The sequence below is a fragment of the Oncorhynchus keta genome, chromosome 22 (assembly GCF_023373465.1).
Source record: "Oncorhynchus keta strain PuntledgeMale-10-30-2019 chromosome 22, Oket_V2, whole genome shotgun sequence".
Lineage (NCBI taxonomy): Eukaryota > Metazoa > Chordata > Actinopteri > Salmoniformes > Salmonidae > Oncorhynchus > Oncorhynchus keta.
In genome coordinates this window covers 37,785,851-38,074,208 of record NC_068442.1, presented here as the reverse complement: position 1 = coordinate 38,074,208, position 288,358 = coordinate 37,785,851, and the positions used below count along the sequence as shown (strand labels likewise).

Genomic DNA, 288,358 nt, shown 5'->3' with positions numbered 1-288,358 from the left:
TGTATTTTCGGTAGATGTTATAACAATGTATTGCTAGATATTGTCAGAATATGAATGTCATCTGTTACAAGCAAGTTATTGACGTTATGGACCTTGTTTCTTAGGCTACATATGTTAATATGGGCTATTTTGAGCTCTTTTCTGGGTTGCTTGATTGTTTTTAATGCTTTACTGGGAAGCTTTTCAAAGGTAGACTTACTCATGCTATTTACATTGGAGCTGATAGTGTAGGTTGAGCTGCATAAAGTGGTCTTCCTACTATTGCACACCACCTCAGTGCTAACAATGTAACGCTGGTTTATAGTCCCATGATTACTGCTTACAATAGCTGTGGGATAATCAGATGTATTCGGTGCAATTAGGGGTACATACATTGAATTACTTACATTGTGTTTGCCAATTCCCCTAAGATAATGTACATTTGATGCAGCATTATGATGACTCATTGTCACAATGGTAGGGATTAACTGAGCTGGTCTTGGATAATTTATCAGTCATTGTTTCAATGCAGCCTTGAAATGTGTGGACAGAGTCCAGGAGCTAAGATGATTTGGATGGACTCCGTCATTCCTGTAGAGTATCTTCTGTTTCCAAATGGTGTCAAAGTTATCAATAAAAATGACTCCAGCAGAGCTACAGTAGTCTTTTAGCCAGATGTGTAATGCCAGCAGTCTGCTGAATCTTTCACACCCGTGGTGTGCAAGTATGGGCCGTTTTTTGGAGTCTTTTAATGCTAAAATCAGTTCTTTAAAATACATTTTCAAATGTTCCGAGCTAGCCCTCCTGATGTCGTTTGACCCCACATGGACTACGACAGTGTCAGCTCCCGACATCTGTGGTAGAACAGTCAGAAGCAGCCATGTTATGTCCTGCACTCGTGCTCCTGGGTAGCACAGAGTTTTTGCCTTGGGGACTGAGATGTTTCTCACCATAGAGCTGCCTATGATGACAGCTGGTGATGTTGAATGGGTCGGTCTCTCAGGCAGCCTCACGGTTTGGTGAGGCTGGGAGCACCGAGGATCTGAACCCGAGGTAGAAGCCACCAGAGATGGTGAACCGAGGACGAAGACGCAGATACCTCTGGATCCGATCTTGATTGGGAAACCACCAAGGGCGAAGGCGGCGGAACCTCTGGATCCAGGGCGGCAAAGCTGTTTCTAGTCTGTGTTAGTTCCATGCTAAACATCTCCATGGAGACCCCCGTTGCCAGAGGATGCCTTCTTCGACTTCCACGGCTAGTGACATACCTCCATGGCTGGTTGATTGGGTCGAGAACAGCTCCAGGGAAGGGGGAGACCCCTTTGGGGATGGAACCCTGCATAGCACCGGCCAGTCGGCTGTGGAGAGCCGTAGGTGGGTAGGTGGGTTTGGGTTCCCCAACAGCTTATGTAGGATTGCTACTTGTTTGCTAAGAGTAGCTACTTCACTCCTGTAGTCCTCCGCAAGCAAGCAGTTGCTACATTGAAAGTCAGCGCGGTCCACATTGTCCCGGAACAAAGCAAAGTAAACACAGCTCCTGCAACGCTGGAAACGTTCAATTAGCGGCCTCCATTTAAGACCGCCGAGCCAGCTAGGCTAGCTGGGCTTTCGGGTCTCTCCCCCATATGGAATCTGGCAGGATCCAGGGACAGATTGCCATGCTCACAGCAATTTAGCCCAACATAGTCGCAGGATTCAAAATGAAATAAAAGTATATAAAAGCACTGTCATATAAAAACACTGTCAGCTTTTAAACTGATGTCTTTTGTTCAGGTTTCGGCGTTTGACAGCGTTCAACAACAACAAACATACGTCACGCTCTGATGACGTAGTGATTGTGGGTTGGTCAACGAGGAATATCTAGGAATATGAAGAGAGTCTCAGTCTTAAATAATTTTCCACACACAGTGTATATAGTTTTCATGCTAGTGAGGGCTGAGAATCCACCCTCACATAGGTACGTGGTTGCAAAGGGCATCAGTGTCTTAACTGTGCGATTTGCCAAGGCAGGATACTGGCAGTGGCTTCTGATTAAATTCAAATAGAAATTTCGATGATGCTCTCTTGTTCAGATATCAGTAAGTGGACTGGAGGCAGGGCATGAAAGGGATAACGAATCCAGCTGTTTGTGTCATCCGTTTCGGGAAAGTACCTGCGTAATTGCACATCCAACTCACTCAGGTGCTTCTCTATATCACATTTGACATTGTCCGTAAGCTTGAGTTCATTTGCACACAAAAAATCATACAATGATGGAAAGACCTGTGTGTTGTTCTTGCTAATGCAGACAGAGAAGAGCTCCAACTTCTTAATAATAGCCTCAATTTTGAATATATAACATTGAATATAGTTACAGAGAGTCCCTGTAATCCTAGAATAAAGATAATTCAGGCAGAGAAAAAACATCACCCAAGTAGGCCAATCTGACCACATTATGGTCAGTAAAGAAAACTTTAAGCTCATATCTCAATTAAAAAAACGTGTCAATACTTTGCTCCTTGATAACCAGCGCACTTCTTTATGAAAATACACAGGTGTTCAGGGGCCTTGCTTTAACAAAGTTAACCATTTTCACTGTAGTGTCCAAAACGTCTTTCAAGCTGTCAGGCATTCCCTTGGCAGTTAAGAGTCTCTCGGTGGATGCTGCAGTGCACCCAAGTGGTGTCAGGAGCAACTGCTTGCACGCGTGTTACCACTCCACTATGTCTCCTTGTCATGGCTTTAGCGCCATCAGTACAGATACAAACAAATCTTGACCACCAAAGTCCATTTGATGTCACAAAGCAGTGCAGCAATTTAAAAAATATTTGGTTTCCAATGGTTTGCAGAAGAGGATGTCTTAGTTAATTGACCCCCCATAAACGTAACGGACATATACCAGAATCTGTGCCAGGTCTGCCTCGTCTGTTGACTCATCCAGCTGCAACGCATATAATTCACTGGCTTGTATGCGATGCAGTAATTGTTTCAAAACATCTCCTGCCATGTCACTGATGCATCGTGAAACAGTGTTGTTTGATGAAGTCATTGTCTGTATAGTTTTTTTGGCCTTTTCCCCCAGCATTCCCCCAGCCATATCTGCGTAAGCAGGAAGAATGAAGTCCTCTACAATAGTATGGGGCTTGCCTGTCCTAGCCACTCGGTAGCTCACCATATAAGACACTTCTAGACCCTTCTTATTAATGGTATCTGTTGCTTTTATACATGTCCTACTCCTTGAACGTAGTCTTAATTCTCCCTCAAAAAACTCCTGTGGCTTGTTTTTCAAAATAGTATGTTTTGTTTCTAAATGTCTGCTCAAGAGTGGTTTCATCGAGTTGTGAGATAGTACTTTTGCACATACAGTGAGGGAAAAAAAGTATTTGATCCCCTGCTGATTTTGTACGTTTGCCCGCTGACAAAGCAATTATCAGTCAATAATTTAATGGGAGGTTTATTTGAACAGTGAGAGACAGAATAACAACAACAAAAATCCAGAAAAACGCATGTCAAAAATGTTATAAATTGATTTGTATTTTAATGAGGGAAATAAGTATTTGACCCCTCTGCAAAACATGACTTAGTACTTGGTGGCAAAACCCTTGTTGGCAATCACAGAGGTCAGACATTTCATGTAGTTTGCCACCAGGTTTACACACATCTCAGGAGGAATTTTGTCCCACTCCTCTTTGCAGAACTTCTCTAAGTCATTAAGGTTTCGAGGCTGACGTTTGGCAACTCGAACCTTCAACTCCCTCCACAGATTTTCTATCGGATTAAGGTCTGGAGACTGGCTAGGCCACTCCAGAACCTTAATGGGCTTCTTATTGAGCCACTACTTTGTTGCCTTGGATGTGTGTTTTGGGTCATTGTCATGCTGGAATACCCATCCATGACCCATTTTCAATGCCCTGGCTGAGGGAAGGAGGTTCTCACCCAAGTTTTGACGGTACATGGCCCCGTCCATTGTCCCTTTGATGCGGTGAAGTTGTCCTGTCCCCTTAGCAGAAAAACACCCCCAAAGCATAATGTTTCCACCTCCATGTTTGACTGTGGGGATGGTGTTCTTGGGGTCATAGGCAGCATTCCTCCTTCTCCAAACACGGCGAGTTGAGTTGATTTTGGTCTCATCTGACTACAACACTTTCACCCAGTTGTCCTCTGAATCATTCAGATGTTCATTGGCGAACTTCAGATGGACATGTATATGTGCTTTCTTGAGCAGGGGGACCTTGCGGGCGCTGCAGGATTTTATTCCTTCACAGCGTAGTGTGTTACCAATTGTTTTCTTGGTGACTGTGGTCCCAGCTTCCTTGAGATTATTGACAAGATCCTCCCATGTAGTTCTGGGCTGATTCCTCACCGTTCTAATGATCATTGTAACTCCACGAGGTGAGATCTTGCATGGAGCCCCAGGCCAAGGGAGATTGACAGTTCTTTTGTGTTTCTTCCATTTGCAAATAATCACACCAACTGTTGTCACCTTCTCACCAAGCTGCTTGGCGATGGTCTTGTAGCCCATTCCAGCCTTGTGTAGGTCTACAATCTTGTCCCTGACATCCTTGGAGAGCTCTTTGGTCTTGGCCATGGTGGAGAGTTTGGAATCTGATTGATTGATTGCTTCTGTGGACAGGTGTCTTTTATACAGGTAACAAACTGAGATTAGGAGCACTCCCTTTAAGAGTGTGCTCCTAATCTCAGCTCGTTACCTGTATAAAATACACCCGGGAGCCAGAGATCTTTCTGATTGAGAGGGGGTCAAATACTTATTTCCCTCATTAAAATGCAAATCAATTTATAATATTTTTGACATGCAATTTTCTGGATTTTTCTGTTGTTATTCTGTCTCTCACTGTTCAAATAAACCTACCATTAAAATTATAGACGGATCATTTCTTTGTCAGTGTGCAAACATACAAAATCAGCAGGGGATCAAATACTTTTTTCCCTCACTGTATAACACACTGTGGCTGAGAAAAGGCACTACTCCCAATATAAGTGAACCCCAAATCAATGTAGTTCTCATCATATTTGCACCTCTTCGATGGTCCAACTACACTGTTGTTGTTCAGTGCTTTCCCGGGTAAGGTGGCAATAGCTCTTCGGCTGCATCAGATTCACAACTGTAAGTGTCCATGCTAGCTGGGCGAACAACAAATGTAGAATTACTGATGCTAGCATTGGATGTGTTCGAGGAAGCAGAACAAATTGATGTCGTCGACATCATCAGTGTAATACTGATGGTAGTAGCAGTACTACCAGTAGAGCTGGTATGTGTCTCTATGGACGTGGGCCTTATCTTTTTTTAACCATTTATCAATTTTCGACCAAACGGAATGAGCAGCAGCTACATTTGGCTACATACGGACCGTTAGTGGAATTCCCACGAGAGAGTAAGGTTAATGTGATTGGACATTCATTATTTGACTAGGCTACCTGTATTTGACATTGTGTTGATATTTTGCTGAACCCTAGATGGTTTCATTTTATTCATGGCAGTGAAACAAGGCTACTCAGGTGAGGAAAAAAAACTCACCCAAATGGATAGCCCAGTTGGAAAATATAAATATTTTTTTTACAAATGTGAATCACATTTTTATTTGGCGTACCACTGACGGCATTGTGCGTACCCCCAGCATACCCCAGTTTGGGAATACCTGTTCTAGAGGGACTGATCTGAGCTTCCTCTAAGTTCATCTCTCATCCTCAGTTTAACACCGTGTATCTTGACGGCCAGACTTTGGCACCACCACATCCACAGGATTCTTCTGATGCACACTGCTCTGACCCAGACGTCTCTGCCATGATGATGAATGTTGTCTTCATAATGCCACTAATTTCCTCAAAGCCATTACAGTGGCTTCATCTCCACCCCTTTGAGCATAGCTATTGATTCATGAACCATTTGAGTCACATTAATAGCAGGATTAAGGACTCTGGATCAGATATAGACTGCCCACCAATATAAAGCCAGAGTGACCTTTCAAATGATGAATTTTAAAAGGGATGTATGATCAAATCAAATCAAATCAAATGTATTTATATAGCCCTTCGTACATCAGCTGATATCTCAAAGTGCTGTACAGAAACCCAGCCTAAAACCCCAAACAGCAAACAATGCAGGTGTAAAAGCACGGTGGCTAGGAAAAACTCCCTAGAAAGGCCAAAACCTAGGAAGAAACCTAGAGAGGAACCGGGCTATGTGGGGTGGCCAGTCCTCTTCTGGCTGTGCCGGGTAGAGATTATAACAGAACATGACCAAGATGTTCAAATGTTCATAAATGACCAGCATGGTCGAATAATAATAAGGCAGAACAGTTGAAACTGGAGCAGCAGCACAGTCAGGTGGACTGGGGACAGCAAGGAGCCATCATGTCAGGTAGTCCTGGGGAATGGTCCTAGGGCTCAGGTCCTCCGAGAGAGAGAAAGAAAGAGAGAATTAGAGAGAGCATATGTGGGGTGGCCAGTCCTCTTCTGGCTGTGCCGGGTGGAGATTATAACAGAACGTGGTTGAATAATAGTAAGGCAGAACAGTTGAAACTGGAGCAGCAGCATGGCCAGGTGGACTGGGGACAGCAAGGAGTCATCATGTCAGGTAGTCCTGGGACATGGTCCTAGGGCCCAGGCCAGTTGAAACTGGAGCAGCAGCATGGCCAGGTGGACTGGGGACAGCAAGGAGTCATCATGTCAGGTAGTCCTGGGGCATGGTCCTAGGGCTCAGGTCCTCCGAGAGAGAGAAAGAAAGAGAGAAGGAGAGAATTAGAGAACGCACACTTAGATTCACACAGGACACCGAATAGGACAGGAGAAGTACTCCAGATATAACAAACTGACCCTAGCCCCCCGACACTTAAACTACTGCAGCATAAATACTGGAGGCTGAGACAGGAGGGGTCAGGAGACACTGTGGCCCCATCCGAGGACACCCCCGGACAGGGCCAAACAGGAAGGATATAACCCCATGATGATGTCAGATTGAAAACGTGAAATGATGCTCCAATTGAATTGACAATATTACTGATGTTTTTGAGGAGATTTCTGACCCAGACCTTGAGAAAAGATGTGTATAACTCAAAAATAACCAAAACACTAGTGCTTGACCAATGACTACATATAGCCATATTCCAGTCACATCAGTGGCATCTTGTTCAAGTTCAAGTGTATTAGAAAAACACCAAACAGGACATAAATCAAAACTGGGTCACAGAGTTTGCATTGCTCGATATGTTTTAATATTGATTGACATAATCTCAAGGTGAATATTTTAGAAAGAACGATTCAAGTAACCCATATTGGTATTTTTTGTTCAGTCTATCTACAGTATGTTGAATTTGACCAAGATGTCACAGGTTGTTTATTGCAATAGTAGACAGTAGCAAGTTAACATGGCCATGAAGCTTCAAGATAGCGTTCATGAAAATAGTGCAACTACACAACACACAAAAGAAGACTGGAGGAAGACACCAAACAAATGGAGGATACAAACAGAAGGACTCAGAAAGAGTGGGCGAGAAAGATTATTGGATAGAATACACAGAATGAATACAGTCTTTCAAGGTCTTTTGGTGGGAAAACCTTCAGCTACTTCTCTCCTCTTCTTCTGTGTGTAATGAGGACAAGTGGTGATATCTGGTGATCATGATTAGTTGTGACTCGGAAACCAAGAACGAACTTAGGTCATACGAGGATAACCTCTCACAGCAGGTATTAAGCCCCTATTTAAAATCAAATGTGACTTTTGTGTGAAGTAAAATGGAGCCTAGGGGCAAAAATACCATCAGAGAACATTGACTGGTGCTGTACAATTTCCTACTCAGCTATCCTGGCAGGACAGGTGAGGACAAAAGTCCAGAAGGCTGCACTCGTTTGCATTAGCTGTCACGACAATTTGCTGGAACAATGTGGTATACGGGGACACCACACAGTTGCTTGCTAACATGCACGGCTCCAGGCCCAATGGATTGTTTATTGAACAGCATCGCTGTGCCAAGAAAATTAAGGAACGTACTGTAAATTGTTATGGATTATCCATTATGTAGATGCCAATATGGCTGGCTGTTGGGTTACACTGAGTTAGAGCACAATGAGAGAGAGACAAAGAGAGAGAGGCAGACAGAGAGAGAGAGACAGAGAGACTGTAAAGAGGCAGAGGAAAGTAGAGGAGGCTTAAGTAATGCATCAGTAATGCATCAGTATGTCACGTGTGCTCCCTCTCCAGCCTCTAGGTCACCAGGCTGCTGATTAATGCGCACACCTGCCACCATCTTCACGTGCACTAGCACCTCATGATGTTTGTCACTCCCCTTGGTTCTTTCCTCAGGTGTTATTGACTCTGTTTCATGTCAGTGCGTTATTTGTGTTTGTTGTTTTATGTACTGTTTATTTATTAAACACTCACTCCCTGTACTTGCTTCCCAACTCTCAGCGTACATCGTTACACAGTAGCTCATGAAATGAACTGTGGGTTATGCTGTCTTCTTCTCTGATGCATCTTAAATAATTCTGCTTGTTGTGTGTGAATTCTCAAAAATAGTAACCCCTCCTAGCAGTCCAATGACCTAGTGGCCTCATGGGTGGAAAGTTATTCATATTTTTCATAATTTAATAATTACATTTATTTTTTGCGATGAAAGTTTGGTGTTTCTATGTGAAACAGCAGGTAGCCTAGTGGTTAGAGTGTTGGACTAATAACCGAAAGGTCGCATATACACAATACCTTGTTATGACAAAGAGAAAACAGTTTTTTATAATTTTTTCTTCTGTGATACATATAACGTGTAATAGTGGTATGCAAACTCAAAATGTAATACATTTCAACTCTATATCTGGCATGGTACAGGTGCCCATAACCATGTGTGTGAGGTGTATACTTGTGTTTAGTAGATTTGTAGATTTGTTTAAGACTTTCAAGAATCTCTGTGTGACCCTGATTTAGCCCACTGCAGTAAAAGGTTAATTAAGGACTCCTTTCAATCCACATTGCTGAAGTTCAGCATTACAGTGCGATTGAAATGAAAGGAAATGTTCCCTCTTTAGCGGAGCCCGCATTCACGGTAAACGCTGCATGTGTCGCCTGAATCTAAAATTACCTTTATTTGTAACGCTTCAGCTTTATAGAATGAATAGAGCACTTAAACCAAATATGCATATGTATTGTACAGAGAAAAGGTTAAAGATGAGACACAGCTACACAGAAGTCTTTTTTTTATTGTAATCTATTTTTTTTAATTGGGGGGTAGATCAGCTTGAATATTGCAGATAGTGTGTGGCTTCCATACACGTAATTGTCTGCATCATTTCCAATCCCCCATATATTTTTTGGAAATGTTTCAGACACCTTGACTAGTGGTTAGAGCAGGTAGCCTAGTGGTTAGAGTGTTGGACTAATAACCGAAAGGTCGCAAGAACAAATCCCCGAGCCGACAAGGTAAAAATCTGTTGTTCTGCCCCTGAACAAGGCAGTTAACCCACTGTTCATAGGCCTTTGTTGAAAATAAGAATTTGTTCTTAAATGACCTGCCTACTAAAATAAAAACAAATGTGTCCCCTCATCTATTTATACACAATACCTGTTATGACAAAGAGAAAACAGTTTTTTATAATTTTTGCAAATGTATAAAAAAATTCAAACAGAAATGCCTTATTTACATGAGTATTCAGACCCTTTGTAATGAGACTCGAAATTCAGCTCAAGTGCATCATGTTTCCATTGATCATCCTTTAGATGTTTCTACAACTTCATTGGAGTTCACCTGTGGTAAATTAAATTGATTGGACATGATTTGGAAAGGCACACACCTGTTTATATAAGGTCCCACAGTTGACAGTGCATGAGCGCAAAAACAATGCCATGAGGTCGAAGGAATTGTCCGTAGAGCTCAGAGACAGGATTGTGTTGAGGCACAGTTCTGGGGAAGGGTACCAAACATTTTTGCAGCATTGAAGGTCCAGAAGAACATAGTGGCCTCCATCATTCTTAAATGGAAGAAGTTTGGAACCACCAAGACTATATCTAGAGCTTGCCGCCCGGCGAAACTGAGCAATCGGGGGAGAAGGGCCTTGGTCTGGGAGGTGACCAAGAACCCGATGGTCACTCTGACAGAGGTCCAGAGTTTGTGTATGGAGATGGGAAAATCTTCCAGAAGCACAACCATCTCTGCAGCACTCACCAATCAGGCCTTTATGTTAGAGTGGCCAGACAAAAGCCACATGACAGCCCACTTGGAGTTTGCAAAAAGGCACCTAAAGGACTCTAAGAACATGAGAAACAAGATTCTCGGGTCTGATGAAACCAAGATTGAACTCGTTGGTCTGAATGCCAATTGTGACTTCTGGAATCCAAGCACCATCCCTACGATGAACGGAGCAAAGTACAGAGATATCCTTGATGAAAACCTGCTCCAGTGTGCTCAGGACCTCATACAGGGGCGAAGGTTCACCTTCCAACAGGACAACGACCATACGCAACAGCCAAGACAACGCAGGAGTGGCTTCAGGATAAGTCTCTGAATGTCCTTGAGTGGCCCAGTCAGAGCCTGGACTTGAACCAGATTGAGCGTCTCTGGAGAGAACTGAAAATAGAGCTTGAGAGGACCTGCAGAGAAGAATGGGAGAAACTCCCCAAATACAGGGGTGCTAAGCTTGTAGCGCCATACCCAAGAAGATGTAAGGCTGTAATCGGTGCCAAAGGTGTTTCAACAAACAAAGTACAGTGTAAACGGTCTGAGTACTTATGTAAATGGTTAGTTCAGTTTTTTTTATGTGTAGAAATTTGCTAAAAAAAAAAGAAAAAATATTTTGCTTTTTCATTATGGGGTATTTTGTGTAGATTGATGAGGGGAAAATACAATTTAATACATTTTAGAATAAAGCTGTAATGTAACAAAATGTCAAACTCAAGGGTTCTGAATACTTTCTGAATGCACTGTACATATACAGTTGAAGTCGGAAGATTACATACTCCTTAGCCAACTACATTTAATCTCAGTTTTTCACAATTCCTGACATTTAATCCAAGTAAAAATGCCATGTCTTAGGTCAGTTAGGATCACCACTTTATTTTAAGAATGTGAAATGTCAGAATAATAGCAGGGAGAATTATTTATTTCTGATTTGATTTCTTTCATCACATTCCTAGTGGGTCAGAAGTTTACATACAGAAGTTTACGTAGCCTTCCACAAGCTTCCCACAATAAGTTGGGTGAATTTTGGCCCATTCCTCCTGACAGAACTGGTGTAACTGAGTCAGGTTTGTAGGCCTCCTTGCTCGCACGCACTTTTTTAGTTCTGCCCACAAATTTTCTATAGGATTGAGGTCAGGGCTCCAATACCTCGACTTTGTTGTCCTTAAGCCATTTTGCCACAACTTTGGATGTATGCTTGGGGTCATTGTCCATTTGGAGGACCCATTTGCAACCAAGCTTTAACTTCCTGACTGATGTCTCAAATCAAATAAAATAAAATTGTATTTGTCACATACAGATGGTTGGCAGATGTTAATGCGAGTGTAGCGAAATGCTTGTGCTTCTAGTTCCGACAATGCAGTAATAACCAACAAGTAATCTAACTAACAATTCCAAAACTACTGTCTTATACACAGTGTAAGGGGATAAAGAATATGTACATAAGGATACATGAATGAGTGATGGTACAGAGCAGCATAGGCAAGATACAGTAGATGGTATCGAGTACAGTATATACATATGAGATGAGTATGTAAACAAAGTGGCATAGTTAAAGTGGCTAGTGATACATGTATTACATAAGGATGCAGTCGATGATATAGAGTACAGTATATACGTATGCATATGAGATTAATAATGTAGGGTAAGTAACATTATATAAGGTAGCATTGTTTAAAGTGGCTAGTGATATATTTACATCATTTCCCATCAATTCCCATTATTAAAGTGGCTGGAGTTGAGTCAGTGTCAGTGTCAGTGTGTTGGCAGCAGCCACTCAATGTTAGTGGTGGCTGTTTAACAGTCTGATGGCCTTGAGATACAAGCTGTTTTTCAGTCTCTCGGTCCCAGCTTTGATGCACCTGTACTGACCTCGCCTTCTGGATGATAGCGGGGTGAACAGGCAGTGGCTCGGGTGGTTGATGTCCTTGATGATCTTTATGACCTTTCTGTGACATCGGGTGGTGTAGGTGTCCTGGAGGGCAGGTAGTTTGCCCCCGGTGATGCGTTGTGCAGACCTCACTACCCTCTGGAGAGCCTTACGGTTGAGGGCGGAGCAGTTGCCGTACCAGGCGGTGATACAGCCCGCCAGGATGCTCTCGATTGTGCATCTGTAGAAGTTTGTGAGTGCTTTTGGTGACAAGCCGAATTTCTTCAGCCTCCTGAGGTTGAAGAGGCGCTGCTGCGCCTTCTTCACGATGCTGTCTGTGTGAGTGGACCAATTCAGTTTCAGTTTGTCTGTGATGTGTATGCTGAGGAACTTAAAATTTGCTACCCTCTCCACTACTGTTCCATCGATGTGGATATGGGGGTGTTCACTCTGCTGTTTCCTGAAGTCCACAATCTTCTCCTTAGTTTTGTTGACGTTGAGTGTGAGGTTATTTTCCTGACACCACACTCCGAGGGCCCTTACCTCCTCCCTGTAGGCCGTCTTGTCGTTGTTGGTAATCAAACCTACCACTGTTGTGTCGTCCGCAAACTTGATGATTGAGTTGGAGGCGTGCGTGGCTACGCAGTCGTGGGTGAACAGGGAGTACAGGAGAGGGCTCAGAACGCACCCTTGTGGGGCCCCAGTGTTGAGGATCAGCGGGGTGGAGATGTTGTTGCCTACCCTCACCACCTGCGGGCGGCCCGTCAGGAAGTCCAGTACCCAGTTGCACAGGGCGGGGTCGAGACCCAGGGTCTCGAGCTTAATGATGAGTTTGGAGGGTACTATGGTGTTGAATGCCGAGGCTGTAGTCGATGAACAGCATTCTCACATAGGTATTCCTCTTGTCCAGATGGGTTAGGGCAGTGTGCAGTGTGGTTGAGATTGCATCGTCTGTGGACCTATTTTGGCGGTAAGCAAATTGGAGTGGGTCTAGGGTGTCAGGTAGGGTGGAGGTGATATGGTCCTTGACTAGTCTCTCAAAGCACTTCATGATGACGGAAGTGAGTGCTACGGGGCGGTAGTCGTTTAGCTCAGTTACCTGTCTTGTGATGTTGCTTCAATATATCCACACAATTGTCCTTCCTCATGATGCCATCTATTTTGTGAAGTGCACCAGTCCCGCCTGCAGCAAAGCACCCCCACAACATGATGCTGCCACCCCCGTGCTTCACGATTGGGAGGTTGTTCTTCGCCTTGCAAGCTTCCCCCTTTTTCCTCCAAACATAACGATGGTCATTATGGCCAAACAGTTCCATTTTTGTTTCATCAGACCAGAGGACATTTCTCCTAAAAGTACAATCTTTTGTCCCCATGTTTAATTGCAAACCGTTGTCTGGCTTTTTTATGTCGGTTTTGGAGCAGTGGCTTCTTCCTTGCTGAGCTTCCTTTCAGGTTTTGTCAATATAGGACTCGTTTTACTGTGGATATAGATACTTTTGTACCGGTTTCCTCCAGCATCTTTAAAAGGCCCTTTGCTGTTGTTCTGGGATTGATTTGCACTTTTCGCACCAAAGTACGTTCAGCTCTAGGAGACAGAACGCGTCTCCTTCCTGAGTGGTATGACGGCTGCGTGGTCCCATGGTGTTTATACTTGCGTACTATTGTTTGTACAGATGAACGTGGTACCTTCAGGCGTTTGGAAATTGCTCCCAAGGATGAACCAGACTTGTGGAGGTCTACAATTTATTTTCCCATGATGTCAAGTGAAGAGGCACTGAGTTTGAAGGTCGGCCTTGAAATATATACACAGGTACGCCTCCAATTGACTCAAAGGATATCAATTAGCTTATCAGAAGATTCTAAAGCCATGCCATAATTTTATGGAATTTTCCAAGCTGTTTAAAGGCACAGTCAATTTAGTGTTCTGACCCACTGGAATTGTGATACAGTGAATTATGAGTGAAATAATCTGTCTGTAAACAATTGTTGGAAAAATTACTTGTGTCATGCACAAAGTAGATGTCCTAACCGACTTGTAAAAACTATAATTTGTTAACAAGATATTTGTGGAGTGGTTGAAAAACAAGTTTTAATGACTCCAACCTAAGTGTATGTAAACTTTCGACTTCAACTGTATATATATTTACACATCTTTTAAAAATATATTTTCCTTCATTTTAATCCACTAACCCTACCACCCCTCCCCTAATTGGAGTAAACTAATGAACAACAACACTTTCTACTTCCAGCTTCTACATACTATATACATTTTAGAATTTTTCCACAGAAAAACACATCGTCTGGGTTTGGAAACGGCTAATTCCCAAATTCACATTGATTACTTTGACTCATACAGTACTGTAACTATGTTTCAGCAATGATACATATAGAACGTATGACAGTGTGTTGGCAGGCAGCAAAAATGAGCCAGCCTGGGAGCATGACGGGATACTGAGGAGAGAGAGAGAAACAAATAACAAGAGGAAGTAATTTTGCCAGAGCTGGTTTGATAGACCCGAGACGAGGTCCGCTTTCTGTGTCTGTCTCTAACCCACTTGTGACTGGATGACAGGGTGAGCTATGAACACACTGAGACATGAGCCAATATATATGTTATGCCTGTTGCAGCACAGTTGCATCAACTTCTTGGATTAAGGGAACCTTTCAAAAAGCACCTCACTATGATTATAGTTCTTTAACAGTCTGTCAGCTCAGCCAGATCAGCTATTTTTGTCTCAGTACTGCTAGATGATGCTATCACTTCAATAAGTCAACACATGAATGGAATACAATTAATACGATTCCATTGCAATTCAATCCTACAGCGTTAGCGGGATAAAGTGGTTTAGCATTTGCATTTTGTTGACTGTTACATGTCAATGTGTTGATGATTACAGTATGTTCAATGAGCGCTGCTGCTTCCTACTAAAAGCTCCCAGCAGTTAAATCCTGAGGATTACTTAAGACTCTGCTCCAGAGACATCATTAACGAAGACGTGACACATTGGCTCAAATTTGTCATTTTATTCATCATCCTCTTATGTGTTTGTAGTGTATATGAGACTACTAGGAGGAAAACAAGCATGAAGCAATCGTCGAAATGTATTTTTACGTAGTCAATTAATTCTGAGCCCAAGCAGTCCTCAACACTCTCTCTCCTTCTCTCACTCTCTCAACCTTAATGTCTCTCCGTCAGGCCAGAACCCCACAGGGAGGAGAGTGAGTGTGTACTTAGAGAGAAAGAACAGAGGAAGGAAGTTTAATTTAATGCGTAGGCTTGGACACTGCAGGTGAGCTCTATTTTGGTCCTACCTCTCTGCAGTGAGTTAGACCTATTCTTCAACTTCAACTTTAACCACTCTTCTTCAGATACAATGTGTGCCTGGCTAGAATAGTGTATGATAAGTAGTAAGGCACTTGTACCAGGAAGCTTGTGACTGCACAGCCACAAAACACCCAGTGGTTGCCATAAAACCAATCCTGATTCCTTTTTAAGAGCTTTGTTTTGGTTGAGTGTGGGCTTGGGATCTTTGGGTGTTTTTTTGAGTGGTGTACGTCGTACATGAAGGCTGACTCACTGCCACACGGCATTCTGGCTGTGGACAGTCAGCTTTTACCGCAAGAGAGGGACGTCTAATTTTAGCCCAGCGCCTTACGATATAGTTAGCTCCTCCAAACTCCTAAGCTGTTTCCTCGCATTGGACGGCTGCGAGGCTAAGAAGAAGATGTTACTGGCTCAGGAGGCAGACTGCGGGCAAACAAAGTGGGATCATCCCCTTTGATGTCACCATAGAGGTCTTCTAACATGAACAGGACCAATCCAGGATCAATCCTTTAGGTCCCTGAGCTGACACTACTTTATAGCTTTCAATAAAAACATAAGCCAACTAAAGAGGCGCAGTGGTAAGACGAACACTCAAACACTACAACATAGTGGTTCAGTAATAACATTGTGATGGTAATCAGATATGTGACTCGTTTCAGGAAACTCGGTGTATGTCGCGCGTATGCTACTTCACAGGAGATGCATTTGAACATAAGCTTTGTTTTAAAAAATCTAAATCCGTTTTTGGGTAGAAATGCCTTCTGGAACATGTGAACTTTCATGTTCCTTAATAACAAACTTGTATGCCTGTCACGACTTCCACTGAAGTCGGTCGCCTACCTTGTTCGGGGGCGGCGTTCGGCGGTCGACGTCACCGGCCTTCTAGCCATCGCCGATCCACTTTTCATTTTCCATTTGTTTTGTCTTTGTCTTATACACCTGGTTTCAATTCCCCAATTACTTGTTCATTATTTAACCCTCTGTTCCCCCATGTTTGTTTGTGAGTAATTGTTTCTATGTAATACGGTCCGTTATGTGGGCTCGCTTTGTTGTATTATATTTGTCTATTTTGAGTAAATTACGCTTATTTACTCATTTCTGCTGTCCTGCGCCTGACTCCTCTGCACAAGCTACACACAGACCACATTACAATGCCATCTGTAAATACAAATAAAATTCTTAAATTACGAGCCTATTTGGTTTAGCCACAGAAAAAGACAGGAACCTCCCGCTCGCCATGATTGGCTGAGACAATGCCTGGGCTGGACATGCTGAGAGATGAGTTCAGATTGGTCTGCCATGGAACACGCTTCCGTCTATAGCATGGGCTGGTCAGTATGTGTAGGTAATTTCTAAAACAAACTTTCTGAAAGATCTCATGTAGTAGAACTTCAAAAGTGTTGCTCTCCATTTTCTGGAGGACAGAGTTTTGAAACCAGTGGAATGCCCGGTGGAATTAGATTGTGATAGTTAAGGAGATGGAGAAAAGGGGAGTCAAAAAGAGAACACACAGAAGGCTGTTGTATAATACACCGGATAACATCTTCAAACAAAGGGAAACAATGGCATCCGTGACAGAGAGGGACAGTCATCCATTCATGAAGTCATTTTCATTTCAAGTTAAAGCTTACTGTTAGCTAGCTAGTAATATAATTTGTATCTCAGAGCCATTTGCATTGATAGTTATAGCCTAATGTTAGCTAGCTAGCTAACATTGAACCTGGTTGGTTAACTACCTACAGATTAATGCACGGTAGTAACGTTATAAATTGGGATTATTTTTAATTGTTTAGCTAGCTAGCTACATGTCTAAACAAAAGACTGCACTATGCAAGTAACCATTTCACTAAACCTTCTGTATCAGTGTATGTAACAGATAAACATGGATTTTATTTGATATAGTATGTGTTTCCCAGAGTAATGTGAAGAACATGACCTGCACCAAAGTCAAATTAGGATATAACGTGTCCAAGTTCTAAAATTCTCCTGTAGAATGCCCTGATTTTATTTAATCACACTCACAACCGTAAGCTATTTTCTGTAATTAGCTCGCCGTTAGCTTGTAAATAATGATCTTGTTACGAGTTTATTTTCCTGTAATAACGACAAAAAATTAGCTAAAGTGAAGACGTTAGCTACATGATATGGTTAGATACTACTGCACTGTTGGAGCTAGGAACACAAGTATTTCGCTACACCCGCAATAACATCTGCTAAATATGTGTATGTGATGATTATCAAAAAAAAACTATAATATTTGAACTGGCTAGCCAGCTAACTTAACATTGGCTAGCTAGCGAACAAGTTAGAAACAAACCAAAACATTGTTTAAAAAGTTGATTTTAGTTACCTGGTTTGCTAGATTGACATAAACTAAATACATTGTTTAATGGTTGGGTTTATTGGTATTAAAATACACTAGTTATGCTATTTTGGACAACCAGGCTACATATGTAATGCAGCCTGTAGTTTTTATGTTGATACTTTTTTTTAAACTCTCGCCATGTGAAGATGCTGAATTCTAAAAGAGAGGAGTGGTTGTTACCATGTCTTTCTCATGTCCAAAAATGGAAAGTGTCTTTATCAGGCTTCAATTGATATTATATTACACCATCTGTCAACAGAACCATACAAAGAAGCTTCAACCTGACCTGGATGGACAGACAAATCGATAGATACTGTAAGTGGAGAGATACTGACATTACAAAATTGCTGAAAGATACATGGCTTTACAGAACTCCATAAATAATAGGCTAGAGGATTTAACCTCTAATGACTCCCCATCCCGCATGAGGGAGCGTAATCATCGACTGACACTAATTAGCATAACGCAACGGACATAAATATTCCTCTAAAATATTCCTATTCATGCAAATCACAAGTGAAATATATTGAGACACAGCTTAGCCTTTTGTTAATCACCCTGTCATCTCAGATTTCCAAAATATGCTTTACAGCCAAAGCTAGACAAGCATTTGTGTAAGTTTATCGATAGCCTAGCATAGCATTTTGTCCAGCAAGCAGCAGGTAACTTGGTCACGGAAATCAGAAAAGCAAGCGAAATAGCTACATTTGTTCTTCAGGTTTGGCTGAGAAATCGCCCGGAATTTGCAGTCACGAAAAAACACCTAAAAATATTTATTATTATATTTATTACATTAGCTTCATAATATCAACAGAAACATGGCAAATGTTGTTTATAATCAATCCTCAAGGTGTTTTTCAAATATCTATTCGATAATATATCCACCGGGACAATTGGTTTTTCAGTAGGGCCGATTGAAATAATGGCTACCTCTGTATTTTACGCGAGAATCACTCTGGGAGTCATCAGGTGACCAGTTGCGCAATGTAGCCGCTTACGGGTATTCTTCAACATAAATGAGTAAAACTACGTCACAATGCTGTAGACACCTTGGGGAATACGGAGAAAAAGTAATCTGGTTGATAGCCCATTCACTGCTCAATAGGGATGCATTGGAACGCAGCGCTTTCAAAACATGAGGCACTCCCGGATTGGATTTTTCTCAGGCTTTCGCCTGCAATATCAGTTCTGTTATACTCACAGACAATATTTTTACAGTTTTGGAAACTTTAGAGTGTTTTCTATCCTAAGCTGTCAATTATATGCATATTCTAGCATCTTGTCCTGACAAAATATCCTGTTTACTACGGGAACGTTATTTTTCCAAAAATGAAAATACTGCCCCCTAGTCACAAAAGCAAGACTACCTTGTTGGTCAGAAGGAGTGTACTTTTTACAACCCAGATGTTTTGAGTGCGACTGGAGTACAATGGGAGACCAGTCTGCCAGAAGGGAAAATCCTTGAAACGTCTCCATTAGGGAACTATTGTTTATTATAAGACAAGGGAGTGGTGACAGTGCAGGCTGAAGACACAAAGATGTGTTTTAAAAAACAATGTCAAACTACACTTTTTTATTTTACTTTTTGATTTAACCTTTATTTAACTAGGCAAGTCAAACTACACTTACGCTAACCAAATTTGCATCTTTAGCTTTCTCTCTATACAACAAACATATTAGAGAGTGCTGTGCTCAACAACATCCTAGCTCAACATGTTCAGTATGGGCTCTCTATGATCACCTGTTCAGGGTTGAGGCCAGTTTGTAACACGCTTTGCCATCTGTTATGGCTAACCTGACATCAGAGGTTCAGGTAGGGGTCAAGGCTGGGGTTAAGGTTAGGGTCCGAGAATAATGAGCTAGATGTGTGTGGGCTACGCACCAGGGCTGTTTCCTAACATGACATCTTGAATGAATGCCATGCTGTGAGGCCAATCTTGTTATTCTTGGAAAAATATGGGCAGACTTTGTTCTGACTGTTATATCAGCTTTCTCATTACCCTATTGGAAGTGTTGTTTTTGTGCTATTGTTGCTGTTGATGATGTTGATGTTGCTGATTTGGACAGCCCTGCATTCTTCCATTATGGAGAACTGGATTATGTCCATCCATTTCCCATCATACCTCTGATCTCAAACGGTATTTGCGTCCTTTATTTTGGTGCATGTAATTAATCGGCATGTTTATACAAATTCATCAGGGTGGAAAAATTTGGGATGAAGAGGAGACAATAATTAGACAAAACATTTATCATTCTCCAAATGAGCTGGCCACTGGAAGCCAGGCAGTGTGGCAGCCAAATTAAGCCCAGCAGAGATCCTCCCCTCCAAGGCCGATGGAAGGAAGAGAAAAAAACATACCCTTGAAACAATGGAGGGTGACATCATATCCGGTAATGGAGTAGCTTCTTGGTACCCTCTCCACCTGACTTTCAAAGGACTTTGCCCGAAGCCTCACTGGAGGCTCTGCAATCTGGGGCCACTCTGCTCCCTCTATTCCTCATGTTTGTGTTCCTCTCCCTCCTCCACTACCACACAGAGAGCAGGACGACCCTGGCTCCCATCCTCCAGCAGGGGCCCTTAGAGAAGACGGGTGTCAGTGCCATGTTCGTTAGTGTTTACATTAATCAAGAGCGATACTACCCACGTCTCATGTCAGCCTGGTCTCATAGACTAGATGTAACATAGTAAACCGGGACAATCAAACGAGTGTGATAGGTTACGTTTGGTATGGTTACTCAAAACAGAAGGTTACTTAACCTCTTGAACCTATAGGGGCACTGTGTCATTATTGGATAAAAAGACGTGCCCGTAATTTTCGATTTTCATGAATAGTTAACGTTGTGTTATGCTAATGAGCTTGCTGATAGATTTACACAATCCTGGATACAGTTTTTTTTTCGTAGCTAAACGTGGCGCAGAAAACGGAGCGATTTGTCCTAAACAAATAATCTTTCAGGAAAAACTGAACATTTGCTATCTGAGAGTCTCCCCATTGAAAACATCTGAAGTTCTTCAAAGGTAAATTATTTTATTTGAATGCTTTTATGGTTTTGGTGGAAAATGTTGCATGCTGAATGCTAAAGCTAAATGCTACGCTAAATGCTACATTAGCCATCAATACTGTTACACAAATGCTTGTTTTGCAATGGTTGAGAAGCATATTTTGAAAATCTGAGATGACAGTGTTGTTAACAAAAGGCTAAGCTTGAGAGCAAATAGATTAATTTAATTTAATTTTCGATTTTCATGAATAGTTAACGTTGCGTTATGGTAATGAGCTTGAGGCTGTAGTCACGACACCGGATCCGGGATGGCTCGACGCAAGAAGTTAAAGCCAAAACGAACGGAAGATGGTTGGTCGGTCGGGATGGATGGATGGGTGGGCGTATAATGAAAGTCTAGCAACCAAAAAGGTTGTGTGTACGAATCTAATCACAGACAACTTTTGAATATTAGCTAATTAGCAACTTTGTGACTACTTATTGCTTTTAGCTGTTTGCAGCTACTTATCATGTTAGCCAACCCTTCCCCTAAACCGAACCTTAACCCTTTAACCAAACTCCTAACCTTAACCTTAACCTTTTTATAACCCTAACCCCTAACCTAGCTAACATTAGTGTTAGCCACCTAGCTAATGTTGGCCACAACAAATTGGAATATGTAACATCATACGTTTTGCAAATTCATAACAAATTGTACGAGTTGCAATTTGTAACATATCATACTAATTATAATTCATAGCATATCATATGAAATGGATGATGGTCATCCACAAATTAATACATACCATACAAAACGTAACATATAATATTAACGGGAGTTTCTTGGAATACCTTTACTATGTTACGTCTACCCCTGAGTGCAGGTTGCTCATGTGGCCAGATGAAGCAAGGCCATCTGCATGGAGAGGAATCCAGAATCAACAGTAGCATAACAGGGATTGACTGTTAAGCCCCTGAGGTAAAGCAACAAGACAACCATCACTGCAACGAGTACCAACAGGATATTTATAGGCACTTTTATTTGAAGAACCTATGTTTACCCAAGGAATTGGTTTAGCTGTTCTTTGGGGATTTGGACATGCTGCCCCATAAATCAGTTAAGAATGGAAACGTGGTTTGACATGGACGCCTCAAGTGTATTCAAGCATGAAAACGATAAACAATATCTAATACACTCAATGAATTTCAACACATAACTGAACAAAAAGGATCCATTGTTTGATTGAATGTTGTTACTAATGATGAAAATCATTGACCCACCATCCAAGATCGGGAAGTTGCTTTGTGAGAAAGATAGTGGCAAACAGGTTTCAGTGTGTTGAATTGGAAAATACAGTTATTTGTTTTCAGATCGTATCGTGGATTTTTATCCCAGAATACAGTATTTTTATATTTTCTTCCAGCCCCCACTTATATAGTAATTCCATTCATCAAAGAATATAGGCCATGTAATATAAACAGGTGTACATTCACTCCAGCCAAAAATAAAAAAGACGGTGACCTAAAGGGAAGGAAAGCAAGAGCACTATTAGTGCAAAACACCCTTGCAGCTTTTGTGGAGCGATGGATAACGATGCTTCGAGGGTGGCTGTTGTCAATGTGTGCAGAGGGTCCCTGGTTAGAGCCCAGGTAAGGGCGAGGAGAGGGACGGAAGCTATACTGTTACATTGATGCTGTTGACCCGGATCACTGGTTGCTGCGGAAAAGGAGGAGGTCAGATTAGGTTGTTCATTCATTATAAGGTCATTGGTTAGGGTGCTAATGGAGAATATCCCTGGTAGAGAGGAGGCTTTGCAGATTACTGAGCAGATGTTGTGGTGATACACACATATAAAAGTATATAAAACAAACATTAGGAACACTTTCTCTCTCCATGACAGTGACCAGGTGAATCCAGGTGAATGCTTTGATCCCTTATCGATATCACTTGTTAAATCCACTTCAATCAGTGTAGATGAAGGGGAGGCGATAATTTAAAGAACAATGTTTAAGCCTCGAGACAATTGAGACATGGATTATGTATGTGTACCATTCAGAGAGTTTATGGGCAACACAAAATATTTAAGTGCCTTTGAACGGGGTATGGTAGTAGGTGCCAGGCGCACCGGTTTGTGTCAAAAACTGTAAAGCTACTGGATTGTTCATGCTAAGCAGTGTCCTGTGGGTGTCAAGAACGTCCACCATCCAAAGGACATCCAGCCAACTTGACACAACTGTGGGAAGCATTGGAGTCAACATGGGCCAGCATCCCTGTGGAATGCTTTCCACTGGGGGGGGTGCAACTAAGACAGGTGTTCCTAATGTTTGGTATACTCAGTATACTCAGTGTATACGCTGTGCTATGTGATGCATCGGTTTCCCATAATGACCATACCGGGCCAAATGTGAAACTTCTCACAAAGACAGGCCCCCCTTGTTACATGTAACAATCACTGCATCTAAACATTCTGGAAACAGGGAGACTGCGAAACACAGACAGATAATAAACCAGACGAATTGTGTCTGCAAAATAATTCAGCGAAGGACTTCGATATCATCCAAAATCTGAGAGGAGGCAGCCTTGTACTTGACTCAGGAATGAGGATGTGTTGCGAAGCTTCCATTTTGAACTCTGAGATAAAGGGGTGAAGCATGGGAAACAAACAAAGATTCCCTCTTTGGAGGGTTACCAAGGCTCCGTACTCCATCCAAAACCAAATAAGACTATTCTGATGTGGGAAGCCCCACCTTCCACAGGTGATACAACTAGGGGCTTAGCATGGCCAAAGCACTCTATTTTCATGTCATCTGACCATAGCATCGACTGGAGTCTGCTAAATGGCATCGCCTTCTGTTACCACTACTCTTAAGAAGCCCCATCTGTTAAGCAAAATGTTTTATTTTTTTATTCTCTTCTCTAGTTGCGCCGTGATTGGTTCAGTGTTCTGTCAGTTATGGGGACACTTTGTCACCACAAAATCTACAGGGAGTGACAGAAAGGTCAACACACCTTGGGTGCTGCCATAGATTTACATTAGAAGTGCCCATCCAAGAAGGCTAGAGGTCATTGGCCACAGATAAAATTATGTCAAATCATGTTATATCTAACATAGCTTCGATTGGACTGATCATGTCAACATCATACTTTCATAATCTTAGCTAACAAGCTAGACAAGCAGTCATTATCATGAATCATGTCAACAATCTACTGGCAAATCCTTTTCAATCGTTGTCATATGAAGAGAAATTATAGATAAAATGTATCGGTGCTCATTGGCCATTGGACATAAACATTACACAACAGGTTGGAAATCACAAATTCAACAATATGTGGTTTGGAAGGAATCAGTGGTGAACTGCTAGTGTTAAGTAGCAATCACTATTTTGCTTCCCCTGCCTGCTATTCAGTGGAGAGGGTGTATGGTCCAAGTCTGGGTTTAAGGGTCTCTTTTCCAAGCTTAAAGGGATAAACATTCACAAGCAACACCATGTTCCAGAAAATATTGAATACATTGGCCATGCTGTCAATCCAGCATGACTTCTGCCGCATTCATAACAACTGGAAACTCGGAACTGGGAAATCTCAGACTTTAGTTGAAGACATAGAGCTCCAACTGGGAAAAATACATTTTTACTTTACACCACTGATATTGACTACATTTACATTTAAGTCATTTAGCAGACGCTCTTATCCAGAGCGACTTACAAATTGGTGCATTCACCTTATGACATCCAGTAGAACAGTCACTTTACGATAGTGCATCTAAATCTTAAAGGGGGGGGTGAGAAGGATTACTTATCCTATCCTAGGTATTCCTTAAAGAGGTGGGGTTTCAGGTGTCTCCGGAAGGTGGTGATTGACTCCGCTGTCCTGGCGTCGTGAGGGAGTTTGTTCCACCATTGGGGGGCCAGAGCAGCGAACAGTTTTGACTGGGCTGAGCGGGAACTGTACTTCCTCAGTGGTAGGGAGGCGAGCAGGCCAGAGGTGGATGAACGCAGTGCCCTTGTTTGGGTGTAGGGCCTGATCAGAGCCTGGAGGTACTGAGGTGCCGTTCCCCTCACAGCTCCGTAGGCAAGCACCATGGTCTTGTAGCGGATGCGAGCTTCAACTGGAAGCCAGTGGAGAGAGCGGAGGAGCGGGGTGACGTGAGAGAACTTGGGAAGGTTGAACACCAGACGGGCTGCGGCGTTCTGGATGAGTTGTAGGGGTTTAATGGCACAGGCAGGGAGCCCAGCCAACAGCGAGTTGCAGTAATCCAGACGGGAGATGACAAGTGCCTGGATTAGGACCTGCGCCGCTTCCTGTGTGAGGCAGGGTCGTACTCTGCGGATGTTGTAGAGCATGAACCTACAGGAACGGGCCACCGCCTTGATGTTAGTTGAGAACGACAGGGTGTTGTCCAGGATCACGACAAGGTTCTTAGCGCTCTGGGAGGAGGACACAATGGAGTTGTCAACCGTGATGGCGAGATCATGGAACGGGCAGTCCTTCCCGGGAGGAAGAGCAGCTCCGTCTTGCCGAGGTTCAGCTTGAGGTGGTGATCCGTCATCCACACTGATATGTCTGCCAGACATGCAGAGATGCGATTCGCCACCTGGTCATCAGAAGGGGGAAAGGAGAAGATTAATTGTGTGTCGTCTGCATAGCAATGATAGGAGAGACCATGTGAGGTTATGACAGAGCCAAGTGACTTGGTGTATAGCGAGAATAGGAGAGGGCCTAGAACAGAGCCCTGGGGGACACCAGTGGTGAGAGCGCGTGGTGAGGAGACAGATTCTCGCCACGCCACCTGGTAGGAGCGACCTGTCAGGTAGGACGCAATCCAAGCGTGGGCCGCGCCGGAGATGCCCAACTCGGAGAGGGTGGAGAGGAGGATCTGATGGTTCACAGTATCGAAGGCAGCCGATAGGTCTAGAAGGATGAGAGCAGAGGAGAGAGAGTTAGCTTTAGCGGTGCGGAGCGCCTCCGTGATACAGAGAAGAGCAGTCTCAGTTGAATTACTAGTCTTGAAACCTGACTGATTTGGATCAAGAAGGTCATTCAGAGAGAGATAGCGGGAGAGCTGGCCAAGGACGGCACGTTCAAGAGTTTTGGAGAGAAAAGAAATAAGGGATACTGGTCTGTAGTTGTTGACATCGGAGGTATTGAGTGTAGGTTTTTTCAGAAGGGGTGCAACTCTCGCTCTCTTGAAGACGGAAGGGACGTAGCCAGCGGTCAGGGATGAGTTGATGAGCGAGGTGAGGTAAGGGAGAAGGTCTCCGGAAATGGTCTGGAGAAGAGAGGAGGGGATAGGGTCAAGCGGGCAGGTTGTTGGGCGGCCGGCGGCAGATGCTTGGAATTTAGAGTGGTAGAAAATGGCTTTAGCAGCAGAGACAGAGGAGGAAAATGTAGAGAGGAGGGAGTGAAAGGATGCCAAGTCCGCAGGGAGGCGAGTTTTCCTCCATTTCCGCTCGGCTGCCCGGAGCCCTGTCCGTCTTAGCTTGCTCATTAATGTCTTAATCGAAATTACGTATCGCCTCTTATCCGGTCATCGTTCCCTTATGCCATAGATTATACATCTCAATTGTCAGTAGAAACCACATTTGTTTAAGCAAGTCAACCATATCAGCTACGTTTTTTTAAGGCAGAAAATGAGGCTGACTGAACTGTTTCACTGCCAGACAAGGATCCGCTGATAGTCAGGTGTAGTTGTGGTAAGGACTTTCTCCATGCTGCTGAAAATAAGCTATGCTATTGGGACAGATTTATGTAGGCCCTGTTGTGTTGTGGATTTGCTGGCATGCATCTAAAAAAAAAAGAAGGAGTTTGCCCCACCAAGAATTACATGCTAAAATCGCCACTGCTAGTGATGATTGCTTTCTCTAGGTGCCACTGCAGTAAACATAGCCTATTATCCTCCTCTCTCTCCTCTGGCTACCTCCTACCTGACACAGCACAACACGCCTTGTGAGGAATGACTCCAGTGCCTTTAGCTTACCGCACATAAGGAGGGGGAGAAAAGAATCAGTGACAGCTAGTAGACCCAGCGACGACGACCGCCGAACCGGAAGGGGAGCCACCTTCGGTTGGAGTTGTGACAACATAGCTGTGTGTGCCTGCATGCGCACACACACTCGCGCACTCACTCACACACATACACGCACATGCACACGCACACACAAACATATATGTATATCAAAGACAATTTGTATATCATGAGCGCGTAAGACACCTATACTCATAAATTAATTCAGAAACATCGAGACCAACTGATATGGTTTTCCTCGCTGCAGTGAGGGGGTGTTATACTGTATACCCTAGTTCTAGATTACAACCTGCATTAGCTCTAACGTTACAGTTTTTTACAATCACTTTGGGACTAATTTCGGAACCTTGATGTCATGTTTCAAAACTCTAGACACAAAACTCACAACCAATGATCAAAATGCAAATTTTTCAAAACTCTAACACTTTTTCCAATTGCTTGGATACAATACACATAAAGCTAAGATCATTTGTTCATTGAACTAAAATCACCTGTTCAAAATGACACAACGTAACATCAAAATATTACCATTTCAAAATGCAATTCACACATTACATCTGAGATGACTGTCTATTCATTTCATTACAATGATCTAACTATCAATTGATACAACTGCTCAAAATGATAAGTAACTGCTGCATTACTCTTAATGCATAGTTTTATGGAAACTGACAAACAATATTCCATGTTTAGATCATGAAAGTTTCAGGATAACGAGATCCATTGACATCAGTTATCGTGGAACATGAACCAATTGGACTACATTATCTATAGATGTAATATTTCATCATCAATCTTTATCAGACACTGTTTCCATGGTCCCATGTACCACTTTTCAAGAACATGTTTTCAGATTTGACATTACTGTACACTCACCGGCCACTTTATTAGGTACACCTATCTAGTACTGGGTAGAACCCCCTTTTGCCTCCACAACAACCTGAATTATTCATGGTGTTGTATGTTAATGCCATTCTGCACACCACTGTTTAAAACAGCTGTTATTTGAGCATTTGTGGCCTTTCTGTTAGCTTGAATGAGTCTGGACATTCTCCTCTGACCTCTCTCATTAACAAGGTGTTTTTGCCCACAGAAATGCAGCTCACTGAATGTGTTTTGTTTATTGCACCATTCTCTGTAAACTCTGGAGACATAAGTGAGTAAAAATCCCAGGAGGGCAGCTGTTTCTGAGATGCTGGAAACACCATGTGTAGCATCAACAATCATACCACGGTCAAAGTTCCTTAGATTACTCATCTTGCCTGTTCTAATGTTTGGTCGAACAACATCTAAAGCTCTCTACTCTATATACTCTATATATTGAGTTGCAGGCAGCCACAAGGTATATTGTAGGCGCCCTCACGAACAAGCCGCCCTCTCCAGGCCATGGATGACGCATGCAATGACATCACGGCAGACTAGTGTCAGGCCTGGATTCGCCATGCCCGAAGATTCTTCCCAAGATGTTTGGCTAATGAAAACATCCATTGTGATGTGGATGAGAACCTGGGGCCAAATCCACAAGACAGGGTTGATGGAAATATAGAAGTACAGTAATCAATCCGTTGTTTAGCTTTTTACATTAAGCCAGGTGAGGAACACTGCATTTGAGGTTTTACTGTAGTTTTTTTTCTTTTTTTGGAGCTAATTATTTTTGCTTTGATTCAAAGAAACCGATGTTGTGATTTCATTGCATGTCAGCGATTGGGTTATAGCGGAGTCAGGCGCAGGACACAGGTATTGAGTAACATAACTGAGTTTACTCAAAATATCAAGCAAAATTCTAAATAGGAACATACAAAAAACACTAGCACAAAACACAACCACTAATGACATAAACAATCACGGACAGAACAGGAATGTATGCCAGAGGGTTAAATAAGGAACGTGATATGTAATAGAAACCAGGTGTGTGTGTAATACAGACAAAACAAAACTGAAACATGGATCGGTGGTGACTAGAAAGCCGGTGACGTCGACCACCGAACACCACCCGAACAAGGAGAAGGGCCGACTTCGGTGAAGTCGTGACATTGTATTTCATCAATAAATTTAATATTTTGTTCAATGATTCCACTGTGGCTGTAGTATTCTCTCTACTAGTCCTTTTACAGTGATGTATTTACGTGTAGAAGCATAACAAAACATGTATCACATATTTGGTACTACAATATTTAATGATGAACAACTACACTGTGAAACTATCGGTATCTTGTGTGTGGGTGATCTAAATGAATGTTCCTATGGTATTTCATGATAAATGAGTTATTTGAACCAATGATTCTGCAAGTGCAAGGTTTCTTTAAAGATATGAATGCACAACACAATGTTTTGAACAGTGGACAGACAGCCTGTGTTACAAGTGATGACCGTTTTGAGTTTTGTGTCTAGAGTTTTGAAAAATGACCACAAGGTTCTGAAATTAGTGCCAAAGTGATTGTAAAAAACTGTAAGGAGAGATGGTATGCCAGCCCGCCACCCCTCCATTACCTGCAATGGCAATAAAACCCAAGTACCATCTGATGCACCAATGCATTTATTATTCAGTCTAGCGAGAGACATAGTCAAAACACTTATGAAATAAACCTAGAAACGATAGAAGACTTTTCACGAGATGACTCAGAGGCTGGCTACGTCAGAGGACATCCGATGCAGACACAGAAGAAGAGCTCCTTCATCTTGTGTCTAACCCCTCCCACTTGTTCTCCTCTGGACTGTGGCGATGGCCTTTTTCTCACCACTTCAAAAAGACTCATTTGGGCTTTTCTCAATTAAGCTTTTATCAGAGAAAAAGCATATTGCACTCCAAAGATGAAAAGGGATCTGGGATCTATAAGAGGTGATTGAAGAGGGAGAGGAGGGGGAGAGTGGGAGAGAGAGAGAGAGATGGGGCAAGAGAGAGAAGGGGAGAAAGGGAGGGAGAGAGACAGAGGGAGAAAGAGAGAGAGAGAGAGAGAGAGGAGGGGGGGAGAAAGCGGGTTGAAGAGGTGACCCTGGATTGCAAGTGGCTGGCCTGGTGTGATATGAGCACTTTGAGGAGTTGAGGCCTGAGGTTGAGCACTGAGTGGTGCCCCCAGTCACGTTGCCCTTGAACCCAGACGAAAGCCAGCCAGCCTTGCAATTTCCACAATCGATTAAGGCAGAAAAATCTGTTACATCATAAAGTCTCCAAACATTTTTGGGCTGATACCCTGCTGAACTTAAAGTTACATAAGCCGGGATCAAATTCACCCAGCAGTGGTTGTCAATAATACTCACCTTATCTGGAGAGTGAGAACCAGGCACGCAGGCCCTTTGCCTCCATTAGGATTGGTGTTACCCAAGATGTATCTAACCTCTGTGGGGCTGGTTTCACTTCAGGTTTATGATGGAGTGTGTGTGTGTGTGTGTGTGTGTGTGTGTGTGTGTGTGTGTGTGTGTGTGTGTGTGTGTGTGTGTGTGTGTGTGTGTGTGTGTGTGTGTGTGTGTGTGTGTGTGTGTGTGTGTGTGTGTGTGTGTGTGTGTGTGTGTGTGTGTGTGTGCTTGTTCATGCGTGCGTGTGTGTTCATGTGTGCGTGTGTTTGAGTGTGTGTGTGTGAGTGCAGATGAGAGTGTGAGTGTGTTTGCATGCACATGAGTGTGTTTCCAGTCCAAGAGAAAGAGAAAGAGAGCACAGAGGAGAGAGGAACTACAGAAAGGAATGAAAGAGGGAAATACAACAGGACTGTGGGGGAAGTATCAGATCTCTCTCACAATACAACATAACTGTAGGGGAAGTATCAGATCTCTGTCACAATACATTTCCCTTTACCTTCACAAAGACACTCAACAGAGAAAGTGAACGTTTTTCCACAAACATTCAGAGAACGCAAACACACACACACACACACACACACACACACACACACACACACACAGCCAGTGTGTACGTTGCCTTGATTCTCAGGATGTTTCCCACTATTTGACTGTCAGTGAAGCAGTGTATCACCCAGACAAGTGTATGCTGGTGAGTGAGTGCTGCAGAGAGTGTGGAGAAAACCCCACTACTTCCTCCCAGTGGTCAAAACACACACCAACCGGAATGGACACAGTGAGGAGTTAAAGCTACAACAACGTAGTCATCACTAGTTGATTAGAAAGCACTAACATTGATTAGAGTTCAGACCTAGACCTACTGTCAAGATATAGATCAAAGTCCCCTTTGACCCCTCCCTGGAGTATGCCATTCTGGAAAATAAGTTACCCTGACTGCAATAAGTGGATACAGGAAGTCGAAAGAGGACATTTACATTCCAAACTTACTGTATTCAAAGAAAAGGAGAAGCTATTAATCAATGACAGTAAATATTGTACATAACGGTAGAGTGGTTTTGAGGGAAAACAGAGAGAAGTAACTGTCAGGTGTGTTTACGTGAGTACGGGGCTAGTGATGCCGTCTGGGCCGGTAGCCTTGCGAGGGTTAACATGCTAGGTGAAGCTGAAACTGCTGTCAGTAATTCACTTTCTGTTAGCACATCCTCTAATCAATAGATGGGTGATATACATGCATGATGTATGTAATTTATGTGTATAGGGTATGTCAGAGTTCAAATAGGGACACACTTCCACAAGACAAACTTCCACTCAGTCATGCAGTGATGTGAATGGGGGACAAAAATGAAAGGGGAAATCCAGGATTGGTACATCCATTTTTGTACTTCTAATTCAATGATAGCCATCGATTATTGAAGCATATAACTTATAAATGACTCATGTGCTTAGTCTTACCCCATCAAAACCCAAAATAAGCTTTTTTTAATCTTGTTTTACTTTTATGTAATGGTAAACAAATACAGTAGAGCTTTAAAACCTGGTTAGAACTTGAATTAAAACACGAGCAGCTGTTTTGTTCATGGCAGGAGATACAGTGTATACAACATAGCCACTGAGCTCCTTAGATGATTTAGGAGGCCTGGACTAAAGAGGAGGAGGAACGGGGCAGGAGGAAGAGGAGAAGGTGGAGGTGAGGAGAACAAAGAAGAACAGAGGAGGGAAGTTGACGTTGAAATGCTGAAGTTGAAATGTGAAAATGTGTGTCTCTATGGTCAGAATATGCATACATCAATGGGTAATCCAGTTAACTTCTTCGAGATAGGGGGCGCTCTTTTAATTTTTGGATAAAAAACGTTCCCGTTTTAAACAAGATATTTTGTCACGAAAAGATGCTCGACTATGCATGTAATTGACAGCTTTGGAAAGAAAAACACTGACGTTTCCAAAACTGCAAAGATATTATCTGTGAGTGCCCCAGAACTAATGCTACAGGCGAAACCAAGATGAAATTTCATACAGGAAATTCCCCAGATTCTGAAGGTGCTTTGTTCCAATGTCTCCTTATATGGCTGTGAATGCGCCAGGAATGAGCCTGCACTTTTTGTCGTTTCCCCAAGGTGTCTGCAGCATTGTGACGTATTTGTAGGCATATCATTGGAAGATTGACCATAAGAGACTACATTTACCAGGTGTCCGCCCGGTGTCCTGCGTCAAAATTATTGCGTAATCTCCAGGTCCATGCGCGTTCCATTTCTTCAGAGGAGAAACCAAACTGCCACGAATGATTTATCATCGGTAGATATGTGAAAAACACCTTGAGGATTGATTCTAAACGTTTGCCATGTTTCTGTCGACATTATGGAGTTAATTTGGAAAAAAGTTTGCGTTGTAATGACTTAATTTTCAGGTTTTTTCTTACCCAAATGTGATGAACAAAACTGAGCGATTTGTCCTACACAAATAATATTTTTGGAAAAACTGAACATTTGCTATCTAACTGAGAGTCTCCTCATTGAAAACATCTGAAGTTCTTCAAAGGTAAATTATTTTATTTGAATGCTTTTTTTGTTTGTGTGAAAATGTTGCATGCTGAATGCCAGGCTTAATGCTATACTAGGCTATCAATACTCTTACACAAATGCTTGTTTAGCTATGGTTCAAAAGCATATTTTGAAAATCTGAGATGACAGTGTTGTTAACAAAAGGCTAAGCTTGAGAGCTAATATATTTATTTCATTTCATTTGCGATTTTCATGAATAGTTAACGTTGCGTTATGCTAATGAGCTTACGGAGATAATTACACTCCTGGATACAGGTTTTTTTCATAGCCAAACGTGATGAACAAAATGGAGCTATTTTTCCAACACAAATAATATTTTTGGAAAAACTGAACATTTGCTATCTAACTGAGAGTCTCCTCATTGAAAACATCTGAAGTTCTTCAAAGGTAAATTATTTTATTTGAATGCTTTTCTTGTTTTTGTGAAAATGTTGCATGCTGAATGCTAGGCTTAATGCTATGCTAGGCTATCAATACTCTTACACAAATGCTTGTTTTGCTATGGTTCAAAAGCATATTTTGAAAATCTGAGATGACAGTGTTGTTAACAAAAGGCTAAGCTTGAGAGCTAACATATTTATTTAATTTAATTTGCTATTTTCATGAATAGTTAACGTTGCGTTATGGTAATGAGCTAGAGGCTATAAATAGGATCCCGGATACGGGATTGCTCGTCGCAACAGGTTAATAAGTACATGAAAGGTACTATGTGAAATATCTCACCTGAATACAGTATCATCCTCATGATTTTAAGATTAAGACCACCCCTAAATTGCCATATGCAATTTGCTTCAGAGACGGTGGAGTTAGAGCATGATCTAATACTTCAGGACACGAAGATGTTCTCTCTCTTTCTCGGTATATGCCAGGAACCCCATGCGATGTGTCAGTGTGTGCCCTTCCTCTCGCCACCATTTAGTTAAAAAATATATATTTGTGTTTGTCTGTTCTTTTTTGAACAGGCTAAATTTAGACGGGCCCTGCTATAATCTCATTGCTCTAAGCCTGCTGGATGGGTAATGCGACCACCACTCACATGGGGTCCTTTAAGGAACCCCCCTAGGATCTAATCCTCCTGCATTCTAGGAAGTGGCGATAAAGGGAATGTGTCCCAGGTTGCCCCCATGTACTCCCAGCACAGACAGCCACAGCAGAAGTTGTGAGTGAAGAAGAACATTAATAAAGAAGAATTAATTAAGTCATCTCCCAGGCTTCTCCACAGACGGAGTGTTCGTGAGGAATCAATGAAATGAGGATTACGGCGGCATTTGTACACATCCTGTGTTCTTGGTACAGTGATAATGCGTCAGGGAGCAGATTGTGCTAAAGCTCATTAGGGACTGTCTGTCTGTCTGTCTATCTGCGTGCTATCCCCCTCTGCATTACTACCTTATCCCCATTAGACACACGCATACATGCATACAGTTGAAGTCAGAAGTTTACATACACCTTAGCCAAGTACATGTAAACTCAGTCTTTCACATTTATTTTACATTAATTTTAAGAATGTGAAATGTCAGAATAATAGTAGAGAGAATGATTTATTTCAGATTTGATTTCTTTCATCACATTCCCAGTGGGTCAGAAGTTTACATACACTCAATTAGTATTTGGTAGCATTGCCTTTAAATTGTTTAACTTGGGTCAAACGTTTCAGGTAGCCTTCCACAAGCTTCCCACAATAAGTTGGGTGAATTTTGGCCCATTCCTCCTGACAGAGCTGGTGTAACTGGGTCAGGTTTGTAGGCTTCCTTGCTCGCATGCACTTTTTCAGTTCTGCCCACAAATGTTCTATAGGGTTGAGGTCAGGGCTTTGTGATGGCCACTCCAATACCTTGACTTTGTTGTCCGTAAATCATTTTGCCACAACTTTGGAAGTATGCTTGGGGTTATTGTCAATTTGGAAGACCCAAAGCTTTAACTTCCTGACTGATGTCTTGAGATGTTGCTTCAATATTGCCAAATAATTTTCCTGCCTCATGATGCCGTCTATTTTGTGAAGTGCACCAGTCCCTCCTGCAGCAAAGCACACCCACAACATGATGCTGTCACCCCCGTGCTTCATGGTTGGGATGGTATTCTTCAGCTTGCATGCATCTCCCTTTTTCCTCCAAACATAACGATGGTCATTACGGCCAAACAGTTCCATTTGTTTCATCAGGCCAGAGGACATTTCTCCAAAAAGTACGATCTTTGTCCCCATGTGCAGTTGCAAACTGTTGTCTGTTTTTTTATTGCGGTTTTGGAGCAGTGGCTTCTTCCTTGCTGAGCAGCCTTTCAGGTTATGTCGATATAGGATTCGTTTTACTGTGGACATAGATGCTTTTGAACCGGTTTCCTCCAGCATCTTCACAAGGTCCTTTGCTGTATATCCAAAATTGACATTTTGGATATATATGGACGGAATTAATCAAACAAAAGGACCATTTGTGACGTTTATGGGACATATTGGAGTGCCAACAGAAGAAGCTCATCAAAGGTAAGGCATGATTTATATTTTTATTTCTGCGTTTTGTGTCGCGCCTGCAGGGTTGAAATGTTCTCTCTTTTGTTTACTATGGTGCTATGCTCAGATAATAGCAACGTTTGCTTTCACCGATAAAAACTTTTTGAAATCTGACATGTTGGCTGGATTCACAACACGTGTAGCTTTAATTTGTTATCTTACATGTGTGATTTCATGACATTTTTATTTTTATAGGAATTTATTTGCATTTTCTCTGGCTTTTGGCCAATTTCCCAGAGAGGTTTTAACAAGAAATTTGTGGAGTGGTTGAAAAATCAGTTTTAATGACTACAACCTAAGTGTATGTAAACTTCCGACTTCAACTGTATACACACACAGAGAGCTCAGTAGGGACTAATCTTTAGTGTAGTGCAAGGATAGGCAACTTTGATGGTGGTGAGGGCTCCAAAAAAACAGAACTCATATATAGCCCCGCTATTGTTATTTAATGCTGCTATTTAATTATTTGTTATTCTTATCTCCTACTTTTTAAAACGTATTTTCTTTCAACTGCATTGTTGGTTAAGGGCTTGTAAGTAAGCATTTCACTGTAAGGTGAAATACCTGTTGTATTCGGCGCATGTGATAAATACAATTTGATTTGATTTGATCATGAGGGGCCACATTGGCTCATTGGTCTGCGTACCCTTAAGCAAGGCAAGGCACTAACATCCTTACTAACACATCCAGCTGTTCAAATGGATCATTAGCTAAAGCCAAGCCAAGCCAGGTAGATCAGAGTGGATAAAGACAGAAGGTACCATAGAAATGACAACATCATTAACAGACCCAAACAGAAGGGCTGATTCAAGCTGGTCATGAGTGCTGCCAGGGATGATTCCATCTACAGAGGCCCAGGTGGAGAGAGAGAGGCAGCAACAAACAGCCCATTGTGCCGTTAATCACAAGCTCAACACATCTGTGGCTGGTCTATTCAGAGCCCCAGTGAAGATGAGGAGTGATGATGATGGAAATGCTGCTTTTAGGGAACACGACCATGTAACTTATAAATCAACCTTATCCTGTTAGTATTCTTTCCTTACTCACACACATAGACTTCATAGGCATAAAACAACAAGTTATAATGACAAATGCTGTTTGGTTAATACTTTATGTACTATGTCGGTTTACACCTCTGGCCCTACAACTAAAGACCACTAGGAAACATGGGACCATACTGTCAGTGTGGGACTGAGAGAAGGGCCACAGTAGGTCTCCAGCAATTTCCCCATTGACTCTACTACCTGTGCTGTGCTGGACAAGTTAAGATGGCCGTCACGTCCGTCCAGGGGAGATGGTGTTTTCATACTCTGTTTAACTCTGTGACTATCATCAACTCATCAGCAGTGAACGCACAGCGTATCGTACACAGCCCACCATATCCTCCCAGCGGTCGAGCAGCTCTCCCACAGAATACCAATGATAGGAGGACTGGAGATGAGGACTGGGAACAAGAGAAAGAGAGAAATATATGGGAAATCATATTCAATCTCAGTTAGCTATTGTAGTATATTTTACATTTTGACAATACTGATAGGCTTTATTTGTATATAGTGCTTTTCATGCATAATTACACCACAAAGATCATGAACTACATACACGCAAGCCATTTTATGACACTATTTAACTGTCTGGTGTTCATTGAGAAGATATTGTTACAGGAAGCACTCCTGAGGGATGGCTGCTGTCATTGCAAAAAAAATAAAGGATGTTGATTCAACGTACAATTGTAAGGCAACCAGCTGCAATAGGATTGTGAGTTTGTTCAACAAAATGTTCATACAAAAACTTTTTGTTGTGAGTTTGCTCAACAATTGTACATTGAATCAACATCCCCAAAAATTATATCAATAACAATATCAACTTCCTTAATAGCCTATGCTGTGTATCTTAAACCGTTATGACAAAGCACATAAAACATGCTTTTCAGAGCCCTGCATATCTTGAATGGGCTTGGAATGGAAAGAAGGCTAATTGATAATAAAATGGATCTGTATGCAATACCTCAGTCTTCCCATTCAGGAAGCCATAGTAATGTCAAAGCAAATTGTATTGAATGGGTCAACACTACAACTGATAAAGAACACCTTACGGCACACCAGGGACTGTGAAGAGACACAGCTATTTTGATATATTCTGTATTGTAATTTACATTGTGTTATGTATTGTATCATCTAGGTGGGTGGCCTTGCATGAGCCTTGACTTGTGCGAGCGGAATTGGCGCATAGGGCAGGAGCCATCTCCTGTTTCTGAAGCGTGAGGCAGAGGCAGGATATTATGTAGTGTTATGTATATTATTATATTATATATTTTATGTCTTCTATTTAGTGTGTTTAATTTCCTTTTTGGACCCCAGGAAGAATAATTGGGGATCCCAATAAATACTACCTATACTACTAGAAAAGTTTTTCCTTGACCCAGTTTAAAGGATTTACAGGAACTGTACATTTAAGACCTACAATGTACTGTATAAGTATTTATAACAGCTAATGGTCACTAGAAGAGCTTAATATGGATGTATACATGCATTTATCATACATTACACACAGGTGATTCACAGATTTAAGTTACCATAAATCTCTGATCAAACTTCTAAGTATTTGATCAAGGCTTCATCCCACGGGGGCAGCTGTAGGGCGGTCATAAAAGTATTATGATGGGCACTGGGTCAGCAAGCTAACTTCTCTGAGTTCTGATGGATTCATATTTTCCACACGTAGTGATTTAAGCTCTCCCTCAGTTGCTTGCAACCTCTGAGTGGATGTAAGAACGGGAGATATGTGCATGCCTAAAGAAAGCTAAATAATTTTCTCACCTCCACAGAGAGACTTTATAAAGAGACGTTTGGTCTGGATGAAGTCAGCGAGGATGCTAAGATGATACAGAAAACTTGGTCAGTTGTCGGATGTCTCCTCGTTTCACACCTTACATATAGCTTTGCTTTCTCTATTAAAACTATACATCTTCTTATTATCTTATCATAGTCAAAAATGGAAGCAAAACAAATGTTAGATTTTTGATTATGAATACTGAAAATGTTAGTCTGTACCTGTCAACTGAAACTAGATAGCCATTGGGTGTCAAAAGAGGCCCAGTTCCTCAGCATATCAGCTGATTCTAATGAGGCACAGTGCTATGATGTATTGTACCATGATGCATTGTACGGTACTGCATCTGTCAGCTAGTCAGAAGGAAGTTCACAGTTTTTTGTTAACTTTTTACTTCCTCAGTTGGCACATATCACAGACCAGCAGGACACCGGATGCGGGCAGAAACGCAGAAACAGACATGACACTGTGAAGAGCCATTTCCTGCTTTCTTTTTGTTGTTTGTGTTTTACAGTTCCAGCAATCAGTCTTACTTACACACTTTAAACTGAAACATTATGGATTATTTGTGATTATGGACCGTTTCAAGGTTATTCACTGGTTCAAAATCATTTTGGCTGTCAGAGTAATCTCGTATGAAATATAATTCAAGGGAAAAGACACATGATGTGATGTAATATTATCTTAATTACATAGCCTCCCATTAGTCACTCACAAATGTGACATGCTGTAATATGTCAAGCTGCTCTTATAAGCTTGGACGGTACATGCATAGTGTTAATCTAATCAAATCAAAAGTTTTTGGGTCGCTTACACATATTTGCAGGTGTTATAGCAGGTGAAGTACTAGCGCCAAAAGGGCAGTAGAATGTATCGCAAATACAATACAAATACAAAAATAATTTTAAAAAATCTAAACAAGAAAAGAAAAATGACAGAACAGGTCTAATGAACAACCCAGAGTATACAGTATATCATAAAAGTGAGTACACACCTCACATTTTTGTAAATATTTGAGTGTATCTTTTCATGTGACAACACTGAAGAAATGATACTTTGCTACAATGTAAAGTAGTGAGTGTACAGCTTGCATAACAGTGTAAATTTGCTGTCCCCTCAAAATGACTCAACACACAGCCATTAATGTCTAAACCGCTGGCAACAAAAGTGAGTACACCCCTAAGTGAAAATGTCCAAATTGGGCCCAAAGTGTCAATATTTTTTGTGGCCTCCATCATTTTCCAGCACTACCTTAACCCTCTTGGGCATGGAGTTCACCAGAGCTTCACAGGTTGCCACTGGAGTCCTCCTCCATGACGACATCACAGAGCTGGTGGATATTAGAGACCTTGCACTCCTCCACCTTCCGTTTGAGGATGCCCCACAGATGCTCAATAGGGTTTAGGTCTGGAGACATGCTTGGCCAGTCCATCACCTTTACCCTCAGCTTCTTTAGCAAGGCAGTGGTCGTCTTGGAGGTGTGTTTGGGGTCGTTATCATGTTGGAATACTGACCTGAGGCCCAGTCTCTGAAGGGAGGGGATCATGCTCTGCTTCAGTATGTCACAGTACATGTTGGCATTCGTGGTTCCCTCAATGAACTGTAGCTCCCCAGTGCCGGCAGCAAAAAAATATGCCATTTAGCAGACGCTTTTATCCAAAGCGACTTACAGTCATGTGTGCATACATTCTACGTATGGGTGGTCCCGGGAATCGAACCCACTACCCTGGCGTTACAAGCGCCATGCTCTACCAACTGAGCTACAGAAGGACCACATGCAGCCCCAGACCATGACACTCCCACCACCATGCTTGACTGTAGGCAAGACACACTTGTCTTTGTACTCCTCACCTGGTTTCCGCCACACACGCTTGACACCATCTGAACCAAATAAGTATCTTGGTCTCATCAGACCACAGGACATGGTTCCAGTAATCCATGTCCTTAGTCTGCTTGTCTTCCAGCAAACTGTTTGCGGGCTTTCTTGTGCACCATTTTTAGAAGAGGCTTCCTTCTGGGAAGACAGCCATGCAGACCAATTTGATGCAGTGTACGGCGTATGGTCTGAGCACTAACAGGCTGACCCCCCACCCCTTCAACCTCTGCAGCAATGCTGGCAGCACTCATACATCTATTTTCCAAAGACAACCTCTGGATATGACGCTGAGCACGTGCACTCAACTTCTTTGGTCGACCATGGCGAGGCCTGTTCTGAGTGGAACCTGTCCAGTTAAACCACTGTATGGTCTTGGCCACCGTGCTGCAGCTCAGTTTCAGGGTCTTGGCAATCTTCTTATAGCCCAGGCCATCTTTATGTAGAGCAACAATTCATTTTTCAGATCCTCAGAGAGTTCTTTGCCATGAGGTGCCATGTTGAACTTCCAGTGACCAGTCAGTATGAGGGAGTGTGAGAGCGAAGACACCAAATTTAACACACCTGCTCCCCATTCACACCTGAGACCTTGTAACACTAACGAGTCACATGACACCGGGGAAAATGGCTAATTGGGCCCAATTTGGACATTTTCACTTAGGGGTGTACTCACTTTTGTTGCCAGCGGTTTAGACATTAATGGCTGAGTGTTGAGTTATTTTGAGGGGACAGCAAATGTTCACTGTTATACAAGCTGTACACTCACTACTTTACATTGTAGCAAAGTGTCATTTCTTCAGTGTTGTCACATGAAAAGATATACTCAAATATTTATAAAAATGTGAGGGGTGTACTCACTTTGTGATTTACTGTATATATTAGAGTGAGCATGTGCCAGAATAATTGCATGAATGAAATTGAAATACATTCACCTAGTATTATTGTGCTACATGAAATGTTACAAAACGTTTTGTACAGTCCAAAAACCAACACAAGCCCACAAGCTTGGATGGATATGAGGTACAGCAGACAAAAAGGCTGTCGTAAGCAGGTACTGTACAGTCTGGTATGTGCTTGGTCCTGGTTATGAACTCTAGCAATGAGAGGCTGCAGAGAGACAGCTGACAAAGAAAACCAAGTCATACTGAGAGAAACACACGCACACACACAGCACAGTGCAGCTCCAGCATGGCTCACTGTAATCCTAACGCACCATGTCTCAGCCAAACGAAGGGCTCGGATAACACACACAATGCCATGCTGTGTGTGAGGCTTACTAAAGTCCTTACAGGGTTGTAAATGTAATTTCCCAGATCAAAGTTCATGATATGCCCCTGTAACGTGATGATGTTGAGAGGTACTATTGACCTGAATACAATGGGGTCCTTTAGAAGCTAGGTCCTCCTGAGGCTCTATGGGCCATCCTCTGGTTGTGTGAGGCTGATTGACAGTACCACTGGGTCTGAGTCATACTACATTGATGTTGATATTATACATGGATGGTATTAGGCTGGTATTAGCGCTAACATCATCACAAAATCTCACAAATCCTTTGTTGTTCTTAACCAGATTACACTGTTCTATTGAAGCCACATGGAGACTGTAAAAGACATGACAGGTCTCTCATAACAGCAAAGAGGGAGAAAACTCACTATTATCAAACAATACACATGCACAATCACACGTGTGCACACACATACCTTTAAAAAATGAGTGTTAGAGGCTGGAACAAAAGACCGGATGAATTCAGGAAAAACCGTCTCCACAAAGACTAGGCCAGTGGGTCCTTCAGCCCTTGTCACGGTTTTCATATGGTGAAGGAGAGTCGGACCAAACTGCAGCGTGTCGATTGCGATCCATGTTTATTTAAACAAACGTAAACACGACTAAACACGAACACTACAAAACAATAAACGAAACGAAAACCGAAAACAGCCTATACTTGTGTCAACTAACATCGAACAAGGACATCAAGACACTCAGGACAATAAGGACAATCACCCACAATACAACCAAAGAATATGGCTACCTAAATATGGTTCCCAATCAGAGACAACGATAAACACCTGCCACCTGATTGAGAACCACTTCAGACAGCCATAGACTCTCCTAGAACACCCCACTAAGCTACAATCCCACTAAGATACACACGGGATCGGGACTGAGGTGAAGCCCGGGACTGAGGGGAAGCTCAGAAGTGAAAGGAAGCTCAGGAGTGAAAGGAGTGAAAGGAAGCTCAGGAGTGAAAGGAAGGTCAGGCAGGTTGATAGATCCACCAGATCCTGGCTGACTGGCAGATCCTGGCTGACTGGCGGATCCTGGCCGACTGGCAGATCCTGGCCGACTGGCAGATCCTGGCTGACTGGCAGATCCTGGCTGACTGGCAGTTCTGGCAGATCCCTGCTGACTGGCAGATCTGGAAGAGTCTGGCTGACTGGCAGATCTGGAAGAGCCTGGTTGACTGGCAGATCTGGAAGATTCTGGCTGACTGGCAGATCTGGAAGAATCTGTCTAACCCATGCTGACTGGCGGCTCTGACTGCTCCATGCTGACTGGCGGCTCTGGCTGCTCCATGTAGGCTGACAGCTCTGGCGGCTTCTTACAGACTAGCAGCTCTGGCGGCTCCGTGCAGACTGGCAACTCCTTGCAGACTGGCAGCTCCTTGCAGACTGGCAGCTCCTTGCAGACTGGCAGCTCCTTGCAGACTGGCAGCTTCTTGCAGACTGGCAGCTCCTTACAGACTGACAGCTCCTTACAGACTGACAGCTCTGGCTGCTTCATGCAGACTGACAGCTCTGGCTGCTCCATGCAGACTGACAGCTCTGACTGCTCCATGCAGACTGACAGCTCTGACTGCTCCATGCAGACTGACAGCTCTGACTGCTCCATGCAGGCTGACAGCTCTAACTGCTCCATGCAGGCTGATAGCTCTGACTGCTCCATGCAGGCTGACAGCTCTGGCTGCACTGAACAGACAGGAGACTCCGACAGCGCTGGAGAGGCGGGAGACTCCGACAGCGCAGGAGAGGCCGGAGACTCCGACAGCGCAGGAGAGGCGGGAGACTCCGACAGCGCAGGAGAGGCGGGAGACTCCGACAGCGCAGGAGAGGCGGGAGACTCCGACAGCGCAGGAGAGGCGAGGCGCACTGTAGGCCTGATGCGTGGTGCTGGCACTGGTGGTACTGGGCCGAGGACACGCACAGGAAGCCTGGTGCGGGGAGCTGCTACCGGAGGGCTGGGGTGTGGAGGTGGTACTGGATAGACCGGACCGTGCAGGCGCACTGGAGCTCTTGAGCACCGAGCCTGCCCAACCTTACCTGGTTGAATACTCTCGGTCGCCCTGCCAGTGCGGCGAGGTGGAATAGCTCGCACTGGACTATGTAGGCGAACCGGAGACACTGAGCGCAAGGCTGGTGCCATGTAAGCCGGCCCAAGGAGACGCACTGGGGATCAGATGCGTAGAGCCGGCTTCATGGCATTTGGTTCGATGCTCAATCTAGCCCGGCCGATACGCGGAGCTGGACTATACCGCACCAGGCTATGCACCCGCACTGGGGACACGGTGCGCACCACTGCATAACACGGTGCCTGCCCGGTCTCTCTAGCCCCCCGGTAAGCACAGGGAGATTGCGCAGGTCTCCTACCTGGCATAGCCATACTCCCTGTAAGCCCCCCCCCAATACATTTTTGGGGCTGATTCCCGGGCTTCCATCCACGTCGCCGTGCTGCCTCCTCATACCAGCGCCTCTCCGCTTTAGCCGCCTCTAGTTCCTCCTTGGGGCGGCGATATTGCCCTGGTTTAGCCCAGGGTCCTCTCCCGTCGAGGATTTCCTCCCATGTCCAGAAATCCTTGTTGCGCTTCTCCTCTTTGGGCTGCTCCTGCCTGTTGACATGCTGCTTGGTCCTGTGGTGGGTGATTCTGTCCATGGTGAAGGAGAGTCGGACCAAACTGCAGCGTGTCGATTGCGATCCATGTTTATTTAAACAAACGTAAACACGACTAAACACGAACACTACAAAACAATAAACGAAAACCGAAAACAACCTATACTTGTGTCAACTAACATCGAACAAGGACATCAAGACACTCAGGACAATAAGGACAATCACCCACAATACAACCAAAGAATATGGCTGCCTAAATATGGTTCCCAATCAGAGACAACGATAAACACCTGCCTCTGATTGAGAACCACTTCAGACAGCCATAGACTCTCCTAGAACACCCCACTAAGCTACAATCCCACTAAGCTACACACCACATACACAAACCCATGTCACACCCTGGCCTGACCAAATACATGAAGAAAAACACAAAATACTACGACCAGGGCGTGACAGCCCTCACTCACTCAGTGTCTCCGTCACAAGCTCAGACAGCCCCACTGCACAAAGCACAGTTTATTTTTATTTATTTATTTTTCTCCTTTATTTAACCAGGTAGGCTAGTTGAGAACAAGTTCTCATTTAAAACTGCGACCTGGCCAAGATAAAGCAAAGCAGTTTGACACATGCAACAACACAGTGTTACACATGGAATAAACAAACATACAGTCAATAATACAGTAGAAAAAAGAAAAATCTATATACAGTGAGTGCAAATGAGGTAAGATAAGGGAGGTAAGGCATTAAATAGGCCATGATGGAGAAGTAATTACAATATAGCAATTAGACACTGGAATGGTAGATGTGCAGAAGATGAATGTGCAAGTAGAGATACTGGGGTGCAAAGGAGCAAGATAAATAAATACAGTATGGGGATGAGGTAGTTGGATGGGCTGTTAACAGATGGTCTATGTACAGGTGCAGTGATCTGTGAGCTGCTCTGACAGCTGGTGCTTGAAGTTAGTGAGGGAGATAAGTGGCTCCAGCTTCAGCAATTTTTGCAGTTCGTTTCAGTCATCGGCAGCAGAGAACTGGAAGGAGAGACGGCCAAAGGAGGAATTGGCTTTGGGGTGACCAGAAATATACCTGCTGGAGCGCGTTATGTGGGTGGGTGCTGCTATGGTGACCAGTGAACTGAGATAAGGCGGGGATTTACCTAGCAAAGACTTGTAGATGATCTGGAGCCAGTGGGTTTGGCGATAAGTATGAAGCGAGGGCCAGCCAACGAGAGCGTACAGGTCGCAGTGGTGGGTAGTATATAGGGCTTTGGTGACAAAACGGATGGCACTGTGATAGACTGCAACCAAATGGTTGAGTGGAGTGTTGAGGGCTATTTTGTAAATGACATCGCCAAAGTCGAGGATCAGTAGGATGGTCAGTTTTACGAGGGTATGTTTGGCAGCATGAGTGAAGGATGCTTTGTTGTGAAATAGGAAGCCGATTCTAGATTTAATTTTGGATTGGAGAGGCTTAATGTGAGTCTGGAAGGAGAGTTTACAGTCTAACCAGACACCTAGGTATTTGTAGTTGTCCACATATTCTAGGTCAGAAGCGTCCAGAGTAGTGATGCTGGACGGGCGGGCGGGTGCGGGCAGCGATCGGTTGAAGAGCCTGCATTTAGTTTTACTTGCATTTAAGAGCAGTTGGAGGCCATGGAAGGAGATTTGTATGGCATTGAAGCTCGTCTGGAGGTTAGTTAGCACAGTGTCCAAAGAAGGGCCAGAAGTGTACAGAATGGTGTCGTCTGCGTGGAGGTGGATCAGAGAATCACCAGCAGCAAGAGCGACATCATTGATGTATACAAAGAAGAGAGTCGGCCCGAGAATTGAACCCTGTGGCACCCCCATAGAGACTGCCAGAGGTCCGGACAACAGGCCCTCCAATTTGACACACTGAACTCTATCAGAGAAGTAGTTGGTAAACCAGGCGAGGCAGTCATTTGCGCAACCACTGCTGTTGAGTCTGCCAATGAGAATGTGGTGGTTGACAGAGTCGAAAGCCTTGGCCAGGTTGATGAATACGGCTGCACAGTATCGTCTCTTATCGATGGCAGTTATGATATTGTTTAGGACCTTGAGCATGGCTGAGGTGCACCCATGACCAGATCGGAAGCCAGATTGCATAGCGGAGAAGGTACGGTGGGATTCTAAATGGTCGGTAATCTGTTTGTTAACTTGACTTTCAAAGACCTTAGAAAGGTAGGGTAGGATACATATAGGTCTGTAGCAGTTCACCACCAAACTAGGCTACTGCACTCAGAACACGCTCACACTGCACCAATTCTCTAACCCATCGATGAGTCCAACAGAGACAATCCACAGAGAGTTGTCAGCTACCAAACAGCACCTAAGCACTCTCTATGCCCATGTTTTCAACATTACCATGTCAGACCTCAGACCACTACAAATGGAGATTGATTTTTGGAAACAAAATCCTGGTGTGCTGAGTACACCACTTGGGCCCTGTATGCCCTTTCACAAATCCATGATGTCCTGGAACACATTAATAATAGTAATATCCACCTTTTATTCAACATTTTGTATTTTTATGGATCCTAGGGTCCAGCTAAATTAAGGCAGTCATACATTTTAAAAAACATTACAATACATTCATAACAGATTTCACAACATATTAAGTGTGTGCCTTCAGGACTCTACTCTACTTCCACATACACATCTACAACACAGAATCCATGTGTACATGTGTGTATGTTATTGTGAGTTTGTATGCATGTGTCTATGTTTGTGTTGCTTCACAGTCCCCGCTGTTTCATAAGATGTATTTTATCTGTTTTTTAAATCTAATTTACTGCTGGTATGAGTTACTTGATGTGGAATAGAGTTCCATGTATTCATGGCTCTATGTAGTACTATGCTCCTCCCATAGTCTGTTCTGCACTTGGGGACTGTGAAGAGACCTCTGGTGGCATGTCTTGTGGGGTATGCATGGGTGTCCAAGCTGTGTGCCAGTAGTTCAAACAGACAGCTCGGTGCATTCAACATGTCATTGCAGTGCGCCAAATTCAAAACAACAGAAATCGCATAATTAAAATTCCTCAAACATACAAGTATTTTACCCCATTTTAAAGATAAACTTGTTGTAAATCAGGCCACAGTGTCCGATTTCAAAAAGGCTTTACGACGAAAGCACACCAAATTATTATGTTAGGTCAGCACCTAGTCACAGAAAAACACAGCCATTTTTCCAGCCAAAGAGAGGAGTCACAAAAAGCAGAAATAGAGATAAAATGAATCACTAACATTTGATGATCTTCATCAGATGACACTCATAGGACTTCATGTTACACAATTCATGTATGTTCTGTTCGATAAAGTTCATATTTATATCCAAAAATCTGAGTTTACTTTGGCGCGTTATGTTCAGTAGTTCCAGAACATCCGGTGATTTTGCAGAGAGCCACATCATTTACAGAAATACTCATAATAAACATTGATAAACGATTATTATGCATGGAATTTTAGATCCACTTCTCCGTAATGCAACCGCTGTGTCAGATTTCAAAAAACCTTTACGGAAAAATCACACACCATGCAATAATCTGAGTACAGCGCTCAGACAACAAAACAAGCCATACAGATATCCATCATGTTGTGGAGTCAACAGAAGTCAGAAATAGCATTATAAATATTCACTTACCTTTGATGATCTTCATCAGAATGCACTCCCAGGAATCCCAGTTCAAAAATAAATGTTTGATTTGTTCAATAAAGTCCATCATTTATGTCCAAATACCTCCTTTTGTTTGCGTGTTTAGTACACAATCCAAACTCACGACGCGTGGGCAAGTCCAGGCGAAAAGTCATGTTACTGTTCATAGAAACATGTCAAACGAAGTATAGAATCAATCTTTAGGATGTTAAAATAAAGAAAAAAAATTGTTAGGATGTTTTTATCATAAATCTTCAATAATGTTCCACCTGGAGAATTCCTTTGTCTGTAGAAATGCAATGGAACGCAAGCTAACTCTCACGTGAGTGCGCGTGATCAGCTCATGCCACTCTGGCAGACCTCTGACTCATTCAGCTCCCATTCACCCCTCCTTCACAGTAGAAGCATCTAACAAGGTTCTAAAGACTGTTGACATTTAGTGGAAACCTTGGGAAGTGCAATATGACCCCAAAGACACTGTATATTCGATAGACAAGGATTAGAAAAACTACAAACCTCAGATTTCCCACTTCCTGGTTGGATTTTTTTCTCCGTTTTTTTCCTGCCATATGAGTTCTGTTATACTCACAGACATCATTCAAACAGTTTTAGAAACTTCAGAGTGTTTTCTATCCACATCTACTAATAATATGCATATATTAGCAACTGGGCCTGAGTAGCAGGCAGTTTACTATGGGCACCTTATTCATCCAAGCTACTCAATACTGCCCCACAGTCCCAAAGAAGTTAAAGAACACCCTCTGTGTTCTGTTAGACAGGTAACTCTTTATCCACAATATAGCATGAGGGGTAAAGCCATAACACATATGTTTTTCCAGCAACAGACTATGATCGATAATGTCAAAAGCCCCACAATCCTTTTAACATCAATTTCTCTCAGCCAATCACCTATTTGCCATCTCTTTTGCCTCATGCCTCTCAACCAAACCATTTTTCAATTCCTCATCAATTCACAGGAATTTAACTGTTTTTACAATCATTTTCTTAATGGGCATGCTTATTAGTAACTGGAATAAGCAATTTCATAAATGTGTCAATTGCCACGTCTGGTTGCTCATCATTACACACCACCAACAAATATTTTTCACATCAACAACATAGGAATCATTACAAAACGTATTGTATGACCACTTATACACAATATTAGGTCTAGCCTTTGGAACTTTGGTTTTCCTAGATATAGCTACTATATTGTGATCACTACATCCGATGGATTAGGATACTGCTTTCAAACTAATTTCTGCAGCATTAGTAAAGATATGATCAATACATGTTGATGATTTCATTCCTGTACTGTTTGTAACTACCCTGGTAGGTTAATTGATAACCTGAACCAGGTTGCAGGCACTGGTTACTGTTTGACGCTTTCTCTTTTGTTGGCAGCCTGATGAAAGCCAGTCAATATTTAAATCACCCAGAAACGATACCTCTCTATTGATATCACATACATTATCACACAGGTTATCCAGAGACTTTTAGCACTTGGTGTTCTGTAGCAGCTTCCCACCAGAATGGGCTTTAGGTGAGGCAGGTGAACCTGTAGCCATATTACTTCAACAGTATTTAACGTGAGATCCTCTCTACGCTTTACAGGAATGTGGTTCTGAATATAGACTGCAACACCATCCCCCTTGGTATTTCTGTCTTTTCTGTAAATGTTAGAACCTTGTATTGCTACCACTGTATCATCAAATGTATTGTCTAAGTGAGTTTCAGAGATTCTGTTACTAGCAAATTATGGATTTCATGAACCTTGTTTCCTAAGCTACATATGTCAATGTGGCTATTTCTAACACTTTTCTGTGTTGCTTGATACTTTTTCTTGCTTAATTGGGAAGCTTAGCAGGGGAAGACATACTCAGGTAATTTTTATTAGTGCAGGATGAGCTGCACACAGTGGACTTCCTACAAGGGCACGCCACCTCAGTGCTAAAAGTATTACTCTGGTTCATATGCATATGATTATTGCATATAATAGCTGTAGGATCCGCAGAGGCATTCCAGGCAGTAAGAGGGATACATAAATTAGGTTATTTACATTGTGTCTCCAAACACCCCTAGGATAATGTACATTTGCTGAAGCATTATGACAACTCGGCAACACAATGGTAGGGATTAGATGAGCTAGACTTGGGTCATTGATAAGTCATTATCTCAAAACAGCCTTATAATGCTGTGAAAGGATCCAGGAACCCAAATTATTTGGGTGGTTCCCATCCTCCTTATAATACAAGCTTTGTTTCCAGAAGGTATCAAAATTGTCAATAAATGTTTCTCCCACAGAGCTGCAATAGTCGCATAGCCAGTTATGGAGGGCTAAAAGTCTATTGAACATTTTCTCCAGTCACAGCACTAACATCAGTTTGTCACGCCCTGGCCATAGAGAGGTTTTGATTCTCTATTTTGGTTAGGCCAGGGTGTGACTAGGGTGGGAATTCTATGTTCATGTTTCTATGTTTTCTATTTCTTTGTGTATGGCCAGGTATGGTTCTCAATCAGGGACAGCTGTCTATCGTTGTCTCTGATTGGGAATCATACTTAGGTAGCCCCCCCCCCCCCACTTCAGTGTGGGATCTTGTTCTTTCGGTTGTGTGCAGGTAGGTGGCACAAAAAAAGCTGGTCTGTCGTTGTATTCTTAATTGTGCCAAGATTTAGAGAGGGCCCGATATTATGGGGCATTTGTTGGTGTCAAGTAGAGACCCAATCAGTTCTTTAAAATCCATCTTCAGCTGTTCTGAGCTGCCTTTCGTAATTTAATTTGCCCCACATGAACCATGACCCCCAGGCACTGTCATAAACACATGACACAGATGTAACATATTCCAACGCTGCAAGGACATTGCTAATTGATGGATCAATATTTGAGAGGAAGTGACTCAAGGAAGAAAACAATGTGTTTTCACTCAAATTAATCACCCAATTAGAGAGCATTACTTTCATGAATTATCTGGAGCATGGATAATGTGTTAACACGCACATATCCAACTTACTATGTTAAAAACCTGGACCCGTACAAATCAGCTGCGCTTGACAATCTGGACCCTCTATTTCTGAAACTATCCGCCGCCATTGTCCCAACCCCTATTACCAGCCTGTTCAACCTCTCTTTCATATCGTCTGAGATCCCCAAGGATTGGAAAGCTGCCGCAGTCATCCCCATCTTCAAAGGGGGTGACACCCTGGACCCAAACTGTTATAGACCTATATCCATCCTGCCCTGCCTATATCCATCCTGCCCTGCCTATCTAAGGTCGTCGAAAGCCAAGTCAACAAACAGGTCACTGACCATCTCGAATCCCACCGTACCTTCTCCGCTGTGCAATCTGGTTTCCGAGCCGGTCACGGGTGCACCTCAGCCACGCTCAAGGTACTAAACGATATCATAACAGCCATCGATAAAAGACAGTACTGTGCAGCCGTCTTCATCGACTTTGCCAAGGCTTTTGACTCTGTCAATCACCATATTCTTATCGGCAGACTCAGTAGCCTCGGTTTTTCGGATGACTGCCTTGCCTGGTTCACCAATTACTTTGCAGACAGAGTTCAGTGTGTCAAATCGGAGGGCATGCTGTCTGGTCCTCTGGCAGTCTCTATGAGGGTGCCACAGGGTTAAATTCTCGGGCCGACTCTTTTCTCTGTATATATCAATGATGTTGCTCTTGCTGCGGGCGATTCCCTGATCCACCTCTATGCAGACGACACCATTCTATATACTTCTGGCCCGTCCTTGGACACTGTGCTATCTAACCTCCAAACAAGCTTCAATGCCATACAACACTCCTTCCGTGGCCTCCAACTGCTCTTAAACGGTAGTAAAACCAAATGCATGCTTTTCAACCGTTCGCTACCTGCACCCGCACGCCTGACCAGCATCACCACCCTGGATGGTTCCGACCTTGAATATGTGGACATCTATAAGTACCTTGGTGTCTGGCTGGACTGTAAACTCTCCTTCCAGACTCATATCAAACATCTCCAATCGAAAATCAAATCAAGAGTCGGCTTTCTATTCCGCAACAAAGCCTCCTTCACTCACTCCGCCAAACTTACCCTAGTAAAACTGACTATCCTACTGATCCTCGACTACGGCGATGTCATCTACAAAATTGCTTCCAACACTCTACTCAGCAAACTGGATGCAGTTTATCACAGTGCCATCCGTTTTGTCACTAAAGCACCTTATACCACCCACCACTGCGACCTGTATGCTCTAGTCAGCTGGCCCTCGCTACATATTCGTCGCCAGACCCACTGGCTCCAGGTCATCTACAAGTCCATGCTAGGTAAAGCTCCGCCGTATCTCAGTTCACTGGTCACGATGGCAACACCCACCCGTAACCTGCGCTCCAGCAGGTGTATCTCACTGATCATCCCTAAAGCCAACACCTCATTTGGCCGCCTTTCGTTCCAGTTCTCTGCTGCCTGTGACTGGAACGAATTGCAAAAATCGCTGAAGTTGGAGACTTTTATCTCCATCACCAACTTCAAACATCTGCTATCTGAGCAGCTAACCGATCGCTGCCGCTGTACATAGTCTATCGGTAAATATCCCACCCATTTTTACCTACCTCATCCCCATACTGTTTTTATTTATTCTATTTTCTGCTCTTTTGCACACCAATATCTCTACCTGTACATGACCATCTGATCATTTATCACTCCAGTGTTAATCTGCAAAATTGTAATTATTCGCCTACCGCCTCATGCCTTTTGCACACAATGTATATAGACTCTCCTTTTTTCTACTGTATTATTGACTTGTTAATTGTTTACTCCATGTGTAACTCTGTGTTGCTGTCTGTTCACACTGCTATGCTTTATCTTGGCCAGGTCGCAGTTGCAAATGAGAACTTGTTCTCAACTAGCCTACCTGGTTAAATAAAGGTGAAATAAAAAAATAAAAAATAAAAATTACATAATGTCCAACTCTGTTCGGATGTAACGCATATATACTGTAGCAGCAATACTTAGGACAGGGTCTGTTATTCAGAACTGTACTGGTCTTTGTTTAAAAAAAAAAATATATATATATATATATATATATATATAATATTTTTCTCCAGTCACAGCACTAACATCAGTGTGTCACGCCCTGGCCATAGAGAGGTTTTTATTCTCTATTTTGGTTAGACCAGGGTGTGACTAGGGTGGGCATTCTATGTTCATGTTTCTATGTTTTCTATTTCTTTGTGTCTGGCCAGGTATGGATCTCAATCAGGGACAGCTCCCCCCCACTACTTCAATGTGGGATCTTGTTCTTTCAGTTGTGTGCAGGTAGGTGGCATAAAGAAGCTGGTCGGTCGTTGTATTGTTTATTGTTTTTTTTCTAAAAAGTTTAACTTCATTATTAAATTATGTGGAACTCAAAGAACGCTGCGCCTTGGTCTCATCCTTCCGACGACACCCGTTACACAGTGTTAACCTTATAGAAAACAAACAGTTTGATACTGTGGGCTACACAATGTACTGTATAGAACTGCATGGTTCATTTGAAGAAAAAAAAAGTGCACTCCTTTGTCGTACTCATAACCATGGCAAAGTACTGAGTGGGGGGGTTGAGTAGGGAAGTGCAGCTCCACACTCATAGAACCAAAGCATTCTAAACCACAGAGATAGATCTATATCAGGGCTCTTCAGCCCTGCTACTGGAGAGCTACCGTCCTGTAAATTTTCACTCCAACCCTAATCTTGCTCACTCGATTGCAATAATTAGCTGGTTTATAAGCTGAATCAGGTTAGTTACAACTGGGTTTGGAGCAAAAACCTACAGGGAGGTAGCTCTCCGGGAATAGGATTGGAGAGCCCTGGTCTATACTGTTCTGAAATCACAAAACCAATCATAATTCTTTCTCATTATTCACAGTGAGAGGACAGATCTCCACTGGGGTTTTCTGAGTATTTCAGGGACTATGGATTGGCCCGGCTCCGCTTCAATCAGGCTCTCTCTGTCTGCTTATTGATGCAGGGTTTTAGACTAATGCCTCTTGAATTAACACTGATGCTATCGGCCGCAATAAAGGATAGCAAATGGAGCACTACCAAAAGCATGATGGGAAAGACCTGAGCCAAGTAAGCAGTGTGCAAATACACCAAAAGAGGTGTAACATGGTTTAAAGTGGAGTTCTATGTTGCTACCCCATATAATGCGATTTGTATTGTAGTTCATGCCATTGACATTCCATATAGCGATAACCTTTAAGCGTATTACTGTAACTAACATCCATAATTTTTCTGAGAGCATAGAAGGAACTGTGCAAAGAGGAATTGGTTGGACTACAGATGTTGGGTTGTAATTTGATCACTCTGTTGAAGCAGTTTTCCACTTTTCCTTACAAAAAATGTATCAACCCCCACAAAAATGTCCATGAATTATAATCCACATAATAATTCAAATGTCCTGCTGCTTCAGGAAAAATGTTCTGCTGTAGCAAACTTGTTCAAATTATGATCTTACATCTGTACACAGAATTTGTGGACTAAGTTACTGACATAAAGCAATGATTCGAAAACTTTCTCTGAATAACTTTCCCTCTGCAATTCAAACATCTATCCCTCCTTCTGAAATTGGCATTAAAAGACATGGGCATTTCAGATGTGGCCTAAATCTATTGGCTGGTCTAATCTTAAGTAGGTCAAGAGGCTAATGCTTTTAATCCTTCCACTAGAAGCGCCCTGGTCTCACATGTTTTGGTTCTGCCGATACTCCACATCCCATCTGCAGCACTAAATGGGTGCCTAGGGACACTGTACGTGCCGAGGCTGGCAGAGTGACTTCAATGTTAATGGGGTCTGCTGTCCTAACTATCCTGATACAGTTCGCTCAGGTCCAAAAAACAGTTGAAACTGGTTTGCCATTCACTTAACAAATGTAAACAGACAGCTTGAGATTATAGTTTAATGTTGTATGTTTAAAGACCATTCCACACATTCAGATATGCAGTGACCCTCATCTGGGTGATATAAAGAACACCCACATGTTTCAGGTATGTACAATAGTCAGCTGGGGAGAGGTTCAAATCCGCAGAGTTGGTTGTGAAGAGAAGTGGCAAAGGGTTTATCTTCTTGAGTCCTTTCCCACCATAAGACACACAAACAACTTTCTCTGTCCACAGTGTCCAGATTACTGAAGGGTGAAAGTTCACAGTGTCCCAGTCTTGGCTGTGACACTTGGGAACTGGATGACCTGGCTACAGGTGAGAGTCACTGTAACAGTCACCGGCGGCAACTAAGCCACTTATCGCCAATGTTGTGCATGTTAGGACTGCATCTCTCACAACCTCTGACTCTGAGGCATCAGCCAGTGACAGTCATCAGAAAAGGAATAGTCACTCAGTAGTTGATAATATTTTAAATTAAATCATAAGGGTGATAACTAGATGGTGATACATATTTCCCTAACGTGTTACACTACAGTACTTATTCAATCCAGGGAGGGCTGCTGCTAATCAGGTTGCATCATTTACTCTGAACACTGATCCTATTAGGCCGAGCAGCATTAGCTGTTCTGAGCCTGTAACCAGCCTGAGAGCTTCTTATCGTGTTGCTTTTGGGTTGGTTTTATGTCCTCTTAAACAAAGCATGAATTTCCATGATTTCATAATCCAATCATGTTGCATCCCAGGCTTATGGAACCTCTCACTCTCCCCCTCTCTCCTCTGGCTCTGTTTGAGGCAATAATAAATCTGCCATGTTGGCAAAGGAGGGCAATAAAAGTATGACAGACAGAGGAAAACATGTTACGTAAGTGTACCACCGCTGCCGTACTCACAAGTAGGGGAGAAGATCTCAGAACAACACTAATTGGTGGGATGAGTGGCTGCTCTCCTCAGTCTGAGAGTATAATTTAATTTAATACCAGCATGCAGGACAGAACATTACCCACAACCCTCAGCCAGGGCTCCCGAATGACAAGGACGGCCAATCGAAACGTGTCTATCTCTTCCTGTTTTTCTGCATTCTTGACACGTTTCTAGTCATGGTTGTGACAGGTTGTAAAGCAGCTGGTTAGAGTCATATGGTTGTCTACACATATGGTCCTGTATACGTACTGTAGGCGTATGTTGTCTCTCGGCAAAGCCAACATATGACAATATGTTGTGAGTTGAAGGAGCAGAGTCCAAGGGTTCAAAGGGCTTTGCAATGTGTGTGACATTTCTTTTTTTCTTGCACCCGCTAAACCTAAATGTGTTGGATGTGTTGGATTGGACCACCATTTTATTAAATTTGCAATTGCAACAAATAATCTGCTCAGACCCCAAACAAGGAGCATCAAAAGTCGTGCTATAAATTCACAGACAACACAAAGATTCCTTGATGCCCTTCCAGACTCCCTCTGCCTACCCAAGGACGTCAGAGGACAAAAATCAGTTAACCACCTAACTGAGGAACTCAATTGAACCTTGCGCAATAGCCTAGATGCAGTTGCACCCCTAAAAACTAAAAACATTTCTCATAAGAAACTAGCTCCCTGGTATACAGATAATACCCGAGCTCTGAAGCAAGCTTCCAGAAAATTGGAACGGAAATGGCGCCACACCAAACTGGAAGTCTTCCGACTAGCTTGGAAAGACGGTACCGCGCAGTATCGAAGAGCCCTCACTGCTGCTCGATCATCCTATTTTTCCAACTTAATTGAGGAAAATAAGAACAATCCAAAATGTATTTTTGATACTGTCGCAAAGTTAACTAAAAAGCAGCATTCCCCAAGTGAGGATGGCTTTCACTTCAGCAGTAATACATTCATGAACTTCTTTGAGGAAAAGATCATGATCATTAGAAAGCAAATTACGGACTCCTCTTTAAATCTGCGTATTCCTTCAAAGCTCAGTTGTCCTGAGTCTACACAACTCTGCCAGGACCTAGGATCAAGAGAGACACTGAAGTGTTTTAGTACTATATCTCTTGACACAATGATGAAAATAATCATGGCCTCTAAACCTTCAAGCTGCATACTGGACCCTATTCCAACTAAACTACTGAAAGAGCTGCTTCCTGTGCTTGGCACTCTATTTCGAACATAATAAACGGCTCTCTATCCACCGAAACTATCGGCCTATATCGAATCTTCCATTCCTCACAGAAATTTTAGAAAAAGCTGTTGCACAGCAACTCACTGCCTTCCTGAATACAAACAATGTGTACAGAATGCTTCAGTCTGGTTTTAGACCCCATCATAGCACTGAGACTGCACTTGTGAAGGTGGTAAATGACCTTATAATGGCATCAGGCCGAGGCTCTGTATCTGTCCTCGTGCTCCTAGACCTTAGTGCTGCTTTTGATACCTTCGATCACCACATTCTTTTGGAGAGATTGGAAACCCAAATTGGTCTACATGGACAAGTTCTGGCCTGGTTTAGATCTTATCTGTCGGTAAGATATCAGTTTGTCTCTGTGAATGGTTTGTCCTCTGACAAATCAACTGTAAATTTTGGTGTTCCTCAAGGTTCCGTTTTAGGACCACTATTGTTTTCACTATATATTTTACCTCTTGGGGATGTCATTCGAAAACATAATGTTAACTTTCACTGCTATGCGGATGACACACAGCTGTACATTTCAATGAAACATGGTGAAGCCCCAAAATTGCCCTCGCTAGAAGCCTGTGTTTCAGACATAAGGAAGTGGAGGGCTGCAAACGTTCTACTTTCAAACTCAGACAAAACAGAGACGCTTGTTCTAGGTCCCAAGAAACAAAGAGATATTCTGTTGAATCTGACAATTAATCTTAATGGTTGTACAGCCATCTCAAATAAAACTGTGAAGGACCTCGGCATTACTCTGGACCCTGATCTCTCTTTTGACGAGCATATCAAGACTGTTTTAAGGACAGCTTTTTTCCATCTTTGTAACATTGCAAAAATCAGAAACTTTCTGTCCAAAAATGATGCATAAAAATTAATCCATGCTTTTGTTACTTCTAGGTTAGACTAATGCAATGCTCTACTTTCCGGCTACCCAGATAAAGCACTAAATACACTTCAGTTAGTGCTAAATACAGTTGCTAGAATCCTGACTAGAACCCAAAAATGTTATGATATGACTCCAGTGCTAGCCTCCCTACACTGGCTTCCTGTTAAGGCAAGGGCTGATTTCAAGATTTTACTGCTAATCTACAAAGCATTACATGGGCTTGCTCCTACCTATCTTTCTGATTTGGTCCTGCCATACATACCTACACATACGCTACGGTCACAAGACGCAGGCCTCCTAATTGTCCCTAGAATTTCTAAGCAAACAGCTGGAGACAGGGCTTTCTCCTATAGAGCTCAATTTTTATGGAATGGTCTGCCTACCCATGTGAGAGACGCAGACTCTGTCTCAACCTTTAAGTCTTTACTGAAGACTCATCTCTTCAGTGGGTCATATGATTGAGTGTAGTCTGGCCCAGGAGTATGAAGGTGAACGGAAAGGCTCTGGAGCAACGCACAACCCTTGCTGTCTCTGCCTGGCCGGTTCTCCTCTTGACATTGTGATTCTCTGCCTCTAACCCTATTACAGGGGCTGAGTCACTGGCTTACTGGTGCTCTTTCATGCTGTCCCTGGGAGGGGTGCGTCACTTGAGTGGGTTGAGTCACTGATGTGATCTTCCTGTCTGGGTTGTGCCGTGGCGGAGATCATTGTGGGTTATACTCGGCCTTGTCTCAGGATGGTAGGTTGGTGATTGAAGATATCCCTCTAGTGGTGTGGGGGCTGTGCTTTGGCAAAGTGGGTGGGGTTATATCCTTCCTGTTTGGCCCTGTCCGGGGGTGTCATCGGATGGGGCCACAGTGTCTCCTGAACTCTCCTGTCTCAGCCTCCAGTATTTATGCTGCAGTAGTTTATGTGTCGGGGGGCTAGGGTCAGTTTGTTATATCTGGAGTACTTCTCCTGTCCTATCCCGTGTCCTGTGTGAATTTAAGTATTCTCTTTCTTTCTCTCTCTCTCTCGGAGGACCTGAGCTCTAGGACCATGCCTCAGGACTACCTGACATGATGACTCCTTGCTGTCCCCAGTCCACCTCCAGTTTCAAATGTTCTGTCTGTGATTATAATTATTTGACCATGCTGGTCATTTATGAACATTTGAACATCTTGGCCATGTTCTGTTATAATCTCCACCGGGCACATTCAGAAGAGGACTGGCCACCCCACAAAGCCTCGTTCCTCTCTATGTTTCTTCCTAGATTTTTGGCCTTTCTAGGGAGTTTTTCCTAACCACCGTGCTTCTAAATCAAAACAAATCAAATGTATTTATATAGCCCTTCGTACATCAGCTGATATCTCGAAGTGCTGTACAGAAACCCAGCCTAAAACCCCATACAGCAAGTAATGCAGGTGTAGAAGCACGGTGGCTTGCATGGTGACCAGCATGGTCGAATAATAATATGGCAGAACAGTTGAAACTGGAGCAGCAGCACAGTCAGGTGGACTGGGGACAGCAAGGAGTCATCATGTCAGGTAGTCCTGGGGCATGGTCCTAGGGCTCAGGTCCTCCGAGAGAGAGAAAGAAAGAGAGAAGGAGAGAATTAGAGAACGCACACTTAGATTCACACAGGACACCGAATAGGACAGGAGAAGTACTCACATAAACTACTTCAGCATAAATACTGGAGGCTGAGACAGGAGGGGTCAGGAGACACTGTGGCCCCATCCGAGGACACCCCCGGACAGGGCCAAACAGGAAGGATATAACCCCACCCACTTTGCCAAAGCACAGCCCCCACACCACTAGAGGGATATCTACACCTGCATTGCTTGCTGTTTGGGGTTTTAGGCTGGGTTTCTGTACAGCACTTTGAGATATCAGCTGATGTACGAAGGGCTATATAAATAAATTTGATTTTGATTTGATTTGATTGAAGCAACATATCAAGACATCAGCATGGTCACAAATGGGTCTTCCAAATTGACCCCAGCAATTTGACATTGACCCCAAGCATACTTCCAAAGTTGTTGCAAAATGGCTTAAGGACAAAAAGTCAAGGTATTGGAGTGGCCATCACCATGCCCTGGCATAAGTTAATAGACCAGTTTCAACCTCTCTGCCAATAATAGCTATTTTTCAGGTTAGGATACATTTCCCTCCCATTAGGCCTTCTGCTCTGGTGAATTGATCCACACTGTGGTTAATGCACCACGTTGGTGCCCTTCTCCTCCCCACTCAGAAAACTCCCACACTGTCCTAGCAGCATTCTTACATTAGAAAAAAAATTGCAACAAAAAATTATGTATTTTTGTTTTACCACTTTAATGGAAAACTATCACAGTAAGGTACTTAATTTTTACCCAGAAATGATTTCATATTGGGGGAAAAAAACAGCTGCATTGGACCTTTAAAATGCAGGAAATCTGTTTTGAATTTGAACAAATATTCCACCAAAATTGGGAGCGGCAGGGTAGCCTAGTGGTTAGAGCGTTGGACTAGTAACTGGAAGGTTGCAAGTTCAGATCCCTATGCTGACAAGGTACAAATCTGTTGTTCTGCCCCTGAACAGGATGTTAACCCACTGGTCATAGGCTGTCATTGAAAATAATAATTTGTTCTTAACTGACTTGCCTAGTTAAACAAAGGTTAAACTTTTTTTTGCCCCCAATGTTCAAAAACCAAATACACTCCTGCTAGAGTCACTTTAAAACCCAGGTGTTACGAAGTGTGTCTTTTGACTTGCCTACTCTCTAATTCAACCCCAGCACTCACATCATTAAAGAGAGACTGTTCAGATAAGAGTTCTCAGTGTGCTCGCGGAATGGTTTTTATTTATTATTTTTTCATCACAAAGATAAGAATTTTAGGGTAAAGGGGTTTTTTACTTTCATAAAACACTTTCTCGTGGCAAAGTCTCAAGTTAAACTTTTACCTGGAAAATATGTAATTTTTAAACACATGTACAAAGCTGCTAAATATGCAGTGATATACAATACAACAATACAACTTTATTAATCTCAGAGGGGCAATTCGTTCAGGGCTGACAGGGTGCTTCAAATAGGATGAACACACACAGACAGACAGTATAAAAATATATGTCTAAACACTTAAGGCATCAATTAAAAGTGCATTGTGCAATTTAAGAAACTAAAAGTTAATGTAGCCACTCCTCTGTAGTTAGTTGGTAGAGAATGGCACTTGCAATGTCAGGATAGTGGGCTTGATTCCTGGGACCACCCACACATAAAATGTATTCATGCATGACTATAAGTAGCTTCGGAGAAAAGCGTCCCCTAAATGTATCATGTATCATATTATTATATTACGATAACATCTGGCTGACTGTACTTGGTTGATCTCAGTTAGGGTCCTGGAAAGTTGAACTGTCTGTTGAAGTCATCTCTTGGAAGGCGACTTATTGCATACTGGTCGTACTGAGACTTTTCTGAGCTGCAGAGGGAAATTCATGATGAAGCTACTAACACAGGTGACTATTAATAATGATTTGAATTCTTAACATTCTACACCAACTAATTTGCTAGAACTTAAAAGCCCATTCAGGGTCAGAAATTGTGGCACATTGTACACAAACCACATCACACATGTATTTTCAAATTAGGTCTCCTTTCCATGCTGAACACGCAGGCAAACTAGAACTATCATTTTGTACCCCGCTTCAAAAAGGCTAACACCGCGCACTCTTTTGAATATGTCTACTGCTGAGAAGGGACGACGTCACTTCCACTCTGTCAGCGTCTTCTCCTTTGTTATGGTTTGACTACTTGACACACTCACTCATCTTTATTTTCCTGCACTCAATAAACCAACGCTTGAAACTGAAATAATAGAAGTAAAAGTGAAGGGGAGAAAACAAATTTAGTTACCTGTCTATTGTCCTCTCATGGCCACGTAAGGCGTGAGTAGGAACAAGTCACCTGACCAGAAATGTGCATGTGATGACTGGAGCTGGCGTTTCTGAAAAGAGCCACCGGGATCGATATTACCAGCCCTAGGTTAGGCTTGAATAGAGAAGGATACATACTGTTCAGTACAGAGTGACAGGAGGCCATGGAGACAGGCTCTGTTCTTTGATATTTCTTCACCTTGAATTCTGGGGATGTTTGTTTCCAATTTCAAACCTGAATCCCCTAGACTTATAAGCAATGTGAATAGCCCAGAAACGCTCCAAAACAGATGTGTTTTTGGTCTGTTTGCACTCCATCATGAAGTACCAGCCTGGTATTCTCCCTGCTCAATCATTTCAGAAAACCAATCAAAGTGGCATTTACTGCTTCTCCGCCTATCGTCCTCTCCACTCGCAATATAACAGCATTTCCATCTTAAGGGCCCAAACTTTTGCCCTTGCTCAATGGAGCATTGGCGACAAGGTGAATGAGTGAGACGCAATAACTCGGATGACATTATGGCACGTGGCAGAGGGAGATGGAGAGAACTAATTTCCTGGTCCACCTCAGACCGATGTCGAGGCCACATGTTGTAATCTGCAGAAATGAGTACCTACTATAATGTGTCTCTCTCTCTCATCAATGGACTGACAGTGTGTATGTGGCCTTTGTTCCTGACGACTGCCTGAGACATTATGCAACCATTAGTCAAATACAGAAGTAATCAGAACATTCCAACAAGAGGTGTCTATTCCTGTGATGAACAACATTTACCTACCTGGATGTCATGTGTCCTCTTAGCCCTAATAATAGGCAGTGTAAAAATGCACAAATGTCCTCGCTACACACGGTGTGTTCTACTGGTCCAACATTTGTTGGCTGTTTATTTACCACCACAGACAGATGCTGGCACTAAGACCGCTCTCAGTCAGCTGTATAAGGAAATAAGCAAACAGGAAACCACTCACCCAGAGTCGGTGCTCCTAGTGGCCGGAGACTTTAATGCAGGGAAACTTAAATCAGTTCTACCAAATCTCTATCAACATGCTAAATGTGCAACCAGAGGGAAAAAAATTATAGATCACCTGTACTCGACACACAAAGACGCATACGAAGCTCTCCTTCACCCTCCATTTGGTAAATCCGACCACAACTCTATACTGATTCCTTCTTACAAGCAAAAATTAAAGCAGGAAGCACCAGTGACTCGGTCTATAAAAAAATGGTCAGATGAAGCAGATGCTAAACTACAGGACTGCTTTGCTATCACAGACTGGACATGTTCCGGGATTCTTCCGATGGCATTGAGGAGTACACCACATCAGTAACTGGCTTTATCTATAAGTGCATTGAGGACGTCATCCCCACAGTGACTGTACGTACATACCCCAACCAGAAGCCATGGATTACAGGCAACATTCGCACTGAGCTAAAGGGTAGAGCTGCCGCTTTCAAGGTGCGGGACTCTAACCCGGAAGCTTACAAGAAATCCTGCTATGCCCTGCAAAGAACCATCAAACAGGCAAAGCGTCAATACAGGGCTAAGATTGAATCATACTACACCGGCTCCGACGCTTGTCGGATGTGGCAGGGCTTGCAAACTATTACAGACTACAAAGGGAAGCACAGCCGCAAGCTGCCCAGTGACACGAGCCTAACAGATGAGCTAAATCACTTCTACGCTCGCTTCGAGGCAAGCAACACTGAGGCATGCATGAGAGCATCAGCTGTTCTGGACGACTGTGTGATCACGCTCTCCGTAGCCGACGTGAGCAAGACCCTTAAACAGGTCAACATTAACAAGGCTGCGGGGCCAGACGGATTACCAGGACGTGTGCTCCGGGCATGTGTTGACCAACTGGCAGGTGTCTTCACTGACATTTTTAACATGTCCCTGATTGAGTGTAAAACCAACTGCTTCAAGCAGACCACCATAGTCCCTGTGCCCAAGAACACAAAGGCAACCTGCCTAAATGACTACAGACCCGTAGCACTCACATCAGTAGCCATGAAGTGCTTTGAAAGGCTGGTAAATGGCTCTCATCAACACCATTATCCGAGAAACCCTAGACCCACTCCAATTTGCATACCGCCCAAACAGATCCACAGATGATGCGATCTCTATTGCACTCCACACTGCCCTTTCCCACCTGAACAAAAGGAACACCTATGTGAGAATGCTGTTCATTGACTTCAGCTCAGCGTTCAACACCATAGTACCCTCAAAGCTCATCACAAAGCTAAGAATCCTGGGACTAAACACCTCCCTTGCAACTGGATCCTGGACTTCCTGACAGGCCACCCCCAGGTGGTGAGGGTAGGTAGCAACACATCTGCCACGCTGATCCTTGGTTTCATCTGACCATATGACATTCTCCCAATCTTCTTCTGGATCATCCAAATGCTCTCTAGTAAACTTCAGACGGGCCTGGACATGTACTGGCTTAAGCAGGGGGACACGTCTGGCACTGCAGGATTTGAGTCCCTGGTGGCGTAGTGTGTTACTGATGGTAGGCTTTGTTACTTTGGTCCAGGCTCTCTGCAGGTCATTCACTAGGTCCCCCCGTGTGGTTCTGGGATTTTTGCTCACCGTTCTTGTGATCATTTTGACCCCATGGGGTGAGATCTTGCGTGGGGCCCCAGATCGAGGGAGATTATCAGTGGTCTTGTATGTCTTCCATTTCCTAATAATTACTCTCACAGTTGATTTCTTCAAACCAAGCTGCTTACCTATTTCAGATAAAGGCTTCCCTGCCTGGTGCAGGTCTACCATTTTGTTTCTGGTGTCCTTTGACAGCTCTTTGGTCTTGGCCATAGTGGAGTTTGGAGTGTGACTGTTTGAGGTTGTGGTCAGGTGTCTTTTATACTGATAACAAGCTAAAACAGGTGCCATTAATACAGGTAACGAGTGGAGGACACAGGAGCCTCTTAAAGTAGAAGTTACAGGTCTGTGAGAGCCAGAAATCTTGCTTGTTTGTAGGTGACCAAATACTTATTTTCCACCATAATTTGAAAATAAATTCATAAAAAATCCTACAATGTGATTTTCTGGATTTTTTTTCTTCTCATTTTGTCTGTCATAGTTGAAGTGTACCTATGATGAAAATTATATAATAATAATAATATATGCCATTTAGCAGACGCTTTTATCCAAAGCGACTTACAGTCATGTGTGCATACATTCTACGTATGGGTGGTCCCGGGAATCGAACCCACTACCCTGGCGTTACAAGCGCCATGCTCTACCAACTGAGCTACAGAAGGACCACTACACAGGCCTCTTGTCACGACTTCCGCCGAAGTTGGCTCCCCTGCCTGTTCGGGCGGTGCTCAGCGGTCGTCGTCACCGTCCTACTAGCCGCTACCGATCCCTTTTTCGTTTATCTGTTGGTTTTGTCTTATTAGTTTCACCTGTGTGTATTTTACTTTAATTAGCTTCCCTATATGTAGTAGGTTGTCCCGCCCTTGTTTTGTGCGGGATTGTTTTTTGTTACTCTGTTGGATTGTGTGTATTCTCCGGACTGTTTGGTCCTGTGTTTTGGGCTGGTCTGTTCTATGCGCCCTGTATGTTGGCGTGACCGTTTTTTGGCCGGAGAATAAAATCAAGATATACTGAACCCTGCTCTCTGCGCCTGATTCCAACCCACCACTCCTAGTATCCCGTGACACCTCTCATCTTTTTAAGTGGGAGAACTTGCACAATTGGTGGCTGACTAAATACTTTTTTCCCCACTGTATGCAGAGTCACATTAACAATACCTACATGTACATACTACCTCAATAAGCCTGACTAACAGGTGTCTGTATAAAGCCTTGCTACTCTTTTTTCAAATGTCTTTCTACTGTTGTTTAATTTATTTACTTACATACACACACACACACACACATACCTGTTTTTTGGCACCATTAGTTAGAGCCTATAAGTAAGCATTTCACTGTAAGGTTTACACCTGTTGTATTCGGCGCACGTGACAAATAAACTTTGATTTGATTTGATATAAAGCTGTTAGAATTCAGTTGTTCATGGTATTTTCACATTGCAGTGTAAAAAACATTCAGTACAGTACAATCACACTCTAAGTCAATGAGAGAAGAGCAGTGGGAAGGGGTTGTTTGCTCTCCATCTGTGCTCCCTAAAGTATTCCAAGAGCTGGAGGCTATCATGTGTGAAGTGGCCACACTGTTATGCCCAGACCAAATCAGAGGGCATCATGACCTGACTCAAGGACACACAGTATTTAGGGGCTGTTGGTGCAGCCAGCCTGCAGAAGTGGCTTCAGAGGAGCAGAGGTTACAGGGATAACGGCCATTATAGGAGGGAGTTGGTTAATTGGAAATAAGGATTGGTTCTCAATGGACCAATTTGGTAACAATATATCTCTGCCATGTCTGTCCTACCCCTAAACTGTGTATTATGATAAAGACCTTGACAATGTGTACAAAGGATACAGCTCTATCCAGAAGGGCAGAGGGGCACTGAGTTCAATCTGCCGATTAGCATTTAAAGTGCTTTAGTTCATGTGACTATACACTGACGGCTTTTGGTTTAACTGGCGAGGTCATATTCTTGAATAACTCGGTATCGTGTCCATGGCAATATTGAGTCAAATTTTGGTTCTGCATAGAGGGGCTCATGGCGACCTTGTCAAAACAGACAGAATTCATCCACCACATTATCACATTAATGCATTATCACATTATCTCCTTGCTCTTTGTATTTGCTTTTCTTTGCTCTCAAGGTTGCTTGTCCTGAGATGAACGAAGCCTTTCTGTCTCTCATAATGTCATATGTAGAGCATCAGATCCATCAAATCCCATGTGGGTTGAGAGTCCAGTCTACCTCACCCCACCACATCTAGTCCTCCAACCCAGAGAGACAGTCCTAATTCCCTAAAGGTTATCTGCTGATTTGATTATGAAAACCTTTCGTGGAACAACAACAGCAGTTCAGGCAGGAGGCATGCAAGGAAAGAGGTCAAAAAAGCAATTCAATGTGAGATGGGGCATTAGAGGAAAGAGAGCAAGATAGAGAGACACACTCACCCAAATACAGACACACTCACCCAAATACAGACACGCTCAACCACATACAGACACGCTCAACCACATACAGACACACTCACCCAAATACAGACACACTCACCCAAATACAGACACACTCAACCACATACAGACACGCTCAACCACATACAGACACACTCACCCAAATACAGACACACTCACCCAAATACAGACACACTCACCCAAATACAGACACGCTCACCCAAATACAGACACACTCACCCACATACAGACACACTCACCCAAATACAGACACACTCACCCAAATACAGACACGCTCACCCAAATACAGACACGCTCAACCACATACAGACACACTCACCCAAATACAGACACACTCACCCAAATACAGACACGCTCACCCAAATACAGACACGCTCAACCACATACAGACACACTCACCCAAATACAGACACACTCACCCAAATACAGACACACTCAACCACATACAGACACACTCACCCAAATACAGACACACTCAACCACATACAGACACACTCACCCAAATACAGACACACTCAACCACATACAGACACACTCACTCAAATACAGACACACTCAACCACATACAGACACACTCACCCACATACAGACACACTCACCCACATACAGACACACTCAACCACATACAGACACACTCAACCACATACAGACACACTCACTCACACACAGACACACTCACCCAAATACAGACACACTCAACCACATACAGACACACTCAACCACATACAGACACACTCAACCACATACAGACATGCTCACTCACATACAGATACGCTCACTCACACACACACTCACCCAAATACAGACACGCTCACTCACATACAGACACACTCACTCACATACAGACACGCTCACCCAAATACAGACACACTCACCCAAATACAGACACACTCACCCAAATACAGACACACTCGCCCAAATACAGACACGCTCACTCACATACGGACACACTCACTCAGATACAGACACACTCAACCACATACAGACACACTCAACCACATACAGACATGCTCACTCACATACAGACACGCTCACCCAAATACAGACACACTCACCCAAATACAGACACACTCACCCAAATACAGACACACTCGCCCAAATACAGACACGCTCACTCACATACGGACACACTCACACACATACAGACACAATCACACACACATACAGACACACTCACACACACATACAGACACAATCACACACACATACAGAAACACTAACCCACATGCAGACACGCTCACTTACACAGAGTGGGTAAACGAAAGTAGTATTCATTCTGTATCAAACAAACATTGTCAGATGGGGAAAATGATGTCAACAAACAGCATGCATCTTTTATGCTGTGACCATGAAATTGAAATTTCCCCCATGTTGACAGATTATACTTTTTGTTTTGTTTTACTTTCAGTCATTGAAAGGTTTGATGGATCTTCATTACAGTTTTTTTACAATCACTTTGGCACTAATTTCGGGAACCTTGATGTCATTTTTCAAAACTCTAGACACAAAACTCACAACCAATGATCAAAATGCAAATGTTTCAAAGCTCTAACACTTTTTCCAATTGCTTGGATACAATACACATAAAACTAAGATCATTTGTTCATTGAACTAAAATCACCTGTTCAAAATGACACGACTTAACATCAAAATATTACCATTTCAAAATGCAATTCACACATTACATCTGAGATGACTGTCTATTCATTTAATTACAATGATCTAACTATCAATTGATACAACTGCTCAAAATGATAAGTAACTGTTGCATTACTCTTAATGCATAGTTTTATGGAAACTGACAAACAATATTCCATGTTTAGATTGTGAAAGTTTCAGGATAAGGAGATCCATTGACACCAATTACCGTTGAACATTGCAACTCCCCTCCAAGTCTCCGACCACTACCTTGTATCCTTTTCCCTCTCGCTCTCATCCAACACTTCCCACACTGCCCCTACTCGGATGGTATCGCGCCGTCCCAACCTTCGCTCTCTCTCCCCCGCTACTCTCTCCTCTTCCATCCTATCATCTCTTCCCTCTGCTCAAACTTTCTCCAACCTATCTCCTGATTCTGCCTCCTCAACCCTCCTCTCCTCCCTTACTGCATCCTTTGACTCTCTATGTCCCCTATCCTCCAGGCCGGCTCGGTCCTCCCTCCCGCTCCGTGGCTCGACGACTCATTGCGAGCTCACAGAACAGGGCTCCGCGCAGCCGAGCGGAAATGGAGGAAAACTCGCCTCCCTGCGGACCTGGCATCCTTTCACTCCCTCCTCTCTACATTTTCCTCCTCTGTCTCTGCTGCTAAAGCCACTTTCTACCATTCTAAATTCCAAGCATCTGCCTCTAACCCTAGGAAGCTCTTTGCCACCTTCTCCTCCCTCCTGAATCCCCCCTCCTCCCTCTCTGCAGATGACTTCGTCAACCATTTTGAAAAGAAGGTCGACGACATCCGATCCTCGTTTCAAACGACACCGCTGGTTCTGCTCACACTGCCCTACCCTATGCTCTGACCTCTTTCTCCCCTCTCTCTCCAGATGAAATCTCGCGTCTTGTGACGGCCGGCCGCCCAACAACCTGCCCGCTTGACCCTATCCCCTCCTCTCTTCTCCAGACCATTTCCGGAGACCTTCTCCCTTACCTCACCTCGCTCATCAACTCATCCCTGACCGCTGGCTACGTCCCTCCCGTCTTCAAGAGAGCGAGAGTTGCACCCCTTCTGAAAAAACCTACACTCGATCCCTCCGATGTCAACAACTACAGACCAGTATCCCTTCTCTCTTTTCTCTCCAAAACTCTTGAGCGTGCCGTCCTTGGCCAGCTCTACCGCTATCTCTCTCAGAATGACCTTCTTGATCCAAATCAGTCAGGTTTCAAGACTAGTCATTCAACTGAGACTGCTCTTCTCTGTATCACGGAGGCGCTCCGCACTGCTAAAGCTAACTCTCTCTCCTCTGCTCTCATCCTTCTAGACCTATCGGCTGCCTTCGATACTGTGAACCATCAGATCCTCCTCTCCACCCTCTCCGAGTTGGGCATCTCCGGCGCGGCCCACGCTTGGATTGCGTCCTACCTGACAGGTCGCTCCTACCAGGTGGCGTGGCGAGAATCTGTCTCCTCACCACGCGCTCTCACCACTGGTGTCCCCCAGGGCTCTGTTCTAGGCCCTCTCTTATTCTCGCTATACACCAAGTCACTTGGCTCTGTCATAACCTCACATGGTCTCTCCTATCATTGCTATGCAGACGACACACAATTAATCTTCTCCTTTCCCCCTTCTGATGACCAGGTGGCGAATCGCATCTCTGCATGTCTGGCAGACATATCAGTGTGGATGACGGATCACCACCTCAAGCTGAACCTCGGCAAGACAGAGCTCCTCTTCCTCCCGGGGAAGGACTGCCCGTTCCATGATCTCGCCATCACGGTTGACAACTCCATTGTGTCCTCCTCCCAGAGCGCTAAGAACCTTGGCGTGATCCTGGACAACACCCTGACGTTCTCAACTAACATCAAGGCGGTGTCCCGTTCCTGTAGGTTCATGCTCTACAACATCCGCAGAGTACGACCCTGCCTCACACAGGAAGCGGCGCAGGTCCTATTCCAGGCACTTGTCATCTCCCGTCTTGATTACTGCAACTCGCTGTTGGCTGGGCTCCCTGCCTGTGCCATTAAACCCCTACAACTCATCCAGAACGCCGCAGCCCGTCTGGTGTTCAACCTTCCCAAGTTCTCTCACGTCACCCCGCTCCTCCGCTCTCTCCACTGGCTTCCAGTTGAAGCTCGCATCCGCTACAAGACCATGGTGCTTGCCTACGGAGCTGTGAGGGGAACGGCACCTCAGTACCTCCAGGCTCTGATCAGGCCCTACACCCAAACAAGGGCACTGCGTTCATCCACCTCTGGCCTGCTCGCCTCCCTACCACTGAGGAAGTACAGTTCCCGCTCAGCCCAGTCAAAACTGTTCGCTGCTCTGGCCCCCCATTGGTGGAACAAACTCCCTCACGACGCCAGGACAGCGGAGTCAATCACCACCTTCCGGAGACACCTGAAACCCCACCTCTTCAAGGAATACCTAGGATAGGGTAAGTAAGGGTAAGTAATCCTTCTCACCCCCCTTCCCCCCCCAAAAAAAAGATTTAGATGCAAGTGGCTGTTCCACTGGATGTCATAAGGTGTATGCACCAATTTGTAAGTCGCTCTGGATAAGAGCGTCTGCTAAATGACTTAAATGTAAAATGTAAAATGAACATGAACCAATTTGACTACATTATCTATAGATGTAATATTTCATCATTAATCTTTTTTTATCAGACACTGTTTCTATGGTCCCATGTACCACTTTTCAAGAACATGTTTTCAGATTTGACATTACTGTACACTCACCGGCCACTTTATTAGGTACACCTATCTCGTACTGGGTAGGACCCCCTTTTGCCTCCACAACAGCCTGAATTATTCACAGTGTTGTACGTAAAGAGATGCCATTCTGCACACCACTGTTTAAAACAGCTGTTATTTGAGCATTTGTGGCCTTTCTGTTAGCATGAATGAGTCTGGACATTGTCCTCTGACCTCTCTCATTAACACTGTGTTTTTGACCACAGAACTGTCGCTCACTGAATGTGTTTTGTTTATCGCACTGTTCTCTGCAAACTCTAGAGACTGTAGTGTGTAAAAATCCCAGGAATACAGCTGTTTCTGAGATGCTGGAATCACCATGTGTGGCATCAACAATCATACCACAGTCAAAGTATCTTAGATTATGCATCTTGCCTGTTCTAATGTTAAGTAGAACAACAACTAAAGCTCTCTACTCTATACACTCTATATATTGAGTTCCAGGCAGTCACATGTTTCGCTGTTCTAATGTAACCTTCTTTGATGGGCTAAATCAGGTCTGTAGAGCTGATGGCATGACCTATGTCATTGTGTGGGATAATGTCAGGTTCCACCATGCTCAAATGGTGCAAGCATGGTTTCAGGCACATCCACAATTTACCACCCTGTACTTACCACCATACTCTCCTTTCCTAAAACCCGATTGAGGAATTTGTCTCCACATGGAGGTGGAAGGTATATTGTAGGCTCTCTCACGAACATGCCACCCTTCTCCAGGCCATGGATGACGCATGCAATGACATCACGGCAGACTAGTGTCAGGCCTGGATTCGCCATGCCCGAAGATTCTTCCCAAGATGTTTGGCTAATGAAAACATCCATTGTGATGTGGATGAGAACCTGGGGCCAAATCCACAAGACAGGGTTAATGGAAATATAGAACTACAGTAATCAATCCGTTGTTTAGCTTTTTACAGTAAGCCAGGTGAGGAACACTGCATTTGAGGTTTTACTGTAGTTTTTTCTTTTTTTGTAGCTAATTATTTTTGCTTTGATTCAAAGAAACCTATGAGTGTCTCAGGCTCCCTCCTGTCTCAGCCTCCAGTATTTATGCTGCAGTAGTTTATGTGTCGGGGGGCTAGGGTCAGTTTGTTATATCTGGAGTACTTCTCCTGTCCTATTCGGTGTCCTGTGTGAATCTAAGTGTGCGTTCTCTAATTCTCTCCTTCTCTCTTTCTTTCTCTCTCTCGGAGGACCTGAGCCCTAGGACCATGCCCCAGGACTACCTGACATGATGACTCCTTGCTGTCCCCAGTCCACCTGGCCATGCTGCTGCTCCAGTTTCAACTGTTCTGCCTTACTATTATTCAACCATGCTGGTCATTTATGAACATTTGAACATCTTGGCCACGTTCTGTTATAATCTCCACCCGGCACAGCCAGAAGAGGACTGGCCACCCCACATAGCCCGGTTCCTCTCTAGGTTTCTTCCTAGGTTTTGGCCTTTCTAGGGAGTTTTTCCTAGCCACCGTGCTTTTACACCTGCATTGTTTGCTGTTTGGGGTTTTAGGCTGGGTTTCTGTACAGCACTTTGAGATATCAGCTGATGTACGAAGGGCTATATAAATACATTTGATTTGATTTGATTTTGATTTGATTTGATTTGATGAGTGATTTTATTGTATTTCATCAATAAATGTCATATTTTGTTCAATGATTCCACTGTATTCTCTTTACTAGTCCTTTTACAGTGATGTACTTACGTGAAGTACCATAATGAAACATGCATCACATATTTTGAACTACGATATTTAATGAATGAACGAACAACTACACAGTGAAACTATCGGTATCTTGTGTTTGGGTGATCTAAATGAATGTTCCTTTGATATTTCATGATTTCATGATTAGTTATTTGAACCAATGATTCTGCAAGTGCAAGGTTTCTTTAAAGATATGAATGCACAATACAATGTATTGAACATTGGACAGCCTGTGTTACAAGTGATGACCGTTTTGAGTTTTGTGTGTAGAGCTTTGAAAAATGACCACAAGGTTCTGAAATTAACGCCAAAGGGATTGTAAAAAACTGTAAATTGTCCCATTATTCTGTGATGTTTTGAGGGGAGTGTGTAGAGCAGACCCAACAGGGGAAAATACAAGGACAGGTATTCATTGCTTCCATGTGAATGGAATGGCCTTTGTTCTCAATGAAGATTGTTTCAGAAACATACGTTTCATATTCACATTGTTTATTGAGCCCCCTTCACCACATTAATACAGAATGCCTTTTCTGTAACATCAGTAAAAGCCTTTCAAATGGAATTGCCTCTGAACCAGATGAGGATGGTGGGAGGAGCTATAGGAGGATTGCAAAGGCTGAAATTGAATAAATGGAACGTTATCAAACACATCAAATATATGGAAACCACATGTTCGACTCTGTTCCATTACTTCCATTCCAGTCATTACAATGAGTCTGTCCTCCTAATGCTCCTCCCACCAGCCTCCTCTGCTCTGAAACAAATTGTTGCGAGGCAGGCTAATGAAATTAATTCTACATTGAATTAGTTTTGGCATCAGTTAGAATTCAGTGTGTCAGTGGTACATTTAATTGATTGGACATGATTTGGAAAGGCACATATCTGTCTATATAAGGTCCCACAGTTGACAGTGCATGTCAGAGAAAAAAAACAAGCCATGAGGTCGAAGGAATTGTCTGTAGAGCTCCGAGACAGGATTGTGTCATTGCACAAATCTGGGGAAGGGTACCAAAACATTTCTGCAGCATTGAAGATCCCCAAAAACGCAGTGGCCACCAAGGCTCTTCCTAGAGCTGGCCGCCCGGTTAAACTGAGCAATCGGGTGAGAACGGCCTTGGACAAGTAGGTGACCAAGAACCCAATGGTCACTCTGACAGAGCTCTAAAGGTCCTCTGTGGGGATAGGAGAACCTTCCAGAAGGACAACCATCTTTGCAGCACTCCACCAATCAGGCCTTTATGGTACAGTGGCCAGACAGAAGCCACTCATCAGAAAAAGGCACAGGACAGCCCGCTTTGAGTTTGCCAAAAGGCACCTAAAGACTCTCAGACCATGAGAAATAAGATTCTTTGGTCTGATGAAACCAATATTGAACACTTTGTCCTGAATGCCAAGCGTCAAGTCTGGAGGAAACCTGGCACCATCCCTACGGTGAAGCATGGTGGTGGCAGAATCATGCTGTGGGGATGTTTTTGGGAGACTATTCAGGATCGAAGGGAAAGATTAACAGAGCAAAGTACAGAGAAATCATTGATGAAAACCTGCTCCCGAGCACTCAGGACCTCAGACTGGGGCGAAGGTTCACCTTCCAACAGGACAACAACCCTAAGCACACAGACAACTCCCCTCCAAGTCTCCGACCACTACCTTGTATCCTTTTCCCTCTCGCTCTCATCCAACACTTCCCACACTGCCCCTACTCGGATGGTATCGCGCCGTCCCAACCTTCGCTCTCTCTCCCCCGCTACTCTCTCCTCTTCCATCCTATCATCTCTTCCCTCTGCTCAAACCTTCTCCAACCTATCTCCTGATTCTGCCTCCTCAACCCTCCTCTCCTCACTTTCTGCATCCTTTGACTCTCTATGTCCCCTATCCTCCAGGCCGGCTTGGTCCTCCCCTCCCGCTCCGTGGCTCGACGACTCATTACGAGCTCACAGAACAGGGCTCCGGGCAGCCGAGCGGAAATGGAGGAAAACTCGCCTCCCTGCGGACCTGGCATCCTTTCACTCCCTCCTCTCTACATTTTCCTCCTCTGTCTCTGCTGCTAAAGCCACTTTCTACCACTCTAAATTCCAAGCATCTGCCTCTAACCCTAGGAAGCTCTTTGCCACCTTCTCCTCCCTCCTGAATCCCCCTCCTCCCTCTCTGCAGATGACTTCGTCAACCATTTTGAAAAGAAGGTCGACGACATCCGATCCTCGTTTGCTAAGTCAAACGACACCGCTGGTTCTGCTCACACTGCCCTACCCTGTGCTCTGACCTCTTTCTCCCCTCTCTCTCCAGATGAAATCTTGCGTCTTGTGACGGCCGGCCGCCCAACAACCTGCCCGCTTGACCCTATCCCCTCCTCTCTTCTCCAGACCATTTCCGGAGACCTTCTCCCTTACCTCACCTCGCTCATCAACTCATCCCTGACCGCTGGCTACGTCCCTTCCGTCCTCAAGAGAGCGAGAGTTGCACCCCTTCTGAAAAAACCTACACTCGATCCCTCCGATGTCAACAACTACAGACCAGTATCCCTTCTTTCTTTTCTCTCCAAAACTCTTGAACGTGCCGTCCTTGGCCAGCTCTACCGCTATCTCTCTCAGAATGACCTTCTTGATCCAAATCAGTCAGGTTTCAAGACTAGTCATTCAACTGAGACTGCTCTTCTCTGCATCACGGAGGCGCTCCGCACTGCTAAAGCTAACTCTCTCTCCTCTGCTCTCATCCTTCTAGACCTATCGGCTGCCTTCGATACTGTGAATCATCAGATCCTCCTCTCCACCCTCTCCGAGTTGGGCATCTCCGGCGCGGCCCACGCTTGGATTGCGTCCTACCTGACAGGTCGCTCCTACCAGGTGGCGTGGCGAGAATCTGTCTCCTCACCACGCGCTCTCACCACTGGTGTCCCCAGGGCTCTGTTCTAGGCCCTCTCCTATTCTCGCTATACACCAAGTCACTTGGCTCTGTCATAACCTCACATGGTCTCTCCTATCATTGCTATGCAGACGACACACAATTAATCTTCTCCTTTCCCCCTTCTGATGACCAGGTGGCGAATCGCATCTCTGCATGTCTGGCAGACATATCAGTGTGGATGACGGATCACCACCTCAAGCTGAACCTCGGCAAGACGGAGCTGCTCTTCCTCCCGGGGAAGGACTGCCCGTTCCATGATCTCGCCATCACGGTTGACAACTCCATTGTGTCCTCCTCCCAGAGCGCTAAGAACCTTGGCGTGATCCTGGACAACACCCTGTCGTTCTCAACTAACATCAAGGCGGTGGCCCGTTCCTGTAGGTTCATGCTCTACAACATCCGCAGAGTACGACCCTGCCTCACACAGGAAGCGGCGCAGGTCCTAATCCAGGCACTTGTCATCTCCCGTCTGGATTACTGCAACTCGCTGTTGGCTGGGCTCCCTGCCTGTGCCATTAAACCCCTACAACTCATCCAGAACGCCGCAGCCCGTCTGGTGTTCAACCTTCCCAAGTTCTCTCACGTCACCCCGCTCCTCCGCTCTCTCCACTGGCTTCCAGTTGAAGCTCGCATCCGCTACAAGACCATGGTGCTTGCCTGCGGAGCTGTGAGGGGAACGGCACCTCAGTACCTCCAGGCTCTGATCAGGCCCTACACCCAAACAAGGGCACTGCGTTCATCCACCTCTGGCCTGCTCGCCTCCCTACCACTGAGGAAGTACAGTTCCCGCTCAGCCCAGTCAAAACTGTTCGCTGCTCTGGCCCCCCAATGGTGGAACAAACTCCCTCACGACGCCAGGACAGCGGAGTCAATCACCACCTTCCGGAGACACCTGAAACCCCACCTCTTTAAGGAATACCTAGGATAGGATAAGTAATCCTTCTCACCCACCCCCCCTAAAAGATTTAGATGCACTATTGTAAAGTGGCTGTTCCACTGGATGTCATAAGGTGAATGCACCAATTTGTAAGTCGCTCTGGATAAGAGCGTCTGCTAAATGACTTAAATGTAAATGTTAAATGTCAGGAGTGGCTTCGGGACAAGTCTCTGAGTATCTTTTTTGTGGCCCAGCCAGAGCCCAGACTTGAACACAGTCATGCATCTCTGGAGAGACCTGAAAATAGCTGTGTAGCAACGCTCCCCATCCAACCTGACAGAGCTTGAGAGAATCTGCAGAGAAGAATACAGGTTTGCCAAGCTTGTAGCGCCATACCCAAGTAGACTTGAGGCTGTAATCACTGCCAAAGGTGCTTCAACAAAGTACTGAGTAAAGGGTTTGAATACTTATGTAAATGTAAATATTTCAGTTTTGTGTTTTTTTAAATAAATTAGCAAACAATTTGCTTTGTCATTATGGGTTATTGTGTGTATTTAATCAATTTAAGAATAAGGCTGTAACCTAACAAAATAAGTAAAAAGTCAAGGAGTCTAAATACTTCTCAAAGGCACTGTATATACACAGTACCAGTCAAAAGTTTGGACACACCTACTCATTCAATGGTTTTTCTTTATTTGTACTATTTTCTACATTGTAGAATAATAGTGAAGACATCAAAACTATTAAATAACACATATGGCATCATATAGTATGCAAAAAAGTGTTAAACAACTCAAAATATATTTGAGATTCTTCAAAGTAGCCACCCTTTGCCTTGATGACAGCTTTGCACAATCTTGGAATTCTCTCAGCCAGATTCATGAGGTAGTCACCTGGAATGCATTTCAATTAACAGGTATGCCTTGTTAAAAGTTTATTTGTGGAATTTCTTTCCTTCTTAATGCGTTTGAGCCAATCAGTTGTAAAGTTAGCCCTATTTGGTAAAATACCAAGTCCATATTATTGCAAGAATAGCTCAAATCATCAAATAGAAGCGACAGTCCATCATTACTTTAAGACATGAAGGTCAGGCAATACAGAACATTTCAAGAACTTTCAACTGCAGTCGCAAAAACCATCAAACGCCATGAAACTGGCTCTCATGAGGACCGCCATAGGACAGGAAGACCCAGAGTTACCTCTGCTGCAGAGGATAAGTTCATTAGTTACCAGCCTCAGAAATTGCAGCCCAAATAAATGCTTCACAGTTCAAGTTACAGACACATCTCAACATTAACTGTTAAGAGGAGAATCAGGCCTTCTTAATGGTTTTATTTGTGCAAAGAAACCACTACTACAGGACACCAATAAGAATTAGAGACTTGCTAGGGCCAAGAAATATGAGCAATGGACATTAGACTGGTGGAAATCTGTTCTTGGTCTGACGAGTCCAAATTTCAGATTTTTAGTTCCAACCGCCGTGTCTTTGTGAGACGCAGAGTAGGTGAACGGATTATCCCCGCGTGTGTGGTTCCCGCCGTGAAGCATGGAGGTAGGAGATGTGATGGTATGGGGGTGCTTTTCAAGTGACACTGTCAGTGATTTATTTTGAATTCAAGGCACCAGCATAACTACCACAGCATTCTGCAGTGATACGCTATCCCATCTTTTTTGCGCTTAGTGGGACCCTCATTTGTTTTCAACTGGACAATGACCCAATACACCTCCAGGCTGTATAAGGGCTATTTGACCAAGAAGGAGAGTGATGGAGTGCTGCATCAGAGACCTGGCCTCCACAATCATCTGACCTCAACCCAATTGACTTGCCTAGTTAAATAAAGGTTAAATAAATAAAAATAAAAATAAAATATATATATATATATATATATATATATATATATATATATATATATATTTTTTTTTTTTTTTACATAATAGCAGCCAACATGTGCTCAGTATATGTGCGAACTCCTTCAAGACTGTTGGTAAACCATTCCAGGTGAAGCTGGTTGAGAGAATGCCAAGAGAGTGCAAAGCTGTCATCAAGGCAATCGGTGGCTACTTTGAAGAATCTAAAATATATTTTGATTTGTTTCACACGTTTTTGGTTAATACATGATTCCATATGTATTATTTTATAGTTTGATGTCTTCACTATTATTCTACAATGTAGAAAATAGTACAAAATAAAGAAAAACCCTCAAATGAGTAGGTGTGTCCAAACCTTTGACTGGTACTGCATATTATACAGAATCATACAGTAACTGCCACTTCATCATTGCCCTGGCAACTACAGGAGTGCAGCAGTGACTCTCTCTCTCTCACACACACACACACACACACACACACACACACACACACACACACACACACACACACACACACACACACACACACACACACACACACACACACACACACACACATACACACACACACACACACAAATTGAGTTTGGCTGTGTGAAGCTCTGGCCGAGCACAAGTTAATTACTGGGTTAGCGGAGTAAAGGCGGGCCAGTCCTCTAACCCTCCCAATTATCTGCAATTCCAAAGAGCAGAGAGAGAGCAGCCGATGGCTGCACAGCCAATTAACAGGAGTGCTGTGATGGCAGGCTAGAGCCATGCTGGAGCCATTCCATAGTGTAGGCTACTTCAAAGACTCTCTCATAGCCCGTCATTTATATATTGCACATGATCAGACACAAAGTCATGTAACATGGAGTCGTGGGTGAAAGGTGTAGCGTCTCACCAAATGCATCGGAAATATAAAGAATTAATTGATTTTGGGGTGGCATGTAGCCTAGTGGTTAGATCATTGGGCCAGTAACCGAAAGGTTGCTAGATTAAATCCCAGAGCTGACAAGGTAAAAATGTGTCGTTTTGCCCCTGAACAAGAGAGCCACTGTTCCCCGGTTAGTCATCAATGTAAATAAGAATTTGTTCTTAACTGACTTGTGCCTAGAGGTTCAATTGAAAACATATATGTATTCTAATAACAGTCATATCATGATGACACATCAGCATATTGTTCTTCCTTATGGTGAAGTAGGATGAGGTGAGGAGTGGAGTGGTTGAGGTCATGTAAGCCTCTGTACCCTGCCTGTGGCATCTTGACGTAGGAGGAACGCAAGATCTGTATTGATCTTGGCTTGAGTGCCCACTATGAAACATCCCAGCTCTCTCCCTCCAGGGATGGGAGTAGTGGACTGTGGAGTGCACTTCTCCCTAAATTACCCACAGGAGAAAGAGGAATGGCTAGTCGTTCCCCGAGGAGGATGCCTATACCTGCTGATATCCATGTAAGACACACAGGCAGGTTGGTGTGACGCGTTGCCACTGAGCATTGCACACACCAGGATTATAAAATACCTTCCAAAACTCTTTATGCTGCCAATGGTCTCCTATCCTCCAAGTCCCTCCTCCGCTCATTACTGCCATGACATTGTGGGCGCCCTAAAGAAAAACGGAGAACACCATTGTGTTTGTGAGAGTCTCATCTTTCAATAATAGTTTGTAGGTCAAACCGATTTTTGAGATGTCTCATGGTCTGACAAACATGGCTCTAGCTCTGCCACGTTTCAGCAGATGTGGAAGGGCAATATCTCTAGCTTAAACAGACAGATTTTGATGAAGATCTTTGTATTTTGTTAATTAGATTTCCGCGGGGGCGCGGACATTGTTGGCCAAGAGTTAATACAGAATTAATTTTCTGTAACCTCAGTAAAAGCGTTTAAAACTGAATTGCCTCTGAACCAGAGGAGGCTGGTGGGGAGAGCTATAGGAGGATTGTAATGGATGAAATGGAATAAATGGAACGTTATCAAACACATCAAACATATGGAAACCAAGTCCCTCCTCAGCTCATTTCTGCCATTAGGTGACATTTGATCTTGCTACCACAGCATGTCTCAGTCACCACCATCCCTACAAAAAGGTCTGCTCTTAATCTCCACAAAGAATGGGTGCTGTAGGTATGAAGGCTAGGCAAACAGTGAAAAGGTCTAATCACAGGATACAAAATGTACTACACATTTTTGAAAGGGGGCTGTGCTGTGAATGATTCAGTAGAAGTGAGGGAGAGAGAGAGAGTCTGTGTAGGTGAAGCAGCAGCAGCATAGCGAGGTGGTGTTGACTGAGACATGCTGTGGCAGCAGGATCTAATGTCAACTAATGGCAGTAATGAGCTGAGGAGGGACTTGGAGGATAGGAGACCATTGGCAGCTCACACTGGTCATGGGCACACAAGCAAGCGGTCCGTACACACACACACACACAAACACATGCATGTACACACACTCATGTATGCACACATACACTGGGGAATACAAGTAGCCTTTGTAAATCTTTACAGCATAGTCACAGTGTATGGACTATGTGGTCATTTTATTGCCGATTCCACACTAAAGAGCTGTATATAAATGTTATTCACACTATGACATTATGGGAGGAGACTGCTGTTCCCAGACTTGTTCCCAGACCAGTGTGAAAGATGCCTCTTACAAAGTCAAAGTGCTGTACTGTACTGTTACCTTCCTCTTCCTCATACGCATGATCACAGTGTGAATAAAAGTGTTTTCATTATTATTAAAAGGTTTGTTGATTAATACAAAGTTAATGACTCAGTGAATGTGGCCTGTGGACAATTTATCTGCATTTCAAGGTTTTTATACTGAGCAAACTGAAGCCATTGCCAAAGAGCCTCCTGTAAATTAGCAGCTCATTACAACTAGCTCTGTCAGAGGGCCCACAATTAATGTAGCCTTAACAATTAATGTAGCCTCAACAGTTAATGTAGCCTTCCAGACTGTGCTCCTGTAGCATCTATACCCCAAGGCCAATAGAGGTCCTTTCTGATAAACTAATGTTATTTCTGTGGTAAAAAACAACAACTATTGAGGGAAATGTGTTGGGGGTTGAGGCTCTAAAAATATGTTTCAGCACAGTCTTTCTTCTCTCTAACAGTTTTTACAGCCAACGCCTTATCAATCTTACACAGAGACAGCCTTGTCCAACCCTCATTCAAGTGTTCTTCTGTGAGGAAGATATTATTTCTGATATTGAAGTCAAAGTCACAAAAAGCTAGATATGCAAGTCCATTCACAAAATACACTCCACAGCGGTGCCAGTCATTTGCAGGGAACCAAGCTTTAAACAGTGTAATACCGTTTTTAATCAGAATGAGTCCGGTGAAAAGGTGTCTTTATGTTACTGTGCCGAGGCCACCCCGTGTCAATCTAACACACTATTCATCTCTGGGCTTCACATCCTACTGTCTCTGGCACTGTCTATAATCCATCCGTACGGCTGAGGATTTCCAATGAGGTCAATGCAGGCTGCAGTGGGTCATGGCTGGAGGTCGCTGATCCTAGACTATTGAAACTGGAGAGCTATTGTCACCCATCCTGACCTGACCTGATCTGGGCAGGGAAGTGACTTTGCAAGCTCAGACATCTGGCTATGGGGCTATCAATGTGCAATCATAAAGACAAGCCAATACACTGGCTGAACGGTCTTCAACCATAGAAAATGATGAGGTGTTCTAAAGATTTAAAATGCATTGTACAAACACACCACTTTAACAGTGAACTGGAGGGCAATGCAATACTTGAGTATTGTTCAAATCTGCATTGGATGAAGTGATCAATGGCTGCATTCTGGGAGAGACAAAGAGAGAATCCCGCTCTCTCTCCCTCTCTCTGTCTCTCGGTCTCCGTCTCTCCCTCTGCACTTTTATCAGCATTAGGTGATTGAAGTGTAATCTTAGTCAAAGACCCTGTCTAATCCCAGATTCCAGGGCTCCACTCTTCAATTAAGATCAGCCTAACTTCCCTGGCCGTTCTGCCCGGGCCCTTTCGTCTCCCCCTGTTCCTGCTCCCTTCCCTTTCTTCTGACAGGATGCAGGTTCCAAAGGCAATTACTGTACTTCTGGACACTAGCACTTATTTTCCCTTCCTGAGTGTTACAGAAATGCAGGTGAAAAAACAAAAGCGGCGACGACTGATAACATGCTGAGGTGCACGTTGTTGATGGGTGGGGGCCATGTTGGCAGAGAATTTTGTTGGCACTGCAGAGCACTTTGTTATACAACTTCAATCAAAGTGTTAGCTAAGAGAGTTCATCCGAAATGGGTTGTGGCATACATAGACTTTAGAATTGTATCCCTCTCCTACTGAATGTTGTATGCCAAGTTATCTAAATGTATTTTGATGCGGTCTGTAGAACTTTCCATTGAAACGTATGAACACCAGTGGTGGTCGGTGCCGGTTAAAATGAGTGAGGGCAATTTTTGTTTTTTTGGGCATGACCTTATTTCTATTACAGCATATTGGATGACTGTCATTCATATTCCATATTCCATTCAAGTTTAACAGCGATAGGTTTAGGCTACATAATACTCAAATTTTCCCTATACCCATAATGAGGTTGCTACAACCTAGCCTATGAATTCAACGTAGGTTCACACAGGTTGAGAGAAAGATTTGAGAGGACAGAAAGTGACACATGGACAGACAGTGACAATAGCGCTTTGCACAGTCTTGCCTGCATCTAGCTGACCTAGGGAGTAATCATTAGTCCAACAGTTTCAAAAGAGAGATTCTATTGTACAAATTCAGGTATGTTTATCCTACATTTCGTATAGTTTGCTTCCATTTAAAAAACGTTTTTCAACAGAATTGGTGGAATGAATACACCCTTGATCACACACAAACAATTATCATTCATAGCCACATACAAACAGCTCGTTATATTCCTTCTCGCATCTACGCGCTCTCCTCTTATCACTTTTTCTCTTCACTTGTGGACTTTCAACAGAATCGGTGGAATGAATACACCCTTGATCACACACAAACAATTATCATTCATAGCCACATACAAACAGCTCGTTATATTCCTTCTCGCATCTATGCGCTCTCCTCTTATCACTTTTTCTCTTCACTTGTGGACTTCAATACAAAACACATCAGCTTTCTGTGATCAGGTGAAAAAACCTTTCCAAGCCAAACCTTCATATCATAATCGCAGCTAGCTCACCATATTAGCTAAAGTAACCTCATAGTCAACATAGCTCATAGAACTAGCGTGTTAGAACCTGATTAATTCTCTGATACTTTGATTGGGTGGGCAACATTCCAGTTCATGCTGCAAGAGCTCTGAAAAGTTGGAGGATATCCTCCAGAAGTTGTCATAATTACTGTCTAAGTCTATGGAAGGGGGTGAGAACCATGAGCCTCCTAGGTTTTGTATTGAAGTTAATGTACCCAGAGGAGAACGGAAGCTCTCTGTCCTCTGGTTACACCAAGGTGCTACCCTACGGAGTGCTGTTGAGGCTACAGTAGACCTTCATTGCAAAACTGTGTTTTAATCAATTATTTGGTGACGTGAATATTTTATATAATTTTATCAAAAAGGATAACTTTTTAAATGTTTCAGTGTTTTTATGAAAATGTATTAAGGAGGATGGTACTCCCCTTCCTCCTCTGAGGAGCCTCCACTGATGCACACAATGTCTTGGAACTGTTTCAGAATAGTCAGGCAGGCCAACTCCAAGGGCTTTAAGGCAGTGAATGAACAAAATAAATAAATGGTACACACCCTGATCTGTTTCACCTGTCCTTGTGATTGTCTCCACCCCCCTCCAGGTGTCGCCCATCTTCCTCATTATCCCCTGTGTATTTATACCTGTGTTCTCTGTTTGTCTGTTGCCAGTTTGTCTTGTTTGACAAGTTTTTGTTCTCAGCTCCTGCTTTTCACAGTCTCTCCTTTTTCTCGCCCTCCTGGTTTTCACCCTTTCCTGTCCTGACTCTGAGCTTGCCTGCCTGACAACTCTGCCTGCCCCTGACCCTAAGCTTGCCTGCCAACCTGTACCTTTGCGCCACCTCTGGATTGTTGACCTCTGCCTACCCTGACGCTTAGCCTGCCTGCAATCCGGTACCGTTGCCCCACCTATCTATTGCCCCCTACCTATCTACCCCATCTATTGCTTACCGCTGTTGGATTATTAAACCATTGTCAATTTGGCGTGTCTGCATCTGGGTCTTCCTGATAGTACGAACTGGCCATGGCTGACCCAGCAGACCCAGCAACGCCATCTCCACCCAGGGAATCACCATCGGTAGGCACGAGGAATTTCTTTGTGGCCTTGTGGAAAGGGTCCAAACGTTAGCTGAACACCTTGACCGGGCGTTGGACAGATTGCTGGAGCAATTCCACGGGTTGTCTGGGAGGCCACCTACCATTGGTGGTAACCCCACAGCTGCTAGCAGCGCCGTCTCATTGGTCACTCCACCTTCTCGGGAGCCCCGCTTACCACCTCTGGAACGCTTCAATGGCGAGCCGAGCACCTGCCGAGCATTCCTAGCACAGTGTGTCCTTGTCTTCTGGCTTCAGCCCTTCTCCTTCCCCTCGGATCACTCAAAGATAGCCTACCTCATCACGCTGATGTCCTCGAGGGCTCTCACTTGGGTTACTGCCATGTGGGAACAACAGCCAGCCACATGTGCTAGTCTGGAGAGGTTCGTGGGAGAAGTGAGAAAGGTTTGTGATGCCCCGTTCTCCGGGCGAGAGGCCTCCCAGAAGCTAATCCAGCTTCGGCAGGACTCCCTCAGTGAAGCTTATTATGTGGTGGATTTCCACACGTTGGAAGCGGAGAGTGTTTGGAATCAAGAGGCACTGCTCGATATGTTCCTGCACGGCATCTCTGAGGAGGTCACGAACAAGCTTGCAGCCTGGGAGTTACCTACGGAGCTCAATTCCCTCATCGCTTTGACCATACGTATCGATGGGCAATTACGGGAACGATGGAGGGAGAGGAAATTGGATTTCGATCGCATGCCCAGGGATCCCACCTTGCCTCTAAGTCAACCCGGAAGCTCCCGCCGGTCTCATTGCCACGAGAACCCGAGGCTTCCCGACCTGCCCCGAGGGCTGCTGAAGACGGCCGAGTCACTGATTCCTGAGCCTATGCCACTAGGTAGAGCTGGGCTGTCGCCAGCCGAACGGTGGCCTTTAAAAAAAAACAGGGGTAGGAGTGAGTACTCTGCTAGGCCACATAGAGAACGTTCCTGCTTCCCCTACTCGCACCCCTTTTCATGCCATTCTGCTGTGGGTAGACCAGTCCAAATCTCTCCGGGTCCTCATTGACTCTGGGGCCGACGAGAGCTTTTTGGACGCTACCCTGGTGTCTGAACATCCCCACTCAGCCTCTCTCCATTCCCATGGACGTTAGGGCGCTGGATGGGCGCTTTATAGGCCGAGTCACCCACAACACGACTTCCATTAACCTACATGTGTCAGGGAACCACAGCGAGGCTATCCAGTTCCTGCTCATTAAGTTCACTTCAGATTTCCGTGATATTGGGATTCTCCTGGCTCCAGCGACACAATCCCCTAACAATCCCCTCATCAATCCCCTCACCTCACCCAAGGTTCCGTTCACATGGTCTCCAGCTGCTGAATGGGCATTCCGGGACCTCGACCACTCCCAGCTCCCATCTTGGTTCATCTGGACCCTTCCCACCAGTTCGTGGTGGAGCCCGATGCTTCTGATGTCGGAGTGGGAGTGGTCCTGTCCCAGCGTTCTGCCCGGGACCTCAAGCTACATACCTGTGCCTTCTTTTCCCGCCGACTCAACGCCACGGAAAATAACTATGATGAGGCTAATTGTGAGCTTCTAGTGGTTAAGATGGAGTTGGAAGAATGGAGGCACTGTCTGGAGGGGACGGAACACCCATTCATCGTGTGGACCGACCACAAGAACCTGTAGTATCTCCGCACCGCCAAGCGCCTCAACTCCAGGCAAGCCAGATAGGCCCTGCTGTTCACATGATTCAACTTTTCCCCCTCGTATGGGCCGGGATCCAAGAATGTCAAGCCGGATGCACTGTCCCTGGGGGTCCACCCCAGTCTAATGGCCAGTCGGAGCGAGACTACTCTGCACTGCCTGGTCTCCGCCAACCCCAACTCCTGAAGCTAGCAGCTGGTGTGGGTTGAGTACGCCCGCAACACCCTTCCCTGCTCTGCCAAGGACCTATCTCCGTTTGAGTGTTCCCTGGGATATCAGCCCCCGCTCTTCCCTGAGCAGGAGGAAGAGGTCGGCGTACCTTCTGCCCAGATGTTTGTCCGCTGATGTTGTCGTACCTGGAGGAGAGCCCGGTCGGCCCTCCTCAAGACAACCTCCAGGTATCGACGACAGGCGGATCGCCATCGGATCCCGGCTACCTGGTATCGTCTCGGGCAGAAGGTATGGACATCCACCCGGGTTCTGCCCCCCCAGGTGGAATCCCGCAAACTCTCCCTCCAGTTTATCGGCCCATCTCCAAGATGATTAAATCCTCTGCTGTTCATCTTCTGTTGCCCCGTACCCTTCGTATACATCCCACCTTTCATGTGTCCAGAGTCAAACCTATGTCTCACAGCCCTTTGTCTTCTGTTTCCAGGTCCACCCCCTCTCCCCCGTCTCATCGACGGCCAACTGGCTTACACGGTGAGGCATCTCCTGAAGGTTCGACCTCGGGGCAGTGGGTTCCAGTACCTGGTTGACTGGGAGGGTAATGGCCCGGGGGAGGGGTGCTGGGTCCCTGCCAGGGACATCCTGGACCCAGGCCTCATTGTGGATTTTCAACGCACCTGTCAACCAGGTATGAGCCCAGGTAGGACGCCAGGTGGCACCCCTGTCACACCTTGATCTGTTTCACCTGTCCTTCTGATTGTCTCCAACCCCTCCAGGTGTCGCCCATCTTCCCTATTATCCTCTGTGTAATTATACCTGTGTTCTCTGTTTGTCCATTGCCAGTTCGTCTTGTTTGTCAATTCAACCAGCGTTTCTGTTCTCAGCTCAGCCTGTCTGACCACTCTGCCAGCCCCTGCCCCTGACAAAATTGCCATTGTCCACTGTGTATTGGGTTTCGGAGGCTTAAGAATTCCAGTGTTAAATTATTCAGTTACAGGATTCCTTGCGCCCCAACGCTGAGGTATCAGCCTTGCAACTGCATGTATTAGTTTAACCATCAACTAACAGTTTGTGTTCTTACACACAGGATAAACAAATTTGATCAAAAATATCTCCAACACTATCCCAGATACAGCAGGTTTATGAGTCTGTAAATACAGATTATGATATAAACATCTAAGTAACTAGATTAACCTTCTTCAATCAGTACACCTGTCACCTTTTTTTCATTGAAGAGTTTATCAAGAGCATGCATCCAAAGGCACAAGTACAGCAACTGTGTGCAGGATGCTGAATATGTAATGCTGTAATTTTAGCTTCCTACACAGATCATGAGAATGCAAAATGTCTCAGAAGTTAGGCTCTCCTTCAGTACAGAGAGAGGTGGCGAAGCTGTGTGAAATTCAACTGTACACTGCCCAGAAAACATCAAGTGATAAGTATGGGAGAGGCAGAACAATTCTCTGAAGTTAATTAAAAGAACAGAAGCAATCCTAGCAGCGATTTTTTTTTGGGGGGTTCCAGCCAGACCTCCAAAAGAGCTGTTAGGTCTCTGTGTCTACTGAAGCAGGAGGTGTTGGGTTCCATGGGGAAGACACATGTCCCCTGTGTAGGGGCCTGGAGAAACATTAGCCACTCAGAGAGAGAAGAGGGGTGAGTCTAGGGTCAGTCCCCAATGGTACAGTACGTATTCAATTAAAACAGTAACCAGGTATCTGTCCATCTGACAATCTGCACATCTTTTCATCTATACGTCTGGTTATCTGCCCATCTGTCCTCCATCTGCCCCTCCCTCTTTCTGTCTGCCTCTTTGTCTGTCTGTCTTCCTGTCTGTGTAATACAGTGGCAAGAAAAAGTGTCAACCCTTTTTTAATTACAAAATTACAAAAGACTTAGATGAAGGTCAGATCAAATTTTCTGACCAATTTATGCAGAAATCCAGGTAATCCCAAAGGGTTCACATACTTTTTCTTGCCACTGTACATCCAGAGGTACCATGTAATTATGCTGACTTTATCCAAGGTAATTATGCAAAGTCTTCCCAATGCACACACCTGATTAGGAGAGGGCTCTTACAAAGGGAGTTTTCCAATGCAACCACTCTACATGAGATTCCACACAGAAGCAGTCAGTACCCACATGAAGTACCAGATAAGTATGGGGTGGCGTTGGTGCTGGGGACTGTCATCCCACGGGAACGTGCTTGTCTGTCAGTCACTGCTGCGGCACCCTGTTCCTGTCTGGGTGGGGAAAAAAAGGATTCATTTATTTACAGCGGTGCAGAAACAACAGTACCAAAATGTGCTCAAGCGACCGTGGACGTGCTTCATGAGCCCCACAAAGCATTATGTACACTGAGTTATTAAAGAAACTGCCATTTAGGGTTGATAGTCATGACAGGGACATGAGGGATAGATAGCAAGCAGAGAAGGAGGTTATAAAAAGCCTCTCAATGAGAGCAACGTCTTCTCTCTCTCGCTTTTCTTTCCTTGAACCCTCTCAGGTACAGGGTGACAAAAGAGCGCTGACAGTGAGGCACGTGCTACTGGAGCCATTCTGTATTGATTATGTCTCCCATTCAACACTAAATGGTTCGGATCTGCTACAGAACAATGGAGAGGAAATAGTCTGTTATTGTGGAGGGTTGGTGAAAAGGACTAGGAGAGACAGCCAATGAAAGACACACACAGAGACTAGAGAGAGAGAGCGAGAGAGAGAGAGAGAGAGAGAGAGAGAGAGAGAGAGAGAGAGAGAGAGAGAGAGCACGAAAGGTAGAGAAAGGGGTTCTGAAGAATGAGAGAGAGGAGAGGAAGACAGTGATTGCCTGTGAAGATGGAGGCCCAGAGAACATAACACATGAGTTTCCTGAATGTAGGTCATCAATTCAGAAATGTATGTCAGTGTGTGAACTGTGAAGAACAGGGAGCCCGACTTCAAAGATCAGAGGAGAGAGAGGGGCAGAGGGAGAAAGAGAACAACAGGGAGGGAGGAGGGGAGAGCAGCAACAGAGAAATAAAGGGAAGTGAAGCATGGTTTGACAGATTGATTGACCTGTTAATTATTTATAGACCTATAGGCGTTCTCGATAGTGTACCGTATGCTTGAGTGATTCAATGCTGGACAGCAGCATTCTGTAGTTACATTACAGTACCACCATTGTCACTATAGCCTAGTAAAACATAGAAATGCTATCAGCTCATGTGGGGGAAAGTGATAGTATTGGTGTGATGTAAGTGAAGGGTATGTGCATGTTACAGTGACTGCTCTCTGCTCTAGAAGTTGATATGAATGGTTGTCTGCTTATCTGGCAATGCAGTTCAGCAGATTTGATAATGCTGTCCTCTATACTTGTGAGGTCCTCTATACCATCCGGGATCCTTGGAACATCCCTTCCCCATTGAAGGTGACATTTATAATGCTTCAGGTTGGGGTTAAGTAAGGGTTATTGTTAAGATTAAGGTCAGGGATAGAGCAGGGGTTAAGGTTAGGGATAGGGGCAGGGGTTAGGGTAAGGTTAGGGACGTCCCAAGGATGACAGATAGCACTAACCATACTTGTGGTATTAAACGGCGAAATGTACCTTTCTTTGTTTCCCACATGAGAAAAGCTGAGACCAAATCTGAGGATTAAAACTCCTTCCCATGAATTCCCAAGACTAAAGCCATATACTGTGAGAAAGATCAGTTCAGTTAAACTAAGTCTCTCAGTCTAATACTCCCTTCACTGCAGCACAGCTTGGTCAAAGCGTCTGAACGCCCTCCATCCACCCTATATTCTCCCCTCCCTCCCCAATTCCTCTTTCACTACATCTCATTCTGACCTTCCTGTTCTCTCCCTCCCACTTCCTCATTCCCTCCTCTTCTCTGTACCCTTGATGTCTCCCTGAATCTCCCCTCTTTCCCTCCCCTGCATCCTCTCTTCCCAATCTCTCTCAATGCCCCTATTCCCCAGCATGCCCTCCTTTCTCTCCCTCTCTTCTCACTCTTCTCTTTTTAACTTTCTATCCCTCTTTCTGGGGTTGGCAGCACCTGGTCCAGACTAATCCCCAGTGGGTTTATCTGAGGGGAAAACGTACAACGAGGGAGAGAGACAGAGACGCAGAGGGAAGGCTATGCTTTTCAAGCTGATCAGACTCACCAGCAATCTGCTGGAAATATAAACACACGCATAAACAAATGAATCAAAATGACAGATTAGACTAGACTCGAGTGTGTATTCATAGTGAGCATGTATGACAGTGGGGAGGACAGCTCATAATAATGGCTAGAAAGGAATGAATGGAATGGCATCAAACCATGTGTTAGATGTATTTGACACCATTCCACTGATTCCGCTCCAGCCATTACCATGAGCCCATCCTCCCCACTGAATGTGCAACCAACCTCCTTTGATGTATGAGAGTGGTTTGGCCCATTCCATTAACTGCAAAACCGCTTTCCATAGAGAACGTGGCTGCGCCCTACAGGCAGTGAAGAGAACTCACTGCTAACGACACTATATCAAATGAAATCAAATGTTACATGTGCGAATAGTGTAGACCTTATAGTGAAATGCTTACTTACAAGCCCTTAACCAACAATGCAATTAAGAAAAATAAGTGTTCAGAAAGTATTTGCTAAACTGAACTAAAAAACACTAAATTATTTTAAAAAATAGCAACAATAAAATAACAGTAACGAGGCTATATACAGAGGGTACCGGTACAGTCAATGTGCAGGGCACAGGTTAGTTGAGGTAATTGAGTTAATACAGTTGAAGAAGGAAGTTTACATACACGTTAGCCAAATACATTTCAACACAGTTTTTCACAATTCGTGACATTTAATCCTAGTAAAAAATTCCCTGTCTTAGGTCAGATAGGATCACCACTTTATTTTAAGAATGTGACATGTCAGAATAATAGTAGAGAGAATGATTTATTTCAGATTTTATTTCTTTAATCACATTCCCAGTGGGTCAGAAGTTTACATACACGCAATTAGTATTTGGTAGCATTGCCTTTAAATTATTTAACTTGGGTCAAACGTTTAGGGTATCCTTCCACAAGCTTCCCACAATAAGTTGGGTGAATTTTGGCCCATTCCTCCTGACAGAGCTGGTGTAACTGAGTCAGGTTTGTAGGACTCCTTGCTCGCATGCACTTTTTCAGTTCTACCCACAAATTTTCTATAGGATGAGGTCAGAGATTTGTCATGGCCATTCCAATACCTTGACATTGTTGTCCTTGAGCCATTTTCCACAACTTTGGAAGTGTGCTTAAGGTCATTGTTCATTTGGAAGACCCATTTGCGACCAAGCTTTAACTTCCTGACTGATGTCTTGAGATGTTGCTTCAATATATCCACATATTTTCCCCTCCTCATGATGCCATCTATTTTGTGAAGTGCACCAGTCCCTCTTGCAGCAAAGCACCCCCACAACATGATGCTGCCACCCCCGTGCTTCACGGTTGGGAGGGTGTTCTTCGGCTTGCAAGCGTCTCCTTTTTCCTCTAAACATAATGATGGTCATTATAGCCAAACAGTTCTATTTTTGTTTCATCAGACCAGAGGACGTTTCTCCAAAAAGTATTATCTTTGTCCCCATGTTTAGTTGCAAACCGTAGTCTGGCTTTTTTTATGGAGGTTTTGGACAAGTGGCTTCTTCCTTGCTGAGTGGCCTTTCAGGTTATGTCAATATAGGACTCGTTTTACTCTGGATATACATACTTTTGTACCTGTTTCCTCCAGCATCTTCACATGGTCCTTTGCTGTTGTTCTGGAATTGATTTGCTCTTTTCGCACCAAAGTACGTTCATCTCTAGGAAACAAAGCTGGAGTGGTATGACGGCTGCGTGGTCCTATGGTGTTTATACTTGCGTACTATTGTTTGTACGATGAACCAGACTTGTGGAGGTCTACAGTTTTTTTTCTGAGGTCTTGGCTGATTTCTTTTGTTATTCCCATGATGTCAAGCAAAAAAGCACTGAGTCTGAAGGTAGGCCTTGACATTTATCCACAGGTACACCTCCAATTGACTCAAATGATGTCAATTAGCTGACCAGAAGCTTCTAAAGCCATGACATAATTTCCTGAAATTTTACAAGCTGTTTAATAATAATAAGCCATTTAGCAGACGCTTTTATCCAAAGCGACTTACAGTCATGTGTGCATACATTCTACGTATGGGTGGTCCTGGGAATCGAACACACTACCCTGGCGTTACAAGCGTTACAAGCGCCATGCTCTACCAACTGAGCTACAGAAGGCACAAAAGGCACAGTCAACTTAGTGTATGTAACTTCTGACCCACTAGAATTGTGATACAGTGAATTATAAGTGAAATAATCTGTCTGTAAACAATCTGTCTGTAAACAACATGCCAAAACTATAGTTTGTTAACAAGAAATTTGTGGAGTGGTTGAAAAACTAGTTTTAATGACATACAACCTAAGTGTATGTAAACTTCCGACTTCAACTGTATATACATGTTTGTAAAGTGACTATGGATATATAATTAACAGAATAGCAGCAGCATAAAAATGGGAGTAAGTGGGGGGAGGGGGGGGGGTCAATGCAAATAGTATGGATAGCCATTTGATTAGCTGTTCAGGAGTATTATGGCTTGGGGGTAGAAACTGTTAAGAAGCTTTTTGGACCCAGACTTGGTGCTCCGGTACTGCTTGCCGTGCGGTAGCAGAGAGAACAGTCTACGACTAGGCAGGCTGGAGTCATTGGCAATTTTTAGGGCCTTCCTCTGCCTGCTATACAGGTCCTGGATGGCAGGAAGTTTGGCCCTAGAGATGTAATAGGCGTTGTCGTGCCCTCTTCACGACTGTCTTGGTGTGTTTGGAGCATGATAGTTCCTTGGTGATGTGGACACCAAGGAACTTGAAGCTCTCAACCTGCTCCACTACAGCCCCATCGATGAGAATGGCGGCGTGCTCGGCCCTCCTTTTCCTGTAGTCCACAATCATCTCCTTTGTCTTGATCATGTTGAGGGAGAGATTGTTATCCTAGCACCACACTGCCAGGTCTCTGACCTCCTCCCTATAAGCGGTCTCATCATTGTCGGTGATCAGGCCTACCACTGTTGTGTCTTCAGCAAACTTAATGATGGTGTTGGAGTGGTGCTTGGCCATGCAGTGATGGGTGAACAGGGAGTACAGGAGTGCACTGAGCACGCAACCCTGAGGGGCCCCAGTGTTGAGGATCAGCATGGCAGATGTGTTGTTACCTACCCTTACCACCTGGGGGCAGCCTGTCAGGAAGTCCAGGTTCCAGTTGCAGAGGGAGGTGCTTAGTCCCAGGGTTCTTAGTTTAGTGATGAGCTTTGTGGGCACTGTGGTGTTGAAAGCTGAGCTGTAGTCAATGAATAGCATTCTCATATAGGTGTTCCTTTTGTCCACGGCCTAGGAACCCACTGTTCCTAGGCCGTCATTGAAAATAATAATTTGTTCTTAACTGACTTGCCTAGGTAAAAAAAAAGGTAATACATCCATTTAAGTCACACTAACACTGTGAGAGAACATCAAATCCCAACCAGAGACGTAGAAAATGGGTATTAAATGTAAACACATGACTGTAAGTCGGTTTGGATAGAAGTGTCTGCTAAATGGCACATATATATATGATATATTAGAGACGGGATTGAGATGCAGATGTAATGTGTCTAAAAGCAGTATAGTCACACAGACTGAATAAAAATGAACCGTGGCCATAAGGAGATTAGACGGAGGCATGGCAGCCGTTTCAGTTCAAGGAAGGAAGATCTGCCTGGTATCAGCCGGCCTGGCAGCACATCTGAGTGGGGGGGCTCTATCTCATTGTCCTATTGCAGCGACACTGCATGAGCCAGCAGTGGTGCCGTGTCTCAAATGGCTCCATAACCAAAGGCTGCCATGGGTGAGTGGGCGGGTGGCAGAGGCTGGGTAGCAAGCTGGTGCCAAGGTTGGCCTGGCAGCGGCCACTGGGCTGGAGTGGTGAAGTGGAAGTGGCACTGCCAAGGAGGAATATCACAGCACATATGGGCAGTGAGTGGCCCTCTGTCCACTGTCAACAGGGGCCAAACCTTTTAAATTAATCTAGAATCCATTTGTCCTCTTCATCGACACGTAACTTACAACAATTCATACAACTTCACATAACTCATCCATCTTGTACGAACCTCATATTTTCCAAGTTGCAACCATCAACAAAAATATAGCCTACTTGGCTATATAGCTGAATTACATCATTAGGTCACATTCTCCTATAATTCTCCACATTCTCCATTACTCCCTGAGGAGTTGTACACTCTGGGGGGAAAAAAGGGTTCCAAAAGGTTATTTGGCTGTCCCCATAGGAGAACCCTTTTTGGTTCCATGTAGAAACTTTTTAGGTTCCAGGAATAACCATTTTTAGATCCAGGTATAACCCTTTAGGGTTCCATGTAGAACCCTCTGTGGAAAGGGCTCTATATGGAACCCCAAAGGGTTCTACCCTGAAACAAAATGGGTTCTACTTGGAACCAAAAAGGGTTCAGCCGAAAAACCCTTTAAGATTCTAGATAGCACCTTTATTTCTAAGAGTGTACGGTACCGTATGTACTGTATCATTAGAAACAAGTCTGTCAAGGAGAAAAGCACGGAACCACCTACGTATAATCAGAATAATTACTGGGATCTTTGTCTGATGATACGTGAGAAGAGAACATAATACACAGTATGAAAAACAGACCTGACTTCTACACTGTGTTCCGTGATGTACATGTCACGGCTTCCACTGAAGTTGGTGCCTCTCCTTGTTCGGGCAGCGTTCGGCGTTCGGCGGTCAACTTCACGTCAACGGTTTTCTAGCCACCACCGATCTACATTTCTTTTTCCATTTGTTTTGTCTGTACACACCTGGTTCCCATTACGTTTGAATTATTTCCCTATTTATCCCTCTGGGGCCATCATGGTTTTGTGCGTGTTTATTGTTGTCAGTTGTCTCGTTTATGTGATTCTGGATTTTTGTTCTCCTTGTTGGAAGATAATTTTTGAGTAAAGTTACTATTATTACTACCCACATCACCTAGACTCTGACAGTACATTACATCTTACTTACATACTAAAATACTAGGCTATATAAAAGGCAGAACAAAATAGTGAAAATCAATCTTTAAAAGCATCACAATATTGTATTGCATTGTATTGTCAACGCAACCAAAACGATCACGTTCAAATACAACATTTTTGCAAAAGGTCAAAAGCGTTCATTCACATCACTCTTGGCAAAAGCTTCCAGTACAAATGAAGACGTAGATATATTTTTTCAACCATATTCAATCTTAAACATTAAGTATATGGAATGGCTTTGATTTCTGGTCAAATAGATGGAAAATGGGTCTGAGAAAACATCTACCAGAAAAAGCCTTAAAAGGTATTAGAAATACATTTAACACACAAAAATGTTAAAGACCCATTCCAACCAATATCAACACTTATATTTAGTTTTGAAGAAATTATCTGCCTGAAACATTGCCTTGTAATTGATATCAACTTCTGTTATTAATTATTAAATTATTAAAACTCGTAATCTGTTACCAAATCAGTAACCGAATTGCTGCAATTGAACATGCTACAATGGGAAATCATAGTAGTCACAAACACAGTTGGGTTACCTGCTACTGTCCTCTTTTCCACTGCCATACTGTTATGTTCCCTCTTTATGCCTTCTGGTTGTCAAAGCGAGGTTCTCTCTCTCTCTCGCTCTTTCATCTGGTGGTCCAAGCGAGTCTCTCTCTCACTCTAGTAAATGTGTTTTTGTGCAAATTGTTCAAAGTAGTCATTGTGCTAAGAGTTGTATGGTCTGTTTTTGGCATGCATTTTAAAGTGAAAAATGTAGTATTGCGTTGTGTAATATAATAGTCTATGAATTGACTTGATATTCATGCTAATGACAGCTGTAATGACATTTGAAACACAAACTGTTTCTGTGAAGCACTTTCTGCTTGCTGACTCCATTCACACTCTTTTGTCATCCGTTTTATGCAGGTCTCTATTACCATGAGGGCAATAGGTCTTTACAATGCACATGTGCACATTAGCTACCATAATAGCCATGCTATAGCAGTCATGGCGAGCACAGGGGGGGCAAATTTTTGCTTGGAAACGTGACTACTGTCGCTCTGGAAATGCAAAGTGACTCGAATATCTTGAGAAAATGTGACTCTACAACACAGCGTCAAGTGTAGTCTCCATGGTAAACTAGCCTCCACACATACACAGACGCACACTCTCACACACGCACGTGAGCATGCACACATATTAGGATGAGCCTGGGTGACTGCCAGTCGAAGAAGAGGACAGTAACACACACTTCCAAAAGTACATGCGAACACTCACTAACAATTCCTAAAGAGAAAATGGAAATTTGCTTCAAACCATAATAATAATAATAATAAACTCAGCAAAAAAATAAATGTCCTCTCACTGTCAACTGCGTTCATTTTCAGCAAACTTAACATGTGTAAATATTTGTATGAACATAAGATTCAGCAACTGAGACATAAACTGAACAAGTTCCACAGACATGTGACTAACAGAAATGGAATAATGTGTGAACAAATGGGGGGGTGTCAAAGTAACAGTCAGTATCTGTTGTGGCCACCAGCTGCATTAAATACTGCAGTGGATCTCCTCCTCATGGACTGCACCAGTTTTGCCAGTTCATGCTGTGAGATGTTACCCTACTCTTCCACCAAGGCACCTGCAAGTTCCCAGACGTTTGTGGGGAGAATGTCCCTAGCCCTCACCTTCCGACCCAACAGGTCCCAGATGTGCTCAATGGGATTTAGATCCGGGCACTTCGCTGGCCATGGCAGAACACTGACATTCTTGTCTTGCAGGAAATCACGTACAGAATGAGCAGTACGACTGGTGGCACTGTCAGGCTGGAGGGTCATGTTAGGATGAGCCTGCAGGATGGGTACCACATGAGGGAGGAGGATGTCTTCCCTGTAATGCACAGCGTTGATTGCCTGCAATGACAACAAGCTCAGTCCGATGGTGTTATGACACACCTCCCAAGACCATGACGGACCCTCCACCTCCAAATCGATCCCGCTCCAGAGTACAGGCCTCGGTGCAACGCTCATTCCTTCGACAATAAACATGAATCTGACCATCACCCCTGGTGAGACAAAACTGCAACTCTTCAGTGAAGAGCACTTTTTGCCAGTCGTCTGGTCCAGCGACGGAGGGTTTGTGCCCATAGGCAACGTTTTTGCCGGTGATGTCTGGTGAGGACCTGCCTTACAACAGGCCTACAAGCCCTCTGTCCACCCTCTCTCAGCCTATTGCGGACAGTCTGAGCACTGATGGAGGGATTGTGCGTTCCTGGTGTAACTCGTGCAGTTGTTGTTTCCATCCTGGACCTGTCCCGCAGGTGTGATATTCGGATGTACCGATCCTGTGCAGGTGTTGCTACACGTGGTCTGCAACTGCGATGACGATCAGCTGTCCATCCTGTCTACCTGTAGCGATGTCTTAGGCGTCTCACAGTACAGATATTGCAATTTATTGCCCTGGCCACATCTGCAGTCCTCATGCCTCTTTGCAGCATGCCGAAGGCATGTTCACGCAGATGAGCAGGGACCCTGGGCATCTTTCTTTTGGTGTTTTTCGTATTTGTGACCTTAATTGCCTACCGTCTTTAACCAGAAGGAGATTAGGGTTCCAATTTGGGAACACCCCCCCCCACGTTCAGCTGGAAGGTGGAGCATGGGACGCAAAAATATTCCTAAAAGTATTTAACCTCCACACATTAACAAGTCCAATGGCTCAAATGAAAGATAAACACCTTGTTTATCTACTCAGCAAGTCAGATTTCTAAAATGTTTTACGGTGAAAACATAGCACATATTTATGTCAAACCACCACCGAAGACACAGCTAATTTGCATAGCCAAGTTGAAAAAAATATGCAATCAACAAACGCAGGATTAAAAGAAAAATAATTTCACTAACCTTTTGAAATCTTCATCAGATGACAGTAATATAACATGTTACACAGTACATTTATGTTTTTTCAATAATATGCTATATATATCCATAAATCTCTGTTTACAATGATGCATCGTTCAAAAATGCTACTCAAATGTCCTGAGAAATGACGATAGCTCCGGCAGATAACGTCAGCTAACAAGGAATATACATCATAAACTTTGACTAAATATGCATGTTCTACATATATATAGGAAGATATACTTCTTCTGAATGCAATCGCTGTGTTACATTTATTTTTAACGTTACAGGTTTCATTCACTAGGCTATACTATGAGTCGGCGCTCAAAAAGTAGCATTATGGCTCCTCTATCTTGGAGTCCACAGAAACCCAAATTTACCACATAAATATTCGCTTACCTTTGCTGTTCTTCCATCAGAAGACCTGGAAGGAATTATACTTACCAAAAACAGCGTTTAGTTTTACAGTCTGTGTCTTTCGGTTCTCAAACACGACACATTTCGGTTGAAATGCAGCCAAAAGTCAAGTGGATGCGCACCAAAACGTTGAAATTACATATTATATGTCGACTAAACTTGTCAAACTAAGTTCATAATCAAGCTTTAACATGTTATAAAGGTGTACAGCAATTGTGAGGACGAACAGAAACACAGGCACCGTTTAATCGATCTTGGAAAAAAGACAGGACCGGAGCAGAGCGCGCATGAGAGTAACCTGTTTTTTCGCGTGACCGAAAGGTTTCGGCCCGCCAAAACTCTCGTGAGCGGGCGATTCTCACAATGAGAAGCCCCATTGGAAGCAGACATCGCGCTGAAGACAAAGAGACTGTTCCCAGACCTGTACGTGCTTGGGCAGGGTGGGGGCGATGACGTCAAAGTTGGGCCAACTTTTCTGATGACAAGAGAGAGTTTGGGAGAATGACTGCCCTGAGAGTTCTGCTTTACATACAGACATAATTTAAACGGTTTTAGAAGCTTTATAGTGTTTTCTATTCAATAATATTTTTTATTTGCACATATTAGCAACTTTTGACAAAAAAAATTCTGTTTACTATGGGCACGCAATTACTCAAGAGGGGGCAGTAAACAGCCCTATCCCCAACAGGTTTTAAGCTGTTAGTGTCTTAACGACCGTTCCACAGGTGCATGTTCATTAATTGTTTATGGTTCATTGAACAAGGATCTTTACGAATTATCTTTGAAAGACAGGGTCCTGAAAAAGGGACGTTGCTTTTTTTGCTGGTTTTAATCATAATTTGGGGATTGCTTATATTTGTCCTGTTTCAGATATGTAATGGAAATGTGATTTTTGCATAACCCAACTCCCCTTGAGACACCTGCAGGGAGTGGGATCACGGCCAGGGTCACCATTGTCCAGCACCCTTGGAACAATTAGAGTTATGTGCCCTTCACAAGGGTACAGCTGGAGGTTTTGGCCTTATCGGTCCGGGATTTAAACCAGCAATCCTCCGGTTATACTCTAACCCCGAGGCTATACCTGATGTCCAACTCCATCACCCCGTTTATCCACTCCTGGAGAAGCATGATAAATCATCTCATGGATTTGACTGATCCATTTCTGATCCAACTCTGTTCCATTTCTTTTTCAGATTGAAATGTAATTTTTTGGCTTCACTATTGTCTGGATCAGTGGATTTTCAAAAAGACCATCACACTGTTTATTCACCACAGTACAGTACATCATGATGGAACAGATAGAATCCTCACAATACTTCCCTCTTCGGCCAAGTTTCATTCATACACACACCTACATGTTTTATAAGAACCTAGCTGGAACACAGCCTCCTAGTCTTCATGTTCCCCAGCCAAACAACACAGAGCACTAGATCCTGCTCTTGGTGAGTTAAGAAGAATGCTATGTCTCTCCAACTCCCCCATCAAGGTTGCGAATCGACAAACTTGTTGAATGTATTTGAGGATTGTTCTGGTTGTGTTTCGGATTATGCTGTGCTCAAAAGAAATTTAAAAAGCACAAATATCATAGATTCACTGTCCAAATAAAAAAAGATGGAGTGTACGCCTGAACATGAGCGCATATAATGCACATGTGAATCTTTCAAGGAAATCAGCCACATCATTTCAGCCAGCTCTGATGACTGTAATCTGCAGCACTGAGCACCTCCATAACAAGCACTGTACCCACCATATTATCCACTTATAAAACTTTTTGACAAGCAGCCATGATGAAGACTCATTGATTGTTTTTTCTCTATGGATCCTCCATTGACATTAATAAAACTGCCAATCTTGCGAGGAACAGAAACGATACTACACAGATGAGCCATTACTGTTTCACACTGGACCTGTGCGCAAGCTCAATTTCAAATGTTCAAAAATCTTTCATGTAGCATGTATACATTTTGTAGGCATGTGCAAAATAATTTGCTTGTCCTATCCATCGCCCAGTTTCGGCCACGTCACAATTGCAATGTCATAAAAACAACAAGGAGGACAAAGACACCCTTCACATAATTAAAATGCCCCTATTGTCATGGCACGTTCAATGGAACGCAGATTTTAAAACTCTGATGTGTTTCGGCAGCATGGCCTTTGTCAGAGCAATTTCCCTTATGAAGGCCATGCTACCAAAATGTGTCAGTTGTAAAATATTTTTTTCCGTTGAACATGCCATAACAATAAAGGCATTTTAATTATATGACCAATGGCTTGGTCCTCCTTGTTTTTTTTGATGACCAATCAACCCATTTACCAAAGAACATCTATTATCTATCAAATACCTACTATTGTGTACCCTAGCAGTGCTTCCACTTCTAATTTTTCTCCAAAATTGTGATTCTTTCTCCCCCTTCGACGCCAGCACAGACATAAACATACACACACGTACACGCACACGTACACACACACACACACACACACACACACACACACACACACACACACACACACACACACACACACACACACACACACACACACACACACACACACACACACACACACACACACACACACACACACACACACACACACACACACACACACACACACCAAACCCTAGAGTGAGTCAGCTTTGCAATTGCTTGACCTGTCAGAACAATGTATTTTCAGACTGGTGGCTGAAGCTGCTGAAGAAACATGAAGAGACATGACTGTGTGTGTGTGTTTTTTTGTTTTACTATTCTTGTGGGTACCAGAAGTCCTCACAAGGAAAAATGTTATTTTAGGCTCAGGGGTTAGGGTTAAAATGAAGGTTAGGGTTACAATTAAGGTTGGGGTTAAGCTTAGGTGTTATGGTTAGGTTAAAGAGTTAGATATACAGTGGGGCAAAAAAGTATTTAGTCAGCCACCAATTGTGCAAGTTCTCCCACTTAAAAAGATGAGAGAGGCCTGTAAGTTTCATCATAGGTATACTTCAACTATGACAGACAAAATTAAAAATTTAAAATCCTACAATGTGATTTTCTTTCTTCTCATTTTGTCTGTCATAGTTCTGTGTGTGTGTGTGTGTGCCTGCTTGTGTGTGTATGTGCGCGCACGCTGGGTCTGGCACAGTGCCCCACTGTGGGGAATGTAGGCCAGACGCTTCCTGTGCGTTCCCCGAGTCTGTCCCCAGCCAGCCAGGCCAGGAAGGAGCCTCTGTGCTGCCCAACTTCATGCCTGACAATGAACCGCTTTCATCCCCCAGTCTGCGCCTATTTGTGTGTGTGTGTGTGTGTGCGGATTTTGTTATATAAACATTTTTGGTGTTAGCAACAAGTACCTCAGCGTGCAGCATAAATACTGTAAATCCCTACCCCACGTTGATTGCCAGATTAAAGACTATACAGTATTTTCACGTTTTCATACTGTACCAGTCAAAAATATGGACACACCTACACACCTACACATTTAAGCTGGTTGAGAGATTGCCAAGAGTGTGCAAAGCTGTCATCAAGGCAAAGGGTGGCTACATTGAAGCATCTCAAATACAAAATATATTTTGATTTGTTTAACACTTTTTTGGTTACTACATGATTCCATATATGTTATTTCATAGTTTTGATGTATTCACTGTTATTCTACAATGTAGAAAATAAAGAAAAACCCTTGAATGAGTTGGTGTCCAAACTTTTGACTGGTACTGTATATCAATGTAAATTTTGCCATTTTCCATATTGATCATTTCTGTCTTGAAATCCATTTGTTGTCTTTATTCTGTTAGCTGAAAGTGAAGCCATCCCTATTTCCAACCTGTGATAGTGCTTTTACTCTTGACACAACCACGCTCACCTGAGCTTAGCGTAGCAATTCCCTTAAAGATGGTAAAGAAAGCCTTCTATTCACTGCTGTGCTCAGAGGTGAAATCCATATTTCTCAGATCTTTCTGCCTCTTCTGTTGAGAGGAACAAAAGCAAGCCCATTTCACCCATCTTTTCTTGACATCTTTATGAATGCTTCTGCAGCAATGCTGCCCAATCTCAAGGAATTACCCTTGGTGGGGTATTCACAGCAGGGTGGTGTTTCCGTTGACATTTCAGTCCCTTTCTACTGTGCCAAAAAAAGTTGTATTTACATGCTAATAATCGTCATCACATGGTTCTTACACGTTACAACTGTTATACCAGTTTACTCAGTGTTACACCAGTTTAATAACAGCTTAAACTTTACAAACCATAGGTCAGTCGGTCAGTCCATCTTATATCCTGCATCACCACAAACAGTGCGTTGACAGTGTAGCGTGTTCGCCGTATGAACAAATGGACAGACGGAGATCACAGACAGACAGCACATATCTGTTCGTCCCCTGATGCTTGTGCTGACGTTATTATCTGCTATCAGGAGGAGCTACCAGGGTTACCTATCAGTAGGCCTCTGGTAGGGAGGAATGCCAACCAATCTACTGAATTGAGGATGAGGTCGGGAAGGAAGCCAGCACCTCCCGCAGGCTCACTGTCGGGAGAGCGTTCCTCTCTCTCTCTCTCTCTCTCTCTCTCTCTCTCTCTCTTTCGCTCTCTCTCTTTCAATTGTTGTCATCATTATGGGTGCTTAAGGCCAAATCCTCCAGAGACATGCACAAAACTCAAAGTTATACAGGAGTAGGTGATGTAAATCATGCATTGATGTCAATGGGAGAAGTTATGAGTCTGCCCTTTCTGAATAAAGTTAACTCAGGTAACAAACAGTACAATACATACTGTAATGCTGATCCATATATAGTTTATCCCGAGATGAGGTCTCAAAATAGACAAACTTCAAAGGGTTCCTAGTCATTTACTTTTGTAACATACCCTATTATTCAATGGTTTAGAAACGAATGATTCAAATATTTTCAGATAACCATTTGGATAGCAGAATGTTTCTTGACAGAGGTATTGCCTAAAAATATTATCAAAGTTATTATCAAACAAAAGGCTGAAATATTTGTCCTTGTGGTGAACTGGTTCTAAACAACATTTGATGATAAATAAAAAGACATAATCGACTTGGATTTTGAACTTTGGGAACAACCGCCACTGAAAAATGTATGCGTATCGGCAAGGGGATTCAAAAATCCTTAAAAGTTCATTGTTTCTTTTATAACAGATGACAGAGCAATTGATCTCAGTGGCACTTGTCCCACAATAATTAACGTTGTTACGAATCGATAGAGGAATTCACTGGAGAGCCTGAAGTCAAATCAGGCCATTTGTCATCAGTCAAGTCAACAGCAGTGACCTTACCTCCTCCAAGACTGTGTGTGGTGACTAATAACGTTAATGGCTGACAATGGGTTCAGGTATTATGTGTCACATACTGTAGAATGAAAAACATTGGTCTACATTAAATACTTTGTGCATACCTGTTGGAGGAAATTATAGTTGAAATGATTAATTATGTATACATTTATTTAAGAACCATTTATTTTAATACTATTATGTTATGGTATGAAATGTATGGGTTCTTGGTTAAGCTGTTACTGAAAATGTAAGTAAAACAAGTTAAGTGTCTGTACCTTGCGGGAAAGGGAGAAAGAAGGTGGGCATATCTTTTCAGACAGATAAGAAGGTTTGTTTTATGTTCCATTAGTGGAGAAAAGTTTATCTTTTAGACAGATTGGAATGTTTTTTTTATGAGGGGAGTAGAAGACATCTCCAGACCTGAAGACACTGCGCTATTGTGTGGATCGGAGAGAGTGTGAGAAACTGATGATGTCATTTTATGTTCTCTCTTTAAAATGTAAGGTTCTTTGTATTTTTGGTCAGTACTCATCAAGAATAAATGCTGAACTTGTTTTTATGACTGGTCTCTTGCTATTTCCTGCAAAATGATAAACTTACAACTTATTATGAAATAGATAAGAGTGTGAATTTGGTTTTGGCTACAAAACATATAGGAATTTAGAATTCCTCTAACAATACCTTAACCCAGTTAACCTTAACCTATTGTAATACACTTCATGTGAGCTTGTCTAGGACACTGGAATGGTATGTAACTTACATTATTTTGGTCTGTTCCAGGACAGTGTCTGATAATGTAAGTGTGCTATGGTGGAGTGGGTGGGGTAGTAGGGAGTCATCTGGTTCCCTATGGGTCTTATCCACTGTGTTAAAGACTTAGCCTGGTAAAAGAGGCTCAGAGACAGAGCACCGAAAACACCTACCTTCCAGCTGCATCAATTAGGTAAGTGTTGGCTGCACAGCAGGAGCGGAGACTCACATGCTGTTGTGATGAGTCATTAGGGCCATGTTGATGCATTTAGCATTGACCACTTGCAGGTTCTGACTAGAGTGAGTAACATAGAGCTGTTTTCTAAAAAAATGTTTTTGTTTTTTTGTGGAAACCCTGTGGCAGCAGCCCTGTATCTGCAGGACTACACTACACTATGACCAGAAGTTACTTTTTTTGTAGCAGGTTAGAAGAATTTCTGCAGCAAGCTAGGATAATTAACATGGCAGGTTAGGAGACTTAGGTTAAGGTTAGGAAAAGGGTTAGCTAAAATGCTCTCCTAATCTGCTCCGAAAAGTCACTTCGGGTTGTAGCTGTACTCCCTCTAGTCACAACCCAACTTACAGATGCCACTTGTTGGTGTGTGAGTTTGCTTGGTATCTAGGAACTAGGTAATTAGTTGATTATCATTATAATTATTTATATTTCAGATTATCCCTGAAAGCATTAAAGGTGTACCCTACACAACCAGATGCCCAAGGTCGTATACTTTTGAAAGCCTTTATCATAAAAGAGCATGTGATTTATTGTATGAATCATTGACTACCACTCCCATATGGATGAGGGCACTTATGTGAACTATCAAATCAATCAGAGGTCCCCAGAGTAATCCTCTCAGAAAAACTCATACCTGGTATGATTGAAACTGATGAATGACCCCCTAATAACTGATATAGCCTAACTGTCCGCTTTGACAGAGAGCGCTGATAAAACCGAGGAATAATCTACTCAGCATTTACCCATCCCTGTGATCCTGGCTGCGACCTCCTTCCCTGGCCCAGGTGGCAAGTGGCCAACAGCGTCAGTCAGGGCTGTGTCGAGTCAGTGAGATAAATTCATATAAGCATGTTGATGGAAGCTGTCAGAGAGAGTCCATTCATTCACTGCTCAGCAACTATGTGTGTACACACGCACACATCCCTACACAAATAAACAGACACGCAATCAAAGACACGAGTCGCATGACAGCACATTCTCAATCACAGCTACTACGTGCTATCTGGTGATAGTGTACACGTGAGGTAACGCTGTAATACCACACACCTGATCCCCTGAAACCAATTCAGTGGGCAGTAGGGCGTTTCAGCAGGTGGAAATGTATTTTTTCCAAAACTACTTCAACGTCACCACACTCTGTAGAAGCACCAATCTGTGTGGTCAGTGTGTTAAACAGAGGGATTATAATCACTACCTGCAGAGAGGACTAATTCTGACCTCCGTCATAATCACCATCCGTCATGCCAGACTTGATATGAGGTGGGAGGGAACAGAGAAGGATGCCATGAACGTTTAGACTTATGAGCTCGTACTAATCAGTAAGAAAATGCAAATCCCTGGCTAGGGTCTCTCAATAGTGTATATTAGTTTCCTTGAACCCTTGCCTTGAAATGACCCTGGTAGGTGTTAGTAATATGATGAAAACTATCCAGTCCTTTCATAGACCAGTAATCATTAATGACACGTTATTGTCTTCCGTCATCTCCTTTCCTTCAGGACTAGAGCCTGGGTCTAGTTTTTTTTTTAAAGTTATCTATCAGTGATTTTATAGGATCAGTGATCGGATAGGAATGAATGCATAGAAATATAATGAATAGAACAGGAGCCCCCATTCAAGTCAACAATTTGTCCCTTCTATTTGGTATTTGGTATTTTATTAGGATCCCCATTAGCTGTTGCAAAAGCAGCAGCTACTCTTCCTGGGGTCCACAAAAACATGAAACATAATACAGAATGACATAATACAGAACATCATTAGACGAGAACAGCTCAAGGACAAAACTACATAATTTTTAAAAAAGGCACACGTAGCCTACATATCAATGCATAGACACAAACTATCTACGTCAAATAGAGGCGTTGTGCCGCAAGGTGTTGCTTTATCTGTTTTTTTAAAACCAGGTTTGCTGTTTATTTGAGCAATATGAGATGGAAGGATAGGGCTCTATATAATACTGTACGTTTTCTTAATTTTTTTCTGGATTTGGGGACTATGAAAATACCCCTGGTGGCATGTCTGGTGTGCTAGAGCTGTGTGTAAGTGTCAAAAGTCTAGGTGACGCTGGTAAGGCGGAGTCAGGCGCAGGACACAGAGATGAGTAACAATAGTAACTTTACTCAAAAACAATATTCCATGAAGGAGACAAAATAATCCAGTCCACAAAACGAGACAACTTGACAATAACAAACACACACAAAATCAAGGGGCAAACCAGAGGGTTAAATAGGAAACAATGATTATGGAATGGAAACCAGGTGTGTACAATGAAGACAAAACAAATGGAAAATGAAACGTGGATCGGTGGCGACTAGAAAACCGGTGACGTCGACCGCCGAACGTCGCCCGAACAAGGAGAGGGACCAACTTTGGCAGAAGTCGTGACAATAAGCTGACTATGCAAACAATTTTGAAGTTTCAAAACATTTTTAATTTTATTTTTATGCGTTTAATCCTATCCGATAGCCGAAATCCGGATAGATAACTTTTGAAAAACTGCGCCCAGTCTCTAGTCCTGAAGGAAAGGAGATGTTGGAAGCAAAGAAGAAAATAATTATAAGGGGCCATATTACTGGATTTACTCAGCCTTTCCTCATTCACAGAGAAAGTACTGGGACCTCCCACAAAATTAGTGCCTTTTGAATGCGTCCCTTTGATATTTTAAGTAGAAATTGTGACCAATATTGAATTGTAAAATCCTGTTATTGTAATGAACACGATGGGAGTCAGAGAGCTGGTTTCAAGTGCAGGGTGCAGCAGGTGTTTATTATAATGGACAGGTAGCTGGGTCCAGGGGCAGGCAGAAGGTCATACACAGTGGTCCAAAAAGGCAACAGTACAGGCAGGAAAAAGGCTAGTAACTTAGTCCGGGAGATCAGACAATAGGTTGATAACAGGAAATCTGGTAGGCTAAAGTACAGGCAGGGAATAGACAAAAGGCATCATTAGTGAGGTAGGCAAAAACTATCATACTTGGGAGGCGTAAATTACATTACAAAACAAACAGTAGCTCACAATGATGGGGTGCAAAGAACTGAACTAAATAGTGTGTGATAATGACATACAGGTGTGTGAACAGGTGATCAGAATTCAGGTGATTGGGATCTGGAGAGTGAGCTGCGTTTTTATTGAAAAAAATGTTTATTTCACCTTTATTTAACCAGGTAGGCTAGTTGAGAACAAGTTCTCATTTACAACTGCGACCTGGCCAAGATAAAGCGTAGCAGTGTAAACAGACAACAACACAGAGTTACACATGGAGTAAACAATAAACAAGTCAATAACACAGTAGAAAAAAAGAAAAAAAAGAGTCTATATACATTGTGTGCAAAAGGCATGAGGAGGTAGGCGAATAAATACAATTTAGCAGATTAACACTGGAGTGATAAATGATCAGATGGTCATGTGCAGGTAGAGATACTGGTGTGCAAAAGAGCAGAAAAGTAAATAAATAAAAACAGTATGGGGATGAGGTAGGTAAATTGGGTAGGCTATTTACCGATGGACTATGTACAGCTGCAGCGATCGGTTAGCTGCTCAGATAGCAGATGTTTAAAGTTGGTGAGGGAGATAAAGGTCTCCAACTTCAGCAATTTTTGCAATTCGTTCCAGTCACAGGCAGCAGAGAACTGGAAGGAAAGGTCGGCGAAATGAGGTGTTGGCTTTAGGGATGATCAGTGAGATACACCTGCTGGAGCGCGTGCTACGGGTGGGTGTGCCATCGTGACCAGTGAACTGAGATAAGGCGGAGATTTACCTAGCATGGACTTGTAGATGACCTGGAGCCAGTGCGTCTGGCGACGAATAAGTAGCGAGGACCAGCCGACTAGAGTATACAGGTCGCAGTGGTGGGTGGTATAAGGTGCTTTAGTAACAAAACGGATGGCACTGTGATAAACTGCATCCAGTTTGTATGGCATTGAAGCTCGTTTGGAGGTTAGATAGCACAGTGTCCAAGGAAGGGCCAGAAGTATACAGAATGGTGTCGGCTGCATAGAGGTGGATCAGGGAATCGCCCGCAGCAAGAGCAACATCATTGATATATACAGAGAAAAGAGTCAGTCCGAGAATTGAACCCTGTGGCACCCCCATAGAGACTGCCAGAGGACCGGACAACATGCCCTCCGATTTGACACACTGAACTCTGTCTGCAAAGTAGTTGGAGAACCAGGCAAGGCAGTCATTAGACAAACCGACGATACTGAGTCTGCCGATAAGAATATGGTGATTGACAGAGTTGAAAGCATTGGCCAGGTCGATGAAGACGGCTGCACAGTACTGTCTTTTATCGATGGCGGTTATGATATCGTTTAGTACCTTGAGCGTGGCGGAGGTGCACCCGTGACCGGCTCGGAAACCAGATTGCACATCGGAGAAGGTACAGTGAGATTCGAGGTGGTCAGTGATCTGTTTGTTGACTTGGATTTCGAAGACCTTAGATAGACAGGGCAGGATGGATATAGGTCTGTAACAGTTTGGGTCCAGGGTGTCTCCCCCTTTGAAGAGGGGATGACTGCGGCAGCTTTCCAATCCTTGGGGATCTCAGACGATATGAAAGAGAGGTTGAACAGGCTGGTAATAGGGGTTGTGACAATGGCGGCAGATAGTTTCAGAAATAGAGGGTCCAGATCGTCAAGACCAGCTGATTTGTACGGGTCCAGATTTTGCAGCTCTTTCAGAGCATCTGTTATCTGGATTTGGGTAAAGGAGAAGCTGGGGAGGCTTGGGTGAGTAGCTGCGGTGGGGGCGGAGCTGTTGGCCGAGGTTGGAGTAGCCAGGAGGAAGGCATGGCCAGCCGTTGAGAAATGCTTGTTGAAGTTTTCGATTATCATGGATTTATCAGTGATGACCGTGTTACCTAGCCTCAGTACAGTGGGCAGCTGGGAGGAGGTGCTCTTGTTCTCCATGGACTTTACAGTGTCCCAGAACTTTTGGGAGTTAGAGATACAGGATGCAATTTGCTGACTGCGTGTATTGGTTCCTGACTTCCCTGAACAGTTGCATATCATGGGGACTATTCGATGCTATTGCAGTCTGCCACAGAATGTTTTTGTGCTGGTCGAGGGCAGTGAACCAAGGGCTATATCTGTTCTTAGTTCTGCATTTTTTGAATGGAGCATGCTTATCTAAAATGGTGAGGAAGTTACTTTTAAAGAATGACCAGGCATCCTCAACTGACGGGATGAGGTCAATATTCTTCCAGGATACCCAGGCCAGGTCGATTAGAAAGGCCTGCTCGCAGAAGTGTTTTAGGGAGCGTTTGACAGTGATGAGGCAGTAGTCGTTTGACTGCGGACCCGTAGCGGATACAGGCAATGAGGCAGTGATCGCTGAGATCCTGATTGAAGACAGCGGAGGTGTATTTGGAGGGCCAGTTGGTCAGGATAATGTCTATGAGGGTGCCCTTGTTTACAGATTTAGGGTTGTACCTGGTGGGTTCCTTGATTATCTGTGTGAGATTGAGGGCATCTACCTTAGATTGTAGGACTGCCGGGGTATTAGCATATCCCAGTTTAGGTCACCTAACAGAACAAACTCTGAAGCTAGATGGGGGCGATCAATTCACAAATGGTGTCCAGGGCACAGCTGGGAGCTGGGGGGGAGGTCGGTAGCAGGCGGCAACAGTGAGAGACTTATTTCTGGAGAGAGTCATTTTAAAATTAGTAGTTTGAACTGTTTGGGTATGAACCTGGAAAGTATGACATTATTTGCAGGCTATCTCTGCAGTAGACTGCAACTCCTCCCCCTTTGGCAGTTCTATCTTGAAGGAAAATGTTATAGTTGGGTATGGAAATCTCAGAATTTTTGGTGGCCTTCCTAAGCCAGGATTCAGACACAGCAAGGACATCAGGGTTGGCAGAGTGTGCTAAAGCAGTGAGTAAAACAAACTTACGGAGGATGCTTCTGATGTTGACATGCATGAAACCAAGGCTTTTTCGATCACAGAAGTCAAATGAGGGTGCCTGGGGACATGCAGGGCCTGGGTTTACATCACCCGAAGAACAAAGGAGGAGTAGTATGAGGGTGCGGATAAAGGCTATCAAAACTGGTCGCCTAGAGCGTTGGGGACAAAGAATAAAAAGAGCAGATTTCTGGGCATGGTAGAATATATTTAGGGCATAAATTGCAGACAGGGGTATGGTGGGGTGCGGGTACAGCGGATGTAAGCTCAGGCACTGGGTGATGATAAGAGAGGTTGTATCTCTGGACATGCTGGTTGTAATGGGTGAGGTCACCGCATGTGTGGGAGGTGGGACAAAGGAGGTATCAGAGTTATGAAGAGTGGAACTAGGGGCTCCATTGTAAACTAAAACAATGATAACTAACCTGAACAACAGTATACAAGGCATATTGACATTTGAGAGAGACATACAGCGAGGCATAAAGTAATCGCAGGTGTTGATTGGGAGAGCTAGCTGAAACAACAGGTGAGACAACAACAGCTAATCAGCTAACACAACAACAGCAGGTAAGATGGCAAAGACTATGCAGAGAGGGTCGGATTAACTACATACAGAGCCTGAGTTCCAGGCTGGGGCCGACAGATAAAAAATAAATAAACAGATTGGAGTACCGTGATTAATGGACAGTCCAGCAGGCATCAGCTATGTAGCCAAGTGATGATAGTGTCCAGAGGGCAGCAGTAAATGGAACAGGGGTGCCGCCACTACGCTAGCACTCGGGCGACACGGTGTTTAAAGATAGTAGCCCTCCGACAGAGCCGGTTGAAGGCACAGCGGATGGAGTATTCATCGGCAGACCAGTCGTGGTGGTGCGGCGGGGGGCCGTGTCGACAGAGAATCCAAGCCAGATGGCGAAAGAGGTATTGTAGAATTTAGTTTGCTAGCTGGGAGATGCGCCTGGCTCACGGCTAACTGGTGCTAGCTTCGTGGCAGTGGCGTTAGCCACTATAGCCAATCGGTAGCAGCGGTGAACCGGTACCAAGGTCCAGAGTTTACAGCAAGGATCCGGTGGAGTATTCGGCTCTAGCCATGTATGAGTGGGGTTCGGGTGAACAGCTGAGTAGGCCGGGAGGTGGGCCACAGGGATAGCTTCGGTACTGGATGCCACGGTGAGTGCTAGCTAGCTGCAAGCTGTGAGTTAGCTAGCTGCAAGCTAGCTGTGAAGATCAGAAGTAGTGGTCCAGGGATTACGGCAGGAATCCGGCGTTGTTGTGGAGAGACAGTCCGATACTGGTAGACTGGCGAGTATTATCCAGGCTAAGAACAGGGCTGGTATCTGTGCAGAAGGTAAAAGCCGCTAGCAGTGGCTAACAATGACTAAATAGCTTGTAGCTAATTAGCTGGTTAGCTTCTGGAGGTTCTTGAATGTGTTCTAAAATGTAAAAATAAAAAATAATAGCGATACCATAACACATTGGGTGAGGCAGGTTACCGGAAGGTATAATCGAATTAAAAATCGAAAAGAGATTGAAAATAAAATTTAAATATAGTTACCAAAAAATATGAAAAATACAAAAGTACACGAGACACGAACAAAACACGTCTTCACTGCTACGCCATCTTGGATTCAGGGGATATACGTGTTTGAGAGTGTGAGTTGGAAGCGGATGTTACAGTTATATTCAATTAAGTGCCATTTAATATAGAACACATGGAGAACGTTACGGTCAGACATGTATCTCTTTTGGCACTTACTACAGTCACTTTTTATTTTTTTTACCTCGAGATGAAAACACGTTCAACTTTATGAAGTTGAACGTGTGCTCTTTATCACAGAATGTTAAAATTAGGTGAAATCAAAGTTTTTTCCCAACAAGTTACACATCTCAAAATGCATCGAATTGGTGGAACGACCCAACTGTGACGACTCAGTGAATCTATTACTGCTGCTGCTCACCCTGTAGCTCCTCTTATATAAAGCCTCTGATGAGGACCGGAAGGCTGCTTGGCAAATGAAAATGAAAACTTGCTGCAGCCAGCAGTGTCATCACTGTTGGGAACTATTGATTGGTGAGTTTAGCCTCACCATTTAAGGACCCCCGGAATAGAAAACCACTAATGAAAAAACTATTTCCCCCCCAGAACTACACATTTATAGAGGTAAATATCAGCCAAACAATTTTGCATCAGTACCGGGAAGCAATTGTCCCTTAAATGGTGAGGTATAGTAGATATTTACAATCATAAGGTTACAATCATAGGGATATGGCTCAGTATGTTGCGCAATATTGCAGGCCCTATCTGTTCCATGTTCACCTCCGTCTCTACAAGACAAACCAATTCCACTGCCCTTCTCAGAGAAATGTCAGGTGAGTAACAGAGACAGGACGCAGGGACCTGTGTGTGTGTGCGTGCGTGCGTGTGTGTGTATATATATATATATATATATATGAATGAGAGAGAGAGACCACGAGAGACCAGAGAGAGACCACGTCTGGTCCCAAACAGGTCATGAGTCTGACGTAGAGAAAGGCAATGGGTGAAGGGGTTTGTGTGACTGAATTGGTCTTTCATGGTCGCCGGATGCAATGTTCCTTGTCTGGTCTTGACTGACAAATAAGGACATAAATGAAGCCTCTATGTAGACAGGTGGAAGGGTTACTAGAGCAGCTGTGGCCTCCTTTTGTTTGAGTTACATGCTTAGTATTTTCATTTATTTAGAGCCAGCACATAAACACCCAACGTTTCGACTAGGTCTTTTTCAAGGGTGTGCTGCAGCAGAGGTGTCATATGCCCATAGAGAGCACTGGGGCTGTACCCCCTAAGATTTGTCCTGTTTTATTAAATGTTTTAAATGTTAGTAATTTGTTGTTGTTTCTCTGTTATACTACTAGCCACCTAGCTAGCCCAGATAGGTTCCCAAGCTCCCAACCTCATAACTAGCTACCAAGAAGCCATTTCATGCTATCAATCAAGTTAGAGTAGCTAGCTTGTCTATCTTAGCTGGCATGCCTTCTGGCAAGTTTGGTAGACTTTAGAAAAGCAAGCAATTACTAAATGTACTGAATATGTCTCACATTAGCATCTCCCACCTGTAGCACACGCTCCAGCAGGTATATCTCTCTAGTCACCCCCAAAACCAATTCTTTCTTTGGCCGCCTCTCCTTCCAGTTCTCTGCTGCCAATGACTGGAACGAACTACAAAAATCTCTGAAACTGGAAACACTTATCTCCCTCACTAGCTTTAAGCACCAACTGTCAGAGCATCTTACAGATTACTGCACCTGTACATAGCCCACCTATAATTTAGCCCAAACAACTACCTCTTTCCCAACTGTATTTTATTTATTTATTTATTTTGCTCCTTTGCACCCCATTATTTTTATTTCTACTTTGCACATTCTTCCATTGCAAAACTACCATTCCAGTGTTTTACTTGCTATATTGTATTTACTTTGCCACCATGGCCTTTTTTGCCTTTACCTCCCTTCTCACCTAATTTGCTCACATTGTATATAGACTTGTTTATACTGTATTATTGACTGTATGTTTGTTTTACTACATGTGTCGTTGTATCTGTCAAACTGCTTTGCTTTATCTTGGCCAGGTCGCAATTGTAAATGAGAACTTGTTCTCAACTTGCCTACCTGGTTAAATAAAGGTGAAATATATATATATATTTTTTTAAACATTCCTTTCAATCTTTTACCCAGATTTTTGCATAGAGAAGCATATTTAGTTTGTTTAAAACCTGTTGGGGATAGGGCTGTTTACTGCCCCCTCTGGAGTAATTGCGTGCCCATAGTAAACAGATTTTTTTTTGTCAAAAGTTGCTAATATATGCAAATAAAAAATATTATTAAATAGAAAACACTCTAAAGCTTCTAAAACCGTTTAAATTATGTCTGTATGTAAAACAGAACTCTCAGGGCAGTCATTCTCCCAAACGCTCTCTTGTCATCAGAAAAGTTGGCCCAACTTTGACGTCATCGCCCCCACCCTCCCAAGCACTTACAGGTCTGGGAACAGTCTCTTTGTCTTCAGCGCGATGTCTGCTTCCAATGGGGCTTCTCATTGTGAGAATCGCGCACTCACGAGAGTTTTGGCGGGCTGAAACCTTTCGGTCACGCGAAAAAACAGGTTACTCTCATGCGCGCTCTGCTCCGGTCCTGTCTTTTTTCCAAGATCGATTAAACAATGCGTGTGTTTCTGTTCGTCCTCACGATTGCTGTACACCTTTATAACATGTTAAAGCTTGATTATGAACATAGTTTGACAAGTTTAGTCGACATATAATATGTAATTTCGACGTTTTGGTGCGCATCCACTTGACTTTTGGCTGCATTTCAACCGAAATGTGTCGTGTTTGAGAACCGAAAGACACAGACTGCAAAACTAAACGCTGTTTTTGGTAAGTATAATTCCTTCCAGGTCTTCTGATGGAAGAACAGCAAAGGTAAGGGAATATTTATGTGGTAAATTTGGGTTTCTGTGGACTCCAAGATAGAGGAGCCATAATGCTACTTTTTGAGCGCCGACTAGTATAGCCGAGTGAACGAAACCTGTAACGTTAAAAATAAATGTAACACAGCGATTGCATTCAGAAGAAGTGTATCTTCCTATATATATGTAGAACATGCATATTTAGTCAAAGTGTATGATGTGTATTCCTATTCCTATGTGTATTCCGTTATCTGCCGGAGCTATCGTCATTTCTCAGGACATTTGAGTAGCATTTTTTGAATGATGCATCATTGTAAACAGAGATTTATGGATATATATAGCATATTATTGAAAAAAACATAAATGTACTGTGTAACATGTTATATTACTGTCATCTGATGAAGATTTCAAAAGGTTAGTGAAATTATTTTTCTTTTAATCCTGCGTTTGTTGATTGCATATTTTTTTACGTAGAATGTATGCACACATGACTGTAAGTCGCTTTGGATAAAAGCGTCAGCTAAATGGCATATATTATTATTATTATTATTATATTATTTCAACTTGGCTATGCAAATTAGCTGTGTCTTCGGTGGTGGTTTGACATAAATATGTGCTATGTTTTCACCGTAAAACATTTTAGAAATCTGACTTGCTGGGTAGATAAACAAGGTGTTTATCTTTCATTTGAGCCATTGGACTTGTTAATGTGTGGAGGTTAAATATTTTTAGGAATATTTTTGCGTTCCATGCGCCACCTTCCAGCTGAACGTGGGGGGGGGAGTTCCCAAATGGGAACCATAACACCCTTCTGGTTAAAAAAAATAATCACCAGACAGATCAAGAGGTATGCTTAGATCTGCAGAAAAATAAACATATATTTTTTAAACCATAGAATTAAGCTCTAGATTGCAGGAAAAAACTGTTTCAGGTGTTTGAAAAGGGAAAAAAATTCTGGGAGGACTCCAGCCATTCTCACATTCATTGTGTCCCCTCAGATTTTGGGGGTGCATGACACCACTGTGCTGCAGCTCACCCTTGAAAAAGGCAGTTGAAACATTGGGTGTTTATGTGCTCAATTAAGAAAATTTGTAGATATTCTGACACTGTCAAAAGCATCTTAGGCTAAGTTCATTGTTATACAACCTGAACTTAGCCTTAAGATACTTTTGGAAAACCGGGCAATGGTCTTGACCTGGCCCAGGGCCAATAAACGAAGAGAGACACACAGATTGTACAATATTAGGAGGAAATATATAAATATTATAGGCTACAGTAGGCTAATAAATCAGCTTTCCAGTGGCACTGACTCACCCAATGATGAAGATAGCTTGAATATGCGTAGCCTAGGCTGCTTACTGTACCAGTTGCAATTTCAAGATAGGCTTGAGCTACTTTGAAAAATAGTGCTGTCCAAGTTGTTGAGAAAAAAATGGTGTCTTTGTGAAAGGCCTTTAGCAATTCACTGACAGCTCGAAGAAAAATAGAATCCATAGAAATAGAATCCATAAGTCAGGACTGACAGCCATTCTGAGCATACCCACGAGTTTACCAGTCAAATTACCCGGGTGTGATTCCAAAACACTTCCCAGCTAGCACATTTGGTTCAGTGTAAGTTGTGGGAACCTACGTTTTTGGTGTCCCATTGGTTCTGGGAACGAAGCCATAAGTTTCTTGACTGTTAAAACAACATTTTATTTTACTTTCTGAAAATGGAAGTGAATGTTTTGCCTGTTTAACATTTACATTACATTTAAGTCATTTAGCAGACACTCTTATCCAGAGCGACTTACAAATTGGTGCATTCACCTTATGACATCCAGTGGAACAGTCACTTTACAATAGTGCATCTAAATCTTAAAGGGGGGTGAGAAGGATTACTTATCCTATCCTAGGTATTCCTTAAAGAGGTGGGGTTTCAGGTGTCTCCGGAAGGTGGTGATTGACTCCGCTGTCCTGGCGTCGTGAGGGAGTTTGTTCCACCATTGGGGGGCCAGAGCAGCGAACAGTTTTGACTGGGCTGAGCGGGAACTGTACTTCCTCAGTGGTAGGGAGGCGAGCAGGCCAGAGGTGGATGAACGCAGTGCCCTTGTTTGGGTGTAGGGCCTGATCAGAGCCTGGAGGTACTGAGGTGCCGTTCCCCTCACAGCTCCGTAGGCAGGCACCATGGTCTTGTAGCGGATGCGAGCTTCAACTGGAAGCCAGTGGAGAGAGCGGAGGAGCGGGGTGACGTGAGAGAACTTGGGAAGGTTGAACACCAGACGGGCTGCGGCGTTCTGGATGAGTTGTAGGGGTTTAATGGCACAGGCAGGGAGCCCAGCCAACAGCGAGTTGCAGTAATCCAGACGGGAGATGACAAGTGCCTGGATTAGGACCTGCGCCGTTTCCTGTGTGAGGCAGGGTCGTACTCTGCGGATGTTGTAGAGCATGAACCTACAGGAACGGGCCACCGCCTTGATGTTAGTTGAGAACGACAGGGTGTTGTCCAGGATCACGCCAAGGTTCTTAGCACTCTGGGAGGAGGACACAATGGAGTTGTCAACCGTGATGGCGAGATCATGGAACGGGCAGTCCTTCCCGGGAGGAAGAGCAGCTCCGTCTTGCCGAGGTTCAGCTTGAGGTGGTGATCCGTCATCCACACTGATATGTCTGCCAGACATGCAGAGATGCGATTCGCCACCTGGTCATCAGAAGGGGGAAAGGAGAAGATTAATTGTGTGTCGTCTGCATAGCAATGATAGGAGAGACCATGTGAGGTTATGACAGAGCCAAGTGACTTGGTGTATAGCGAGAATAGGAGAAGGCCTAGAACAGAGCCCTGGGGGACACCAGTGGTGAGAGTGCGTGGTGAGGAGACAGATTCTCGCCACGCCACCTGATAGGAGCGACCTGTCAGGTAGGACGCAATCCAAGCGTGGGCCGCGCCGGAGATGCCCAACTCGGAGAGGGTGGAGAGGAGGATCTGATGGTTCACAGTATCGAAGGCAGCCGATAGGTCTAGAAGGATGAGAGCAGAGGAGAGAGAGTTAGCTTTAGCGGTGCGAAGCGCCTCCGTGATACAGAGAAGAGCAGTCTCAGTTGAATGACTAGTCTTGAAACCTGACTGATTTGGATCAAGAAGGTCATTCTGAGAGAGATAGCGGGAGAGCTGGCCAAGGACGGCACGTTCAAGAGTTTTGGAGAGAAAAGAAAGAAGGGATACTGGTCTGTAGTTGTTGACATCGGAGGGATCGAGTGTAGGTTTTTTCAGAAGAGGTGCAACTCTCGCTCTCTTGAAGACGGAAGGGACGTAGCCAGCGGTCAGGGATGAGTTGATGAGCAAGGTGAGGTAAGGGAGAAGGTCTCCGGAAATGGTCTGGAGAAGAGAGGAGGGGATAGGGTCAAGCGGGCAGGTTGTTGGGCGGCCGGCCGTCACAAGACGCGAGATTTCATCTGGAGAGAGAGGGGAGAAAGAGGTCAGAGCACAGGGTAGGGCAGTGTGAGCAGAACCAGCGGTGTCGTTTGACTTAGCAAACAAGGATCGGATGTCGTCGACCTTCTTTTCAAAATGGTTGACGAAGTCATCTGCAGAGAGGGAGGAGGGGGGGGGAGGAGGATTCAGGAGGGAGGAGAAGGTGGCAAAGAGCTTCCTAGGGTTAGAGGCAGAAGCTTGGAATTTAGAGTGGTAGAAAGTTTAAGAGTACAATCATCTCTGCAGCACTCCACCAATCAGGCCTTTATGGTAGAGTGACCAGATGGAGGCCACTCCTCAGTAAAAGGTACATGATAGCCCGCTTGGAGTTTGCCAAAGGCACCTAAAGACTCTCAGACCATGAGAAACAAGATTCTCTGGTCTGATGAAACCAAGATTGAACTCTTTGGCCTATATACCAAAGGTCACGTTTGGAGGAAAAATGGCACTATCCCTATGGTGAAGCATGGAGGTGGCAGTATCATGCTGTGTGCATGTTTTTCAGCAGCGGGGACTGGAAGACTAGTCAGGACCGAGGGAAAGATGAACGGAGCAAAGTACAGAGAGATCCTTGATGAAAACCTGCTCCAAAGCGCTCAGGACCTCAGACTGGGGCGAAGGTTCACCTTCCAACACAACGACCGTAAGCACACAGCCAAGACAACGCAGGAGTGGCTTCGGGACAAGTCTCTGAATGTCCTTAAGTGGCCCAGCCAGAGCCCGGACTTGAACCCAATCTAACATCTCTGGAGAGACCTGAAAATGGCTGTGCAGCAACTTTCCCCATCCAACCTGACAGAGCTTGAGAGGATCTGCAAAGAAGAATGAGAGAAATTCCCAAAATACATGTGTGTCAAGGATGTAATGTCATATCCAAGAAGACTCAAGTCTGTAATCGCTGCCAAAGGGGCTTCAACAAAGTACTGAGTAAAGGGAATGAATACTTATGTAAATGGGACATTTGTTTATTTTCTAGACCTGTTTTTGCTTTGTCGTTATGGGGTATTGTGTGTAGACTGATGAGGGAAAAACATATTTTATCAATTTTAGAATAAGGCTGTAACCTACCAAAGTGTGGAAAAGGTCAAGGATTCTGAATACTTTCCGAAGGCACGGTATGTGATGACTCTAAATAAATGAAAATACTAAGCATATAACTTTGATATCCTGTGAGTGCTTTTCCCTGTGGATATACTTTTACATTGACTCTTTCTGGAATTAGCACCACAAACAGCTACAAGGACTTTTGTTAGAACTCCTCTAATTTGACTCGCATTCTGACAAAGATGAAAGTCAAGACCTTGCTCTCCAATTCTCTTTCACTCTCCATTTCTCTTTCACTCTCTCTCTTCAGAGGAATAGAAGCAGGGGCTGGCAGGCAGAGTGAAAACATCAAGTGTAATTGGAATTCCAGTTCCCACTCAGTCGGAGGTGTGCATTTCCACAGCTTTTTCAATTGAAGTCAAGGGTGACTGACTATCAAACATTGACATCAAATTGCAGGAGTAAATTCCACTCAATGGCACTGAGTGTGCCAATTTATGGAACTGACTATGTGGCAATTTATTCAACAAACCTTAAAGTAATTCCACTGTCTACTTGGGTGATTTGTGTGTCATATAAGAATAATGTACATGACAAGTCACTACTACTACCTTGTGAAGAATAATTGGCAGAAATACATGACCTCAGAGTGGCCAGAGATGATGAGAGGTGCCCTAAAGACACAAGGGTGAATTATCTCTAATGACTGTCCTTGCACAGTGCTGACTTCAGCTTGCCCCAGTATCTGTGTGTTAGAGATATCTCTAATACCCAGGAAGCTCCCATTTAAATTCCCACTCGACAGCTCTGCAAGCTTTGCTTGTACATTTCTATTTAGCTTTTTGGAAGTACATACCAGCCTTAAATTAAGACAGCAGCTCAGCGAAACTCCATATTTGGTGAGTAACGAAAGTATTTTAACATAATGCTTGCAGAGCTGTCTAATAGGAGTGTGAATTGGTTCTTTCTGGGCGTTAGAGAGGAGACCCATCATACTCAATTCTCAACATCTCTAACAAGCAGATACTGGGGTAACTTCAGCTTTATATTACTATGGTTAACAATTATGAGTAATAGGAAGAAATTAATTGAAACATTACCCCAAAGTCAGAAAATAACATGCATTTTTTAAATCCAAATATCAGCATTAATTACTACATGGATGCTTCTGGCTTAGGGGAGAGTGGGGTAAGTTGAGAAATGTTTTACATTCAGCATCAGTATGTCAAGAGAAATATAGTATTATTTCTAACAAATATATCAACATATACACTACATGACCAAAAGTTTCTGGACACATTTAATTCCAAAATAATGGGCATTAATATGGAGTTGTCCTCAATTTGCTGCTATAACAGCCTCTACTCTTCTAAGAAGGCTTTAGATGTTGGAACATTGCTGCGGGGACTTGTTTCACTGATGTTGGGCGATTAGGTCTGGCTCGCAGTCGGTGTTCCAATTCATCCAAAAGGTGTTGGATGGGGTTGATGTCAAGGCTCTGTGCAGGCCAGTCAAGTTCTTCCACACCGATCTCGACAAACCATTTCTTTATAGTTGGCACTATGCATTGGGGCAGGTAGCATTCTCCTGGCATCTGCCAAACCCAGATTTGTCCGTCGAACTACCAGATGGTGAGGCGTGATTCACTACTCAATAGAACGCGTTTCCACTGCTCCAAAGTACAATGGCGACGAGCTTTACAATACTCCAGCCGACACATGGCATTGAGCATGGTGATCTTAGGCTTGTGTGTGGCTGCTCGGTCATGGAAACCCATTTCATGAAGCTCTCGACGAACAGTTCTTGTGCTGACGTTGTTTCGAGAGGCAATTTGGAACTTGGTGAACTTGTTGCAACCGAGGACTCAGTCTTCCCGTTCTGTGAGCTAGTGTGGCCTACCACTTCGCGGCTGAGTCGTTGTTCCTCAGACATTCCACTGCACAACAACAGCACTTACAGTTAACTGGGGCAGCTCTAGCAGGGCAGAAATTTGACAGACTGACTTGTTGGCATCCTATGACGGTGCCACGTTGAAAGTCACTGAGCTCTTCATAATATAATAATATAATATAATATATGCCATTTAGCAGACGCTTTTATCCAAAGCGACTTACAGTCATGTGTGCATACATTCTACGTATGGGTGGTCCCGGGGATCGAACCCACTACCCTGGCGTTACAAGCGCCATGCTCTACCAACTGAGCTACAGAAGGACCACCATCTTCAGTAAGGCCATTCTACTTCCAATGTTTGTCTATGGAGATTGCATAGCTGTGGCTCAATTTTATACCCGTCAGCAACGGTTGTAGCTGAAATATCTGAATCTACTAATTTGAAGGGGTGTCCACTATATACAGTTGAAGTTAGACATTTACATACACTTAGGTTGGAGTCATTAAAACTCGTTATTCAACCACTCCACAAATGTCTTGTTAACAAACTATAGTTTTGGCAAGTTGGTTAGGTGTTAGAGGAAATCGTAGTTAAGATGATTAATCATGTATACATTATTGATTAGAACCATTTATACTAATACTATTATGTTATGATATGAAAAGTAAAAGTTATTGGTTAAGCTGTTACTGAAAATGTAAGCAGAACTAATTTGATTGTCTGTGCCTCTTGGGAAGGTCAAGGGGGAGAAAAAGCTTTTCAGACAAGATAAGAATGTTTGGGTTTTGTTCCATTGGTGAGAGAAAAGTATATCTTTTAGACAGGTTGTAATGTCTGGTTTATGAGGGGAGTAGAAAGCATCTCCGGACCTAAACAAAAAAACAATGGGGCTATCGTGGGAAACTGATGATGTCATTTTGAGTTTATAACCTGTGGAAATCTGTGTATGTAGTTAGTACTCTCTGGAATTAAACGCTCTTTAACCTGGCTTTTAAGACTGGTCTCGATCTACTTCATGCATAATTAATGAACTTACACCTCATTAATGAATTAGAAACGAGTGCGAAATTGGTTTTGGCAATTAAAACATAAAGGAATTTAGAATTCCTCTATCATTAGGACATCTACTTTGTGCAAAAATTGTTTACAGACAGATTATTTCACTTATAATTCACTGTATCACAATTCCAGTGGGTCAGAAGTTACATACACTAAGTTGACTGTGCCTTTAAACAGCTTGGACAATTCCAGGAAATTATGTCATGGCTTTAGAAGCTTCTGATCGGCTAATTGACATCATTTGAGTCAATCGGAGGTGTACCTGTGGATATATTTCAAGGCCTACCTTCAAACTCAGTGCCTCTTTGCTTGACATCATGGAAAAATCAAAAGAAATCAGCCAAGACCTCAGAAAAAAAATTGTAGACCTCCACAAGTCTGGTTCATCCTTTTCCAAACACCCCGTTCATCTGTACAAAAAATAGTACGCAAGTATAAACACCATGGGACCACGCAGCCATCATAACCCTCAGGAAGGAGACACAATCTGTCTCCTAGAGATGAACGTACTCTGGTGCGAAAAGTGCAAATCAATCCCAGAACAACAGCAAAAGACCTTGTGAAGATGCTGGAGGAAACAGGTACAACAGTAGCTATATCCACAGTAAAACGAGTCCTATATTGACATAACCTGAATGGCCGCTAATCAAGGAAGAAGCCACTGCTCCAAACCGCCGTAAAAAAGACAGGCTATGGTTTGCAACTGTACATGGGGACAAAGATCGTACTTTTTGGAGAAATGTCCTCTGGTCTGATGAAACAAAAATAGAACAGTTTGGACATAATGACCATCGTTATGTTCGGAGGATAAAGGGGATGCTTGCAAGTCGAAGAACACCAACCCAACCATGAAGCACAGGGGTGGCAGCATCATGTTGTGGTGGTGCTTTGCTGCAGGAGGGACTGGTGCACTTCACAAAATAGATGGCATCATGAGGCAGGAAAATGATGTGGATATATTGAAGCAACATCTCAAGACATCAATCAGGAAGTTAAAGCTTGGTCGCAAATGGGTCTTCCAAATGGACAATGACCCCAAGCATACATCCAAAGTTGTGGCAAAATGGCTTAAGGACATTAAAGTCAAGGTGTTGGAGTGGCCATCACAAAGCTCTGTCCTCATCCTAATTTGTGGGCGGAACTGAAAAAGCGTGTGCAAGCAAGGAGGCCTGCAATCCTGTCTCAGTTACACCAGTTCTGTCAGGAGGAATGGGACAAAATTCACCCTACTTATTGCTGGAAGCTTGTGGAAGGCTACCATAAATGTTTGACCCAAGTTAAACAATTTATAGGCAATGCTACCAAATACTAATTGAGTGTATATAAACTTCTAACCTACTGGAATAGTGATGAAAGAAATCAAATCTGAAATAAGTCATTCTCTCTACTATTATTCTGACTTTTCACATTCTTAAAATAAAGTGGTGATCCTAACTGACCTAAGACAGGGAATTCTTACTCTGATTAAAAGCCAGGAATTGTGAAAAACTGAGTTTGAATGTATTTGGCTAAGGTGTATGTAAACTTCCAAATTCAACTGTATATACAGTGGGGCAAAAAAGTATTTGCAAATAAATTCATAAAAAATCCTACAATGTGATTTTCTGGATTTTTCCCCCTAATTTTGTCTGTCGTAGTAGAAGTGTACCTATGATGAAAATTACAGGCCTTTCTCATCTTTTTAAGTGGGAGAACTTGCACAATTGGTGGCTGACTAAATACTTTTCCCCCCACTGTATGTATAAGAGATACATTTGGTGCATAGGAAGTAACGACAAGGGACAATCGTTGAAGATGCACATGGGTAATAAGGGAGATTACAGTGTGAGTTTGGGAATAGTACTGAGTGAATATGAAAGTTGTGTGTGGTTGTGTGAGTGTGGAAGGATGTGTTAAACTGATTGAAATTTGGATAATAAGCTAACTGATTGAAATGTGGATAATAAGCTGATTGAAATATGGATACTAAGCTGATTGATATATGGATAATAAGCTGATTGAAATATGGATACAAATAACTGTCAGGGGACTAGCTCCAGTGTGAATGTGGAGTGAATGTGAGCTGAGTTTTCCAAATCTGTGTGAGCTGAGCCCTCCATTCACTTTTTTTTACCTATACATATAAACTCAGCATAAAAAGAAACTTCCCTTTTTTCAGGACCCTGTCTTTCAAATATAATTAGTAAAAATCTAAATAACTTCACAGATCTTCATTATAAAGGGTTTAAACACTGTTTCCCATGCTTGTTCAATGAACCATAAACAATTCATGAACATGTACCTGTGGAATGGTCGTTAACTTCTTGGTGACAGTGGGGCAGTATTGAGTAGCTTGGATGAATAAGGTGCCCAGAGTAAACTGCCTGCTACTCTGTCCCAGATGCAAATATATGCATATTATTATTAGTATTGGATAGAAAACCCTTTGAAGTTTCTAAAACTGTTTGGATGATGTCTGTGGGTATAACAGAACTCATATGGCAGGCGAAAACCTGACAAAAATCCAATCCAACCAGGAAGTGGGAAATCTAAGGTTTGTAGTTTTTCATATTGGGGTCATATTGCACTTCCTAAGGCTTCCACTAGAAGTCAACAGTCTTTAGAACATTGTTTCAGGAATATTTATAATGCTATTTCTGACTAATGTTCACGACACAATATGGCGGATATCTTTTTGGCTGCTTTGTTGTCTGAACGCTGTACTCAGATTATTGCATGGTTTGCTTTTTCCGTAAAGCTTTTTTGAAATCTGACACAGCGGTTGCATTAACTTCTCTGTGATATGTGGGACGGTAGCGCCCCACCTCGCCCTTGGCTGAGAAGCAACCCCACACATGAATGATCTCAGGATGCTTTACTGTTGGCATGACACAGGACTGATGGTAATGCTCACCTTGTCTTCTCTGGACAAGCTTTTTTCCGGATGCCCCAAACAATTGTAAAGGGGATTCATCAGTGAAAATGACTTTACCCCAGTCCTCAGCAGTCCAATCCCTGTACCTTTTGCAGAATATCAGTCTGTCCCTGATGTTTTTCCTGGAGAGAAGTAGCTTCTTTGCTGCCCTTCTTGATACCAGGCCATCCTCCAAAAGTCTTCGCCTCACTGTGCATGCAGATGCACTCACACCTGCCTGCTGCCATTCCTGAGCAAGCTCTGTACAGGTGGGGCCCAAAGCAAAGACGACGGCACGTGTTTCCTTGAAGATAACCATGGTTGACAGAGGAAGAACAATGATTCCAAGCACCACCCTCATTTTGAAACTGCCAGTCTGTTACTCGAACTCAGTCAGCATGACATAGTGATCTCCAGCCTTGTCCTCGTCAACACTCACACCTGTGAAAGAGTCACTGACATAATGTCAGCTGGTCCTTTTGTGGCAGGGCTGAAATGCAATGTAAATGTATTTGGGGGATTCAGTTCATTTGCATGGCAAAGAGGGACTTTGCAATTAATTGCAATTCATCTGATCACTCTTCATAACATTCTGGAGTATATGCAAATTGCCATAATACACAACTGCAGACTGTGAAAATTCATATTTGTGTCATTCTCAAAACTTTTGGCCACGACTGTACAGCAACACCTCCCCCATAAGCATTTCTGTCTCTTCTATAGATGTTACATCCCTGTATTGCTACTGCTGTATCATCAAATGAATTATCTAAGTGAGTCTCAGAAATTGATAATATATTAATGTTATCTGATGTCAGCAAGTTATTGATTTCATTAACCTTATTTCTAAGGCCACACCAATTAATATGGTCTATTTTCAGCCCTTTCTTTGGCTTTCAGAGATAGACATAATACTGAAAAGAGCAAACAAAGCAAGAGAAAAAAATATACATTCAGCAGACCACGATCAGCCTGGGTCTGTCACCTGGGACGGTGTTGGGTTTCCAGTCCTATGGGCGCGCTCCACCTTAATCTTCCTGTGGTCCATCTTATCTGTCGGCCCCAGCCGCGAACTCAGGCTCTGTGTGTAGTTAATCTGACCCTCTCTGCCTAGTCATCGTAATTTTAGCTGCTGTTGTTGTGTTAGCTGATTAGCTGTTGCTGTCTCAACTGTTGTTTTAGCTAGCTCTCCCAATCAACACCTGTGATTACTTTATGCCTCGCTGTATGTCTCTCTCAAATGTCAATATGCCTTGTATACTGTTGTTCAGGTTAGTTATCATTGTTTTAGTTTACAATGGACCCCCTAGTTCCACTCTTCATACCTCTGATACCTCCTTTGTCCCACCTCCCACACATGCGGTGACCTCACCCATTACAACCAGCATGTCCAGAGATACAACCTCTCTTATCATCACCCAGTGCCTGGGCTTACCTCCGCTGTACCCGCACCCCACCATACCCTGTCTGCGCATTATGCCCTGAATATATTCTACCAAGCCCAGAAATCTGCTCCTTTTATTCTTTGTCCCCAACGCTCTAGGCGACCAGTTTTGATAGCCTTTAGCTGCACCCTCATTCTACTCCTCCTCTGTTCCGCAGGTGATGTGGAGGTAAACCCAGGCCCTGCATGTCCCCAGGCACCCTCATTTGTTGACTTCTGTGATCGAAAAAGCCTTGGTTTCATGCATGTCAACATCAGAAGCATCCTCCGTAAGTTTGTTTTACTCACTGCTTTAGCACACTCTGCCAACCCTGATGTCCTTGCTGTGTCTGAATCCTGGCTTAGGAAGGCCACCAAAAATTCTGAGATTTCCATACCCAACTATAACATTTTCCATCAAGATAGAACTGCCAAAGGGGGAGGAGTTGCAGTCTACTGCAGAGATAGCCTGCAAAGTAATGTCATACTTTCCAGGTCCATACCCAAACAGTTCGAACTTCTAATTTTAAAAATGTATCTCACCAGAAATAAGTCTCTCACTCTTGCCGCCTGCTTACCGACCCCCCTCAGCTCCCAGATGTGCCCTGGACACCATTTGTGAATTGATCGCCCCCCATCTAGCTTCAGAGTTTGTTCTGTTAGGTGACCTAAACTGGGATATGCTTAACACCCCGGCAGTCCTACAATCTAAGCTAGATGCCCTCGATCTCACACAAATCATCAAGGAACCCACCAGGTACAACCCTAAATCTGTAAACAAGGGCACCCTCATAGACGTTATCCTGACCAACTGACCCTCCAAATACACCTCCGCTGTTTTCGATCAGGATCTCAGCGATCACTGCCTCATTGCCTGTATCCGCTACGGGTCCGCAGTCAAACAACCACCCCTAATCACTGTCAAACACTCCCTAAAACACTTAATCGACCTGGCCCAGGTATCCTGGAAGGATATTGACCTCATCCCGTCAGTTGAGGATGCCTGGTCATTCTTTAAAAGTAACTTCCTCACCATCTTAGATAAGCATGCTCTGTTAAAAAAAATCAGAACTAAGAACAGATATAGCCCCTGGTTCACTCCAGACCTGACTGCCCTCAACCAGCACAAAAACATTCTGTGGCGGACTGCAATAGCATCGAATAGTCCCCACGATATGCAACTGTTCGGGGAAGTCAGGAACCAATACACGCAGTCGGTCAGGAAAGCAAAGGCCAGCTTTTTCAAGCAGAAAATTGCTTCCTGTAGCTCTAACTCCAAAAAGTTCTGGGACACTGTAAAGTCCATGGAGAACAAGAGCACCTCCTCCCAGCTGCCCACTGCACTGAGGCTAGGTAACACGGTGACCACTGATAAATCCATGATAATCAAAAACTTCAACAAGCATTTCTCAATGGCTGGCCATGCCTTCCTCCTGGCTACTCCAACCTCGGCCATACAACACTCCTTCCGTGGCCTCCAACTGCTCTTAAACGCTAGTAAAACCAAATGCATGCTTTTCAACCGTTCGCTGCCTGCACCCGCACGCCCAACTAGCACTCACCACCCTGAAATGTTCCGACCTAGAATATGTGGACATCTATAAGTACCTAGGTGTCTGGCTAGACTGTAAACTCTCCTTCCAGACTCATATCAAACATCTCCAATCCAAAATCAAATCTAGAATCAGCTTTCTATTTCGCAACACAGCCTCCTTCACTCACGCCTCCAAACTTACTCTTGTAAAACTGACTATCCTACCGATCCTCCACTTCGGCGATGTCATCTACAAAATGGCTTCCAATACTCTACTCAGCAAATTTGATGCAATTTATCACAGTGCCATCCGCTTTGTTACTAAAGCACCTTATACCACCCACCACTGCAACCTGTATGCTCTAGTCAGCTGGCCCTCGCTACATATTCGTCGCCAGACCCACTGGCTCCAGGTCATCTACAAGTCCATGCTAGGTAAAGCTCTGCCTTATCTCAGTTCACTGGTCACGATGGCAACACCCACCCGTAGCACGCACTTCAGCAAGTGTATCTCACTGATCATCCCTAAAGCCAACACGTCATTTGGCCACCTTTCCTTCCAGTTCTCTGCTGCCTGTGACTGGAACAAATTGCAAAAATTGTTGAGGTTGGAGACTTTGATCTCCCTCACCAACTTTAAACATCTGCTATCTGAGCAGCTAACCGATCGCTGCAGCTGTACATAGTCCCTCGTTAAATAGCCCACCCAATTTACCTACCTAATCCTCATACTGTTTTTACTTATTTACTTTTCTGCTCTTTTGCACAACAGTATCTCTACCTACACATGACCATCTGATCATTTATCACTCCAGTGTTAATCTGCCAAATTGTAATTATTGCCCTACCTCCTCATGCCTTTTGCACACAATGTATATAGACTTTTAAAAAAAATATATAGATATTTATATATAATATATAAATAAATAAATATATATATATATATTTTTTCTCCCTACTGTGTTATTGACTTGTTTATTTTTTACTCCATGTGTAACTCTGTGTTGCTGTCTGTTCACACTGCTATGCTTTATCTTGGCCAGGTTGCAGTTGTAAATGAGAACTTGTTCTCAACTAGCCTACCTGGTTAAATAAAGGTGAAATAAAAAAAATAAAAAAATAAAAAACATTTTTTTCTCAGAGATCATTTCACTCACTTTGTCCTCAGACTCCGGCCAGGTGTCATGTGGAGATTCTGCAATTCCGTCCACAACCATGTTGTTCCGCCTTGATTGTCCCTCGAGGTTATCATGGATTCACACACAGAACTTGCCGCTCTCCTGTTTCAGCACATCGAGCTGACCGTGGGAGAACTGCAAACTGTTCTTCAGGTCCTGGACCATTTTTTTATTAGCTGAATCCATCAGTATTTGGACAAAACACTTGAAGGTATTTTCTTGTTGTTGTAACAACTACTTGTAGAACTCTTTTTTTTTCATTTAAAATATCCTTCATGTGTGATAGAGACAGAGCAGGTCACAGGAAAGATTGAAAACAACAAACAGCAGGGATCTAGACAGCCACAAACCTGGGACAATAGTAGGGTCATAGACCCCTACACTAATTATCTTTGATCCTCAGACAAAGTGAGTTTTCACTATTCTACAGACCTAACTTGCTTACCACTTTTTCCATGTAGCTTATTCCTTCACAGACTCCATGAAATGATGACCCCTTCCTTAATATTTGGTCACATTATTATTGTTTTGGTTTCCTAGAATCAAGGGGTGGCTCAACTAACCCCACGTCCTCTACTGTAGGAAACGACTTGTGAAATTCACCTTACTCTACAGGTTGGAAGGCAAGGTTACTGGTTGTTGATCTGTGTGGAATGTCCGTACAGCGGTGCTACCAAGAGACTAGCACTTTGGGATGAGGGAAATGCATGTGTGGGAGGAAAGTGACTGAAATAGGTAATGTCTCTCTCACATCCACAACTGCTGTTTAGAGGCACACGTCACCCTGTCATCACAGATAATCTGTGTAGCGCCTGACATGAAGCAACAGAGAGGTATGAAAAGTGACACTATTGAGATAGAACTAGAATATAGGACTTTCCTGGAGACACCATGAGCCAATGTCTTTTCTGAGAGCGGTGCGATGTACTGGCTAGTTGACAAAACTCATATACTGGTAAATCAATCAAAGGATTTACTGCTGACTATGACATTTATAAGTCTTGCATCATCAACCTGGAGGTTTTTCAAAGGTTATATTTTCAGAATTTCTCATGAAACAGAATTTCTTCTAATCTACTCTAATCATAAATGTTACTTATTTCATCTACATTTGTGGTACATATGAAACAATGTAATAATCAATACACAAATGACTTGGCTACCTATTAAGCCTCGATTGAGCAGAACTGTGGCTAGATGCATTTCTTACGTTTTTAATCGGCTAATGATTTTAAAAATTCGAACTTACAAACCAGTTGGGAATGTGTTTGCAAATTAAGTGAAGTGAACTAGCTAAACAGATTGAAAAACATATTTGCTACATTTGTCATTGGCTGGCCTTCATAATTTAAACCTTCCTGAATTCACAATTAGTCAGTTTAGTTGTTCATCTAAAGAGCTGATCAACTAATTTGGATGAGATTGCTTGCTAGCCAGCTAGCAGCGAACATTAGATCGTTGTGTAAATTGTTAGCTGGATAGCTAGCTTGGCTAGTGGGCTTATAAAAGAAAACATGGCATTGTATGTTCAAATTATTGAATAAAAAAACTTAATAATAAAGGAATTTGTTGAATATTTTAAAATAATTTTGTAAGCACAAACATTATACTCACATTTGACAAAGTTATTCCATATGCTCACTGTTAAATGTTCTCTGAAGCGGGGACTTTTGTCAGCCATTCATTTCTTCTTCCTCCTCTTCTTCTATTTGGCGGTACACACAAACAAACTTTGAATGTGAAATATATGCTAAATATATTCATAATACTAACTAAAATAAAGAAAACAACCTACTTTGCAAAAAAGTATAATCAGATTCTGCCATTTATGAATATCCTACCTGGCAAAAGATATATTGGAAGCGGACTTCAAAATCGTGGCCACAAAAAGGCAGCATCCTTGTCGATTTGGGACACGGCCTTTGTCTGAATTTCACATGAAACAGATTATCTACTCTATTCATAATGTTTCTTTAATTTAACACAAATGTCCAAAATGTTTTGATGATTTATTCAGCAAATATGATAAAAACCAAGGTACGTGAAAGACTGATTAGAGATCCTTTCAAGGTGGCAAAGGTAAATGTTACAGAAAAGTATCAGAAGTGACAACGTGGTTACCATTCAATGTAGAGAAGAATGCGGCATAGAAGTATGACATACTCCTTGTCAGTCAATGTTGAAGTGGTATCTTGGAGGAGACCAGTTATGAAAATGCTGTGCACAGATTGCATTATTGCGATTTGTTTTAAATACAGTACGTAGTGCATATATGTTTATTGTGTTGAGTACCCGTTTTTGCTGAATATGCCCTTGAAGAAAACATAACATTTTGGGGTTTCTACATTCAATACAGGAGCATTTGCGGCCATTCAGTGGTTTGAAATGCAGCCAGATAATTTAAAAGACACTTGAGAGAAAGTATAGTTGGGTCTTCTGAACCCCTGCCCTTTGAAATGTCATTGCACAATATGACAAAAACAAGAGGCACTGACACTACCACAATACAACAGAACACAGCTAATAATCATATGCACATCCACATAACCTAAATGAGACAATGGTTAACCTTTCAAAAACAAAAAAAGTACAGTACAAAAGCAGCAACACAAAAAAATTTAAATGAAATAACCCAGAGCCAAAACTAGACGTTAACTTGACAAGCACAAAAAAACAACACAAAATACAAGAGATTCAGTCTCACTCAACAAATTGAAAAAAGAAATGACTTTGGCTCCGTCATCATACAACAATAGCAGATGATCTTTCCTATTGCATTTTATTCTATATGTTCTGGAGTGGCTTATCCTTAACCTTGATATGATCTGGCAGCACAACACATTGTACACAGGTTGATGTGTCAGAGCAGTCGATTCCTCTTACCTGCAGGCTGATTGCTAGGTTCAACTGTACTTAGTCTGCTCTATAGACTCGCAGGGTACATACAATGGACCAAATCCAAAAAAGAGTGACCTCATTAGCTTGCCTTCAGATGACTTATGTACAGTGAGCTTCAGAAAGTATTGGGACAGTGAAATGTTTTTTTTCTTTGGCTCTGTACTCCAGCACTTTAGATTTGAAATGGTACAATGACTAACAGGTTGAACTGCAGACTGTCAGCTTTAATTTGAGCGGAATTTCCTCCATATCGGGTGAACCGTTTAGAAATGACAGGACTTTTATACATAATCCCCCCATTTTAGGGGACCAAAAATATTGGGACATTCACTTATATGTGTATTAAAGTAGTAAAAAGTTAAGTATTTGGTCCCATATTCATAGCACACAATGACTTCATTAAGCTTGTGACTTACGAATTTGTTGGATACATTTGATGTTTGTTTTAGTTGTGTTTCAGATTATTTTGTGCCCAATAGAAATTAATGGTAAATAATGTAGTGTGTCATGCTAACCTCTCAACATTACAATAACATGGGAGGTTAAATTGCGTCTGTAACTTACAAATAATTTGTAAATAACTGCAAATTGACTGCAAGAAGCCCAAACAGATAATATTTCACTGAAACATAATCATTTCAAACCTTGCTTACATTTGTATACAATCACATATCTCTCTATTATTTGTGGGGAATACTTTGGAACAGATGTCTAAAAATGTTATCACTTGGAGCTCCTTTGCTGGGGTTTTTACAGCCTTTTATGTCTAACAATAGAAAAATGATTTGCTCAGAAAATTTGGGCCGCCAGTCGGGGAACCCTGCTCTACTGGCATATCAACGTTCCCGAGTGGGATACCTGCTACTCTCTGTCGCTCAGTGGGTAGAGTATGGAGCTTGCAATGCCAGGAGAGTGAGTTAGATTCCCGGGACCACCCATACGTAAAATGTATGCACACATGAATAAGTCGCTTTGGATAAAAGCATCTGCTAAATGGCATATATATTAACGTCAGCTCCAGGTAACACAGGGACAAAAAAAACGGGGTCAATATGTAGTCACAATGGTGGCTAAATCCCACTCGAAAATGTATGTTTGTGTGTGGGCCAAGCATCTGTATGTGTAGCCCATGATCCCTCACCTGTACCGCCCTCTCCCCTCCCCCTCTTTTCTCTCCATTATGCAGTCACTGGGATGTCCTAGCGGGTGTCAGCGTGTCGTACTTCCTGCCCACTCACCCTGCCAGAAAAGAGTCCAGCATTGGTAAACAACAGTGTTCGGGAAGCTACTCTGAAAATATAGTTTACCAAGCTACCAATTACTTCACACTGGAATAAGTTAAACTAAACTAAAGCTACCCTTAAGAAAATATAGTTCATTTAACTAAAGTTACTTTGAAAAATTACTTCACTACATCCACACTACGAGGTGAACAAATCTGAAATGCCATAGACTACACTTTAGGGTGATATGCAACCAGAAGGTGTACTTTAGCCTATTTAACACAAAAATTATGTTTCAAGTGAGATTTAGGCAGGTCCGATGCTTTGTAAAAGAAATGAAATGATTGCATACAGCACATATATTTTATTTTTGCAAAATAAGTCGTGTGTAATTCCAGTAGTTATCTACATACCTACATAGCAAAACAAGTAATTAACTACTGAAAACACTACCAAGATTTGAATTTAGTTAAACTACCACCAAGCTACTGCAAAATGTAGTTAAATCACTAGTTGAACTACATGTAGTTCACTTCTCCAGGGCGGGCAGTGAATGAGCACTGATTGTTAACCCTCACCTAATCTTACGCTGATTAGAGGGAGAAAAGAGAGAGAGACAGACAAATCCAGACTGACTACCATGATACACAGCAAACACACATTAGCACAGATAAAATACTCACACTAATCAGCTCATATTCTCTCATACATTACACCAGGGTATTATTACAGTTTGTCAGGAATATTCTATTTAAAGAGATATTTTTGTTGGTGAAGGTTTGCCATTTTCTCTTATGCACGCTAACCATTCTTTTTTGTACCACAGTCCAACATTCTTCAAGAATGTTAAATGTCCCAAAAAGTGAACTGAGAGGACAAAGTATGGCATTCGGCAATTTGCACCAGCAAGGTATCTTTATGCTCCACGTTTATCATTAGCATCACTTGACATTAGTGGAGTGAGTGAGATGCCTTGTACTGACTGTATTGCACACCTGTCCAGCAGGGGGCAGGAGTGGGAACAATGTTTACAGTAGCAGTGGTACAGTACAGAAATGGTTTTGATTCCAAAACCTTTGTTGCCACATGGCTAAACTAAGATCTTTTGGAGTTTTGTTGTGACCCAGAAAGTTGTGTAGCTAATATCTTTTCTCTCCAGAACCAAGTCTTGAGCCACAACCTCCAATGAGTTCACCACAAAACAGACCCACCATTTAGGGAAACACATTACGAGGTCCCAACTCAGTCATCGGGTATGGGCGTATTACAATTTCCATGGTAGATATACACCGGCCCCTCACAGCGGTAGTAGAGCTGGAACACGTCCCCGTATCCATGCTCCCTCCACCAGGTACACAGCTGGCGGTTCCAGCCACAGGCCAACTGGTGGAACAGCCCTGGGTGTTCCATGCCGATCATGCTGAAGAAGTCCTGGTCCCCCAGGTGGCCCCTGAAGTGGTACTGGTCAGCCAGCTGGGCCACGTTTCTGGGCTCCAGGAGTTGGTTGTAGAGGGCTGAGGTCCGCATGGCCCCTAGGTCCAGCAGCATCACGCCACTGTTGAAGCCCGGCAAGCCGTCGGGAGGAGGCTCCCCCACACGGGACTGAGGGTTCTCCTTACGGTACTGCCAGAAGGTGTGTCTGGAGGGGAAAGAGTTAAGGGGAAGTTCAGAGAAAGAACCAAGAGGTTGTTCCGTAAAGCAGGATGTTCACAACAATGCAGATAGAGAAGTAGTGTAAAGATGTGATTACCTAGTTGTGGATTAGTTGGGATAAAAGAGACAGAGATCATTAGTGCCTAATGATGTCAAATTGACACCAAAAAGTATGACACAATCGCACCTGCACTTTAAGTCAACTAAAATATTCAAATTTATAGACCTCAGTTTTCTCAAAGATATCATTTTGAGTGAGTAAAGTATTTTTTAAAGACTGTTTTCTTATGCTATACACCACCATACTGCTATATGCTGAAAGCCAAGACAAATAATCCTATCATGCATTTCTACATGACACATCTAAAGAGGGGGAAACACCGCCCTGCACCATCGGGCCTCTTCCAGAGTGGACAGCACCTCTTCACCCCACCACCCCCATGCTTACAGGACAACATCCCAATCAGAAGAAACCAACAGTTCAGTAAAACAGCTATGCAGAATTGGCACGAAGAATAGAGCACCCTGCTGCAGCCGAGCTAAACCAGGGAAGGCATCTCGTCTTTGTTATTATCAGAAATATAATTATTAGAAATAAAACCTCTTACCATTATGAGTTCAGTTTTAGATAAGCTACCCGGGAAAGGGTTCAAGTTAGCTCATATAAATATATGTAGCCTCGGAAACAAATTTCATGAGATGAGTAATTTGCTAATCTTAGAAAATATTAATACATTCGCCATTTCTGAGACTTACTTAGACAACACATTTGATGATATGGCAGTAAGAATACAAGGATATATGGTAACATCTATTGAAAAGACAGGAATGCCTACAGGGGAGGTGTTGCTATGTCCACTACCGGTCAAAAGTGTTTCTTTATTTGTACTATTTACTACACTGTGGAATAATATTGAAGACATCAAAACTATTAAATAACACATATGGAATCATATAGTAACCAAAAAAGTGTTAAACAAATCAAAATATATTTTATATTTGAGATTCTTCATATAACCACACTTTGCCTTGATGACAGCTTTGCACACTCATGGCATTCTTTCAACCAGCTTCATTAGGTAGTCACCTGGAATGCATTTCAATTAACAGGTGTGCCTTCTTAATGCTTTTGAGCCAATCAGTTGTGTTGTGACAAGGTGGGGGGTTTTACAGAGGATAGCCTCTGTATAGGTGTGTGTGTGTGTGTGTGTGTGTGTGTGTGTGTGTGTGTGTGTGTGTGTGTGTGTGTGTGTGTGTGTGTGTGTGTGTGTGTGTGTGTGTGTGTGTGTGCGTGCGTGCGTGCGTGCGTGCGTGCGTGCGTGCGTGCGTGCGTGCGTGCGTGCGTGCGTGCGTGTGTTTGGGCTGGTCCCTTCGATGGCGAGCAGAGCAGATCAGATCTGCTTCAGGCCAGGCCAGGGTCTGCTGAATAAACAGCCCTGCACAAAACAGGAAGAGAGCTGGTCCAGGAGCCAGATGGAGCACCAGGGGGCTCTGCCAACTCAGCACCCTGCTCTGCCAACACACTAAGCCCATAGATCTACATAGGACATGGCATCTTAAATTACCATGTGTGTGTATATGTTTGTTTATATATTATCTTGCTACACTGTTACAGTTCCTGTCAATGGTACCAGTTTGCAACAGAATAATATCTGATATCAGGTCATTATCACTGTTGATGAGAACTTGGTCTGGCCAGAACTCGTCGATTGCATAACAGCCAGCTCATGTGCATAGTACTGGCCTGGTTCAGGAGCTCTGTGGCCCTTAGTCTTTAGCCTAACCTTCTGGCTAACCCCAATGATCTCCGATCTAAAGGGTATTTTCTAGGAGAGGAGCAGCCTGCCTCCAGTGTGCTCTGCTCTGCTCTCCAGCTCTAACAGAGGAATGTGAGGCCACCAGCCTAGTAGTCTGACCGTGTGTTTGCTCAGCTGTGGTTACACTCAGGGCTAGATGCCGACTCTCCAAAACTTCGACACCACAGCGCCCCCTAATGGTGACGGTACCTCTGTCTCACCTTGAGGGCAGATGGGGTATGGACTGAGTTAGGGGAGCTTAGGGTGGACAGGAAAGAGTTATTTAACCCTCTACACACTGAAAGCTTATCCCTCTTTGCAGCATAAAATATTGAATAATGCATACATGTCAAGCACGCTTATCTCCCATAAGCAGCAGCTTATGCAGGAAATCCACATATTGGCAAGGGGCCTGCTATGTCAGGAAATACCTGGGTAAATGTTGTGAATGCAGGAATTTCGAAATGAGGCCACCTTGAGGGGAGCGGTGGAAATGTACGCTGGAGAGGCGGGCCAGGCTGACATTCTGTACTCTACTGTGTGATGCGTAGAGTACTGCACTTAAGACACACGGCGGCAGGGTAGCCTAGTGGTTAGAGCATTGGCCTAGTAACCGAAAGGTTGCAAGTTCAAATCCCTGAGCTGACAGGGTACAAAATCTGTCGTTCTGCCCCTGAACAGGCAGTTAACCCACTGTTCCTAGGCCGTCATTGAAAATAAGAATTTGTTCTTAACTGGCTTGCCTAGTAAAATAAAGTTAAAAAAAATAAAAAACACAGTAGCACAGCTCTGATGTGTTTGCATGGACTGATATATTGATATAACTAGGCAGGTACAGGTATATCATTTTGGTGTGAAGCTTTAAAGGTCAGCTGCCTTTAGGTCGTTTAAAACCAGTGAAGTTGTTTCTATGTTGCATTGATATGAGTCATTATCAAATCAAATCAAATCTAATTTATTTATATAGCCCTTCGTACATCAGCTGATATCTCAAAGTGCTGTACAGAAACCCAGCCTAAAACCCCAAACAGCAAGCAATGCAGGTGTAGAAGCACAGTGGCTAGGAAAAACTCCCTAGAAAGGCCAAAACCTAGGAAGAAACCTAGAGAGGAACCAGGCTATGTGGGGTGGCCAGTCCTCTTCTGGCTGTGCCGGGTGGAGATTATAACAGAACATGGCCAAGATGTTCAAATGTTCATAAATGACCAGCATGGTCGAATAATAACAAGGCAGAACAGTTGAAACTGGAGCAGCAGCATGGCCAGGTGGACTGGGGACAGCAAGGAGTCATCATGTCAGGTAGTCCTGGGGCATGGTCCTAGGGCTCAGGTCAGGTATGGTCCTAGGGCTCAGGTCATGGTCCTAGGGCTCAGGTATTCTAGCAGCCAGAACCTCCAGACAGTGCAACAGACCTGCTCATTACGAAGCGCATCAAACTTGTTTACATAAGACAACACGTTGCCAATGTTATGTTAAAATAACTGTTGGCCCTAAGCCCTTTATGGAGTGGCCACTTGCTGAAGTGTTTGTCAATCCCTCAAATGTGACACTTTTTGGGGGGCAAAATGAGAATTGAGACGATCAGAGCACACTTGAATAACAACTGCAACTTGTCAATATTCCAAAAATCCATTTGCAAGAATCTTGTGTCCCCGCAACCTGTTTTGCAACATGATTCCTAAAGAAACACTGCCCGACAGACCAACACACACTCTGGTAGTTGTACAAAACAAAATGGCATGAAGCACACACGTCGCCACTCGGCAGTGACTTGATAAGTTGATTGTGGCCTGGCTGCTCAATGTGCTTGCTAGCTACTACTTGCTAGCTTCATTGAAAAAGGAAAAGAAAAGGGGACAGAGTTGGAACTTAGATAGCTACTTTGAAAGCTTGCAGATGATGAAGTTGTAGACATGTTGTTGTTCTTAGAAAACAGTCCGGGGCATGCAGCCAGAATTTCCCGACTCGATAGACAGTATGCAGTGCACTGACTAGTTTTACTAGCACCTTTTTTAACTTGAGAAATACTGCAACAAACACCTTAGCATGATGCAAAATTGCACGACCAAGACCTGCTCGGGCAAAAACATCTGAATGAATTACAGGTTTCTTGATTTATCTTAATTCTGACTATTTTTAAAGGAAGTGACCATTTTGAGGAAGTGGCTATTTTATTGCTACGATGACTCAGGAGGGACAAACAACAGTACCTGCCAGGGTACGATACACGAACATAACACACCCATATCAAACCACACCCCCAAGACAACTCTTGTTTGGCTTTAGTGACGGCCACTAGCATTTCTTAATGAGCAATCTTCAAAACGACGCCAAATCAGGAAGTGCAGTCACCCTTTAAAGACTGTGCACTTAATTGTATGTCTCCTCTGTTGTCTGTCACGTTCTTGGACTTGGGCCTTGGCTTTGTGATGGGAGAAGGTTGCATGTTATCATTGGTATGCTTGCATGGATGTCCACCCTCCCATAGAGGAACACACAGACACTCTGGCCAATTGGCAGAAGCAATGAGGAGCCCACCAAGATTGCTCTACAACTATTCAGAGGATGGTTTGCAAACGTGCTGTGAAAACACAGGCAATGTGAAAAACACACGTTTCCCTCACCATCTTCTTCCCTCCATCTCAAAGAAGGCTTTGTGGTCTGAAGTTCAGAGGAGCTTGTTCTCAAGGACATTTCAGTTTAAAGTCAGTATCTGAAGTCAGGAAACAATAGAGCGATTGCTTCCTACCACAAACCAATTCTGGCACTAAAACTGCACCTAACAAGCTGTATAGGGCCATAAGCAAACAAGAAAATTCTAACCAGATGTAGCGTTTTTCGTGGCCAGTGCTTTTAATGCAGGGAAACTGAAATCCATTTTACATAATTTTTACCAGAATGTCACCTTTAGATCAGCTTTACTCCACACATAGAATTGCATACAAGGCCCTCCCTCGCTCTCCCATTGGCTAATCAGATCATAAATCTATCCTCCTGCTTCCTGCTTACAAGCAAAAACTCAAACAGGAAGTATCAGTGATGTGCTCAATACAGAATTGGTCCAATGAAGCAGATGCTAAGCTACAGGACTGTTTAGCTAGCGCATAATGTAATATGTTCCAGGATTCATCTGACAATAGCGAAGAGTTTACCACATCAGTCACCGGCTTCATTAATAAGTGCATCGATGATGTTGTCCCCCCCATTCATACACCCATGACTTATTCCACATTTGTGACAGACCGGCTTGATTCTGTCTTATGTAGCAACATTTGAAATTGTGTTTTTATTTTTTTATTTTACATTGGATAAAAGTAGTTCTATAAAATGGTATATCATATACTACAGTTGAGGAACAATGGGAAAGTAATTCCGCTTTGAAAGTTGATCAACTTTTAACCTCACTTTTGAGAAAATGGCCCTTGAATGTTTTGATACCTAGAGTATTGAAGAGCTCTTCTTTGTCTACACCCATTCAGCATCGATCACACCCTCAAACGCATTAAGAAGGAAAGAAATTCCACAAATGAACTTTTAACAAGGCACACCTGTTAATTGAAATGCATTCCAGGTGACTACCTTATGAAGCTGGTTGAGAGAATGCCAAGAGTGTGCAAAGCTGTCATCAAGGCAAAGGGTGGCTACTTTGAAGAATCTCAAATATAAAATATATTTAGATATTTTTAACACTTTTTTTGGTTTCTACATGATTCCATATTTCATCGTTACTATTATTCTACAATGTAGAAAATAGTCAAAATAAAGAAAACCCTTGAATTAGTAGGTGTGTCCAAATATTTAACTGGTACTGTATGCCTCATCACAATTCTATCTCAGAGATCTACAGACAGTTCCTTTGACTTGGTATAGTATAGCTTGGACTTGATATGGTATAGCTTCTGCTCATACATGCACTTTCAACTGTGAGACCTTATATAGACAGGTGTGTTTCTTTTTAAATCATGTCCTAACATTTGAATTGGCCATAGGTGGACTACAATTAAGTTTGAGGGGTCAATACACACCCTGCTTTGATTCCAAGCTGTATCACAACCGGCTATGATTGGGAGTCCCATAGGGCAGCTCACAATTGGCCCAGCTTTGTCCGGCTGAGGGTTTGGCCGGGGTAGGCAGCCATTGTAAATAAGAATTTGTTCTTAACTGACTTGCCTAGTTAAATGGTAAAATAAAAATGTACACCGACTATGCACACACACACTGGACTCTACCCACACTCACACTTACTTACGCTGACACCCCAACACACACACATTACATACACCCACGCACACAACATGCGCACACATGCATGCTGACGCCACACACACATTCACAAGCATTTCACTGTTAGTCTACACCGGTTGTTTATGAAGCATGTGACAAATAACATTTGATTTGAGCAGAGAAGCTTTGCCGGACTTTCCTTGACTGCTGTGGAGAGAGGCTCAGGCAGTGTCAAAGAAAACCTTTAAAAACACTGCTTTTATCCACATGCCTCCAACTCCCAAAAACTCCCTTATCTACTTGGTGAACCGATCTCAGAGAGGGAAGGGAGTTGGGAGCCTTTGGCGCAGGAGAGAGCTCATCTCAAAGGCCTCCAGGTGGTAATTCCTGCTATTTGATGCCCCAGACGCAGATTTGCTTTGATCCTTGTAACCTCCACTCAGGAGTTTAGCTTGAAAGGCCACAACAAAGAGAAAACTTCAAAGAAACGCAGAGAACTAAAAGTCTAACCAATTGTTTCGTCTCTACTACCTGGTATGGTGAACTGACAGTTTGAGTTACAGTACTGCATCTCCATTCCTTGGGGTGTCTTCAAAGTGTAACAAGTTAATTTGTGAGCTCTACCAAAATTGAAATCACAGTAATACATTTACATAAACCTTTTAAATCAAAGGTAGCGTTACTGCTTTGATACTTAAGAGAAAGCCAGTAATGAAGTTGCAGGAAGGGGGTAGCCACCACTGTTGCCTGGTGACAGTTAATAGACAATGACCTTGTCAACAATGTCTGCTGCACAAAGTGGGCTTCACTATGAAATAACAAGGCGCTAATAGCGGAATACGAAACGTAAAACATCAGACCAACAGCCCCATCATATGAACAAAACAATCTATCTCAGATTAGACCTTTCTACTGCCATCAAATGTCAATCTGCCAATGGAGTTTGTCCCTTTGTTAAATGATTCTCAGAGTCATTTATCTTTGGGCATTGTGTGTCAACAAAACAAGGGAGAGTGAAAGGTGTTTTGGTGAAACTTTTCTGACCTTGTTTATGAGAAGAACATCTTGTTTATGAGAAGGCACTTGTTGTGCTTCAATCCAGATCTTGGGAGACCCTGAGGGGAACTTAACACTATGTCTTCTAGCCAAACAGGATGATGTGAATCACAAACACCAACGCACACTCCAATGCGTGCGTCCGCCCTATTCTGAATGCTAATTCATTAGCCGTGCCCCCGATACACAAACATGAGCTTCAATGGGAGGAATAGAGGCCTCGCCTCCTATTGCAAGTGTTTCCTCTCCCTGCAGCTCAGCAAAGTCTAGTGGGACTGAGAGCTTTCCTTTGACACTGTAGATTGTTTTATTGCCCCTTTATAAATAGCAGCTATAAGCTCCAAACGTACTTGTTGACATAGCTCTGTTGTACTGTCCTCCTTCCCCGTCCCCCAGACTGTAGGAAAGGGGGCTTTAAAGGCCATCTATCTCCTTTAAGTCAAGTCAGGCGGCGTGCCACATATTCCGTCCCTCTGCGACCGGCTAGGGCAACATTGACACAGCCTTTCACTCCTCCATATGGCTGTTTTGACACCAGGACTTTTGTTGAATAGCAAGCCATCATACAGACAGAGGACAAACAGCACTAAGACTGCAGTGAAGGAGAACCCTGGCCTATACCTACTGCTGAGTTAGGGCCAGGGAGAGCTAGAGCCAGGTTGAGGAGTGAGCTACAATGGAGGAGGTATGTAGTTAGGGTGGGATGAAATTCCATATTGGTGGCATACTTGAATGTCCACAGGGTACGTGCATAAACACACTCACACAGCAGCAAGCATGCACACGCACACACTTCTGTCCACTAAAGTAAATCCAATCCTCCGAGGATATGGCTGGGAAATTGCAGTGTGAAAAATTGCTAATTTCTAAGTCCTCATCATGTCTAAGGTCGTTAACATCACAGTGACATAGCCAAAAGTAGAGTAAACATGTTCCTTTCTAGGAATTGAACAAATCTGCTCAGGCACATCCAATTATATGAATCGAGCGAAATGTGCAGGAAACTGTGTCACAAAAAAGTTTTAGATAACAGAGCCCAGAAGGAACTGTTTAAAAGGGGACGGCGTGGTTAATGTGCCAGGACACGTGTTAACAATTACTAGTGTACCAGAATATTTCACCTCTCACTTCTCCTGCATGTCAAATATCTCTGCTGTTTTCAGCCCGAAGTCTAAAAGCAACAGAGAAACCAGGATTCAGTTTCGCAACATTAGATAAACATGAACTCGATGCATGTAGATCATGGGGTATAAGCAACGGATATGCAACCCAAACGCATGAGGCCAAAAGGGATGTGGCTAGATGGAATACAGCAGGGATCCTCAACTGGATGTCGAATTTGGCCCGCAGATGATTTTGTTTGGCACCTGAAGGACTCTCAGACCATGAGAAACAAGATTCTCTGGTCTGATGAAACCAAGATTGAACTCTTTGGCCTGAATGCCAAGCGTCACATCTGGAAGAAACTTGGCACCATCCTTACGTTGAAGCATGGTGGTGGCAGCATTGGGCTGTGGGGATGTTTTTCAGCAGCAGAGAATAGGAGACTAGTCAGCATAGAGGGAAAGATGAACGGAGCAAAGTAAAGAGATCCTTGATGAAAACCTGCTCCAGAGCGCTCAGGACCTCAGACTGGGGACGAAGGTTCACCTTCCTAACAGGACAACGACCTAAGCATGCAGCCAAGACAACGCAGGAGTGGCTTCGGGACAAGTTTCTGAATGTCCTTGAGTGGCCCAGCCAGAGCCCAGATTTGAACCTGTTTGAACATCTCTGGAGAGATCTGAACATAGCTGTGCAGCGACGCTTCCCATCCAACCTGACAGAGCTGGAGGGGATCTTCAGAGAATAATTGGAGAAACTCACCAAATACAGGTGTGCCAAACTTTTATGGCCATACCCAAGAAGACTCGAGGCTGTAATATTTCAGTCCCCCCAAAAAAAAAACAGAAATACCAAGAAAGTATTTATACCCCTTGACTTATTCCACATTTTGTTGTGTTACAGCCTGAATTGACAATCTAATAATAATAATAATAATAATAATATATGCCATTTAGCAGACGCTTTTATCCAAAGCGACTTACAGTCATGTGTGCATACATTCTACGTATGGGTGGTCCCGGGGATCGAACCCACTACCCTGGCGTTACAAGCGCCATGCTCTACCAACTGAGCTACACAAAATACCCATAATGACAAAGTAAAAACATGTTTTTAGACTTTTTGTAAATATATTGAAAGTCAAATACATACATATCTCAAGAAAGATTATGTGAACCCTTTGGAATTACCTGGATTTCTGCATAAATTGGTCATTAATTGGTGTTAATGGTGCCGGAGGAGATGGCCGCCGTTTTACGGTCTCCTAACCAATTGTGCTATTAAGTTTTTTTTGTGATATTTGTAAATTATTTTGTACATAATGTTTCTGTAACCGTATCTTTACGGAAGAAAAGAGCTTCTGGATATCAGGACAATGATCACTCACCTCGGATTAGACAAAGATTTCTTCAACAACAACAACAACCAGCAGGACTCAAACGATATTCTCCAAACACCCCACAGGGCAGACATCCCAATTATTCGCAAAAGGAAGTGACGCAGAGGACGAAGAGGCGGATGCCTCGTCCGGACCCGCAGAAGACAACTAGGAAAGCTGCCATTACCGTCAATATTACTCGCCAACGTGCAATCATTGGACAATAAACTAGACGAGGTAAGATCACAAATATCCTACAAAAACTGTAATATCCTATGCTTCACGGAATTGTGGCTGAATGACGAGGAAATAAGCAAACAGGAAACCACTCACCCAGAGGCCACGCTCCTAGTGGCCAGAGACTTTAATGAAGGGAAACTTAAATCAGTTCTACCAAATCTCTATCAACATGTTAAATGTGCAACCAGAGGGAAAAACAATCTAGATCACCTGTACTCCACACACAGAGACGTGTACAAGGGCTAAGATTGAATCATACTACACCGGCTCCGATGCTCGTCGGATGTGGCAGGGCTTGCAAACTATTACAGACTACAAAGGGAAGCACAGCCACGAGCTGCCCAGTGACACGAGCCTACCAGACGAGCTAAATAACTCCTATGCTCGCTTTGAGGCAAGCAACACTGAGGCATGCATGAGCGCATCAGCTGTTCCGGACGACAGTGTGATCACGCTCTCTGTAGCCGACGTGAGTACACAAGGCTGCGGGGCCAGACGGATTACCAGGACATGTGCTCCAGGCATGTGCTGACCAACTGGCAGGTGTCTTCACTGACATTTTCAACATGTCCATGATTGAGTCTGTAATACCAACATGCTTCAAGCAGACCACCATAGTCTCTGTGCCCAAGAACACAAAGGCAACCTGCCTAAATGACTACAGACCCGTAACACTCACGTTCGTAGCCATGAAGTGCTTTGAAAGGGTGGTAATGGCTCACATCAACACCATTATCCCAGAAACCCTAGACCAACTCCAATTTTCATACCGCCTAAACAGATCCAAAGATGAGAAATAGGCAGTTTCATTTGGGTATGTTTTTCATCCAAAAATCAAAATACTGCCCCCTACACTCAACAGGTTAAACAGAAGCCAACGGAAGGAAACTGGGATAAACATACCAGAATTTTTCCAATAGAAACTCTCGTTTGCAACTGTTGGACTAATGATTACACCCTATATCAGCTAGATGCAGGCAAGATTATGCAGGCAAGATCGTGCAAGGTGGTATTGTCAGTCACCTTGATTACTCAAATTTCTCTCGACCTGTGGACCTACGTTGTAAACATTAGGTTGTACCAACCTCACGATGGGTATAGGGAAAATTAGATTATTATGTAGTAGCCTGAACCTATCAATGTTACATTGAGCTGGATAAATGGAATATGAATGACAGTCATCCAATATGCTGTAATAGAAATATGGCCATCATTTATCTTTATCATCCTCCCTCATCATGAACGGCACCGACCGTCACTACTTTCTGGGTAAGTCTCTAAGAGCTTTGGACACCTGGATTGTACAATAGTTGCACATTATTCTTGTTAAAATTCTTCAAGCTCTGTCAAATTGGTTGTTGACCAATGCTAGATAGCCATTTTCAATGCTTGCCATAGATTTTCCAGCCGATTTAAGTCAAAACTGTAACTACGCCACTCAGGAACATTGAAAATCATCTTGGTAAGCAACTCCAGTGTACAAACATTAGGAACAATCCAGGAGAAAAGTTTGATCCCTTATTGGTATCACCTGTTAAATCCACTTAAAATCAGTGTAGATGAAGGGGAGGAGACAGGTTAAAAGAAGGATTTTTAAGCCTTGAAACAATTGAGGCATTGATTGTGTATGTGTGTCATTCAGAGGTTGAATGGGCAAGACAAAATATTTAAGTGCCTTTGAACGGGGTATGGTAGTAAGTGCCAGGCACACCGGTTTCTGTTAAGAACTGTATTGCTGCTGAGTTTTTCACGCTCAACAGTTTCTCGTGTGTATCAAAAATTGGTGCCAGGAGAGCCAGTAGGAGGCAATCTATCCTCTGGTCTAAAAATACACAGCACCAGAAAATGTTTGGACACACCTACTCATTGAAGGGTTTTTCTTTGTTTAGACTATTTTCTACATTGTAGAATAACAACAAAGGCATCAAAACTATGAAATAACACATATGGAATCATGCAGTAACCAAAGAAGTGTTGGCTGCTTTTCCTTCACTCTGCGGTCCAACTCATCCAAAACCATCTAAATTGGGTTGAGATCAGGTGATTCTGGAGGCCAGATCATTTGATGTAGCACTCCATCACTCTCCTTGGTCAAATAGCCCTTACACAGCCTGGAGGTGTGTTTTCGGTCATTGTCCTGTGAAAAACAAATGATAGTCCCACTAAGCGCAAACCAGATAGGATGGCGTAGAGCTGCAGAATGCTGTGGTAGCCATGCTGGTTAAAACCTCTTATGGCTGCATCCCTTGTTCTGAAGACATACCCTAATCTAACAGCCTGTAGCTCAGCCCCAAAGGCAAGGATATGCATATTCTTGGTATCATTTGAATGGAAACATTCTGAAGATTGTGGAAATGTTAATTGAATGTAGGAGAATATAACACAGCAGATCTGGTGGAAGAAAAGAGAAAGAAAGAGCATACGTTTTCTGTTTTTATTGCTGTAGCCTCATCTTTCACATGTACTAGAATAGCCACACAGTCAGATAGGATGCTGGAGATAATTTTGATGGATGGAACACAAGAGGGCAACTGTAGGTGTGCAAAGTTTCAGACTGATAACTTCAGGAATGGGTGAGCTACATGACATTTAGCATGAAGTCACCCAGGTGTCCCACACAAGTTGCCCAAATGTACCCAAGTGGCCGAATTGGTGAAATTACCTATAACTATATACAACAGTGCAAATAACTATATACAACATATCAAAAAGCAATTCTAACACACACAAAAAAAAAATATTAGAAAAAAAATATTAAAAAAAAACAGTACACACAACGACGCCTCCATGCTGTGCCCTTTTGGCCCTGAGGCACAGTCATGCCTGCAGTAATGAACTGTGGCATATGAACACCACTGGAGGCAGGAGTAGAGGGGGCAGAGGTAGAGCGGGCAGCTTGGCACCGGTGGCTCCCAGTCGGAGTCGCTATCACTGTGAAAGAAAACATTTTAAAAAATCTTTGTATTGTATGAGCCTTTTATCATCACATAAAATAAACATATATGTATTGTATAGAGCAGAGGGAACAGTCACTAAGGTGAAGTGCTGTTCCATTCAACTCCGGCCATTGTTGTGGGCCTGCCCTCCGCTGAACTGCACCCACTGGCTATTTCATATGGAAATGGAGAGGAGTAGCAGGCGCAGTAGCCATGTGTGTGTTTGCAGTTCTACTCCATTCCATTTGAATAAAAAAATTTAAAATATATATATCTGACATGGAATACACACACACATACATATATACACACACACCCAAACCAACCAACACACACACACACATTTCATTGCAATATATATGTATATATATAAAAATATACTGTGTATATATATATATATACTTTTTTTTTTGTGCAAAAAAAAAAGAAAGAAAAACAAAATATATATATATTTCATAAAACGGCATTAGCACTTACCCGTCCAGAAGTACGTCCTGTCCTTGCAGAAACAGCTCCCCAGCTTCTGTTTGAATCATAACACTCAAAGAAAACAAAAAATCTGTCTCACTTTCACTTTAGACTTTGACTTTGCTTTTCCTGATTTATTTGTCATGATGTTTTCAATGAAATCGTTGAAAATACAACTTTCCAAAATACTGCTGCACGTAACAAGCCTCACAGCAACTCCTCTGACCGTCAAGGCGAGAATGGAGTTCGTTACGCATGCGATATCAAACAAGGAATGGTGCTCCAACCCAAAACCATTACATACTGGCATTTACCTCAGCTCATTGGCTATCTACCCAGCTAAATTTCAAGAAGATCAGTGGTTATTGGGCGGAAATACAGTCAATCAGCGAAGCTTCGCTAAAATTATTGGTGCGCAAGGTAGTCATTGCTCGTTGTCTTCAAATCAGTTCATTTCGGTCAATACTCCCCGCAAAAAAAACAATGACGTTTGGCTGTGTTGCAAACATCCAGAGGAATGCACTGAAACCAACCATGACTAGATAAACAATTGTTTACCGTATATAATTACGTTGAATGCTCCGTAAAAAAAATATAGAGATGGAATTCACGGCACAAACGGGTTACAAAATGTTTTGATTTAGGCAATAAAAATGGATTTTTTCAAAGAAAACGGCACTTCATTTGATCACTGGGACCCTCAGGAAGAGAAGTAAGAGCAGGATCAGAATGTAAGCCATAATTTCACCTTCAGATGTGTATGTGTAAAAACTGTCATGGCGGAAAATGATTTTGTTGTTGATTGCTCTTCTCAAAGAAAAGCATGGTATTTGTTCTCTGTAATAGCTATTTTAAGTGTGCCTTGAATTCTAAATACATCACAGACAGTGTCACCAGCAAAGCACCCCACACCATCACACCTCCTCCTCCATGCTTCACGGTGGGAACGATACATGCAGAGATCATCCATTCACCTTCTCTGTGTCTCAGAAAGACACGGCGGTTGAAACCAAAAATCTCAAATTTGGACTCATCAGACCAAAGGACAGATTTCCACTGGTCTAATGTCCATGGTTTGTGTATCTTAATATAATAATAATAATAATAATATTTCTGAGGCTGGTAGCTCTAATTAACTTATCCCATGCAGCAGAAGTAACTCTGGGTCTTCCTTTCCTGTGGCGGTACTCATTAGAACCGGTTTCATCATAGCGCTTGATGGTTTTTGCGACTGCACACACTTTCAAAGTTCTTGAATGACAGACCTTCATGTCTTAAAGTAATGATGGACTGTCGTTTCTCTTTGCTTATTTGAGCTGTTCTTGCCATAATATGGACTTGGTATTTTACCAAATAGGGCTATCCTCTTTATACCACCCCTACCTTGTCACACCACAACTGATTGCCTCAAACACATTAAGCAGGAAATAAATAATTCAAATGAACTTTTAACAAGGCACACCTGTTAATTAAAATGCATTTCAGGTGACTACCTCATGAAGCTGGTTGAGAGAATGCCAAGAGTGTGCAAAGCTGTCATCAAGGCAAAGGGTGGCTACTAAAAAATAAAATAGTTGGTTACAGTTGGTTACTGTCACGCCCTGACCTTAGAGAAACATTTTATTTCTCTATTTGGTTAGGTCAAGGTGTGATGTGGGGTGGGCATTCTATGTATTGTTTTCTATGTTTCTTTATTTCTGTTTTGGCTTTGTATGGTTGTCAATCAGGGACAGCTGTCTATCGTTGTCTCTGATTGGGAATCATACTTAGGTAGCCCTTTTTCCCTCCTTTCAGTGTGGGTAGTTGTCTTTGTTAGGAGTACTATAACCTTTATAAGTGTCACGTCGTTTTTGTTATTTCTTGTTTTGTTGGTGACATTTTAACAAATAAAGAAAATGTACGCTCACCATGCTGCACCTTGGTCTCATTCCGACGACGGCAGTGACAGGTTACTACATGATTCCATGTGTTATTTCATAGTTTTGATGTCTTCACTATTACTCTACAATGAAGAAAATAGTACACCTTATTTTTTAAAAACTTGAACGAGTAGGTGTGTCCAAACTTTTTACTGGTACTGTATATCCCAATGCCCCAGGGCAGTGGTTGTGGACATTGTCCTGTGTAGGGTGCAGTCTTTCGGATGGAATGTTAAACGGGTGTCCTGACTCTCTGTGTCCATTAAAGCTCCCAATTGCACTTATCGTAAGAGTAGGGGTGTTAACAACGGTATCCTGGCTAAATTCTCAATCTGGCCCTCTTACCATCATGTCCACCTAATCATCCCAGCTGCCATTTGGCTCATTCATCCCCCCTCCATTCCCCTGTAACTATTCCCCAAGTCATTGATGTAAATGAGAATGTGTTCTTAGTCACCTGGTAAAATAAGGGTAAAAGGGTCTTTATTGATTAATTGTCTGGCTTCTTTGCCTTTGAGACTGGCCAACTTGTCCCTCAAGTACTCTACTTGGTACATGAGTAGGTCATGATTAAGAACAGTCCGCTCAGTGACATCTGTGATCCTTCTATGAACTCCGTTTCATCACCAGACCTAGCCTATTTCATTCTACAGAACCTCTCAATCTGGCCTCAAAGTGCTCCTCAACCCGCCTACCAGAAGTGCCAAGTCACGGCGCTCTCATCTGCGGTTTCTTTGTGAGCTCACAGTAAGCTGCCAGGCTGTGGTGTGGAGCCTCCCGAAGAGAACATCAGGAACGATCTGTACCACTCCTCAACCAAATCTGCCTTCCACATTGTTCAGAGCCGGGAACAACCTGATTTTACACAGCAGATTAAACACTGAATCGGATATGGGGAATAATATTCCCGCTGTTCCCTGCATTGCAGAGATGTTTTGGAGATTGTGCAGGTATAGCGAAAAGTGTTTTAATAAAGATAAAGAAATGGGGATTTAAAGAGTTCATACTTGGTAGGTGAAAACTCCCGCACCTCTACCAAAACATTCAAACTATATTCCAAAACCAATGATCCTTTGACGACGTGAAGTAAAAAAACAAGACCCCCTTCAGAAAGAAAAAAACACTACATTTGGATTTATTCAGAAAAAGGCCAAAGGGGCATGTAATAAGAGAGTCAACTACTTGGTAGGTGAAAACTTCAGCCTATACCTCATGTGACACGTTCACATTAAATTATGTACCAACCCACTCATAAGGAAATGATACCTTGGCACAGAAACAACCCCTCAACCAAACAGCCTACATATTATGAGTCTATGCCCTTAAAACACATAGGCCTGTGTGTCATCTCTGACACACAAGTATAATTACAGGCAGGTATGTCTTATTTCTCAGACTGAGACAGCCCGTTGACTGTGCAGTGAGGAAAACAGATTTTTAAGACTCTAATCAGATAATAATGATTATTTCACTCATATGATGACTAAGGAAGATAAGTGGGTGCTGTGTAGAGTCATATTCTATGTGTCAAGAACATTTTTAGGAAATGAGACATGAGATAAATGGCCAATAATTGGGCTCAATCAGTATTACTTTCTAACAGGCTTTTACTAGGACGTTTTACTGAAGATGTCCACTGTCAGACCAAGTGGCCTATGGGAGTAAACCAGATCTTGCTGCAACCAGAAAGTAATACAGGTGGGTGTATAGTTATTGTCACTCTTTGGTACACAGTGGTCTGACATTTCTCTGTCTACGTCTGGCTGTACATGCAGGTGTTATGCAAGAGGGGCAGCTGGGTTTTAAAACATTAAGGATGCAGTTGTGGAAGAAAAAGGAAGAGCATCTTCACCTATAATAAACATTTAATTGAAAGGACGTGTTGTGAATGTGGCCGAGGATGGCTGTGCCCTCCTGCATAATGCTGCCTCCATTAGCAATAAAAAAAGACGAGGAGCAGAGCGCTTTCTCAGTCCTCTCCACTCAGCACGGAGAGCACTCGAGGAGGAGAGTGGTTAACAAACACACACACACAAACCCACACACACTGCTTTTCATTCACAAAAGCCTTTGCACGTACAGACTATACAGACTAGACTATATTTATATTTTTGCATTATCATGTGAAGTGTACAACAACTTGAAACTTAAACTATGAATGACACTAACATTAATATTCCCACTGTAGACCTATCTGTAATACTGAAAAAACATTCCACAATCACATCATTAATGTTTGCTGCCTACTACAGTTACTGAGTATTTAAGAGCTGCATTTAAGTTGACATTTAAAACGGTTAAGGTAAGAGTTAGGTAAGTGTAAAGGTAGGGGTTAAAGTTAAGGGAAAGGAAAGGAAAGAGGAAGGGGGATACCTAGTCAGTTGTACAACAATTCCTTCAACTGAAATGTGTCTTTCCACATTTAGGTTAGGGTAGGGACGTCCCAAGGATTCCGGATAGCACTAACCTTTATTTCCCACAATTTTAACTGACTTGTTTTACGGACTGATTCTACTTCAGCCTGTTGAGCTATGATGCCCCCCTACATTGGACAAACAGACTGGCAGGGTAAGTTATCCCTTCATCAATGGTGAGAGCACGTACAGGGTCTTGACGTGGGTCCTCTGGGGGATTAAGTTAAACTCCAGAGGCCGGTGGGACTGGTAAGTGACGTGAACACTTGTCTGTGTGTGTACATCCAGGCATGGAGCAGTTCCTGGTTCGAGGCCCAGCGAGGTGCTACGGTGGGGGCAGAGATGAGAATCTGTTGGAGAAACTGGAGCCCTGCGCGACCTGGGCAGAAAGCTAAGGTTGCGACTGTAATCGCGTCGTCTGAAAAATAAACCCTCTGCTCTGGCCAGTGCAGACAGCATCCCTATTGAAAAAAAATCACTGCATAGAGCCAGTGTTAGAACGATAAACTCTATGTTGACTCTGGTGTCACCAGAAGAGAGGACCAGTGAGCCAAGCACAGGATAGACAAGGCTGGTGTCTTCACTTCAGAGGGGTACAGACAAGGGGACACATACATGAGACAACAGACAAGTGACAAAAAAAATACACTACAAATGTTTCCTGTAGGCTGGATTGTGGTGTTGTTGTGCTGATTGTATTGTATGTTTTTAAAATGTTGTATTGATTGCTGCTGCCTTCTTGGCCAGGTCTCCCTTGCAAAAAAAAGACTTTCAATGGGATTTTCCTGGTTAAATAAAGGTTAAATAAAATCTCCCCATCCTTCAACAAGCGACTGCTTGAGTACACGGAGTGGCCAGATACAGTATGAACTGCCATACGCTGCCTATACCAGCTGTGTTGACATCACTAGAGATTCGCAAAATGCTTTTCGTTTGCTAAGGACTTCAGTTGCTCAGGAGGGAAAAGTGCTCTGTAGTGTAAAATAGTACTATTAGCCAGCCAATTTACATTTATGTAAATGTGCGGGTCATGAGTTTCTGCTAAGAGTAAAATATTGAGCAGTGAAAATAGAACATTCATCTTGTCTACACAACCTTCTGGAGAGTGAATATTGAGAAAAAACTTTTCCTGAAAGCACACGCAAGATTGATGATATGCAAGTCCCAACTAAATTGGATTCTTTCCCAGGCTTTTTATTTCTTTCACAAAAGGTGTCTTGTTAAACTTTTTTTCAAAGTCTTGCAGAGATGAATTTGCTTCTGATGTGGAGAAGAGCGGGATAACAAAAGACTGTCAATGAAGTCCTTTTCCTCTCTAGACTGAGACTACCCCCTCTGACACTTGGGCCTGGGTAGGAATAAGAGCAGAGTGATGCAGTGTACTTATACTTCACATTAACTGCATAGAAAGTTCTAAGAAAACTCCTGGAAGAGGCAGAGGGGAGTGAGAGGGGTTAGTTAGCAAAACATTGCCTAAGAATACAATGCTAGAGCTGAAGACACTCAAGTTCACTCCATCTTCGTTTCATGCACACTCGCTCACACACAGTCATTGATGTACACTCCCTCCCTCTAAAATCTACAAGACTTCCAGACTTGTTTGTTTACAGTAGTAAGCATCCCTTAACTGTGAGCATGGCCCAGTCTCTCGCACACGCGCACACACACACACACACACACACACACACACACACACACACTGTCCTGTTTTGATGCAGGACCCGGGTGGAAAACAATGCTGCAGTCTAAACGGGCCAGTGGTACTTGTGTTGGTGGCTGTGAATGGGATGTTACAATCAGGCCAGGAACAAAGGCTTGGAATGAAGGAGCCCAGAGCCCAGGCTCACTCCCACACAGCTCTGGAGCAGGTCCAACAACATACCACCTTTATCTACCGGACCACTGATCAGATTTGCAGTGAAGTAAAATATTAAATCATTTTATGTAAATAGCAGGAACACCTATGATAAATCTCTTTATACAACCATATTGCATCATCTCTTATGGAGCACAGCCAACGCATACACGTGGCTATGTTTACTTCAAATGCCCAAAGAATTGAGGCTGTTCTGAGGGCAAGGGGGGTGCAACTCAATATTAGGAAGGTGTTCCTCAAAATGCACACTACTGTGCTCCGAGCATGCAAATTGGAGCTCGGGAGGCTCGGAATATGAGTCCAAATCAAAGTATGCGAAATGGAGTATGTAGGCCACTGTTGGAATGCATACTTTGTTTGTACATACTTTGAAGCATGCATCGATGCAAGCGTCAACAGAACGTATGCAAAGAAATATGGCTCAACCACGTAAAACAATTACGCACATTTTCATGAAATCAATGGTAGCCATTATTTGAGCTGAAGCGAGAGAAAATACACTCAGACTTCAGAATGAAATGTTGCCTATTCACATATCACATGTTGCCAGACTACAATATTTTAGCTTGATATGTTAATATATGCATACTGTGTTCATTTTGGCATGGTTACCTGCCTACAATATCCACTGAAGGTCGCACGCCCATAGTAAATCAATAGAGCTAACTGGCTAGCTACTACTATTCCCTAGTGAGCTAGCTAGCTAGCTAACAATTATTTGTGGCTAACTACCCACGAAGAATTGACATCTACCTTGGATAACATTGGTTTTAGGTCATTTTTTCCTGTTATACTATCTGGTTAGCGACATTAATACGATTCACATATAGCTAGCTGATAGTTATGAAATAAAAATGTTTGCTTTGTGTATATCTTGTTTCGTCTCCATTGTTGCCATTGTCCTGGCTGGAAGAAGGTTCAGTGAATGGGGAGATGCGGTGGAGGTCATACAGTAGAGGGAGTGGGAGTGCTTCTCAAATGTAATGTTTTATGCGTTCTTCACACTCTCGTCCTCACAAGAACGTACTGAAGAGAATGTCCTCAGAGAATGCACTTGGAGCATGAGAGTGTGGAGCACGGCAATATGCATAGAGAAACACCCTCAGTGTACACTATACACTGCATTAGGTACTGGTGAGTCTCTCCCTGCTCTGTATTATACTTTTGTGTGTGGGTTCCAGGGCCATTGACACACACTGCCTCCCTCCCTCCAGCCCAAGATACAGGGGGAGAAGGGAGGATGTTCAGAGTGGAATCACACATTAAATAATCTTATTGGATGAAATTCACAGCACTGTGTTCTGGGAGCCTACTTCTCCTTAGGCAGCATCGATCAATGTTTTTATCAGTTTGTCTCAGACATTTCAACACTACTTTCTTTAAAAATATATTTTTGTAATTTAGCAGACGCTCTTATCCAGAGCGACTGACAGGAGCAATTAGGGTTAAGTGCCTTGCTCAAGGGCACATTGACAGAACCTGTCAGTTACTGGCCCAACACTCTTAAATCGCTAGGCTTCCTGCCCCCAATGATTTTCTAACACCTTACTTCACTCACATAATAACGGTAAATGGGGCATTCTATAGAGAACACTCACTGACTCAACATACACTGACTAAAGGATGTTTACGGCTATTTACGGGATGTGCCGGTATGCACATTTCTGAAGTGTGATACATCTGTTTTGGTAGGGGGTAAAACAATTGGCTAAGTGCTGTGTATTCCCTCTCCAGCTACAGCTTCTGGAAAGAAGGGAAGTAGGGAGGGAGGGATAGAAGAGATGGAGGGATAGAAGAGATGGAAGAAAGGAGAGCGAGGGAAGGAGAGGGGTAGAAAACAAACCATGAGCTCAGACTATTAGCCGTCTCTAGTACCACCTAGGGGAGATGGTGTCTATGGCATGTTTAAGTTGTTGCCGGCTGGTTTACACAGTGTGAACGAACAGTTAACAGATTTACTCAAGTCAAAGGAGACTAAGCAATATGAGGCGAGTCTGAATCAGTTGTTATGAGACAGATGTATTCTGGCTACATCAGAGTAGTTGAAACCTATTTAGAAAAGCGTTGTGAAACTACCCCAGAGCGTGTTGATGATGACAACATTTGTGTAACTATAAATTATAAATACATTTTCTGTTTGATCAAAACATTGTCTCTCTGTTTGCCTCCTAAGTATTACAGAGGAGTCTGTTTATCTTAGCGCAACTGTTCAAATAGTTGCAAACAGAGCTACTTACTGTGGGATTAAGGTGAGAAGATAAATATGATACGGAAAAGTAATTTAGCAGTGGATGTGGACACACACACACACACACACACACACACACACACACACACACACACACACACACACACACACACACACACACACACACACACACACACACACACACACACACACACACACACACACACACACACTGGATTCTTCCGAGAACCATAGGCTCTTGTGGTTTTGCCAAAGATGTGGTTTGGCATCTTAAATCACAAGATGTGTTTTATACTAATTACCTCTGACTTCATATAAGCCATCTCTCCTCTACAAGGTCTACAGGGTTTCATGGAGCAAGCGTTTTGAGCCTGCAGGCAGGCTGATGTGATGAGCTTGGATAAGAGCAGAGGAAAGTGGAGGAGAGGCGTAGAGGATAGGGGAGGGGGAGAGGAGAACACAGCGACAGCCTGCTGGAATGGGAACTGTCCTCCAGTGAACAGAGGCAGCACTGATGAGCACAGGAGCACAGTGCTTCCTGTTGTTGCAGCCTAAAAAACACTGACCTTCAGAATGTCATATCATAAACACACGTGTATCGTGCACACACGTTTCCTTTTGCCGCTCACGCCCGTCCCCCTCCCCGACTCCCCCATCTCCAACCTCCTCTCCACACATCTGTCTCTCTCTCTCTCTCTCTCTCTCATCACTTCCCCTTTCCATATGGACAACCCTTGACAGCAGGGCTCTGAGCGAACTTCCTCTCTGCCAGCTCCTGTCACTGTCACTTTGATGGGAACGCACAGAAAGGGAGCACTCAGAACTCAAAAGAGGCCCTGTCAATTTCAGCTTTTAGAGTGCCTAACTTTCAACAGACTAGCATCGACTGACCACAAGAACATATCGTCAAGTTCTGCCTCTCTGCCACTCAAAGCAATGTACTTCAGCGGTTCAGGTCTGCTCTCATGTCTCAAATAGTACTGTGATGCTGTTTGTCACGGTTTAAGAATAGATTTTAGTGATGGTAAATGGTCTTAGTGTTTTGTGGCAGTGAAACAAATGGTTAAATAACACACTGTGATCCTTTCCAACCCCACGACTCCTCATGTTTAATGTGTGCATGCACGCACGTGTGTGTGTGTTGAATACCTGTATACCGGCTGCATCTCTCGGGCGATGCCGATCACAGCTCCAGGAGGGAATCGATCAAACTCCAAAAACAGCTCCCTGATGTTGCTCCTGTACTTCAGATCCAGGTCCAGCTGTACAATGCGCTGCAGATCTGAAACGGAGTTAAAAACATAACTCAGAAATGAACACTTCTTGATAGCACCTGTTGAGTAGCAGATTATTTTGGCTATACATCATATCGGCTAAGAATATCAGCTATTAGTGCTGAGAGATCAGTGCTTTTTCAAGTCTGTTCCGTTTTGGTTCAATTATGCAAAAATAATTACGGTTTCCGAATTTAAAAAACTATCATTTATTTAATTAAATACACTATGCATTGTGTGTTGAATGCTGTAACATAGAATAAAAAAATAAAAGTCCCATGATGGTAGTGACTGCCCATTACTGCCTATCACTTATTAGCAAGAATTTATTTACATTACTTTAATAAAATATTTCAGGTGTATATTACATTTGATTAATTTGATGACTTTATTATTTCATTCCAAGTCATCATCTATATGGAGCTGCTGCCTATGCTGTCTGACAAAATCACTATTTTAGTAGTTTTTCAAAGTAAATAAGGCATTTTATGACAGCTGAATACCAACTATCAATCACTCAGATCCTGTATTTTTTTAGTTCGAGATACCTCACGAAGCAACTGCTCTCTGTCCCTCTCGATCACGCATTCTTCAGTCTCTTTTTGTCACTTTCTTGGACTACTGCGGATTGGGTTTTTGAGCCATCTGTGTACGTGGTCTAGATCATTTTCTTGTACTTTCAAATGACTATTTTACTATTCCACTCATTAACTGTATTATAAAATATATGAAACTGTGAGTAACATCTGTAGTTCGAGATGCCAAGACCCAAGGCACGGTTTTCAGATTGACACCGATTGATACTGCTCTGTTGGTAAACTGAGATAAACACAGTATTGTGTCCATTGCACCTTAAGTATACCCTAACCTTTCACTGCCATGCCAACCAGCAAAACCCAGGAAGGTGTAACAATGAACAGATGAGTCTCTCCTGGTAACTGGGGTGACTACAGCTGCATTTACACAGGCAGCCCAATTCTGATCATTTCCACAATAATTGGCAAAAGAGCTGATCTGATTAGTCAAAAGACCAATTATAAAAAAAAAAGATCTGATTGGGCTGCCTGTGTAAACACAGCCTAAGTGTCTATAGAGTGTTAAAAGTACAAGTAATCGCTGCCTAAGAAAAGCAAGACAAACCATGCGATTTCAGTTAACAAGAAACAGTTTTCCAGCTTCTTGATATCAGACAGTGGCATGCACAAACGTGTCTCTGTCCCAATCTCAGAGTTGAGGTCACAATGGAGCTCGGGGCCCCTGGCCTGAAGAGGCCAGACTGCACAGACAATGGGCCTGCATATGGAAAAGGGAAAACAAGTGGCATAAACTAAGCCTGTTGAAACCAGAACAATGCTGGGCTAGAGCGGGGTCTCCACAGAGGCTTTGGCAAGAGAGATATTTTAGGGCCGGTCCAAACAAGCAGCGGAAACTAAACTCAGCAGAGATGGTCAGCCGTTTTCTCCCCTGCTCTTTAAAGGGGCAATCTGCAGTTGCTAAATACATGTGTGGACTTAAATCAATGATATGTATCCATTGATTCTTGAGGAATATAACTTAGAAATGCCTCATGAGCATACTGTCAACTGTTGTACCCCATCAGAACCCAAAATAAGCTTGTTTTATTCCCATGTTTATAAACAAAGAAAATGTAAACACACACTGTATAGCCTCAAAACACGGTTAAAACTATCATTTTGATATCATGGATGTTCAGTCCTTGTATCTATAGCTCTATGAATTTGAGAGCTGTTACATTTCTCCAGCCCCACAGTTTTTTCGCTAAACAGTGGTGGGGAAAACCCTTAATTTTTTCAACTTCGGATTGACTCTTTAAACAAGGCAGTCCCCTTTACAATGCCTTCATGAGGTAGAGTTGTGGAGCGTCATCCCCCGACCGATGAACACTGACTTTGTTTGTTCTGAGGGGGCTTTAGACGGCCTGCTTTGGGACAGGGGAAAGCAGGAAGAGTCTTTGGCTGATACAACATTGGGCTGAGCTATGATATAACCACATAAAGCATAAAAAGACCACAGGGGCAAAGAGTCACATTTACTCACACTCTTCCATTGCCGCTTCGCTTAACCATCATTGACTGCTATTATGACACCATTTAATGCTGACAGGCAATGCAGAATCACCTTAAAAACAAACACGATATCAAATCAAATTCTCTATTAATACTGATGGAGGAATGCAGGGTGACATTTTACCATTCTGGAAGAGCTGGGGGCTCTCTGGCTGGTGCCTCGGGTAACGTTACAGTGCAGGATAACAGAGCGTTTGTGCTCGGCCAACTCGGATTCATTTCAGTCGGCCTCGTTTCCCCGGCGGGAGAGACCAATTTCCAGAACTGTAGGGGTCACAGCAGGGTTCACCGCCACGGCCCACCTCCGGCGCCCAGCCGAGCGTCTCCATGGACCAGGCCTCGGCGGGCCATGATGACTGCTTCGTTTAATCATGCCTTCATAGAACATTATGTCTGAGGAAAGTAGGCGGCATTAAAGGGGGGCTTGGGGTTTGGGAGGGAGGAGACTTGGTCTTCTACTAAAGCCTTTTCTTATTTGAAAGAAAATATAATTCAGGTGTGGTCACCTGATCTCGAGATCATGTAGGCCTATGCCTTATTTTGATCTTCTGTTTTATTTGTCTGATGTGACTAGATGTACATTGGTTTTGAACCAGTCCCTTTTATAACATAATCCACTATGACCAACAAAGCTACCAACAATTTGCCTCATTCCCCTCTCACTATGCTTCAGGCCAGCAATGTGATGTGCCATTTTCAATTACTCATATATTGGATAAAAAGAGAACGAGGCTTTATCCATCCCAGTTCTATCTATTTCTATACAGCGTCGTAGCTGCGGGCTGCATTGTCTGTCAGAGATAAAGAGGCAGTCAGCAGTAGAAACCATAACAGTGTCCTCCCTGCCCCTGTTCTGGTAAAAAGCTGAGGGATGGGGATGGAGAAATGTAACCACTCTCAAATGTATAGACTATGAATGCAAGGACTGACCGTCCATGATATTACAGTTATTGTTTTAATCATGTTTTGAGGCTATATATGTTGGTGTAAACAAGTGTAAAGTGTGCGCTGGGAGTCGGGAAGCAAGTTCAGGGAATACATTTAATGAACGAAACATAATACAAAACAAGAAACACAAACAATGCACAGACAAACTGAAACAGAAACAATGACGCCTGGCGAAGGAACCAAAGGGAGTGACATATATAGGGCAGGTAATCAGGGAAATGATGGAGTCCAGGTGAGTCTGACGACACACAGGTGTACGTAACGCTGGTGACAGGTGAGCGCCATAATGAGCAGTCTGGTGACCTAGAGGCCGTAGAGGGAGCACACGTGACAGCCCGAAGCAGCGAGTGCATTACACTGTTTCTGTCTTGTCTGTAGTGTCTCAACATCAAGATGACAAAAGCAGCAAAAGAGGACCTTACTTATTCTCGCATAACTGAACATGGGTCAACGTGGTTATGACTCATAACTTAAGGTCCAACTACCCGGCCTTATATGAGCAGTTAAAACATTGAGTATGGGCTATTTGCCTAGGTACGCCCATGGGTAGAAAACCCGTGGGCGCTGAAGGGGGGGTCAAGTCGATGACATCCCTTATGTTCTACCTATGGTTTAACAGCTGAATTACAGCACCATGCACATACTGTAGCTTTCTTCTACCACCCCCACCACACCAAAAGCATCACAAACCAAATGGCCATTAGTCTATTCTTATGTTGTTCAAAGAGATTTTGTTGGCATGTATAGTGGGAAATCTCTGGGGACAGACTGAAGGCAATCTGTTTAGGGAATACTACGTACTAACATGTTGTTGGTTTACGTTTCAAGACTTATATACTGTGTTCTATTCAAACCTAACCCAGCCACATCATAGACTATTTAAAGTGCTAGGGGACAGCTAAAGAAGACAGACAAAATGAAATAAAACATTTTGTTGTATATTCCAACAATTTTGTTGACTCAATGACCCGCACTCACTTCCTAAACACAATCTAGTGCTGATCAGTGATGTTTGTACGGCTGTTTTCTTTCTCTCTGAAAACAAAAGGACTCATCAGTGGGTCTAGATCAGTGTTAATGAGTGTTAAAGTGAACTACATGTAGTTCAACGAGTGATTTAACTACATTTTGCAGTAGGTTGGTGGTAGTTCAGTAGTTCATAACTTTTTTTTGCCATGTAGCGTGTTTAGCTAACCACTAGAAACCCTAATCAGTATATATACACAGTACCAGTCAAAATTTTAGACACACATACTCATTGCAGGGTTTTTCTTTATTTTTTACTATTTTCTATATTGTAGAATAACAGTGAAGACATAACTATGTAATAACACATATGGAATCATGTAGTAAAAAACAAAGTAGCCACCTTTTGCTTTGATGACAGCGTTGCACACTCTTGGCATTCTCTCAACCAGCTTTAAGACCTAGAATGCATTTCAATTAAAAGGTGTGCCTTGTTAAATTCATTTGTATTATTTATTTATTTGTTAATGAGTTTGAGCCAATCAGTTGTGTTGTGACAAGGTAGGGCTGGTATACAGAAGATAGCCCTATTTGGTAAAATACCAAATTCCATATTATGGCAAGAACAGCTCAAATAAGCAAAGAGAAACGACAGTCCATCATTACTTTAAGACATGAAGATCTGTCAATCCAGAAAATGTCAAGAACGTTGAAAGTTTCTTCAAGTGCAGTCGCAAAAACCATCCAAGCGCTATGATGAAACTGGCTCTGGTGAGGACCGCCACAGGAAAGGAAGACCCAGAGTTACCTCTGCTGCAGAGGATAAGTTCATTAGAGTTACCAGCCTCAGCTTAGTGGGACTAATATTTGTTTTTCAACAGGACAATGACCCAATACACCTCCAGGCTGTGTAAGGGCTATTTGACCAAGGAGAGTGATGGAGTGCTGCATCAGATGACCTCAACCGAATCATCCGACCTCAACCCAACTTGCACAATTGGTGGCTGACTAAATACTTTTTTGTCCCACTGTAAGTATTCAGACCCTTTGCTATGAGACTTGGTTGACAGTGCTGGTCAGAGCAAAAACCAAGCTATGAGGTCGAAGGAATTGTCCGTAGAACTCCAAGACAGGACTGTGTTGAGCTACAGATCTGGGGAGGGTACCAAAACATTTCTGCACCTTCCAACAGGACCACGATCCTAAGCACATAGTCAAGACATCACAGGAGTGGCTTTGGGACAAGTCTCTGAATGTTGTTGAGTGGCTCAGCCAGAGCCCGGACTTGAACCTGATCGAGTATCCCTGGAGAGACCTGAAAATATCTGCTCAGCGACGCTCCCCATTCAACCTGACAGAGCTTGAGAACAATGGGAGAAACTCCCCAAATACAGGTGTGCCAAGTTTGTAGTGTCAATACCCAAGAAGACACGAGGCTGCAATCGTTGGAAACGGTGTTTCAACAAAGTACTGAGTAAAGGGTCTGAATAAACGTAAAGAAAAATGTCTAAAAATAAGTTTTTGGTTTGTCATTATCAATTTTAGAATAAGGCTGTAACATAAAGTCAAGGGGTCCGAATACTTTTCAAATGCACAAACACACTGTAACAAATGAAAGCTAGGCTATTATTTATTTATCACTGTTGAGATATGATTACAATGACTTTCCAATCACCAATGCATTGACAGCCATCTGATGAACTCACTGTAACTGGGACAGAAAAATACATTGAAACACGCTGAAAACAACACAGAACTGTGTTGTTATTGCAGTTTATATGGAATAACAGTCTCACTGTGGAATAGTACAGACTAAAGTCCATTTTAAGAATATCTTCATACGAATAACTGTCTGTGATAACTGTCTGTGTTGTTTGTTGTAGTAGCCACGTGACATGACACAACAGACCTTCCATATCAGGCTGTTTTGACGTTGCCTAGACACATTCATATATTATACTACACTGCTCAAAAAAACGGGAACACTAAAAATAACACATCCTAGATCTGAATTAATTAAATATTCTTATTAAATACTTTTTTCTTTACATAGTTGAATGTGCTGACAACAAAATCAAACAAAAATTATCAATGGAAATCAAATTTATCAACCCATGGAGGTCTGGATTTGGAGTCACACTCAAAATTAAAGTGGAAAACCACACTACAGGCTGATCCAACTTTGATGTAATGTCCTTAAAACAAGTCAAAATGAGGCTCAGTAGTGTGTGTGGCCTCCACGTGCCTGTATGACCTCCCTACAACGCCTGGGCATGCTCCTGATGAGGTGGCGGATGGTCTCCTGAGGGATCTCCTCCCAGACCTGGACTAAAGCATCCGCAAACTCCTGGACAGTCTGTGGTGCAACGTGGCGTTGGTGGATGGAGCGAGACATGATGTCCCAGATGTGCTCAATTGGATTCAGGTCTGGGGAACGGGCGGGCCAGTCCATAGCATCAATGCCTTCCTCTTGCAGGAACTGGTGACACACTCCAGCCACATGAGGTCTAGCATTGTCTTGCATTAGGAGGAACCCAGGGCCAACCGCACAGGCATATGGTCTCACAAGGGGTCTGAGGATCTCATCTCGGTACCTAATGGCAGTCAGGCTACCTCTAGCGAGCACATGGAGGGCTGTGCGGCCCCCCCAAAGAAATGACTGACCCACCACCAAACCAGTCATGCTGGAGGATGTTGCAGGCAGCATAACTTTCTCCACTGCGTCTCCAGACTCTGCCACGTCTGTCACATGTGCTCAGTGTGAACCTGCTTTCATCTGTGAAGAGCACAGGGCGCCGGTGGCGAATTGGCCAATCTTGGTGTTCTCTGGCAAATGCCAAACATCCTGCACGGTGTTGGGCTGTAAGCACAACCCCCACCTGTGGACGTCGGGCCCTCATACCACCGTCATGGAGTCTGTTTCTGACCGTTTGAGCAGACACATGCGCATTTGTGGCCTGCTGGAGGTCATTTTGCAGGGCTCTGGCAGTGCTCCTCTTGCTCCTCCTTGCACAAAGGCGGAGGTAGCAGTGGGTTGTTGCCCTCCTACATGTCTCCTGATGTACTGGCCTGTCTCCTGGTAGCGCCTCCATGCTCTGGACACTACGCTGACAGACACAGCAAACCTTCTTGCCACAGCTCACATTGATGTGCCATCCTGGATGAGCTGCACTACCTGAGCCACTTGTGTCTGTCTCATGCTACCACTAGAGTGAAAGCACCGCCAGCATTCAAAAGTGACCAAAACATCAGCCAGGAAGCATAGGAACTGAGAAGTGGTCTGTGGTCACCACCTGCAGAACCACTCCTTTATTGGGGGTGTCTTGCTAATTGCCTATAATTTCCTCCTGTTGTCTATTCCATTTGCACAACATCATGTGAAATGTATTGTCAATCAGTGTTGCTTCCTAAGTGGACTGTTTAATTTCACAGAAGTGTGATTGACTTGGAGTTACATTGTGTTGTTTAAGTGTTCCCTTTATTTTTTTGAGCAGTGTATATTGACAAATGTCTGTCTAGCTCTATTCATGACCAATGGTATCATTCACACAGCTGTCCAACACAGCTCAGTACAGATCAGTATAGCCCAACCTATTTCCCAGGTCTCTCAGCCTGTATTGATGGATCTGTTGGGAAGGGTTCAATGGCTGGAACAAGCTCCCCAGGGGAGAGCATAGGAAATAATGCGAGCAGACAGGCCCCCTCCCAGCGTCCGTGGAAAGGCCTGGTGACTGCGTTGTGATTCCTTGAAGTTCTCAAGCGACGACTCTTTCATCCCCGCTTATAGAAAAACGTGAAGTCCTTTCAGAGCAGCCCATGGAGAATGAGACTTTCTGTGTTGGGTGCACATGTTCCCAGTGCAACAACAACTTTACCTTAAGAAAGAGCTGGCCCTGGACCGGACTGCTTTCAGGCAGCGAGCCCAAACTCATTATAATTTGTTCAGATGGTGACAAAACATACAGTACCAGTCAAAAGACATACAGTACCTAACTGGAATTGTGATACAGTGAATTATAAGTGAAATAATCTGTCTGTAAAGAATTGTTGGAAAAATTACTTGTGTCATGCACAAAGTAGATGTCCTAACCGACTTATCAATACTATAGTTTGTTTACAAGAAATTTGTGGAGTGGTTGAAAAGCGAGTTTTAATGACTCCAACCTAAGGTTATGTAAACTTCCGACTTCAATTGTATAGATTTTCAGCATAAATCGCTGCAGAAAATAGAAAAAATCCCTGCAGATTCCGTTTGGGTTTGGTCATGGCTCACATTAACCCACTCAAATTCGCATAACGCCCCAACAGATCCACAAATTATGCAATCTCTATTGAACTCCAAACTGTCCTCTCCCACCTGGATAAGAGGAACACCTATGGAAGAATACTGTTCATTGACTACAGCTCAGCATTCAAAACCATAGTGCCCTCCAAGCTCATCACTAAGCTAAGGACCCTGGGACTGAACTCCTCCCTCCGCAACTGGATCTACTAGGGCTATCTGTTTTCATGACTCTCTGCTTGCTGAGGATCAAAGATGCCAGCTTGGCAAATGGCTGACAGCCACAAGAGAGGGGGGAGCTGGGCCGGTTTATGACAACTTCACACCCTGTCATAAATTAGGGGGAGGGAAACTTCCCCTCTCTGCCTTTCAGTACCAATCAAAGGAATGCCTTTGTCTACAGATGACTTTTGCCGCCAAAAACTCTAACGGCCAAAGAATGAACTTTGGAACAATATTCTTAACTTCTTAGTGATCCCTTCACGCGCCAATCCCGTACAACACCCAGTGAAATAGCAGGCAGCTAAATTCAAAAACAGAAATACTCATAATAAATATTCAGAAATCAAGTGTTATACATCGGTTGAAAGATGAACTTCTTGTTAATCCAGCCACAGTGTCAGATTTCAAAAAGGCTTTACGGCGAAAGCAAACCATGCTATTATCTGAGGACAGCACCCCATCAAACAAACACATGAAAATCATAATTCAACCCGCAAGGCGCGACACAAAAGTCAGAAACAACGATATAATTAATGCCTTACCTTTGAAGATCTTCTTCTGTTGGTACTCCAATATGTCCATTAAACATCACAAATGGTCCTTTTGTTTGGTAAATTCTGTCGTTATATCCCCAAAATGTCCATTTATTTGGAGCGTTTGACTCAGAAAATACACCGGTTCCAACTCGCGCAACAAAAGTATCTAATAAGTTACCTGTAAACTTGATCCAAACATTTCAAACAACTTTCCTAATCCAACTTTAGGTATTTTTAAACGTAAATAATCAATAAAATTTAAGACGGATTATAAACTGTGTTCAGTACCGGACGAAAACAAAGTGGAGCGAGCTTTCAGGTCGCGCACCCCAACCACAACAGTACACTTCGCTATCCACCCAGATAGGAAATGGCTACTTCTTCATTTCTCAAAGTAAAAACATCAACCAATTTCTAAAGACTGTTGACATCTAGAGGAAGCGATAGGAACTGCAAGCAAGTGCCTTAGAAATCTAGATCCACATAGAAACCCCATTGAAAAGAGAGTGACCTCAAAAAAAAAAAAAAATCCTGGATGGTTTGTTCTCTGGGTTTCGCCTGCCAAATAAGTTGTTATACTCACAGACAGAATTTTAACAGTTTTAGACACATTAGAGTTTTCTATCCAAACCTAGCATATGCATATCCTAGCTTCTGGGCCTGAGTAGCAGGCAGTTAACTTTGGGCACACTTCATATGGACGTGAAACTAGTGCCCCCTAGCCACAAGAAGATAGGAATGTTAAGAATGGTCTATGGAGATCGAAAGAATAATCCTGTCATATTGTTTATTATTTTGTGATGTCATTACTGATGGTATAACGAAATAACTAACTTGGAAAGGGTACGCATTCTATTTGTCAAGTTTACATCTAAATGTTGTATAACATAAATGATTAAGTATGAGAGTATTTAAAAAAAACTATTTTTAAATTCTCCCCAACTTGGTGGTATCCAATTGGTAGTAGTTACAGTCTTGTCTCATCACTGCAACTCCCGTATGGACTCGGGAGAGGCGAAGGTCGTGAGCCATGTGTCCACCGAAACACAACCCAACCAAGCCACACTGCTTCTTGACACAATGCCCATCCAACCCGGAAGCCAGCCGCACCAATGTGACGGAGGAAACACCGAACACCTGGCGACCGTGTTAGCTTGCACTGCGCCAGGCCCGCCACAGGAGTCGCTAGTGTGCGATGAGGCAAGGATATCCCTGCCGGCCAAACCCACCCTAACCCGGACGACGCTGGGCCAATTGTGCACCGCCCCATGGGCCTCCTGGTCACGGCCGGCTGCGACAGAGCCTGGACTCGAATCCAGAATCTCTAGTGGCACAGCTAGCACTGCGATGCAGTGCCTTAGACCACTGCACCACTCGGGAGGCCATGAGAGTATTTTTTTAAAGATAGAAATGTGATTTTAGTTTTCTAATGAGATAATTGTTTTTTATATAAGTTATGCACAGTCAGTAGTCATGCCTATGTGAGCTCAGAGTTTGTGTCAGCATGACGGAACGCCCCATTGGCCAGAATGCTTAAAAAGGACTCACTAACGGAATGTACATTAGACAAAGCAGATGTGCGGTGTGAGCTGGACATTACGAATGGTTGAAACTACCAGACCAGACAGCGTGGATTGGTGGCTACACGGCTGAAAATGGTGACACCAGTACACCATTTTGTTACTACTGGTGTGTAAAGTGGTTGGGAGCTGAACCCTGAATAGCCCTGAATATTCATTGAGACCACCAAAAATCAAATCAAATCATCAAATCAAACTACAAGACAAAAAGACGTGAAACCGTTGTCTACATGTTGAAATAATAAACTCTGAAACTCTCAACACGAATGAAGAAGATAAAGACTAGACCAGAACATTTGACAGTCTGCAGCTGTCAAAGTAGTCAAGAACTTTGACTAAAGACAAGGCGGGAAGGAGAATCCCCCCATCTCAGACAAGTGTTGCTGCATCTGAAGTATTTGTTCTAACAACCACTTCACTACCAGAGAAGCTCTAAACTAAGGACATTGTGACCTCTGGTGGACAACCATAGCCTTACACCCATCCAGCCCCGTCCTCATAGAAGGATCAACAGAGAGACGACAAAGATATCTACGCGTAAATATATACATTGCATATCTTATCCGAATGAGCGGTGGTTCATGTGCCAAGTATTACTATTCCTTTGAGAGTAGGTTCCAAATGTAACACCGATAAGTTGAATCTCTTTGTCTTTCCCTCTATTTCTATTGACCTCCCTTTTATAACCAAGCAGTCATGCTGTTGTTAGTTCACTAGGGACCTGTTTGCATTGTATTATGTCGAATAAATAACTTATACTGTGTGTGTGTGTGTGTGTGTGTGTGTGTGTGTGTGTGTGTGTGTGTGTGTGTGTGTGTATATTGCTGATTCATCAATAAGATTAGGGTTCTTGTGAATTCAAGAGGTCTACGATGTTCAGAATGAGACTGATGAAGTAATGATTTAATAAAGGACTTAGTGATGGAAGAGACATCTATATCTCTTTAGAGTTTAAGTCGGAAGATAGTAACTTGTTAAACAACTTCACATTGTGACCCAAATTCCGAATGAGTTAATTGTTACATGATTAACACATTATTATTATTTTTTAAATTGGTGACAATTAAACATAGTTAGTTTGTTTTGATAAACAGTCATCACATTAATGAAAGTCACATCACGACACTGCATTGACCCTTTTTGCACTAACTTTTTTGACTTATCACATATGCTGGTGCTACTGTTTATCATCTATCCTTTTGCCTTGTCACTTCATTCCTAGATACTAGGGATACACAAAATATCAGTGAACATTGAAATCGGCCGATATTAGCCTAAAAAGGCCAACATCGGTATCGGCCCGATGTCTACTTTAACGTCAATGTGAAAAACCGATGTCAAAGCTGACGTGCATACCTATATAACGTATAACCTGATGTAATGATGCCACGTAAAATGTTGCGCTACACTTGCAACACAGCATTCCTAACCTAGCCCACAATGTCTGCTGTGTAGATCGAGCAGTCAACAAGTCGAGCAGTCATTTGAAAGAGTAAGAACAATTCAGCGAGACAACTCCAAGGCGAAATCCATTAACGCCAAGATAATGGAATTCATTGCCCATTACGATCAACCATTCTCTGTCATGGGTGATGTTGGTTTTCGCGACTGGTCGAGCACCGGTACACACTAACGTTACCAAGTGCACTATTTTTCAGATGTTATCCTACCGGAGTTACACTATGAAACGCCGTCTGGGTCTTTGCGTGTCAAAAAAGATACACGTTAAATAACACTATTTGACAATAACACTATTTGACGCGTTAAATAAGCTCTTAATTTGACACGTCAAAGAACACCATTCTATTATAGAATATTGTGTGTTCTGAATTTGCAAGTGTAAGCGGCACCACTATTATCAGTAGCACTGTCAAAGCTGAACAAAAAAGTCTGCAAACAAGCAAACACCGGCCACGAACGATGTGTTTACAATACCGCGTTGGTAATAAATCATTATATGTTCGACCGCAACTTCTGGGGTAGCTAGCTAGCTTTAGCTTAGTATCTAGCTAGCACCAATACAACCAGCCTGAAAACAATGACCAGTAGAAACTGAAGTCATGTTCACTATTCTTAGCAATGATTTAGGAATCCTTGTGAGTAAGTATTAGCTAGGTAGCCACTTGTTGTTCACCTATTAAAATTTAACTTCAGTTCATGACAATAAATAGCTAGCCAGCTACTTAACTTCTTCGAGATAGGGGGCGCTCTTAATTTTTGGATAAAAAACGTTCCCGTTTTAAACAAGATATTTTGTCACGAAAAGATTCTCGACTATGCATGTAATTGACAGCTTTGGAAAGAAAAAACTATGACGTTTCCAAAACTGCAAAGATATTATCTGTGAGTGCCCCAGAACTAATGCTACAGGCGAAACCAAGATGAAGTTTCATACAGGAAATGCCCCAGATTCTGAAGGCGCTGTGTTCCAATGTCTCCTTATATGGCTGTGAATGCGCCAGGAATGAGCCTGCCCTTTCTGTCGTTTCTCCAAGGTGTCTGCAGCATTGTGACGTATTTGTAGGCATATCATTGGAAGATTGACCATAAGAGACTACATTTACCAGGTGTCCGCCCGGTGTCCTGTGTCGAAATTATTGCGTAATCTCTAGGTCCATGCGCGTTCCATTTCTTCAGAAGAGAAAGTCAACTGCAACGAAGGATTTATCATCGGGAAAAAAAACACCTCGAGGATTGATTCTAAACATCGTGTGCCATGTTTCTGTCGATATTATAGAGTTAATTTGGAAAAAATGTTTGCGTTTTAATTACTTAATTTTCATTTTTTTCTTACCCAAACGTGATGAAGAAAACGGAGCGACTTGTCCTACACAAATAATGTTTGTAAAAACTGAACATTTGCTATCTAACTGAGAGTCTCCTCATTGAAAACATCTGACGTTCTTCAAAGGTAAATTATTTTATTTGAATGCTTTTCTGGTTTTTGTGAAAATGTTGCCTGCTGAATGCTAACGCTAAATGCTACGCTAGCTATCAATAGCTATCAATACGGTTACACAAATGCTTGTTTTGCTATGGTTGAGAAGCATATTTTTGAAAATCTGAGATGACAGTGTTGTTAACAAATGGCTAAGCGTGAGAGCTAGCATATTGATTTAATTTCATTTGCGATTTTCATGAATAGTTAACGTTGTGTTATGCTAATGAGCTTGCGGATAGATTTACACAATCCTGGATACAGGTTTTTTTCGTAGCTAAACGTGACGCAGAAAACGGAGCGATTTGTCCTAAACAAATAATCTTTCAGGAAAAACTGAACATTTGCTATCTAACTGAGAGTCTCCTAATTGAAAACATCTGAAGTTCTTCAAAGGTAAATGATTTTATTTGAATGCTTTTCTGGTTTTTGTGAAAATGTTGGCTGCTGAATGCTAACGCTAAATACTATGCTAAATGCTACACTAGCTATCAATACTGTTACACAAATGCTTGTTTTGCTATGGTTGAGAAGCATATTTTGAAAATCTGAGATGACAGTGTTGTTAACAAAAGGCTAAGCATGAGAGCTAGCATATTGATTTAATTTCATTTGCGATTTTCATGAATAGTTAACGTTGCGTTATGGTAATGGGCTTGAGGCTGTAGTCACGATCCCGGATCCGGGATGGCTCGACGCAAGAAGTTAACCCTGTTGCTCAAAACGAACGCTATAAGCAGCCAGCTAGCTTCATCTGGCTAGTGAGGCTAGACTTGACTGGGTTATGTGTTGTGAAGCTAGCCACAATAAGGATTAGGCACAATAGTGGAATTTGCGGTTTGCCTTCAAAATGAAAGTAACTCTTTGAAAGTGATGCAGATACACATAGGTTGACAGTAAATGTGGCTCAATTCACACAAGAGCTACAATGCTAATGTTCTCTGGGTGCCATTGAGTAGACGGATACCCCATGTCATTGATCCACAATCCATAGGTAAAGCTGTATGGTGAAATAAGTATGCCCCCAATGCAATTCTAAAGTACAACACATCCAGTGTGATTTCAACAGATTTGTCAAATTAACAAATGGTCTTTTGTTGATTTTATATAACATTCCGAACTCATTTAGCATTATCTATTCAATTATGGCATAATTGTACTATTTGTATCACTGTCAATGACATCGTTTTATTGTGAAGGCTAACTGCAAAGTTTACCAATAAATATCTTCGTGAAAAATAACATGGAAAAAACAAGCCAGTCTGGCCTGTCAACAATACACACGTAACACAAACAATCTTACACAAAGACATGATGGGGAACAGAGGAATAAATACATATAGATTGATTGGGGAATGAAAACCAGGTGTGCAGGGAACAAGACAAAACAAATGGATACATGAAAAATGGAGCGGTGATGGCTAGAATGACGGTGACCGCCGAACACCGCCCAAACAAGGAGAGGAGCCAACTTCGGCGGAAGTCGTGACAACCCCTTCACACTGATTCAGTACTGGTACCCTGTGTATATAGCCAAGTTATCGTTACTCATTGTGTATTTATTATTTTTCTATTTTCTTTCTTTCTGCATTGTTGACAAAGGGCCGTAAGTAAGCATTTCACTGTTAATCTAAACCTGTTGTTTACGAAGCATGTGACGAATAGCATTTGATTTGATTTAGGCTGTTGATCAGTCCCTCACTGTACATACTTGTGAGTCACTTTGGAGTTGAATGTTTGACAAGTGACAGTATTGTATGATGAAATTGTTGTGACCTGGAATGTCAAGGTTGCCATTTTTCCCCATTTGTATTGCCTCATGCTACCCATAGTGTGCTGTATGGTTGGAGTAATGAACAGTTCGTATGGCTGGGGTAAGAGGGAGAAAGCCTAACACAAATCATCTATAGCCGCCACAGAGAGCTACATCTTTTCCAAAACAGCTGGAACACTTTCATATAAATGATAAACATCAAAACGATAAATAAAATAACTGCACTTGACCCACTTTCCCTCACATCTCCGTTTGTGGCAATTCTAGCGATCACTCAACTGTGCAGAAAATATAAGGTCCACACACACAAAATCACATTCACAATCACACAAACTGCCTATCTTCAAGTGAAGTGAAAACTCCAGCAGTCCCTCAGAAGATATAACAATTCCTCTGACGAAGGAAAAGCTACTTGGTGAATCTGAAGCGAGTATTGCAGAAAAAATGGACAGAAAAAACATCTATTCAACCTCACGTTAGCCTTCAATTGCTATTTGAAAGGGCAAGCAGTAAATTGGCCGGGCAGATGTGAAAGCTCAGAGTGACAACAGATCAGACAGAGGAACACAGCACATTCATTCTTAATCATTCCTCTCTCAGACCTTGTTTGATTCCTTTGAGTGTGTTTCATGCCTGCATTTTTTTCTTCAGACCTCTGACTGAGCCTTGAGCGATGTGTTGTTGACCAGTCTAGTGTGAATGACAAAAAAGTATTGAGAAAAATAAAAAAAAGTCCACCAGTCCGTGAAGTCTGCAAATGTCAAGCTGCAATCTTCTCCCGGATGTTTCTTCTAATAGGAATTCAGGATTTCTTGGAATCCAAGGCTTGTGTTTCTGGTGCATTCACTAAAGGCACTTTGGGTCATGTTTACACTGAAACTTTGCTTCCTATGACCTAAATGGACAAGTGACTGACTGATCTTATGACATATGGTGAAAACATGATCTTGCAACCTTTCGGTTACTAGTCCAACGCTACCTGCCGCCCCGAAAGCACACAGCATCTGATTTTACGTTTCAAAATAGCCTAGAATAATGTTATCACTTCTAAACTTATTTTTTGGGGGGATTCTAATCAGGCTACAATGTTTGGTTTATTGATTGAACAGTCGCTGAGATTATATTTGGTTATCAATGCAAAATAGGTTGTTTATTTAATGCAAAGCTAAACCAAAACATCAATCTTGAAAATAAAGTGATTTTGAAGTTGATTTTCTTCCCACATCGCCATTTGAAATAATCTGATTCATAATTAAATATGAATATATTTCCCAGCGTAACCTACCATGTTATTCCCCTTTGATATGCTGCTTCAGTATTCACTCCCATATGAGCAAAGAATAGTCAGGGAGGAAAAGCACATATCTCGCAGCTGTTTTTAGCCTGTTTTTAGCCTGGAATCACTAGTTATTACTTCTAAATAAAAAAGAACTTTTGTGGGGACTATAATAAGGATCCAATTTTTGGGGGTTTATTGTTTGAACAGACGCTGAGATTATATTTGTTTAAAAAATGCAAATTAGGCTACTTTGATGCATAGCCTACAGATCAGATCAAGGAACCAAGCGAGCTGTATTGCCTACACGGCTGCACAAGGAATTATACAGCGCGTTACAATTTTCATGTGGCACGGCAGTATGTTGAATGTCAGAGCGCACTACAAGGAGCTACGACATTGCAACACTGCGCTCCGAATCATTCGTCTACGTCGGGTATAAAATCGGCCTTTAGAGAGAGAGGCTGAGGAAATAAACCATTGTGCACACAGACAAAGAGAGAGAGAGAGAGAGAGACAGACAGCTAGCTATCTCTACTCTACACAGCCTTCTGGGATTCTGAATCCATTAGGGCAGACTAGCCTGGTCCCAAGATCAGTTTGTGCTTTTGCCTACTCCATTGTCAATCCAAACCATTTTGCATGAGAATTCCATAAGGAGTTGGCAAGAGAACAGAAACAGACTGGCACCCAGGCTAGCTAGATTAGTCATCCACCAAGCACAGAACTTCAGATTGAGCTGGTCACCTTGGGATAGACTTCGGGGTACTTTCTGTGAGTCATCCAAAGTAAAAATCTGATACTGACCTCGGGAGCAAAGCACACCCAACTAATATAGTGAGTGACACTTAACTTAATATTTTTAAACGGTAATGATATCTTCTTCTGATGGTATCAACTGTGCAGTGGAACATACAGTAAATACCAATGAAAACGTGAAACATCATTCAGATTTGGCTTTGTAAATAAAGTAACTCTTACCTGCGGGCATGATGTGGTGCATGGCCACTGACAGGAAGAAGATGGCGTCACTATAGTAGGCCCCGGAGCCGGCGCTGAAGTGCTTCTGCATGGCCTCCACGATGGGGAAGAGCTTCTGGCTCAGGACCCCCACGTCATGGAACACCACCTTCACCACAAACAAGGGCAGTCAGGCATATGAGAAACATGTCATTCAGACATTCAAGTAATTCAGAATTGATACTGACAATTGTACAAGACACATGCCCATGACATTTATAACCTTTTTGTTCTAATTGCAAAGGGGATGTGCATAAGGGTTCCTCACGATCAAACACCCCCCCCCCTCTCCGGGAGCCCCACCTCCCTGACTCTCCTCAGCAGGTCACACGCCAAGCTACCCCAGGGGCCCTAATCCCATGGTGCAGTGCAGGGATTTGGCTGAGAAGCAGAATCGGGCCTCATTCCCCAGTCAGATCATGTGGATCTCCCTCCAGATTAGAAGAAGAGGATTTGACATATATTTATTTTTGCAGAAACAAATATGATCAAAATTGTTCCAGATCATATGTCTTGGTTAAATGCTACTGTATTAAAAGTGTGTGTGTGTGTGGGGGGGGGATTAACGGGATTAGGCGATAAGGGAGACATATTTAATCAGATCTGTGTGCTTGGGATGTGCAGACATCATTTAATGTTCCATAACCGATTAAGGTAAGCCTCCCCTACCGTACGTCTGGTAATAAAAATAGCCCTGGAGATGGTATTGTGGAACAGCACCTAGACCTAGCTTTGGAAAAAGGGAACTCTTATGTAAGTCCATTTTCCAGTACATAAGTGTTATGTAAGCTACCCACTAGCCACAGTGTAATTAAAAGACCTTCATCACATTAACATTGGATTCAATCAATTCAAAATTCTTAACCCAACAAATGGTGATATTGCCTTTCCCAAATGACATACAGCTAAGAGCGCCTGAGCACAGAAAATGCGGGAATGACAGCAGAAAATTTAACATTAATGATGTTTATTTATAGATTTTGCTTGTATATTTAATAGATTAAGTTACTTTTTAAGAGCTATGGATGAATAATTGAGATAGTAAACAAGACGGGGCAGAGCTCCTCCCAACAACCCACATGTACTAAATAATACAGGAAAAGTGTCAGAGATTCCTCAGTTGTACTCTTATTACAATTATATTCCTCAGTTGTACTCTTATTACAATTATATTCCTCAGTTGCACTGTACCAACGTCCTACTTACATTCTATTTTGACATCATCGAGCACAACATAAAGAAAAAGGATGGCAAAAGAAAGCTTTAGAGAAAAAAAAAGCCTAATGTATCATAACAGGGCTTTTTCTGGATCAAAATGTGGCTTAGGTGGTGGGCGTGGCCAATGGTGCGCTCTCTGACCGAAAACTTTAGAAAATGTGCTGTTTTAAAACTAATTTCATGCTCCACCATCTGAGTGACTCAAACATATACAGTTGATGTCGGAAGTTTACATACACCTTAGCCAAATACATTTAAACTCAGTTTTTCACAATTTAATCAGAGAAAAATTCACTGTCTTAGGTCAGTTAGGATCACCACTTTATTTTAAGAATGTGAAATGTCAGAATAATAGTTGATAAAAGCTGAAATCAATCATTCTATTTCTTTCATCACATTACATACACTCAATTAGTATTTGGTAGCATTGCCTTTAAATTGTTTAACTTGGGTCAAAGATTTTGGGTAGCATTCAACAAGCTTCCCATAATAAGTTGGGTGAATTTTGGCCCATTCCTCCTGACAGAGCTGGTGTAACTGAGTCAGGTTTGCAGGCCTCCTTGCTCACACACGCTTTTTCAGTTCTGCCCACAATTTTTCTATTGGATTGAGGATAGGGCTTTGTGATAGCCATTCTTGACTTTGTGGTCCTTAAGCCATTTGCCACAACTTTGGAAGTATGCTTGGGGTCATTGTCCATTTGGAAGACCCATTTGCGACCATGCTTTAACTTCCTGACTGATGTCTTGAGATGTTGCTTCAATATATCCACATCATTTCCCTCCTCATGATGCCATCTATTTTGTGAAGTGCACCGCACCAGTCCCTCCTGCAGCAAAGCACCCCCACAACATGATGCTGCAACCCCCGTGCTTCACAGTTGGGATGGTGTTCTTCGGCTTGCAAGCCTCACCCTTTTTTCCTCCAAACATAATGATGGTCATTATGGCCAAAGAGTTCTATTTTTGTGTCATCAGACCAGAGAACATTTCTCCAAAAAGTACAATCTTTGTCCCATGTGCAGTTGCAAACCGTAGTCGGGCTATTTTATGGCGGTTTTGGAGCAGTGACTTCTTCCTTGCCGAGCGGCCATTCAGGTTATGTTGATATAGGACTCGTTTTACTCTGGATACTTTTGTACCGGTTCCCTCCGGCATCTTCACAAGGTCCTTTGCTGTTGTTCAGGGATTGATTTGCACATTTCGCGCCAAAGTATGTTAATCTCTAGGAGACAGAATGCGTCTCCTTCCTAAGCGGTATGATGGCAGCGAGGTCCCATGGTGTTTATACGTCTGGGACCTGTTGGATCGGAGTGTGAAGGCAATTTAGCAGATTAACACTGGAGTGATAAATGATCAGATGAACATGTGCAGGTAGAGATACTGGTGTGCAAAAGAGCAGAAAAGTAAATCAAATAAAAACAGTATGGGGATGAGGTAGGTAAATTGGGTGGGCTATATACCGATGGACTATGTACAGCTGCAGCGATCAGTTAGCTGCTCAGATAGCAGATGTTTAAAGTTGGTGAGGGAGATAAGTCTCCAACTTCAGAGATTTTTGCAGTTCGTTCCAGTCACTGGCAGCAGAGAACTGGAAGGAAAGGCGGCCAAATTAGGTTTTGGCTTTAGGGATGATCAGTGAGATACACCTGCTGGAGCGCGTGCTACAGGTGGGTGTTGCCATCGTGACCAGTGAACTGAGATAAGGCGGAGCTTTACCTAGCATGAACTTGTAGATGACCTGGAGCCAGTGGGTCTGGCGACGAACATGGAGCGAGGGCCAGCCGACTAGAGCATACAGGTCGCAGTGGTGGGTGGTATAAGGTGCTTTAGTAACAAAACGGATGGCACTGTGATAAACTGCATCCAGTTTGCTGAGTAGAGTATTGGAAGCTATTTTGTAGATGATATCGCCAAAGTCGAGGATCGGTAGGATAGTCAGTTTTACAGTTTTAAGTTTTGCGGCGTGAGAGAAGGAGGCTTTGTTGCGAAATAGAAAGCAGACTCTAGATTTGATTTTGGATGGAGATGTTTGATATGAGTCTGGAAAGAGAGTTTGCAGTCTAGCCAGACACCTAGGTACTTATAGATGTCCACATATTCTAAAATAACAGAATTTTGGTTATTCCGCTGCACTAGTTTGAGAAGGGAAGCCCACATTGAGCAAAGCTTCCTCTCAGCTTTTCCTGGCTTGCTGACTCCAGTCCACTGAACAGAGGGACTAGGGTCATGGACAGTCACCCCTCTACGTCATGGGAGCCTGCAGTAAACAAACCACGGTCATTGTGGAAAGTCCCATGTCCTGTCCCATGCTTGTACCCATTGACTAACAAATCATAAAGACACAAATCTGGCTAGAACCCATGGGACTAGGACTGGGAAAAACAAAAAACACCTTCCTTCAGAGCACATGGACTGCTCTAGTGTCAACAAGGCCACACAAGCATATACACGTATGCAAGCACACACACGCTTGTTACAGTGTGTAACTCATACATACATGCATGCATGTCTATGTAAAATCAGCAAAAAAAAAGAAACATCCTCTCACTGTCAACTGCGTTCTGTAGCTCAGTTGGTAGAGCATGGCGCTTGTAACGCCAGGGTAGTGGGTTCGATTCCCGGGACCACCCATACGTAGAATGTATGCACACATGACTGTAAGTCGCTTTGGATAAAAGCGTCTGCTAAATGGCATATATACATATATATATATTTATTCAGCAAACTTAACATGTGTAAATATTTGTATGAACATAACAAGATTCAACAACTGAGACTAACTGAACAAGTTCCCCAGACATGTGATTAACAGAAACTGAATAATGTGTCCCAATCAAAAGTGTGGACACCAGCTGCATTAATAAGTACTGCAGTGCATCTCCTCTTCATGGACTGCACCAGATTTGCCAGTTCTTGCTGTGAGATGTTACCTGGGCATCTTTCTTTTGGTGTTTTTCAGAGTCAGTAGAAAGGCCTATTTAGTGTCCTAAGTTTTCATAACTGTGACCTTAATTGCCTACCGTCTGTAAGCTGTTAGTGTCTTAACAACCGTTCCACAGGTGCATGTTCATTACTTGTTTATGGTTAATTGAACAAGCACAGGAAACAGTTTTTAAACCCTTTACAATGAAGATCTGTGAAGTTATTTTGATTTTTACAAATTATCTTTGAAAGACAGGGTCCTGAAAATGGGACATTGGACTAGAATAGTAAGAGTTGTTTGTTTCGTTCACAGGGGTTTCGTTCACAGGGGTCTCAGACAGTTGTCACTAAACAGTCAGGGAGTCACAAAAGGGTTTACATAACCACTGTCCTATGTTGGCCCTCCTGAGAGATGAATAATTACAGAAATTAGGTGAGGATTTGCAGACCACCATGTCAACATGCCCACAGGCCATCACAGTTCACAGCCATCCCATTAGGGACTGTGCGTGTCATAGAGAGAGTGATTTGTTTCTGTGGTGGAAGCTGAATATTCATTTTTGTGTGTTTGAAACCACTGGGTTAGTCTGCATGAATGAGCTGACACTGTATAGACAGTACCAGTGAAACATTTGGACACCTACTCATTCAAGGGTTTTTCTTTGACTATTTTCTACATTGTAGAAAAATAGTGAAGATCTCAAAAACTATGAAATAACACATATGGTATCATGTAGTAAACCAGAAAAAAAGTCTGGCGATTGTGGAGGCCAGGTCCTCTGATGCAATACTCCATCTCTCTCCTTGGTCGAATAGCCCTTACACAGTCTGGAGTTGTGTTTTGGGTCATTGTGCTGTTGAAAAACAAAAGAGTGGGACTAAGCGCAAACCAGATGGGATGGCACGTATCGCTGCAGAATGCTGTGGTAACCATGCTGGTTAAGTGTGCCTTGAATTCTAAATAAATCACTGACAGTGTCACCAGAAAAGCACACCCACATACCTCCTCCTCCATGCTTCAGCGTGGGAACCACACATGCGGACATCATCTGTTCACCTACTCTGTGTCTAACAAAGACATGGCAGTTGGAACCAAAAATCTCAAAAAGACTCCAGACCGAAGGACAAATTTCTAATGTCCATTGCTCATGTTTCTTGGCCAACGCAAGTCTCTTCTTTTTATTATTTGTGTCCTTTACTTGTGGTTTCTTTGCAGCAGGCCTCGTCTTTGCTTATTTGAGCTGTTCTTGCCATAATATGGACTTGGTCTTTTACCAAATAGGGTTATCTTCTGTATACCACCCACACATTGTCACAAAACAACTGATTGGCTCAAACTCATTAAGGAAAGAAATTCCACAAATTAACTTTTAACAAGGCAAACCTGTTAATTGAAATGCATTCCTGGTGACTACCTCATGAAGCTGATTGAGAGAATGCCAAAAGTGTGCAAAGCTGTCATCAAGGCAATGGGTGGCTACTTTGAAGAATCTCAAATATAAAATATATTTTATTTTGTTTACACTTTTTTGGTTACTACATGATTCCATGTGTTATTTCAAAGTTGATGTCTTCACTATTATTCTACAATGCAGAAAACCCCTGGAATGAGTAGATGTGTCAAGTTGACTGGTACTATAAATAAATAAATAAATAAATAAATATATATACACACACACACACACACACATACACCACTTTCTATATTCAATTTCAAAAGGAAAATGTACATCCTGTAATTATTCTGCTGTATGCACACATACATACATACTTGCACATGTTCATTGCATGCAACTTTCATTGAAAAGAGAAACAGATGACAGAGCCATTTCTATATTACTGCACCTTCATTCTCACCACACTTAAAGACCATGCATGGACTGTAATGTGCATGGACTAAGTATTCAGCCCCCTTGACTTTTTCCACATTTTATTACTTTACATCCTTATTCCAAAATGGATGAAAACATTTTTTTCCCTCATCTACACACAATACCCCATGAAGACAAAGCAAAAACAGGATTAGAAATGTTACCAAATCTATTAAAAAAAAATGTAAAACATGAATAGCTTATTTACATAAGTATGAGACACGAAATTGAGCTCAGGTGCATCCTGTTTCCATTGATGATCATTGAGACGTTTCTACAACTTGGAGTCCACCTGTGGTAAATTCAATTGATTGGACATGATTTGGAAAGGCACACAATTGTTTATATAAGGTCCCACAGTTGACAGTGTATGTCAGAGTAAAAAGCAAGCCATGAGGTTGAAGGAATTGTTCGTAAAGCTCCGAGACAGGATTGTGGCAAGGCACCGAAAAATGTCCGCAGAACTGAAGTTCCCCAAGAACAACAGTGGCCTCCATTCTTATATGGAAGTTTGGAACTACCAAGGACATTGAGACTTGTTTCCGAAGCCACTCCTGTGTCGTCTTGGCTGTGTGCTTAGGGTTGTTGTCCTGTTGGAAGGTGAAACTACACCCCAGTCTGAGGTCCTGAGCAGTTTTTCATCAAGGATCTCTCTGTACTTTGCTCTGTTAATCTTTGTCGATCCTGAGTAGTCTTCCAGTCCCTGCCGCTGAAAAACATCCCAACAGCATGATGCTGCCACTACCATGCTTCACTGTAGGGATGGTACCAGGTTTCCTTCAGGTGTGATGCTTGGCATTCAGACAAAAGTTCAATCTTGGTTTCATCAGACCAAAGAATCTTGTTTTTCATAGTCTGTCTTTAGGTGCCATTTGGCAATCTTTAAGTGGGCTGTCATGTGCATTTTACTGAGGAGTGGCTTCCATCTGGGCATTACCATAAAGGCCTGATTTGGCAGAGTGCTGCAGAGATTGTGCTTCTGGAAGGTTCTCCCATCTCCAGAGGAACTCTGGAGCTCTGTCAAAGTGACCATCGGGTTCGTCACCTCCCTGACCAAGGCCCTTCTCTCCCGATTGCGCTGTTTGGCTGGGCGACCAGCTCTAGGAAGAGTCTTGGTGGTTCCAAACTTCTATTTTAAGAATAATGGCGGCCACTGTGTTCTTGGACCTTCAACGCTGCAGAAATGTTTTGGTACCCTTCCCCAGGAGTGCCTTGACACAATTCTGTCTCTGAGCTCTACAGACAATTCCTTCGACCTCATGGCTTGGTTTTTGCTCTGACATGCACTGTCAACTGTGGGACCTTTTTATATAGACGGGTGAGTGCCTTTCCAAATCATGTATAATCAATTGAATTTAGCACTGGTGGACTCCAATCAAGTTGTAAATAAGGTATGCTTTTTTTATACATTTGCAAACTTTTCTCTTTTGTCAGTGTTATTGTGTGTAGACTGAGGAATTAAACCATTTTAGAATAAGGCTGTAATGTAAGAGTGGAAAAAGTCAAGGTGTTTGAATACTTTCAGAATGCATTGTATAGTATATAGACGGAGATAGATACATACTACTTTCGGTCTGAGGGGTTGGGTTAAAAGCAGAATTCTAATTTTGGTTGGACCATGTGTGCAATTTACCAATAAAGTGATCTCTTTTCTCTCTCTGTATTAGGTACAGCTTAATCCTTCCAGTGGCTGAGGGGAAAAAAGAAAGCAGAGGGGGATTTCTAAACTAAGATGTTTTGGAAAGGCAACACTGCCCCCCTGCGTTAAACTATTCACAGTACATTTGTGCAATTACCTGCCAGTACGCTCCTCCAAACAAAGCCTGTGTTTGACAGGTGAGGGCTTAAGCCTAATTTTTAAAGGTTCAAACGCTAGACTCCATTTTAGGACTAACATTTCATTTAACACAAGCACACATACTGACTGTTGAGTGGTAATCCTGGCAAGATGCATGGCTCCAAACAGACTTACCTCATACTGAAAAGTTCCGACAAGGAGCAGCTCCGGGAGCATCCTCTCGCCCAGCTCTCGGCTGGCTTCGTCGCTCACAAAATGAAGGACAAGCACCTCTTTGTCCAGGAAGAGGCTGTATTTCGCCATGGATAACATGGCCACCCGGAACTTCTCCTGCAGGCTTCGGCTCTTGTCCACCTTCGTGAACATCATGAGGGCATGGTAGTACTGGCTGACCTCATGCCCACCGTCTGCCCTCCTAGCCCTGACTTCACCCTCCTCTCCATCCCTCTCCAACTCTCCTCCCTCAGGGTGCACCAGCCTGGTGTCCAGGGAAAGGTCTGCGTCGTTCCGGTTGGTGTTGTGGCTGGCCTGGGTCTGCTTGATGCGCTTGGTGGTGCTGGAGAAATCATGCCTCTCTGAGCCAAAGAAATAGAAGGCTACAACGGCCAGCGCAGCCGTGAGGAGGAGGACAAACTGATAGGACCTGAAGGTGCTGACTCTACCCATAGTGTTGACTAGAACCCTCAGGATACCCATGCTGTGACTCCCACAGATTAAAGCAGAAGTGCTGTTATAGTCTCAGCTTGAAGAATATTGGGATGAACCCTGAGTTTAACATGCTGGATCCTTATTGGGCAGTGTTGGTTTGAGAATCATTTACTAGTCTTGTCCACACCCTGACAAGGTTGAGAAGTCCTTTTCCTATAAAAGGAATGAATTACTAAGGTCAGTCTACCTTAATTGAAATGTACAAAGTGTTCATTATTATCACTTGAAAGAAATGTGGCGTAGCTATAATGCAAAATAAATGCATCCAGAATAAAGTAGCTGAGTTTTTAAAATAATTAACACAGCAATTCTTGCAACAGACAGTGTAAAGAGCTAAGCTGAGTTTGAAAAGATTTGTTTGCATGAAAATCGCTAGTGTCTTCCAATGCTTGCATTCGGCGACCATGTTATTCAGCATGCAATGACCTAGCCCAAGATGTACTCTTAAGAAGCCGAACGTTACCATTACTCCTGAAGCTCCAAGGACCTTACATTTCATTTCCAACAGTAGACTGCCTCTGGCAGACAAAACAGCCAAATACTCTATTTAAACGTGAATAATTTCTCAAATACGATACGGTTCAAGAAAAAAATCCCTTTACTTTCTAATCACATGTTAAATACACACTATAGATTGTTTTAACCGGCTTTACCACCATTGGAGCCGACAGTATTTTTCAGTGACAACACATTTCAGAGCATGCGAAATAGCTACTTAGAACAAATGGTACCTCTTGTCTGTCATCTGTGAACACGGGCTGTAAAAACATGGAGATATAGTCATGTAGGAACTCCAACCCTATACAAAAGGTAGCAATAACGTTTTCTAAATTCTTGCTGATATGAAATAAGGTCATTATGTTTCCAAAATCGTACCGCAAGCGATGTGTATTAATGTTCAGACCGAGCTAAAAACATAATCCTTCCTCCAATGACTTGTTTGTAATGTGACGGAGTGTGGCCATGCATGTGGCCATGCAACAGTAAAGAACAAGAAAACAGTACACACGCATTAACTCACCATGTTGGTGTTGGAGAACTCTCGATACAGAGAAAGTTGTGACAGCTGAGTTGGAGCAGGCAGACTGGTACCAATGACAGTACAGTCAAAGATGTGCATAACTTAACCTCATTGTTCTGTGGTACAGTATTATCAAGCTAGCTAACACTAGCTCTGTTAAAGATGCACATTTTGGAAGCAACAGGTTTGTACAGACAAAATACATGTCACGAACACCGTGAGGACCGCAAATTATTCCCCTGATGACTATTGCTTGTCAACTTGAAATAGAAATAAACATTTGCATAAAATTAGTATTCAGACTATAGATAAGATGTTTTGTAGCTAGCTTGTCACACTAATCTAAATGCCACTTCCGGTGATGACGTTTAAATCACTCCCCTAGATTGATGCCGCGTTCATAACAACTGGCGTCTCGAGAATCTCCGACGTCAGTGAGTCCTAGTTTACTGGGAAGTCGGAAAATCGAGCTCCAACTAGGAAAAATAGTTTTGAACGGTTATCCAACTCGGAATTCCAAGTTAGGAATTCGGGTGCTCTTTCTAGAGCTCCGATTTTCCGACCTAAATATCACTGCCTTCCAATTGTTTTTAACGCAGCATCAGTTCATTGCTTCTTCCGCCGACTGTTTTACGAAACCTGACAAAACGCACAAAGTGATATCTAAGTAGCTACTATAAGTGAAACAGTATACAAGAACAGTTCATGGTAAATTGGGGAACAATTTAATTTGAAAAACAGAATTTGCCATACCACCAGTACGTCAGCACTGCCACGCCTATCATACGGAGGGCGGGTAGGCCATATCATATGACTGAATCAAGAAGACCTAGCTACAATATATTCTCGCTAATGGGCGGTGTGAATTCAATTGTGTGTAGCAGCTAGTTGTTAGTTTGACAGCACAATTCTAATTTAAGTTCTTTTGATGTAAATTTAGCTGGGTTCTTTACATTTAGCTTGACTTTTGAGTTTCAAATTGACAAACTAGTCGTGGAAAATGACTAACGTTATTCAAGTGACAAATGTGTCTCCGAGCACCACCTCCGAACAGATGAGAACTCTCTTCGGATTTCTGGGAAATATTGAAGAGCTTAAGTTATTTCCACCCGAGTGAGTATTCTGAATATGAAACAATGTAGTTAACTGACTAGCGACAAAGCTAGCTAATTTTCTATATATTAAAAAAAAGGTCATAGTGCTGTTCGGGGCCTGTGCGGCCATAATATACCTTAACTAGCATAGCACACTTGCGCCACTGATACATATGAGCCTAACTCGCGCCTTACGTTACTTGTCTAAGCTCGCAATTTAGCTAGCTAACGTTAGCTAGTTAACGATGGATGATGGTTAACTAGTTAAGTTTGTAGTAAATGCTGTTGCATCAATTTTAATGGAGATGATATATACGAACGCTTGCCCACACTACCTATATGGAACATTGGCTAGCTAGTAAACTAGCTAAATTATACCAACTACCGAAAAACAAAGCAGGCCTGCAGTGCAGTCAATGGTAGTTGATCCATATCATTAGAATACTTAATTAATTGTTATAATATTAATCTGTTTATTTCGTAATTTAATATAATCTCCTGAGTTGACCAAACAAACTGGAAGCAGAAGCTGTTTTGAATCTTTAAATTACCCTCGCCATGCTATGAAATAACCGGGCAGGGTAGTAGGAGCTAGCCTAATTAATGTGTTCTGTGCTTTGCTGTTTTTCACCTGTCGAATTACACCTGGCTGCACTGCAGTTAAGGTAGGAGTTAGGGGACTTCTTGATCATCCCTCTGAAGCTCTCGTGGCAAAGAGAAGACTGCAAGAGATATGTTCTTTTATCTCTTCCCAATTGTAGCATTCGTTAGAAAAGTGATTAGTGAGCATTTGTTTTCACGAATACGCCGTACTAACCATTATTAGAACCTTGTTTCTGTTACCTTATGTCGAGAAATTGTATTTCTTGCACAACAAATTTGTATTTTCTTCCAGTGAATCTCCCTTGCCTGTGACTTCACGTGTCTGTTTTGTAAAGTTCCTTGAGACGGAGTCGGTTGGAGTGTCCCAGCATCTGACCAACACAGTCTTCGTGGACAGAGCCCTGATTGTTGTCCCATTTGCAGAAGGTTGGTGATCTTTGTCCTATTTCTAATGTTTTCCAACATACTATATGAACTAACAAAGCTTAACCAAACCCGATGCTACATCCAAAACCATACACTATTTGGATTGTTGCAAACATTTGGAAATATACTAGGGGTAAAAGGGGAATATGTGTAATCTTGCTGTACTAGCATATTTTTATTTTTTTAAACTTCTCTCTCTGTCATTTGTGTTGTGGTTTTCATAGTGGACAAGGCATTTGCAGAACCCCTTCCATGCTGACTGAAAAGGGTCCTCTACAACCATCAGGATATTAGACAAATAAATGGCCACTCGGCTCACGAGTCCCTTCCCACTGTTCTGCTGTAAAGATTAACTCTCTTTCTCTATGTCCAAGGCATTCTTTTTCATTATAAGGGTAACCACTCAATGAACCATAGGAATAGCAGGGCCCGAGGGCTTGCCCTGTCCCCGCATATAAACAATCTCAAATCTGGACACTTAAGATATTTAAAGTTTGATGAAGGTCACAATTAGTAGTGGGTTTGCATCTAATCAGCTAAAGGAAGCATGCAAAGGTAAATTAACTAATTGCAGCTATGCATGCCAGAGTAGATTTGTATAGTACTAGGTCTATATCATTTTAGTTAATTCTAGCTATAGTCCTGGAAGATTCTGAACACCATTTTGGTCCTGATTATGAAGATTCACATGCTTATGTTTTTATTTAATTTTTTACCTTAACCCATCCAACTTGAATAGCTGTGTTTCAGTCCTTTTATATATGTGTATCTCCATTCCCACATATACTGCAGGTAAAATAACTCTGGTTGTTGCAGTGAAATGCTTTATAATGATCCTCTCCACTTGACTCTGAAAGGGTTCAGTAAGACAAACATTTAACGGTGGTTTTTCTTTTTGTTGTTGTGTTTTACAGTTCTTTTTCCTGGTTCAGCCAGCCCTATATACCAGGCCCTGCTGAAAATGCCACCCAACAGTTTTGTCTTCTGCAGCTTATCCTGTTTCTCAAGTGTCCTTTCTGTCATTTCTCTGTAAATATGAAAAGTTGTTTGATTTGAAATTAGCTTAATTTCAGATTGCACACCCATGGATCATCTCATAAGATTTTCCTTTTTATTTAACTATTGTATAATATTTTCCTTCAGCATTGGGCACCATTGTATTCGGCCTTTTGCTGGAATTTTCCGTTATTTATAAGAACCTACTCTGTACTTGTTTTTTTTTCCTTGTCAGCATTTCTGTAAGTTGTAAGTTAAGTTAAACTTTACAACACTGTACCTGGCGAATACAGTAGCCAGTCAAGTGTTGTTGGCTCTTTGGAAGAAAGAAGCCATCAGCAAAAGCCCAGAAAACAGAATTTGGTTGAGCATTTTTAAAAATTTTATGTAATGTAATGGTAAGTGTTTTAAGGCAAAAGTAATGAACTGTTCCCTGCTGTTGACGCCAAAATCATGAACTTTGTTTTGTGTATCTTGATGTTTTTGTGTGCTTTGTAGCGAAGCAGCCGACGCGTATCGCTTGTTCATAAAACATCTAATGAAACTTGAGAGCACATCCCACTGGACAACCGGCTGTGCTTGCTTACGTTTGGTTCATGACTTAAAAAACAAGTACAGGTGATACAATCTTGGCAGTGTTGACCACAGTGTGTATTGTGACTTTGTTCTCTTAGTAGTATTCTGAAATCATACTAAACAAGTCAGCGACCAACATTTTCAGACATCACAAAATGGAATGTATATCTTGCTACATATCTATTGTAGTAAGAGTAGTTAGCCTGAGGTGGTCTGTCTGTGGCTCTGTTTGAGTGTGGTGTATGTTTGTGGAGACCTGTACTGATTCTGTGTTTTTCTCCAGGAGTGATTCCTGACGAGTCTAAAGCTCTGTCACTGCTGGCACCAGCGAATGCTGTGGCGGGATGCATGCCTGGAGGGGGCCTTCTCCCCACTCCAAATCATTTGGCGTCTGTAAGTGTTTTGCAGGGACTGTATCTTTTGGTGCTGTATTGAGACCTATTAACTGTAATTATGTAATGGCCCATTTTCTTCACAGCAAAGATGTAGCTGATAAGACGATTTGTCTAATGTATCCCTTATTCTGGCAGATGGGAGGTGTGCCCCTTTCAGCTCTTGGAAATCCAAACATGGATCCCATGGTTGCCATGGGCATGTCTGGCAACATGAACCCTCAGGTTGGACATGGCTACTTTCTACACTACTCTTTGTACTTTTAAAACAGCTTTAGGTTATAACAACAGCATAACACCTTTTCTGATAACCTATTGGTGGAATGATCACATTTATATAGCTATGCATTTGTGTTCTCTATTTTAGGCCCTCTCTGCTGACTTTCTGAAGCTAATGCAATCCATGGATCCTACTAAGTAAGTATCACTTGCAATTCTAACCAGTCTAAAGAATGTTATTTAAACAGTTATTGAATATGTGGTAATCTGTATTATTTCTGTGTGACTAACTGGGTTTTATGTGGTCCTGTATGGCTCCGTTGGTAGAGAATGGCGCTTGCACAATCAGGGTTGTTGGTTCGATTTCCGCGGCCAGCCATATGTAAAAATGCGTGCATGTATAAGTCGCTTTGGATAAAAGTGTCTGCTAAATGGCACTTATTGTTATTATTTTAACCATTGCAGGATGAATCCAATGGCTGCTGGTATGATGGTTAATCATGGTATGAAGAATGACTCCAACAAGGAGATTGAGGCTGCCATGAAGAGGGTCAGAGAGGCCCAGTCTCTCATCTCTGCAGCTATTGAGCCTGGAAGTGAGTTCTCACTAATTTAGACCACTTTTATATTTGCAGTATTACCCTTGTATTTTGACTGACTCATTCCTATCCTCTATTGTGCTCTTCCTTGCATCTGCAGACATTGTCGTTATAAGGGTAATGTTCTTTTTCAGATTTGTGTTACATTGGAGTTTCCTGAACATTCATTATTTTTGTTTGTATAACTGGTAAATGGCATTGCAGATAAGAAAGACGACAAGCGCAAGCATTCCCGCTCCAGCTCTCGGTCAAGGCGGAGGAGGTCCAGGTCGCGCTCTCGTCACAGGTGTGCCACTGATGAAACTGCTAACATTCAGCAATTTTGGGAATGTGCTGAATGTTAGCCCCACTTTACCTGTATATTAATGAGTTGATATTGGCAAACTTGAGTTGAGTGCATAGATTATTTGGGACAGCTCTGAGTTCTGTTTTTTTACGGTCTGTTCTGATTGCAGGCGATCGAAGAGCAGGTCTCGACGGAGGTCGCACTCAAGGAGCTGGAGGCGGTCGAAGAGCCCCCGCAGAAGGAAGTCCCACTCCAGAGAGAGGGGCAGACGCAGCAAATCCAGGTGTGTCCATCTAGTGTTTTATTCACAGCGGGGGTCAGGAAAATGCATGATGTGCCTGTATCAGGATTCCTTCAAATCATTGTTTGCCTTTGTTTTTCCTGTAGGGATAAGAAGAAAGAGGAGAAATCTAAGAAGCGCTCCAAGACGCCGCCTAAGAGCTACAGCAGTACCAGGAGGTCTCGAAGCATCAGTCGGTGAGTGGTTTAAATACAGGAGGAGTCTGCTGGTATGATGGTTAATCAATGGTCCCGTGTGGCATATATAAATGCATTGATCCCGCTTGATATTCTAGACCTTTTCAGGAATCCAAAGACAACCAGTGGAATATAGGATTAAAGTAACTGTCCAGTGACAAACTACCTTTTTAAAATAATGTTGTTAACTTGTGTTTGTGGCCAAAGCATGAATTGGAGAGGAAAAAATGCAACTAAAAAAAACCAAACACCTCAGACATGCATTTCAAACAGACGGTAAAAAAAAAAAGCTTGAGGACATCACCCTCCTGAGGTTGACCTGGCCAATCAGTGGTCTACTCGCATAAATATTTGATGTCCTGTATACGCCCACACCATTCTAACACAGCTGTTTTTTAACATGCTTAAAAAAATTTTTTAATGTTAAATTCTTATATTGTAATTAATTGATTTCCTTTGCATCTCTATCTGGTCTTCAACAGGAGACGTAGAAGAAGCCGCAGTGCCTCTCGGTCACCAAAGAAATCCAGGTCCCCAAAGAGGAAACTGTCCAGGTCCCCTTCCCCTAGAAGGTGAGTGTGATACATGAAATGGTCCTCCAGAACCACACTGGACTTTACAATGCAGTGATCTGTAGGTGTACCTGTCTGTTTAAATACAATTGTTCTTGTCCCCCCACAGGCACAAGAAGGACAAAAAGAAGGACAAAGAACGAGAGAAGGACAGGGATCGCGAGAGGAAAGAGGTCAGAGGCCGAGACGAAAGAGAACGATCCACCAGCAAGAAGAGCAAAGACCAGGAGAAGGACCACGACCGTAAATCTGACGGCGAGAAAGGAGATGTCAAGGTGTACAACCACTGACTTTCCCTCATTAACACATCTCATTCTAACATCAGTTAAATGTCTATCGAAATAGGTTTTTAGCCAGGACTGGCTTTAAACTGTGTCCGGGGAAAACAGACCCTGAATGTTGTCATGTCCTAACTGACCTGTTTAATTTTCCATTCATTCTTTTGTTGCTCAGAGCTCTTTGCTCTTGCAGGTGACCAGGGATTATGATGAGGAGGAGCAGGGCTATGACAGTGGAAAAGAGGTAGAGGAAGAAGAGAGGAAGAGTAACCCTGATTTGGTGTCATCCCCTAAGCCCCGGGAGGAGTCTGAAAAGAAGCCTGCAGAGGAGAGCAGCAAGAAGTCCAAACAGAATGGAGATGACCACCATGATGAGGATGACATGGAGATGAGTGACTGAGTGCACCCAGAGAAACTCAGTCAGATGACATCATGGATCACTTAAAACCTTAAATTAATACTTGCAGGTGTCTGCTGTTTTGTAGTCTTATTGGAGTTGCATTTTAGAGACCTGTTAGGGAAATCTTGTTCTGTTTGGAATGCCAGTTTATTTTTGTAGTAGACATTACCAGTGAGCATGTGTAGGAATCTGGCCCAAATGAGTACCTTTTTTGTAAAAGATGACAGTTTAAAAAATGTCACATTGCTGTACTACTTTTTCTTTAAGTTGAATGTGAGCAATTTTGAAAGCGTTTTCTATTTTGGTCCTCAAAGATTTTACTCATCTTGAATGTAGAGAACTGTTTTCTCCTAAAATGACTCACTGAAATTGTGTATTTAAATTTACAGGACAGGGTTTAATCCCCATCTTACTCACTGTTAATCTTATTTAGCCTGGTACCATTCTGTTTTTGGTGCAGTGCAGCTTTCTATTCTTTGTTAGAATCCTGATAAATTGACTCCTGTTAAGTGTTTAATACTGTTGTGTGCAGTCATACCCTCCCACCCTTGTGATGATATACTGTAGATCAAAATGAGTGTTTGCGGATTATGATGAACACCCTGTACTGTCTGCAACATGTTTTACAAAGGATCTAATAAAACTTGGTCAACATGGCTATGGTTGTGTGGTGGGATATGTTCAATAACCTGCACCAGTTTTGAAATGCATGCTAAACAAATGGTACACAAGTTCATTGAGACTTTTTATTTGAGTACTTTTTCATATGAAAATAGTGTGGCAGGCTTTTACAAGGTCTTGATGTACAGCTGACATAAATGCATGTGTACATTAGGGTGTGGCTGCTAAAGCCAGGGTCAGAAGTAAAAACATTCACAAGTGAAGAAAGCACACTTCCATTTGCAGCACTAACCAGTGGTATGTGGAACACTGGCTGTCAATAGGCCACTGATCAATGTAAATAGAAAATTGGAGTAGAAGGCATTCTGCCATGTCTACTGGTGCTGAATTGAACACCCTCCAGCTCAGCGAACCCTGTGGCACCCAGCAGAACCACATGAGCACCACTTCAGCGAAGTCCCATTTCATTCCTAAAGAAAGGCATCGTTGAGCTTGTTGGATTTGACCTTTTCCTCAACTAAGGAGCAATATTCTTGCAACAAATGAACACCTGAAATCCTAACTGCAACTCTGCCAAATAGTCCAGTCCTTGGATACTGCAAAACAAGGATGTAAGATCTCACACATAGGTATGTAAGGGAAGATGTCAACTAAGACTTGACTTAATTTTGTCTTTGTCAGACCTAAGAATTGGAGAGACCTTCACCAGCCCAATATTCTATGTACAAAAATATCCATTGCCACCACGATACAAACCAATGACCTCATGGGAGAAATAACATCAACTAACCTTTGCATAAAACTTCTGAAACTCTTCCTGTCATAGAAGACCTCTACTCCCATATTAACAAAAATAAATAAAAAATACAATCATAAGAGGTATTTACACCTTGCGCAGGGAAAGGCCTGGTTTTTCATACCTGTAAAAAGTTCATTTACATTGTACTTCATTTCGTACCTAATCATCTACAGATAACTTCTCAAAAATGTACACCTGGTTAATTTTCATTAACTGAAGTGTAAAGTCTGTTACATAGTTTAGGTAGATTAAGAAAACAAGGCTTGTAATAACTTAATGCCACGCTTGCTGCCAGTCAAGTAGAATAAGACAACTCCGCTCTAGTATAATTGAAATTCCTAGCATTGCTTCCAGATGGATGTTTCAGATGATGTACCAAAAGGTTGAGTATCGACTGGTGCAGTAGGTCCGCCATCTCTGCTGCTCAGCCCAGTACAGACTGGCTGTAGTGCATCTAAACAGTGCCCAAAGTTCAATGACGCTACTCCAAACAAAGCTCTGGATAGTAGCTTCTTGTTGTTTACAGTGGAACAGTATTTATTATTCTCCACATATGTCCCATACAGTGAATTCAGTGCTTTACTACAGGTCAGTTAAGCATAATCCCTTTATAAACATTACATGCACAACATATTTTCACTTCCATTTAAAATCTCACACATTCAATTTATTTTTGTTCTCCTACGACAATTTGATGAAATATCAATGCCTTTTCATAGGTGACCACTTTCCAGTGTCCAGCTGAAGGGGTTAAAGGTCAGGGAAGCGGCTGGAGTCCTCTTTGTACTCAATGGGAATGGTGAAGATGGACTGCTCAAACTCGTCGTAGCGGAACTCTTGAAAAGTCACCGTGGCCGTAATGGTTGGAAAGACAGGGATATCTGTGTGGGGAAAGGATAAAGGGAAACATATTATAACATCATCAGGAAATAATCAGTCAGTCAGTACACATCCAACTGGATCTCTTTTACTGTACAATACGTTTACCACCGACAAAGCAGTATACCATAGTACTTACCCAGCTTGACAGGGAAACCAGGAGGGAGTTTCATTTGAACAAACTCTCTGAGTTTATTGAAGTGCTTGAAGGGAGCTATCACCTCCAGAACGTTTAATAACCTGAAAAAAAAAAAAAAAAGGTATTTCATTCTCACTCAATGAAGAATAGATCACTTCATGCCAGAGAGCACTGCAGGCTACATTCACTGGCACATTCAATTAGTGATGGGGATAATAATAATGAGAGAACGAGGTCTCTGCACACCACAAAAAAAAGGAGGCTATCAGGCAGTTTGTGTCAATCAACCTATTTAGCCCAGAATAAGCAAAAACTAGGTTCACTTCATACAAGCTTAATCTCAGATATCAATACTTCGTGAACATTTTTTATTAAATGTTATTAAAATGTTTAAATTATCCCATTTGTCAACTACTGCTGTCTGGCTCGACTTAAAGGTCGTCTGGGGGAGATCGAAGAGAAGACTTACGATTCAATGCCCAGCGGGAAGTCTTGACTCATGGCTACGGTCGCTTTGAAATTTTTCTTGCTCTCCTTGCATACCAGCTCTCTTCCTAGATGAGGCGCTCTGAAGGAGAAAAAGAGAGAGAATGTCTGTCAGAAAATGAGGTGAAAATGAGGTAAATACCTTCGAAAGAAAAGAAAGGAAGAAAATCTTACTGTGGTCCTGAAAGTGAAATGACTGAAGGGAGTGTATAGAAGCTCTGCACTTCAGTGACATCTAGAAAAATGTCACAATTTAAAAATAAAAATAATTTGAAGGGGGAAGCAGTAGCCGTTTGCTACTGAAACGGTCAACACTAGCGCCTATACCCTCAAAGTCAAACTCCGCCCATTTCTACAATTTATCTTCTTAAAATATTATTTGAAGTCTAAACCTAACCTTAACCACACTGCTAACCTTATGCCTAACACTAACCTTAAATTAAGACCACACATTATTTATTTATTTTTTCCAATTTTGACTTTGGCTGTGGAAGCTAGTGGAAACTAATGAAACCACATCAAGGCATAATAACAAGACAGCTGAACTTGACAGCTCAAGGGTCAGGTTTCTCCAACAGAAAGTAGAACAGCTCTCCACAGCTTTAACTGATGAAGTAAGAGGATTGGCTTGAAATAGAACTATCCACCCACCCTCCCTGTCACAACTGTGCATAAGTGATCCATCTGTCTGTCCTTCATTTAACCCTGTATGTAGACAGACATGACACTAACAATGAGTCAGAGTGCGCGTGAAAGAGAACTTGTGAAGTGTGGTGAGAAGTGATTGTCATACATACTTTCCGTTCTCTGCGTTGATATATTCCTCCCAGGAGATAGTGTTGGGTGAAGGTGCAGTTAGTGACTGTCGCCTCACAGGCTAAAGAGATGGAAACCCAAATGATTGGCAATAATAGACAGCTGGCAACACAAAGCTACACAGAACAAAGTCAAACAAAAGGTCCTAGATAACATACGGACTACAAAGAACACAAACAAAAACACGGTCAGCCAAAACAAACTGTCCACTAAAAGTTCAAAAATAAATAATTATTATTTATGCTTTTCTCGAAAACACTTATTTTTTTCCTAAATTGTTTGTAAGATTTGACCTGTATCCACCTGAAATAAATGAGATGTAGGATGCTGAGGACGGGAGTGACGATCGTTGAGGGCGGACCATATCTTTGCTTACAATCAGATTATAAGTAACCAGCTTAATTACTCACACCACAGAAGGTTGATGGCACCTTAATTGGGGAGGAGGGGCTCGTGGTAATGACTGGAGCGGAATAGGTGGAATGGTATCAACACATCAAACACATGTTTTCCAGGTGTTTGATACCATTCCATTAGCTCCGTTACAGACATTATTATGAGCCGTCCTCCCCTCAGCAGCCTCCTGTGACTCACAGATAACTTAACATGGTCTTAAAGTATACAAGTGTTTTCCATCATTCTCTGTGCCCCAGATCACACAGGATTTTCAGAGGCCTAAACTCGTGACAATCCAAACTTGAACTGGCTTAAGCTGCTGAATTTCACTCTGTACTGGACAACATGACAAAGTCAACACTCCTTCCTCATTGTCCAACTGTAAGATGCACCCGTTTCATATTAACCAATGTCTGTAATGATGCATGCAAGTAATTCAGAATGACTATATAATCTCGTAACTCAAAATAATTATTTGCCCTTTTAGCCATCAGGCCTTTTAGCCATCATGCTTTTTTTGCCATTTGCTGTTGACCACAAGGGCTGTTTATACCATCCTTTTAAGCCTCTGCATCACATGACCATCTGTCCCCCGAAAAGCTCTGTATTAAAACTTTTACTTCTGGAACTCAAGTCTCCTCTTTTACCTTTATGAAGTCAACTTTTTTACTGCACAATTCGTTCTACAATTCTCAACCACATTCGTGTCACTAGAGGGCCCAAGCGCATTACTAATGCTGAGAGCGGGAATGAAAACAGTGGTAAAAACAAATCAATGATTTTACAACTGGACACATACTGCATGAATGAAAAGGGGTAGTTAATTCTCGACACGTGCCTTATCAACAGCACCTTGACCTTAGGTTATCATCTCTGTGGACACACACAGGCATACTACCTCACATAGGTCAGCACACCTGGCTCCACAATAGTCAGAGCAGGAGTACAGTCCGCCCCCTTGGTCATTTCCGGTCACAACTTGCAGACTTGTTTACGTGCTGCTGTGCGTTTTGCTGCTAACCTCACTTTGCTACCTGACAACTTTACGGTTTTTACTTTTAATTACCGTTTATAATTTTTTCCCTGACTCCATTTATTTATTTATCATTATTAATTTTTTTCATTCAACTTTTTCGCTCCGTATGCTTTATCTGGACGTGGTTTGTCAGGACCTCCACCAGCCGAAGCTAAGTAGTAACATTAACATGATGCCTTCTTATTTCAGTCCCTGTACTCATAATATACAGGAGAACGATCGCCTTGCGGCGAGGATAGCCGTGCTGCAAGCCCAGATTCAGACGCAATCGTCCACAGCTTCAGACGCAAAAGTCCACAGACCCACTCCAAAAGGCTTTCGGAGCCATCATCGACTCAGTGGGTTTTGTCCAACAGCTCTCCGGACCTTCTCACTGCCACAGTCATACTCTGGACCTAGTTTTGTTCCATGGAATAAATGTTGTCCTCATAATCCTGGACTATCGGACCACCATTTTATTAAGTTTTCAATCGCAACAAATAATCTGCTCAGACCCCAACCAAGGATCATCAAAAGTCGTGCTATAAATTCTCAGACAACAAAAAGATTCCTTGATGCCCTTCCAGACTCCCTCTGCCTACCCAAGGATGTCAGAGGACACAAATCAGTTAACCACCTAACTGTTTAACCTTGCGCAATACCCTAGATGCAGTTGCACTCCTAAAAACTAAAAACATTTGTCATAAGAAACTAGCTCCCTGGTATACAGAAAATACCCGAGCTCTGAAGCAAGCTTCCAGAAAATTGGAACGGGAATGGCGCCACACCAAACTGGAAGTCTTCTGACTTGCTTGGAAAGACAGTACCGTGCGGTATCGAAGAGCCCTCACTGCTGCTGTATCACCGCCTGGTACGGCAACTGCTCCGCCCACAACCGTAAGGCTCTCCAGAGGGTAGTGAGGTCTGCACAACGCATCACCGGGGGCAAATTACCTGCCCTCCAGGACACCTACACAACCCGATGTCACAGGAAGGCCATAAAGATCATCAAGGACAACAACCACCTGAGCCACTGCCTGTTCACCCCGCTATCATCCAGAAGGCGAGGTCAGTACAGGTGCATCAAAGCTGGGACCGAGAGACTGAAAAACATCTTCTATCTCAAGGCCATCAGACTGTTAAACAGCCATCACTAACATTGAGTGGCTGCTGCCAACACACTGACTCAACTCCAGCCACTTTAATAATGGGAATATATCACTAGCCACTTTAAACAATGCTACTTAATATAATGTTTACATACCCTACATTATTTCTCATATGTATACGTATCTACTGTACTCGATACCATCTACTGCATCTTGCCTATGCCGCTCTGTACCATCACTCATTCATATATCTTTATGTACATATTCTTTATCCCTTTACACTTGTGTGTATAAGGTAGTAGTTTTGAAATTGTTAGCTAGATTACTCGTTGGTTATTACTGCATTGTCGGAACTAGAAGCACAAGCATTTCGCTACACTCGCATTAACATCTGCTAACCATGTGTATGTGACAAATGAAATGAGATTTGATTCGATTTGAAACTCACACACATCCACACTAAGACTGAACTCTCTCTCTGACCTATCACTATGAGTGACTGTGATATTCTCACAGTCCTTTGACTCCCGCCACCCCCGTTGTTGAGTCCACACAGCCTCCAGTCAGTCAGCCGTGCCCCCCGTCGCACCAAGTGTTTTAGACCCCATCCACCTAGTCAATAGTACAGAGCCCTGCTTTAAACCCCCTGCTATCTGTGTCCCCCAGGCACCGCGCTGACCCGCTGTGCCACTACCCTCGGAGTAAACAGAGGAGAACGTCAGTGCTGGGACGGACTCGGCATGTTATTTTTCCCTCAACCTACTTCTGCAAAACGGTTTCCACTGAGCAGGGAATCACTTCTACAAACATGGATGCACGAAGGACTGTGTAAGGAGTTTTTCCCATTCAATACTGAGCTGACAAGAATTGGACAACAGATTAAAAATGCTTGAAAGCATTTACCACCACAGTACAAGGACAACAATACCACAGGGAGTAAATACCACAGGACACATCAACAACACAAAACCCAGTTCACGACAGGACAAAACTAACGAAAACAGAGCCGCCAAAAAGCATATATTGAGCTTTGTGAGTGTCACACCCTGACCTTAGTATTCTTTCTTATTTTAGTTAGGTCAGGGTGTGACATGGGTGATGTATGTGTTTTGTCTTGTCTCAGGGTTTTGTATGTTTATGGGGGTGTTTACTATCTAGGTGTTTTTGTAAGTCTATGGTTGCCTAGATTGGTTCTCAGTTAGAGGCAGCTGTCTATCGTTGTCTCTGATTGGGAACCATATTTAGGCAGCCATATACTTTGGGTATTTTGTGGGTGATTGTTCCTGTTTCCAGTGTTCCTGTTCACGTTACGGGACTGTTTCGTCTTCGTTCATTTTTGTCGGTTTGTTGTTTTTGTTCATTGTTTAAGTTTCCTATTAAATATGGACAATCATCACGCTGAATTTTGGTCCTCCTCTCTTTCACCCGAAGACATTCGTGACAGTGAGGCCATGACTTCCCTTTGTGGAGGGGCTCCCAAAGCAAATTATCTATAGGGCCAAATAGAGGGAAAGCACTGGAACGGTGTGTATAAGGTGCTGCTCTGAGCTTCCATCACTAGAAGGGGGTGCCTGGTATACATGCTCAAGGGTGGAAGAAGGGGGGGTAAAATGCAATGATATGAATGGACAAAGCCGTCGATCATGTGACACCATTCATTCCTATGTGAAGACTCAATAGCGCATTGAAAACAAAAGAAGTCTGTTAAGATGGCGTCTTATGGAGATATAACGTGTGCAGTTTGAGGTACTCTAGGAAGTAACGTTGCAGGCTAGTTCAATGCTGCCCACTCTCATTGAGTAACCCAAGTTGAAGGCCGACCAGGGTAAAGCAGGCTGCCATTAGCAAATAAATGATCCTTGTAAATTTTTCTAATGTGCGATTTTGAAATAATTGGTTCAAGGACATATGGTGCATTCGGAAAGTATTCAGACCCCTTCACCTGTTGCACATTTTGTTACGTTACAGCCTTATTCTAAAATACCCCATAATGACAAAGAAAAAACAGGTTTTTAGAATTGTTTGCAACTGAAATATTATATTTATATAAGTATTCTGACCTTTTACTCAGTACTTTGTTGAAGCACCTTTGGCAGCGATTACAGCCTCGAGTCTTCTTGGGTATGATGCTACAAGCTTGGCACACCTGTATTTGGGGAGTTTCTCTCATTCTTCTCTGCAGATACTCTCAAGCTCTGTCAGGTTGGATGGGGAATGTTGCTGCACAGGTATTTTCAGGTCAATTAAGTTGTAGAAACATCTCAAGAGTGATCAATGGAAACAGGATGCAACTGAGCTCAATTTCAAGTGTCATAGCAAAGGATCTGAATACTTATGTAAATAAGGTATTTCTGTTTGTTTTTTATACATTTGCAAAAGTTTCTAAAAAGCTGTTTTCACTTTCTCATTATGGGGAATTCTGTGTAGATTGATGAGGAAATGTTTTTATTTCATCCATTTTAGAATAAGGCTGTAACATAACAAAATGTGGAAAAAGTGAAGGGGTCTGAACACTTTCCGAATGCACTGTAAATCTGGTGTATTAGAAGCAATTTCCATTCACTCTAATGGGGGATCCGACTTTCTGCTAACAATACCTCCAGTACTGCGGTCGACCTTGAACTTCCGTGTCTTCAATGAGAGGGGGCAGTTCTCCCCTGGCAGAATGCCACAAATGAGGTTTAGAGGGGACATTTTCATTCTGACAGACAGTATGTGCAAAACAAATACAACTATAAAGAAACTAAAGAGGAGTGAGTAGTCCAACTGAAGTATTTCCAAATAAACCACGCAGACGTGTTTCACAGCAAATGAGCCATATGCTAAGTGAAAAGATATGACCCTTTTGTGGTCCATGTCTCATTGACATGTTTTGGTACAGGTGACTGGAAGTGAGAGGAGATCCTGTAGGGGAGGTATATAAGGGTGGCAAGTAGTAGGGTCTGAGAGGGCCTACCCCAAAGGTCCAGCGGGAGAGGAGAGTTTCAGGACTGGACTCGCAGTTATGCTGAAGGTGCAAGCAAACAGTATCTTCACTTTGCACACCGCGCCCAGCTCACAACCACAACAGGTGACATGATACCAGTCGACTCCAGCAGAATTCCAGTTAGAGGCCCCAGCATAGAACTTCAGTCCAAAGCCCCAACTTGGGAGGTCCCACTGCTGAACTAGACAAAGACTGAACCCAAGTACAATGTACCCGTACTCTGCAACTAGAGGGCCTCAAGGCGGGGCTCACCTCCTAGTTTTGCAGCTAAAGGGCATCACAGCGGAGCTCACCTGGTAGTTCTGCTCAATGAGGTTCCCTCCTTTGCTCAGGCTCTCCATGATGGCCTTGTTCCTCAGGATGTCCTCCTCGGTCAGGTGCTCCCGACGCTTCCGTGACTCCAGCACCAGCCCGTTCACGGAGTAGAAATCTGCCAGGAAATTCCCCACACGCTCCTGGAGCGACAAAGGACATGAAAAAAAAACTTGGTCACCAATTTCCCTTCAATACACCTCAAAGGACAAACAGCAATAACCCAATAATAATAGCTCTCCCCAGATGTTTATCAAACACATACTCTGTGTTGGTTACTCTGTTTCATTTGAAACTTTGTTGAGGGGAGGTATAGCACAGGAAATGTGAAAAGGACATGGGTGTCCTGTACTGCATTGAATAACAAGACTGTACTGTAGAGTAGCAGAGGGCACACTGATTAGGGCTGTTATGGTGACTGTATTACCGCCACACCGGCGGTCACGAGTCATGACCTCAGTCAAATTTCACATGACCGTTTAGTCATGGTAACTAGGATTCTCCAAGCTCTGATGCTGCTAATGGTCATTAGTAGCCCACCAAATGTGCTAACTGCCTGGTACTCAGGAGTCTATTGTCCCTTTAATCACTCTGACATCAATGCAAATGCAATCGAAAATCTAAATCAAACACTTCATGAGAGCCCATGAGCTCATGTTGCGCAACATTTCTATAGGCTATGCAATTGTGTTAGAAAATAGAGTTTTGATGGTCTCTATTAAAGAGGAGGATCCTATCAGCTTTCAATAGGCTAGGCCTACTATATTCATTCATTCAGCACATTGCTTTGCTTTACAACAGGAGTATAACCTAGTTGGCTGGCATGAAAATGAACCATAGGAAAAGTGTACTCCATTCGCTATTCAAGTGCATAGATGACATGTCTTTTTTTGCCCTGCCCCTGTTCCCAGATCAATGCGTGATAACGGTCCATTCTAAATCAAAACTCATTTCACACATATACTATTTAGCATATGTAAAGACAATAATAAATTAAGAATAGTCTGATGGGTGACAATATTATCAGTTGTGAATGATGCCCAGCTTGTGTGCAGTAAGGAATGAAACAGTGCAGGCCTTTTTTTCTCTCGACTTTTCCAAATCATAATAGCATACCTCATGTAGCCTCGCTAATAGGTCTATGTGTTTTGATAAGGTTTGCATCACAACTAAAGTGGCCAAATAACTTCCTAAAATTAAGCACATTAATCCGCTTTACAAGGGGTGTAGAGCCTAACTGACATACATAAGCGGCGCGTGAATTTCAAGTTTAGGGAAGATCATTCTCACCATATAAATGCACCTTAACAAAGAAACAGGTCCTCCTATATGCTTAATTTTGAGACAAGTCAGAGTATGCTATTCTGTTCTTCTGAAATAGACTACATTGTTCTTCATGTTTCTTTAGACCTGTCCAAAATAAATAATGCATTTATTGTGATGTGTAGGCTATATTAAATTGATTCATTAGACTTTTTAAAATGTCAATGTTCCAAAGGTCTACATCAGTGGCTTGTAGGTTATGCATAGAAGTCAGGAGATGCTAAATATGTTTATGTTAATTAACGGTCAATTACAGTGAGACCGGCAGTTATTTGCTTGACAATCACCGACTGACAAAATATAATGACCGCCACTGCCCTAATTCTGAGAAAGATACATTTTAGGATTTGACAGAGAGAGACAGATGTATAAATCAACCGTTTTGTCCTCTCGGAACAGCCAGCCAGTCTGGGCTCTGGAGAAGGTGATGGACTTGGTGGAGAGAGTGGCAGAGTAAACATCGCTGCTCATAAGGATGTCCACCTCTTCCTCTGTCTCCATCTCTGACTCCTGGAACACAAGGAGCCACCGCCACGTTGGTAAGCAGGTAGAAGCCTTCTGCACACACACACGCACGCACACACACACACACACACACACACACACACACACACACACACACACACACACACACACACACACACACACACACACACACACACACACACACACACACACACACACACACACACACACACACACACACACACACACACACACACACACACACACACACTTCACAAAAACAGGGCTCACAGAGTTCAGAAGCAAGGTGCCCAGTTTTTAAAGGTGGAATAAAAAACTGTCAGGAACATTAGCTAGAGAAGTGCAAAAACAACAACTTCAGCATCAAGTCCTGTCTCACCTCGTGGTGTATCCGTTGGTACACCTTCTGTTCATTGTCCAGCACCACAAAGGACTCCGAGGGGATGGCGTCGCCATTGAAGATGAAGCTGAGGTCACCACGTTGGCACTTCATATCTGTGAAGTCTATGAGAGTGGTGTCCAGTCTATGACCATAGAGAGAGAAAGGTTGAATTTCAAACCACTTCATGGGTATATATATAATGTCAATAGCACCAGTATCAGCACATTAAAACAGCACATATTGCCTCCAGTTCATACGTATGCTTAATGATTACTCACATCAACAGTGGGGCAAAAAAGTATTTAGTCAGCCACCAATTGTGCAAGTTCTCCCACTTAAAAAGATGAGAGGCCTGTCATTTTCATCATAGGTACACTTCAACTATGACAAGACAACATGAAGAAGAAAAAAAATCTGAAAATCACATTGTAGGATTTTTAATTTATTTATTTGCAAATTATGGTGGAAAATAAGTATTTGGTCAATAACAAAAGTTTCTCAGTACTTTGTTAAATACCCTTTGTTGGCAATGACAGAGGTCAAACGTTTTCTGTAAGTCTTCACAAGGTTTTCACACACTGTTGCTGGTATTTTGGCCCATTCCTCCATGCAGATCTCCTCTAGAGCAGTGATGTTTTGGGGCTGTTGCTGGCAACACGGACTTTCAACTCCCTCCAAAGATTTTCTATGGGGTTGAGATCTGGAGACTGGCTAGGCCACTCCAGGACCTTGAAATGCTTCTTACAAAGCCACTCCTTCCTGTTGCCCGGGCAGTGTGTTTGGGATCATTGTCATGCTGAAAGAACCAGCCACGTTTCATCTTCAATGCCCTTGCTGATGCTGATGGAAGGAGGTTTTCACTCAAAATCTCACGATACATGGCCCCATTCATTCTTTCCTTTACACGGATCAGTCATCCTGGTCCCTTTGCAGAAAAACAGCCCCAAAGCATGATGTTTCCACCTACTGCTCCACAGTAGGTATGATGTTCTTTGGATGCAACTCAGCATTCTTTGTCCTCCAAACATGATGAGTTGAGTTTTTACCAAAAAGTTATATTTTGGTTTCATCTGACCATATGACATCTCTAGCAAACTTCAGACAGGCCTGGACATGTACTGGCTTAAGCAGGGGGACCCGTCTGGCACTGCAGGATTTGAGTCCCTGGCGGCGTAGTGTGTTACTGATGGTGGGCTTTGTTACTTTGGTCCCAGCTCTCTGCAGGTCATTCACTAGGTCCCCCCGTGTGGTTCTGGAATTTTTGCTCACCGTTCTTGTGTTCATTTTGACCCCACGGGGTGAGATCTTGCGTGGAGCCCCAGATCGAGGGAGATTATCAGTGGTCTTGTATGTCTTCCATTTCCTAATAATTGCTCCCACAGTTGATTTCTTCAAACCAAGCTGCTTACCTATTGCAGATTCAGTCTTCCCAGCCTGGTGCAGGTCTACAATTCTGTTTCTGGTGTCCTTTGACAGCTCTTTGGTCTTGGCCATGGTGGAGTTTGGAGTGTGACTGTTTGAGGTTGTGGACAGGTGTCTTTTATACTGATAACAAGTTCAAACAGGTGCCATTAATACAGGTAACGAGTGGAGGACAGAGGAGCCTCTTAAAGAAGAAGTTACAGGTCTGTGAGAGCCAGAAATCTTGCTTGTTTGTAGGTGACCAAATACTTATTTTCCACCATAATTTGCAAATAAATTCATTAAAAATCCTACAATGTGATTTTCTGGATTTGTTTTCCTAATTTTGTCTGTCATAGTTGAAGTGTACCTATGATGAAAATTACAGGCCTCTCTCATCTTTTTAAGTGGGAGAACTTGCACAATTGGTGGCTGACTAAATACTTTTTTGCCCCACTGTATATGTGCTGCACATAGACACGAAAGGGAGAGTGAGAGGTAAGACAGAGCGGAGACTTTCAACCATTGGAATGTAAATTAAGTTATGCCTTGCCCCCCCTCTCCAACTGACATTTTGAAAGCATGTTAGAGAACTTTCTTTCTTTACCACCCACTCACCACAACATGCATACACTTTCATGTGTCTGAGAATAATTATCCCTGAATCTCCAGCGTTGCATAGATTCAGAGCAGGGGAGAAGTGGGGAGGAGGGGTGGCAATTTGTGAGGCAAGTAACCTAGCAACGCCTGAAAACACTTTGATTTGTCTGTCTCTGTGAGCATGTGCGTGAGTATCACGGTATGCCAGAGCTGCGTGTTGTAAAATGCAGGCCATTTGAAGAACAACACAGTCTGAACCTGGCTTCTTGTCAATGAACACTGAGGCTTGTAAATCTTAGCAACACAGCATACATTAACCAGCCTGCTAACAATTAAACCCGATAACCTGTATTCTGTATTTTCCAACTGGTGATATCAGTTCGCTACTGGATGGGGAATAATTGAATGTGACGACTTGGCGCTGGGACAATTATAATGTAGTCGGTAGGGTTAGAGTAGGTGTTGGTTATCTCTTTAACTAAGTGTAAATATTTGGAGAGGGATGACGAGGTAATAGAACTGCAAACAGATGCCGTGCTGCTCAGTCACAGCAGTGCAAGAACCGATTTCACACTCTAGTTAACCGTTCTTGTCATTAGCCACCGTGCTGGGGTTGGCTTTACAGAAGCCCATAAAGCTGAGAGCGAGTGTAGTGTTCAAGGCCAGGAATCTTTACTGAACTGAAAAGGGCTCTAAAAGCTTGAAAGTGCTTCAATAAAGGGTTTTATCAAGGCATATTGACCTTTATTATCGTGGGTTTTACCATATCTCATTGACTTTTTCAGTATAATACTAAAGCTGAGGACATCACTCAGGAGAAGCACCAGTCTAATGTTGTTGGATGGACAGAGGTGGCTCCTTGGGTTTGTCCATAGGGGAAAGCTCAATACCTGACTCTTTCTGCATTTAACGAAACTGCATCTCTGCCCTACCAAGACTAGGACAAGATGGCTGAAGGAGAAACAGACTGGCACCCAACCAAAGCTAAAGATTGGTGAAGAACAGTGTATCAATTTTGAGCTGCGGAGGAGGAGAAGCAACATTGTGCATTGTGTGTGTGTGTGGACAAACTTTGAACAGGCTGTAACAGCTGAGACCAGTACAGTACTGGTTAATGAATCAGTGATCCATGATGGCACACCCATCTCTTTATTAAGTGTTGTAACCTGTTTGACATGCTTATTTGTTACAATGATCTTGTCTTTTGTCTTGTCTTCTGGTTTGTCTTTTGGCTTCAAGCAAATTGTTGCTAAACAAACACCTCACTGTGTAAGTGATCCGACGTCTGCCGAGCAGTCCTCCAAGCAGATCAGATTTTTGTTGAACAAAGGATGACTTGACTCACCTGATGTTGATCCCCTGTTTGTAGATCTTACAGGCGTCAGAGGGCAGGATTCTGGAAAGCAAAGGCACTGCAACATGGGGAAATAGATGGTCCTAAATTTAGAAACTCCAACCACTTCAAAGTTCCTATATTCCCTCTTTCAGAGCCCATACCTGCACAGGAATATGCAGTTCTGCAGTTTAATATTTAACACTCTTTACAAGCCTACACCAGACTGTCATTAAATAATGACTTCCAAAGTCCTGCACCTTATCAAGGTCTCAGTCACAGAACTAGAAAAGAGATGCGGAAGGTATTATGTGACTGATTTAGGTTATGTGCAAATAGGATTTGAGACCACTTCTGACCCTTGGAGACACCACACTATTGTTGATGTTCCAATAATTACGTTAGCATGCTGTACTATATTGCTTCATTATAAACTGGGTGGTACGAGCCCTGAATGCTGATTGTCTGAAAGCCGTGGTATATCAGACCGTATTTTTTTTTAAATAAAGGAGATCGCACACTCTAGGAGCTCAGATTAAAAAAATATTTTATGTCCAACATTTCAACAAAACTCCCTCTCCTAGGGAGGGTGACATGGCATCAAACATGTACCCTCCCTAGGAGAGTGGGTGACCTCGACAATTGGATCTTTAACTTAAAGGCCCTTGCTCCCTTCGGTCTCAACGTAGACTTTGATCTGAAGCCATTCTTGTGATTATTGTGATTTTGCTGTTGTAAATGTTTGTAGGCTTATGTAGCCAAATTGTATCTATGATCATACGCTATCCATTTATGTTTTTTGTATGCTATTTTAATATATGAGAATTAACCAATGATATCAGGCCACACCCGGCCATGATTACAGACACCTGTGTGTGTCTTTTGACACTATTTAAACAAGTCATCCCGCAGTGTTTGTCATTATACCCTGATGAAGGCAGCTTGTCTGTCTAAACGTTGGACATAAATATTTTTGCATCTGAGCTCCTAGAGTGTGCGGCTCTCCTTTATTTTTTAAAGTGTTCCACTCCGCTAGCCAGCACCTCACCTAAATAGTTGTGCGTTTCTTTCGCCTCTAGATTATATCAGACCGTATACCATGGGCATGACAAAACATTTATTTTTATGGCTAATTACTAATTACGTTGGTAACCAGTTTATAATAGCAATAAGGCACCTCGGGGGTTTATGGTATATTGCCAATATACCATGGCTAAGGGCTGTAATCAAGGCACTCCGCGTTGCGTCTTGCCTAAGAACAGCCCTGGTATACTGGCCATATACCACACCCCCTTGGGCTATATTGCTTAATTCTAATGCATATATAAGTATGCTAGCATGGATATTGGAACAGAGCCTATGAATGCCATGTGTGCCAGCAGTGCATCTCGCTCTGAGAGGAAATCAATTCCCTTTGATCTGCACTAGTACAGACTGGACAACGTGTCTGTTTTATCCCCAGAATATTGAAAAGGACTGCTGGGGTCCTGGTGTCTCAATGTCTGAGGTGAAACGTTTAGAATGTTTCAGATAGAAATTGAATTAACAGAGCTGGCTCAATTCTCTGTTATATCTGTTCTGCACTATAGAATTCCATCTGAATGTTCTATGATGTTTCACCCTCCTGAACAGTGATCATTTAAAAGGCATCTCCCAATACATTCTTTACATTTGAGCCCTTGCCACATAGGGGCACTCGGCTCCATCCCCTGTCAAATTCTACCAATTCACACAATCAGGATCCCTTTCTTTACTGTTGTGAACAGTCACACAATCTTTACAAGCAGGTCAATATTTAACATGGACATGTGAACACACTCTTGACTTACACTGGACATTCAGCCAAAGTCATTTGGGACATTTGTAACATTATTTTCTCTATAATGTATTCCAAGAAACGATAGGCATTGCGTGAATAATGCATCTAAAAATAAGATTCATTGATTCTCTCTCTTGCGCTCGACCTCTGAATGCTCGGCTATGAAAAGCCAACTGGCATTTACTAAGGTGCTGACCTTTTGCACCCTCTATAACCCCTATGATTATTATTTGACCCTGCTGGTAATTTATGAACGTTTTACATTCTGAAGAACGATATGGCATTAATGACAATGTTATAATCGCTACCCAGCACAGCCAGAAGAGGACTGGCCACCGCTTGGAGCCCGGTTCCTCTCTAGGTTTCTAGACATTGTGTTTTACCTAGACATTGTGCTTCTACATCTGCACTGCTTGCTCTTTGGGATTTTAGGCTGGATTTCTGTATAAGCACTCTGCTGTAAAAAGGGTTTTATAAAATACATTACATTTGATTGATGTACAAGTTAATAGGCCTTAGTAATGCTGGTGGTGGGATGATGTATTGCCACCACCAGGGGGAGTGTCTGTCTTTCTGTCAGTGTGTGTGTGTGGGGGGGGGGGGTGAGCCACTCCCTCCAGCGGATTATCTCAGGCTTGTAAACAATCTCTATTATTTTTATTATTATTATTATTATTATCGCTATTAAGAGATAGCACCATATTAACACAAACACACTCTGTTTAACAATGTCAACCATGCTAGTTTTTCAACTTGAATCTAAGTAGATGCACTCTGTCGTTAAAAATAAACTGATCAGTTGTAGTGAGTAGGCCTGGTTGTGGGTAATTTTATTATATACTTGTGTGGAATGCAAATCAAACTCACCCCAGCTTTGAAAGTCCCAGTGAAGCTCCAAGTAAAAGTCTCCCAGCTGGAAAGAAACAGAATATCAATTACATTATCAATCAAAATACACCAGAGTAACAGAGGAAGAGTAGACCTGACAGACATTACCATATCAAAGATGGCCTAGTTGAGCCTCATTTTCTTCAATGAGTTTAGAATCCAATATGTAGTTAAAATGCTCTGAAATTACACAGCTGTCCCAACTAATCTCACAGTACTGACCAGAAATAAAACCTCCTGTGATGTAATATTAATAATAACGCATCACATCTCTGAGAAATATAAGAGAGTTAAGAGAGAATCTCTCTCTGACATCACAGGAATGATAATATCCTCTCATCTAACACAGGAGAGAACTGCTCTCTCATCCCTTTCCTCCATCGCGCTCTCCTTCTCTTCATCACTCAGGTTCATCGTCTTGGGGAGTCACAACTGACCTGGTAGTGGCTTATGCCCAGGGCACCAGATGTTTATGCCCACAGCGTACCCTCGACAACATCATGCCAGCCACAGTGCTGCAAGGCTCCCCAAAGCCCAGACTATCAACTGTGTGTGTGAGTGTGCAAGTGGGTGTGTGGAGTGGAGAATCTGCCTCCCCCTGTGTCGTTAGAATGTTTATGAGAATGTCACCTTTCATGCAGGTTGACCCATGCAGGTTGGCCCATGTTGCTGTCTGTCTGCATAATCCCTGAGCGTAGGCGACTAGGGCGAGGGCATATTCACTGCATGTAGTGGGTTGTTCTCTGGGGGTGCATTGTTGTGATGACAGTAGTTAGTGTGAGACTGAGTGACTGATAGTGCCTGGGTCTGTGTGTGTTTAAGACATTTTGCTACATCAGGGAAATAATCCTGCAGCAACAGGAAATATAAATTATTATGTAGACATTTTTGTAGTTGTAGTTGTTAAGTGGACATTGCAGACTTCAGAAGCCTTTTTACACCTCAAATACACTACAAGGGATCAGGGATATTAAATAACAACGGGGGAAAGAGAGAGAGAGAGAGACTCAGTGCCGTACCTCTTTGAGGGCGTTCAGTAACTTTGGCCTCTTGTCCGCCACACTTTCTCTGGATTGCTGTTTCAGCTTCCTTAGCAGCGCTGTGACTGACAGAGACAAGTACAGAGAGAGCGAGGAGTGAGACCACAACTACATACGGCAATAACAATCATCATTACTGGAATCTCTAGGTATTGGTCTTCAAGAGGAAGTATCCAATCAACTGCATTGCACATTGCTAAATAGAGGATCACATTTCACCATGCAAATTGCATTGAACTTGACCCCAATCTATACTGTATGCTTTTAAAAGCTTAGTTGCGATGACTGAATCATTTGGTGTCTGGGTAGCTAAGCATCACATCATTCAAATCTTGATCACACAGTACAGCATTGTACAGTATTAAAGCACATGACACTGTCAATGAATTTCAATAATGGGAGAAACACACCAACTGACTGCTAATTCTAGTCCCTGATATACACTATATTGACTTCCTAGAGTGAAATGGCATAACAGGCTTTACAACCCCCACCAACTACACTGCTGGTAGGGATCACATATATTCCAGGAAGTTCAAAGAGGGAAATGAGATGAACAATAAAGTGGACCATTAATGAGATACCTCTGTTAGCTCTTTAATGACCTGAGGGAGGACAAACAGAGCAGAGACTTTTAACCATGACAACCCAGCTTAACAAGCTTTCAGCCTAATTCCTCTCGTTTTCATACAAATAAAACAGAGCTGAAACAGCCACACCCGACTAACATTTATCTGTGGTTCAAAGAGAGGTGGGAACAACAGCTAATTGCAGTTATAGGAGGTGTCAGGGGATTAAACGACAATGTGAGCAATCTACATACATGCTTTTAGAAGAAAACAGCTTTTATGAAATAAAAACCACAAACCTCCAATAAAAGGAATGGAATCATGTCACAGACAACCATATAGTGTTTAATTTGGTCATTTCAAATGCAGGGGCTGAAGTAGGCTTAATCTGTCCATTCAATCACACAGGTTGTTTTCCGAACAAACACACACACAAATCCCACAATAATAAGCTAACTGTAGGCCTACACATGTATTCTTTATTCTGTGCATCCCAGGAAAATAACCTCTCCCTCAATGTCAACAAAACAAAGGAGCTGATCGTGGACTTCAGAAAACAACAGAGGAGCACCCCCCCATCCACATCGACGGGGCCGCAGTAGAGAAGATGAAAAACGTCAAGTTCCTCGTCGTACACATCACTGACAATCTGAAATGGTCCACCCACACGGAGTGGGGTGAAGAAGGCACAAAACAGTGCCTCTTCAACTTCAGGAGGCTGAAGAAATTCGGCTTGGCCCCTAAGACCCTCACAAACTTCTACAGATGCATCATGGAGAGCATCCTGTCGGGCTGTATCACCACCTGGTACGGCAACTGCACCAAGCGCAACCACAGGACTCTCCAGAGAATGGAACGATCTGCCTAGCCTCCAGGATATCTACAGCACCTGAGCCATGGCCTGTTCACCCCGCTACCATCCAGAACACGAGGTCAGTACAGGTGCATCAAAGCTGGGACTGAGAGACTGAAAAACAGTTTATATCTCAAGGCCATCAGACTGTTAAATAGTCACCACAAGCCGGCCTTCACCCAGTACCCTGCCCTGAACTTTAGTCACTTACACTTGCCGGCTACCACCCGGTTTCTCAAACCTGCACCTTAGAGGTTGCTGCCCTATTGTACATAGTCATGGAACACTGGTCACTTTAATGTTTACATAGGTTTTTACCCACTTCATATGTATATACTGTATTTTAGTCAAGGCTATCCTATTCAACTATTGCTGTACATATACTATTCTATCCACGTATTCTTCAGATATATAAATTCTATCAATATACTGTACATAATGTCCACACATCCCATCATATACAGTACCAGTCAAAAGTTTGGACACACCTACTCATTCCAGGGTTTTTCTTTATTTTTACTATTTTCTACATTGTAGAATACTATTGAAGACATCAAAATGATGAAATAACACATATGGAATCATGTAGTAACCAAAAAAGTGTTAAACAAAACCAAAAAATATGATATATTTGAGATTCTTCAAAGTAGCCACCCTTGATGACAGCTTTGCACACTCTTGGCATTCTTTCAACGAGCTTCATGAGGTAGTCACCTGGAATGTGTTTCAATTAGAAGGTGTGCCTTGTTAAAAGTTAATTTGTAGAATTTCTTTCCTTCTTACTTTGAAGAATCTCAAATAAATGTTGATTTGTTTAACACTTTTTTGGTTACTACATGATTCTGTGTTATTTAATAGTTTTGATGTCTTAACTATTATTCTACAATGTAGAAAATAGTACAAATAAAGTAAAACCCTTGAATGAGTAGATGTGTACAAACTTTTGACTGGTATTGTGTGTGTAAATACCCCTAGACTTGTTTCACATTTTGTTACGTTACAGCCTCATAAATATACACACACAATACCCCATAATGACAAAGCAAAAACAGATTTATTTTTTGGGGTCAATTTATATATAAAAAAATGGAAATTCACATAAGTATTCAGAACCTTTACTCAGTACTTTGTGGAAGCACTTTTGGCAGCAATTACAGCCTTGAGTCTTCTTCGGTATGATGCTACAAGCTTGGCAGATTTGTATTTGGGTAGTTTTTCCCATTCTAATCTGCAGATCGTCTTAAGCTTTGTCAGGTTGGATGAGGAGTGTTGCCGCACAGCTATTTTCAGGTGAAAAACACCCCCACAGCATGATGCTGCCACCACCATGCTTCACAGTAGGAATGATCCAAGGTTTCCTCCAGACATGACGCTTGGCATTCTGGCCAAAGACTCCAAACGGGCTGTCAAGTGCCTTTTACTGAGGAGTGGCTTCTGTCTGGCCTCTCTACCATAAAGGCATGATTGGTAGAGTGTTGTAGAGATGTTTGTCCTTCTGGAAGGTTCTCCCATCTCCACAGAGGAACTCTAGAGCACTGTCAGAGTGACCATCGGGTTCTTGGTCACCTCCCTGACCAAGACCCTTCTCCCCCGATTGCTCAGTTTGGCTGGGCAGCCAGCTCTAGGAAGAGTCCTAGGTTGTTCCAAACTTCTTCCATTTAAGAATGATGGAAGCCACTGTGTTCTTGGGGATCTTCAATGCTGCAGAAATGATTTGGTACCCTTCCACTGATCTGTGCCTCGACACAATCCTGTCTCGGAGCTCTACGGACAATAACTTCAACCTCATGGCTTGGTTTTTGCTCTGACATGCACTGTCAACTGTTGGACCTTATATAGACAGGTGTGTGTGCCTTTCCATAACATGTCCAATCAATTGAATTTACCACAGGTGGACTCCAATCAAGTTGTAGAAACATCTCAAGGATGATCAATGGAAACAGAATGCACTTGAGCCCAATTTCAAGTCTCATGGCAAAGTGACTGAATACTTATGTAAATGTGATATTTAAGTTTTTCTAAAAAACTGTTTTTGCTTATGGGGTATTGTGTTCAGATTATCGAGGATTTCTATTTATTTAATCAATTTTAGAATAAGGCTGTTAACGTAATAAAAATGTGGAAAAAGTCAAGGGTTCTGAATTCTTTCTGAAGGCATTGTATCTACACATATATGATGGGATGTGTAGACAATAATGTACATTTTTTTAGACTCCGGACTGACACGGCTCGTCCTCATATTTCTATATTTCTTAATTCCGTTCTCTTACTTTTAGATGTGTGTATTGTTAGATATTACTGTACTGTTGGAGCTAGAAACACAAGCATTTTGATATATCCCCAATAATATCTGCTAAATATGTGTACGCAACCAATAAAAATGGATTTGAGTTCACAGACCCAAAGAGGAAACCAAAGGAAGCAGAGACATTGGTGCTGTTAATGAAACTAGGCCACGGGGGCCACGCTCTGTGCTATGTTTTGGTGTTTTGGGGGCCAGGCACCTCTCTGTTTTTCGCAGGCCTAGTTGCCTAATGAGAGGCGACAGGCTCCGGATGGGCGAGCCTCCTGATCCTCACCGTCCCTCGGTGGGAGAGACCAGAGAGGGGAGAGGAGGGAGGAATAACTCACCATCTGCCCACAGACCACCCAGCATAAATGGGCTGAGCTGACACGGACCTCAACACTGGACCACCTCTCTATAATTAGGCCTATTCACCCTCATACAGACCAAATCATGGCTATAGAAGCAATTTCCTGTCTGAAAGGGGTCTGGATTGTTAATAATAAATCATTATAGATCATGTATTATTAATGCTAATGAATCCACCACATAACCAAGACCTGAAATAATATTGTTTATCCAACACGCCTCCACCAATGAAAAATGAACTACACCTGTCAGCCTTCGAGTAGCAGGGAGAGGACAGTAAATATTGACACAGTGTAAGCACTAGGCAGCAATAGACTTCACTGCAGGCAAAATACCTATTCATTATTGGCGGCACAACAGAACAGGCTAAGCTAGCAGTCGGTCATAGACAGAGCAGGGCGCTCCAGTTTTCCAGTTCTCCTGCCACATCAGAGGCTATGGGACAAATCACTTCCATCTCCATTGGGCTTTGATGGCAGAATTCCCCTGCCATTCTAATCAAAGCACCCAGCAGGGCGCTGGACAGTAAAAGCCCCATATGATAAGCCACCATAGCGCCAAACCCAGGGGACCAGAGCCTGCTTTTGAACTATTTCATAGGCTGCTGCATTGTGATTGATGTGAGCAGTTAGGGCTAGATGTCAGCCATCCTAATGAGAGTAATAAACTAATGACTTTCATGTGATTATAATGAGAGAGAAATAAAAAGCATGATTGTTTTTTACATGATTGTAAAAGATGGGGAGGGCAGTCACTACAAAGGATATGTAATTCAATATTCCATCATGTGAAGTGAGATCAACAGAACAGAAACAGTAGAATAGCTAGCTAGTATCCATTTCCTAGGCTTTTGTGTCTCCTGATGGGTGGTGGACAACTGTCCATCCATCTCTCTCACACAGATCTAGAAAGAGACACCTATTAACACCATTAGGTAGAATGTTTTAATTTAGTTAGCATATTGTGACTGAGGAAATAACCATCTTCAAATCAAACGTTATTTATCACATGCGCCGAATACAACAAGTGTAGACCTTACCGTGAAATGCTTACTTACAAGCCCTTAACCAACAGTGCAGTTCAAAAAGAGTTAAGAAAATATTTACCAAATAAACAAAAGTAAAAAATTATAAAAAGTAAACAAAATAACAATAATGAGGCTATATACAGGGGGTCCAGGTAATAGGGGTGAAGTCACTATGCATAAATAATAAACAGAGTGTAGCCGTGCACAAAACAAATGTATGGGGGGGTCTTGTTCAGCAGTCTTGTGGCTTGGGGGTAGATGCTGTTAAGGAAGGAGCCTTTGTCCTATACTTGACGCTCCAATACCGTTTTTTTTCTTTCTTTTTTTTCACCTTCATTTAACCATGTATGCTAGTTGAGAACAAGTTCTCATTTACAACTGCCACCTGGCCAAGATAAAGCAAAGCAATGCGACAGAAACAACAACACAGAGTTACACATGGAATAAACAAACCATACAGTCAATAATACAGTTTAAAAAAAGAAACCAAAAAGTATATATACAGTGAGTGCAAATGAGGTAAGATAAGGGAGGTAGGTATAAGGCAAGAAATAGGCCATGGTGGCGAAGTAATTATAATATAGCAATTAAATACTGAAATGGTAGATGTGCAGAAGATGAATGTGCAAGTAGAGATACTGGGGTGCAAAGGAGCAAGATAAATAAATAAATACAGTATGGGGGTGAGGTAGATAGATGGGCTGTTTACAGATGGGCTATGTACAGGTGCAGTGATCTGTGAGCTGCTCTGACAGCTGGTGTTTAAACCTAGTGAGGGAGATATGAGATATGCTTGCAGAGAAAACAGTCTATGAGTTGGGTGTAAAACATTTGGAATCTTCCTAAAATTGAGGAAAACATCACTCCAAATAAGACAAAGAAAAAGAAGGCCTATCTTCACATCATGAGACAGCAGCAAAACTGTAGGTCTTCCTTTAGGTCCTTAAATAGGCTACTTTTGACTGCTCTGCACTGTACTGCCATGGGAAAAGTCCTTCTGCTCTTTTGTACTGCCCAAAGCCAGGGTGTAGTTCACTTCTCATCCAAACAGGCTCATGTGTGACAACACCTCAGACCTCTATATGGAAAAGTTGTTCCCTGCCTTATAAAAACTAGGAAAGAAACAGTGATAGGCTTTTAGTGAACACATAAATTTGACACACAGTTGTGTGAAAAAAAAACATGTGGACTGTGGACAAGTATAAAGGGAAAAAACACATAACTATGTTCCTGCTGTAAAACTTACTCATTTGCTAAATCTGCTACCTGCCATCTGTGGCATTGACCAACTTTTGGTTGTGAAACAACCGGCTAACAATTTATTCACTTCTGTTTTGGATACAGTGCTTTCAGAAAGTATTCACACTCCTTGACTTTTTACATATTTTGTTGTGTTACAGCCTGAATTAGGATTGGTTTAAATTGAAATTGTGTGTCACTGGCCTACACACAATAGCCCATAATGTCAAAGTGGAATTCTGTTTTTAGAAATGTTTACAAATTAGCGGCCCAACTTTCACTGGGGACATGACCCCACCACATTCTGAAATGGCATTGTTGTCCCCCCCTCCCAGTTTCAACATTGTACTGTGATACATTAAGGGTGTGCTTTAGGACCACGCGGACACCACAGAACGTACGGATAGGCTGTGTGAAGGCAAAGCTTCTGAAAGGCTGGCTTATAGGAGAGATGAACAGAGGCAGGTGCTGTCTGTGTGTGTTGGGCATTTTCTCTGAGTTGTAAAAGCAAGCAATGCAGAAATTGGCTACTCTTTATTTGACTGATGCAAGGTAACTGCTGTTTGACTTAACAGGAAGTAGCTAATGTTTCATCCCCTCTCGACTGAAGTTCTGTCTGAAGTGAATGATTTTGCTACAGTAGCTACCACAAACAGTTCAGCGATAGCCTCTAGCTATCTCAGTATCTGTCAGGTAGCAGTAGAACAGCTGTTGTGTGTATGGAAATATTTTGTAGCCTTTGTTTTGTCCTGTTTCAGAAGTAAATTAACTTGGCTAGTTTTTGCCAGTTGATGTAGCTACCATTAGAGCTAGCCAAAAGTTGGCTAACGTTAGCTAGCTCACTAACTTAACCCTCAATCACATTAGACCTAAGTCAAATGATGAAACCAGTGGCCAAATGAATGAAGAACAATACTTAGCAAAGTAACATTATTGATCTGTCAGTTTCCCTAGCTAATGTTCTACTCCGACACGGCTTAAACAGCTCTACAGGCTTCAATGTCATGGCCCACTGTCAGTAGACAACACTATGCTCATCATGTCTTAGCAGCATCGGATGGTGACAGGAGTCCCAGCAGGGTCAGACAGCCAGGGAAGACTAGTGAATTTTGCAGTATATTAAAACAATCAGTGAATTGATACAAAGTTCCGTCTTTAGTTAATGGTAGGCCTACAGTAGCGATCTAGAAGAAAAAGAAATGCACACCTATTAAGACGAGGTGCTGGCTCGCGGAGTAGAAAACTTGAAAATAAAAGAGAGCTGCACACTAGGAGCTCAGATGCAAAAATGTAATTAACAGCCAAGCTGTCTTCATCAGGGTGACCACCTCTGAGCTCCTAGAGTGTGCGGCTCTCTTTTATTTTCAAGGCCTACAGTAGCTACATGACTAAAGCTTAAAGCTACAGTCTGGGATCTGGGAATAATGGTGACTTCAATTATTGAACCATTAAATTATCCAAGAATAGAATCAATGTATAAATGTACACCAAGGTCATTCTTTGTCATGCTTTATAGCAGGATCAGATGGTGACATGGGTCTCAGCAGGGTCAGGCAACCAGGGAAGACCAGTCTGTGGTGTCGCCAAGGTGAACTTTTGCAGATGTAACACTTTATTCTCTCTGTGCAGCAAACACTGGACAAGCCAGAAGCTTCAAACATTGAAACTATTTTAAGGAAGTCTAACAAACCTCTAAAGTTTATTTCCACATTGTATCAAGGGTTGATAGAGGCTTTTCCTGATGATACAAAACATGTACAACTAAAATGTAAGGAAGACCTAGGAGACACTATTGATGATGATGAATAGATACATACAGTGCATTCAAAAAGTATTCAGACCCCTTCCCTTTTTCCTCATTTTTTTACATTACAGCCTTATTCTAAAATAGATTAAATGTTTTTTTCCCCTCAATCTACCCCACAATGACAAAGCGAAAACAGGTTTTTAGAACATTTAGCATATTTCATGCACTCAGAAATGTCATTCCTCTGCTGGAGGTGTAAAACACAAGAGGACATATTTGCATAATGTTATGCTCTTGTGAAGGCTGGCTGAATTCTGGCAAAGAGTATGTTTTTTTTAACTCAGCAGGTCTACAGATTCTCCCTTCTCCTTGTTTACTTGGAAATGTTGATACTTATCAGATAAAAGTGTGTAGCCTAGCATTAATAGCACTTAAGAAATGCATTGCCATTAATTGGAAGGTTGTTTATCCTCCCACAATGTATGGCAGAAATGTCAGGTTATGTATCACTAGATTAGATTTAGTACAAGATTAAGGGTATACTTTGCAACTTTCACAAGGTATGGATGCCTTCTATGGAATACTGTACGACAAAAATAGTCTGTATTGACAACATGCCCACGTCAGGGGAGATACCTATTTAGGCAATCTCTAGCTGCTGGGCTGCTCAGTCCTGGCCCTGGGGGTCTACCGTACTGTTGGTTGTCACTCTGGCCTTGGCCTAACACCTGAAAACAATAATGAATGTTTCACTAAGATCCTAAAGCTGAGTGGGATGTGTTGGGGTGCTGCGGGGTGGCGAATGCCTAGGGGAAGGATGGTGCGATCCAGCTATATTGTATGCAAGTAAAAAGAGCTCTACGGTACTTTTAGGCATATGAATTAGTGCCCTCTGTACATTTTTGGGACAGTGAAGCATTTTTTCTTTTCAAAGTTTGAAATTAAACAATGATTATGAAGTTAAAGTACAGGCGGTCAGCTTTAATTTGAGGTTATTTTCATCCATATCGGGTAAAGCGCTTAGAAATTTCAACACTTTCTGTACATAGTCCCGTCCCCCCCATTTAGGGAGGAAGGAAGTCTGTACAGAATAGGGTTGTTTGAGGCAATTCCAACACAACACATCACTGAGTGCCACGCACGGTGGTGGCTGCATCATGTTATGACATTGAATGTTTCTGAAAATCTATGGCTTGAAAATCTATGGCAAGACTTGAAAATGGCTGTTTAGCAATGACCAACTTAAGAGAGCTTAATAATAAATGTGCAAATATTGTACAATCCAGGTGTGCAAAGCGCTTAGAGAGAGACTTACCCAGAAAGACTCATCTGTAATCACTGCTGAAGGTGATACTAACATGTATTGAGGTGTGAATACTTATATAAATTAAATATTTGTGTATTGAATTTTCAATAAATTTGCAAAAATGTCACTGTCATTATGGGATATTGTGTGTAGATGGGTGAGATTTGTTTTATTTATTTAATCAATTTTGAATTCGGGTTGTAACAAAAAAATGTGGAATAAGTCAAGGGGTATGAATACTTTCTGATGGCACTCTATGTGTCACGACTTCCGCCGAAGTCGGTCCCTCTCCTTGTTCGGGCGGCGTTCGGCGGTCGACGTCACCGGCCTTCTAGCCATCACCGATCCACTTTTCATTTTCCATTTGTTTTGTCTTTGTCTTACACACCTGGTTTCAATTCCCCAATTAGTTGTTCATTATTTAACCCTCTGTTCCCCCACGTCTGTTTGTGAGTAATTGTTTGTATGTAGTACGGTCCGTTAATGTGGGCTCTCTTTATTGTATCGCATTTGTATATTTTGAGTAAAGTACGTTTATTTACTTATATCTGCTGTCCTGCGCCTGACTCCTCTACACCAGCTACACACAGACCACATTACAGTAAGTCTTTGCCTGACTCAAACTTTATTATTTTGCTGCTCTATCCCAGGCTTAGTTTTGGTTAACTGTTTTGAACTCCAAGCACAGGTAGGACACTTGAAAACAAAAACATTTATTTTTTATTGTGAGATTTAAACCTACGATCTTCTGCGCTCAATCCATGGACTTAGTCTACAGCGCCACAAGGATGGAGCTACCTAAGCTTTTAATTTTTGTCTATTCAAACAGACCCCATTTCAAAGGAAACTAGCACTCATTAAGATCAGGTGTGGCCAATTAGTGGGCGAAGCCAACACACCTGAACACACTTAACAAGATAGAGGGTAGAGTTTTGTTGATGCCGAGAACGGAATGTATCAGTTTTATAACGTTCTTAGAATGTTCTTTGAACCTTAGTATTTTCTTGTGGGTTTTTATGGTAAGTGTTCTTAATGTGAACATGACTTTAAATAGAACCATGAGGAAACATGCAGAAAACGTTTTGCTGAAGTACTGAAATTCTCACCTAAGAAACATGATTCTCAGAACGTTATGTGCTAGCTGGGTTGTTCACTACATACTTTAGTCTGAGACCGCCATCATTGAAGTTGTTTGGTGTTGACGTCAAAATGAGGGGTGTTGTACAAAAAGTAAATCAGAGATTGGATCATCTCTAACCAATCAGAGTAGCAAAGCCAATGACACATTTTCTTTTTGGGGGGGGACTCTTGCCAAACCCAGTTGGTTTCTGGTACCAATCAGAATGGTTAGAATGTTTTTCCATTCCAGAAATCGTCGTGGTACTAAGATCCAGACTCATTGCGGAGGAGAAATTAACATATGTGGGAGTGGTGTAGCGTTTGTGTGGGAGTGGTGTAGCGTTTGTACGGGAGAAAGGAGTTTGGGTGGTCAGGCAATATACAGTAAGTCTACCATCTGGCTAAAAACAAACAGATTCAGTACTGGTCTGGTCTTTTTAATAAAGGCACTTTGAATATGGGATTTTAGAATCTCTAAAAAGACCAGATCACTACTTCCTGGAAAAGTGTGATATCAGCAACTTTCAGTGGCCTCATTCACTCAGATGTTTCCATCCTCACACAGACAGCTCCCACTTCCCTACCAGACCAAGAGAAGTGCTGACCTGCTAATGTATCTAAAACACTGTGCATTGCATTGCTTTTCTAGGCTAGCCATGTTAGCTAACTTTTACATGTTTATGACACTGAATATGGAAAACTGTTCAGTATTACTCTCCTGCCTTACTGACAGCCAGGTCATATGACAGGGCCAGGCCTATACACCTACTGTAGTCATTTACAAGATTTGCAGGAACTGAGTCAACAGCTAAGAATAAAAGTGATTCATTTAAGTGAGGGTGGCGTGGCAGTGTGATAAGAGACCCATGATGCCTTGGAACTACACAGTGAGTCAGAAGGTAGGTGCGTGCATCAACCAACACAGGTCGAAGTGTAGCCGAACATCATATAATAAAAATAATTTAAAAATCATTTGAAATAATGAGTGCCTCTCTCCTTTAAAACAGTTACAAAGTAACACAGACCAAATGGATGGTGGGTATCCATAGACCCTGGAGATCAAATTTAATTTGTCACATACAGTGCCTTGCAAAAGTATTCACCCCCCTTGCCGTTTTTCCTATTTTGTTGCATTACAACCTGTAATTTAAATGGATTTCATGTGGATGTCATGTAATGGACATACACAAAATAGTCCAAATTGGTAAAGTGAAATTTAAAAAATAACTTGTTTCAAAAAATTCTAAAAAATAAAAACTGAAAAATGGTGTGTGCATATGTATTCACCCCTTTGCTATGAAGCCCCTAAATAAGATCTGGTGCAACCAATTACCTTCAGAAGTCACATAATTCATTAAATAAAGTCCACCTGTGTGCAATCTAAGTGTCACATGATCTGTCACAATATCTCAGTATATATATATATACACACAAACATACACACGCCTGTTCTGAAAGGCCCCAGAGTCTGCAACACCACTAAGCGGCACCATGAAGACCAAGGGGCACTCCAAACAGGTCAGGGACAAAGTTGTGGAGAAGTACAGATCAGGGTTGCGTTATAAATAAAAATATCCAAAACTTTGAACATCCCACGGAGCACCATTAAATCCATTACTAAAAAATTGAAAGAATTTACAAAACAAACCTGCCAAGAGAGGGCCGCCCACCAAAACTCACAACCAGGCAAGGAGGGCGTTAATCAGATAAGCAACCAAAAGACCAAAGATCACCCTGAAGGAGCTGCAAAGCTACACAGCGGAGATTGAAGCATCTGTCCATAGGAACAATTTAAGCCATACACTCCACAGAGCTGGGTTTTACGGAAGTGGCCAGAAAAAAAGCCATTGCTTAAAGAAACAAATAAGCAAACACGTTTGGTGTTTGCCAAAGGTCATGTGGGAGACTCCCCAAACATATGGAAGAAGGTACTCTGGTCAGATGAGAATCAAATTTAGCTTCTTGGCCATCAAGGAAAACGCTATGTCTGGCACAAACCCAACACCTCTCATCACCCCAAGAACACCATTGGCAGGGACTGGGAAACTGGTCAGAATTGATGGATGGCGCTAAATACAGGGAAATTCTTGAGGGAAACCTATTTCAGTCTTCCAGAGATTTGAGACTGGGATGGAGGTTCACTTTCCAGCGGGACAAAATAAAATGTCTTTCACCTTTATTTAACCAGGTAGACCAGTTGAGAACAAGTTCTCATTTACAACTGCGACCTGGCCAAGACCCTGTCAATGACCCGAGGCATACTACCAAAGCAACTCTCGAGTGGTTTAAGGGGAAACATTTAAATGTCTTGGAATGGCCTAGTCAAAGCCCAGACCTCAATCCAATTGAGAATCTGTGGTATGACTTAAAGATTGCTGTACACCAGCGGAACCCATCCAACTTGAAGGAGATGGGATTTTTGCCCATTCTTTAAGGCAAAACTGCCCAATTGGCTAGATATGCCAAGCTTATAGAGACATATCCCAAGAGACTTGCAGCTGTAATTGCTGCAAAAGGTGGCTCTACACAGTATTGACTTTGGAGGGGGGGTGAATAGTTATGCATTCTCAAGTTTTCATTTTATTTGTGTTATTTCTTATTAGTTAATTTTCCTGGCACACCACACCAGGGCCCTCACCTCCTCCCTATAGGCTGCCTCGTCACTGTTGGTAATCAGGCCAACTACTGTTGTGTCGTCTGCACACTTGATGATTGAGTTGGAGGCGTGCGTGGCCACGCAGTCATGGGTGAATATGAAGTACAGGAGGGGGCTGAGCACGCATCCTTGTGGGGCAACAGTGTTGAGGATCAGCAAAGTGAAGGTGTTGTTTCCTATCAGAGTTCACAACAATCGAATGTTCTGCTTTTTAGGGGAAACGGAAAGAGAGCCTGTGACGCGACTTCCGCTTTTGGACATTAACAAGGCGACACACCACATTTCCTGGATTGGTTGAACAGTGCAGAAGAGAACCTCCCGTCAGTTTTTTCCCCCCAAGACCAGTATAGAGGTTCTAGTTTCTGGTGTTTCTTTTATGCCTGCTACATATATAGCCATGCACAGTACACATTACAGAAGGCAGCTATGGTGTACTCTGCTCTCCAGTGTACAGTGGGGCAAAAAAGTATTTAGTCAGCCACCAATTGTGCAAGTTCTCCCACTTAAAAAGACGAGAGAGACCTGTAATTTTTCATCATAGGTACACTTCAACTATGACAGACAAAATGAGAAACAAAATTCCAGAAAATCACATTGTAGGATTTTTTATGAATTTATTTGCAAATTGTGGTGGAAAATAAGTATTTGGTCATCTACAAACAAGCAAGATTTCTGGCTCTCACAGACCTGTAACTTCTTCTTTAAGAGGCTCCTCTGTCCTCCACTCGTTACCTATATTAATGGCACCTGTTTAAACTTGTTATCAGTATAAAAGACACCTGTCCACAATCTCAAACAGTCACACTCCAAACTCCACTATGGCCAAGAGCAAAGAGCTGTCAAAGGACACCAGAAACAAAATTGTAGACCTGCACCAGGCTGGGAAGACTGAATCTGCAATAGGTAAGCAGCTTGGTTTGAAGAAATCAACTGTGGGAGCAATTATTAGGAAATGGAAGACATACAAGACCACTGATAATCTCCCTCAATCTGGGGCTCCACGCAAGATCTCACCCCGTGGGGTCAAAATGATCACAAGAACGGTCAGCAAAAATCCCAGAACCACACGGGGGGGCCTAGTGAATGACCTGCAGAGAGCTGGGACCAAAGTAACAAAGCCTACCATCAGTAACACACTATGCCGCCAGGGACTCAAACCCTGCAGTGCCAGACATGTCCCCCTGCTTAAGCCAGTATATGTCCAGGCCCATCTGAAGTTTGCTTGAGAGCATTTGGATGATCCAGAAGAAGATTGGGAGAAGGTCATATGGTCAGATGAAAAAAATATATCACTTTTTGGTAAAAACTCAACTCGTCGTGTTTGGAGGACAAAGAATGCTGAGTTTCATCCAAAGAACACCATACCTACTGTGAAGCATGGGGGTGGAAACATCATGCTTTGGGGCTGTTTTTCTGCAAAGTGACCAGGACGACTGATCCGTGTAAAGGAAAGAATGAATGGGGCCATGTATCGTGAGATTTTGAGTGAAAACCTCCTTCCATCAGCAAAAGCATTGAAGATGAAACGTGGCTGGGTCTATCTGCATGACAATGATCCCAAAGACACCGCCTGGGCAACAGGAAGGAGTGGCTTTGTAAGAAGCATTTCGAGGTCCTGGAGTGGCCTAGCCAGTCTCCAGATCTCAACCCCATAGAAAATCTTTGGAGGGAGTTGAAAGTCCGTGTTGCCCAGCAACAGCCCCAAAACATCACTGCTCTAGAGGAGATCTGCATGGAGGAATGGGCCAAAATACCAGCAACAGTGTGTGAAAACCTTGTGAAGACTTACAGAAAACGTTTGATCTCTGCCATTGCCAACAAAGGGTATATAACAAAGTATTGAGATAAATAAGTATTTGGTCAATAACAAAAGTTTTCCACCATAATTTGCAAATAAATTCATTAAAAATTCTACAATGTGATTTTCTGGATTTGTTTTTCTCATTTTGTCTGTCATAGTTGAAGTGTACCTATGATGAAAATTACAGGCCTCTCTCATCTTTTTAAGTGGGAGAACTTGCACAATTGGTGGCTGACTAAATACTTTTTTTGCCCCACTGTATGCATCCCACTCAAGGTACGGTACATACCACAGTCCCCCTTTATAACTCAACCACAAACCCAAATAAACCCATCAAAGCACACTCCCCCTCCCATAGATGTACTGTCATGATCCATGGGAAGAAAGAGGGAGAATCATACAATACATCAGGCTTCTTACACACCCACAAGATATCAAAGCTGGCCATAGAGGGAGGAGGTTAGAGTTTTTATGATCTAAAATGCAGTGTGTTCTTAAAGAATGAGAAATGTCAGTCAGAGGAAATGTATGCTTCTCATGACTCGGCTAACGTTACTCTGACCAGCAGAAGTTCACAAGGCTAGAGACAATGATGAACAGCCAAATGAAAGAGACAAGGGGAAGTAAAACATAGTTTAATTTTTTTTTTATCCTAGTCCCTTTTTAATTATGGCCTCTAACTCACTTTAGCAGTTCAAAAGCTCCCTTTGTGGTGAGTTAAGTCCAGAACAGACCTGTGGTTGGCCACGTTCAGAGTGACAGAATGCAGTCTCAGCCTGTCAAAATGATCTTCTTTGTACTTTGATTCACAACCAAGAGTAGGGTGACAACATGGGCACTTTACTGCTTTACAACAGGACAGAGGTTAGAAATAAAAATACAAATATGGGGTGAAAATTATGTGACAGATATACAGTTGAAGTCAGAAGTTTACATACACCTTAGCCAAATACATTTAAACTCATTTTTTCACAATTCCTGACATTTAATCCTAGTAAAAATTCCCTAACTTAAGTTAAGTCAGAAGTTTACATACACTCAATTAGTATTTGGTAGCATTGCCTTTAAATTGTTTAACTTGGGTCAAACGTTTCAAGTAGCCTTCCACAAGCTTCCCACAATAAGTTGGGTGAATTTTGGCCCATTCCTCCTGACAGAGCTGGTGTAACTGAGTCAGGTTTGTAGGCTTCCTTGCTCGCATGCACTTTTTCAGTTCTGCCCACAAATGTTCTATAGGGTTGAGGTCAGGGCTTTGTGATGGCCACTCCAATACCTTGACTTTGTTGTCCTTAAATCATTTTCCCACAACTTTGGAAGTATGCTTGGGGTCATTGTCCATTTGGAAGACCCATTTGCGACCAAGCTTTAACTTCCTGACTGATGTCTTGAGATATTGCGTCAATATATCCACATCATTTCCCCCCCTCATGATACCATCTATTTTGTGAAGTGCACCAGTCCCCCCTGCAGCAAAGCACCACCACAACATAATGCTGCCACCCAAGTGCTTCACGGTTGGGATGGTGTTCTTCGGCTTGCAAGCCTCACCCTTTTTCCTCCAAACATAATGATGGTCATTATGGCCAAACAGTTATATTTTTGTTTCATCAGACCAAAGGATATTTCTCCAAAAAGTATGATCTTTGTCCCCATGTGCAGTTGCAAACCGTAGTCAGGCTTATTTCTTCTTTTGATTTTCCCGTGATGTCAAGCAAAGAGGCACTGAGTTTGAAGGTACACCTCCAATAGACTAATTTACATAATTTTAGTCAATCAGAAGCTTCTAAAGCCATGACATAATTTTCAGGAATTTTCCAAGCTTTTTAAAGGCACGGTCAATTTAGTGTATGTAAACTTCTGACCCACCGGAATTGTGATACAGTGAAATAATCTGTCTGTAAACAATTGTTGGAAAAATTACTTGTGTCATGCATAAAGTAGTTGTCCTAACTAGAGGCCGACCGATTATGATGATGATTATGATTTGGTTTAAATAATGCAATAACTAAGTGTTGGAGAAGAAAGTAAAAGTGCAATATGTGCCATGTAAGAAAGCTAACGTTTAAGTAAGATGAGAACATATGGAAGCTGGTGGTTCCTTTTAACATGAGTCTTCAATATTTCAAGTTAAGAAGTTTTAGGTTGTAGTTATTATAGGAATTATAGGACTATTTCCCTCTATACCATTTGTATTTCATTAACCTTTGACTATTGGATGTTCTTATAGGCACTTTAGTATTGCCAGTGTAACAGTATAGCTTCCGTCCCTCTCCTCGACTACTACCTGGGCTCGAACCAGGAACACAACGACAACAGCCACCCTCGAAGCATCGTTACCCATGCAGAGCAAGGGAAACAACCACAGGCTCAGAGCGAGTGACATTTGAAATGCTATTAGTGAGCGCTAACTAGCCAGCCATTTCACTTCGGTTACACCAGCCTCATCTCGGGAGTTGATAGGCTTGAAGTCATAAACAGCGCAATGCTTGATGCACAACGAAGAGCTGCTGGCAAAACGCACAAAAGTGCTGTTTGAATGAATGTTTACGCGCCTGCTTCTGCCTACCACTGCTCAGTCAGATACTTAGATACTTGTATGCTTGTATGCTCAGTCAGATTATACGCAACGCAGGACACACTAGATAATATCTAGTAATATCATCAACCATGTGTAGTTAACTAGTGATTATGATTGATTGATTGTTTTTTATAAGATAAGTTTAATGCTAGCTAGCAACTTACCTTGGCTTACTGCATTCGCATAACAGGCAGTCTCCTTGTGGAGTGCAACAAGAGAGAGGCAGGTTGTTATTGCGTTGGACTAGTTAACTGTAAGGTTGCAAGATTGGTTCCCCGGGCTGACAAGGTGAAAATCTGTCGTTCTGCCCCTGAAGGAGGCAGTTAACCCACCGTTCCTAGGCCGTCATTGAAAATAAGAATGTGTTCTTAACTGACTTGCCTAGTTAAATAAAGATTAAATAAAGGTGTAAACAAAAAAAGCAACACAAAAAAAATTAAAATGTAAAAATTTGCCAAATCGGTGTCCAAAAATACAACTTTCCGATTGTTATGAAAACTTGAAATCGGCCCTAATTAATCGGCCATTCCGATTAATCTGTCGCCCTCTAGTCCTAACCGACTTGCCAAACTATAGTTTGTTAACAAGATATTTGTGGAGTGGTTGAAAAATTAGTTTTAATGACTCCAACATAAGTGAATGTAAACTTCCGACTTCAACTGTAGCTCTACAAGCTTGGGGGCTTGACATAACACTACCAGGCCATGCTTGTGGGACAAACAGGGGAGATACAGAGGCGTGCCTATACCCAGCCTATGAGAGATGCATTTCCTAATGAATTATCTTTAATCTGAACACATAAGCCTGAGACCCTTGAGGAATTTCTCCCCTGATGGAAAAAAGGGGCAGCTTGGTGCCAACTTTGAGAGCCATGTGGAGGAATGCACAGGATCATCTGCCAATTTCATAGCAAGTTTCCCCCCTAGTTGTTGTTGTCTCCCACACAGGTGGGGCATTCAAGCAAACAAGCATGACTTCTGACACCAAAATGCTTCACACTGGGGCACAACGGCAGGCAATGGCATCTAGGATTTGATACCAGCAACCCACCAGTTGCCAGCTCACTTCAACAGATTTTTCCCGTCAGAAGCGGGGTTTGAACTGGCAACCCTTCGGTTGCTGGCTTGCCTCTCTAACTGCTAGGCTACCTGCCAGGCTACCTGCCATCTATGATAGGGGGAACACTGGTCAGGATTTAGGGGCCACTGGGCACAGTAGAGCCAGTCTGAGTCGAGGCGCGGTTGCTTACTCATCTGTCGATCTCCGTAGCTGATAGCTTCTGCAAGGGGACTCCATCCCTGAGCGTTCTTCACCTTTACTGGTGCATTGTGGGCCAGCAGCAGATGGGCACACTCTGTGGGAAAAATAAACAAAAGGCAACAGTAATTGACTTACAGGTCATTACAGAGACAAGGGTAGTGGGAGAGAGCACTGCCTTCTTAGTTCATTGACAATTTGCACACAACAATCGACGATGACAACAATTTATATTGAAATAGCCTAAAAAGTGTTTACATGACAAAGTACTTGAATGTAAAAATGTGTGTGTGGTTAATCTGATTTGCACTGCTACATTGCCCAGTGTGGGCTGACTAGAGCAGTGTTTACCCAACTCAGGGTAAGCCATCATTGTAAAATAAGAATTTGTTCTTAACTGACTTGCCTAGTTAAATAAATAAATAAAACATGTAAGTACCCCCAACAGCACACACTTTTGTTGTAGCCCCAGACAAGCACACCTAATTCAACTTGTCAACTAATCGACAAGCCCTGAATCTTTTTTTTTTTTGTATAGGGCTACAACAAAAATATGTACTGTTGTGGGTACTTGAGGACCGGAGTTGGGAAACACTGTACTGGAGACATGGGTCAAGCATTGCAAAGAAATCAAATTAATAACTTTCAAAAACTTTAACAAGCGGGTTCTGTGTAAGCATTTCTTCATAGTCTAAAGTCAACAGTACACTATTTTTCCCACCAAACGCTTCCCATCAGCCCTTCGTTGTCATGACAAGTATTTCATTCAAACTCCACTGAGCTTCCCTATCAAAAAGACAAAAGAGGCACCGGAAGCTAATATTAATTCCAACCTGACACCATGCCGATTTCGGAACAAGCTCTAAATTAGAATTCTAACCTCTCTTCTCCAGGGTACGGTTCCAAAAATGGAAGTCTGCAATAAATGAATTGACACGGTAGAATGGCTTCACTTCAAATATAATTCACTTCAAATAATTCTTGAAAAATATAACATTTTGGTCACATACACACCTTCGAAAAGGCCTCATAGGATTGTCTCTGAAATATTAGCCGTCCCAATCCAACTATTTCATTATGATTTTATAAAGGGTTTATTAAACTCTCATACATTCCACTGTTAGGCTATCTATTTTCAGTGTAGCCTGCAAGTTATTTTGACTAATACAGGAGCCAAATGCTTTGTAGCTGTACAGGACAATTCATGTTAAACTTGAACATAGATGAGAGTAATGTGAGTAAGAATGGGATGAAAATAACTGTGCTGTTAAACCACATGACCTCATGCATTCATATGGGCTTCCAACTTTATTAGCTTATAGCTATAGGATCCCTTCTGATGAGCCACACACACACATCTGGCTCTGCAATGCCAAACAACTATGAAGGCTGTAGGAAATTCAATTGTTTTTACCTCTGGCTTGACCACAACATATCCTAAGCCAGGAAATAAACAGACATCAATTAATTTGTATTCTGATGGGACAATACAACAGCCCAAACACCCAGGTGTTGCCTATATGTCAACAACAAGCAGCACCGCAGTGAGTGAAATACAGAGCTTCTGTACTTCCTGGGATGGGCACTTTGTCAGCAACAGAGCCAAAATGGGGCCTGCTGTTTCGACTGTTAATATAACAGTGACATCTCTTGAAATTGTGGCCTCCATGCAATTCTGTTTCAACTTTGGCTAATGCCATTCATAAATTGTATTGATAGATAGAGATTCACATACAAAAGATAATTGGAATTTATAAAAATTACACTGAATGGAAAATATATAGGCCAGCCATTTCATGGGTAGGAACTGGGACTATCATCACTCCTTTTTGGCAACCTGTTACAATGGATGACTCTAAATCATTGAACAAAAGCCACATGGATGCTCTTCTGTGTAGAACAAGTGTCTTTCTTTATCCCGGGAACATGGGTCTACCAGAAAACCCTATTACCCAACTGAATGAACCTAAGTAGTATACTCTCTCATTCGAGTCCAAACTTGTTGTTCTGCCTTGTTACTCAGCCAAATGTCACAGTGAATGCACAAGACATACCTCCCTCAGTCATAGAGAATGGAAAGTTTTCCTCCTGATGCCAGGGCAGACTGGCCAACTGGCATTTCGGGCAAATGCTATAGTGATGACTCCTGAATGTAGTCTAGAAGAGGCCATCTTATTGCCTAAGGAAAATTGAAATGATACATTCAAAGTAGTTCCACAAATGGGAGGTATTAGGTACACACGATAGTTGGGAGCTCAGCATCCATCCTCAGGGAGTTGAAAAGGTTTGGAATGGGCCCTCAAATCCTTAAGAAGTTCTACAGCTGCACCATTAAGAGCATCTTGACTGGATGCATCACCGCTTGGTATGGCAACAGCACCGTCCTGGATCGCATGGCGCTACAGAGGGTGGTGAGGACAGCCCAGTACATCACTGGAGCTGAGCTCCCTGCCATCCAGGACCTCTATACCAGGCGGTGTGAAAGGCCAGGAAAATCATTAAAGACAGCCACCGAAGCCATAGATTGTTTTCTCTGCTTCCGCATGGCTAGCAGTACCAGTCTATCAAGTCTGACACCCTCAGGCTCCTGAACAGCTTATATCCCCAAGCCATAAGCCATAACCAATAGCAAACAAAATATCTACACGGACTGAGTTGACCCTAGTATTTTATCTATCTTTGCCCTCTATGCACACTCACAGGATTCTACACACAGCCCTCCAACACACACATAGCATGCTCACACATTTATACCGACTACACACACACACACACACACACAGCTGCAAATCTGTTTATTACATATCCTGATGCCTTTTTGCAAATGAATATTCCAAACAAAACAGAAATATTGACATAAGTATTCAGACCCTTTACTCACGACTTTGTTGAAGCACCTTTGGCAGCGATTACAGCTTCAAGTCTTCTTGGGTGTGACCATACAAGCTTGGCACACCTGTATTTGGGGAGTCTCCCATTCTTCTCTGCAGATCCTCTCAAGCTCTGTCAGGTTGGATGGGGAGCATCGCTGCAACAGCTTTTTTCAGTCTCTCCAGAGATATTCGATCGGGTTCAATTCCGGGATCTGGCTGGGCCACTCAAGGACATTCAGAGACTTGTCCTGAGGCTACTCCTGCGTTGTGTTGGCTGTGTGCTTAGGGTTGTTGTCCTGTTGGAGAGTGAACCTTTGCCCCAGTCTAAGGGTCCTAATCGCTCTGGAGCAGGTTTTCATCAAGGATCACTCTGTACTTTGCTCATTTCATCGTTCTCTTGATCCTGACGAGTCTCCAAGTCCCTACCGCTGAAAAACATTCTCACAGCATGACACTGCCACCATCATGCTTCACTGTAGAGATGGTGCTTGGTTTCCTCCAGAACTGTCACAAGGCATACAGGCCAAAGAGTTCAATCTTGGTTTCATCAGAACAGATCATCTTATTATTCATGGTCTGAGAGTCCTTTAGGTACATTTTACTGAGGAGTGGCTTCTGTCTGGTCACTTTACCATAAAGACCTGATTGGTGGAGTGCTGCAGATATGGTTGTCCTTCTGGAAGGTTCTCCCATCTCCACAGAGGAACTCCAGAGCTCTGTCAGAGTGGCCATCAGTTTCTTGGTCACCTCCCTGACCAAGGCCCTTTTCCAATTGCTCAGTTTGGCTGGGCGGCCAGCTCTAGGAAGAGTCTTGGTGGTTCCAAATGTCTTCCATTTAAGAATGATGGAGGCCACCGTGTTCTTGGGGATCTTCAATGCTGCAGACATTTTTTTTTGGTACACTTCCCCAGATTTGTGCCTCGACTCAATCCTGTATCGGAACTCTACGGACACATCCTTCTACCTCATGGCTTGGTTTTTACTCTGACAAGCACTGTCAACTGTGGGACCTAATATAGACAGGAGTGTGCTTTCCAAATCATGGTCCAATCGATAGAATTTACCACCGGTGGACTCCAATCCAGTTGTAGAAACATCTCAAGGATGATCAATGGATACAGGATGCAACTGAGCTTAATTTTGAGTCAAATAGCAAAGGGTCAATACATACAGTACCAGTCAAAAGTTTGGACACACCTACAAATTACAGGGTTTTAATTAATTTTTAAAAAATATATATATATTTTTTTTACTATTTTCTACATTGTAGAAAAGTACTGAAGACATCAACACTATGAAATAACACATATGGAATCATGTAGTAACCAAAAACAGTGTTAAACAAGTAAAAATATATTTTATATTTGTGAATCTTCAAAGTAGCCACCCTTTGCCTTGATGACAGCTTTATTTAATCCATTTTAAAATGGGCTCCTGAGTGACGCCGTGGGAATCTCAGTGCTTTAAGCGTCACTATAGACACACTGGTTCGAATCCAGGCTATATCACAACTAGCAGTGTTGGGAGCCAAATAGGGCGGCACACATTTGGTCCAGCGTCGTCATGGTTGGGCCGGTGTAGGCCGCCATTGTAAATAAGGATTTGTTCTTGACTGACTTGCTTTGTTAAATAAAGGTTAAATAAAAATTCACGTTTAAAAATAAGGCTGTAACGTAACAAAATGTGGAAAAAGTGAAGGGGTCTGAATACACTGTGTATATAAACTCAGCAAAAAAAGAAACGCCCTCTCACTGTCAACTGCATTTATTTTCAGCAAACTTCACATGTGTAAATATTTGTATGAACATAACAAGATTCAACAACTGAGACAAACTGAACAAGTTCCACAGACGTGACAAACAGAAACGGAATAATGTGTCCCTGAACAAGGGGGGTCCAAATCAAAAGTAACAGTCAGTATCTGGTGTGGCCACCAGCTGCATTAAGTACTGCAGTGCATCTCCATCTCATGGACTGCACCAGATTTGTCAGTTCTTGCTGTGAGATGTAACCCCACTCTTCCACCAAGGCACCTGCAAGTTCCCGGACATTTCTGGGGGGAATGGCCCTAGCCCTCACCCTCCGATCCAACAGCTCCCAGACGTTCTCAATTGGATTGAGATCCAGGTCGTTCTCTGGCCATGGCAGAACACTGACATTCCTGTCTTGCAGAAAATCAGCCAAACTGCCCGTTCTGTGAGTGGTGGCATTGTCATGTCGGAGGGTCATGTGAGGATGAGCCTGCAGGAAGGGTACCACATGAGGGAGGAGGATGTCTTCCCTGTAACACACAGTGTTGAGATTGCCTGCAATGACAACAGGCTCAGTCCGATGATGTTGTGACACACCACCCCAGACCATGACCCTCCACCTCAAAAATAGATCCCGCTCCAGAATACAGGCCTCGATGTAACGTTCATTCCTTCGACGATAAACGTAAATCCGACCATCACCCCTGGTGAGACAAAAGTGCGACTCATCAGTACTTTTTGCCAGTCCTGTCTGGTCCAGTGACGGTGGGTTTGTGCCAAAGGCGACATCGTTGCAGGTAATGGCTGGTGAGGACCTACCATACAACAGGCCTATAAGCCCTCAGTCCAGCCTCTCTCAGCCTATTGCGGACAGTCTGACCACTGATGGAGGGATTGTGTGTTTCTGGTGTAACTCGGGCAGTTGTTGTTGCCATCCTGTACCTGTCCCGCAGGTGTGATGTTCGGATGTACCAATCCTGTACAGGTGTTGTTACATGTGGTCTGCCGCTGCGAGGATGATCAGTTGTCCGTCCTGTCTCCCTGTAGAGCTGTCTTAGGCGACTCACAGTACGGACATTGCAATTTATTGCCCTGGCCACATCGCAAGTCAGTAGAAAGGCCTCTTTAGTGTCCTAAGTTTTCATAACTGTGACCTAAATTGCCTACCGTCTGTAAGCTGTTAGTGTCTTAACGACCGTACCACAGGTACATGTTCATTAATTGTTTATGGTTCATTGAACAAGCATGGGAAACAGTGTTAAAACCCTTTACAATGAAGATCTGTGAAGTCATTTGGATTTTTACGAATTATCTATGAAAGACAGGGTCCTGAAAAAGGGTTGTTTCTTTTTTTGCTGATATATATATATATATATATAAATAAGACACACCTCTATCACTCCAGAATCCCTGCACATTGCAAATATGGAGTGGAACTGATCCTGTATATAGCTTCTTATTTCTATTTCTCGTTTGATTTTGTTCTACCATATATCATTTTTTGTGCAACATTGATATTAATTACTGGCTTGTAAGAAAGGCATTTCACTGTACTGGTGCACATGACATTAACTTTACTTGAAAACATACTTAGAGAGAACACGAGTAGAAGTTTGAGGTAGAAATAGAGAACAAGTGAAAAAAGAGAAGTAAAACATGTTTTAACGAGGGGAACATGTTGTATTTTTTCACAATTTTTAACCTAAGGCAACACAGTTCAGAACAAATACTTATTTTACAATTTTAGATCTAATGAAGAATAATAAAGTTTCCTATTTTATAAAATATAAAGTTGTGCTCCGATGACGGGGTGATGTTGAGTCACAAAAAGTCTTGCGTCCATCTCCAAACTGAAAAGCAAAAAGCTAACACGTGTCAGTGAGTGTTGCATCAGCATGATCCATGCTTATCCTCTTTGTCCAGGGCCAAGCCAGCTGATGAGGGAGTTTAATGTGTAGAGGAAACTGAGTTTGCCTGCCCGGCCGCTGTGGTCTTGGCAGCTAAGTGAATGACTAGCATCCTACTGGATGACGTAAGACAGACAGCCCTATTCACTGATTGTGTAGTGAAAATTCTTTACATAAGCCTGAGCAAGCAAGCAGACAGGCTAGATTAGGCAGAGAACTGCAGGGCATGTCTGTCAGGCAAGGCCCTAGGAGCAGGGTTTGGCAATTCAGGGAAGAGTTCTATACTAGGGTAGGCTAATCCTACACTCTTAGAAAAACAAAAGTGCAATCTCGAACCCAAAATGGTTCTTCGGCTGTCTCTAAAGAAGAACCCTTTGAATAACTTTTTTGTGGTTCCAGGTAGAACCCTTTTGGGTTCTATGAAGAACCCTTTCCACAGACAGTTCTACGTTGTACTGAAAAAGGGTTCTACCTGGAACCAAAAAGGGTTCTCCTATGGGAACAGCTGACGAACCGTTTTGGAACACTTTTTTCGAAGTGTACTGACTGGACCACGGCTGTACAACCTCATCGGTAAGACCAGATGGTATCTGCAGATAAGTTCTCTTATCGCGACCTCTACACTATTCAATCGTGAAAATAATTTGGTTTGACATGAATCTACTCGACAGATATTTGGGGTATGAGAATATAGGGTTTTGCTCAGCCTGAAGAAATGAGACAACTTCTAAACAAAAACAGGCCGAAGGCAGAAATGTTAGCACAAACTACAGTGCAGCGTGAGCTTCTTTGCAAGCGTAGTGAGTAGGGTTGCACATTTTGGAGAATAATCAGAGGTGGAAACTTTCCGTGGGAATATGGGAATTAATGGAAATGTGAAAAATATGAATTTTAAATATTAATACCATTTAAATGTTGTTTTTTTGCATTGTATATATTTGAAGGAAAAATGAAACCGCACACTGCTCTTGATAGGTTATTAAAGATCAGTGATACAATCTTTAATAAGCGTATCGGCCTCACGGCCTTCGTCAGAGCTTTTGTTCCACGCATCGAAAAGGGGTTGGAGGCGAAGGAAAAACAAATAAGTGCTACCAAATATAACAATATCCATTTCATAAATATTCAAATAAAATGTGTAAATAAGACGTATTAATAAACACGTCTGTAAAACCACAATGAGGCAAGTTTTCATTCATTATTGGGTACATCGTACGAAAAACAGAGTAATCTTAAACATAATTCATGTTCAAATTCATACATGCATTTCATCATTAAGTATTTTAGGAAATAATGTCTGGAGGGTGAAAATACAAAAACATTATCTTTTACTCAGAGTGTTATTAATATCACCTCCCCTGTCTGACATCTTAACTTTCTCTATGCCACAAAATCTAAAAAAAAAGGTAGAAATGTCCTGCTTTAGGTCATTAAAATGTACTGCGACTGGATAATCCCTGTCGTTTCTCCTGATTTAACTTTTATGTTCACTAATTCTCTGTTTGAGAGGATGATAGGTTTTACCGACATAGCACAGCCCACATGGACATTTAATCATGTAAATAACATGGTGGAACACATAATAATGTTGTTAATTTGGAACCATTTTCTTTTATGTGGGTGGCAGAAATATTCCCACTTCATCATATTGTTGCACTGTGCGCATCCTCTGCATGTATAGCTACCATTTGGAAGAGGGCGTAAAAGAGCCTGGATGATTGTCTTTTGTGGCTGGCAGTTGGCATGAACCAATTTATCGCGTAAATTGCGACCTCTCCTATACACAATAAGTGGTGGATTTTTAAATTCAGCCGGCAAAGCTGGGTCCGATGGTCAAATATGCCAGTGGTCCTTGAACGCATCTCCCACTTTTCGCGAGTTCAAAGTATATGTGGTTGTGAACATTACGGCTTGTTCTTTTGCAGGTCTTTTTGTAGCCGTTCATCTTGTGTTTTTCCCCAATGCCAAATTTAGAGCTTCATCCACACATTGTGGTGAATAGCCTCTTCTTAGAAACCTAATGCGCATCTCCGCTGCTTTTTCTAGGTAATCTTCTGTAATCGCCATACACAGCGCAGTCTGAAAAACTGGCATCTTGGATGTCCTCTTTTTAATGTCTCAGGATGGAAGCTGTCTCTCTGTAATATAGTATTTCTGTCCGTTAAACAGGGTTCCGTTTAATTTCTCAATCCACATATCGAGGTAATGAACACGTTGAGTGTCACATTCAATAGTGAATTTGAGATTAGGGACAATTAAGTAGTGCCATAAAATCTGACAGCTCTTTTTCCGGTCCTTCCCATATGCAATTTTCTTTTTGTCAATATATCGATACCACTTCATGACTTTATTCAAAAATTGATTTTCGTTTTCATTATTAACAAAACGTTCTTCAAAAAGACCCACATAAAGGTTAGCATAACTCGGAGCGAATGTGAAGCCCATCAATGTTCCATTCGTTGTAGGTAGTATTCATCATCAAACCTAAAATAGTTATAAGTCAAAACAAATTCAGCCAGCATTAGAATAAAGGTTGTTGGTGGATATTCGTTAGTACCTCTGTCTCCCAAATAGTGAGCTAGGGCTGCCAGCCCTCCCACATGGGGAATGCTGGTATATAGATTCTCAATATCTAATGTGACCAAAATACAGTCTTCTGTTAAACCCGTTATTGGTGAAATCTTGTTTATGAAGTCTATAGTCTTTTTACATATGATGGCAATGCTTGCACATGAGTTTTAATAAAATAGTCTACAAAGTTCGACAACGGCTCTAGCATTGAGCCTATTCCTGCAACCACTTGGCTGCCTGGATAATTGCCTTGTGTTTTAGGTTTGTGTAATTTCGGTAAAATGTACAGGCATGGACGTATGGCACATTTGCAGCAAAGATATTTCTATTCAGGTTTTGATATAAGGTGGTTTAATAGGGCTCCAGATTAGAGCATATTTACTTTTGGAACACCTGTGTGGGATCAACACTCAGTTTTCTATAGACACGTTCATTGCTGAGTTGTCTCTGAATTTCTTCTTTATATTTTTCATAGTCTAAAACAACCACAGCACCCCCCTTATCTGCAGGTTTAATAACCAAGGATGAATATTTCATTGTATATATTTACCATATCATATGGAGACAGAAACAAACCGTTTACCTTATCATAAGTAAACATAATTGCAAATGATTAAATCTTTCCAATAGAAAATAAAATCATAAAAATGTAATTACGAATTGAACTTTAATTAAATGAGTTGACTCTTCACATGGGATGATTTCACTGAACAACAAAAGGGAATATTGAATGATCCCCAATGATCCATTGCATCTCCCAAAAACATTTTCAACATACGTAAAATGATAGTCTAGAAACTAAAGCTTTGGTTGTCTTCCTCTCAGGCTTCCATGTCTTCTCCCCGGACATCCTCAATGTCCACTAGAGGTCGACCGACTAATTAGGGCCGATTTCAAGTTTTCACAACAATCAGAAATCTGTATTTTTGAGCACATTTTTTATTTTTATATACCTTTATTTAACTAGGCAAGTCAGATAAGAACACATTCTTATTTTCAATGACGGCCTAAGAATGGTGGGTTAACTGCCTTGTTCAGGGGCAGTACGACAGATTTTTATCTTGTCAGCTCGGGGGATCCAATCTTGCAACCTTACAGTTAACTAGTCCAACGCTCTAACCACCTGATTACATTAATGCAGTTGAAGCCAAGGTAAGTCGCTAGCTAGCATTAAACTTATCTTATAAAAAACAAATCAATCAATCATAATTAGTAGTTATAACTACACATGGTTGATGATATTACTAGTTTATCTAGCGTGTTCTGCGTTGCATATAATCAATGCAACGCTGCGGGATGATTTACCAAAAGCGCATTTGCGAAAAAAGCATAATCGTTGGATGACTGTACCTAACCATAAACACCAATGCCTTTCTTAAAATCAATACACAGAAGTATATATTTTTAAACATGCATATTTAGCTAAAAGAAATCCAGGTTAGCAGGCAATATTAACCAGGTGAAATTGTGTCACTTCTCAGGGTATATCAGGGTATATGCAACAGTTTGGGCAGCCTGGCTCATTGCGAACTAATTTGCCAGAATGTTACGTAATTATGACATAACATTGAAGGTTGTGCAATGTAACAGGAATATTTAGACTTATGGATGCCACCCGTTAGATAAAATACCGAATGGTTCCATACTTCACTGAAATAACAAACGTTTTGTTTTCAAAATGATAGTTTCCGGATTCGACCATATTAATGACCAAAGGCTCGTATTTCTGTGTGTTATGTTATAATTAAGTCTATGATTTGATAGAGCAGTCTGACTGAGAGGTGGTAGGCAGCAGGCTCGTAAGCATTCATTCAAACAGCACTTTAGTGCGTTTTGCCAGCAGCTCTTCGCAAGCACAGCGCTGTTTATGACTTCAAGCCTATCAGCCTAATGGCTGGTGTAACCGATGAGAAATGGCTAGCTAGTTAGCGGGGTGCACGCTAATAGCGTTTCAAACGTCACTCGCTCTGAGACTCGGAGTGGTTGTTCCCCTTGCTCTGAAAGGGCCGCAGCTTTTGTGGAGTGATGGGTAACGCTGATTCGAGTGTGGCTGTTGTCGATGTGTTCCTGGTTCGAGCCCAGGTAGGGGCGAGGAGAGGGACGGCAGGTATACTGTTACTCTGGCAATACTATAGTGCCTATATGAACACCCAATAGCCAAATGTATATGAAATACAAATGGTATAGAGAGAAATAGTCCTATAAATACTATATTAACTACAACCTAAAACCTCTTACCTTGGAATATTGAAGTATCATGTTAAAAGGAACCACAAACTTTCATATGTTTTCATGTTCTGAGCAAGGAACTCAAACGTTAGCTTTTTTACATGGCACATATTGCACTTCAACTTCTCCAACACTTAGTTTTTGCATTATTTAAACCAAATTGAACATGTTTCATTATTTATTTGAGGCTAAATTAAATTTTTATTGATGTATTATATTAAGTTAAAATAAGTGTTCATTCAGTATTGTTGTAATTGTCATTATTACAAATAATAATAAAAGAAAATCGGCTGATTAATCGGTATCGGCTATTTTTGGTCCTCCAATAATCGGTATCGGCGTTGAAAAATCATAAATCGGTCGACCTCTAATGTCCACCTCTTGAACATCAGACTCTGACGCCTCATCTTCACTGTCACTTTCCAACCTGGTTGAGGATGGCTTGTTATCAGGCTCAAAAAGCCTCAAATTTGCCTGGATGGCCACCAATTTTTCATCTATTTTATTGGTCAGCCTGTTGCGTGCTTTGGTGTGTGTGTTCCCAAACATGGACCAGTTGCGCCCTGAGGCGACTGATTTTGGTGGGATTTGGAGGATGATGGAGGCAACAGGGAAAGAGCTTTAGATCCACAAAGTCCCCTCCAGCAGGTGGCTGATGAGATATGTTGGCACAACTGCCATATTGCATCTCCATTCCAAAGCCTTTGCTTGAAAGTGTACTTCACCAGACTGCCAAGAACCTTATCCCCATTCAGGCCAAGGTGGCGAGACACGGTAGTGATGACACCATAGGCCTTGTTGAGCTCTGCACCAGACAGGATAGGGAGGTCCAACATGTACGCTACAACGTATATGAGCTTGAGGCAGAAGTCTTCATGCTTTTTGATGTATTTCAGAACTGCAGTTTCCTGTGCTTGGAGCAACAGTGAAGTGGGCAGGGCAGTATGGATTTATTCTCTAACATATGCAAGCACAGTCTGCACATCAGACCAGATGGCATGGTCTCCCTTAATACGTGCAATGCTTACTGCTATAGGTTTCAGGAGTTTCAGGCTGCTTACCACTCTCTCTCAAAATACATAATCCAGGAGGATCCTCTTGATGGGGCTGTCCATGTTGTCAGACTGTGATATGGCCATTTCTTGGAAAGACTCCTTCCCCTCCAGGAGACTGTCAAACACTATGACAATACCACCCCAACGGGTGTTGCTGGGCAGCTTCAATGTGGTGCTCTTATTCTTCTCACTTTACTTGGTGAGGTAGATTGCTGCTATAACTTGATGAAGCTTCACATACCAAACCATTTCCTTGGCTCTCTTGTAGAGTGTATCCATTGTTTTCAGTGCCATGATGTCCTTGTGGAGCAGATTCAATGCATGAGCATCACAGCCAATGGGTGTGATGTGAGGGTAGGACTCCTCCACTTTAGACCAAGCAGCCTTCATGTTCGCAGCATTGTCTGTCACCAGTGCAAGTACCTTCTGTGGTCCAAGGTCATTGATGACTGCCTTCAGCTCATCTGCAATGTAGAGACCGGTGTGTCTGTTGTCCCTTGTGTCTGTGCTCTTGTAGAATACTGGTTGAGGGGTGGAGATGATGTAGTTAATTATTCCTTGCCCATGAACATTCAACCACCCATCAGAGATGCTAGCAATACAGTCTGCTTTCTCTATGATTTGCTTGACCTTCACTTGAACTCTGCATCTAGCAAATTAGTAGATAAAGCATGTCTAATTGGGGGGGTATGCTGGGCGAAGAACATTCTTCCAATACACATTGCCTGTGAGCATCAGAGGTGAACCAGTTGCATACACAGATCGGGAAAGACATTCATCAGCATTTCTCTGACTACGTTCCTCCATTGTGTCAAAAAAACATTGATTCCAGGAGGACCATGAGCTATTGTTATCGATAAGATGTCCGTTTCATCATTTTCACCTCGACTTTTGTCAGAGGTTGCTTGTTGTGAACGCTGAGGGAACTTTATGCACTTGACCAGATGATTCTGCATCTTTGTTGCATTCTTCAACAAATTATTTGGCACAGTATTTGCAAATGTACACAGCTTTTCCATCTACATTAGCTGCAGTGAAATGTCACCACACATCAGATAGCGCCCGTGGCATTTTCCTTTAAAGAAAAAAATGAGTAAAAAAACAAATACAACTCCATGTACAGATAAATAGTTAAGCAGTTAGATTAAACAACTCCTTTGTAAGATACATGTTTTAAAATGGTGAATTAACACTCAGTTAACAGGCTCAAACAAGCGAAAACCCACATGGTAGCAAAAACTAACTAGCAGAAATTGTTAACAAGTTAGAAATGATTTAAACACACTTTGCTGTAGGCTACTATTTACTAGTGAACAAAAATGCATGTATGACGTAAAAATATATTCACCCCACCCAGTATTGTAATAAAAAATTACCAGAAAGGATGTAGTCCTTGGCTCAGACAGTGTAGTAGTGTGGGCTCAATAGCATCCCATTAGTGTGCAAGATCTTGAGAATCAGCTGTACATGTGATGAAAGAGTGCACTGTGCATGCAGCGGGTTGCAATTCCATTGACTATGGGATAGTTCAACCTAAATATGCCACATGACCTAGAACTGCCCTGTGTAATCCCATGAAAAAAGGTTCACTGCTATAAACAAACTTCTTTGATGAATTTAAGCAAAATTCCCCAAATTCCGGAGTTTAACTTCCCATGGATTTACCGGAAAGTTTCCGACCCTTTGCAACCCCAGTAGTGATGGAGTTTGTTTCTTTCCAAGTGAGGGATTTTCTTTCCAAGCGCAGTGTGAGGGAGTTTCTTTCCAAGCGCAGTGTGAGGGAGTTCCTGTCCATTATCTGTCCATTGATTGAACTTCAACACACCATGAACATTTCACTTCTAATACATATCAAACCAAAATACTGCCTCGAAACATAATTGATAGCCAATTAGCAACAGATTACCTCTACAGTCCGAATCCATCAAATATACAGACAGCAGCTGTGAAACTATTGATAAAAGAAAGTCTCAACAATCTGGTCAGCTCAGCAGAGTGCGTGCGTACAGAGGCAGTGGGGCTCTGCCCAAAACACACCAGTGACAGGAGGGCGGAGAGGACGGGGCGGAAGAGTTGTACTAATCTGATTGCCGCACGCTTCAGTACGTGCGTTGGCTGCAGATGGGGCACTTGTCAGAACCACCCAGGGCTGTAAATGTCAGCCCATTTCAGACTAGAGCCAGGCACATCCCCAAATGGCTTGCTCATTCACTCCCCTGTCTTTCTTTCTTTCTCTCCATCATCTCTTACAGGAGAGAGGTTGCACCATTTATTGGTTGCACTTCTTAATAAATTAGCTTAACTAATATTTGGGCTTTCTCATCAGTCTTCTAAATACAGACTGAGCTTTACTGCTTCCTGATACCGAGGGCCTTTCTCTGTTTTGTGAAAACGTTCCTTTTTAGTGTGCTTATGATATGATGCACTTGCGTGTCAGATTTCACTGGCTATCGACAGGCTCAACCTGGTACCTTGGTACCAAACACGCAACTCGTTATCCTGGATCTCACAAATCCTTTTGAGGTCAAATCTCTAATTTATTTATATAGCCCTTCGTACATCAGCTGATATCTCAAAGTGCTGTACAGAAACCCAGCCTAAAACCCCAAACAGCAAGCAATGCAGGTGTAGAAGCACAGTGGCTAGGAAAAACTCCCTAGAAAGGCCAAAACCTAGGAAGAAACCTAGAGAGGAACCAGGCTATGTGGGGTGGCCAGTCCTCTTCTGGCTGTGCCGGGTGGAGATTATAACAGAACATGGCCAGGTGGCCTGTCATTGTGTCTCTCTGGGCAAGCAAAGCACAACTGGACAGGAGACACAACAAGACAGGGTGCCAAACAAACACCACCCCTAACAACTGACAGATACATACGCAGCTCAGTGATGTTCTGTTGCTGTATGCCAAATAGGGGAATCCTCAAACCCATCCAGTATTATGCCGCATTCAGGATTCAGCCCGTAGCTTTATGAGGTGTAGAGAGGGGAGAAAAAGGAACTGTAGATACTGATATCTAAACAAACATCTGCAACAGATCTGCAACTGTACAGACATGGGCTTGTATGACAGATCTGACTCTTCAGACATACTACACAATCTTCAGTATCAAACATGTATCCTAAAGTCCTTCCCACGGACTCTCACTAGTATTCATCATGATTCTACAGTGCAGGAAGAAGAGAGGGCACACTCCATGTATTAACCTCTAGTGACACCCCATCCCGTGAACGGGACCGTTGTCATCATCTGACACTAATTAGCATAACGCAACAGACATAAATATTCCTAGAAAATATTCCTATTCATGAAAATCACAAAATACATTGAGACACAGCTTAGCCTTTTGTTAATCACCCTGTCATCTCAGATTTTCAAAATATGGTTTACAGCCAAAGCTAGACAAGCATTTGTGTAAGTTTATCGATAGCCTAGCATAGAATTTTGTCCAGCTAGCAGCAGGTAACTTGGTCACAGAAATCAGAAAAGCAATCAAATTAAATTGTTTACCTTTGATGAGCTTCGGATGTTTTCACTCACGAGACTCCCAGTTAGATAGCAAATGTTCCTTTTTTCCCAAAAATATTATTTTTGTAGGCGAAATAGCTCCATTTGTTCTTCACGTTTGGCTAAGAAATCGCGCGGAAATTGCAGTCATGAAAACGGCTAAAAATATTCCAAATTAGCTCCATAATATCGACAGAAACATGGCAAACTTATACTTATACTTTATTATACTTTGTTATACTTTACGCACAAAACACTATGAGAGACTTAATATGCCATTTAGCTGACGCTTTTATCCAAAGCGACTTACAGTCATGTGTGCATACATTTTACGTATGGGTGGTCCCGGGAATCGAACCCACTACCCTGGCGTTACAAGCGCCATGCTCTACCAACTGAGCCACAGCTGACCACTGACGCAATGTTGACGTTCAGGCTCATTTTTCAAAATAAAAGCCTGAAACTATGTATTGTGACACTAGACACATTAGGGAAGCCATATAAAAAGTAATCTGGTTGATAGCCCATTCACTGCTCAATAGGGACGCATAGGAACGCAGAGCCTTCTAAATAAGAGTCCCTTCCTGTTTGGATTTTTCTCAGGCTTTCTCTTGCAACATCAGTTCTGCTATACTCACAGACAATATTTTTACAGTTTTGGAAACTTTAGAGTGTTTTCTATCCTAAGCTGTCAATTATATGCATATTCTAGCATCTTGTCCTGACAAAATATCCCGTTTATTACGGGAACGTTTTTTCCCCAAAAATGAAAATACTGCCCCCTAGTCACAATTAAGTGTCGACATCCAGCTCCTTATCACAAACAGGCCATCCTTTACTGCAGTGATTCCCAACCAGGGGTACAAGGACCCCTAGGGGCCTATCCACAGGGGATACTTGAGAAAACTCATGAGACCATAGGCTTACTGGTAAAATGCACATGAGGGGGTACTTCAGGCGTACTCCGCGCAGAGCAAAGGTTGGGAACCACTGCTTTACTGTATGTTATAGAGACTAGCACACACACAAAGCAGTACAGTGTCTCCTTCCAAACAGAAATCCCAATAGGGAGGACCACACCCACAATATGAGCTCATGTTGCTGCTATCGCCTGTCTAGCCAATACATCTCTAGAGGATAGGGCGGGGTCATAAGTTAGGGATAGGCTAACGCATTACTACAATCAATTCAACCACTACACTCTCAGTTGGGTAGCAAGCAAAATAGTGATAAACAGTACCTATATGTAGTGGAAATAAGATTTCCATGTAGTTTCAATTCAGTTGTGTTTACATCTGACATACAAGCAGTGAACGGCACACAAGGAACATACGCCTGGATAGTTCACTGAAAGCCCCTTAAAAAAAGCATAAATCTTTTAATAGCATGTACTGTAGTCTCCCAGTGAAATTAAATGTAGGCATCTAGTCACAAAAGGGGCATTGCATGAATATTTTACGCAGAAGCATGTTTCTAGTAAAGCCAATACAACTTAACACAGCACAAAAAGACCAACGTACTGAAGTGTTCTACAAAACTTTAATAGCAGTCGTGATCGCTCTACTTTGTCCTCAAAGGCTATACATTATCCCACTGTGAAAATACATAAACAAAACGTAAAATGTAAATTCAGTAATATGCAACAACCAAAAACTAATGAGCTAGGATATGGTCTCTGCCTGGATAATTCTGGGATGAGATTAGCTAGCTTTGTACAATAGAACTTCGAACAAAATCCCTTTATCTTCCTTGATCCAGAGAGATGATCACTGACATTAATGATCTGCAAGGATGCATAGCAGTCATAGCAGATTAAATTTAGGAAAGAAAAATCTCTAGTCATTCGTACTGCTAATCATCCTCACTGCCAAGTTCCATCTGTCAGGGTATGTGTGGGCCAACTGTCCAACATGTATCCATCTCAATCATAGATAATGAGCAATGCATAGCCTCTTTTGTGCAGCCTTAGATTCAATAGAAATTATGCAATCTTCACTATTGTCGAGACAGTCCGTTCTAGCACAGAGTCCACTTTAGAGGTTTTAGTCTGAAGGAAAGTCCATTAAAAAGGGGTTGCCAGTGCAAACCTATTTTGGTCAGTTATAAATACATAAGCTCCTGTTTAGAAATGCATGAGCATCCTGCCTTTTGTGGTTTGACTCTGAGATCTGCGATTGGTGGCAAACGTCTATAGCACTTTACCCTCCACAAAGGGATTCAGGACCAGACAAACACACACGTCAGAAACCTAGGCCTTCATGCCAGACAACAGACACTCACCATACACAAACACCCTAATGGAACCTGTGCACTACTCACCTTTGTGACCCATCATGACAGCGAGGTGTAGGGGTGTGTTTCCTGAAGAGGACAAAGAAAATACAGTTTAGACCACAGGAGGTTGGTGGCACCTTAATTGGGGAGAACAGCCTTGTGGTAATGACTGGAGCGGAATCAGTGGAATAGTATCAAATAGATCAAACATGGTTTCGAGGTGTTCGATGCCATTCCATGAGCTCTGTTCCGGCCATTATTATGAGCAATTCTCCACCAGTTTAGACTGTGTGTTACAGATAGGCCTGCAAACAGACACTCAAAATATCATATCAATTCCCATGCCCATTATTTACTTAGCCTAACCAATATGTAATTGAACCTTGGAAAAACTGCTGTATTTGGTAAAGCAGTAATCCACTAAGGCTGCATTTACACAGCCAGACAAATTCTGATATTTTTTTCACTAATTAGTCTTTTGATCAATCAGATCAGCTCTGAATAAGAACGGATTTGAAAAGATCTGATGTGACTGGTCAAAAGACCAATTATATTAAAGATCAGAATTGGGCTGCCTGTTTAAATGCAACCTTAATCATTAAGAAGAAGGATAGTGTATGTATGTGTGTGTGTGTGGTCAGTCTCAGAGAATAGAGAATATAGTGTAGACAGGCACAAATTGCACCTGTTTTAAAAAAGGCAGTTTACAGTATTATAATATTATAATACTGTACACTTAAAGGTCCCCACATAGCCTACATCAAAGAAATTAACATGTACAGACAAAAAGTACCCTTCTGTAGTAAACTAATGAAGAAAAGCCACAAACACTGACAGCATGAGCAAAGGTCTGAATATGCACAAGTAGAATCATTACATTACATTTACATTTAAGTCATTTAGCAGACGCTCTTATCCAGAGCGACTTACAAATTGGTGCATTCACCTTGTGACATCCAGTAGAATAGTCACTTTACAATAGTAAATATTGTAAATATACAATAGAATCCTACGGAGAAAGCTAAAAACCCATCCCCATAGCTTATTCCAGTAGACAGGGTGGCCACATGGCAGGCATCTAGAGTATAACAGGCCTCCCAGTAGCCCTGATGTGACAAACTTCATAGAGGGCCTCGGCCCAGCTGAGGTTCTCAGATGAGAAAGGGGAGTGTCCAAGACTGGCAGATACCTCAGTCTCAGTCTGCTTATTTTCAGACGCCGCATAACTTCAGGTTGGTTTAGAGATTCTGGAATAATAATCTTAAATAATCTTAATAATAAACCTTATACACCTTTAATAAACAATGTGAAACAATGCAGTATGGGAGGTCAACATGGACCAGTCCACTTGAACTGGGATAGCCTTGCCATGCACAAGGGGATGTAGAACCAGCCCTATTGCAGCCTGCATCACCTAAAATGTGCTGTAAGTAAACAGTGGAGACTGATCAAGTTCCTGGTCATGCTCAAATGGATATGGTCCAAAACATAATCAACAGACTCACCATACTGACACTACCACAGTAGGCCACATTGAATATCAGCACTAGAGGAATTCCCATATCTTCCATAGCCTAAATAAAAACACGACACTAATTTAGCCTAGCTAGCATGTGATATCAGTCAAATTCAGATATTGCTGTTTGATTTGCATTAGGTGTGCCTGGGTCAGATTTCTGTTAGTCTTTGAACCGGCGTGAGATTGACAGCTTCCCTGAAGTATGACCAATCTCATTAATGGATGCTTTTTTTCGATCATTGTATAGGTTGTTGTTGTCCTCACCTATCCATTCCTTAAGAACAACTTCCAATAAGAACAACTACGAGCTGAGCTGGGTAGGCCTTGCCCTGCAGCGTTGGGCATTTGGAAAATGGTCATCCCAAGGTGTTGGCCTGAGGGAAATGGTAGAGCAATGTCAACCACCCCAAAAATAAATTATGAAAACCAAGCTTGGAAGACACATAAGCTCGTCTACAAAGCGTGTTTAAATGTATAATTTAGTCAGCTGAAAATAAGATGAAACGATAAATGCCCACGGTACCGGTATTGCCTGGGTCAAATAGGCTAGTTTGGAACATAGATAGGGAGCCATACGATGCTTACCATGGAGATCTTTCTGAGCAATATTCTGAGTTCGAATGAGCGAGGATAAGCTTCGGACATCCCCTTTGAATACACATTCATGGACTGGAAAGCCTTCGCCGGTTCTGATTACAGGGTTTTTGTTGTTATCCTCGATAACGTCGGCGGTTGACAATGTGTTAGTGTTTGCATTTATCTGCGATTGATGATTCTGATGTTGCTGCTGTGCCGATGGAGATTTAACCAATTTGTGATTAAAGATTTTACTTGCTTTGCCCTTATTTGTCTTAGTTGAAGTAAATGTCCCAGTTGCAGCCTCTTCGTCCGGTTCCAGTAAATCCTCTTCTTTGCTCGGTTTATGATCCTTGCGAAGGGAGCGGATCTTTTCTCCTGTCATTTTCTAAACAATTGACAGCGGAGGAGAGGGTGCCGTTGACGATGACCCTCTGTGCAAATATATGTATTTCGCTGGCAAAAATGCCAGTGGTAGTCTAGATCACCCAAAATCTGTAAATTGCACAACATGAAAATCCTATATTATTCAACGAATAAAAGGAAAGAAGAATGCAATTTAAAAAGGGTAACAAATACTCCGCAGTAACTACAACTATGTCCCCTTTTCTCATAACCGAAACTGTCCCTACATTAGCGGCTCCTACAGAGTGCATCATTTGACTAGTACGGAAGAGTCATCTGCCATCTTCCGCCAGTAGTATCGCGAGAGTTTGCAAAGGTTACAGTATATATATGTAGTTGAGGAACGCTCAACTATGCTCCACACCGTTCTCCATCGAGGCGTATCTCGGGCGGAGTTGAGTTTCGATAACTGGTCACGTGATTTGCTAACAACAACATTGAGTCACCATTAGTCAATACTTGTAAAAATATATATATATTCTAACAAATGCTATTCTAAAAAAAAATGTGTACATATGTTTGTCCTGTACAACCGCGGTCCTTCCATGGGGTGCTGAATTCATACTTTTAATAAATACTTTTATCGAATACAACCACCGACTTGTTCCTATTTTGTGTTGCTCAAATTGAAACGTCGCGGCTTTGGACATACTATGTAAACATATTCATTTTTACAATTATCGACTGATGGTGACTCAATCTTGTTGCAAGCATATCACGCGAATAGTTATCAAAAGTCAACTCCGCCTCTATTTAAGAAAACGGAGTTGATTGTTCCTCAGCTACATTACCAGGGGGTGTTAGGTTAATATACATGATTGGTTGTTACATTCTCTGGTGTGACATTAGGGGATATTACAACCCAATAGCTACAATGTTACTTCTCATTAAAGGGATTGGCTACTAATGTACACGCCTACAATCAATGATGTTACAATTACTAATTACATGGTAAAGGAAATGGGGGTACCTCGTCAGTGTTACAACTGAATGCATTCAACTGAAATGTGTCTTCTGCATTTAGCCCAACCACTCTAAATCAGAGAGGTGTGGAGGCTGCCATAATCGACATCCAAGTATTCGGTGCCCAGGGAACAGTGGGTTAACTGATTGGCTACTCGTATGCTCATTTAGGCTACAATAATGTAGCGACCTGCACAGATAGCTGTGTGTTATGTGTTAGGCTAGGAGGTGGTTGTGTTGTACTGACCAGTACCCGGTGTTAGCGGGGTCCGACATGTCAATCAACCTGCTATCTGCCAATCCCGGGAATGCCTGGAATGTTCTGATGCCGGGCATCCTGGTGGTTGGCGGAGTGGCGTGGAGGGGGTTTGGGCAGGGGGGTGGAGCATTGGAAGTTAAGACCAGGTTCAGCCTTTGTTCTCTCTCTCTTACGTCTGGGCTTCACAAGAGAAGGTCACAATTGGCTTGTGGGTTATCTGTCATCTATTTGGCGTGTGCTACGGCCCAAACAGTAGCCTGTGTAAAGTTGGTTTAATAAACCGTCAATTCGCAAACTCAAGCCTCTGTCTGGACAATTGTTCATTTATGATCTAGTCAGGTCATTACAATAAGTTCTCAAGTTGTACTACAAGTCAAATTCTAGCATTATTCATAAAGTAAATAGCTACAACACTTGGATTGAGTCGATTTGTCATATCTCATTGTGTCATCATAGAACAGATCAAGAGTTTATAGATTTGCTTACCCTTCATGGTCAGTCAATCAACTTTCCTTTCTGATGCAGATATAAAATACACCGAGTGTACAAAACATTATGGTGTAGAAAGAAAGGTGTCAAAAGTGTTCCCCAGGGATGTGGGCCCATGTTGACTTCAATGCTTCCCACAGTTGTGTCAAATTGGCTGAATGTCCATTGGGTGGTGGACCGTTCTTTATACATACGGGAAACTGTTGAGAATGAAAAACCAAACAGCATTGCTGTGCGCCTGGCACTTACTACCATATACCATTAAAACTCACCTTACTATTTTGTCTTGCCCATTCACCCTCTGAATTAAACAAACTCTTAACAAAACTCCCCCGGCAAGCCAGAATAGATTACGACTCCACACTTGTTTACAGCTGCACTGAGGTCAGACAGACTTCCTGTTTAGATTAAGAAACTACAGCGCCTGCAGGAGATATGGCTCAGAAAATGTACCTCAATAGGCATTGTACTCAGAATTGTCCCATTATCCCAACTGTTACACTGACAAAACTGAATAACTGCTAAATAACTAGCAGTATTTCAATCTTCTTGTGTAGTAGTTCGGTCTGAACAATAACATGCCTTGCAGTACGGTTTTGGAAACCTAAGGAACATATTTTTCTTATTAGCAAGAACAAGAATAACAAATTAAAAGGTTAAATTACTGCATGCCTTTATAGGGTTAGGGTTCCGACACGGCCATATCTCCATGTTACAGCACTTGTTTAAAGAAGACAAATGGAAGTCAGAGGTGACCCCCTGTGCTATTTAGCCATCTAGCGTGCTCAAACACATGTGGAAGCCTATCCTATCCCAGTGTAGCTGTAAGCAAGTGTAGGTTTAGGATCTATTCTGGCTATGCCCTGGTTAGAAGATACCTTCATGAATAGAGCTAAAGGTAGTTAGCGTCTATGAATGGGCTAATTAGAAAAGGTGATAGATACCTGCTTGGAAGACACCTAGAGATACAGATTTCAAATCTTAATACTGCTTATATTGGTTTTCTGTTGTGGATTTACCTTTGGATTCATTAGCTATTTTAATCCTTTTAACCAATTTCTTTGCCTTTTTGTTTGATTTTCAATCAATATCAATTAGAACCTGTCTATGCTTACTTGGATAGATTGCCTTCTTTACCATTCAACAACAAAATAACTGTGACAAACATTAAGGGCTACTTCAAAATGGAGATTGCCTCAATAGCGCTGCCCATGCTGTCACAGACTCTACAATGGCACAGATACTAGAAGGACTGTGGATCTACACATTTCGAAATGTTACTTTTTATAGTCAAACTGTCTTGACTAACACAGGGACTGAACAACATAGCACACTGTCTCCCCCTGTGTCACAGGAGTGGAAATAGTTGTGTGATAGAGAAACGTTTATTTTTATCACAGCAACATCTCGACTCTCCCTCATAGCATCAATGGGAGTGTCATTGTTGTTATTTTTTTTGCAATATTTTGCTTTTTATGTACTAAGACAAACATACAAATGTGTTATAATAACTCTCCTGTTTCTGTTTCTCGTGTTTTACATTCAACTGAAAATATGTATGTGGATAAAATACACACAACTGTCTTCAATACACACAACTGTCTTCAATACACACAACTGTCTTCAATACACACAACTGTCTTCAATACACACAACTGTCTTCAATACACACAACTGGTGGTATAAATTTTAGACCATGTTCAAACTATGAACAAACTACATTGTACGTAATGTTGGCGTGGCGAGAGAAAATCCTGCCAGCTGGGGCGCTCAAGATGGCGACATGAGAGGGTGTAACATTTCAAGTTGAGGAACAATTTTTGGGTTTTCCCACAAAGCTTATAGTTTTAGACTGCAGTTGCATTTTTTATATATATATCGAACCATACAATGCAGCTATTTTGAATAATTTTGTCATTAAATCAAACCATTGAAATATATGTTGACAATTTCTAAAGAAAAAGCTAGCTATCGAAAAGTTTCAGCGTTAAGTTAGCCTGCTAACGTCTTCATAGCTAGTGGCATTACAATCAGGACATGACCAAACTGTTGCTGAGATAATGGATGTTGAAACTTCCAAGGAGAAAAGAGACATTGTTGAAACTCAATCGTATGCTTGCAGTGTAAAAAAGGGGGTGAATGCGACTCATACCCGAATACCCCAATCAAGGAGCAATTTCCAAAGAAGCTGAGAAGTGAACCATCAATGAGCCAGCTACAGGACAACATCGTCCGCATCCTCACGGCTAAAATCAAAGAGAACGCAGATGACATCATGAATTTGATGAAAAAGAACACTTATCACTATTGTTAACCTGAAGAAATCGATTGATTTCAATGCTGAGTAAGTAATAACTCTGAAGCAGCAGAACGGAACATTGAAAATTCAGGTTGCAAAGCAGGAGAAGAAACTCACTGAAATGGAGTCAAAGGTAAATGAGAATGACCGGTATAGTCGGAGATGGAATCTTCGAATTTATGGAATAGCAGAAAAATCTGACGAGAACATCAAAGCAAGAGTGAAGGACATTTTGCAGGGCAATAGTCTCGGAGGAGTGAAATGTTGCAGGATCTCTGGATGTAGTGCACCGCCTGGGTAGGCTGAGAGATGGGGAAAACAACCAGCCACCACGACCAGTGATCATGAGATTCATCTCCAGGACAGCGAGGGATATGACATGGAAAAGTGCAAAGAAAAATGACTATTTAAAGAATAACAACCTGGGGTTCAAGGAGGATCTGACAGCATTTGACAAAGAAGCTCGGAATCGTCTGTGGCCGATGATTGAGAGAGCAAGGAAGGGAGGGAAAAGTGCATACTTTGCGGGAGCTAAGGCTTTTGATAATGGAAGGGAAATTCACGCTGATGCCTAGCTTGTTGACAGCTGGACTTATCAAGTGAGTTGTGCAGGACTGAGTTTATATCTATTTTCTTTATGGCAGGGAAATTCGCAATGACACTCAATGTTCGCTTGATGGCTATTCGTTTTTACCAATCTATGGTACAATGTTATTTGCAATTGTATAAAAATATATATAAATATAATGTAGGTCAACCACTTGAGTGGTGCAAAGGACTGTAACCCGATTCATGTGAACGTATACAAGTTGAATATTCTTCATATAGTCACTGTGATAGTAAATGTCCATTTCTGTTTTTTCTATTAATGCCAGGGGAATCCGTAATATTTTGAAAAGGAAATCTTTATTTTTGTATTGTAAGGGTAAGTGTAAGGGTAAGAGTGCCGACTTTTATTTAATTCAAGAAACTCATGCCTGTTCCACAGATACTGCGTTTTGGAAGTGTCAATGGGGAATGATATTTGGTACTAATCGGTCAGCAGATGTCGTTATTTTTAAAGGCAACTTTAAGGGTCATATATTGAGTCAATATTGAGTCTTGAAGCAGATAATACAGGGAGTTGGATTATACTATTGGTAGATGTCAACCACGTTCAATTCATTGTTGTAAATCCTTTCAATTCATTGTTGTAAATGCTTCCAATAACAAGTCAAGTAACTGTATTTTATTTAGACATTGAGAGGAAAATAAGTAAAATTATGTCTAAATTTCCATTGGCCAAATTAATATGGGGTGGAGATTTTAATACAGTATTACATGATAGTCTAGATAGATGGCCTCCTAAGGATAGCAGTTATGTTTGTGAGATAAGGAATATATGTCTAAGGTGTTCTAGATATTTGGAGACATAAGAACCCAGAAAAGATTATGTTTACATGGAGGACCAAAGATGTATCTATACAATCCCGTATTGATTTCTGACTGATATCTGAAGATATGGCTGACAAGGTTGATACAGTCTCGATTGAACCATTGATTTTAACAGACCACAAAGGGATCTCAATATTGATAAATATGCATGGTTTGTCAACAACAAAAAGTTAGTAAAGGTTACTGGAAAATGAACAAAACTTTACTAGAGAATTAAGTATTTAAGAAGGAATTCGAGCGGAAATGGAGGAAAACTCGCCTCCCTGCGGACCTGGCATCCTTTCACTCCCTCCTCTCTACATTTTCCTCCTCTGTGTCTGCTGCTAAAGCCACTTTCTACCACTCTAAATTCCAAGCATCTGCCTCTAACCCTAGGAAGCTCTTTGCCACCTTCTCCTCCCTCCTGAATCCTCCTCCCCCCCCCCCCCCCCCCTCCTCCCTCTCTGCAGATGACTTCGTCAACCATTTTGAAAAGAAGGTCGACGACATCCGATCCTCGTTTGCTAAGTCAAACGACACCGCTGGTTCTGCTCACACTGCCCTACCCTGTGCTCTGACCTCTTTCTCCCCTCTCTCTCCAGATGAAATCTCGCGTCTTGTGACGGCCGGCCGCCCAACAACCTGCCCGCTTGACCCTATCCCCTCCTCTCTTCTCCAGACCATTTCCGGAGACCTTCTCCCTTACCTCACCTCGCTCATCAACTCATCCCTGACCGCTGGCTACGTCCCTTCCGTCTTCAAGAGAGCGAGAGTTGCACCCCTTCTGAAAAAACCTACACTCGATCCCTCCGATGTCAACAACTACAGACCAGTATCCCTTCTTTCTTTTCTCTCCAAAACTCTTGAACGTGCTGTCCTTGGCCAGCTCTCCCGCTATCTCTCTCAGAATGACCTTCTTGATCCAAATCAGTCAGGTTTCAAGACTAGTCATTCAACTGAGACTGCTCTTCTCTGTATCACGGAGGCGCTCCGCACTGCTAAAGCTAACTCTCTCTCCTCTGCTCTCATCCTTCTAGACCTATCGGCTGCCTTCGATACTGTGAACCATCAGATCCTCCTCTCCACCCTCTCCGAGTTGGGCATCTCCGGCGCGACCCACGCTTGGATTGCGTCCTACCTGACAGGTCGCTCCTACCAGGTGGCGTGGCGAGAATCTGTCTCCTCACCACGCGCTCTCACCACTGGTGTCCCCCAGGGCTCTGTTCTAGGCCCTCTCCTATTCTCGCTATACACCAAGCCACTTGGCTCTGTCATAACCTCACATGGTCTCTCCTATCATTGCTATGCAGACGACACACAATTAATCTTCTCCTTTCCCCCTTCTGATGACCAGGTGGCGAATCGCATCTCTGCATGTCTGGCAGACATATCAGTGTGGATGACGGATCACCACCTCAAGCTGAACCTCGGCAAGACGGAGCTGCTCTTCCTCCCGGGGAAGGACTGCCCGTTCCATGATCTCGCCATCACGGTTGACAACTCCATTGTGTCCTCTTCCCAGAGCGCTAAGAACCTTGGCGTGATCCTGGACAACACCCTGTCGTTCTCAACTAACATCAAGGCGGTGGCCTGTTCCTGTAGGTTCATGCTCTACAACATCCGCAGAGTACGACCCTGCCTCACACAGGAAGCGGCGCAGGTCCTAATCCAGGCACTTGTCATCTCCCGTCTGGATTACTGCAACTCGCTGTTGGCTGGGCTCCCTGCCTGTGCCATTAAACCCCTACAACTCATCCAGAACGCCGCAGCCCGTCTGGTGTTCAACCTTCCCAAGTTCTCTCACGTCACCCCGCTCCTCCGCTCTCTCCACTGGCTTCCAGTTGAAGCTCGCATCCGCTACAAGACCATGGTGCTTGCCTACGGAGCTGTGAGGGGAACGGCACCTCAGTACCTCCAGGCTCTGATCAGGCCCTACACCCAAACAAGGGCACTGCGTTCATCCACCTCTGGCCTGCTCGCCTCCCTACCACTGAGGATGTACAGTTCCCGCTCAGCCCAGTCAAAACTGTTCGCTGCTCTGGCCCCCCAATGGTGGAACAAACACCCTCACGACGCCAGGACAGCGGAGTCAATCACCACCTTCCGGAGACACCTGAAACCCCATCTCTTTAAGGAATACCTAGGATAGGATAAAGTAATCCTCCCCCCCTTAAAAGATGTAGATGCACTATTGTAAAGTGGCTGTTCCACTGGATGTCATAAGGTGAATGCACCAATTTGTAAGTCGCTCTGGATAAGAGCGTCTGCTAAATGACTTAAATGTAATGTAAATGTAAGTACCAGGAATTATTGATATACTGGAATTGTGCCTGTGTTATGAATACGTTTGGAAGTTACTGGGAGCTAATGAAATTTGATATAAGGCTTTTGGCTATTTCAATGGGGAAAGAAATTGCTCATGCCAAGAAAAATAACATGACATCATAAAGGAAATAATGGATGATACTAAAACAATTGAACTAACTAATCAGGAATTACTGGAGCTATAATCATTGCAAATGCAGTTAGACTGTATCTACGAGGAAAAGGCCCGGGGAGTGTTTGTAAGATCAAGACGAAGAGGGAGAAACTAATACAAAATATTTCTTTAATTTAGAAAAAAAGGGCTCGGATTAATTAAATTAATAATACTCCCAATGAAAATCTAAAATAAATCTCTCAGCATGCTGCCCAGTTTTATCAGAATCTGTATACATCAGCCCAGCCAACTTCCAATATGGATCTTTTCTTAGACAATGTAGCAAACATTGCTAAGAAGATAGATAATGATTTCAGGGATTTTTGTGATGATGAGTTATCAGAAATTGAGATAAAAGACTATTAAAAGCCTTAAGGACAATAGGTCCCCTGGAAATTATGGTTTAATAAGCGAGTTTTATAAAGCATTCAATGATAAATTGATTCCTTTTATTCTTGCTATGTTTCAAGAATCAATAGAAAAAGGGGAGGCTTCCTTAAAGAAAGGTGTAATTACTTTGATTCCCAAATCTAATAAGGATACTCTTTATATAGACAACTGGAGACCCATTAGCCTGTTGATTAATGATGGGAAATGATTTGCCCTTGTATTTGCTAAGAGGTTGAAACAAGGCTTTCATCATATAATTGATGAAGAACAATCTGGTTTTATGCATGGTCGACACATTAGTAATAACATCAGGTTGATCTTAGATATGATTGACTATAATGACCTCATCCTTCATGATAGTTGTCTTATGTTTGTTGATTTTTATAAAGCTTTTGACACTGTAGAACATGAGTTTATGTTCAAAGCAATACGTTTTTGGGGGTTTGGTGACTTTTTTTTTTTAAAGCAGTCCAAACTTTATATGGTGATTGTACTAGCTCTGTAAAATGAGCTCATGGGACATCCCAAAGATTTGATATTGGCCGTGACATTAGGCAGGGCTTCCCAATTAGTCCATTTTTATTTTTATTGGTTACTCAAATTATGGCTCTTCATATCAAGAAAGGGAATTTTCAAGGTGTTTCAGCACTTGGCAAGGAATTTAAACTATGTCAACTGGCTGATGATACTGTTAGAGGCTGTGTCTTTCGAATCCGGTATCAGGATTCACAGATTTTATTCTATGCCTGCTTTTTATTAAGTGAGCAATAAATGGTAAATGCAATTTTCGTATATATGGGTTCACTGTATCACCACGCAGGGCAAGCAGAGAACTGACAGGATGTACGTAAACAGTTGTTCTTATACTGTGATAGACATAGTTCCAACCCATCTCTTGGCCTATCACAGTAGAGGCTGAGCGTGGTTTAGACTTGCTCAGCCTATCGCAGGCGCTCAGACTAGTCCTAGTCTCTTGGCGCTTCTTGGAGTCCACCCTCTGTCCATGTATAGATTCTCACTGTTCTGGTATCACACCCTAGTTGTAAAAATTTGCTCAGTTCCTGCTATTGTGTTGTTCAGTATTTTTCCATCTCAGTTAAACCTTGTGATGACCACCCCTCCCTATACCTGATTACCACAACTTTGTAACATGCAGCAAGTCACACCATGTGCTCAATATTGTCACACACACAGACAGGCAAGGCAAATGTAGCAAACAGTACACCGCTTTGCAACATGCAAGTCACACCATGTTACTCCGTTCTTGTCACACACACAGATAAAGACAAAGCAGCTGTTGTTCAAACAATTCAATCTTAAGTAATATGGTAGCGGGTTTAAAATGCATTAATCCTAAATCCTTACAATACCACCATATTTTTAAGAGATAGGAATGAGGTTTCTAAAGCAGTTTCCTGTATTGAAGACTTCGAAGGTTTGAAAAATAATATCAATAACTCAGTCGGCAGGGTAGCTTAGTGGTTAGAGCGTTGGACTAGTAACCGGAAGGTTGCAAGTTCAAACCCCTGAGCTGACAAGGTACAAATCTGTTATTCTGCCCCTGAACAGGCAGTTAACAAACTTTTTCTAGGCCGTTATTGAAAATAAGAATTTGTTCTTAACTGACTTGCCGAGTTAAATAAAGATAAAATAAAAAATATAAAAAATTAAAAATTCCACTCAAGGATTGTGTTTTACAGGAAGTTTATGGTATCCCAATTAAAGATAAGGTTACAATTTTACCCCTCACAGATACTTTTTATGGAACAACAAAGATATACGATTTAAAAATTAGTCTTTTTTTTTCATAACTGGTTTGAAAAGAAAATTATTTTGGTTGGTCAGTTACTGAATAAGGATGGATATCTACTCTCATATTGGGAATTTCTTGAAAAGTTTACAATTCCAATAACCCTGAAAGAATATGCAATTGTTTTTGATGCGATTTTAAGGGGGGTTGTATCTCTTTTTAAATTCCTCTGTGGTTGATGTAAGTAACAGATTTACATTAAAATATATTCATTGTCAATATTAACATCAAAGATAAATGCAGTAATAAACAGATTATGAATATTGTTTGTTACTACAATTCCCTCACAAGATTCTTTTGGTCAAATATCTATGGTGATATACAATGGGGGAAAGCATGGAAAATTGCAAACAAATATTGTATCAGTAACAAAGTAAAGGAAGTTTAATTAAAAATGTTACATATAATTTATCCCGTGAAACATGCTTTGGAAAGATTCAAGCTGAATTTTGAATATAACTGTTATTTCTGTGGAATGGAGAAGGAGACCATTTTGCATTTGTTTTTTGCCTGTATTTATAGTAGAATATTTTGAATTGACATACAGAATTTTGTTACAAAAAAATAGGTCCGGTTGTACTATTTAATGGTTTTGATATAATGATTTATTTCAGAAATTCTGACATAGACACAGATGTAGTATATTTAATTCAACTGCTAATAATACTAGGTAAATTTCATATTCACAAATGCAAATGGTCTAATTCAAAACCTAACTTTTTTCACTTTATAAATTAGTTTAAACAATATGGCACCACTTTAATTAAAAACAAAAAGACAATTAAAACTTGTATTATTAATGAATATGATTTGTTTGTTTAGGATTCCTGGCAATGTAAATAGTTTGTATGCTTGTTAACATGTGACTATTCCTCTTGTTTGTTGATATGTGTTAATACAAAAATTAATAAAAAATCCTGCCAGCAACAAAATCAAATAAGCCACGTGCAAATACGGGTGACGTGGTACGGGACTCCCCTTTTGAAACACCAATCGGTGGTATCCTCCCCTTATAGAGAGGCTGTGATTGGGTTAGACAATATAAGGGTATTTATTACAAGTCGCTGCTTATTCACAGTTCAGTTTCCATTTAGATTATTCAACGGTGAAACATACACATCCTGTAAATTACTCTCATGTAACCGGACTTGATTTGTATCATGGCTTCAAAACACCAACAGAACGACTTGCCTGCCGGGTTCCGAGTGCAGTTCAAATCTTTTGCAACAGAGGCGATCCACGTTGGTCAGGAACCTGAGCAATGGAAATCTATGGCGGTGGTACCACCTATTTCTCTGTCCACCACGTTCAAGCAGTATGGACCTGGAGATCATGCTGTAAGTTACCTAATGTATACAATTTGGCTTACGTTAAGACCGTAGGGGAACTGTAGTAGGAGTTACCTGCGGGACAAATCTGAAATGTTTTGAATGTTTATTATGACCTGAAATGATAGTAGCTATAATCATTGTATATCCAGCAAGATTTTTTCCCCTATGTACTGTATCTAGATAGTTCATGTCTAGCAGTAACCCTATATAGGACCCCGTACGACATATATATATATATATATATATATAGGGCTAGTTTAACAGTAGCCAAGGCCAGCAATAACCTAGGTGTCTGGTATCGAGAGGCGTTCGTTCAGCATGGGGTATCATACCGGTCTGGACGGTATACTGAACCGGTCAGGTTAAACGAATTTTCAGGGTTAATTAAATATTATTTTGTATGACATACTGTAGTAGCAATGTACTGTCTTTTGTAGCATCTTTTCCTGCCCAGAACGAGCTTGGCTCATTTTGCACTTATTCACAAGTCAGACTGTTGGTTGCACAATGTCTTACAGTTATGGGAAATTACCTTTGTTGATGAATACTGAAAGTGTTAACGATTGGCATTACATTTAACGAATGATTAATAGCCAGATGATCAGCAGTATCAGCATCTGTTTATTTATGAAAGATGTGGTAAATGTGGGCTCTCTGAATGTGGAATGTTGTCTTCATCAGGGTTTTGAGTACAGTCGGAGTGGAAACCCTACTAGAAACTGTCTGGAAAAAGCTGTTGCTGCTTTGGATGGAGCAAAGTATTGTAAGTGTTCATGTCTGACACCTACCTCCATGAATTTGTATCTAATAAAATATAACAGGTTAGAAAATGTAGGCCTATAGCTTACAGGTAGAAAATACCGCTATACATTTAACGAGACTCCTGTTTACAACTTGAAGAGAATGTATTCTTAACCGGGAATTTTCTGCAGGTTTTGCTCTTGCTTCCGGGCTGGCTGCGACTATGACCATCACTCACATGCTGAAAGCTGGAGATGGCGTTGTCTGCATGAGTGATGTATATGGAGGTAAGACTTGGCCCAAAGTGTCTGTAAAAGAGTCTGGAGAATTACCAAAAGGTAGACAAATGTTGCCAGTGAAAGAGTACACACATGCAGTTGAAGTCGGAAGTTTACATACACTTAGGTTTGAGTCATTAACTTGTTTTTCAACCACTCTACACATTTCTTGTTAACAAACTATAGTTTTGGCAAGTTGGTTAGGACATCTACTTTGTGCGTGACACAAGTAATTTTTCCAACAATTGTTTACAGACAGATTATTTCACTTATAATTCACTGTATCACAATTCCGGTGGGTCAGAAGTTTACATACACTCAGTTGACTGCGCCTTTAAACAGCTTGGAAAATTCCAGAGAATGATGTAATGTCTTTAGAAGCTTCTGATAGGCTAATTGACAGAATTTGTGTCAATTGAAGGTCTACATATGCATGTATTTCAAGGCCTACCTTCAAACTCAGTGCCTCTTTGCTTGACATCATGAGAAAATCTAAATAAATCAGCCAAGACTTCAGAGAAACTTTTTTTTTGTAGACCTCCACAAGTCTGGTTCATCCTTGGGAGCAATTTCCAAATGCCTGAAGGTACCACGTTCATCTGTACAAACAATAGTATGCAAGTATAAACATCATGGGACCACGCAGCCGTCATGCCGCTCGGGAAGGAGACGCGTTCTGTCTCCTAGAGATGAAAGTACTTTGGTGCGAAAAGTGCAACTCAATCCCAGAACAACAGCAAAGGACCTTGTGAAGATACAGGAGGAAACGGGTACAAAAGTATCTATATCCACAGTAAAACGGGTCCTATATCAACAACCTGAAAGGCTGCTCAGCAAGGAAGAAGCCACTGCTCCAAAACCGCCATAAAAAAGCCAGACTACAGTTTGCAACTGCACATGGGACAAAGATCATACTTTTTGGAGAAATGTCTGATGAAATGGAACTGTTTGGCCATAATGACCATTGTTATGTTTGGAGTGGAAAGGCTGAGGCTTGCAAGCTGAAGAACACCATCCCAACCGTGAAGCATGGGGGTGGCAGCATCATGTTGTGGGGGTGCTTTGCTGCAGGAGGGACTGGTGCACTTCACAAAATAGATGGCTTCACGAGGAAGGAAAATTATGTGGATATATTGAAGTAACATCTCAAGACATCAGTCAGGAAGTTAAAGCTTGGTCGCAAATGGGTCTTCCAAATGGACAATGACCCCAAGCATATTCCCAAAGTTGTGGCAAAATGGCTTAAGGACAACAAAGTCAAGGTTTTGGAGTGGCCATCACAAAGCCCTGACCTCAATCCTATTGAATATTTGTTGGCAGAACTGAAAAAGTGTGTGTGAGCAAGGAGGAATGGGCCAAAATTCACCCAATTTATTGTAGGAAGCTTGTGGAAGGCTACCCAAAATGTTTGACCCAAGTTAAACAATTTAAAGGCAAGGCTACCAAATACTAATTGAGTGTATGTAAACTTCTGACCCACTGGGAATGTGATGAAAGAAATAAAAGCTGAAATAAATAATTATCTATGCTATTATTCTGACATTTCACATTCTTAAAATAAAGTGGTGACCCTAACTGATCTAAGACAGGGAAGTTTTACTAGGATTAAATGTCAGGGATTATTTAAATGTATTTGGCTAAGGTGTATGTAAACTTCTGACTTCAACTGTATTTGTAAGTATGGTTTGATGCATACAGCCATTACCATGAAATGGTAATACATGATTCCTTTTTCTCTACAGGCACCAATCGTTACTTCCGGAAGATTGCTACAGAATTTGGCTTGGATGTCTCCTTTGCTGATTGTACCAAAATCAAGTTGCTCCAGGCCGTTCTTAAGCCAAACACAAAGGTAGGTGGAATTCTAAGTCTGCTTAGTTACCTTATTCTATTGATTTATTTTCACCTTAATCTCAAGTTTGAAAGAATCCAGGTTTCAGGTTTCCAGGCTGTTGGTGTGAGAATAGATGTCATCCAGCATCAGCACTAGCGTTTCGCTTTTGTTCTTCAAGTGCTCCACCCTGAGCTTTGCCATGAGTCATGGCATCATCAAGGAGAAACTTCACGGTGACTTTTCTCTCCTGTCCATGCATGGCCATAGTTTAATACCTAGATCTTATAGATGTACTTTTTTGATTAGGAGCCAAAACTATGAAACTCAAATGACACCTGCTACTACAAGGCTAGATACTGTATATGATTGATATACAGTGGGGCAAAAGGGTATTTAGTCAGCCACCAATTGTGCAAGTTCTCCCACTTAAAAAGATGAGAGGCCTGTAATTTTCATCATAGGTACACTTCAACTATGACAGACAAAATGAGAAAAAAAATCCAGAAGATCACATTGTAGGATTTTTAATGAAATGATTTGCAAATTATGGTGGAAAATAAGTATTTGGTCAATAACAAAAGTTTACCTCAATACTTTGTTATATACCCTTTGTTGGCAATGACAGAGGTCAAATGTTTTACATTTACATTTAAGTCATTTAGCAGACACTCTTATCCAGAGCGACTTACAAATTGGTGCATTCACCTTATGACATCCAGTGGAACAGCCACTTTACAATAGTGCATCTAAATCTTTTAAGGGGGGGGGAAGGATTACTTCATCCTATCCTAGGTATTCCTTAAAGAGGTGGGGTTTCAGGTGTCTCCGGAAGGTGGTGATTGACTCCGCTGTCCTGGCGTCGTGAGGGAGTTTGTTCCACCATTGGGGAGCCAGAGCAGCGAACAGTTTTGACTGGGCTGAGCGGGAACTGTACTTCCTCAGTGGTAGTGAGGCGAGCAGGCCAGAGGTGGATGAACGCAGTGCCCTTGTTTGGGTGTAGGGCCTGATCAGAGCCTGGAGGTACTGAGGTGCCGTTCCCCTCACAGCTCCGTAGGCAAGCACCATGGTCTTGTAGCGGATGCGAGCTTCAACTGGAAGCCAGTGGAGAGAGCGGAGGAGCGGGGTGACATGAGAGAACTTGGGAAGGTTGAACACCAGACGGGCTGCGGCGTTCTGGATGAGTTGTAGGGTTTAATGGCACAAGCAGGGAGCCCAGCCAACAGCGAGTTGCAGTAATCCAGACGGGAGATGACAAGTGCCTGGATTAGGACCTGCGCCGCTTCCTGTGTGAGGCAGGGTCGTACTCTGCGGATGTTGTAGAGCATGAACCTACAGGAACGGGCCACCGCCTTGATGTTAGTTGAGAACGACAGGGTGTTGTCCAGGATCACGCCAAGGTTCTTAGCGCTCTGGGAGGAGGACACAATGGAGTTGTCAACCGTGATGGCGAGATCATGGAACGGGCAGTCCTTCCCCGGGAGGAAGTTTTCTGTAAGTCTTCACAAGGTTTTCACACACTGTTGCTGGTATTTTGGCCCATTCCTCCATGCAGATCTCCTCTAGAGCAGTGATGTTTTGGGGCTGTTGCTGGGCAACACGGACTTTCAACTCCCTCCAAAGATTTTCTATGGGGTTGAGATCTGGAGACTGGCTAGGCCACTCCAGGACCTTGAAATGCTTCTTACGAAGCCACTCCTTCGTTGCCCGGGCAGTGTGTTTGGGATCATTGTCATGCTGGAAGACCCAGCCATGTTTCATCTTCAATGCCCTTGCTGATGGAAGGAGGTTTTCACTCAAAATCTCACGATACATGGTCTCATTCATTCTTTCCTTTACACGGATCAGTCGTCCTGGTGCCTTTGCAGAAAAACAGCCCCAAAGCATGATGTTTCCACCCCCATGCATCACAGTAGGTATGGTGTTCTTTGGATGCAACTCAGCATTCTTTGTCCTCCAAACACGACGAGTTGAGTTTTTACCAAAAAGTTATATTTTGGTTTCATCTGACCACATGACATTCTCCCAATCTTCTGGATCATCCAAATGCTCTCTAGCAAACCTCAAACGGGCCTGGACATATACTGGCTTAAGCAGGGGAACACATCTGGCACTGCATGATTTAAGTCCCTGGCTGCGTAGTGTGTTACTGATGGTAGGCTTTGTTACTTTGGTCCCAGCTCTCTGCAGGTCATTCACTAGGTTCCCCCATGTGGTCCTGGGAGTTTTGCTCACTGTTCTTGTGATCATTTTGACCCCACGGGGTGAGATCTTGCGTGGAGTCCCAGATCGAGGGAGATTATCAGTGGTTTTGTAGGTCTTCCATTTCCTAATAATTGCTCCCACAGTTGATTTCTTCAAACCAAGCTGCCTACCTATTGCAGATTCAGTCTTCCCAGCCTGGTGCAGGTCTACAATTTTGTTTCTGGTGTCCTTTGACAGCTCTTTGGTCTTGGCCATAGTGGAGTTTGGAGTGTGACTGTTTGAGGGTGTGGACAGGTGTCTTTTATACTGATAACAAGTGGAGGACAGAGGAGCCTCTTAAAGAAGAAGTTACAGGTCTGTGAGAGCCAGAAATCTTGCTTGTTTGTACTTATTTTCCACCATAATTTGCAAATAAATTCATAAATAATCCTACAATGTGATTTTTCTGGATTTTTTTCCCCTCATTTTGTCATGCTTAGTTGAAGTGTACCTATGATGAAAATTACAGGCCTCATCTTTTTAAGTGGGAAAACTTGCCCAATTGGTGGCTGACTAAATGCTTTTTTGCCCCACTGTATACTGTATTACCTTCCACTCAAACTAAATTGTTCATGAAATTCTGAAGGGTTTCTCTTTTATTTTCTATCTTCATGTAGTTAGTATGGCTTGAGACTCCCACCAACCCTACCATGAAGGTGGTGGATATCCAGGCCTGTGCAGCTGTGGTCCACCAACACAACAAGGATACCGTGGTGGTTGTGGACAACACTTTTATGTCAGCCTACTTCCAGGTATGTAACAAGTCTTATCCTGCCCTGTATGTGTTGTTGGTTATGTAACTAGATTGTTGGTTCAGCCCAGGGACCGTTGGAAATGAAAACCTTAGTGAACTGAATTAAAATGGATGTGTTCCTTCATTTCACGCTCGTAACACATCCAGTCATTTCCTCTTCACAGACCAGTTCATAGTGTCCTTGATTTCTCTTGCTCTTTAGCGCCCCTTGGACCTCGGAGCAGACATCTGCATGTATTCAGCTACTAAGTACATGAATGGTAGGTTCATTCTGTCTGTTCATTGATGTTGACTGAAGAGAATTTCCACACAAATAAAATCAGTTTACATGGGAGTTTAAAAAAAATCTTATTTGATTGACAGGTCACAGTGATGTTGTAATGGGCCTGGTGTCTGTGAATAATGAGGACCTGTATGACCGACTGAAGTTCCTTCAGAATGGTGAGAGATGGATCAATGGCAACTGGATAAAATCTATGCATGCTAAGCTGACACACCCGCCACATTTTTTTGCCTATGATTGAAGCACTTGAACTTCACTGTGAAGCAGTTGCTACATTTTTGTGACTTACTTTTGTCCATCAAATACCCACACATGCTCGTGATGCCATGGCTTTCCACCAATTATAAACCACTGATAAAGAAGGCTTTGTGTGTTGTTTATTCTTTGTTTGAGGGGCTGATTGTTGTGTAACGCATTGTTCTTCCTTACTGTACCCTGACAAGCCCTGGGAGCCGTACCGTCCCCCTTTGACTGCTACCTGTGTAACCGTGGCCTGAAGACCCTGCACCTGCGCATGAGGCAGCACTTCAAGAATGCCCTGGCGGTGGCCAAGTTCCTGGAAGCTGACCCCAGGGTGGACAGTGTCATCTTTCCAGGTGACGGGGGGGTTCTCTGTGGATGTCAAACTGTAGTACTTCTGTATATTGCATAACACGCATGTTTTAACTGATTCAGTGGAGTTTGGTTAAATGCGGAAGACACATTTCAGTTGAATGCATTGTTGTACAACTGACTAAGTTTCCCACCCTTTCCTTTAACATGACCTGCTTTCTGGGCAAATAGGTGATGTAACAAACATTTGGACAATGCATTCACTTTGGTAATTCTCTGGGCCAGTAGAAGCACATGTATAGTTAAACACAGCACATGGCCTCTCCAGTTACTCTCTTATTCTCTGCGCTTGAGTCGACCGCACCCGGTGGTTAAAGGATTTAACAGTCGAATGGTTTTCCTCTTATTCCCCCTTCACTCTGTAGGCTTACCCTCCCACCCCCAGCACGAGCTGATGAAGAGACAGTGCACAGGCTGCCCAGGGATGATCACCTTTTACATAAAGGGAAAACTGGAGAATGCCACCACCTTCCTCAGCAGCCTCAAGGTGATTACAGAATTGAGACGCTCACTTCTGATTCACAATATAATGCAAAGACTATCTCTACTGGACTTGTCTGGTTACGCTGCGTACACCGTAGTTGTCGGAACTATGGTGGAAAGAACAGTGGGAAAAGAAACTGCATGGTTCACCTCTATAGTATGAGGCATCATTGTATTTTACTACAGTATGCGTTGTGAATTCAATCACAGATGGACACAGTAATAACATTTTGTGCTGTTCTTTATTTCAGTTGTTCGCACTTGCCGAAAGCCTTGGCGGTTATGAAAGTTTGGCAGAGCATCCGTAAGTATTCCTACATATCATCAACAATCGTAATATTGTAATTGCTATGATATCGAGATTCAAAATGTTGTCAGCTGACCCAAAAATGTACTTGTAATATCGAAATATAAAGTACTTTGATTGCCTCACTTTTGAACAATAATGCCACACGGGGGCAGCAGTGGTCAAGAATAAATATTGTATTTCTCTCTCTATATATATATATATATATATATATATATATATATATTACTTAGAAGTTTTGAAACCAACTGTTTAAACAGTGCCAATATAATTAGCATTTTTTCATATTTAGCGATTTCCCTTTTCTTTCCCTCTCAGGGCGATAATGACCCATGCGTCTGTTCCAGAGAGTGATAGGGCTGCCCTAGGGATCAGTGACACACTGATACGTCTGTCTGTGGGGCTGGAGGACGAGCAGGACATCATTGAGGACCTGGAACAAGCCCTGAACGCCGCGGTATGTACACTACTGCACAATACACTACACTCTGCCTGCTCATAGCATACTCCCTGAAAACAAGTCTCTAACCTCAGATAGCCTAGCACCAAGAACCACTGATTTCTGGCTATTGCGAAGTAGGGTAGCTCTATCAAATCCAGACAAATGGGACCTGTTCAGTGATGATAATCACTGGAATATTTTGTCCCAAACACATCCACTGAACATCCCATTGCCCTCGACTATCCTTACCACACAAATGGTTGTTTCCATCTTTTTGTTTTCTTTGAGCAGCATCCGAATAAGTAATGTCTTCACGACGTCCCAAGACCAGCGGTTGTCTGTCGTCAGCGGGGCGGAGCAAAGGCAAGAATACCCGGTGTTTCTAGCCGTGTACAAGGAGAGAGCAGCGAGATGGTGCCTCAACACAGCACACACAAACTGTATTTATGAATGCACAAATCAGGGAAAAACCTGCTCTTTAAACATACGCTTTCTTAATTTAATTATTGATAACCTTTTTTATCATCAATTCTTTGAATGCTAATTTTATCAGGAGGAAGTATTCCTAAATTTTATTTCTTACTGCTTTTGCTCTGTGTGTGTTTTTTGTTTGTCATTGTGAATGACTGTCTTATTCAATTAAAACTGGTATTCAGGAGTAAGGGAAAATGGCATTCAGTTGTCTTTCTGCTTCATATAGTTAAACATGAAAACTCATGTACGGTACATTGAACTATGAGAAGAATGTCTTGCTCTGTAAATGTCAGGACAGCAGTTTTAATTAAATACAACGGTGTCTGGCTCTATCAGATGTATGCCTAGTAAAGGAAGTTGGACCATGAGGGCGTGCCAACTGCATGCTTGTCCTTGCCCTGTGTCAAACACTTTTAGTGCAATGACTCAAACAAGTATTATTCTCTTGAGCAATGTACAAAGTTCCAGTGGTATTGCTAAACTCAACTCACAGGCTTGTTCTCAGATCAAAACACCCAATGTCAGGGTTTTCTAACTGAGAACTGACCAACCCCACGTTGTGTTGGAGCTCTTCACTCAGTTGACAGAGTTATCAATCACATATCATACTTACTGTATCGCTGATTGCTACGCAAGTATGTGCTTCAATTGGGAAAGACTATGTTTGATCAATGTCATCTGTGTGACCAAACTCATTAAATTAACTTTGCAGTACATCATGTTGGAACTCTCATTCACTCAACTGTGTTATAAATCACATATCATACATACTGTATCTGTTTGCTACTTAAGTGTATGTTTCAATGTCTGATCTATGTTATCTGTGTGATGTACTGTAGAATGTAGGCTACTATTTATTAAGCTGTTGTAAACAATGCAATGGAGTAAAACAAATGTATAATTTTGTTTAACCTCTACGGGATCGGTGTCCCTAAACCAGGACGGTTATTGCTATTGTGACTAGAATGACATGCAACAGCCAACTTTCTGGGACATAGACATGTCTTATGGGCAGAGAGCTTAAATTCTTGTTAATCTAACTGCGGTGTCCAATTAACAGTAGCTATTACAGTGAAATACCATGCTATTGTTTGAGGAGGGTGAGTGCACAACAACAACTTTCATCACGGCAACTGGTTTGACACATTCACCTTTGAAGGTAAATAATGTTCTTACATTCAGTAATCTTGCTCTGATTTGTCATCCTGTGGGTCCCAGAGATAAAATGAAGCATAGTTTTTTTTAAAATAAAAATACATTTTTATGTTCAAATGTAGGAACTGGGGTCTACAATTTGACCCCACTGCTGTCTCTGGCTCCCTGCCCGGCCATCTAGATGTGTGAAAGTTAGTTTATAGGCTAATGATCCATCATGTATGACATTCTTGGGAGTGTGTAAACTTTTACATTTTTTTATGTATGTTCTCTATAGTTATGTACTTGAAAATGTATCAGTTGACCAATTCGGCACATTTGGAAAAACTCCTGGCAGACTTGATACGGCCTTTCTCTCGCATTTCAAAGATGATGGGAGAAAAAAATGAAAACCTGTTTTTTTTGTATGAACTTTTACCATATCTAATATGTTATTAATATGTACATTAATTTCACATTTCTACAAACTTCAGTGTTTCCTTTCAAATGGTATCAAGAATATGCATATCCTTGCTTCAGGTCCTGAGCTACAGGCAGTTAGGTTTATGTGTGTCATAACTAAGTTTATCCGCCCACTGTAAAGACAAAGCATGATGACATAAGCACATATGTATAACCTCCAACTCGGTGGGGTCAACTCCTTACACATCTACACAGCCAATACATCTGTTGCTAGGCAGGAACATAATTGGTTCCTCTCACTGGTGTAGTCATGGCCCTGCCTGATGCTAGAACCTTCGTGGACGTGGAAATGTATGAGTGGCAGTTAGGACTGTAGTAGAGTTCAAGCCGCACTCCCTGACCAGCTATCAAGTGTCTTCACTGACATTATACATTTGATTAATTTAGCAGACACTCTGGGTTAAGTACCTTGCTCAAGGGCACTTTTCACTTAGTCAGCTTGGGGATTCAAACCAGCAACCTTTCAGTTACTAGCCCAACGATCTTAACCAGTAAGCTACCTGCCGCCCTCTCCCTGACCCAGTCCGTAATGCCTACAGTCCCTGTGTCCGTAGTTCCTGCGTCCAAGAACGCCAAGGTAACCTGTCTAAATTACTATCGCCCCGTAGCACTCACATCTGTAGCAATGAAATGCTTTGAAAGGCTGGTCATGGCTCACAACACCATCTTCAGACACCCTGTACCCACTGCAATTGGCATACCGCCCAAACAAAGCCACAGATTGACACAATCCCTATTGCACCTCTGTCACCTGGACAAGAGGAACACCTATGTGAGAATGCTGTTTATTGACTACATCTCAGCGTTCAACACCATAGTCCAAGCTCATCACTAAGCTGAGGACCCTGGGACTGAACACCTACCTCTGCAACTGGAACCTGGACTTCCTGATGGGCCGCCCCCAGGTGGTGAGGGTAGGCAACAACACATCCGCCAGGCTGACCATCAACACGGGGGCCCCACAAGTGTGTGTGCATAGTCCCATCCTGTACTCCTGGTTCACGCACTACTCCAACACCATTAGGTTTGCTGATGACAACTGTGGTAGGCCTGATCACCGATGGTGATGAGACAGCCCATAAGGAGGTCAGAGACCTGGCAGTTTGGTGCCAGGACAACAACCACTCCCTCAAAACCAGCAAGACAAAGGAGCTGATCGTGGACTACAGGAAATGGAGGGCCGGGCAGGCTCCAATTCACATTGACAGGGCTGTAGTGGAGCGGGTCAACAGCTTTAAGTTCCTTAATGTCCACATCACTAAGGATCTATCATGGTCCACACACACCCACACAGTCGTGAATGACAATGCTTCCCCCTCAGGAGGCTGAAAAGGTTTGGCATGGGCCCTCAGATCCTCAAAGTTCTACAGCTGCACAACTGGGAGCATCTTGACTGGCTGCATCACCGCTTGGTATGGCAACTGCTTGGCATCCGACCGCAAGGTGCTACAGAGGCTAGTGGGTACTGCGCAGACATCACTGGGGCAGAGCTCCCTGACATCCAGGACCTGTGAACCAGGCCTAATCGCCAAACATCAGAGCCCTACCTCACTAATGCTCTTGTGGCTGAATGAAAGAAAGTTCCAGCAGCAATGTTCCAACATCAAGTGGAAAACCTTCCCAGAAGAGTGGAGGCTGTTATAGCCACAAAGGGGGGACCAACTCCATATTAATGCCCATGATTTTATAATGAGATGTTTGACAAGCAGGTATCCACATACTTTAATAAGTAACCTGTAAAAAGCATTTCACTGTTAGTCTACACCTGTTGTTTACGAAGCATGCGAAGAGTAACATTTTATTTGATTTCATTACACTAGTGTCAGAAGTGGGATCACACTTGGCTACTTACACCTGTTTGTGGAACTATTTCAGGAACTGTGGAATGTCAAGGTCAGATCAGTCAAATATGTAAGAAATTGGAATTGGAATTAATCTACCAAATTTGGTGATTTGATCTGGTATTACTAGCTACTAGGTTTATGAAATGTTATGTCTGTTTGCACAGTCAGGTAGGCCTCTCTTTTGCATACTTCCTTATTCAATCAAATTCATTAATAAAGCCCTTCTTACATCAGCTGATGTCACAAAGTGCTGTACAGAAACTCGAGGTCGACCGATTATGATTTTTCAACGCCAATACTGATACCGATTATTGGAGGACCAAAAAAAGCCGATACCGATTAATCGGACGATTTTTATATATACATTTGTAATAATGGCAATTACAACAATACTGAATGAACAATGAACACTTTTATTTTAACTTCATATAATACATCAATAAAATCAATTTAGTCTCAAATAAATAATGAAACATGTTCAAATTTGGTTTAAATAATGCAAAAACAGTAAAAGTGCAATTTTTGCACGTTTAAGTTCCTTGCTCTGAACATATAAAAGCTGGTGGTTCCTTTTAACATGAGCCTTCAATATCCCCAGGTAAGAAGTTTTAGGTTGTAGTTATTATAGAACTATTTATCTCTATACCATTTGTATTTCATATACCTTTGACTATTGGATGTTCTAATAGGTACTTTACTATTGCCAGCCTAAAACAGCGCAATGCTTGAAGCATTACGAAGAGCTGCTGGCATATGCAGTAAAGTGCTGTTTGAATGAATGCTTACTGGCCTGCTGCTGCCCACCACCGCTCAGTCAGACTGCTCTATCAAATCATTGACTTAATTATAATATAATAACACACAGAAACATGAGCCTTAGGTCATTATTATGGTCAAATCCGGAAACTATCATTTCGAAAACAAAACGTTTATTCTTTCAGTGAAATACAGAACCGTTCCGTATTTTATCTAACGGGTGGCAACCTTAAATCTAAATATTGATGTTACATTTCACAACCTTCAATGTTATGTCATAAGTATGTAAAATTTGGGCAAATTATTTCGCAACGAGTCAGGCGGCCCAAACTGTTGCATTTTCCCTGATTCTGCATGCAATGAACGCAAGAGAAGTGACACAATTTCCCTAGTTTAATATTGCCTGCTAACATGAATTGCTTTTAACTAAATATGCAGGTTTTAAAAAATATACCTCCGTGTAATGATTTTAAGAAAGGCATTGATGTTTATGGTTAGGTACATTCATGCAACAATTGTGCTTTTTTTGCAAATGCGCTTTTGTTAAGTCATCCCCGTTTGGCGAAGTTGGCTGTCTTTGTTAGGAAGAAATGGTCTTCACACAGTTCGCAACGCAGCACAAACTGCTGCATATACCCTGACTCTGGTGCACAGAACGCAAGAGAAGTGATACAATTTCCCTAGTTAAAATAAATTCATGTTAACAGGCAATATTAACTAAATATGCAGGTTTAAAAGTATATACTTGTTTATTGATTTTAAGAAAGGCGTTGATGTTTATGGTTAGATACACGTTGGTGCAACGACAGTGCTTTTTTCGCTGGTTATGGTTAGGTACACATTGGTACAACGACAGTGCTTTTTTCGCTGGTTATGGTTAGATACACGTTGGTGCAACGACAGTGCTTTTTTCGCTGGTTATGGTTAGGTACACATTGGTGCAACGACAGTGCTTTTTTCGCTGGTTATGGTTAGATACACGTTGGTGCAACGACAGTGCTTTTTTCGCTGGTTATGGTTAGATACACGTTGGTGCAACGACAGTGCTTTTTTCGCTGGTTATGGTTCGGTACACATTGGTACAATGACAGTGCTTTTTTCGCGAATGCGCTTGTTAAATCATCCGTTTGGCGAAGTAGACTGTGATTCAGTGATGAATTAACAGGCACTGCATCATTTATATGCAACGCAGGACAAGCTAGATAAACTAGTAATATCATCAACCATGTGTAGTTAACTAGTGATTATGTTAAGATTGATTGTTTTTTATAAGATACGTTTAATGCTAGCTAGCACCTTACCTTGGCTCCTTGCTGCACTCGCGTAACAGGTAGTCAGCTTGCCACGCAGTCTCCTGGTGGAGTGCAATGTGGGGCCAATGTGCAATTAGGGCCATGGTCGGTGTCCAAAAATGCCGATTACCGATTGTTTTGAAAACTTGAAATCGGCCCTAATTAATCGTCCATTCCGATTAATCGGTCGACCTCAAACCCAGCCTAAAACCCCAAACAGCAAGCAATGCAGGTGTAGAAGCACAGGGGCTAGGAAAAACTCCCAAGAAAGGCCAGAACCTAGGAAGAAACATAGAGAGGAACCAGGCTATGAGGGGAGGCCAGTCATCTTCTGGCTGTGCCGGGTGGAGATTATATTATTATATTATAGATTATATTATATTATATTACATGGCCAAGATGTTCAAATGTTCATAGATGACCAGCAGGGTCAAATAATAATAATAATCACAGTGGTTGTTCGAGGGTGCAACAGGTCAGCACCTCAGGAGTAAATGTCAGTTGGCTTTTCATAGCCAATCATTCAGAGTATCTCTACCGCTCCTGCTGTCTCTAGGGTTGAAAACAGCAGGTCTGGGAAAGTAGCACGTCCGGTAAACAGGGTTCCATAACTGCAGGCAGAACCGTTGAAACTGGGGCAGCAGCACGACCAGGTGGACTGGGAACAGCAAGGAGTCATCAGGCCAGTTAGTCATGAGGCAAGGTCCTAGGGCTCAGGTCCTCCGAGAGAAAGTAAGAAAGAGAGAAAGAAAGAGAGAGAATTAGAGAAGGCATACTTAAATTCACACAGGACACCGGATAAGACAGGAGAAATTGAAGAGCACCAGTAAGCCAGTAACTCAGACCCTGTAATAGGGTTAGAGGCAGAGAATCCCAGTGGAGAGAGGGGAACCGGCCAGGCAGAGACAGCAAGGGCGGTTCGTTGCTCCAGTGCCTTTCCGTTCACCTTCACACTCCTGGGACAGACTACACTCAATCATAGGACCTACTGAAGAGTCTTCAATAAAGACTGAAAGGTTGAGACAGAGTCTGCGTCTCTTACATGGATAGGCAGACCATTCCATAAAAATTGAGCTCTATAGAAGAAAGCCCTGCCTCCAGCTGTTTGCTTAGAAATTCTAGGGACAGTAAGGAGGCCTGCGTCTTGTGACCGTAGTATACGTGTAGGTATGTACGGCAGGAACTAATCGGAAAGATAAGTATGAGTAAGCCCATGTAATGCTTTGTAGGTTAGCAGTAAAATCTTGAAATCAGCCCTTGCCTTAACAGGAAGCCAGTGTAGAGAGGCTAGCACTGGAGCAATATCATCATTTTTGGGGGTTCTCGTCAAGATTCTAGCAGCCGTGTTTAGCACTAACTGAAGTTTATTTAGTGCTTTATCCGGGTAGCCGGAAAGTAGAGCATTGCAGTAGTCTAACCTAGAAGTGACAAAAGCATGGATTAATATTTTGGACAGAACGTTTCTGATTTTTGCAATGTTACGTAGATGGAAAAAAAGCTGTCCTTGAAACCGTCTTGATATGTTCGTCAAAATAAAGATCAGGGTCCAGAGTAACACTGAGGTCCTTCACAGTTTTATTTGAGATAACTGTACAACCATCAAGATTAATTGTCAGATTCAACAGAAGATCTCTTTGTTTCTTGGGACCTAGAACTAGCATCTCTGTTTTGTCCGAGTTTAAAAGTATAACATTTGCCACTATCCCACTTCCTTATGTCTGAAACATAGGCTTCCAGGGAGGGCAATTTTGGGGCTTCACCATGTTTCCGCGACATGTACAGCTGTGTCATCCGCAGTGAAAGTTAACATTATGTTTCCGAATGACATAACCAAGAAGTAAAATATATAGTGAAAACAATAGTGGTCCTAAATCGGAGCCTTGAGGAACACCGAAATTTCCGACAGATAAGATCTAAACCAGGCCAGAACTTGTCCGTGTAGACCAATTTGGGTTTCCAATCTCTCCAAAAGAATGTGGTGATTGATGGTATCAAAAGCGGCACTAAGGTCTAGGAGCACGAGGATAGATGCAGAGCCTCAGTCTGACGCCATTAAAAGGTTATTTACAACCTTCACAAGTGCAGTCTCAGTGCTATGATGGGGTCTAAAACCAGACTGAAGCATTTTTTATACATTGTTTGTCTTCAGAAAGGCAGTGAGTTGCTGCGCAACAGCTTTTTCATTTTTTTTGAGAGGAATGGGAGATTCGATATAGGCTGATAGTTTTTAATATTTTCTGGGTCAAAGTTTGGCTTTTTCAAGAGAGGCTTTATTACTGCCACTTTTAGTCAGTTTGGTACACATCCGGTGGATAGAGAGACGTTTATTATGTTCAGCATAGGAGGGCCAAGCACAGGAAGCAGCTCTTTCAGTAGTTTAGTTGGAATAGGGTCCAGTATACAGCTTGAACGTTTAGAGGCCATGATTATTTTCATCAGTGTCAAGAGATATTGTACTAAAAAACCTGACTGTCTCCCTTGATCCTAGGTCCTGGCAGAGTTGTGCAGACTCAGGACAACTGAGCTTTGTAGGAATACTCAGATTTAAAGAGTCCGTAATTTGCTTTCTACTGATCATGATCTGAGATAAGTTGATCATGTTTGTAGATAAGATGAGAGCACCCCTCCAGCTAGGATGGAGTCCGTCACTCCTCAACAGGCCAGGCTTGGTCCTGTTTGTGGATGAGTCCCAGAAAGATGGCCAATTGTCTACAAATTATATATTTTAGGAAGGGCAGAAAACAGGGGGGGCAGAAAACCGGCGATTGAGTTGTGAGACTGCTGTAGAGCTCATCACTCCCCTTACCTGGGAGGGGGCCAGAGACAATTACTCGATGCCGACACATCTTTCTAGCTGATTTACACGCTGAAGCTATGTTGCGCTTAGTGACCTCTAACTGTTTCATCCTAACATCGTTGGTGCCGACCTGGATAACAATATCCCTATACTCTCTACACTCGCCAGTTTTAGCTTTAACCAGCACCATCTTCAGATTAGCCTTAACATCGGTAGCCCTGCCCCCTGGTAAACAGTATGATCGCTGGTTGATTCGTTTTAAGTCTAATACTGCGGGTAATGAAGTCGCCAATGTCTAGGGTTTTCAATTGGTCAGAGCTAACGTAAACTCACCCCATTCCGTACAAATGTGTGCAACCGCAACATTCAAACGAGGCTACAAAGAAAACTAATGGGACTGTAGCGACTGTGTTGATGTCAAATTCGGGGGTGTGAACTAGGGTTCTATTCAAGCGTTGATCGACATGGTAATTGCTCTACAGTATTGGAGAAAAGTTTTAAAAAACTGACCCTCCGTTACATCTTGACGTGTCATGTCGTAACATACAGCAAGCATAAAGCAACTATTTCTGTCTGACAATCTCTCTCCACCAGGTGTAGCACTTCTATCATCCTTTAAAAACAAGAAATGGACAGTGACTGGGGTAAGGGTGGAATACCTAGTCATTTGTTTCGTCATCATTGCATGCGATCATCATTCTCAAAGCCGCCCTAAAAACCTGATTCAAATTCGACACAAACCTTCAAATAGGTATGTAATGATACATTATATAAACTCTTTATAGTGTTTTATTTACATTTTAGAGGCGATAAGGTGATAAGTGGGACAGATCTAGTGAAAAAAAACAATTTTCCCACACAATATCTCTCCTTCGCACTATCACACGTACGGGGCTCATTGCCTGCTTGAATTATGCAGAAACGGGCAGCATTTAGGTCATGTAATTGATTATGTTGGAAAGGGGAGAAATTGTGCTTTAAAATGGTATTGACATGACAGTTGATCTGGAAGTATTGCGTTTTGGGGGCGCTAAAATAAGGGCAATTGTACGGACCAAGGCGATGTACGAGTTTACGTTAATGTTGGGAGGCTTCGGCGTCTCAGACCCCGTAACGGGAGGAGTTGAGACCAGAGAAGGCTCGGCCTCTGACTCCCGACTCGCTGCTTAATGGTGAGAACCGGTTGAAAGTTTCTGTCGGCTGAATGGGCGACACCTGTTGAGCATTTCTACAGCATTTCCTTCCAGAAGCCATGAGAAAATGGTCCGGCTGCGGACTGTGCGAGGGGATTTATACTACTATCTGTACTTACTGGTGGCACATCCTTTCCTACACTTAAATTACCCTTGCCTAACTATTGCGTCTGAAGCTGGGCTTGCAGCACAGCTATCCTTGCCATAATGCGATCGTTCTGTATATTATGAGGACAGCGACTGCAATTAGAAGGCATCATGTTAATGTTACTACTTAGCTTCGGCTGGTGGAGGTCCTGACGAACCACGTCCAAATAAAGCGTCCAGGGTTCAAAATATTGAATGAAAAAAGTCGAGCGAGGGGGAAAAAATGAAATATAAACGGCCATTAAAAAGTAAAAACCGTAAAATTGGCAGGTAGCAAAGTAAGGTTAGCAACAAACCGCACGTAAACAAGTTGTGACCGGAAATGACAGTGTATTGGTGTATACTGACTTCTAATCCCCACTGATACGTATCAAACTAGTGTAGTGGCATTACATTTTCAGTCCGCGCGTTGGCGACGTACTTCGCTCCTTCCTGAATCAAGGTAATAAATAAAACACTTTTCTTTACGGTGATAATTCCGTTAGTCCATTCTACATTCTGTTATCGGCCTTAGATATCTTTGGTTACATTCCGTAACATCAGTGGTGGAAAAAGTACCCAATTGTGATACTTGAGTAAAAGTAAAGATACCTTAATAGAATATGACTAAAGTAAAAGTGAAAGTCTCCCAGTAAAATCCTACTTGAGTAAGTCTAAAGGTATTTGGTTTTAAATATACTTAAATATCAAAAGTAAAAGTATAAATCATTTCAAATTCCTTATATTAAGCCAACCAGAATTTGCACAATTTTCTTGTTTTTTAATTTTAATTATAGCCAGGGAACGCCCTAACACTGACATAGTTTACTAGATCAGAGGCAGTAGGGATGACCAGGGTGAATTAGACCATTTTCCTGTCCTGCTAAGCATTCAAAATATAAAGCGTACTTTTGGGTGTCAGGGAAAAAATATGAAGTAAAAAGTACATTGTTTTCTTAAGGAATGTAGGGAAGTTGTAAAGTTGTCAAATATATAAATAGTAAAGTACAGTTACAAAAAAAAACGAATTGAGTAGTACTTTAAATCATTTTTACTTAAGTACTTTGCACGACTGTGTAACATACTGTCACTGACTGTCTCCAAGTGCCACCCAGTCCTTGACTTGGGATGGAATAAGTGCAGGAGCTGTCTTTTTACATGTCAGTCCATTCACTGAAATTCACAAATTACATTATGCTATAGTGACTTCTGATTATTCACTGTTAATTATTTCTCTATGACTATTATTATAGCCCAAATGAAATAGTAAGCATTGTTGACACTGGAAAGCTGCTGTGTCTGATCCCACATAGACTTACCACCTCCTGCGTTGTGCCCTTGATCAAAGCACTTAGCCCACCAAATAGAACTGCACTGTTAGTCATATATTGTCAACATGTGGTCAACCCTCCATTTGGAGAGCTTCTGGGCGTGCAGGCTTCGATTTTCATCCAGCCCTGAAACACCCAAGTCTGCTTATCAAGGTCCTGTTGAGCAGCTGATGTTTAGGCCACACTGTGGTTAGACAAGGGCTTGAACAAAAGTCTGCACACTCAGTAGCTCTCCTGGAGGATGGTTGCCACCCTTACTAAATACCTTTGTCTTTATAAAATGATTCCCTCATTCAATAAATCAGGAATCAAATGTATAAGGTAGGCTACTTCAAAGCAAAGTATCTAACTAGACATTATTATATATAAGGCTCAAATATCAACACAATTGCACACTCAATTCGTGCAAATATATACATAAAGTGTATCAGCAGATTTTGTGCATTTTTGGTAGGATAACATACATTTTTGTGTGATTTCATTCATAGGAAAATAATTTGTTGGGGGGCAAACTTCAGAATAATCATTTGAAAGTTATTAGAGCAATGTACTTTGTTCAATGGTGTTCTACACTGCCCCCCCACACATTTATTTATATGTAATTTTTAAAAATGTGTTAACAACCCAATATTGTTAATCAACCAGGTTCTCACCAAAATAGTTATATTATTAATGCCAATGCTGTTTTCTATGCTTGTTTTCTCTTAATACTGCGAAACTGGTGCTATGTCGGATCTTATGAAGGTCGCCAGACTGGAGTAAAAATATGTATTTGTCCATTTTTTTTGTATGGTATCAATTAAGGTATTGATTGGGGAATGGGGTCACAACTTTATGATAGGAAATTTATCAATAAATATAGGGAAACAGAATTCCCCTGGTGCAACTGCATGGTATTTGCAACTATAATGAATCTGGACTAAGATCAATTAAGCCATATCAATGCAGTTAAACAGGTACATATAATATAAAGAACTATGTTGGCTGACAAGGTCATTTCATGATAATTATTACAGCCGTGTCAGTGATTTTATATACTTAGGCTATTGTAACAAAGCATAAGCCAGCATTATAGGCCTACTGCGTCTGCCCAGAGGCCTACTACGCTTTCATGGCAACAGCCATTAGTGCTCACTTTTCAATGTATGAGCCCTGGTTAGAGTCCCTGTTGCAGCTTTCACTTTCTTCCTCTACATTGGTGGCAGTGTTGGGATCACGTCCAGCTCACGTCTAGTTCTGTGATCTAGCAATGGGAAGCATTCTGTTTTTCAACATTGTGTTGGGTGTAATTACATTGATATGTCGAGTGAACAATGGATAAGCAACAATGGGCGTGACAGAATTATTCAGTTAAGGTGTGATTAAGCCTTGCAGCAAAGATGCATGAAGCTGAATGGAAAGTGTTATGCCCTGACCAGTTATTCAGAAGAAAATCCTGTGTAACTGTTGAATTTACATACGTTAAGCGAACACATTCTACACATTTACAAAGGACCTGTTTAAAGTGTTATTACAACCATGGTGTTATTTTGTTACGGAAGCTTAAATATCAATAACCTAACAATGATCCACATCATATGGGTAGACAAATAATGTAAGTGTGTTATGCAGCAAAACACAACTATCCTTTTTTTTAGGATGCAAACCAGTAATATGAATCACTGTTGATACATCCTGTTCTGATCTAATGAGATGGATGTAGGATTTTCTACGGCCTAGAATCAAGGCTTTTTTTTTTTCATTTCATACTCTCCTATACCACTGTTCCCTTTATCTTAAACCCCATTGGATGTAAATAAACACAAATATTTTATACAAAATAATTAATACAAAAGTCAAAGTTGGTGTAATGAATTTCCTCCTCTTCTTCCGAAGAGGAGAGGCGAAACGGATCAGAGGACCAATACGCGGCGTGGTAATTGTCCATGGTTCTTTTTTAATGCGTAAAGGTACACATGAACAAACTAACAAAAAAACAAGAAATGTGAAAACTCAAAACAGTCCTATCTGGTGCACACACAGAGACAGGAACAATCACCCACAAACACACAGTGAAACCCAGGCCACCTAAGTATGATTCTCAATCAGAGACAACTAATGACACCTGCCTCTGATTGAGAACCATACTAGGCCGAAACATAGAAATAACCAAAACATAGAAAAACAAACATAGACTGCCCACCCAACTCACGCCCTGACCATACTAACTAAATACAAAACACAGGAAAAAGGTCAGAACGTGACAGTTGGCTATAACATGAATACAAACAAGGTGAGCATGTGTATCCCCATTCCCCAATCAAATACCTTTATCGATACCGAAAAATAAAAATAATGATGTCTTTGTCTCCAGTCTGGCAACCCTCATAAAATTTCAAATAGCCTCATGTAAAATGCATTATGAAAGAAATGGTGTAATGTAAACAAAAAAGTGGAGCCTTGTATTAAATGCATTGAAGAAAATTGTGTAATGTAGGCTCCACAAAAACACACCAAAACTGCTGACAAACTTTTTGTACATATTTCCACGAATTGAGTGTGAAATTGTCTTGCAACTATTCATGTTTCAGGGGAGCTCTATGCACAGCAAGTTGTTAGTCTCAGTCATTATTTCATACCTGCTGCTGAAATGTTGCACTCTCTCTCCTCGGGCAACGGCCCACTCTCAATGGCACACACGCAGCACCACAGGCATGTACTGAAGGGTCATTCCTATAATGCCTGATATGTTTTTATTTTTATTGATTGATCATATTCAATGGTGTGCTTTCATGAATTATATTAACATCAATTATTAAACTAATTTCCATTACTTACGATGAGCTTACAAACAGGGGCGGAGCCAGAGGTGTGTCCGGGGTGGCACTGAACACCCCAAAATGTAATTCGCTACTGGCAGTAGCCCCTTGTTGAAAGAAGCATTTATTTTGACGTTTTATAAATTGAGGACGAGGAAGTGATAATTATAACATTGCTTGCAAGATACAGATGAATAAGAAGAACATACAGAAGAGAGAATATTTCCACATCTCAACGATCTCTTTTCGCAATTGGCGAAAGCATCATATATGAAGTAAGTTTTAATGTTTAGCATCAGGTTTAGGTTTCCTGAACAACTTATACGTAAGTTGAGTCTCTGTGTAAGTTATTGTTAGACCTTTGGCTCCATTAACAGACGGTTATTCAGATAAGAGAGATTGTTTACATCTGTGCTAGTAATACATGCGTATATGAATGTTTAGTTAATTTTTTTATTTCACCAGGTAGGCCAGTTGAGAAGTTCTCATTTACAAGTTCTCATTTACAACTGCGACCTGGCCAAGATAAAGCAAAGCAGTGCGACAAAAACAACAGAGTAACACATGGGATAAACAAAAGTACAGTCAATAACACAATAAAAAAATCTGTATACAATGTGTGCAAATGAATTTTTATTTATTTTATTTTATTTCACCTTTATTTAACCAGGTAGGCAAGTTGAGAACAAGTTCTCATTTACAATTGTGACCTAGCCAAGATAAAGCAAAGCAGTTCGACACATACAACTACACAGAGTTACACATGGAGTAAAACAAACATACAGTCAATAATACAGTATAAACAAGTCTATATACAATGTGAGCAAATGAGGTGAGAAGGGAGGTAAAGGCAAAAAAGGCCATGGTGGCAAAGTAAATACAATATAGCAAGTAAAACACTGGAATGGTAGTTTTGCAATGGAAGAATGTGCAAAGTAGAAATAAAAATAATGCAAAGGAGCAAAATAAATAAATAAATTAAATACAGTTGGGAAAGAGGTAGTTGTTTGGGCTCAATTATAGGTGGGCAATGTACAGGTGCAGTAATCTGTGAGCTGCTCTGACAGTTGGTGCTTAAAGCTAGTGAGGGAGATAAGTGTTTCCAGTTTCAGAGATTTTTGTAGTTCGTTCCAGTCATTGGCGGCAGAGAACTGGAAGGAGAGGCGGCCAAAGAAAGAATTGGTTTTGGGGGTGACTAGAGAGATATACCTGCTGGAGCGTGTGCTACAGGTGGGAGATGCTATAGTGACCAGCGAGCTGAGATAAGGGGGGACTTTACCTAGCAGGGTCTTGTAGATGACATGGAGCCAGTGGGTTTGGCGACGAGTATGAAGCGAGGGCCAGCCAACGAGAGCGTACAGGTCGCAATGGTGGGTAGTATATGGGGCTTTGGTGACAAAACGGATTGCACTGTGATAGACTGCATCCAATTTGTTGAGTAGGGTATTGGAGGCTATTTTGTAAATGACATCGCCAAAGTCGAGGATTGGTAGGATGGTCAGTTTTACAAGGGTATGTTTGGCAGCATCAGTGAAGGATGCTTTGTTGCGAAATAGGAAGCCAATTCTAGATTTAACTTTGGATTGGAGATGCTTGATATGGGTCTGGAAGGAGAGTTTACAGTCTAACCAGACACCTAAGTATTTGTAGTTGTCCACGTATTCTAAGTCAGAGCCGTCCAGAGTAGTGATGTTGGACAGGCGGGTAGGTGCAGGTAGCGATCGGTTGAAGAGCATGCATTTAGTTTTACTTGTATTTAAGAGCAATTTGAGGCCACGGAAGGAGAGTTGTATGGCATTGAAGCTTGCCTGGAGGGTTGTTAAACACAGTGTCCAAAGAAGGGCCGGAAGTATACAGAATGGTGTCGTGTGCGTAGAGGTGGATCAGAGACTCACCAGCAGCAAGAGCGACCTCATTGATGTATACAGAGAAGAGAGTTGGTCCAAGAATTTAACCCTGTGGCACCCCCATAGAGACTGCCAGAGGTCCGGACAGCAGACCCTCCGATTTGACACAGCGAACTCTATCAGAGAAGTAGTTGGTGAACCAGGCGAGGCAATCATTTGAGAAACAAAGGCTGTCGTGTCTGCCGATGAGGATGTGGTGATTGACAGAGTCGAAAGCCTTGGCCAGATCAATGAATACGGCTGCACAGTAATGTTTCTTATCGATGGCGGTTAAGATATCGTTTAGGACCTTGAGAGTGGCTGAGGTGCTTTCATGACCAGCTCTGAAACCAGATTGCATAGCAGAGAAGGTATGGTGAGATTCGAAATGGTCGGTAATCTGTTTGTTGACTTGGGGGTGTTGCTGTTGGGGGTGCAGTGCTGTTGACCGGGGTAGGAGTAGCCAGGTGGAAAGCATGGCCAGCCATAGAAAAATGCTTATTGAAATTCTCAATTATGTTGGATTTATCAGTGGTGACAGTGTTTCCTATCTTCAGTGCAGTGGGCAGCTGGGAGGAGGTGTTCTTATTCTCCATGGACTTTACAGTGTCCCAGAACTTTTTTGAGTTAGTGTTGCAGGAAGCAAATTTCTGCTTGAAAAAGCTAGCCTTGGCTTTTCTAACTGCCTGTGTATAATGGTTTCTAGCTTCCCTGAACAGCTGCATATCACGGGGGCTGTTCGATGCTAATGCAGAACGCCATAGGATGTTTTTGTGTTGGTTAAGGGCAGTCAGGTCTGGGGAGAACCAAGGGCTATATCTGTTCCTGGTTCTAAATTTCTTGAATGGGGCATGTTCATTTAAGATGGTTAGGAAGGCATTTAAAAAAAATATCCAGACATCCTCTACTGACGGGATGAGATCAATATCCTTCCAGGATACACCGGCCAGGTCGATTAGAAAGGCCTGCTCGCTGAAGTGTTTCAGGGAGCGTTTTACAGTGATGAGTGGAGGTCGTTTGACCGCTGACCCATTACGGATGCAGGCAATGAGGCAGTGATCGCTGAGATCTTGGTTGAAGACAGGAGAGGTGTATTTAGAGGGGAAGTTGGTTAGGATGATATTTATGAATAGCCCCGTGATATGCAACTGTTCAGGGAAGTCAGGAACCAATACACGCAGTCAGTCAGGAAAGCTAAGGCCAGCTTCTTCAGGCAAAAGTTTGCATCCTGTAGCTCCAACTCCAAAAGTTCTGGGACACTGTGAAGTCCATGGAGAACAAGAGCACCTCCTCCCAGCTGCCCACTGCACTGAGGCTAGGAAACACGGTCTCCACCGATAAATCCATGATTATCGAAAACTTCAATAAGCACTTCTCAACGGCTGGCCATGCCTTCCGCCTGGCTACTCCAACCTCGGCCAACAGCTCCGCCCCCCGTAGTTCCTCACCCAAGCCTCTCCAGGTTCTCCTTTACCCAAATCCAGATAGCAGATGTTCTGAAAGAGCTGCAAAACCTGGACCCGTACAAATCAGCTGGGCTTGACAATCTGGACCCGCTATTTCTGAAACTATCTGCCGCCATTGTCGCAACCCCTATTACCAGCCTGTTCAACCTCTCTTTCATATCGTCTGAGATCCCCAAGGATTGAAAGCTGCCGCAGTCATCCCCCTCTTCAAAGGAGGAGACACCCTGGACCCAAACTGCTATAGACCTATATCCATCCTGCCCTGCCTATCTAAGGTCTTCAAAGCCAAGTCAACAAACAGGTCACTGACCATCTCGAATCCCACCGTACCTTCTCCGCTGTGCAATCTGGTTTCCGAGCCGGTCACGGGTGCACCTCAGCCACACTCAAGGTACTAAATGATATCATAACCGCCATCGATAAAAGACAGTACTGTGCAGCCGTCTTCATCGACCTCGCCAAGGCTTTCGACTCTGTCAATCACCAAATTCTTATCGGCAGACTCAACAGCCTCGGTTTTTCGGATGACTGCCTTGCCTGGTTCACCAATTACTTTGCAGACAGAGTTCAGTGTGTCAAATCAGAGGGCATGCTGTCCGGTCCTCTGGCAGTCTCTATGGGGTGCCACAGGGTTCAATTCTCGGGCCGACTCTTTTCTCTGTATATATCAATGATGTTGCTCTTGCTGCGGGCGATTCCCTGATCCACCTCTACGCAGACGACACCATTCTATATACTTTCGGCCCGTCATTGGACACTGTGCTATCAAACCTCCAAACGAGCTTCAATGCCATACAGCACTCCTTCCGTGGCCTCCAACTGCT

At 42.5% G+C, this 288,358-nt stretch overlaps 5 protein-coding genes across 17 annotated transcripts in view; 3 read left to right on the top strand and 2 right to left on the bottom strand.

Moving 5' to 3' along the window:
- Positions 1-131,484: 131,484 nt before the first annotated feature.
- LOC118401428 (xyloside xylosyltransferase 1-like) lies at positions 131,485-185,884 on the bottom strand. 5 transcript variants are annotated; one of them, XM_035798917.2, is made up of 6 exons: positions 185,332-185,884; positions 185,042-185,068; positions 183,777-184,463; positions 175,753-175,900; positions 158,038-158,170; positions 131,485-135,254 (listed from the first exon to the last, which is right to left on the bottom strand). In XM_035798917.2, the coding sequence occupies exons 3-6, from the start codon at positions 184,296-184,298 to the stop codon at positions 134,858-134,860; spliced, it is 1,200 nt and encodes a 399-aa protein (XP_035654810.1). In that variant the 5' UTR covers positions 184,299-184,463; positions 185,042-185,068; positions 185,332-185,884; the 3' UTR covers positions 131,485-134,857. The 5 variants fall into 5 exon arrangements, with proteins under 5 accessions (XP_035654810.1, XP_035654809.1, XP_035654811.1 ...); XM_052475154.1 differs by lacking the exons at positions 131,485-135,254; positions 185,042-185,068 and adding exons at positions 147,495-147,997; positions 148,480-148,542; XM_035798916.2 differs by lacking the exon at positions 185,042-185,068.
- A 289-nt stretch (positions 185,885-186,173) lies between these two features.
- LOC118401427 (serine/arginine-rich splicing factor 11-like) lies at positions 186,174-192,907 on the top strand. Of its 6 annotated transcripts, XM_052475152.1 has the most exons (13): positions 187,321-187,454; positions 188,369-188,483; positions 188,949-189,068; positions 189,310-189,419; positions 189,557-189,643; positions 189,786-189,835; positions 190,103-190,233; positions 190,441-190,522; positions 190,692-190,805; positions 190,910-190,999; positions 191,482-191,571; positions 191,681-191,846; positions 192,025-192,907. In XM_052475152.1, the coding sequence occupies exons 4-13, from the start codon at positions 189,375-189,377 to the stop codon at positions 192,247-192,249; spliced, it is 1,080 nt and encodes a 359-aa protein (XP_052331112.1). In that variant the 5' UTR covers positions 187,321-187,454; positions 188,369-188,483; positions 188,949-189,068; positions 189,310-189,374; the 3' UTR covers positions 192,250-192,907. The 6 variants fall into 6 exon arrangements, with proteins under 6 accessions (XP_035654808.1, XP_052331108.1, XP_052331111.1 ...); XM_035798915.2 differs by lacking the exons at positions 188,369-188,483; positions 188,949-189,068 and adding an exon at positions 186,174-186,444; XM_052475148.1 differs by adding an exon at positions 186,429-186,444 and having other exon boundaries at positions 187,321-189,068.
- Positions 192,908-192,981: 74 nt separating this feature from the next.
- On the bottom strand, positions 192,982-252,549 carry LOC118401426 (ankyrin repeat domain-containing protein 13C). Of its 2 annotated transcripts, none has more exons than XM_052475147.1 (13): positions 252,530-252,549; positions 248,092-248,133; positions 229,877-229,981; positions 211,059-211,144; positions 210,019-210,064; positions 207,345-207,411; positions 203,996-204,140; positions 203,509-203,640; positions 201,789-201,950; positions 195,971-196,050; positions 195,157-195,255; positions 194,688-194,788; positions 192,982-194,550 (listed from the first exon to the last, which is right to left on the bottom strand). In XM_052475147.1, the coding sequence occupies exons 2-13, from the start codon at positions 248,105-248,107 to the stop codon at positions 194,420-194,422; spliced, it is 1,170 nt and encodes a 389-aa protein (XP_052331107.1). In that variant the 5' UTR covers positions 248,108-248,133; positions 252,530-252,549; the 3' UTR covers positions 192,982-194,419. The 2 variants fall into 2 exon arrangements, with proteins under 2 accessions (XP_052331107.1, XP_035654807.2); XM_035798914.2 differs by lacking the exon at positions 252,530-252,549 and adding an exon at positions 250,151-250,836.
- Positions 252,550-261,695: 9,146 nt separating this feature from the next.
- Positions 261,696-271,142, top strand: LOC118401425 (cystathionine gamma-lyase-like). The gene is made up of 12 exons (XM_035798913.2): positions 261,696-261,985; positions 262,661-262,742; positions 262,912-263,007; positions 264,741-264,850; positions 267,691-267,825; positions 268,030-268,087; positions 268,191-268,268; positions 268,554-268,706; positions 269,088-269,209; positions 269,457-269,509; positions 269,831-269,969; positions 270,246-271,142. The coding sequence occupies exons 1-12, from the start codon at positions 261,809-261,811 to the stop codon at positions 270,258-270,260; spliced, it is 1,218 nt and encodes a 405-aa protein (XP_035654806.1). The 5' UTR covers positions 261,696-261,808; the 3' UTR covers positions 270,261-271,142.
- Positions 271,143-279,416: 8,274 nt separating this feature from the next.
- Positions 279,417-288,358, top strand: part of LOC118401424 (putative ferric-chelate reductase 1) — a 29,572-nt gene continuing 20,630 nt past the window's right edge. For 2 of the 3 annotated variants that reach the window (XM_052475153.1, XM_035798909.2), the window contains exon 1: positions 280,220-280,516. The gene's annotated coding sequence lies outside the window, so the exon portion shown is untranslated. Of the gene's footprint in view, positions 279,486-280,219; positions 280,517-288,358 lie in introns of those variants that run through there. The other variant, XM_035798910.2, reaches the window with a different exon arrangement.

Excerpts from the sequence above, each read along its gene's own strand:
- LOC118401428 (XM_035798917.2), bottom strand. The coding sequence starts at position 184,298 with ATGGGTATCCTGAGGGTTCTAGTCAACACTATGGGTAGAGTCAGCACC. Across the intron at positions 158,171-175,752 it reads GCACCACATCATGCCCGCAG|ATCTGCAGCGCATTGTACAG; the intron begins GTAAGAGTTACT and ends ACTCCGTTTCAG. Across the intron at positions 135,255-158,037 it reads GAGATGCAGCCGGTATACAG|ACACACCTTCTGGCAGTACC; the intron begins GTATTCAACACA and ends TTTCCCCTCCAG.
- LOC118401427 (XM_035798915.2), top strand. The coding sequence starts at position 186,332 with ATGACTAACGTTATTCAAGTGACAAATGTGTCTCCGAGCACCACCTCC. Across the intron at positions 187,455-189,309 it reads TGTTGTCCCATTTGCAGAAG|GAGTGATTCCTGACGAGTCT; the intron begins GTTGGTGATCTT and ends GTTTTTCTCCAG. Across the intron at positions 189,420-189,556 it reads CTCCAAATCATTTGGCGTCT|ATGGGAGGTGTGCCCCTTTC; the intron begins GTAAGTGTTTTG and ends TTATTCTGGCAG.
- LOC118401426 (XM_035798914.2), bottom strand. The coding sequence starts at position 250,526 with ATGACAGGAGAAAAGATCCGCTCCCTTCGCAAGGATCATAAACCGAGC. Across the intron at positions 210,065-211,058 it reads TACTGAACGCCCTCAAAGAG|CTGGGAGACTTTTACTTGGA; the intron begins GTACGGCACTGA and ends GTTTCTTTCCAG. Across the intron at positions 204,141-207,344 it reads AAACAGGGGATCAACATCAG|ACTGGACACCACTCTCATAG; the intron begins GTGAGTCAAGTC and ends CTATGGTCATAG.
- LOC118401425 (XM_035798913.2), top strand. The coding sequence starts at position 261,809 with ATGGCTTCAAAACACCAACAGAACGACTTGCCTGCCGGGTTCCGAGTG. Across the intron at positions 263,008-264,740 it reads CATGAGTGATGTATATGGAG|GCACCAATCGTTACTTCCGG; the intron begins GTAAGACTTGGC and ends TTTTCTCTACAG. Across the intron at positions 267,826-268,029 it reads TTATGTCAGCCTACTTCCAG|CGCCCCTTGGACCTCGGAGC; the intron begins GTATGTAACAAG and ends CTTGCTCTTTAG.